At 41.4% G+C, this 288358-nt stretch overlaps 8 protein-coding genes and 1 pseudogene across 12 annotated transcripts; 5 read left to right on the top strand and 4 right to left on the bottom strand.

The window, feature by feature from the left end:
- Window positions 1–45325: 45325 nt before the first annotated feature.
- LOC135703343 (uncharacterized) lies at window positions 45326–45958 on the top strand. The gene is made up of 2 exons (XM_065224538.1): window positions 45326–45726; window positions 45787–45958. Exons 1-2 carry the CDS (start codon window positions 45332–45334, stop codon window positions 45953–45955), a joined length of 564 nt encoding a protein of 187 aa, XP_065080610.1. The 5' UTR covers window positions 45326–45331; the 3' UTR covers window positions 45956–45958.
- On the bottom strand, window positions 45952–50377 carry Npc1b (Niemann-Pick type C-1b). Its single transcript, XM_065224527.1, has 7 exons — window positions 50276–50377; window positions 49150–50082; window positions 48874–49091; window positions 47284–48815; window positions 47116–47228; window positions 46494–47059; window positions 45952–46440 (listed from the first exon to the last, which is right to left on the bottom strand). Exons 1-7 carry the CDS (start codon window positions 50310–50312, stop codon window positions 46042–46044), a joined length of 3798 nt encoding a protein of 1265 aa, XP_065080599.1. The 5' UTR covers window positions 50313–50377; the 3' UTR covers window positions 45952–46041.
- Window positions 50378–56581: 6204 nt separating this feature from the next.
- On the top strand, window positions 56582–63346 carry LOC135703330 (transmembrane channel-like protein 5). Its single transcript, XM_065224518.1, has 7 exons — window positions 56582–56609; window positions 57599–58044; window positions 58116–58218; window positions 60680–61257; window positions 61416–61969; window positions 62027–63015; window positions 63074–63346. The coding sequence occupies exons 1-7, from the start codon at window positions 56597–56599 to the stop codon at window positions 63118–63120; spliced, it is 2730 nt and encodes a 909-aa protein (XP_065080590.1). The 5' UTR covers window positions 56582–56596; the 3' UTR covers window positions 63121–63346.
- A 16470-nt stretch (window positions 63347–79816) lies between these two features.
- Window positions 79817–151502, top strand: AMPdeam (AMP deaminase). 3 transcript variants are annotated; one of them, XM_065224531.1, is made up of 7 exons: window positions 79817–80487; window positions 117407–117620; window positions 140348–140643; window positions 148271–149102; window positions 149167–149618; window positions 149699–149832; window positions 150798–151502. In XM_065224531.1, exons 1-7 carry the CDS (start codon window positions 80406–80408, stop codon window positions 151089–151091), a joined length of 2304 nt encoding a protein of 767 aa, XP_065080603.1. In that variant the 5' UTR covers window positions 79817–80405; the 3' UTR covers window positions 151092–151502. The 3 variants fall into 3 exon arrangements, with proteins under 3 accessions (XP_065080603.1, XP_065080602.1, XP_065080601.1); XM_065224530.1 differs by lacking the exon at window positions 79817–80487 and adding an exon at window positions 107890–108045; XM_065224529.1 differs by lacking the exon at window positions 79817–80487 and adding an exon at window positions 117114–117293.
- LOC135703345 (uncharacterized) lies at window positions 151207–153178 on the bottom strand. The gene is made up of 2 exons (XM_065224539.1): window positions 152152–153178; window positions 151207–152091 (listed from the first exon to the last, which is right to left on the bottom strand). The coding sequence occupies exons 1-2, from the start codon at window positions 153043–153045 to the stop codon at window positions 151555–151557; spliced, it is 1431 nt and encodes a 476-aa protein (XP_065080611.1). The 5' UTR covers window positions 153046–153178; the 3' UTR covers window positions 151207–151554.
- A 12808-nt stretch (window positions 153179–165986) lies between these two features.
- Window positions 165987–195986, bottom strand: l(2)k05819 (transmembrane protein 94-like protein l(2)k05819). Of its 3 annotated transcripts, none has more exons than XM_065224524.1 (9): window positions 195628–195986; window positions 194509–195568; window positions 194308–194445; window positions 183444–183488; window positions 183088–183217; window positions 182864–183023; window positions 168456–168552; window positions 166123–168389; window positions 165987–166062 (listed from the first exon to the last, which is right to left on the bottom strand). In XM_065224524.1, the coding sequence occupies exons 1-9, from the start codon at window positions 195780–195782 to the stop codon at window positions 165990–165992; spliced, it is 4125 nt and encodes a 1374-aa protein (XP_065080596.1). In that variant the 5' UTR covers window positions 195783–195986; the 3' UTR covers window positions 165987–165989. The 3 variants fall into 3 exon arrangements, with proteins under 3 accessions (XP_065080596.1, XP_065080597.1, XP_065080598.1); XM_065224525.1 differs by having other exon boundaries at window positions 182906–183023; XM_065224526.1 differs by lacking the exon at window positions 183444–183488 and having other exon boundaries at window positions 195628–195985.
- Window positions 195987–200979: 4993 nt separating this feature from the next.
- Window positions 200980–206919, top strand: cv (crossveinless). The gene is made up of 3 exons (XM_065224536.1): window positions 200980–201916; window positions 206136–206277; window positions 206336–206919. Exons 1-3 carry the CDS (start codon window positions 201490–201492, stop codon window positions 206529–206531), a joined length of 765 nt encoding a protein of 254 aa, XP_065080608.1. The 5' UTR covers window positions 200980–201489; the 3' UTR covers window positions 206532–206919.
- Window positions 206854–210461, bottom strand: LOC135703336 (transient receptor potential cation channel protein painless-like). The gene is made up of 4 exons (XM_065224528.1): window positions 210410–210461; window positions 210246–210313; window positions 209794–210072; window positions 206854–209731 (listed from the first exon to the last, which is right to left on the bottom strand). The coding sequence occupies exons 1-4, from the start codon at window positions 210444–210446 to the stop codon at window positions 206927–206929; spliced, it is 3189 nt and encodes a 1062-aa protein (XP_065080600.1). The 5' UTR covers window positions 210447–210461; the 3' UTR covers window positions 206854–206926.
- A 14062-nt stretch (window positions 210462–224523) lies between these two features.
- LOC135703329 (uncharacterized) lies at window positions 224524–225401 on the top strand (annotated as a pseudogene).
- The last annotated feature ends 62957 nt before the right edge of the window (window positions 225402–288358 follow it).

The raw sequence follows: 288358 nt of genomic DNA, 5'->3' as shown, positions 1-288358 counted from the left end.
GTGGGTGCGGTGAAATCAAGCTGAACATTGCATTAGGTCCTAAGTAACATTGACAGATTCTCTTCGTCGACTTTCTCTTTGTATTCCTACGGCCATCCACGGAATCCATCATTGTCATAAAGGATGAGACGTAAACAAACATGTAATGTAAAATTAAGTGCTCTGAGACGGAAAAGTTCAAAAGTACGTTTGATTGAGCTGAATTTTGCGTCTATTATGACTCAATTGTATGTCAAAATTGACACTCGTATATGTCACTCTCAGAGCAGTGGAATTAAATGGAAGATAACCTTTTTTTGCTGTTTTATTAAAGCATTCCGCTAACAACCCAATTTCATTACTTCATTATGATGGCTACCAAGCCTTTGGGATTTTCCTTATTAGAGAGTTGAATAGATTTTTCTCCTTTAGCTTACTTAAATCTTTGGTTTTAATTAGTTAGGTAGGTTCCGATTCAACACATTGTAGTTTCATTTATATACCTGTGATCTTGACTTTTATACCTAGGGGATGAGTACTTAAGGGGGTTAGATTTTGATAAGTTCTTTAGTGGGAATGACACTGATGAAGACTGCACATTGTAGTCGAAATACGTATCTGTCATGGATACCAAAATTAATTAAGTGGAATTAAATGGAAGATAACCTTTTTTTGCTGTTTTATTAAAGCATTCCGCTAACAACCCAATTTCATTACTTCAAGATGAAATGTGATTCACCTGAGAGATGCAAAGATACTACAGGAAAAGCCTGTGATGCGATTCAATAGCGACCCCACCAAATGAGAGGAGCTTCGGTCAGCAACTGTATGGACGAAAGCAACAATTAAAGGCATATCAGTTGAAGTTCATTCTCTTTTTACGGTTTTGTCGCTTGTCAATCGGACATGAAAAAATAATCATTTTTCGAAAGCTAGAAAATCATGCCCCACCCATTTTGGGTATTTTATCATACACTTCATCTGCTGTGCCTTTCTACACTAAATTATGCATTGTATAGAAACAGCCAGTAGAATACCAGTGTCCACCCAGCTAAAGCTCCTCCCCTTTTTAGTTTTTCTCGTTAAACTACTTCTCTCAACAAGTTGGTAAATCTTAGCCTTTAGCAGAAAAACGATTAACACTTTTTTCGGCGAATTGATGATCCTGTTTCACGGAAGTTTTTGCTGCGTGATTTTCTCGTGAAAAATTAAATTCAAATTTTAAATAACTAATAATGTGAATTAAATTGTAACAATTGTGAAATGGAGTTTTTAGTGGATTGTATGACGATGACCAAATTGAGTTCCACTCAATTCCGTTGCATTAGTAATTGGCATTGATGAATAGTGAAGTCTTCCGGATAAAAGCAATTTATTCCAGCCGGCGCTGACGCTCAGCTAAGTTATTTTTTAGCTTTCGTTTCTGTAGCTCTTATGCAAAAATTCAATAAAATTAACAGTAGCTCATTTAATACGCGCCAATCAAGTACTGCAATACTGCTTGATGGAATATTTCAGCTCATTCTAGGTCCCTATTATTTGCGCGCTGAGAAGCTGTTCCGAAGCCAAGTAGAACCTCCACGAGGCGTCCCATCATTAGTTCCATCATTCGTTGAGTCGCAGCGTTGAACCTGACTATTGGTCACGAAAAGGCTTGCCAATGTACATCAAAATTCGACTACATACATCCGAAAATTTGTTTACCTCAAATCGAAGGAAGACATTCCGCGCAACTACCATAAACCGGGCTAGGTCATGTTGATCTTTGTCAAGCTTCGTCTACAATTTGGACTTCTACATCAACACATGTCAGGCAGCCTTCAGGTTCAATTGGCTAAACTTGGTCAGTTCGTTCCATTTTGTAATTTTTTATCTTTTCAAACCAGTAACGTTGGGAAATCACCTTTTTGTGGTACGTTACTGGTATAAGATCTACCACCGAACCCTAGTCGTGACAACTTCAAACTAGGGAATCAGGATTTTCCAGTAATCAAAGGATCACATTTTAGTCCTTGTTACTTTTTATGACTTGATAATGGTGACAAGACTCGGGTAGTGACCACCGCGCCGTTATGCATTTCTATATTGTATATTTCAAATCAAAAATATTGTTTATGTTCATAGATTTCACATCATCCTTTTCCCATTGTCCTTCTCCTTTTTCTTTCCCTCTTCTCTTTTCTTCTTAGTGTTCATGCCCCAACCGTCAGAAGAAAATGGAGCATAACTTAACCTTTCTAGCTTTGATGCTTCCAACGACCAACCAATCATATAATTACCAAAATCGGAACGTATGGTACGAGATGTCCACGTTTCATCCATTTATTGGATTTTGAAGCATTGTGTTTAAATTTAAGATCGACTTAAACAGGCCCGATGTTTTCTGAATCATCTTGCCCCTTAAATTCTGCACAGTAGACCTGGCCGTTTTGATATGTGTGACGCATCTTCGTTGTAGAACATATATTAAATAGACAAGAAAAATTATGCAGGTATATATATATCATTTTCCAGGATGCCTTCAAGAACTGGCTGTGTTGGTGTTAGATTAGATTAGATTAGATTAGAATTGATGATCCTGTTTCACGTCATGGTTCTTCTCTATGCTTGTTTAGATAAATTTGTACTTTTACAAGGGATTTAAGAAGGGATGTCGGTTGAATAATTGAAAATTTGATGAATATTTAATCGAATAGCTGGAATTTTTTTTACGATTAATCCAAGGGGTAAGTCACTCAGCACATTGTGCCGAAATTAGATTCGGCACAGCTTGGGCACATCCATCGGCAAACCCTTCGGCATAATCTCGTAGGCATTGGATTGTTGTAAATAAAATAGGAGCACTGCTGGACAACTGTCATTGAAGTTTTTCAAAACATTACGTGCTGTTTGACTGTATATTCAGATCATCCTCTAATTGAATAAACCAGAGGAACTCAGACCAGCAGTTCACTTAAAGATCTAAATATGAAATGTAGGTGTGTGGGGCTCAAGAGAAAGAGGCAGTTAATCAGACCCCATTAGTAACCTTAATTCAAATAACGCTGCAACTCACACCAAACAAATTACAGAAGTCTATTCATCATCCTCTATAGTTGGTTTCCAACAATGTTCCCCACCGGTTCCAGCTCTCTCCGGCCGCTGATTGACCGTTGTTTTCACATCACGAAAGGCTAGGTTTCTAGTCTGCCTTTGAGGGCATTATCAAACCCTAAAACACAGGACTTTTATTATCCTATTAACACAAAAAACCAAAATTTTACACACCCGCCACTTCCCGCATCATCCTCAATCCGATTTATCCTTGCGATTTCAAACCAAAACATTCAAAGTGTCAGAAATTTCGCGTTGCTGGGATGGGTATTTTACAAATAATCGCAGCTTGCTCTATGACCGGCACAATCGGCATACTTGCGGCACACTGACAAAAAAATTAACCCAAGATAAGTGTGCGGAGTGACCTACCCCTTGGATTAATCTTTAATCGAATAACTGGACTTTTAGGCATCCCTAAAAAACAGTGTAATTTCATGTTTTTTGGTAGTCAATCGAAAATGTCGAACGACAGAATTGCAACCAGCAAGTGTAACCCAAGAACCAAAAGCGGTGCGATGCTAGTTTTCATTGCTATGACGACGACTGAACTAAGGCGCTTAGAAGCAGAAGGGTGCAAGTCAATTCTCTTCATCGATTTCTTCTTTTGATGCCCATGGCTTCACTAACCTATTTAACACTTTTTCTGCAATACTCTTCAATTATCCAGAACAACAAACGTATCAATGAATGTGTTTGCCGTCGAGTTATTAACGAAACAGAAAGTCGATGAAGAGAATCGATCACAATAACTTGCACCCCTGCTTCCATGTTTGGCTACAAGATTACAACTCTGGAAAGCATTCTGTGTGGTCGTTGGGGGCGTGTGGTTCTGAATATGGCGATGAGTGTGCTTAATGTTACGCAATTGCATCCTCCCTATTGGCACACGCCCGAAGATCGGAGGCGAATGCCGCTTCCACTTGTTTCGTCTACTAACGACTCTCTGATGACAGCAATGCTACATCGACATGTTTCGTCTAGAAACGATTCGCTTATGACTGTGTTGGGGAAGCAGCATATGCATGTACGTAATTGGAGGATTTGTTAGTTTTTTCGATGCTTTTGGACAATGCTTGACATTTCCTACTTTTCAACAGATTCTTTTTGAAGAAATGCTATTGATGCGTAGACACATTTCAGATCGATTGGTGATAAAATTATTGAAATTGGTCCAGGGGCAGCTGAGTAATTAACATTAAAAATCTTTCATAATTTCGTTACATGTTCCATTTTTGGTTTTCACAAAGTTTACCTCCATATAGAAATCACAGACGTATCAGTACTTCCGATCTTCGAGGACAACCACGGATGGATTTCTATGGCAAAGAACGTAGAATGTAGAAAAGCGAAGCACATCGATGTCAAGCATCACTTCCCGCGGGATCACGTCAACAAGGGAACACTGAAGATTAAGTCAATCCCAAGCAACAAGCAATTAGCGGATATATTCGCTTTGGTGATATGGATACTACAAGATTTCAAGAACTTTGGAAGCTCCTAGGATTAACCGATTAAGAGGTGGTATTGATGTAATCGAAGTCAAAGCTTCCGAAGACTTTACTGCTTTCATGTAACAAGTCAATACAAATTTTCATTCCAATTATAACACTCCACAAGATCAGTTCAATAACAATTGTTCCCGTTTCCAAACTACTGCTGCTTATTTACTCTTAAGAAAATGAGAATACACCCAATCAACCCTCACCTACAGAGCGTGTCAAAGAATGTTATGCACAACCTTCTTCCTTCTTAAAGCGGAACGTATTTGCCTCTGACTGCTTCGAAACTGTAAAGCAATTCAAAAAATATTTAAGTTTAATTTTTCCTTCTATTCCAAATCCAACAAAATTATAACCTTTAAATTCTAATGCATCGTCCTCATGATGCTCTTGACATTCTTATTTCAGGAATGTCACCCTTCCAGAGCACCGTTGCCAAATCGTTGCTTTTTTTGAAATTCGAATGCATAATGTTGCAAATGCAAATTGTTGGAACAAAGTTTCAACAGAATATGATTTGTAGTAATTCATATGCTTCGTTCTCGTGAAGCACTCGACATTCTCATTTTAGAAACGTCACCCTAACAGAGGACCATTGCCGCATCGTTGAAATTTTGAAATTCTAATAATCCGTCCTCATGAAATAATCTTTCTTATCTATGCTATGTCACCCTAATAGAGGATTTTTGTCACCCCGATAATTTCGAAATTGTATTGCTTCAGCTTCTTGAAGCTCTCTGCATATCTTTTGAATTCCGCCCTTCTATATCTGTTGTCACTTAAGAAAAACTGCGACTAACCTGTTTTTATTTTAAGATCATCATATGTCATCAAAGAATATTCGAAGGAAATCTTTTCCGAAATTCTAGTTGAGTTCTTTTCAGAGTTCATGGAAATTTCTATTCGGGATTTTCGGCAAATTCTTATAGAATGATATGTGCAGGTTGTCATGAGTCTAGTTGTTGGTTCACAGTTCTTAACTTGCTTAGAGTTCAACATTTCAAAACAGTAATCCCACCTCAAGTAAATCGTAATCGTTCATTATGGTCATAAAACATACCTTCTTCCAATTGAATCCTCTCTCTCTCTCTCTCCCTCATGCACTTGAAGGCAATTTAATCACCCCGGATCCGTTCGCCGAGCATCGTGAGGCGGGCGAAAAGCAGCAAAACGGTGCATTGTTTTCGTTTTTATTATCCATTACTTCTCCAGCCGGCCACCGCGAAACTGTTCTGGAAACCTTCCCTTTGAACTTCCCCTGGGTCGCCAAGTCGTGGCGGTTAAATGTCGCCGCCTATTTAGTACTGCAGTTGGCATCGACGACGACGACGACGACGACAACGTCGGCGGTGATTTCCATTTGATGCCTCGTTGGTGTGCAGGTAATTAATTCGATTATCTCCTCGCAATTCTCAACCAATAATCATCCCCACTCACGAGCTTAACCCGTCTGCTTTCCATGCAGGGCTTTAATTTGTTTATTAAAATTTAATTACAATCGGGAACAAAACGATTTCTGATTCGTCTGTTGTTCGTGCCCGGGGTCTTCTTACTTACCTCTACGACTGACTGTGTATCACCGTGGCGAATTTGCATGTCCCTCGGCATGGCACGATGGAGTGCTATTTGCTGTTGAAAAACAAAAAAAAAAAGAGAGCATCCAAAGATTCCCATTGTATGGGCAGAGTAGGGCAGAGCGTAGCAGTTTTCCTATTGGTGGTCGTCGAACCGGGGCGGCTTTGCATGAAACGATTTGAAAGAGGTTTTTTTTCTTTCGCAATCGTTTGCTTTTTGTTTTCGCTGTGTGGAGGATTTCCACGACAAATTGAACGATTGCTAGTTTTGCTGGTGAAGTAAAGGATTTCATTCGGAGATATTGGGTTGCCGTCGTTGCCTTTGAGAGGTGTTTCCCATAGGCCGTCGGCAATGTCACTAGGAAAATATCAATCGCAACTAGGAAAATTATGAAATCAGAAAATCTGACAATTTGAAATGATAAAATTGCTGAAAATCTTCAAATCAGAACCAGAATACTTTTAATGGAAATGGAATGGGAATGGAAATGGAATGGAATGGAATGGAAATGGAATGGAAATGGAATGGAAATGGAATGGAAATGGAATGGAAATGGAATGGAAATGGAATGAAAATGGGAATGGAAATGGGAATGGAAATGGGAATGGAAATGGGAATGGAAATGGGAATGGAAATGGGAATGGAAATGGGAATGGAAATGGGAATGGGAATGGAAATGGGAATGGAAATGGGAATGGGAATGGAAATGGGAATGGAAATGGGAATGGAAATGGGAATGGAAATGGGAATGGAAATGGGAATGGAATGGAAATGGAATGGAAATGGAATGGAAATGGAATGGAAATGGAATGGAAATGGAATGGAAATGGAATGGAAATGGAATGGAAATGGAATGGAATGGGAATGGAAATGGAATGGAAATGGAATGGAAATGGAATGGAAATGGAATGGAAATGGAATGGAAATGGAATGGAAATGGAATGGAAATGGAATGGAAATGGAATGGAAATGGAATGGAAATGGAATGGAAATGGAATGGAAATGGAATGGAAATGGAATGGAAATGGAATGGAAATGGAATGGAAATGGAATGGAAATGGAATGGAAATGGAATGGAAATGGAATGGAAATGGAATGGAAATGGAATGGAAATGGAATGGAAATGGGAATGGAAATGGGAATGGAAATGGGAATGGAAATGGGAATGGAAATGGGAATGGAAATGGGAATGGAAATGGGAATGGAAATGGGAATGGAAATGGGAATGGAAATGGGAATGGAAATGGGAATGGAAATGGGAATGGAAATGGGAATGGGAATGGAAATGGGAATGGAAATGGGAATGGGAATGGAAATGGGAATGGAAATGGGAATGGAAATGGGAATGGAAATGGGAATGGAAATGGAAATGGGAATGGAAATGGGAATGGAAATGGGAATGGAAATGGGAATGGAAATGGGAATGGAAATGGGAATGGAAATGGGAATGGAAATGGGAATGGAAATGGGAATGGAAATGGGAATGGAAATGGGAATGGGAATGGAATGGGAATGGAAATGGGAATGGAAATGGGAATGGAAATGGAATGGAAATGGGAATGGAAATGGGAATGGAAATGGGAATGGAAATGGGAATGGAATGGAAATGGAATGGAAATGGAATGGAAATGGAATGGAAATGGAATGGAAATGGAATGGAAATGGAATGGAAATGGAATGGAAATGGAATGGAAATGGAATGGAAATGGAATGGAAATGGAATGGAAATGGAATGGAAATGGAATGGAAATGGAATGGAAATGGAATGGAAATGGAATGGAAATGGAATGGAAATGGAATGGAAATGGAATGGAAATGGAATGGAAATGGAATGGAAATGGAATGGAAATGGAATGGAAATGGAATGGAAATGGAATGGAAATGGAATGGAAATGGAATGGAAATGGAATGGAAATGGAATGGAAATGGAATGGAAATGGAATGGAAATGGAATGGAAATGGAATGGAAATGGAATGGAAATGGAATGGAAATGGAATGGAAATGGAATGGAAATGGAATGGAAATGGAATGGAAATGGAATGGAAATGGAATGGAAATGGGAATGGAAATGGGAATGGAAATGGGAATGGAAATGGGAATGGAAATGGGAATGGAAATGGGAATGGAAATGGGAATGGAAATGGGAATGGAAATGGGAATGGAAATGGGAATGGAAATGGGAATGGAAATGGGAATGGAAATGGGAATGGAAATGGGAATGGAAATGGGAATGGAAATGGGAATGGAAATGGGAATGGAAATGGGAATGGAAATGGGAATGGAAATGGGATGGAAATGGGAATGGAAATGGGAATGGAAATGGGAATGGAAATGGGAATGGAAATGGGAATGGAAATGGGAATGGAAATGGGAATGGAAATGGGAATGGAAATGGGAATGGAAATGGGAATGGAAATGGGAATGGAAATGGGAATGGAAATGGGAATGGAAATGGGAATGGAAATGGGAATGGAAATGGGAATGGAAATGGGAATGGAAATGGGAATGGAAATGGGAATGGAAATGGGAATGGAAATGGGAATGGAAATGGGAATGGAAATGGGAATGGAAATGGGAATGGAAATGGGAATGGAAATGGGAATGGAAATGGGAATGGAAATGGGAATGGAAATGGGAATGGAAATGGGAATGGAAATGGGAATGGAAATGGGAATGGAAATGGGAATGGAAATGGGAATGGAAATGGAATGGAAATGGGAATGGAAATGGGAATGGAAATGGGAATGGAAATGGAAATGGAAATGGAAATGGAAATGGAAATGGAAATGGGAATGGAAATGGGAATGGAATGGAAATGGAATGGAATGGAAATGAAATGGAAATGAAATGGAAATGGAATGGAAATGGAATGGAAATGGAATGGAAATGGAATGGAAATGGAATGGAAATGGAATGGAAATGGAATGGAAATGGAATGGAAATGGAATGGAAATGGAATGGAAATGGAATGGAAATGGAATGGAAATGGAATGGAAATGGAATGGAAATGGAATGGAAATGGAATGGAAATGGAATGGAAATGGAATGGAAATGGAATGGAAATGGAATGGAAATGGAATGGAAATGGAATGGAAATGGAATGGAAATGGAATGGAAATGGAATGGAAATGGAATGGAAATGGAATGGAAATGGAATGGAAATGGAATGGAAATGGAATGGAAATGGAATGGAAATGGAATGGAAATGGAATGGAAATGGAATGGAAATGGAATGGAAATGGAATGGAAATGGAATGGAAATGGAATGGAAATGGAATGGAAATGGAATGGAAATGGAATGGAAATGGAATGGAAATGGAATGGAAATGGAATGGAAATGGAATGGAAATGGAATGGAAATGGAATGGAAATGGAATGGAAATGGAATGGAAATGGAATGGAAATGGAATGGAAATGGAATGGAAATGGAATGGAAATGGAATGGAAATGGAATGGAAATGGAATGGAAATGGAATGGAAATGGAATGGAAATGGAATGGAAATGGAATGGAAATGGAATGGAAATGGAATGGAAATGGAATGGAAATGGAATGGAAATGGAATGGAAATGGAATGGAAATGGAATGGAAATGGAATGGAAATGGAATGGAAATGGAATGGAAATGGAATGGAAATGGAATGGAAATGGAATGGAAATGGAATGGAAATGGAATGGAAATGGAATGGAAATGGAATGGAAATGGAATGCAAATGGAATGGAAATGGAATGGAAATGGAATGGAAATGGAATGGAAATGGAATGGAAATCGTGTGTATCATAATTCCAATTTTAAATTTAATTTGTCCAGGCAAACAATGGTAGCGCGTTTCATCGTATCAACATTGTAATTTTGGCATTTTCGCTTCATAGTTCCGTTTGAGCTAATTCTTAAAAACCCCTTGCACGTGTATCTGCTAATGGTAGATAGCCATATAATCAACTAACATTCCTGTTTAGATTCAGCTGCAAGATACGCAAACAAAATGCGAAAATATTATAATCGACAGCGGAACCTTCGCATCGCCGGTTCAGCGACTTACAGTTCCATAGTGGCAAACCCGACCAACCAAAGCTGCCTGGTTCCTAATTTTATTTTATAGCCACTAACCAGCTGACTACCGACACAGACAGGACAGGATTGGACCCCCTTCCGTTCTGGTAGAAAATAAAATACATGTTTCCATCTAATGATATGCGTACAATATTTCCCAATATTCACCGTCGAAAGTGGAAAATTAATAGGCCCACGTCGATCCTGGCCTACAGGTGCAAACGGTCCCTGTGTTTGACCGGTAACGCAGCTTATTAAGAGTTTGGGGTTTTTCATTTGTTGCATTAAAAAAATACGCAACCCTCTCCGGTAGGTATATGTACTTTAAATGTTTCAATTAACTTAACAACGTAATTATGCTATGCGGATACTCTCCGTCCAGTGTGTATAATGATGATGTTGGGTTATGGTCATCTCCTTATTTTTTTGTTTTCGTGTCCAAGAATGTCTACACGATCGCTCTAGTGTGACATGGAGCCTGAAACAATGTACCATTATGCCGATCACCACCACCACCAATGCTGATGATGATAATGATGATGATGGTGGTGATGAAGGGTTTCTTGGACCCGGCGTGCGATCAGTCAGTGCACGCATCAACACTATCGACGTGATAAGAGAGTAGGGTTACCATCGAGGACTCATAGTTAACCCTACTGACACTGACAGAAAATCACACTTGAAAAAGGATTCCAGTATCAACTAATTCAGGATTCCAGTATCAACTAATTCCATCCTAAGTTCACTGGTAACCCTACAAAGCACCGAAGGGAAAACGATCGTGCTGGAAAGACGGCAATAATGAAAATTCTTCCGCAGTCTGTTTTGGACGCATGTCGCAAATCAGTGAGTAGGTACCAATTTTTTTCAGGTCTTTTATCCGCACTTGCACAGTTTGCACTTGCACCTGATGATGATGAAAAGGGGTTTCATTTATTTTTTTTAACTTTCCTTTCATCGTTAATTGGATCGCAATGATGGGTGCTTATTTATTGCTTATTAATTTATGCTAATTAAAATACGCAGTGTTAATTGGTGAATGTTACTCTTTGGAAGACTTCGGCATTCGTCAGGGTATGATTGCCTATCGGAGAAAAGTGTGTAGTTTATTTCAATAATTACGTACTTCAATTCCCAATGAGTTTGATGAACTGCCGGTAATTGATAATTACTGACCGAAAATAAATTACACTAATTACTTTTTCCTGTACGTTTTGTGAGTACCAGTTTCATGTCTGTAATTGCATTTTCATCAATCAATTTTTAAGTCACCTTCAACTTTGTAAGTTTTCCAAAAGCACTAGCACCGAAGATGGATAGAATGGTTTCTGCGTCTAGCTCCAAAAATAACACTCCCACAAAATAGCAGCATTGCTCAAATATATTGTCCGAAAGAGGAGACTCTTCTACTGGCGGTCTAGAATTGAAATAGGTCAACTGACTTGCCACATTCGCCACCATTGAAATCGGTTCAGCCGTTTTGTTTCTGTCACAATGCCAAAGGCATTAAAGCAGTTTCAAGCCAAATGACGAATCGGAAAAAACTTGACCTCCGATTTTTGCAAAAATTTTGCCATTTTGGATCACGCGTTTTTTTTTTTTAGAGTGGCGTTTTTGTCATTTTTCAATGAGTTGTAGCATGAAAAAGTCATGTCTTTTCTAAATGACGTCAGAGAAAAATAAAGTAATAAAAAAAATGAAATGGGAAAAATATACGCGATAATCTTTTTTTTTGTAATTTTGAGTAAAAATATCATCGAAGTGTTAAAAACTCAAATATCGCAAAAATGGCAATACAGTCGTACCTCGATATAAAGCAACGTTACGTTATATCGAGTTACGTTATATCAAAGCAAAAAAAAAAAAATTTTTTTTATCGAAAATTGTTTATTGTAATCCAAAGATGACCCAATTTTTTTCTAGTCATCTAACAGGTTTACAAAACCTTTCTTATATAATTTTCCCCAATTTTATTAGATAAGTTCCCAAAGCTTACATGAAAGATATGAAAATGAAAAAAAAAAGGACTAGAGTCTGTGCCTAGGGGCACGAACGGAAGGTTGATGTAGGACCGCGATTGGTCGGTACACTTGTTCTTGTGCTTAGTTCTTTTAGTTGTTTAAAATCTATATCCTTAAATCTCTTTAAATATTTCAAATGGAATCGATACCAAAAGTAAATCAACTGCGGCACCGGTGGTTTAGTGGTAAACGTGATTGGCTCTCACCCCAAAAGACCTGGGCTTCAATCCCAGTCGGTGCCTGTGAGGTATTTCTGAGGCATAAAATCTCTGATCACGCCTTCTTTCGGAAGGGAAGTAAAGCCGTTGGTCCCCAGTCCATGAGTTGATGGGTCAATAGGGTAGGGTCCAGGTGTGGGAGCTGGCTCCCTGGCGTCGGTAGCACTGGTATTCAGTACGGAAAACAAGATCGACGAAAAACAAATGAAGGAAAAAAAAGTTAATCAACTTTTTAGTACAATCGCTGCATTGTTTTAATATTACCGATGAGTTTTCTACCGGGGTCTCATAGCCTAGTCAGTAAAGGCACGGTTTTACCAAGCCAGAGGCAGTGGGTTTGATTCCCGGTCCGGTCGAGGGAATCTTTCGGGTTGAACATTTTCTCGACTTCCGGTCATAGAGTATCATTGTGCTTGCCTTGCCACACAATATACAAATTCATGCATTGGTAATGCATTGAGGCGAATCTAGGTGTCTAATGAAACGTGTCACACAAGGAAGAAGTGCTAGTTTGTGATGTCCGTGCGAGAGAATATAGATTCATCCCATCCGTTCGCGATTCTGATTAGTACGCGACATATTCATATTTAATTTGTTAAATTTCTTAATTGTTCAATTGTTCTATTTTCACTATTTGTAGTATACATACATAAAAAAAAACTTCAAGGGACAGTCCTATGGGGTTGTACTTAATGGTGACGTAGGACTACGTGGTCTTATATAAAAAAAAAATATTTGCTAACTGCAGAAGAAGCTTTTTAACAAATTTATGGTGGTCCAGAAAAGGACCGTTTTGTCGTGATGATTGAGTAATGCTGAGCTACTAATAGGGTGTTCAACACTGATGAAGCTGACGAGCTGTATGTTGTTTGGAACGAGGTTGACACGCTTGGCCACAGCGGCTCACGACGCGCAACTGAATCCGATCAGTAGCGGTGCGGCTTCTTCCTCTTTCTTCGGTGAATCCAGGGCTCTTGTGGGCAGCCTTGATAGCTAGCTGCGTGCGGACAGCCTTTCATTATGTACTGCAAAACGCCACGCGCCGAAAACACTGCTGCTGCTGATGACGATCGGACACCACCATTCACCACGCACGGTGATTGAGTGAACACCGTTCGGCGGGACAGGAGGGAATTCGATTTTTAAATCTGTGTTAAGGAATGCGCTTTTTGCAGGCAATCGGTGATAATTTTGATCGCCATCGCAACAGTTGCACATCCGTGCAATTTTCAATAGTGACCTTTTGTAAATTGATAGTCTTTTTCTCATCTCTGGATCAAAATCAAACCACTTTCATGCCGCGACCAACTTTGGTTCTTGTAATTGTGGGTTGTCTTAAAAATACATGGTATGTTAGATTGAAACTTATGGGAACTGATATCCGCTTAATGACCTTGAGAAATGTCCAGAAAATACTCTTTAACAAATTTATGGTGGTCCTGAAAAGGAACGTTTTGTCGTAAAGGTTGAGTATTGCTGAGCTACTATTAGGGTGTTTAATATAGATAAAGCTGGCGAGCTGAATGTTGTTTGGAACGAGGTCGATGCACTTGGCATAGATGGCCCACTGTGGCGCACGACGCGCAACTGAATCCGATCAGTAGCGGTGCGGCTTCATCCTCTTCCTTCTGGTCGTATGAAACAGGTCAAAAACTGTCCAAATCCGCAGATAAAAATTTTTGTTTTGAATTTCTGTATGGCAAAATAGTGAACTTTTCCGTGAACATTAACGGCAAAGAACTCACCAACACTGGGAGACCGTGAGTTCCTGCCCACCTGTCTTAAAAACATCTCGCGCTTAAACCCAGTGTGGATGAATTGCGCTCGTTTTGATTATATTCTCTGTCACGTACGAGCAAAATGAACAAATGAGTTCATTATATAACAACGAACACGTGTTTGTTGATATTCACCACTGCTTGATTATCCAACCCAAAATTGTAAAAATCAGAAGCGATCCTCAAAAGCAAAATAATCAAATTCGTTTTGGGCAAAATGATTATTTTTAATATTGTCGACTCCAGAGCCTAAAACCTCGATATTATCAACAATTCAGCATGATGCGATAATTTTCCATCAATCTGTGTATAAAAACCAACACAACACTATATTTGTGCAATATGAAAATAATAATTTTGCATTTGATCCTCAAAATCATCCCCATCAAGATGAAGATGAATATTAATTTTAAAAACAACATAGGATAACTAAATATCACTTTTCTTCTTCATGTCACACTGTGCACAAAAGCAATGCACACCGCAAAAACCTAATAATAGATCAGCGCGGTTGAGTCACACCGTCAACAAAGGGAGCGAGAGCACACCAGGCACCAAAACAGCAGAGGAAAAACATCAGCACAAATCATTCTAAATCGAATAATCGCGTCCGGGACACAAAACTATTCAAATGCGAGCACCGAAAAACTACACGGCAGCACAAAGATATCCCGAGCTCTAAAAAAAAAGCACGCAGCGGAGCAAAAACACACAACCGTTCTCGGACGCTTCTCAAAACGGACAGTCATTTCAATGAACAATCTAGTACATGAATATTAAAATCAAATTAAATAAGAATTTTAATAATTATAATATGTTTGACCTAATCATAAGTTTCATAAACATTACTCCTCAACATGAATATGCCTGAAAAAAAAATCGACGAAATTTTGTTAAAATTTTTTTTAGGGATTTAAACTGGTTTTGATATCATAGGCCTAGACAAGTCCCTCCCCTTAGCTAGTTTTGCACCTTGCTGTTGGTGGGCGGACTTAATTTCATGCGTTATAGTGGAGTGTTGGAGACGGTAGGTTTATGGCCGGCGTTGCTGGCACATGCCGCGATAGAATGGCGCCATGGGCAGTAGACTGATGCAAATTTTGACATTTTCGCTCCACAGTGCTCAAACGGTTCCAAATCGGGTCCTGATTAGTCTACCAAAATTTGAACTCATTCGATAAGAAACTGACTTGGCACAAACCATTTGAAGTTTATATGGAAATTACTATAGGAAAACCAAATGTTTTGTTCATATCCATCTAACAATTTACCATATCGCTCTGCTTTAAAAAATGATAACTGAGCTCGTAGAAAATTTTCTCAGCTACAACATTGTGTTAAACCACATTTCAATATAATGTAAGCATCAAAAGTTATCAATAATTCAAGCCACTAATGTCTTACGATTATGCTCAATCAACTGTTCAGTAGGCAACATTGGTGTTTCTGGCGCTTGGAATAGAGCACAAAAATCATGGCTACTATGCCACATTGCAAGATACAGTGTTGCTCACAAAACAGCTGCTTGATCATGCCATAAGATTATCAATCTCTTAAACAATTAATAACTATTTTATTTGACGTTTAACTCAACAACTATATTCTGCTAAGTTGAAGCTGAGAACATTTTCCATAAGCATAGCTTTTGAATGTTTGAACAGTGCAATATGGAAAAAGGTAAGAAGACAATGAACAAAAAGTTTGGATTTCCCATAGTAATTTCCATATAAACTTCAAATGGCTTGTGCCAAGTCAGTTTCTTTTCAAATTAGTTCAAATTTCGGGAGACTAATCAGGACCCGATTAGGAACCGTTTGAGCACTGTGGAGCGAAAATGTCAAAATTTGCATCAGTCTAATGGGCAGGCATGAGAGAACCAAAGATCTAGTCTAGCAGTGATAGTATCACCAACAATCAATACGAAACTAACGATTTTAAATTGGCTCACTACTTGACTAGCCTATTGGTCCCAAGCAAACGATTAACGTACCCCATTCTAGTCGAAATTCTAGTACTCCGCAATGTTTGTTTTAATTCGCTATGAAAGTTTGACAGATAAAATGAGGGGTTATTGGCTTTTCATATGTTTCGAGGGGTGAATCGATTAGCTTGGGACCGAAGAGAGTACCAGAGCTGAGCCAAAAAGTTGAGCACGTTATTTCGGGACCTCCTAGTATTAGAGTTACCTCTATGGTATCACACTTGTTACACCTTTGATTGAGAGTCGCGTCGTAGTACGCTTACGTGTAGGCACTGACATTGAGTGTGATACTGGCGGGTTTTACCGCATATCACTCTTATTTTATTTATTTTTTACTTAGATAGATTTATTTGGGTTTGCAAGGGAATTATACCATTGAAATATTTCAGAAAGTGCCCAACGGTGCTCCTTCTATTTGCGTGACAAGCTTTCATTGTTGTTTTCATTGAATTATTACTCAGGAAACAATGTTAAACATCATTTCTGTACATGGTATTGTAGCTAATCTTATATGTGCTTCATTTAGATTTGGGATAAGTGTTTGAACTATGGCTCGGGATTTCCACTGTGGTGTGTTTCTATTGTGACATACCCATACGTATTTTTGTGGTGCGACATAGTGGAAGCGTGTGAGAATAGTTGGAGCATATACCCTAGATAATTTAAAAATCAGCTAGGAAACTAACTTCAAAACTAGTCACATGAAGGTTTTACCAGGGTCGAACTAAAATATAATAAATAGGTATAGGTCAAAATCAAAAGTACTTGAAACACGTTAAATTTTAGAGGTGTGCAGGTACTTAATATAGCATGGGTTATGATTGATTAGGTGAATTAGAGCTTTTAATAATTTATTAAATTAGACTAATGAGATATCATAATCATCAAATGAACTTAAATAAGAAACTTCAGAAAGTCTAATGATATTAAGTAGATTAACAAAAGAATTAGTATGCGAGGGGTCCGCGTAGGGAGGCAACTAACCTTTAAAGTTGTAGAATAAATCTTCCTATTTAGTCTTGAACTTCAATAAGAAAACGCAAGCAGACCAATAGCAGTAAACAGATTAACAAGAAGAGGAATAGTTTAGGAAATAAGTAAAAGTAGAGGTATGTGACAATTAATAACTTTTAAACTTTGGGAGGTATTGTATTCCCCTGAGTTAGTTGTACTCGATTACTATATTATTCTCTCAATACGCGAAATCTCTTATATATGCGGTTAAAGCTGGAAAGCTAATTGTTAACAATACAGTTAAATCACCAAGGCACAAACGGAGATGAACTAGCCAAAGGCTAAAAATCTCTTTAATAAAGATTAAACAAAAAACCAAGGCACGGGGTTTCTTTAGAGAATGCACAAACATGTCCATAAAATCTAGATTCATCACTCAAGATTCCATCAGATTCAATTAGCTGGAAATCTGTTGAATACTTCCTGAACAACCTGCAGTCTTGAAAAAATATTTGAATTTTTAAAATTGGAGATCCTCAGAACTGGATCATCTTAGAAAAATATCCAGAAAATTTTACTAATATCTTTGTCATTTTTATGGAGATCTTTTGAATATTACTTACGGTCAGGGAAGGATGTCCGAAAGAATATCCTGAAGCTTATGCAATGTTTCCTGAACATCTACAAAACTTCCTTAAGTTTTACTAAATTTCCTCAACTTCTAAGAAGTTCCCTGAATATATTCCAAATTCCATAATTCCAATTAATTCTACAAATATCTCTGAACATGTTTGCGCTTCTGGAAAGACACATAAGACAGCTACAAATATTCATGAACATCTAGAAAGTTCCTTGAAAATTGACGAAGTTCCTAAAACCTCCAAGAAGTTCATGGAGCTTTTTTGAAGTAAGATCTCTGACAAACTGCAACGAAGTTCACTAAGCTGAAGTGAGGATCCCTGAAGTTTTTGAAAATTAATTGAACAGTTTTTAGATCTTCTACAAATTTCATTGAACTTTTTTCAAAATTCCATACACTTTTATGAAGTTTTACGCAACTTCTCAAAATGCTAGGAAATTCGTATAACCTCTACAAATTTTGCTGCACTTCTACGTTTCTCGTTGATTTTCCGCGAAGTTCTACGAACGAAATTTCTTGAATTTGTACGTAATTTCCATAACTATTCCAAGTATATGGGGCTTCAAAAAAGTGCTCTGAAATTATAAAGAATTCTCGACCAATAATGAGCTTCCCTGAAATAAAATAATTTTCTCTTAACATCTACGAGCCGGCGCCGGTGGTGTAGTGGTAAGCGTGACTGCTTTCTAACACCCCAATGGGTATGGGTTCAATCCCAGCCGAGGACGGTGGGATTTTTCTGAAGCATAAAAATCTCTGGTCACGTCTTCCTTCGGAAGGGAAGTAAAGCCGTTGGTCCCGACCCATGTGTGTTGAATGGGTGCGATATCCTACGCAGGTGTGGAAGCTGCCTTCCTGCACATTCGATTGCCGTCAATGGATGGCAATCGATGTCCGTCGGTGATTGGCCTAGATTGCGGAACAGAGACCGACGTTAAATAAAGGAAAAGAAGTAACATCTACGAAGCTCCTCAAACTTAAATAATGTTTCCACTTCTACGCAGTTTTTAGAATTTTCCTAAGTTCCTTGTTTCTTCGAACTATTCTGAAGATCTATGAAGTTCCCAGAATTTCTACTAACTGGACGGTACTAATGGATATTTTTGGTCGCTATTGGAAATTTAGTCGATTGCTGAATTTATGTATGGGCCCAAATTAGGAGCATTTAGGCCGACATTACATCCATTTCCCCTATGTAATATAATTTCTCAATATTGTTTCTTCTAGTCCAGAATATAAGAAAAGTAGTCCACATAAAGGACTTTAATAAAAACTTTGTTTGTGGTCCAATTTTATTAATCACTGTTAAATAGTAACATCGAACTTGACTAGCTTGACAAAATACCGGTGAGAAAAAAAACAGCAAAAGTTCTGGGAGGGGGGGGGGGCTATATAATTCTGGAGGGGGCCTGGCCTGCTTACCAAGTCCAGATCGTCATCACTGGAATCCGACATACACAGCGAATAGTTCGAGGAATAGTTGTCCATTGTGTTTTGTTCAAATCGAAAACGAAAATGACGTGTTCACTAGCGATACGGAATGGGACAACTTAGTAACCGGGATAGCAATAAATGGTGTAAAGAAGAGTGACTATACTAAAATTTGAGCTCAGTGTGTAGTTCAAATGGCCGCTTAAATTCCAACGACAGTTACGGTTTCTATAAGTCGTACAAGTTCCACTGTACAAACCGTAAGTTCAGATCTTTCACTGAATTCGGCCTAAGGACCCATTCGATCTAATGGCTTTTGGCCTACTGACCCATTTGGCTTAATGGCATTCGGTCTAATGGCCCTACACCTTGTGGCAGGGAGTTTGAGAGTGAATCTACGAAACGATTGGAAATTTCAGTAACTCACTCGTCATTTCAGCGGCAACTAATGCCAGCCACCATCACCCAAGGCGGACAAACCGGACTGCAACATGATAAAACACATCCGACTAATCAGTATCGCCGACCACATCACGTTAATAATGTTCCAGCGTGTATGTAAATTAATTAGTACCGACAGCCTCGTAGGCAAACGGCTGCAACAACTCAAAACACGAGACATACACAGAGAGAAAGAGAACGAGATAGAGCGACGAAAAAAAAAACCTAAACGAGAAAATGTATGCTTTTAAACAATAATTGAAACATACATATTTGATGAGACCGAAGGGCGAGAAGGAAGACTCGAAATGTGGTGCATCACCGCTTTGTGCGCCGTTGTTGTTGTTATTGTTGTTGCTGCGGTGTGTTTGGAGGTATGCAGTTTAATGCCTTCGATCGCACCGCGCGCTCTTCATCTCAGGTTCGGGATATTGAAGGTTCGGTAATGGCCAGAACCCGCGTGCTGTGCTGTGCAGTAGCCCAGTTTGATGGCTATAATTCAACGAACGATGAAATTATAGGATGGTGTGAAGAATGGGTAAATGTTTTCCTTTTTGCGAGGTGGAAGGTAGGGATGGGCCGCGGAAAGTGTATTTTAATAAATATATGAGTAAATTAACGAGCAACTGCTAAGGATACACTAACTGGCTATTTCTTTTTTGTTTTGCCTGAAGCGTTCCACCGATGATGGTTCCCGAGAGCACGTGTTCCAGAGAGATTTAGGATGATGTGGTACTGTGCGTCCTGAAGACCACAGAACATCAGACAGACAAATGAATCAAATTTTTGTAACGTCCGCCTGCGGCGAAAATTACCAACCAACCTTATGAAATGACGACTCTCTCACGCTTTCTTTGTCCGAACTGTATCCAAAACCATCCATCTGTTAAGCATTCCAAAGTGGGGCACGTCAAATTTGTAAACAGAGCTGTACCCAGCGCCATCAGGAGTGCTTCTTTGTGTGCACGAAACCCTCTGGGAGCTGCTGCTGTCGCTTCGACGGCTTGACCTTAATAAGGACACGACAAAATTTGTTCCGAGGACGAACTGCATCCGTCCTTCGCCCGGATAGCAGCGATATTAGACCAAAAGCGCTAGAAAAAGAAGAAGAGCAAAAGAAGCTAACACCCCCATCGTAATGTAACATACCCGCCCGTGAGTGGTGGTGGTGCTAAGGGGCGGACGAAGGCAACGAAAAGGAAAATCAGATTACGCGACCTACCCTAAATGATGTTTCGTTGAGCATTTTTCGCCCACTTCCCGCTCGGCTTGCTCTGCCTCGCGTTGACCTTCTTATGTCCCAATATCATAAAAATAAAAACGCCCACACTTTTTCGGCTTGGGACGGGAGCTTAGGAGGGTGGCCATCGATCGATATTACGACGACGCTTGGTTGCTTGCTTTTTCGGCAGCAACGGTTCTCAGACAGTTTCCTCCATTTTCCCTCATTTAACCGGATAATTAGCTAGCGATAAACTATCAATTAGCCTGCGTGTAAATTTACTCGACGTCGGTTTTTGTCCACTTAAGGACAAATTACCTTCCTTTTTTTGTCGTCTTGGTGACTTTGCAATTCAATTTTCCTGCGAAAAGTCAGCGATGCTCTCCCCGCCCCTCTCCCCGTCACCTGTTCGGTCGTCGGTGGCTGCGACTTGCTGCGGCACCGAGGGCCATAATTTTCAATTAAGTCTTCGACGTAAATTGGCAACAAGCAAATAAAAAATTATAGACGATAACCGGCGCAACAAAACGCATCATAAAATTCGCTCACTTTGGCGGGATCGAGACGGAGTTCTACTGCTGCGTTTGTTTCGAAGGAGAGAGGGGGGTTTGGGGGGTTGAAGGGCTCTAGCCGTAAAAGTGTACAATTTCAAGACACACTCTTGTGAAGGTGCAGCCAGCGAAAATGCCTTTCCAACTCGGATCGGAAACACACACGAAACATTATCAGCACGCTCTCCTCTGTGCAGTGTGCGACGGCCGACGGACGAGGCGATTGGAGGAAGACATTCTTTTGCTCGATTTGGGGCTAACCAGCAGTGCTCTTCTATACAGGCATGTGATGGGTAAGCAGGTACGTAGCGTTGGTATGCATGGACATGGTGCGATGCGGTGTGTAAGTTTTAATTACCGATTCAATTCGTAAAAAATGTAAATTGAAGATGATTGATATGGTTTCGCAGCTGAATACCTGAAAAGGTTCTCGTTGGCTTCGGGGGCTTTGGCACGAATTTTTTGCCTCTTGGGATTTACACCCAAGCAGGGGTGAATTCCTGGGTTCCAATGTTGAAAAAAAAACCTAATTGGATGCCTGGACGTACGACCGGAAGACAATTTCTTAATTAGAGAGTGGACTTTAAGAGCAAAATAGCCGAAATGAATCGTGGGATGGAATGGAACTTGGATCAAATTTTAGATTTTATTCGACACGTGAGCTATATGACAAGGCTGGTAAACGGTTTGGCAATGGTAGTTAATTTTTCATGATATAGCAACTGTATTGATCCAGATTAAGAAAATAATTAATAGCAAATGAAGTTGACAGAATTATGTCGATACATAGTTAATTCAGGATGACAAAAACCATTGCTGCAATATGCCAAGAAAGCTGGGTTTTTGACGCAGCACCGGCGTTGACCAACTCCCAGACAGATTCAAACTTCGGTGTTTCTCATCGTGTCAAGTTGGTATTTTCAGATGTGTTATTCAAAGATGTTTGCTCAATCTAATAGTCGCATTTAGATATGGGGATGGGTGGGAGGTAGGTTCTGTAGGTCATCAGCCCCCTCACTTGTATCAATGTAAGTAAAGTTACAGACTGGAATAACTTCGGATCTTCTTTAGGTGGTATGTTCAGATGGGTTATTCAAAAACATTTGCTCAATCTCAAAGAAGCAGTTTGAAATTGAGTACCCTCTCCCCCTTTCCTACTCTTTTAAAGTAATGTACAATGTCAGACGTTTTCACACAAATGTCATAAGATTGTAATGATTATATTTCAGTTTAAATATTACTGTTGAATTAAGTCTCGGGTGGATTTCTTGTTGAAATCGGAAATTAGCTTCATCCCTTATCAGTCTTCAAGGTGCAGCTTAGACGAGTGCATGGATGGATTTGAGTTCATTCACTCGAAAAAAAAAGTGACACAAGCTGCGGGCAACGTTTACTAATCATGAACACTAAATGTTCATGAATTAAAATGAAATAAACCATATAACACGGTGACAGGTATGATTATTATTTATTTTTGATTTGTCGAATCGGTAAACAACCCGTTTTAACAACCCACAAGCTGACTGACTACAGTTTGTGAGTTAAAAAGTCAACTGGATATTTTGATATTTGACTTGCCCTTTTTTTTCTTTATTATAGAGATTTTTATGGTTATGGCTAATTCATCTCTTAAGATTGAAAAAAGGAGAAAAAAAGTAGAAGGTGTAGAGTATTACTAGCCTCCGGGCTAAATAAGCTCAGCTTCAGGGAACAGAGAGTTAGAAACACGATGAGCTGTAGGGGGTTCTGTCATGAATAAAGGGATTCTTGTGTATACGGCGTATGAGTAAACACGTTGTTTTATTTCGGTAGCGCTCTACATCACAATTGGCTTCGAGGAGGGATTTTGATTTCATTCGCGGTGGCGGAGGTCAAATCGAATTCGATCCACCGGGTGGCGGAGGCGGAGTAGTTCCGATCAGAGCAGCGGAGAGTTTTGAGGCGGCACGATATTGAAAAACAGGTTAGTAGATGAATTGCAGTGTTGAAAATTCAGCTGGTGTGGAGTTGGTGCCTCCTGTAGGAAAATAAATTACCTGGAGTATGTGGATAAGCAGCAAAAAAAAAAAAATGAAAAACGAAATTGCCAACAAGGTTCGGTTACATGTTTTCAAATAGATGCAACCGTTTATAGATTTTTATTGTATTTTTATGGTCATCTTATCTGTCAATGTTTTTTTTTGGGAAAGGCGGATCGTGAAGTGAGTCGGGAAAAGTGGATGCTGATAACGCTGAAATGCTTGGTGAAATGCATTATGCAGATGAATGATAATTGTTTAGAAAACAACTGAGTAAGAAACTCAACCAGTTTTATTTTTTTCCAACTTCAAAGCTGTTGGCTTTGGGGAAAAAAATTCAATGGCTGCTGGCCTTGATTAGAATATCCAAACTGCTAGTTTGGAAGACATACGATTTAGATTTCGGTGACTGCTGGTCTCGAATTAATGTTGTGGAATACATAATAACTGATAGTTGAAAAAAAGGCGAAAAGATTAATCCTCAAGCGGAAAGATCAGTGGCTGTTGGCCTTGATTGGGTTAAAATTTTCGATGACTGTTGGTCTCGATAATAGTACAGAGGAAAATAACTGATGGTTGGTTTTCCGTAATCTTTTAGTTTGAAACAGGAAGACTTAAGGATGATAAAAAAAAGGTTCAATGGCTGCTGGCCTTGACAATATTCGCAGCTGTAAGTTGTGAAAATGCTTGCTAGATTTTCGATGACTGTGTTATCGATAAATATACAGTGGAATAAATAACTGGTGTTCGATGATAAACGTATGGTTGGAATTATTGGAAGCCATGAACTGTTAAGATGGAACAATATCAGTGGCTGCTGGCCTTGTTTTAAATATTCGAAACTGTAAGTTGAACAAAGAATTGCTTTAGAACGCCAAACAGTTTGATATGATAATTGAAATAATTACAAACGTTACTTTAATTAAAAAGCTGGAAGTTAAAAAAAATTAGAATATTAAGCATGCATGCTGTGTTTTTCCACATACTCCATGGTCTGAAACTAGAAGTAAAAGAGCAATATAGTAATTGGTGATGCTCTATCATAAGATCTGTTTTTTTTAACTTCAATAGATGGATGGAGTCGTTCCGAGCGGTGAAGCCGTTCGACATGAACGTAGAAGAAATACATCTAGCGTCAGAGTGGGCCAGATGGAAAAGGCAACTCGAATGCTATTTTCGAGCGTGTGGTATAAATGATCAATCCGATATGTGTGCAAAGCTATTGTACCTCGGGGGTCCAGATCTTCAGGACCTTTATGAAAATTTGCCGGACGCAAAACGAGTACCCTTGATTTTGAGTAACCCTCCTTACTATGATGTGGCAGTCGCAGCTTTTGACGCTCACTTTGAGCCAAAACGTCTGGTGGCTTATGAACGGTATGTGTTCAGACAGATGACACAGAAGGCTTCTGAAAGGATCTCTGACTTTGCACTAAGATTGCGCGTACAGGCAAAACGATGCAATTTCACCCCGGACAATTTCGAAGAAATGATCACTGATCAAATCACAGAGAAATGCTATTCAGATGCTCTACGGATGGAGATTCTTAAACGGGATACCAGATCTTTGAGTGAAATAATCTCTATGGGAACAACGATGGCTGATTCGAAGGAAAAGTCTATGGAAATGGCTAAGAGTGTACTAGGCAATAGAGGGGAGATGACCGTCAATACAGTCAAGGGACAAAGTTACAGACCAAAGCAGAAGTATTTGGGACGAGCACCGGCTATGAATCGAGGAGTTGTCATGACATGTTTTGCATGTGGACGGGCTGGTCATTTGAAGTCAAGCAAATGGTGCCCAGCGAAAGATGTCAAATGTAATAAATGCCATGCGATGGGACATTTTGCCAAATGCTGTTTTCGAATCAATGTGAACAAAAGTTCAGCATTTTCAGAGAACCGTAAGAGAACAATGCCAGATAGGAGCGAGTGGTCAGAGCGGCCGGCAAAGCGTGTAAGAGCAGTAACAGGAGATTTGGACGAAGACCAAGATAAGGGAAACATATTTTTCGCAATGGGACGTAACGTATTCCATTTCATGATTGGAGGTGTCGAGGTGCCAATGACGATTGATTCTGGGGCGGACGCGAATATTATTTCTTCAGCGGTCTGGAAGCAAATGGAAGAAGCAAAAGTTCAAGTGCAACACTTGTCGGAGAAAGGAGACAGAGTTTTGAGAGCATATGCCAGCAAGGAGGCTTTGAAAGTCATCGGGATGTTTACAGCTGAGATTCAAGCAGGTCAGAAAAAAGCAAACGCTAAATTCTACGTCGTTCATGGAGGTAGCCAGTGTTTGCTCGGCGAGGAAACAGCCTCGGAGTTGCGGGTGCTAAAAATCGGTTTTGACAATGTAACATCTATTGAAGCGGCGGGCAGTTTTACAAAAATAAAAGGGGTTTTGCTTGAAATTCCTATTGACACTACCGTACAACCAGTGCAGCAACCTTATCGTCGGCCACCGATCGCTCTAGAGAATTTGATTGAGGAAAAGTTGAAGTTTCTTCTCGCTCAGGATGTAATAGAGAAAGTGTCTCACCCATCTCCATGGGTATCTCCATTGGTACCGGTCCTGAAAGACTCGGGAGAAATACGGCTTTGCGTAGATATGCGTCGAGCGAATCGGGCTGTATTGAGAGAAAAGCATCCATTGCCTGTAGTTGATGAGCTTCTAGGCAGCATTCGTGGGGCAGTTCTTTTTTCAAAAGTTGATATAAAGGATGCCTATTATCAAATTGAGATTTCGGAGAAATCTCGCGAGATAACGACGTTTATTACAAAATTTGGATTGTTCAGGTAATGCGATTCTACATAATCTTTCTTTTTTGACAAATAAACAATGAATAAAAGCAGTTAACAATTTGTTTATTATTTTGATAGATATAAAAGATTGATGTTTGGCATAAGCTCGGCCCCAGAACTGTTCCAGAAGGTGATGGAGACTGTAGTGGCAGGTCTGGATGGAATTGTAGTATACCTTGATGATGTAGTAGTTTCAGGACGATCAGAGGAAGAGCATGACAGGCGTCTACAAGCATTACTGGATAGGTTCAAGGATTATGAGATATTGCTAAACTCGCAAAAAGGGTCAAGAAGTTAGAGTTCCTGGGGCACGAACTCTCAGTGAACGGTATTAGGCCAACTGATAATAGGATTCAGGCTATCCAACAATTCCGTCCTCCTGCAAATGTTGCTGAATTGCGTAGCTTTTTGGGGCTCATAACGTATGTTGGAAGGTTCTTACCAAACCTTGCGAGTAAAACTGAGCCTTTGAGGAATCTGTTAAGGAGTGGAGTAACGTTTGTTTGGAAAGATGAGCATCAAATCGCTTTCGATGCTATCAAATCAGAAATATCTTCTGTTGGATTCCTTGGATTTTTTGACCCCAAAGATACGAGTTTTCTCATTACGGATGCAAGCCCTACTGGACTTGGAGCAGTCCTACTTCAAGAAAACCAAAGGAATGAGAAAAGAATCATTGCCTTCGCTAGCAAAGCGCTAACGGACCTGGAAAAGAAATACTTCCAAACAGAAAGGGAAGCTCTGGCATTGGTGTGGGCCATTGAGAAATTTCGTCTCTACTTGTTGGGAACGGATTTCAAGTTAATAACTGATTGCAAACCTTTGGATTTCCTCTTCAGCCATCGCTCCAAACCGTGCCCTCGGATTGAAAGATGGGTTCTACGTGTTCAATCGTATCGGTTTGAAGTCATCTACCAGCCGGGAGCCACAAACATAGCGGATGTGCTTTCGCGACTCTCGATATTCATACCTGAACCTTTCAATGATGATAGCGCAGTGTTCATAAGGAGTTTAGTGGCAGCATCAATTCCAAAAGCAATTACAGTACGCGAGGTAGAGGAAGAAACGGCTAAGGATGATGTTCTGCAAAACCTTTTGGAAGTTTTGGAAGATGGGAATTGGTCAAAATGCGTTAAACCTTTCAAGCCTTTTGGATCAGAATTGTATCGATCAGGAAACCTAATTATGCGTGGAGATCGGTTGGTTATTCCTACTGCTCTTCGGGATAAGATACTTGAACTCGCTCATGAGTCTCATCCTGGAATCGTCACAATGAAGAGAAGATTGCGACAAAAAGTTTGGTGGCCAGGAATCGACAAACAGGTGGAGAGAATTGTCAAGCACTGTAAATCGTGTACTATTGTGTCAGCATTGGAGTCTCCTGAACCAATTAGTTGTACAAGGATGCCTGAGAAACCTTGGACTGATTTGGCGGCAGACTTCATTGGACCATTGCCATCGGGACACAATTTGCTGGTGATAGTTGACTATTTCAGCCGATTCATTGAGGTTATTGTTATGAAACAAATCACAGCAGTTTTGACCGTGAAAGCTTTCCACGAGACCTTTTGTCGGTTTGGAATGCCAGAAACTCTGAAGACTGACAATGGGCCGCAGTTCATTAGCGAGGAATTACGGAGTTTCTGTGACCAATTTGGTATCGAGCTGAGGAAGACAACACCGTACTGGCCGCAGGCGAACGGAGAAGTCGAGAGAATGAATGGTATGATCGAAAAGCATCTGAAGATTAGTCACGCTGAAGATACGGATTGGAAGTGGGATCTGCGCATGTGCGTTTTGATGTACAATTCAACTCCTCATAGTACCACCGGTGTAGCTCCCTCTGTTCTTATGTTTGGTCGAGTGTTGAAGGACAAACTTCCAGTTTTTCCGAGTGGCTACAGCAAGATTTCAGAGGAAGTGAGGGATAGGGACAGGGAGCAGAAACATAAAAGTGCTGAATACTGTGATCGCCGTCGCCGAGCGAAGCCGCGACACCTGAGAGCAGGGGATACGGTTGTCGTCAAACGGATGATCAGGGATAACAAACTCGCGTCGAATTTCGGTCCAGAAGAATTTACCCCAAGCAACACACATGTTATATAACAGTTTATATAACCTTTATATAACTGAATTTGGTTGTAAAGAAGTTTACTCAACATAAATGCACGAAACTGTGTTACTTGGGTACAGTTGTAGAACAAAAAGGGTCAGATGTAACGCTGAGCTCGAAACATTCAAATCGAGTTATTCATAGGAACATTGCCCATTTGAAACTGTTAGAATCAAACGATGACGATACAGAAGAGTCTTCGAAGGAAACAGTTTCAGGAGATGGATCAGAACAATGGATCAACAGAAGAAGTAACGTCGACAGTAGATGTTCGACCCCGTCGTGAAATCAAGAAACCAGTCCGCTTGAACGATTATAAAGTGAACAGAGTGAATAACTTTGGAGAAAAGGAGGAGTTGTAGAGTATTACTAGCCTCCGGGCTAAATAAGCTCAGCTTCAGGGAACAGAGAGTTAGAAACACGATGAGCTGTAGGGGGTTCTGTCATGAATAAAGGGATTCTTGTGTATACGGCGTATGAGTAAACACGTTGTTTTATTTCGGTAGCGCTCTACATCACAGAAGGGTCTGTGTCTAGGGGCACGAACGGAAGCTTGACGTAGGACCGCTAGTGGACGGAATAAATGTGAAGAGCATTTAGTTCTTTTAATTGATCTATTATCTAGTATCTCAACTCTTTCCGTTTTGAATTGAAGGGGGACCCAATTTTGAAAAGAGAAATTTGATTAAGAGAATCAATCAAAATCACTTGCACCCCTGTTTACAAGATTACAACTCTGGAGAGCATTTTGTGTGGTCGTTGGAGGCTTGTGGTTCTCAATATGGACAAACAAGCACAGATAAATTCTATTCCAATTCTTTACTGATGTAAGCTTGATGGCCCTGAAAAGGGCCGTTTTATTGAAGAGGACATCCATGGCCACTTACGCTTGGCGTGTTTAGTGTAGGTGACAGCATCAAAGACCTCATTTGCCAGGAACAGCATGTGGAGAAAAACAATGTTCACCTTATGGTATAGATACTCCTTGGTCACCACACCCGTCCGAACCCCTTAGTAGCTGCCGATCCCTCGAGCAGTGCAAGTGGCTGTCATCTTTAAAACAGCCATTCTCCGATCGAACCGCGACCGACGCGAGTGTGTTTCATCACCTTCCAAGTGTTTATTTTGTTTTTAATAAAGTTCACGTATTCTGTAATCGCGAGTGTTCTCTCCTTTCACATCCGATTCCATACGCTGATTTTTCCTCTGATGAACCGTGACTTGCCGTCAGGCTATGGGCCCAGTGAAATAGGAGTGAAAGGTTTAGTGTAAAACATTTGGCCAGGAAGAGTCATTTTGCTTTGTGTTCCACCCAGAGATGCCAGATCTACGGAAATCTCCGTAGATCTACGGATTTTACAAATTTTCGCGGAAATACGGATCCGTAGGCAAAATCTACGGTATTCGGTACAGTTTCTACGGATTTTTTTTTTCTTAAGTGTACGTTTCCCTTCAGAATCGGATTTTACAATCTGATTCTGAAGGGAAAGAAGCATAAAGTAAAATACACCTCTGCAACTTGTCAACCGTTTTCTTGCTCATTTATCCGGTTTTTGAGTAAACAAACGTCAGACTGTGCGTGAAACATGCCGGCCTTCGTACTATCTCTTCACTCCGTCAAAAGTTCCTATAATATACAGTCAATCTTTGCTTGAAGAGAAAAATTTTCGACGGTGCCGTGATAAGGCGATTAAAAGTCATGTTGAGACCAGTCTTGTAAGCGGTCACCGTAGTCGTAGCTTTCAAATTACAGTACCAAACTAAAATGTCATACGACAGGCTCTGTCATACGACACTGTCGCCGAAGCCCGTCACGGATGTAAGTATTTTAGTTGTTCTCATAATAAGAGCTGCTGATGTTGTGCTTGTGCAAGCAACGATGTCATAGTAATAACCTTTTTGATCAGAAATGGTTTAATTTACACCAAATTGAGGAGTTGCAGAATGAAATCACACATGTCATATGATAGTCATTTGATAATTTTCTTTTTGCTCGAATGTTGTTCTACCGTTTGCGTTATGTAAGAGAGACGACGCTCTCTTCCCCGTCAGCTTGATGATGATGATGGTCTTCAACGTGTTCATCAAAAAGCACGTAATCCATAACTCGTTGTACTTGTCCGGCTTTATAAAGGAAACTACGGTTAAAGCGTGGCTTTCTTATTAGATTACGACACCACTGTATCACCGCTACGGGATCACAATTGATCAGATCGCCATAGATGGTCTTGAAAACCTGTAGTAGTGGATCCTCAAATTGAGCTGGAAACCATTGCCGTGGATAATGAGACAGAATTGCTGCTTGGGCAACAGGAAACGCTCCTTTGGAATGAGAACAAATGCCGGGAGAACGCTCCCGCGCAAAACAGGGTTCCTCTGTCTTTAATATATGACGAGCACGGCGAAAAGATAGCTTTTCCTGCCATTTGTTACGGCCATCTACGGAATTCAAGCCAGGGATTCGGGTGACATATTTCATGATGGCATCCAGTGAAACTCGTCGTCAAGACAGGCCTGTGGCCAAACCACATTTGTTGTATAGGACAATGAAAGTTCCTCGGCTTTGAGTTTCCGAAGGTTTGCAATGTACTTTTAAGTGCACGGAGACCGCAAACATTACACGTGGACCGTAAGGACCGCCTTATTCATGGAGCAGTGCATTGAGCGAAATCTATTCTTCCTCAAATCAATACCGAATTCAGTACAGTATTGGACAACAAAGGAAGAGAAATTTGTTCACCATGATGCGACAATTGGGAAAGCATACGATGTTCCTCACACTCAGTGCAAGTGAGATGAAGTGGCCCATTTGTTGAATATCCTACATCGATTGTCAGAAGGACACAATGGCGATGACTTAACAGATCCTATCCAGGAATTGACTGCACTACAAAGAGCAACTCTGATGAATGATGATCTAGTCACGTGCTGCGTGTACTTCAACAAGCTGGTTGACACGATTGAATTTCAGCACCGTGGAAGTCCTCACGCGCACATCTTGCTATGGCTGAATAAGGATCCCCGGGAAGCAATCAGTGAAAGTATGCCAAAAACTACAGGTGCAACAGTATCATGGTATTCATGCCTGTACTACTATCGGCCCTTTTCAGGGCCACCAAGATTTTCCAAAAGAGTTAAATTTCTGAACATGTCCCAACTAAAATTCATATCAAAAGCTTCTTTTCAGGGCAATCATAGTCATACTAAAGAGTATAAAAAGAGAGAACCGCGCTCAAATTCCTATTCCTACACAAAACACAAGTCCTGCTGCAGTTAACAAATAACATTTATTATATAAGACCACGTAGTCCGACGTCACCATTGCATACAACCCCAGAGGGCTGTCCCTAGTATTTTTTCAAAAGTTCTTTCATCGATTTATCATTTAACGTAAAATATCACCTTAGAACTAAAAAAATATCACCTTCGACTAAAAAAAAATCCGTAGAAATCCGTAGATTTGAATAAGTCTACGGAATTGCATAGAAAATAATCTGGCATCTCTGGTTCCACCTCGAGTGCAACCAAGAGGTGACGAAAAAGAAGTGCGCGATTGAAAACGGTCCGTGTATGCGAATGAAAACAAAATTCGTTGGACTTGAAAAAGTGAATTATTTTGTCAGTGAATATGGTTGATCCGCGGTTTACCTTTGCCAAAAAGTCCGCCTGGAGAATCTGCTTTCCCGCAAAGATGTGTGGTACACGATCGCAGAAGAAATTCCCGAAGAGAAAAGTGAGAAGTGGAAGACAGCCGACTGGCGAGCAAAAGCTACGTTGATGCTGATGCTGGAGGACAACCAGCTGTCACTGGTGAAGAAAAGTGTGCATGCCCACGACGCGTTTGATACACTGAAAAACTACCACCAGAAAACTACTCGTTCGGTTCGTGTTTCCTTTCTGAAGAAACTGTGCGCGATGAATATGCCGGATCGCGGTGATCTCGAGCAGCATTTGCTCGAAGTGGAAGAACTTTTCGAACGGCTTGACGCTGCCGGCACGGAACTGGACAAGGACACGGAAATTTGTATGCTTTTGCGAAGCTTTCCTCAGTCATTTGACAATCTCGTTACGGCTCTCGACAGTCGTTCAGATGATGACATTTCGATGGATGTCGTCAAGTCCAGGCTGATGGATGAGTACCATCGGCGGCTGGAACGTGAAGGTGGTAGTGGCAGTGCTCCAAAAAACGAAAAAGCGATGCGTTCCGCTGAAAATGCTCAACGTGAAAAGCGAGTGTGCCACTTCTGTAAGAAGCCTGGCCACATCCGGCGCAACTGCAGGAAACTGTTGGTGTCGAAGAAGGAAAGTGAAGGTGTAATGGTGTATCGAGATACAGAAGAGAAGAAAGTGTCAAAGCGAAGGCAGCCCACGGTGACAACAAAGGTGTTGCGTTCACTGTCGGGAACGAGATGGCATGCTGGATCATTGACAGTGTTGCGAGTGCGCATATGACGAACGACCGCTCGTTCTTCACGTCGCTGAAGTGTGGATGGATCACCTTGGCGGATGGGAAGAAAACACAGATCCAAGGTGAAGGCTGTGGTGTTCTCTACGGTGTAGACGCTCAAGACGATGTAATGAAGATATACATAAGTGAAGTGAAGTTTGTGCCCGGTCTTTCAACCAGTTTGATTTCAGTTGCCAAGCTGGCACAGAAGAAATTGAACGTGAGTTTCGACGACGAAAAGTGCAGGATCGTGGATCCAAAAGGTGTCGTTGTGACGACTGGTAGTCGTTACGGCGGCCTGTACCGACTGAGGATTGCGGAGACTTCGCTCAAGGTAACCACCGCACAGCATCGGGAGAACTGCCAGCACCAGTGGCATCGGCGCTTCGGCCACCGTGATTGGGCTGCGACAGAGCGCATTGTGAAGGAGAACCTTGCCATAGGTATGAAGGTAAGCGATTGTGGTTTGAGAATTACATGTGAATGTTGTATGAAGGGGAAATTAGCTCGGCCTCCCTTTTTCTGCCGTCACCGAGTGGAAATCGACTTGAATCCTGGAATTCGTGCACACCGATGAAGACCGCCACCCCGAGCGGCAACCGATATGTCATGAACATCATTGATGACTACAGTCGATCTACGGTGACGTACCTCCTGAAGAACAAGTGGGAAGCAGCTGAGAGCATCAAGGAGTATGTTCGATGGGTGGAAACCCTGCACGGCCGGAAGCCGAAGGTTATCCGGTCTGATGGAGGAGGCGAATTCGACAACAATCATCTGCGAAACTTCTACCGAGCGGAAGGGATCAAACCACAATTCACCACCCCCTATTCGCCACAATGGCGTGGCTGAGCGTAAAAACAGGTCGCTCACCGAGATGGCCACCTGTATGCTACTCAACTCTGACCTTGAGAAGCACCTCTGGGGTGAGGCGACGCTTACCGCAACCTATTTGCAGAACCGTCTACCGTCCAGATCCGTTCAGAAAACGCCATACGAGCTGTGGTGGAATCGTAAGCCAGAAGTAGGTCACCTGAAAGTGTTTGGCAGCGTGGCTTTCGTACGCATTCCAGAGGCGAAGCGAGGAAAAATGGAAGCCAAGGCGCGAAAGCTTACGTTTGTGGGCTACTCTATGGAGCATAAAGGCTACCGCTTCGTAGACCGTGAGACGGATCGGGTAACTGCACAGTGGTCCAGAATGCAGATTTAGCTGGAATGATATGTTTTTAGCCTGAAATTGAAACTTTAGACTAAAAATCTCTTCTACAAAGTTGTTCCTTATAGTTAGGCCCTTATTTTTATGACAATGAATTCTAGGGTGGTTCCTATTATCATTAAAATCAAAAATCTAACTTTTTTGTTTGAAAAAATTAAGGTATACAATCTTGGGAAAAGTTATAGCTGAGCTAATTTCAGACAACTTTGTAGAGATTAACTTTTTTGTATCTCTTAAATTGGCCGATTTAGAGCTATTTTCTTGAATTAAGTTAGGGTGGCTCTTAAAAAAACAGTTTTTTGCTCTATTTTTCTTATTTCGAATTTCTCAGCAAAGGTGTCTCCAGATAACTTTTAGATCTTAAGAAGGCGCAAATTTTTAATGCACAAAGCTTGTCAATATCTTTCGCCGATCAAGAGTTATTGACGTTTTTATACTAAAAATATACACTTTTCAAATGTTAATATCTCTGGTTGGGGCAAACAAAAAAAAAGTTTTTTTGCAGCATTTGAAAGGGCGTATATTATTCTCAATAATATGAAAAAAATGGAGGTATGCTATTTTTTAAACTCGTATAAAATCACCCCTTTTAAATGCTGCAAAAAAAACATTTTTTTTTGTTTGCCCCAACCAGAGATATTACCATTTGAAAAGTGCATATTTTTAGTATACAAACGTCAATAACTCTTGATCGGCGAAAGGTATTGACAAGCTTTGTGCAGCAAAAATTTGCGCCTTCTTAAGATCTAAAAGTTATCTGGAGACACCTTTGCTGAGAAATTCGAAATAAGAAAAATAGAGCATAAAAACTGTTTTTTTAAGAGCCACCCTAACTTAAATCAAGAAAATAGCTCTAAATCGGCCAATTTAAGAGATACAAAAAAGTTATTTTCAACAAAGTTGCTTAAATTAGCTCAGCTATAACTTTGCCGAAGAATGTATACCTTAATTTATTGAAACAAAAAAATTAGATTTTTGATTTTAATGATAATAGGAACCACCCTAAAATTCATTGTCATAAAAATGAGGGCCTATTTATTAGGAACAACTTTGTACAAGAGACTTTTAGTCTAAAGTTTCAATTTCAGACTCAAAACATATCATTCCAGCTAAATCTGCATTCTGTACCACTGTGAACTGTGAGCCGAGACGCCAGGTTCATCGAACTTGGCAATGGGACGAGTTCAGTGGAGTTTTCTGCATCCAGCGGTCCTGAGAAGAACGACGAGGATGAAATCAAGCTGCTGTCTCTCAAGGAGAAGAAGGTTGAAAGCGATGCGGAGTCAGCTGATAGTGAGGAGTTCTACGAAGCTGATGAAGAAAACGGAGATGTTCCAGCTACGTCACGCCGATCGAGTCGGCAGAACCGTGGAACAGTGCCAAAGCATTTTGATGATTATGTGTTGGATTACACCGTAGGTGTTGCGGCATGTGCAGTAGAAGAACCTTCAAACTTCCGAGAAGCCGTTAAGATACCCGAGTGGCGGAGCGCGATGGAGGATGAACTTGTATCTCTTCGGCACAATGGTACATGGGAGCTTGTTCCACTACCCCAAGGACGAAAGATAGGGGGGTCAAAGTGGGTATTCAAGGTCAAACGCAACGAGCAGAATAAAGTCATGAAATACAAAGCCAGACTTGTCGCACAGGGGTATACGCAACAGCATGTAGTAGACTACGATCAGGTGTTCGCACCAGTAACACGTCAGCAGAACATGGTCGTGCGACATCTCGACGTAAAGACCGCGTATCTCTACGGGTCATTGGACGAGGAGATTCTGATGCGCCAGCCCTCTGGATGTGCAGTACCCGCAAAGGAGGAGTTTGTTTGCAGACTCAAGCGAAGTATTTACGGCTTGCGGCAGTCAGCACGTTGCTGGCATCGAAGCTTTATCGAAGCGAGGATTCAAACCATCAGACGCTGATCCGTGCCTGTATGTGAGGACTGTAGGTACAACTCGAGTGTTCCTACTTGTTTATGTTGACGACATGTTGATTGGATCAACTGACGAACGAGAAATCAAACGACTATTCGATTCTCTGAAGGGAGAGTTCGAACTTACATACCTTGGTGAAGTTCGACACTTTCTCGGAATGGAAGTGCAGCGAAAAGATGGAGTCTACAGAATTCGATTGCAGAACTACATCGAGAAGCTGAGATGGGTATGGGATGGATCAGGTCAGGATCAGGTCTTGTAGGCGGATTATTGTACCGCTTCCAAAACTCAACTTATAATTTTTCCACATAAGCCTAGAGCTTCGTTTTTGAAACCTAGCAGTAGTAACATAGTCACTATGAACGGAGTTCCAATTTCCTGGTCAAACCAAGTGGATTAATACTTGACAAAAATTAACTTTTAAAGATCACATTGAGGGCATTCAAGCCAAATGTAACAAATATATACAATGTTTGTATCCTCTTATAAACAGGAAATCCAAACTTTGCCTGACGAATAAACTTCTAATATTTAAACAAGTTTTTAGACCGGCCATGCTTTACGCTGTGCCAATATGGTCTTGTTGTTGCACTACCAGGAAAAAAGCACTTCAAAGGATTCAGAACAAAGTTCTGAAGATGATTTTGAAGTTGCCTCCCTGGTACAGTACTACCGAAGTACATAGAATTTCGAATGTTGAGACTTTAGAACAAATGTCCAACAAAATAATTAATAATTTCAGGCAAAAATCGTTGCAATCCTCAATTGCAACGATTAATTCTCTTTATACTTAGATAAGATTTAGTTTTAGTTTTTAGTTTTAAGATATCAATTGTAATACTGACATGCAGGTTCAAAAAACCTGTTTAAAATGCTGAATTGCCAAGACAGGAATAATGTAAAAACACTTAGCTATATATCATAACAATTAAGGCTGGTAAGTTACTGTAGTAACTGGAGCACCTAGGTTAAAAATGAAGTGTAATTTATTTTGAATTTGGAACAAGTAAAGAGTTAAAAAAACATTTAATTGCAGCTTAAAGCTCATACACAACAAAAACGTGTTGCTCACCTAGAGTTGGTAATCTTAACCCAACAAATGGTCTATGTTCAATATTTTTAAAACTATGTGTCAAAACAGGGTAGTATTGTAGGGAAAGCTTCAAGTTTAGTTGCAATACGTTAGTAAAACATTTAAAAACTACTACTTTTGATGATGAAAAACAAAGTTAAGTGTAAAGAACTGAATTTTCAGACGTTTTTCCCAAAAAATAAATAACCTACAATCTAGACGTTCGGGTAAGAGTTTCATATTTTTGACTAATAAACAACTTTGTCAGAGGCATCAAACCTCGAGAATGAATAATTAGAAAGATACATTTTGAATAGCAGTTTAGTACAAGTTTAGTACAATTCTTTTTCAACCAGAAGACGGAACTTTTATATCAAAAAACATTGCCGAAAACACAAAGTTACTAAAATGACTCGTTTTGGAGTAATTAATTTTGTTCCGCTAGATTGCATTCCTGGACCACTGTGCAATGTATTCTCCGGTCTTGTCCACCGGGTCCAATATACTGATTCTAAAGAATATTTTTTTTTACCCTCAGAATCTTCTTGAGCTCCACAGTAGTCTTCAGAATAGAGGGTTCTTAAAATGTAGAATCTCAAGCCCGGTATTGATCACCTACGAGTGCTTCAACCCTGCACGCTCCGCACATGTGTGTGACCACACGTTTCAATCAAGAAACCCATCAACAACATAAATCAAGTTGAATTTAAGAGAACAGTGAGTGAGCTTGCATCAGCGTTCGTAAACATGAACACCTACTCCCCCTTGCCGAGTAACCCTTCCTTCCCACCTAACAGGAACAGTCCTTGATTGTAATTAATTTCTTAGTGAGCTCTAATTACTCATCGTAAAGAGCACTCTGCGATAAAGATGGGAGAGCGGTGCATCCGGAAAGAGCTCAATTGGCCGTTATGGGAGATGCACGCACTGCATTGAATCGAATCTCTCCCTTTCCTCGTCCGACTTGACTCTCGCTATAATGTACTGTACGTCTATAATTATGAAAAACAACTCACCTTCTTTGTGCTCCTCCCGTTCTCATCACAGCGAGCCCGGAAAGCAATAAATTGCGTGACAAACCATCGCCCGCCATTATTGCATTGGCCTTCCCGGAGAAGGTTTTAATTTCTTTAATGATAACTTAATTAAAATTAAACACTCATTGGGAAATTAGCTCGCAATAAATCATTTATAAGTGATACATTTTTTGCGGTTGGACGTTCGATGGAGCTTTTTCTCCAACCTACTACTGAGCACGCATTAGCTGTGACTGCGTGATTCCAGCTGCAACCTTTGGATTGGGAGGGGCACTTCATTTATACGTACGATTGCGTCCGGGGCTTTTTGTTTTCGCAGGAGAATCGAACAATGTAGGTAAGCAATCCTACCGGAGGAGCCGGAATCGGGAACGTACAGCGTGCCTTAATTGATCAGTAGGCAGCAAATGATGAATGGACCACCCGAAGAGTGGCATTGGAAGAGGAAGGTGGGCAACGGGCACAGTCGAAACGAAAGGTGTAAGTCGTGAATTACAACCACCCGGAGAATGGGCCATTAATTAATTAGCTGTGGAATGCACATTTCACAAGGTTCTGCTACAAGTGCCACGCTGTCCCTGGCACTGGTCTGGGTAACAAATTGTATGCGTTTTAACCCTCAGCGCATCGTAAACTATTCGGTATCAGTCAGTGGCAGGGTGGCAGTACGGGGAGTTGCGAAGAACTTGGACCGGTGTGGACTAATTACCGGGAAATGAAACACACATAAGCTTTACGAGCTACTCTTATTCACGAATTGCGATACTTACGCTGTACATTAGGCTAACTAATTGGTCCAAATGTCAGACATTTAAGGTGCTAAAGAGCTGGTAAGAAAGAACATACGTTTGTACGAATTTTAAATGGTGAGTAAAAGTAAATTACAACTGGTGATCTTGTGTCATCTAAAAATACAAAGCTTTTCATCCGGGATTTCAGATATTGTTTATGGCAATGCAATTCAAACAATTCCTTGTGAGAAATGTGTGAAAATTTCTGGAACTGGACATCCTTTTTCCTCATCAAATCCTTGTTAAATTCATCACTTCCAACAATGCACACCGAAACTCTTTCTGAGCCCCCAATGCAATACAGAAGCAGACAAATTTGCCTAAAAATGAAAATAAAGCTCTGGCTTCCCAAAACAGAGAGCACAGGACACAAACACGCTCGGCAGAATAACAGAGTTCCAAAATCAACAAATCGTAAAAAGTGGTATTATGTGAGGTTAGGTTCCTCCATTTTCGGCTACGTTGGAAAGCTCTTCGGTGTGGGGAATAAGCTTAAGGGGGAGGGGGGGTTACTTTTCGGTGGAATTAAATATACATAAAGCGTAAAATAGAGGATTTTATGATTGTAAAAGGACGGAAAAAGGGAAGAAGTGAAGCACATTTCGAAAGCTGAAATTTAGCCATGTAGATGAAAAGTTTTCCGCTGGAGGTTGTTACTAGCAAACAGCATATGTTAGGATTATAATGCAAACCATGTCAAGAATCATCATACGTGGTTGTAGCTTTGCGTGATGTTTCAATAATGGTGCGTTTCAAAACATCCAAGCGATCGAATCTACAATTTTCCAACTTCAATTGATACGTCAAAGTCTCCGAGAAGTTGCAACCGCCTTTGTCAGGCACCCCACCAAAGTCGTGTTAGTTTTGCTGTCTAATTGAACACCTATAGAAACCAATTAATGATTTCAGTCGCCTCGGCTGCAGACAAATCCACTCATTTGTTGGCGACCACCGAATTCCGATCATCACCAGTTCCGATCCAGACAAACAACACCCGATAAAAAAAATGTAGGTAGGTACGCGCCCGACGGACAAAACAACACCACCAACCAACGAAATCAATACTGCCGTCTGGTCGTTGTCCTTTGGACCCGTCCGTTCTTTCTTTCCTCCGTAAATACCTAACGTCCATCTATCGTGTTGGGTGCTCGCAGTCAGTCAGTCTGCTTCGGTACCTAACATGTTCCCCAAAAATAAAAACCTCACTCCAGGGCAGTTGCCGAAAAATGGCCACAATTTCTACACTTGCTTCGCAAATATACATTTCGCTTTCTTTTGATACCTCTCATGTCAAAGTGATTTGTTTACGGATGGGGCAAGGGTGGGAGGAAGTGAATTGTGGGCAACGATGTGTTTACAATTTTGGAAAAGGCTTTGAACGGTTCGTCGTTGGTGGGAAATGGTACATTGTAGGATAACTTCTGCTTCAAACAATGTGGAGACATTTCTAGACTATTTAGAAACAGGAAAACTCTACCATGATTTTCAACGTATACAAGACTCTGAAATTCTATGAAGTCCAACAAACAATTCTCTGAATTCCCACAAGGAATTCTCTGAATTATGGCATGGATTTTTCTGAATCCGGAAATCAATTCTCTGAATTCCGGCAAGTAATTCTCTGAATTCCAACAAGGAACACTCTGAATTCCAACAATGAACGCTCTGAATTCCAACAAGCAATTCTCTGAATTCCAACAAGGAATGCTCTGAATTATGACATGGAATTCTCTGAATCCGGAATTGAGTTCTCTGAATTCCGGCAAGTAATTTTCTCAATTCCAACAAGAAATTCTCTGAATTCCCACAAGGAATTCTCTGAATTATGACATGGATTTTTCTGAATTCCGGCAAGTAATTCTCTGAATTCCAACAAAGAACACTCTGAATTCCAACAATGAACAGAGCGAATTCCAGTAAGCAATTCTCTGAATTCCAACAAGGAATTCTCTGAATTATGACATGGAATGCTCTGAATTCCAACAAGGAATTCTTTGAATTATGGCATGGAATTCTCTGAATCCGGAAATGAATTCACTGAATCCGGAAATGAATTCTCTGAATTCTGGCAAGTATTTCTCTCAATTCCAACAAGGAATTCTCTGAATTCCAACAAGGAATTCTTTGAATTCCGGCAAGCAATTCTCTGAATTCCAACAAGGAATTCTCTGAATTATGACAAGGAATTCTCTGAATCCGGAAATGAATTATCTGAATCCCAACAAGGAATTCTCTGAATTCCAACAAGGAATTCTCTGAATTCCAACAAGGAATTCTCTCAATTCCAACAAAGAATTCTCTGAATTCCAACAAGGAATTCTGTGAATTCCAAAAAGTAATTCTCCGAATTATGACATGAAATTCTCTGAATCCGGAAATTAATGCTCTGAATTCCAAGCAACTGAATCTGATCAGTAGCGGTGCGGCTTCTTCCTCCTTCTTGATAGCTAGCTGCTTGCGAGGGCCTTTCGTTGTGTACTGGAGAATAATGTTCAACGCCACGCGCCGAAAGCACTGCTGCTACTGCGGATGGAATTCCATTTTGAAATCTGTGTTACAGAAGGCGCTTTTCGCGGGCAATCGATGGAAATTTTAATTATCATAACAACAGTTGCACAGCCGTGTAATTTTCAATAGTGACCTTTTTAAAATTGATAGTCTTAATTTAAACAAAAAATTTCCTATCGATGGTCGTACTAAGAATTAAAATTCATCATCTCTAGATCAAAACCAGACTACTTTCATGCCGTGACCGACTTTGGTGTTTGAAATTGCACCCCCAAATGAAACTTTAAAAATACATGGTATGATAGATTTAAACTTATGGGAAACTGGCATCCGATTGATGACCTTGAAAAATGTCCAGAAAATTCTCTCTAACAAATTTATTTTTTTTTATAAAGGACCGTTTTGTCGTGATGGTTGAGTAATGCTGAGCTATTAGGGTATTGAATACACATGAGGCTGGTGAGCATTTGGAACGAGGGTGTCGCGCTTGGCATAGATGGCCCACAGAAACTCACGAAGAGCTACTGAATCCGATCAGTAGCGGTGCGGCTTCTTCCTCCATATTCGCTGAATGGACCGCTTAGGCAGCTCTCGTTGTGTTCTGGAGAATAATGTTCAACGCCACGTGCCGAAAGTAATGCTGCTGCTGTTGATGATGACCACTGGACACCACCACTCACCACACGCGATGAATTAATAAACACCGTTCGGTGAGACCGGAGTGAATTCGATTTTTAAATCTGTGTTTGGGAAAGTGCTTTGCGCAGTCAATCGGTGATAATTTTCAATAGTGCATTCGTGCAATTTTCAATAGTAGATTCGTAGATGACATTCCAATCGATTGACTTGTTTAGAAATAATATCCATCCGCTATTGACAGAGCTATAAGTGATCAAAACCTGACCACTTTTCGTAAAGCGGTCGATTTTGGTTTTTTGAAATACCCCCAATATGTTGCCGAAAGACGTAATCCTACGTCAAAAATATAGTTGTGCTCAGAAAACGAAGTTCTTCCAGATGATGTACAAAAATCGAAATGCAAAATTCAAAATTAAATAGCACAATTCACTAAATGGTGTTACAGGATTTAATGTAAAACAGCATAGTCTCTCAATTCGGCCTATCAAGGAAATAATTAATGTTTAAGAAATTAATCACAATTTTTATTGAGCTCATTGAAAGCTGTGATTCGCAAACAAATCCATTATTTGTCAGAGAAACTCAAAAAAATTCCTGCTCTTTCGGTTTAAAAACTGATGCATGTAAAATTTTTATTCAAATAATGCAAATTGTGTTTGCATAAAGTGATTTTGAAGAGAACAACTAGGTGTTTCAAAGACTAATTGTGATCATGTGATAATTGAACGTTAATTAGTTGTTTATCGTTCCCAATTAGGTTCTTAACTTTGAAACAATATATCGGTTATTACACATCAACTGAAACAGATTAGTTTTCTAACCTTTTTTTGATCCCATAGATTACCATCTCGATGTTTAAATCAAGATTTAAAGCAACATAATAACATCGCTTTTTCACGCTAAACTAAGAAATGGATCACATCTCGATTTGTTGTTTTTATTTTATTGCTTCTATCATTTTTTGTAGAAGATTAGCTTTTTGTTTGTTAATGATAATAAATAAGAAAATTAGTGACTGTGTTTCGAATGGACATTTTAATAGTAATCCAGGATCAATTAATGCAGGGAAGATTGTGAACAGTAGCTGCTGTAAAATAAGAATCTATGAGTCAGAGGAGGAAAACGATCGTGACATTAACGCCTTTAGACAGAATCCATGGAAACAGAATTTGGTGAAGTCTGTCCATAATTCATTAAATATATACCTATGTTGAGGATTGAGAGGAACCATCAAGGAACTGAGTTGAAGCGATTTGAATGGGGAGAGTGAAATTGTCCCCTCCCTGTTGTTAACATTTAGTGGGTAAAGGACGGGCTCTTCTCCACACTCATTGAGGTATCCTTCTGTTTGACGGATTATTTTTTGACCAATGTTATGGTCATAGTGCTGGAAAGAGATTCTGTACTTTCCCGTGTAGGCAGCCATATGACCAACAATCAATACGAAACTAACGATTTTAAATTGGCTCACCACTTTAGTAGCCTATTGGTCCCAAGCAAACGATTAACGTACCCTATTCTAGTTTAAAATCTATTACTACACTCTGTTTGTTTTGATTCGCTATGAAAGTTTGACAGATAACATCAGGGGTGTGTGGATTCCTGCAGAACATGCAGGGGTGAGTGAAATAGCTTGGGACTGCTTGGGACCGTTGTGCTGGTACTGAGTGAGCCAAAAATAATAATGATTTTCTTCGGGACCCAGTGGTCTTAGAGTTACCTCTATGATATGACTTTGCCTATCAATCCACCCAACCCGTTTTCGGCCCTTCGTACAGTGACATGTTGAGAACAACCAGAGTTTATCTTAATCAAATCAAATAGGGAGGAGAGCCCACTGCTACCGGACTTAGTTTCCTTACTGCAATGAGTGGTACACAATTATCATCGCTATCATCTAAATTGGTGGTCGCTTATTAGACCCAATTTAGGACACCCTGTTTCGTTTATTACGTTTTAAAACGGAGCTTTTAGCTAGCAATGTGCTTGCACTTTGTTATCAGAAATCAAATTATGTTTGCGATTCAGATTTTTAGTAATATCAAAATGATTTGAAAATATTTCGATCTCATTAAAAATAAAAAAAAAACATTCAAAAAGTTATCAACATGATTTTAAAAACAGAATTTAATATCATTTGGATAACATTTTGATGTCCTACTTTCCATTCACTAGGTTCTTTGGGCAAATTTCGCTGTATTTGGTCAATCGAGGAGTAGCAACTGTTTTGCAAAGCTTCATGTAAATCGGAGAGTGTGAGTCTGATATTCATTTTTTTCCTATTTGATCTGGAATTGCTCGGATGCGAAATTTATTGAAACTGAATGAGACCCCAACGAAATAAGTCTTTCACTGACAGGAGAACAAAACACAAAGCAGATAGTAATTCCACAGACAAAAAGACGTAACTCTTTTAATAAATTTTCTTTAAATATATTGTCACGGAACTCACATCTCACGAGCTAGCCGCGGAAAAAAGCTTGCTTGCCAAGTCTCAAACAATGTTGCAAAAATTTTTTGATAGAATGTATTGAACCGTCAAACTAATAATAATTAAATTGAATGTTAAATGCGTGTACGACGATTCAGGAAGCAGAGTTACGTCTGTTTGTCTGTGATAATTTGTTCCACCAAAATCGATCCTTTCTCGCAGTAGTTTCCTAATAACCTCCAAGGTGAGTTCGACTTGCAAATAAACAAAAAAAAAAAAAAACACACGAAACTACCTTCATCAAAACAGATATAAAAACTTTCCGGTGATTACCTGCCTCAACATGACAAACTTTACTATTATGAATGCAAAATAAAAAAAAAAACACAAAGAATCCAAGCATAAAAGACACAACAAAGAAGCGCCAAATACTTGACAACAGGACCGACCCGGAGTTCCATCCGCATAACTTGTTTACGAACCTTGATTTCCACCGCTTCTCGCTCGCCTGTGAACAGAGGCAAAAACACCGAAGAATTCGTTTATCGTAATATATTTTTTAAAAAAGAATCCACTACCCATCACGGAAGCTTCGCTGTTCCGCTTCGCTTCGTTTTGCCACGTCACTTTCACCTAGTTTCCACCGGGCAGATACGGTTCTCGAAGGTCGCCCCACCCCCACCTGGTTGCACCCTAGTTTCCCTATTAGTAGCGAAAATAAATTATTTCGCAATTTATTGCTTCCATTTAGCTGCTTCGCACAACTCTTTTTGCATTTGGCTCTAAACCGCCCCCTCCCAATTGACAATCATGACAGGCGCGCGCCTGGGAGTTAGGCAATTTTGGCAAATTTGAGCCCCGGTCCGTCTCAGTCCATCCGCATGGTTCAAAGCGATAAGGTGCATTCGCGTGTGTTAGCCCGTGCTCTAGTGGCAGCAGCCCGGTTTTCCGGGGAGAAAGTGGCAATGAAGGTCGATGTCATGGCTTCGGCGGTCATCAAGGAGGAGGAAGTCCCGAAACCTCCAGCAATCGTTTCCTACGCGTTCGAGAAGGAAGCGATCAACAAGCAGAATGCGTACATCCACGTGACCGACCACTTCATGCCGAACGTGAATCGCGTCCCGATAGCCATCAAGTTTTGGTCCAAGTACGACTCGACGACGGCTGCGGCCCAGAGCGGCCTGGCCAACTTTGACAAGTACTTCAAGCTGCTGGAGAAGAACATCGCCGAAGGGCCGAAGGAGAAGTTCCAGGAACCGAGAACCGAGAATCAGAGGTGAGTTTCGAAGAGTCCTGGTTGAACACGGTAACTGATGGGCGCATTTTCAATCGACAGCTACGGATGGCATTCGGATCCTTTCTATCGCTTGGAATCGGAGGACGTTCACCTGCTGTACCATCCGAAGAAGCGACAGGAGATTACCATTATCGGTGAGAAGATCAATGCGGACAAAATCACCCAGAGACCGAGGTTTACCGGACTCCCATTCAAACTGCCCAGTTGAAAGCGAGTATTGATATCGATTTGTATTTGTGTTGGTGTGGGTGAATAAATTACATGACCAGTTAACGAAAATGACTATCTATGGGGTTATTGTTTCAGCGAAGCCGAAGGCTCCGGCAGCGTCCCATTGATTTCTGCATCGATCCAAGGATCTTGTGGTGTAATGGGTTCCATGCTCTCCCTCGTCACCGTGGACTTGGTGGATCGTGGTCCGATGTAGCTGAGGAATACGGGCAGCAGTATCAATCCATGAATCGCGCCGATCAGAACAATTCCAAGGTACATCCGGAAGTAGAATATCTGGAAGATTTGTGAATTGGCGAACGCCAGCACAATGATTCCGGCAAACTTGGTCAGTGTGATTCCGGAGAAGACACTGCTGCCGGTCTTGGTCAACGCCAGAGCTGCACGATCGATTTTGCTGCCCACTTCATTCTTGTAGGATCGAACGATATGTGAAATGAATTCCACTCCGATTCCGACGCTCTGGAACGTTAGAAGTTGTAATTTCTATCTAAACTTGAACGAGCATTACTTACCATGACCAGATTGACCAGCGACACGGCATTCAAGGTGATGTTCCACAGCCACATGAAGCCTCCCATGTTCAGCAGAATCAGGAACACCATTAACAACACGATCAACGAGAACACAATGTCCAATCCGGTGACCAGGAACGTCACAACGAACACCGCAGCCAACGATAGCCCTAACGACAACAGTGCATCTCCCCAGATCGTTAGATATTGCTCGTAGAACACGTAAAACACACTGTACGGGAAGATCTCCACTCCGGCGTCCTTCTCATCCAGCATCTGCTGAATGTCGTCGGTAACCTTCCGAGCCCACTGCAGCGCTTCGTAGAAGTCTCTCGAGGTGACCACCGTCGTATGGTAACTCATAAAGTATGAATCGTGCACATTCAGGTGGCCATCCGAACCCGTCACGTAGTTTAGTGCCGACAGGTACGCGGGCCGACCTGCCTTGGCGCATCGATCGTCCGGAATATCCGACAGGAAGAACTCCATGTACCGCTCAAACTGCGGCACCGTCGGCCGTATTCCCGTTTCGTCAAACTCCTTCGGACAGGACTGGCAGAAGGTATCTGGGGAATGGAGTCCTCAGAAATGGATTGCGTCTTTGGTAAATTGATAAACTTACTTGAACTCATGCAAAACGATTCATCCGTTGAATTGAACCGGCAACAGCTATCAATGGTCAACCAATCGACGTAGTCGTCCAGCCACGAAGAAGACGGTCTAGCAATATGGGTTCTGAAATAACATGGCTATTATTCAACCTCCCAAACGCAAGTCACACAAATCTTACATCTCCGGATAGCGTGAAGCCAGGTACAGTTGAGTCTGCACCGAGTCAGAGTTGCACAGCACTCCTCCGCAGACCAGATTTTGATCGGCTACGGAGCTGTAATTCAATCCAGCCTTCAGCACAAAGTATACCGGTGGACCCATCCACAGCAACTCCGCCATGAACTGGAAGTACTTTACCAAGTGCGAATCCTTCGGCATTGACAATTCCTGATCCAGTCCGGGTTCCACGTTGGGAACGACCATCAACGACAGTGACGACAGTACGATGAAGAACGCCAACACCGTCAATCGAACCGGTTTCTTCATCAAAAATGGAGCGTAGTACTTCCCGAAGAACCTCTCCAGGAACCCTGTCGTTTCGGTTCCGTCCATCTGCTTTCCACTCTTAACGCAGCAAAACAGATCCAACCGACCGCTGGCGGTACGCCGTTCATCCAACGCCATCAGTGCCACAAACGCAGTTATCTGCAGCAGAAAATCTACCAACAGTGCCACCGTAGCGTACCAGGCAAACGTGTTGACCGCGGGCATCGGCGATAAGCCTCCGATCGCAAAACAGAAGCACTCACTCGCCGATGTCAGCAGAATCGAAGGACCAATCTGGCCCAAAGCCTTTCCGATGGCCTTTTCCGTTTCCGGAGTCTCCAAGCGATCGATCCGCTGGAAGGCATGAACCAACATGAAGATGTTATCCACGCCGACGGCCAACACCAGGAAGGGAATGACCTCGATCGTCAACATGGTCGTAGCCAAGCGTAGATATCCAAAGAAGCCTAAGCTGCAAGCGACGGAAACCAGAACGATCACAATGCCTCCAACCGCCAAAATTATCTTGGATTCCTTGAAAAACGTCCGCAAGCCACTGATCTTGCCCAGCGAAATCGTAATGTAAATAAACATCACAACGTAGCTGATGATCACGGTGTACATCTCTGCCTCGGACATGGCGTCAATCCCGTCCTCGATGGATCGCTCAGCCGTGTATGCTATATCCATCAATGGGTTCCGGTATTTCTCGATGAACTCGATGTATTTCTTCTCCCACTCCATCATCGGTCCCAGCTCGCCCTTATTGGCCTTGTTATTGATCAATATGGTTACGATGACCCCGGTGGCAATTCGGAAATCTGGGCTCTCCCCCATCGCCGGCTTTGGAAAGCCTCCAACAGCTATTCCTGGTTCCACAGGGCCTCCGTATGGCCCAAAGCAAGCCGGTAGGTAGGCGTTCCGAGTGCAGTCATTGATCGTGTTCAAGTAGTTCACTTCGAATCCTTCAAAGTCCAAAGAGGTTTTATTAAATTTGTCGTAGTCGTTTTGGAAATAGCCAAACACCGATTGAATCGTACATTCGTTCAGGACTGTTTCCTTGTCAGCTGCCGTCATCGGGGCGTAGCAAATCTTCTCCAGGCCGGCTCCCTCTTCCTGGCCTATTTTCTCGATTTCCTCCTGCAGGGCAAAGACCGCCAGGAGAAATTCCTTGTCGAATGCTGGACCAAAGGTGATGTTGCCCGTGGAGGTTGGGTGAACGATCTGGAAGATTGAAATTGTAGGACTTGGGCTGAGAAAATAACAGAAAGTCAATACATACGTAGTCCCGTTTGATTGGTTTGATGAACATCTGCGTAGTACGGAAGAAGGGTGAAAACCGAGAATCGAAATAGTCTTTTTCGACACGGGATCGACTATCGGGAGATGCCCACAGCTCAACGGGGTCGGTAGTTATCTCCAGGTATACAATTCCGTAGCAAAGACCAGCAGCGATCCAAGAGCAAATTGCCAAAATCAACACTGGATGAGCTGCGCAAACTGAGAAAGAATGCTTTCATTATTTGATTGGCGACGAAACTGTTTCGAGGATACTTACATGTTCCTAAACTGGTGAAAAACTTGGTCAAACTGACGTTGACAACCGGAAAACCTCCGCAGAACTTTGGAAACTCAAATGACCTTCCAGAAGATCGCACAAACCCAGAAATCAACACAACCACCAGCCCAAACCCACCAATGACTACGGCCACCACGAATGTCGCCCCGTTCAAATCGCCAACCAAAAATCCTGGATCATTTGCTATTGGTGGATCCGATACTGGACAACTTTCCAAGCAGTCTACGCACGAGCAGCTGTTTGAATCATTGTACGCTTCGTTGCAATGCAGAACATCTAGATTGTACCGCGTGTCCGGGTTCTCCGGATACTGATACTCAATCAGGAAAGGCACGTAGTCATTATTCTCGGCATCCCCGAGATACTCAAACCACCTCTCCGCCGTACACCTTGTCGACTCCCAGCCTCCACAAGCGATATCCATTGCATACTTTCCACTCGATGGAAGAATAATGCCTTTACACGATTCGTACACTCCTTCCACGTGCTCTCGACTGATCCGGTAGTCAACCTTCTCCACGAACGTTCCGCTGGGATCCTCGTAAGCCGTCAAGAACCGACTCTGCTCTGGACTGCACGCCATATTGCAAATACTGAACAGCATATTTTTCGTACAAGTCTCACATCGTCCGAACAGGCCTTCCCCGTTCTTGAAATTCTTGTCCAACTCCAACAGCTGCGAATAGTCACAGCATAAAGGCACATCGTTATCTTCAAACATGAAACCGCATCGCCGACGCATGATCTCCTCTGCCGCCGGATTGTTCAACGGCTTAGCCTTCTCCGCAGTTGGACAATTCTGATGGTGTATCCCGATCTCGTTGCAGATTCCGTACATCACGCAGTGGTGTTCGCCATCCTGTGACGCCACCCGGCATGCTGCCAAAGCCAGCACCAATACCACCAACCGCACTGTAAGGTATTCGAAATTAGATCAAAACGTAACATCGTTGCCTACACAATTCAGGCAATCCATCAAACTACTGGGAATTTCCTGGTTCAATCAATTCAGTCATGAATGGAACTTTGGATTATCTGCCTCCCATTCCGTAAACTCATTTATTTTCGGTGGACTATTGAACCCAACCGAATACACTTCACATACCACTCATCCACCATGACAACAACTTCCCAACCATCATCCTGCAATCCACATTCCTTCCGGGGCCAAACTTTCACGCACAAGTTCAAGAACACCTCCGCCACGCTCGACGGCCGACAATTGACTGAATATGTCTGGCTAAGCCAGCCGTAAGCCGAATTGGTCAATCGAACCGAATAAAATGCGCTGAACGGCAGTCGGTCGACCGATAAACGAATCTTATCGATTGACGCGTGAGATAAGCTCCCGTGAAAGGACGCTGCCATCTACAACTGGTGACGGTTTGGAAGACAGATTGTAGTTACTTTGAAAGCTGGGCTTGAGTTGTTCGAGTTGAACACCTGTGGCAAGTGGGCGAACGGAACTCGAACGGAATGAGTTGCTGTTTGTATTGGAACTTGATTGAGGTGATTATCTTATCAAAGCGCGAAGGCGGTCGCCGATGATGAGTGGTGAGGTGCGACGGATGGATGAGAAATTCGCTTAATCCAGAGTTCAGTAGAATTTACTGGATGAGTGGTTGAATGAATTTAAAGTCCTGTTGAAGTTACTGTAGCGAAGAAGGATTTTTGAACAATGTAGCTGTACATGTTCCCAAAGTCTCTCCAGGAGATTTGTGAAGCGTTTAAGATTGTTTTCAGATTTTATTGGGATTTCGCAATAAATTTAATTCTGGGAGTTGGATGAAGGTCTGTCCGAAGAATATCGCTCGGAGCTCAGCGAACTACAAGCTCACTCCGTGCCACGCAGAGCCGTACAGAGTCACCAATACAGCTTACACTGCTTCTGCGATGCTTCAAAAACAGCATACGGCTGTTGCAGCTACGTCGTCTCTCGTGACGATTCCGGACAGCTCCACAGCCATCTACTGACTGCCACATCACGCGTTGCTCCACTGCGTGTACAGTCCATTCCTCAACTTGAACTCTGCGGCAGCCAGCTTGTCGAAAATCTACGTCGAAACAATGAATTTGTGGAACCTCCAGGATTCTGGGTGTAATCTGCGGTCGTTCTACATTGGATCAAGTCGTGAATGCCGTCGGAATTGAATTTAAACAGACCGGATTTCTCGAGGAATGATGCCAAGCCAGATCTCGAAGGACGATTTGTGGTGACATGGACCGACTTTTATCATAACCTCCCGTTGACAATTGGCCCGTCTGTGTGGTTTCGACGACAGACACTCCCGGTTTGCAACAAGAAGTGCCCAACCATCTTTATGCATAGCCCTACCGTCGATTCATCACCGTTCGAACGTTTATCTGACATAGCCAAACTATGCGTCGTAGCACGATGCTACCGATTCTTCAACAACGCAAGGCTCCCCCGGAGCGAACGCACTATCGGTTCACTAACCCAAGAGAAAGGTGAATATGGGCTCAAGATCCTACTACGAGAAGTTCAACCAGCGTCCTTCCCGGCTGAAATTGAAGTCCTCTAAGTAAAAGTATGAACGTCTGTCAAAAGTTAAAATGCACTGCTTTGCTCGATTGGAACTAAATACTTTTACTAAAGTGCTTTAGCTGAAATGTGTCACTATCGTCGTAAAGGACAAGGACGTAAAGCTGTTCATGGACCAGTTCGGCTTGCTCAGGTTTAACGGAAGACCAGCCAACATGAGAGCACCGTACCTCATGAAGCGTAAGGATGAAGTGCGAGAACGGCTCATCGAGTATGAGGCGATGGTGACCGCCCATTTCGGGACAAAGATCGTGCGTTTCCGAAGTGACAACGGCGGTGAATACACCGGAAAAGCCGTGAATTAGTCCTGTAGGCAAAAAGACATCAGGCTGTAGACAACGGTGCCGTATACTCCAGAGCAGAACGGGGTCAGCGAGAGGCTGAATCGTACAACTATGCTTGAAGTAAGTGAGCTTTCCAAGGCAATGTGGTGTGAGGCGTTGTAAACAGCTAAATTTTTGGTAAATCAAAGTCTGACTGGTAATATCAACAATCAATACGAAACTAACGATTTTAAAAAGGCTCACTACTTGACTAGCCTATTGATCCCAAGCTAATCGATTACGTACCCCATTCCAGTCAAAATTCTAGTACTACACTATGTTTGTTTTGATTCACTATGAAAGTTTGACAGATAAAATGAGGGGTTAGTGGATTTTCCTATGTTTCGAGGGGTGAATCGATTAGCTTGGGACCGAAGAGCGTACCAGAGCTGAGCCAAAAAATTGAGCACGTTTCTTCGGGACCTTCTGGTCTTAGAGTTACCTCTATGGTAATATCACGTCAAATGAGGCGTGGTACAACAAGCGACCGAATGTATCGAATCTTCATGTGTTCGAATGGTTGAAGCAAGCTTCGAGGAAATGGAATTTGCATTTCCACCAGTTTATGATCCGGCTGCAGTTGAAACAAAGTGAGCACGATTCATGTCTGTACAGTTAGTCGAAGGTTGGTGTGATGCTGTACGTAGTCATCTACGTAGACGATATACTTGTCCTTGGGAACTCAGTGGAAGCAATTCGTGCGCTGAAGGCGAACCTGTGCAGTGAGTTTGAAACTAGGGATCTTCGGGAAGTGAAGTCATTTCTTGGCTTGAACATCCATCGCGATCGCAAAGCAGGAGTTTTGACTATTGACCAGCGCATTTACTTGAGCAAAGTTCTGGAGCGCTTCAGGGTGAGCTCCTGTAAATCATCTGCTATACCGATGGAGCCTCGCCTGAAGCTGGAGAAAAAGAAGGATACGAAGGAGATGACGTCTAAGCTGTACAGGGAGCTTGTCGGCTGCTTTATGTTGCGCGGCAGTTAACTACTATGCTGCGATCCAGTGCTGTGCTAAGGAGGAACACTGGAGGCACCTCAAGCGAATACTACACTATCTTCAAGGGACGATCAACTACAAGCTCGTGTACCGTCGACAGGAATCAACAAATATTATCGAAGCGTACGCAGATGAAGAATGATCGGCGCTCGGTTTTCGGGTTCGTCATCAAGCTGTGTGGATCTGTGGTTGCGTGGATAACCAAGAAGCAGTCTTCGGTAGCGCTTTCGACCACAAAGGCGGAGCTGATGGCCCTTTGTCTGGCCAGTTGCAAGCTGACTTGAATGGCGAAATTTCTCAGCTCTACTGGATGCGTTATGAACGAGACAATCAACATCCTTGAAGATAATCAACCTTGCATTGCTATAACGGTCGAACCAGGGAAGCAGAAAAGGTTGAAACATGTAGGTAGATATCCAGCACTTCGTTCGTGAGTTGGTGGAGGATGGTAAGTTGCGTATTGCGTACTTGCCGACTGAACAACAAATTGCTGATATCAAGACAAAAGGGCTATTTAGCTGCGCCACGGATCCGAATGCTCCGCGATTTGTTGGGGATAATCAATTGAGGGTGAATATTGAGCGTGTAGCGTTGACCAAGCGTTTGTGGGCAGAACCACTCCACGCAAAGCGAACGACACGAGAAAGACCGGAAAAGGGATCACCGACAATAAAACACCAAGAACTCGTAGTTAGAAAAGAAAGGTTTAATTCGCGTGTTAAATGTACAAAGTACTGAACGGTAATGAAAAGAAAAAATGTGCTTCGCGCCCAGAGCTGCCAGGTGGTTTTATAAAAAATCTGTATCCACTCTATTAAAAAATCTGTATTTTCTGTATTCACGATTTTTTTCTTAATTAATCATGTTTCGTTGTTTTACAAAAACAGTGCATACAAAATAACCATAAAAAGTGCTTAACCACCTATTCGGGCTATCGTACTAACCATACGGGATATAATTGCGCCATTTGTGATATCGTCCGTACTTATTTATAAGAGTGATATGAAGCCGTTTGAAAATGTATGGAGATTTTAGTTTCTATTCATTATCTTCCTGATAAGCAGTTTTAAATGCAAAAAAGTGCACGAGTTCATTACTATTTGATATTTTTAATATAGATGAATACGATTAATTACATCATTTGTGTGGTAGTTACACCGAAAAGTCAAGAGATGTCGCCCCGCCAGTGCTGGTAAAATCATTTTTGCAGTATGGAGAATATCAGAACATCCGCAATTTCTTACGAAATACATTTTCAATGCAAGTAAAATGTTTACGAGTACTTGTATTTGTACCATTTTAATGTGCTCGGGCACTTTTCTTGTATTTAACATACATGCTTATATTGGAAATATTCAATTAATACTGTAAATCCCCATACAATCTCAAATCGTTTACTACCAGCTCCATATGCATCCGAAAGCGGTTGGTCCTCTGTCCTCTTAATTTTGGAGAGAAGGGGGTACGCTGATAAAATCGAGCAAGTTATTTTGTTTTTATAAATTTTGAATTTTTTTTTCTCAAGCATTGTATAAAAATCTGTATAAATCTGTATTGTAATTTAAAAATCTGTGATAAATCTGTATTCTGTATCGGGTCTGTATTAAGATTAAAAAATCTGTATAATACAGATAAATCTGTATAAATGGCAGCGCTGTTGGTAAGGTTGGCAGTCACCCACTGCAAAACGTACGGATGATTGTAGCAAGGTGAATAGAACAGTAGACGTGTTGCCATCTCCGACAGCGTTAACCCAAATCCAATTTATACCATTTGAGCGTGTAGAGAGAAATTGTTAATAAATACTTTTTTCATTATGTTGTTGTCCTCACCGAAACCACAGTTCGACTTTACTGGTCCGGTAAAAAACACGTACTTTATCGTACTCGTGGGTGCCGACACCAGTGGCCTGAAGCAAGGATTATTAACAATATAACCATAGAGGTAACTCTAAGATCAGAGGATCCCGAAGAAATGTGCTCAAATTTTTGGCTCAGCTCTGGTACTCTCTTCGGTCCCAAGCTAATCGATGCACCCCTCGAAACTACTCACTACTTGACTAGCCTATTGGTCCCAAGCAAATCGATTAGCGCACCCCATTCTAGTATAAATTCCAGTACTACACTATGTTTGTTTTGATTCGCTATGAAAATTTGACAGATAAAATGAGGGGTTTGTGGATTTTCCAATGTTTCGAGGGTGCATCGATTAGCTAGGGACTGAAGATAGTACCAGAGCTGAGCCAAAAAGTTGAGCTCGTTTTTTTCCAAGACCTTCTGGTCTTAGAGTTACCTCTATGATAATACTATATCTCTTAGCATATTCGACGGGCGATTACAAGGGGCTGTGCATTAACTACGACAGTTTTTTTTGGATTCAAGCCCCCCCCCCCCCTGCGTAGACAATTGTCCATACACAATTTATAAAATTTGTAAGGGCCGTAGATAATTGCCAAATGCCTGATTACTTCTATAGTTGAAGCAAGAGCTGCGTCAGTATCAAAATGCAATTATAATAGACGACGATTTTCAGCTCTTGATCCGTCTGAAAAATTTCCGTACGCGGCAATATCAAAGAATACGCAATCTTGCCATGAAAATTATCTGGCGTGATTTGCAAAAAAAAAAAAATTGAAAAGCGAATCTCTGCCCTGAGGAACAAAACTTTCGAAAATAATGTGTTGAAATTAGACCCGTGTTCCAAACACTTTTGGAAGCTCACAAAAACCTGAAAAACTTATTCCAGCGCTTTAGGAAGGGGGCTGATTTGTACGAAGTAAGATCTATAACTAAAAAGTTTCAAAATATCAAAGCAGTTCCAGGTGATGATGGAATTTTCTATACCCTTGAACAGATGTTTCCATTTGGCATACTTTCCAGATACCGAGGTACATAGAATTTAAAGCAGTAAAAACGAAATTGATAAAGCTTGATTACATATACAGAAAAAAAAAAGTTAATTGAATCAGCTGCAAAAAATATCCTGTTGTGTTTGACGTTCTGGATGCTAGACGAGAACCTCCTAGTACAAAAAAAAATACTATGTGGCAAAGATAGCGCGAAATTTGCTTGTACAACCGTGGTTATCAAAAAAGCAAGTCGATTAAGTGAATCGATCAAAGCAGATAGGACCTTTTGAAGTAGTCATCAAGATATCTTTACATTACTGATAGACAGCAAAACAACCGTCCTCAAGATGGGTGTTCCGTATCAAAAATTGACAACGATTCGGTAGTCAATTTATCAAACACTTGTTGAAGCAACTCAATACGAGTGAAATGCCACTTGAGGTCCTCTGCAGATATACGGCAAATACCTAATAAAGGCCAATAAAAGTGAGTAATCAAATAGGTATACAAACTTTCAATCCCATAAAACCAAACACCGAGTCTTATCAGTGCTTATCTGTCGGCCAGTTCTAGTTTTTATTCTGCGCCGCGCTCGGCAAATGATCTTCATCGCATGCATTCAACATTCAGTCTTGGTTCAGTAAAAGAAAGAAAGTGTGCTTTCTTGTAAGTTAAATAAACGAACGGAAGTTTGTATGGATTTTTACAGTAAGTAACCACTGGTGAACATTGCATTAGGTCCAAAGTAATATTGACAGATTCTCTTCGTTGGCCATGTAAAGACCTTCCCAGGTATTTCAGCACACAGATCGATATCTAATATGACAAACACAACAATAAACGGTTATGTGCTCAAGTTATTAACGTAAGAGAATCGATCAATTTACTTGGGACCTAATGCAATTTTCAACTTGACTTGTTTATCGCTTCAGAATCATAATGATTATCTAAATTTGATTGCGCCTAGATTACGGCAAAGCGAATCTTTTCCCAATCCACAATTCATCAATGGTGTACCCCTCGTTTGATCATTCGTTCATCGCATGACGTTTGGTGGATGAATATTTTCAAACACATCGCAGACTAATGTGGATGTAAACAGGTGAGGCAACGTGAATTTATCATCTCTTCCGTTCTGTCACTCTTTAAATCGATGACGGAGTTTAACGTCACACTTCGTCAACCAGTTGACTGCGGCAGAGTGAAAGAGACAATAAACCCGCATTGCCTTACCGGTTTACATACATTGAGCGCAGACGCTTTATCTTCCTCTTTGCCTGTTTTGTTTTGATCGTCGTTCGTGAGCAGCGTTGCCAATCGCCGTTTAGTTTAAAAATTATAACCGATTTGAAAACTTTTTTTTTAATTTGGAAAACGACCAAAGTACTTGCAAACAATAATAAATGGCTAAAAATGATTTTTTCGACAACAACCCGGAAACCCCTTAAATGTTCGAGCGAAAATCCGACATCACTGTCCCCTCTCTCCAGCAGTGGCATTCATCGCACCGTGCTGCTGGAATGTCAAAACTATCACTAATTATCACAACACACCCACTGGACTGAATCACTTCCCGTTTTGTGCGAACAGCAAGTGGCAAATAATTACCCGTGGACAAAGAATCGGTTTTGCGTAACACTTTTCACCCGAAGAAAGCAAGAAAAATGTCCATTTGAAACCGTGTTCCCGTGTCGTAGATCATCGGACAATGGCTCGACACCAGCACCGCCGAACGGTGAGCGATGTTTTCAACATCGAAGTGGCTGGATCCGAATCGCAGCTCTGCACTCTAGGCGCTGGAGCAGGAGGAGGAGCTGTGGATCAGCCAATTTTCGCGGAACCCAGCAAGTGCTCCCCGTCGTCGTCGTCCAGCGATTTCCAGAGCACGAGTGATAGCAACTTTCTGCTGCGGGAGGACGCCGCCTACAGGCGACGGAAGGAGCTGTACTATCACCGAACGAACGCTGACGGAGGTAAACAAAATCAGAGCGTTGAAAAGGATGACGGAGAGGTGCAGGGCGACAACGAAGACGAAGACGAGATACGGGAGTTTGCGGACGACGGGGACGCGGCGAGTCAGTTCGAGAAAAATGCCGTGACAAGCGATTGTAGCAAGGCGACGGTGAGCCGAGTGGCAGTCGATGTAAGTGGTCGTCGCAAGATCGTAGTGGTGATTTTGTTTCGCATATATATTTTCCGATTTTTTCCCCGCAGAGCTTTCGGCGATGGTCCGCCAACTTTGGCAAGAGTATTAAGAACAACAAACGCAGCATGTACAACAAGACGATCCGGTTTATGCCGTCGCGGTTGCAGAAAAGTGAGTACCTTATCAGCGTTCGCTCCTAGCAGGACTCCTTTGTAGGTAGCGGCGAGGAATGTCAAGGTTGATTGCACCAATTGTGTGAGTAGTTCAATGGGGTACAGGGGACGGGAGCAGCGAGCGGGATGACGAGGTTTGTTGACATTTGTAGGGAAGTGATTCTATTTTCAGATGATTTTAGCGTTGCGTGACGAAGGAGAGTGGCGAAAAAGCTGTGAGATGGCACATGATCCCGGTGATTTGTTGATTTTCATTTAAGGAACTAGACGGTACTTGTATGTGAGAAGAGGAACTGTAAGCAGTGTTTCTTCGATAGTCAATCGTACTAGATAAGGAACTATCAGGTGTGCTCGAAAAAAGACTGATAAGGACGCTATTGATGAATCTGAATTGAGAAGAAAATGTTGAATCAGAGAAGCGAATGTGTTCTAAACAATCTTGTTTACCAAAACAATCAAGTGGTCGACGAAAAGCTGAATATATCACTTGAAAATGGGAAAAATAGTGGTGAAGCGATTGGTCATTGGAGCTAGGCAGCACATCACTGATAGGAGGGATTCACTTGAAAGTTTTACACTGTAAAAAATATTTTGTAATATCGCATCTAAACCGAAGCATATAAACCGAGTCGAAAATTTTGTGTGAGAAGGCGAGAATTCCGATTCGTGATGGAATCGAAACTCGGAAAAGCTGACGAACGAAAACTAGCCCCAAAAGAACTATCGTTTACGGCAGAGATCCTGTTTAAGCGTGGAAATTCACGAATGATTATCGTCAATCCGTTTCCATCTTCAAACCCGGTCAAAATCTTTTCGTTGGATGGTCCTCGGAAGTCGGGTGAAGGAGTGGTATCAGAAATTTACAATGGTTTCAAGAGTATCGCCCATCTTTTTTTTTTTTTTTTTTTTTTCTTTATTTTAGAGATTTTTAGCCTGAGGCTAGTTCATCTCTTGTATCGCCCATCTGATAAACCGCATGCAACAAGAAGTTTGCAGAAGGTGGAGACATTTAATCACATATAGTGGAGTAGTAAGAGCCTGGATCAAGACTGGAAGTGTAGGCTAAAGATCTTAGAGGCAATTATGTTGCAGACTGTCGAAAACCTTCCAGAAAGTGCATCCGGAAGCTGAAGTCGGTAAATCTGTGTTCACCGTAGAAGTAAAGGAGCTGATCTATCATTTCGTTCCGTTGCATTTCTAGAGGAGCAATTCGTTAATTGCATACTGGCAACTGTTATGTATCTACTTCAACGCAGAGTTGATAATAGGAGAGTTACGCAGACTGGAATCATAGTCTACCTAACGATCATAGTAGTCAAACTGACTCTGTTGCGGGGGAGGTATTGTTATCGAAACTAGAGGAAACTTTCACAACCCAGGTGAAGTCATCCGAGGTGTAAACAAAAACAAAGGTTGCCAAAAAATGCCCATTGATCGACATCAGTGTTGCAAGCTTCACTCTGCGTAACTCTTCTATTATCAACTCTGTTTCATCGTTCTTATTCTGATTGCTCCCGCGAGGAAGCTGTCATTCAACATTCAAGGTGTCCAGAGGCATTGATGAATGCAGAATTCACGAAAAACCGTAAGCAACTTCGGCAGCCTTTCCCAATGTCAGCAGAGAACATTTACTCGATGAATGGATTCAAGTATTTCGCCACAATAATTGATGCCCACATTCGATTTATACGAGTACGTGTACCGAAAGCTGTCCGGTCGGATAACGCCGCAAAATATTCCAGAACAGCCATGAGGAGTTTCTACCAGCAGAGCCTTCCGTAGGAGCTGGAGCTTCTTCCTCAAGAGCTGGAGCTTCTTCCGCAGCAGCTAGAGCTCTATCCGCAAAAACTGGAGCTCCTCTCACAGGAGCTTATTCCGCAAGAGCTAGAGCTCCTTACGCAGAAGCTGTAGGTCCATCCGTAGGAGCTGAACATCCTTCCTATTGAGCTGTAGATCCTTCGTATGAGAGCTGAAACTTATTCAGCAGGAGCTGGAGCTCCTTAAACAGGAGCTGCAGATCCTTCCTGTGGAGCTGTAGATCCTTCGTATGGAGTTTAGATCCTTCCTATGGAGCAGCAGATCCTTCCGTGGAGATGGTCCAAACGCAACATCGTCGAGTACCGAAAGCTATCCGGTCGAATAACGACACACAATATTCCAGAACATCAATGAGAAGATTCTACCAGCAGAGCATTCCGTAGAAGCTGGAACTCATTCCGCATGAGCTGGAGCTTCTTCCGCGGGAGCTCCTTCCACAGGATCTGAAGCACTTTCCGCAGGAGCTGTTGATCCTTCCTATAAAGCTGCATGAGCGGGACCACCTTCCGTAGGAGCTGCAGATCCTTCCTACGAAGCTACCCACCCTATAACCTAGGAAACTGCATTCATTCTTAACTCGAAAAGCTACCAACTCAACAAAATCATTGCTAACCTCCCCTTACCATCCTGTTCCCTTCCAGCCCTGTCCATCGATGGCGACCTCATCACGACGACCGCCTCCGACGTGGAGCAAATCACCCAGGAGCTGGAACAGCGCGAACAGCTCATGGAGGACAACCCGCTGTCGGAGCAGCTACGCATCGAGGCGATCAAATCGATGGCCCAGACCCTGTCGATCAAACGGCAAATCCGGGCCAACCTGGCCCGTACGGTGACGCGCCGGTCCGTGAGCCGATCGAAACCGATCAGCTTCCTGCGCAAGTGTCGCTACAGCGGGAAGATGTACGGGAGTCAGTTTGCAAAATTCCTTAAAAATTCGCTGACCACCTTTGAACTGTTCTACGGCAGCATGAAGGAGGTGGAGGGTCACTTCGGCAACCGCATCAGTGCGTACTTCAAGTTTCTCCGGTGGTTGCTGGTGTTGAACGTGGTTCTGGTGATTTTCGTATTTTGGTTCGTCAGTTTTCCTCAGATATTGTACTACGGGATGGAACAGAAGACTGGAAAGCTGGAGTCCAGTGCAGAGCAGAACCTGACAAACAGAGCGATGCGGAACACTCGAGGGGACCTCAGCTTTACGGATCTTTTCACGGGAGAGGTAAGTTAATCGAAGATTTGCTAAATCCATCTGGTCATAATCTGATGAAAATATTTCTCTTGAACTATAAGCTTTCAAGGCCTTAGGAGACGGTCAGTAGATTTCACTTCAAATAGAACTCCTTCGAATATGTCAACTCACGATTGAACCATTTCCAGGGCTACTTCACCGAATCGATCCTGTTCTACGGCTTCTACAGTAACGTCTCGTTCACGTTGCTCCCAGGAAGCTCCGAGTACAGCCTTCCGCATGCGTATTTTCTCACGGTGATCATCATGTACATTGCCACGTTCGTCGTGGTTTCGCTCAGTATGGCGCGATCCTACCGGATCAGCTTCATCGAAACCAGCGGAGCCGTTCACAACGTCCTGACGCATAAGATCTTCTGCTCGTGGGACTTCGGCATTGCGAACGAGAAGGCAGCTCAGCTGAAGCATGCCAGCATCTTTCACGAACTTCGGGAATACTTGACCGTCATTAACCGGCCAGATGGGCCTTCCGGCAAGTGGCAACGCTTGAGCAGCACTGCTCTCCATTTTATTGCCCACTTGGCCGTACTCATGATGATTGGGTCGATCGCATTCGGCACCTGGATGCTTCTGCAGGAGTTTGGGCAGACGGAGCACTTCAGCACCTGGTCAGCGCTCTACGTTTCCATTACAACGAACGTAACGATGTTGGTTTTTCAATATGTCTTCCGGTTTATATCGAGGTTAGTCAAAGCCGTAGCAACACAATTCAAAAACTTCTAATTTGCATACCGTTCTAGAATGGAAGACTACCGCCGACCTTCGACCGCTCTCAACATCAACCTGATGCGCAACTTCCTGCTTCAGCTGTGCATCGTCGGTGTCCTGATGTTCTACTGGCTCAACAAGACCTACGACCAGTGCTGGGAGACTTCGGTTGGTCAGGAAATCTACCGCCTCATCGTGATCGACTTTGTAGTGTCCGTGTTGTTCCTGGCCCTCCTCCAAGCCGCTCGCTACGGTATCAATCGTTTCTACAATCACTCAGTCTCCCTGCCCGAGTTCTGCATCTCCAACAACAGTCTCGGACTGGTCTACAACCAAACCCTCCTCTGGTTCGGACTTCTCTTCTCACCCCTTCTTTGCGTAGTCGTCACCGCGAAGCTATTCCTGACGTTCTATATCAAGAAGCTAAGCCTTATCTACTTCTGCAAGCCCCAGAGTAAACTGTGGCGCTCCAGCCAGACCCAAACGCTCTTCCTGGTGCTGGTTTTCGTGTCTCTGTTTGGTGTAATCATCACCCATGGTTACATCATAACTCAGGTTGCCGTTAGCGAGGAATGCGGTCCCTTCCGAGGAAACACCTACATGTTTCAGCTATTCATGCAGGGAATCCTCAAGCTACAGGAAGAGCACATCTTCTGGAAGATCTTCGCTTACATAACGAAACCGGCAATCATCGGAGGGCTGCTCCTGACGATGGGAGTCGTCACGTACTATCTACGAGCAAAATCCAAAGCACAGATCGCCAAGGTCAAACTACTGAAGGAGATGCTGTGCATGGAAGCCAAGGACAAGGAATTCCTGCTGGCCAATATAAGTAAGATTACCCGTGGCAAGGAGTGGCACTTTGACCGGGAACTGTTGAACGGCCGGAAGAGTAGCACCGCTGACAAGTACTATAGTGATCCGAGTGGCACGTGGCGATATGCGGAGAGTCCGAGGAAAATCAGTGGAACATCTGTTTTGAGGGATGAGGATGACAGTCCAACGGGGTCTGGGTATCATCGTGAGTTGCCTTAATTTGAAGTCTTGGGAAAGCATTTTTAATGTTGATCATGTTACAGGAATCGATGAGTGCAACGAGGAACGAGTCCGGATGAGACGCTTCTGAAGCGAAACTTATAAACTGTTGTTTTTTTTTGCATTGCTCTCAAATGTGAATACCTATCTCAAAGTGAAATTGTTCGATTGTTTTTTTTTATCGATTTAGAAATCTGAGTTTGCCTCAGTATTAAACGAATATTTATTTATGTCGTAATCATTTTATTTTTAGTCGTGATGCATTGACAATAAACGTGATTTTCATCATACCAGCTGGAATCGCAAGATTCCAATAAGATTTGGGTTTTAATTCGGGGTACAGAATCAGCTGTTTGGGCTGGTGAAAAAAAAATCAAAATAAACAAAGTGGCTACGAGTTCATTCAAACAAAAGTCCTGCGAAGATTCTCTACCACTATCGGGAAACAAATTGCTACACGCATACCATGAAGTCGCAGGTGTTCATTCTTGGTAGTAAAATTCACTCGCGAATGAATTCGATCGGCTGCTTGTTTCTCGTACGCAGTGGACTGTCAAGTAACGGCAAGCGTAACGGTATCCAAGGGCGCAACCGTTAGCGGGACAGAGATGGATGGCTTGCTGTATTTGTTTTGGTGTTTTTTTTCCCCAGCTGCATGACTGTAGCTACAGTAAAGGCAACAATTCAGTGCCAACATTTCAAAAGGGGGTAATTGCATTTGTAAACAATGGCTTTAGCCGTCGATTTCTCGCGAATAAAAGCTCACTCATGAAAAATAATGACACCAACAGGAATGTTTCCTCTACCAGCTAGCATTGTTATTTTGTAGGGGTGAGATTTTATTCCCGAGAAGTTGACGGCTAAAGCCATTGTTTACAAAAGAAATTACGCCCCTTTGAAATGCTAACGTTGAATTATCCGACTGTGAGTACATCGGCCGTATAGAATTGCATGTATGTATGAGTCTAGACCTCTTTGTATGCAGCATAGGAGTTCAAATAAAAATGAAGATTGATTTGCGGTGAAACAAATGCGAGATGATTTTCAAAATAACTAAAACTGTTGTAGTCGCGGAACCTAACCTAAATTTTTCACACCCATTTCTCAACCATGAACTTAGGCAGTTCTGTAAAAGAGAACGTTAAGAGATACAAGCAATGTTTATTCATGGGGGGGGGGACGTGCTGTCAAATCAGCCTACTGATCATTCTTGTATGAAACTGGTTCCAAACGTAAACAAACCCTGTAGGTTTCTTATGGCTTGTTTACGTTTGGAACCAGTTATGCGAGGTAGGCGGAGATTGTTCGCATTTGACAGCCACCTCCCCCCCTTGGTTTATTCATCAAAGCAGCTTGAAATTATCGCTGCAACTTTGCTTAAGGGCATGTATCTGTATTCAGAAAAAAAAGTAAATTTTTATTTTTAAAACCGCCGATGGAATGAGCATTTTAAGCAAAAAAAAAAATAGTTAACCGAAGACACCAAACGTCTACAACTTAAGAAAAAAGTATGTACTATGACTTGTTTCTTGCTAAGTTCCCATCGTCAACCACTTTTACTTATTTACACCGAGATTTACACGAGCACCTGACAAATTTTAAAGGCGAGTCAAAACAAACACAAACTTTGACAGACTCTGGTACGAGAATGGGCTACATTTATATATGTACTTGGAACCAATGGGCTAGTCAAGTAATGAGCCGGTTTAAAATCGATAGTTTTGTCAAAGACAAACAGACATAACACTCGTTAACGTTCAATTTAAAAGTATCGTAGTTGGTAGTACCACCATCTGTGGCGTGCATAGTCAATTCCCTTGCGTTTGACGTTTACACACTACCGCCATCTGTTCAGCGTACTACCCACCACAGTGTACTCAGCAGATGGCGGTAATGTTTTAGCGACGACATTTTACCATAGAGGTAACTCTAAGACTAGAAGATCCCGAAGAAACGTGCTCAACTTTTTAGCTCAGCTCTGGTACTGTCTTCGGTCCCAAGCTAAACGATTCACCCCTCGAAACATAGGAAAATCCACTAACCCCTCATTTTATCTGTCAAACTTTCATAGCGAATCAAAACAAACATTGGGTAGTACTAGAATTTCGACTAGAATGGGGTACGTTAATCGATTTGCTTGGGACCAATAGGCTAGTCAAGTAGTGGGCCAATTTAAAATCGTTAGTTTCGTATTAATTGTTGATTTTACGGTGAGAAATATTCAATATGTTATGTCTGTTTGTCTGTGGTTTCGTATTGATTGTTGGTGAAACACAGTTCGAGAACAGAAAACACTGACTATCAGGTGGAAGCCATAAATTCAGTAGACTTTAAAATCAGCTCAAGTGATCCTCAAGAGTCACGTTGCGTCCGTGAAACGGACCTTAAGCAGCGGGATGAATTTTCCTAGATTTGCTAAACGTTGCAACTTTCTATGCTGTACGATGACAAGACCGGTGGCAGTAGCAGCAACCATCGTAGAGGGAATCAATCAGGTAATACATAACAGCCCAGAATCACGACGAGCAACTCCAGTTAAAATGTAATTCTGGCTGCTCCAATTTTTTGGTTTGGTCATTGACCTTCCGGATGTTAGTCCACAACCAGTTGTTCGTAATGTACGGATCGGATAGAGCTCAAATGATGAAATGTGGACGGGTTTGTAGCTGGAGGGTATCAAGTATCCGGAAGGGATAAGATATTTGCCGAGGATTAGCAGAATCTAGTGCCCAGAACACGCGCCCGGAAGTTGTACGAGCACGACGAAGTACAGAGGATGCCTTCTCCTATACGTCAAGATGGATTTCAGGCAGGTTCCCGGACAAAAGTTTTATCTGGTCACAGCAAAGAGTAATGTCCCCAGCAAATTCAAGTTTGTTTTCGCCGATACATTCACCAGGAAACTGATGCTCTAGCAAAAAAAAATGCAGCTGCGGACTCAAAACCAGGCTTTTCATCACCAACAAAACGGTGTGCAGGATCCATTTTCTTTTCTGGTCTTCAATCTAGTACAACTTTTTGATTTCTGCACGTACCGAGACGAAACTTTCACCACTGAAACACGTGTATTTTCAAAACAAATCGCTGTTAAAAACTTTTAAATCTGATCGCAAGAGGTGCCGCTATAGAAATAACGTGTGCTAATTATAAGCGGACCAGACTTTGAAACATATTTTTGGACTATCCTACACCTTTAGATTTTTTTTTGCCGAGATGGACAGCACTGATCAGCTCAACATTTTATTTTGGTGGATCTTGTCGAGATTCAGCAAAATTTATGTTTGTTAGCTGAGATCCCGGCAAAATTCCCGTTTGCTAGCTGAATCTCGGCAAGTTTTTCACTAAAAAAAAATGCAGAGCTGCTCCCATCTTGGCAAAAAAAATCTGAAGGTGTAGGTAATAGAAAAATTGACAATTATCCACGGTCCATACAAATTTAAAAAAATGTGTATGGACAATTGTCTACGCAGGTGGAGGGGGGAGTTCAATAATCCCAAAAAAACTGTATACGTAGCTTATGAACAGCCCCTAACATGCTAAGAGCTCTCTCCAGATATCTCCAGCTGCAATTTTCAACGAATTATTAATGAGTTTGACAAGAATTAATATGCCTCTCTTTCCTCTGGAAAGTTCATCTTAACATTTCTTTGGAATTTATCTCAGAATTGCTTTGAAATTTTGCTCTGAATTTCAGTAATTACCCGATTGTTGCACCAAAGTATCCCTTAAACATTCATCATAACGTTGAATGAGAAAGATTTGGAATTACGGTTACGTGAAACTATTAATAATAAAAGTCATTATTTTGAAAATTTAAAGTTCCAGAATTACTTAGGAAATTCACAAGCAAATTTCCACCGAAATATTCTTTAGCGGCGATCCAATTGGTTGGTTTGGTCTAAAATTTTGGAACAGACCCAGACCGAGCCCTTGCACTGGGGGTCTATATTTTGTTTTAGACTAGTTCTAAAATGTAATTTTTTTAAACCAGTATAATTCTCGATCTATTTTGAACTGAATTTGGATCAAGGCAAGCACTGTTCCAAACTAGTTTGACAGCTGTCGCACTCGAGATTTTGTTTTGCTTCGTTGTTGGGGGTTTTTTTTCAGCAAAACAAACCGATTTATGTCGTTTTCGTTTTTGCGGTGTAGCTACACCGGTGCTACACTGCCGAACACCGAAAAAAATTAGGGTGTAGCTATCGGTTGCACCTTTGTTTACAAACAAATGATGATGAACTGTCAATGACTCGCACTTATTGCTGCTTACACTACACCGGTGTAGTGTAGTAAAAACGAAAACGACATTAGTTCCTCGATTTTCTAAGAAACGTGGGCAGAACAATCGACTGCTGTTGACATTGGTGTAGTTCCAGCACTATCGCACTATCGGTGCTGCTGTTGCTGCGAAAGGATCACAAGGGAGACATCCGGACGCTTCTGTTCAGCAGGATTTTCCGGGCATGTTTTGGAAACTCCCAGGGAAGTGGCCAGTTTCTGACTTTGTCCAAAACTCATCATGTGACACATCAAATCACATTAGATTTCAAAACCAAGATCAATGGAAGTCAAATAATGTGCCCAGGACCACCTTTCTTACTTCCAAGCATCTTTCAGGAACCCCTAGGGAAGTGACTAGTTTCTGATATGGTCTAAACCCTGTGATGTGTCAAATCTCACACAAATTAAAAAATTGTCCAGTTTCTGACTTGGGCCAAAACCCAACACGCAACAACATACCAGACAAATCTCAATAAATACAGGGTTTTATTATTATTCCACCCTTCCCAACGAGGAGCAGGAGGACGAGTAGTTCAAGGCTTTTTGTTAAAGCCGCGCATCAATCCCGGAGACAGCCATGGTTTTGACTCGGGTTTTGACGTTTGAAATAGAACGGCCAAAAATAGACCAACCGGTGTGCGTACGCACACAATTTGATCTATTTTGGCTTGATCCTTTTAATTTTAGCTGGTTCAAATGTGTCATGAATTTGGATCTAGATCAGACCACCCTAAGGGTTGGTCTAAATACAAAACGTCAAATTACAAAACGTCAAATTACAAAACGTTGAATGACAAAAGGTCGAAAGGAAAAAAAAGTCGAAGTGACAAAGGTAAAAGTGGTAAAAGGTCGAAGGGAAAAAAGATCGAATGGAAAAAGAGTCGAATGATTAGAAGGGGGGCAAAAGTTCGAAAGAGCAACATTCGAATGATGAGAAGGGGGACAAAAGGTCGACAGGAACAAATGGTCGAATGGTTCAAAATGGGGCAAAAGGTCGAATGGACTAAACGTTGAATGGTGGCAAAAGGTCGAATAATTTGAAGGTAGACAAAAGGTTGAATGGACAAATTGTCGAATGGTACAAAGATGGATCAAAGTTCGAACGGACAATAGGTCGAATGGTACAAAAAGGGAAAACAATTGGCATCATTTGTAATCCTCGGAACAATCCTAATTCAAGAGGTATGGCGGACGGACACAGATTGGGACGACAGAATTCTAATGAAGATTGCTACTCGCTGGATGGATTGTGCTACTCAAGAAGACTTAAGGACTGCGTAGTCCCCGTTGCTATTTCCCAAACTACGATCCAGACAGCTTCAAATCTCTTGAACTTCACGTGTTTGTGGACGCGAGCGAACGGGTCTTTGCAACGGTTGGATACTTCCGCATAATAGACAACGGTTAGATCAGAGTTGCTTTAGTCTCGTCGAAGGCAAACGTAGCACCACTTCGAGGACTTTCCACGTCTGGAATTGATGGAAGCGTTGCTGGAAGCTCGCTTGCGGAGGACTATTGAGCTAAATCATTTGTTGAATATACGGAAAACCCGAGGGAAAACCTGCTTTTGGAGTGACACATCGACCGTCTGCTCGTGGATCAAATCGGATGTTCGACTATATCGCCAGTTCGTTGCCTTCAGGGTCAACGAAAGGACTATTGACTAAGGAGCGTTGATGAATGGCAGTGGATTTCGACATAGGTAAATGTAGCTGACGAGGCCACCAAGTGCGGAAAAGGTCCCACTTGCAATGTTGACAGTCGCTGACTCCAGGGGCCTGACATCCTATATAACGTTGAAACAGAATGGGCGACTGTGCCAGGAGAAGACACAGATGAAAGCGACAAGGAATTACGGGAGGCGTTCGTGTGCAGTCACCGGTGTTAGATACTGATGGGTTTTCGAAGTTCGAATGACTGTTGCGCTCTATAGCATATCAGTCAGGCCTTAGAAAGTTTGTTTACAAATGCTTTTGTGCCGTTATCAAATGTTATGCCTGATATGTTCACCATTTCGTCGATAGTCTGCATCCAGCCAAAAGAAGATCTACGGATACGGTTGGGATTAGTAGTATGGATTTGCAGCAAGCAGAAAGAACATTGTTGTCCAGGGCGCAGTCTGATGAATCGTTATTTCCGGATGAATCGTTAAGAAGAATCGAGAAGCAAGTAATACACGTGGAATGCAATTAGGATCATCAAGCCATCTTGTTAAGCTGTCTCCATTCGCTGATGAGTAGGCAGTCGGGCTGCAGAAGCGCAGGTTCAATCCTACGATACAAAGTTTCCCATCATCCTACCTAAAACCCATCGTATTTAGAGGTAACTAAGACCAGAAGGTCCCGAAAAAACGAGCTCAACTTTTTGGCTCAGCTCTGGTACTATCTTCGGTCCCAAGCTAATCGGTTCATCCCTCGAAACATAGGAAAATCCACTAGCCCCTCATTTTATCTGTCAAACTTTCATAGCGAATCAAAACATACATAGTGTAGTACTGGAATTTATACTAGAATGGGGTACGTTAGTCGATTTGCTTGGGACCAATAGGTTAGTCAAGTTGTGAGCCAATTTAAAATCGTTAGTTTCGTATTGATTGTATTGAATTCTTTCAATAATAATAATCACATCACATGTGGTTTCGGTGAGAACAACAACAGAATGAATATATTTATTGACAGTTTCTCTCTATACGCTCAAATGGAATCAATTGGATTTGGGTAAAGTCTTGGTCAATACTGCACGCTCAATAGATTGTTGGTATTACGGCGTTGCTATTGGATTACTATCACCGGAAATATGGTCACGCAAATGACGAAACCATAGTCAACGAACTGCGTCAGAAGTTTTATGTGCTTCGTCTGCGCGTGGAGATACGGTTATCCAGGAAACGCTGCATGTGGTGCCGCATACACAAAGCGATACCCGTCACACCGAAAATGGGGCCACCAGCGCCAGTCTGTCTACCGATGCGTGCAAGAATGCAATAAGGAGATTCATAGCACGACGGGGCTCCCTTCTGATAATTTACTCCGACAATGGTTCGAATTTTGTGGGAGCAAGCAGGGAGCTGATGGATGAAATCAACAAGATTAACACCGAACTGGGCAGCACTTATACGAACGCACACACACAGTGGAGGATCAACCCTCCTGCCACTCCTCACGGGGAGCGGTTGGGAAAGAATGGTTCACGCTGATAAATCAGCATTAGGATCGGTTCCGGTAGTGCGGAAGCTGGATGACGAGTCTTTCACAACTGTATTGGCAGAAACCAAAAGTATGGTAATTCCAGACCACCTACATTAATTCCTACAGAAACAACCGGCCATTAATCATTAACTCCCAATCATTTTTTGCTCCTGAGCTCAAATGGTGTGCGAAAACCGGAGAAGTTCCCAACGGATGCAGGAATGGCGTTGAGAAATAGTTGGAACATGGTGAAGCACACTCTGGACAACTTTTGGTGTCGGTGGGTGGTTGAATACCTACCAACCATCATTCGACCGACAAAGTGATTTCGGGACGTACAACCGATCAAGGGAGAAGATCTTGTGCTCGTGGCGGACGAGATCGTTAGGAATCGGTGGTTACGAGGACGAGTAATTCGAACGATTCCGGGAAAGGATGGAGTGACTCGTCAAGCGGAAGTGCAGACATCAGGAGAGACATTGAAGATACCTGCTACGAAGTTGGCTGTGCTGAACGTGGCAAGTTCTGGTGACGCCTAACCGGAAGTTATAGCGACACGGGGGATGGGAATGTTCGCCGCAACAGCCCCTCGTACTGGATTCCACAAACGGTACCTAACTACACCCAGCGGTTGATCTGGGAAGCGCAAACCGTCACACGCCGTGTTCGAAGTGGCGTATTAATCAACTTTCATGTACCTCGGATTTTTTTTCACCAAAAGTTAGTTTGGGTGCTTACATTTAATAATCGATTGGTTTTAAAATATTCTATCGGGGGAAAATTGAAAAATCTTGATTTTAAATTTTGGATTTTTTTACCGTTTTTTTTTAATAGGTTTTGCATGGAGACGCAATGTACTTTGTGGAGAGATGGATTAATCTCCTTTTTTTTACCTTGGATTTGTTTTACGTCGATCTTGTTTTCCGTGCTGAGCACCAATGCTACCGACGCCGCCTGGGAGGCAGCTCCCACACCTGGACCCTTCCTTATCGACCCATCAACTCATGAACCGGGGACCAACGGCTTTACTTCCCTTCCGAAGGAGATGTTATGCCTCAGAACATCCCGGCGGCGCCGACTGTGTTTTTTCCAGGCCTGCTGGGGTGAGAGGTAATCACGCTTACCACTACACCACCGGCGCCGCTATTATTAATCTACTTTCATATACCTCGGATTTTCATCTCCAGATGTTAGTTTCGATGACATTTCAAAATCGGTTGGATTGAAAAGAATCTGTCGAGGAAAAATAAAAAAAAAAAATGACTTCAATATTTAGCTAAATTTAGCTCTATTTCCTTTTTCCTTTGTTTATACTCAACATGGTTAACTTCATTTAAGCGTGTTACCATATGTCATGTTCCGCGTAGAAGTAAATACAAAAACATTATTACTGTGTTCTGGAACTAAACCGCTTGTATTAATTATAACGTTCAGCTGCGTGTGACCATGAAGAAAACTCACGAACAAAACCGGTTGAAAATATGTCTCCTATGTTTCAATAAAGCGAAACTGGCCAAACACATTCATAAACCGTTGGAAAAAACAATTAAAGAGTGTTTTTACCCGATTTTGACGAACAAAATGAAATGTATCCAAAAGTGCTGTGCGGAAGCTGCTACATTGCGGTATATAGATGTAAGAGTGGTGAAAAGTTTCGAAAAATCCCTGTGCATAAATACCATAAGAGAATAATAACGAGAGGTTCAACAAAACACCAGGATTGCGATATTTGTCGTGTGGCACAACAAACGCTGCAGAAAAACGTTTCTATATCGAAAGGAAAAAAAGCATCGAACGTCATCAAAATTTGTAATGTTTGCTTGACACAAGTTCATCCTGGAAAACCACATAAATGCAACAAGTACACTAAGCTTCAAAATCTTTCGGTTATGGCGGAAGGAAGCCAAGATCATTTGGTTTCAACGGCTATACGGAAGAAATTATCAAAAGATCAACCAGTTGCAAGCATTTCAAATCAAAGGGGAAAACCTAGTCGTATTAAGGTTATCAATACAAAAGAGAAGGAAAACACGGTGCCAATTTCTCATGAGGATGTGTTTAATTGGAAAACTGACCTGGATCTTAGCACGCGCAAGGTATGATGTACGGAAATTAATACTAGATACTTGTTAACCTATGTTGTTTCCTTGAACACTTTGTTCTGTAGACGCTGAAGCTGGCACGTAACATTTGTGTCAAAAACCGTAAGGCAATTCAACCTGGGTTGAAATCTGCACTTCAGAACCGAATGAGTGAGCTTGAAGATTTCTTCAAGGTAACGACTATAGATGTATCATCCACCCTAGGGAAATATTACCTTGCCGAAAAACGTCCCGTTGTTATGTGTATCAGCGTTGAAGGTCTTATCCAATACATTAAGGCTAGAAGAAATGTGGATGATTGTTTTCTGAAGATAGGATTGATGGAGGACAAGGGTCAATTAAGATAGTATTGTGTATTGAAGATACGCAGAGGCAGCAATGCAAACAAGGATTCAAGGACTCAGGGGTTCGTCAAGCTCTGATCCTTGCTCTTGCTCCTGGTATACAAGAAAATTATGGAAACCTATCTAAATTTTGGGGACATCTAAATTTGACTTCGCTTGAATGTTTTGTCGCAGGTGAGTGTTTATAAGATTAAATGTAGCATCATTGCCAATTTTGTTATATAATACTGTTAAATAATGATTTATTGCAGGTGATCTAAAAGTAATCAACATACTAGCTGGTGTAATGGGCAATAGTGCGACTCATCCATGTGCATATTGCACGGTGCATAAGAAAGATTTAGGTACTGCCACAGGTGAACCACGAACGCTTGGGTCGATAAAGCAATTTGCAGAACGTTGGATGGCATCAGGTGGAAAGGAGAAGGAAGCTAGAAACTTCTTCAATTGTGTAAACAAACCTTTATTTTCCGGTAATGACTGCACGAAAGTATTGGATGTATGTCCACCGCCATCATTGCACTTGTTTTTGGGTCTAATGAACAGCGCCTACGACAACATAGCTAAAAACTATCCAACCATTGCAGAATCTTGGGCTAAGGCTGCAAATGCAACTCGACATGCGCAATTTGGTTTTGCTGTCGTGCTTTACTGACCAAAAAAGAAGTTTTACTCGATGCTGGTCTAAAAGAATATGCCTTTATGATGCAAAATCTTGGCTCGGTTATTGAAAAATGTTTTGGCATGGAACTTATTGATGGGTATCGTCAATCTATTGACGAATTTTGTGAAAGTTGGGAAGCTTTGAGACTTCCAACAACTCCGAAGTTTCACATCATTAAATTCCACGTAACTGGATTTTGCTGTAATGCAAACAAAGGACTTGGACGATATTCAGAACAGACAATCGAAGCAATTCACCACGATTTTGCCAAAACATGGATGAATTATAAAGTTCCTGAAAGCCACAACAACTATCAACGAAATCTGCTTAAGGCAGTCATCGCATACAACAGTAGCCATATTTGAGACCAATCTAGGAATGAAGCTTTCCTAACAATTATGAACTGAATTAAACTTTGTTCGCAGCACCAGTATAAATAATTTCCATCAATTTACAAAATGAAATCAAATATACAATATAATAAACAATCAAAAATTAAATACATGTATTTTTTTATGATTATCTTCATTAAAAGCGCTGCTATTTAGTTAGAAAACTTCCCTTGTGATAGAGTTTCACTATATTTGTCTAGCTCTACGAATGCAAAAATGGTACAACTGTGCAAGTACTAAAACCACAAAGTTGAGAGTAGACGTCAAGTTTCGGGTGTGACGTAAATGAAAACAAAAATAATAAAAGCAAATGAAAAAAACTGCTCTAAGCATCGTCGCCCGCTGGTCGCCATAGCAGGTTGAACTCCAGACGAAGCTAGAACCACACTACCTTTCATACTGGCGACAACACTCTGATGAGACAATGAAACCCTACCCCAAACTCCTCCCCTGATCCTATCCTTCAACAATGTACCCCTCTAACCTCGAGTAAGCCGCGAGTATTCGGCCCAACTCCTACTAGACACAGATATGAGTGAAATTTGTTTAAAACAATGAATAATGAATTATTGGCTCCGTAAAGTTAACACGATTGAGCCTTCCAAATAAACGAACTGGATAAAAACAAAAAAAACTGTTCTAAGATACATATGAATGTACAAATTTTAACTTTTTAACATATGCCTAAATTACAAACTGTATTGCGTCTCCATAAAATGCATAGAAACGGTAAAAAAAAATCAAAAATTTCAAATCAAGTTTATTCAATTTTCCCCCGATAGAATATTTTAAAACTAACCGATTTTTAAATGTAAGCACCCAAACTAACTTTTGGTGAAGAAAAACCCGAGGTACATGAAAGTTGATTAATCCGCCACTTAGGACACGGCGTGCGTCAAACGGGATGACACTTCAAGTCTGAAGTTTTCGTGCGATAGATACAGATATAAAACGATGCATAGACGGGAAACCGTTGCCATCACCACATTCGACAAACGAAAACGTGGAGCGCTGGTAGTTGGATGCACTGGAAAGTGAAGGATTATCAGAGAGAAAACGGTCTGATAAGCTTGAGTACTTGCTGGTGTTCACGGTTTGGAAGACCCCTTCTCCATCCCCAACAATGGGACTGAGACTCTGATGCTGGTACGTGGAGAAAACAGGACCATGTCGGGTGGATCAGGGCTTCCATGATGCTGTATAAGGTGCGTCTCGGTGTCGAAGTAAATTTGGTGTGTAACGATGTAGTAGTTGATATAATCCTAACAGGGCCGGGACGACTCGGATAACAGGATTCAGCAATGGGCACGACTGTTTTGGTGGCTTGGGGGCTTTCATTATGGGATCGACTGGAGATGGGTTGGCTGACTGTGTAGCTATCGACGGTATGACTGACGACGGGCTTCCGAAATTTGTGGGTACCATACTCCTTGAACTTTCAAAACATGATACCTTCCGGCCATGCTGAGGGGTTGAGTGCTTCCAGGATCAAGACCAATTTTGAAGGAAATAAACGTTAGGCTCTATAAGTCTTTTCATTTGCTAGTGCCCAAATGATTGACTATGTCAACGTCTTCACTGGGATTAATTTTTGCCTTCACCATGTCCAGAACTGACTCATTTGCCACGTCAGGTCGAATTCGTGACATGCAAGTGTGTGGTAAGCGTGACTGCTTTCTCACCCCAATGGGTCTGGGTTCAATCCCAGCCGAGGTTGGTGGAATTTTTCTGAGGCATAGAAATCTCTGGTCACGTCTTCCTTCGGAAGGGAAGTAAAGCCGTTGGTCCCGGCCCATGTGTGTTTGAATGGGTGCGATATCCTATGCAGGTGTGGAAGCTGCACATTCGAATGTCGTGAATGGATGGCAATCGATGTCCGTCGGTGATTGGTACTAGATTGTGGAGCAGAGTCCGACGTTAAATAAAGGAAAGAAGAAGAAGACATTCAATGTGTTTGGCTCTGAGTTGATACGACATCCTGGCGCGATGCTTTGGATCCATACAAACATTTATCAACTTGCAGGCGTGGTCTTTTGAGACGGCGCTTTGACTAAAGCATAGTCCACATCTTCGGTGCAGGTGACAATGCTGGACTGGTAGAGCTAGATTCTAACTGCTTGATTTGATCGAAGGTGGGACTTTTCGAACAAATCCACGAACTTGTCGCACAACCAAAAAATATTGATTCGGTGTGAAGTGAAGTATCCCAATAGCGCTCGAGCCACTCCGGAGGAGCCCATGTGGAACACTCCACCGCAAAATCCACAACATTTTCAATGCCAACGATGGCAGTGTCACATTTCGAGCAGATATTCTCCATCTCGATGATAAGCACGTAAGAATGCGCCTATTGATATAGTGTCACGCAGCCCACAGGATGAAGTAACACGGGTTGCAGAAAAACAGGTGGTAGGAATATTATCGATGAAAGTGGTGAAATCAGCGGTGTGGGCAAACGATAACACCGACAGTGAGCATGCATAAAGACCCACGCACATTAGATCGGGATCGTAGCTCAAGAGCAGTGGTGCCAGTATAGCTCAATTTAGCTCAAGTAATATGAAACTTTGAACGAGTAGAGACGGCTTTGGCACCCATTGACTGTTTTCAGCAACCAAAATTTAAACGGTGCTTTCACTTCGCTTTCTCAACAAAACATTTCGCTTTATATATTCAAACGATTACTTAGTCTTCCAACATCAATCTGATTAGATTGTTACGACTAAACAAACGCATTTTGTCAGGTTTTGCTTGAAACGAAACATGCGCAATATAAAATTTTGCTGATTTTTAGTTGCAGATAATAGAACTGCAGATTAAAGGGTGTCCCATATCAAATTGCATCACGGAAGAAAAAAAAACGTTGTAGAAAACTACCCACTGGGTATTTTCTCTTGAAAATTTGGGTAGAAGTAGTTTAGAGTGCATTGTTTACACTGTATTTTTATCGCTGTCAGTTTTTCGAAAGTTGGAAAAAGTGGCGTCACCCAAAAAGCAACGTCGCGAATTGGTTTTGCGAAAGCACCTGGAAAATCCTCAACTCTCTCATCGGGACATCGGAAAACAACTCGGAATCGTGCAGTCAACGGTGAGTCATGTGATAAAACGTTACTAAGGCTGTGAACCATTTGCCGAGTTGAATTTAAATCGTGGTTAAAAAGGACATTTCGAAAGTTATTTTCTATGTTCGAAAATCCCCGTGCTATCGATCGACCGTTTTCGACCCACGGTTGTCAAAATTTAACTTCTTGTCTGTCAGAAATAACCATGCTCGGAAAGCAGGGTTCATCGATAGCTTTCCATCTGTCAAATTTTAACCAAAAGTTAAAATAATCCACCATATGGTTCAGAGCCTAAGAAACTCTGAGCATCGAACGGAAGGAGAAATGCGGTCAGGATCACAAGCGTGTCGTAAAAACGGAATCCCAATGCTTCGGTCAGGGATGTCGCCAAAAAGTTGTCTTTCGTTCAGAGAGCCAAGGACTGGAAGAGACTGCATACGTACAAAGTGCAGAAAGCTCCAAATCGTGACGAACGGCAAAATACGGTGGAAAAGTCACGGGCCCCGAAACACCCAGATGCTGACAAAGCCTCATTTTCTCATCATGGATGATGCGAATTACGTCAAGGCGGACTTCCGGCAGCTTTCGGGGCTGCTGTTCTTCATCGCCCAGCACAAGTTTGATGTTCCGGAGGAAGTAAGGAAGCAGAAACTTTCAAAGTTTGCCAAGAAATACATGCGATCTGCTCATGTGCGCCGTTCTTGACTACCGGGACGGTAAACGGGGAGATCTACCTCAAGGAGTGTCTACAAAAGCGTCTGCTTCGTCAGTTAAAGCAACACGAGGGTCCGACGAGCTTCTGGCCGGATCTAGCTTCGTGCCACTATTCAAATGTTGTCCTGGAGTGGTACGAATCCAACGGGGTCACTTTCGTACCCAAGGACATACCCCCCCCCCCCCCAACGCACCGGAACTAAGGCCCATCGAAAAATACTGTGCTATTCTGAAGCAGACACTACGGATGCATTCCAAGGAGGAAGACATGAAGAAAAAGTGGGTTTCCGTACAGAAGAAGCTGCAGCCAGATGTTGTACAGAACCTAATGAGTGGAGTTAAGCGTAAAGTCGAATGAAATAAATATGCCAAAAGCTTACTAATGGGTTATTTTTTATTGTCTGAAAGTTTGAAAAGGATCGGTCAACTAGGTTTTCAACAGCGTTTTCTCCGTGATAAAATTTGATGTGGGACACCCTTTCTTGTCGGCAACCTCTTTTTCTTCGGCAAACTTTCCATTTGAAGTGTGAGTTATTTAGTCACACTTATACCCCGTTCACATTACAACCTATATCACGTAATATAGGCTGTCTTGCAATGAGCACTCATACATAGGATTTCCAGTGAAAACTAGATGTATGAGTGCTCATTGCAAGACAGCGTATATCACGTGATATACGCTGTAATGTGAACGGGGTATTACTTGAGAAGTAAGTTGTAAAGACGTTTTCAACTAGTTTTGAACAATTTTATCGATGGCAATGGATAGAGTAGCAAGCAGAAAATAAATGTAAACAAACAAACATGTCAAATGTGTACATGACGCTGAGAAAATGTTAATAAAATCACGGACGCTGCTTAGACTGACTAGAGTACGTAAATTCCCCTTTATAATCAAGAACGTCATTAGAAATAAGAAGACAAAATTGAATTTGTGACGGCTATATAGGAAAAAAAAAAACCTTTAATAAGTGATTGTTTGAGTGCCTTTTCAATCCGACGAAAAACAAGATTTATGTTTTTGCTTATTTGGAAAATATGTAAAACATACTATATAAAAACTCTATACGATATCAAACGTAAAACCCTACACACTTAAAATTTTTCACCGATATTCCAACAGCCGAGTTATTCTACAATTTATTTTGCTGAGATTTAGTCAAACAATTGCCGAGACTCAGCTAACAAATAACATTTTGCTGAGATATCAGCTAACAAACAGATATTTTGTAGATTTATTAGCAAAAGTAAATGCCGAAGTAATCGGCTGTTGGAGATTTTACCAAGCTAGATTAAGTGTGTAAGCTACAAAATGGCACCAATGTTTCCAATTCGTATATAGTGCAGAGAGTAATTTAATCATTCCATTCTACTATAAAAGTAAGCCACATTATCCAAGATACTCCGTTTTACGGTACCTCTCTTGACACCAAATAAAAAAAAATAGAAGACGATTCCAAATTGTCGTTAAAAACCCTCCCATTGCCACGCCGTCACCCACTTCACAGACACGTTTGTACGTTACTTTCCGAAAGCGTCCTCGTCGTTGCCTTGTTGCTTTGGCGTTCATCTCTCTTCCCAGCCCCACCCACCCAACAAACTAAACAAGAGCTGCCGTCGCCGCCGCCGTCGGTCATCGCTTCGTTCACGCTTCGCGGTTTCGGCGAGTCTCTCTTTATTCGAATAATCAATGGTGTGTTGGCTCTTCTATGAAAGTAATAAAAATTCTCAACATTCTGCCACCCGTCATTATGCTACTATACATTCGTCGTTATTGGAGTGACTTTGTAGCGAGCTAGAGAAGTTGTAAAGGTGCTAGTATTGTCGCCAAAGTTTGTTGATATTTTATATAGGGCGCTTTAAGAGCTTTGACGAAAGGTGTTTGTGAACAACAAAAGGGTTGTCTTTTCTTCGGCGAAAACAGGAAACCGTAGATAGATACCGTCGCGTCTTGGGTCGTGGGGTGGAAAAGCGCTAAACCAACATCAACTTTCCATCAGAAGCTACTGGATGGGGTAGATGAAGAGAAACGAACAAGGTGTCAGCGAAAAGTGTGTGCTCGGTTATTAGTGGAAAGTTTTCGCGGAGTTGTCACTTTTACCAAGTGGGTAGCCTTCGTCATCGCAGTCAACAGCGAGCGTATAGTTGTTCGGTTTAGCAAAGTGAACCATCTTCGTATTATTTAGCTTGAGAGCACGTCGCGGGTGATTTGTTCTCGAAGCAGACATCTCTGGAAGGTCGAAGAAGGAAGTCCGAGTAGAAGTTTTGTGGTGTGTATTCCAATCGATAGACCGAGCGTCTGCCAAAGCAATTGTGTGTTTTGATACGATCTCCGGTGTGCCATAAAACAAGAGTGACTTTGTTGTCGTCAAGAGCAAGCACGCAATATTGCATTATATAGTTGGTGCTGGCGTGTGTCGTGGGTCACACACAATTTTCGACGCCAAGTGAAGTGAAGTGAGTCACTCTAGCTCCAATATAGTATTATTTTCTATCGCCGAACCCGACGTTTTATGGTTGAACGACGACGAACGTCGCTGTCTGTGAAAAGTGCGAACTGAAGAGGCGTCAAAATCGATAAATTTTTCGTCTCAATTTTTGTGCAAGGACGTCAAACCAAGGAGCAACAATGAACGACTACAACTCGAGGAAGCGATTTGCGTTCGATATCGATATGGAAATGGAAACGGAGGCATCCAAGCTGATGCTGGGTAAGTAGGACCATCCTTTGTAAATCTCAAAAACAGTTTCCAAACGATTCGATCTACGGCAGGAATGTGTTTGTGTGTTAACATATATTCGCAAAAAGTGCCTTGGAGTGATTTATTTTTAAATCCGGAATGCTGGAGAAATTTTGCACCTTGCAAGAGCACTCTTTAACTACGTCGAGTCTGGTGGAATGAAGGGTAATAAATTATTATTTACGAATTAATAGAAGAGCATAGCCGGAGTTGGAGGTGAGTCAAAACTGGTCTATTGGATTTCAGCTGAATAGCGCTCGGTAATTGGACAGACGAGGCCGACAAATTTCGGGTTGACATAATGAACCTTTTATGATAAGGTTGGAGTATTCATGGAGCGCGATAAGAGACTGCTGTTGCGAGGCACAGCAAGTGAGATGTTTTGTTGTTGTTGTTGTTGTGGGTTGTCGATGCGAGTTTTGTCAACACTGCGAGTGCGACATAATCGGGAAGGTCATCATGCGAGAGGCATATTGAGTCGATGTGGAGGCAGATCTATTACGATGTTAATGATAAGGGATCTTCGACAGGAAGCTCTTCCAGCATTTTCAATAATTTTTCCGAGAAGGTACCATCTTCTTTCTTCTAGGTTTTTCGCATCTAAAGCGAGCGTGTTTCCAGCTCTCAACATAGTGTTCATGGCCAATGAGAATAATTCAGAGGGAGAGTCACTTCTACTGAGAGCTATGGAGAAATTTCTAAAAACTGCAGGAACTCAGGCCAGTTTCTAGATGCACTTTCACAGTTATTAATTGAGAGTTTTCTATGCCAATCACCATGTATTTGTATATTATGTGACAAATACAATGATACCACAGAGGTAACCCTATGACCAGAAGGTCCCGAAGAAACGTGCTCTTCTTTTTTGGCTCAGCTCTGGAACTATCTTCGGTCCCTCATTTTATTTGTCAAACTTTCATAGCGAATCAAAACAAACATAGTGTAGTTCTAGGGGGTACGTTAATCGATTTGCTTAGGACCAATAGGCTAGTCAAGCAGTGAGCCAATTTAAAATCGTTAGTTTTCACCGGTTGATGATACTCTATGCCCAAGGAGTCGCGAAAATTCAGCTTTCGAAACGTTCCTGGTTTTCTTCGACGTTCCCCACCCGACCTCTGGCCCATTAAACTTCTCTGATCTGTCTGAAGTTCTCCAAGCTTATTCTGAAAGTTTGTCAAATAAACACAGTAAGTTTCTTCAAGTTTCCTGTGTGCTCCGCACATTTGTCATGGACGATCAACTTCCATGGAAAAATTTGAGATTATATCACACTCATGCATTTCCGCTAAACTTCATCAAAGTATACAATAAGCTACCCTTCGAAATGTTTATCGTATGTTTATCGCATTTCGATGGAAATTTGTCCAAATGAAATTCTTGACCGATAACGGTTTTAAACCTCAAATTGATTCAATGGCGGGGGTAAGGAAGTTGTGGAAGAACCTGTGAGGATTTCTGGGAAAACTTAAGAGAAATTCTTAAGGAACTAAAGAGAAATTCTTGAGGAACTTCAGAGAAAATCTTAAGGAACTTAAGATAAATTCTTAAGGAACTTAATGAAACACTTGAGGAACTTATGATAAATTTTTAAGAAACTTAAGAGAAATTCTTAAGGAACTTAATAAAAACTCTTGAGGAACTTATGATAAATTTTTATAGAACTTTAGAGAAATTCTTGAGGAACTCGAGAGAAATATTTAAGGAACCTAAGTGAAATTCTTAAGGAACTTAAGATAAATTCTTCTGGTTCTTAAGAGAAATTCTCAAGGAACTTGCGGAAAATTCTTAAGGAACTTAAGATTTTTTAATGAAATTAACAACTTACAATAAATAGGGACTAAGGATCAATTCTTAAGGAACTAAAAATAAATTCTCAAGGTACTTGAGATAAATTCGTAAAAAATGTTAGAGAAATTCTTAAGGATAGTTAGAGAAATTCTTAAGGAACTTAAGAGAAATTCCCACAAAACATACGGAAAATTCTTAACGAACATGAGATAAATTCTTAAGGAACCTAAGATCATTTTTTAAGGAACTTAAGATAAATTCTCAAGGTACTTGAGAAAGGTTCTTAAGGAACGTTAGAGAAATTCTTAAGGAACTCAAGAGAAATTCTTAAGGAACTCAAGAGAAATTCTTAAGGAACTTAAGAGAAATTCTTAAGGAAATTAGGAGAAATTCTAAGAAACTTACGGAAAATTCTTAAGGAACTTAAGATTTTTTAAGGAAATTAACAACTTATAATAAATAGGGACTAAGGATCAATGCTTAAGGAACTAAAGATAAATTCTCAAGGTACTTGAGATAAATTCGTAAAAAATGTTAGATAAATTCTTAAGGAAAGTTAGAGACATTCTTAAGGAAATTAAGAGAAATTCCTACAAAACATACGGAAAATTCTTAACGAACATGAGATAAATTCTTAAGGAACCTAAGATCATTTTTTAAGGAACTTAAGATAAATTCTCAAGGTACTTGAGAAAGGTTCTTAAGGAACGTTAGAGAAATTCTTAAGGAACTCAAGAGAAATTCTCAAGGAACTTACGGAAAATTCTTAAGGAACTTAAGATTTTTTAAGGAAATTAACAACTTATAATAAATAGGAACTAAGGATCAATTCTTAAGGAACTAAAGATAAATTCTCAAGGTACTTGAGATAAATTCGTAAAAAATGTTAGAGAAATTCTTAAGGAAAGTTAGAGAAATTCTTAAGGAACTTAAGAGAAATTCCTACAAAACATACGGAAAATTCTTAAGGAACTTAAAAGAAATTCTTAAAGAACATAAGATCATTTTTTAAGGATTAAGATAAATTCTCAAGGTACTTGAGAAAATTTCTTAAGGAACGTTAGAGAAATTCTTAAGGAACTCAAGAGAAATTCATAAGGAACTTAAGAGAAATTCTTAAGGAACTTAAGGATAATTCTTAAGGAACTTAGGGGAAATTCTAAGAAACTTACGGGAAATTATTAAGGAACTTAATAAAAATTCTAAATGAACATGAGACAAATTCTAAAGGAACTTAAATGAAAATCATAAGGAACTTAAGAGAAACTCTTAAGGAACTTAGATTACATTCTTGAGGAATTTAATATAAATTTTCAAGGTACTTGTGATAAATCTTCAAAGAACGTAAGACAAATTGTTAAAGAAAGTAAGGAAAATTCTTAAGGAACTTGAGAAAAATTCTTAAGGAACTTAAGAGAAATCCTCAAGGAACTTGAGATAAATTCTCAAGCAACGTGAGAAAATACTAAAGAAACTTAAGTGAAATTATTAACGTACATAAGGAAAATTCTTAAGCTACTTAGGAGAAACTCTTAAGGAACTTAAGATAAATTCTTGAGGAACTTGAGAGAAATTCTCAAGGGATGTAAGATAAATTTTTAAGGAACTTAAGAGAAATTCCTAAGAAATTTACGAAAATTCATAAGGATCTTAAGAGAAATTCTTAAGATATTTGAGAGAAATTCTTAAGAAAATTCAGATAAATTCTGAAGGAACTTTAGATAAATTCTTGAGGAACTTAAGGAAGTTAAGATAAACTATTAAGGAACTTAAGAGAAATTCTCAGTGAACTTAAGAAAAACTATTAAGGAACTTAAGAGTGATTCTTAGAGATCTTAAGGGAAATTCTCAAGGAACTTAATATCAATTCTGAAGAAAGTAAAGATACATTATTTAGGAACTTTAGAAAATTCTTAAGGAACTTGAGAGAATTTATTGAGGAACTTAATTAAAACTCTTGAGGAATTGATCATATTTTTTTAAGAAACTTAAGAGAAGTTCTTAAGGATCTCGAGATGAATTCTCAATGAACGTGAGAGAATTACTTAAGGAACTCAATTGAAATTCTTAAGGAACTTAAGGGAAATTCTTATAGCACCTAAGATAAATTCTTAAGAACCTTACGGAAAATTATTAAGGAGCCTACAGAAAATTCTTAAGTAACTTAAGATAAATTTTAAAGGAGCTTAAGATAACTCTTAAGCAACTTATGATACATTCTTAAGGAAATTAAGTTCAATTCTTAAGGAACATTAGAGAAATTTTTAAGGAACTTAAGAGAAATTCCTAAGAAACTTACGTAAAATTCATAAGGAACTTGATAAAAGTTCTTAAGGAACATGAGATAAGGAATTTTCATGAAACTCATAAGGAATTTAAGAGAAGCTTTTAATTTAAGAGAAATTCTTGAGGAATTTAAGATAAATTCTCAAGGTACATGAGATAAATCATCAAGGAACGTGATAGAAATTGTTAAAGAAGGTAAAGAAAATTCTTAAGGAACTTACGGAAAATTATTAAGGAACTTACGAAAAATGATTAGGAAGCTTACAGAAAATACTAAAGGAACTTAAGTGAAATTATTAAGGAGCGTAGGAGAAATTCTTAAGGAACTTAAAAGAAAATCGTAAGGATCTTCAAAGAAATCGTATGGAACTTAAAAGAAACTCTTAATGAACATAAGAGAAACTTTTAAGGAACTTTAGAGAAACTCTTAAGGAACTTTAGAGAAACTCTTATTGGAAAATGTGGATCTTAAGAAAACTCAGAGAAATTTTGAAGGAACTTAAGATAAATTCTTAAGGAACTTAATATAAATTCTCATGGAACATTAAAGAAATTCTTAAGGAACTTAAAAGAAAATCGTAAGGATCTTCAAAGAAATCGTATGGAACTTAAGAGAAACTCTTAATGAACTTAAGAGAAACTCTTAAGGGACTTAAGAGAAACTCTTGAGGAACTTTAGAAAAATTCTTAAAGAACTTTAGAGAAACTCTTGAGGAACTTTAAAGATACTCCTAAGGAACTTAAGAGAAACTCTTAAGGAACTTAAGAGAAACTCTTAAGGAACTTTAGAGAAACTCTTAATGGAAAATGTGGATCTTAAGAAAACTCAGAGAAATTCTGAAGGAACTTAAGATAAATTCTTAAAAACTTTATATAAATTCTCATGGAACATAAAAGAAATTCTTAAGGAACTTAAGAGAAACTCTTAAGGGACTTAGGAGAAACTCTTAAGGGACTTAAGAGAAACTCTTAAGGGACTTAAGAGAAACTCTTAAGGAACTTAAGAGAAACTCTTAAGGAACTTAAGAGAAACTCTTAAGGAACTTTAGACAAACTCTTAAGGAACTTAAGAGAAACTCTTAAGGAACTTAAGAGAAACTCTTAAGTAACTTTAGAGAGACTCTTAAAGAACTTTAGATAAACTCTTAAGGAACTTTAAAGAAACTCTTAAGAAACTTTAGAGAAACTCTTAAGGAACTTTAGAGAAACTCTTAAGGAACTTAAGAGAAACTCTTAAGGAACTTAAGAGAAACTCTTAAGGAACTTAAGATAAATTCTTAAGCAATTTTTTGATAAATTAATAAGGAAGTTAAAGAGAAATTTTTAAGGAACATAAGATGAATTCTTAAGGAACTTGAGAGAAACTCTTAAGGAACTTAAGATAAATTCTTAAGGAACTTACGGAAAATTCGTACGGAACTTATGATAAATCCATAAGGAACTTAAGATAAATTCTTAAGCAACTTAAGACAAATACTTAAGGATCTTAAGAGAAATTCTTAAGGAAATTACAAGACATTCTTGAGAAACTTACGGTAATTTAAGGAACTTCAGAGACATTCTTAAGTGAAATTCATAAAGAACTTAAGGGAAATTCTTAAGCAACTTGAGATAAATTCTTATGGAAGTTAAACGAATTTCTTGAAGATCTTAAGAGTTCTGAAAGAATTTAAGGAACATTTTAAGGAACCTAAGATAAATTATCAAGGAAGTTAAGAGAAATTCTTAAGCAACTTCAGATAATTCTTAAGGAAGTTAAGATATACTCTTAGGGAACTCAAGGGAAATTCTTAAGCAATTTAAGAGTACTTCTTAAGGAAGTTAAGAGAAATTCTTGAAGAACTTAAGAGAAATACTTAAGGAACATAAAATACATTCTTAACCAACTTAAGAGAAATTCTGAACGAAGTTCAGAGAAATTCTGAAAGAACTTCAGAGGAACTCTTAAGGAACTTCAGAGAAATTTTGGAGTAACGTGTTGATTTCCGACTGATGGCAATTGATTCATTGGAGATTCGGCTATGAAGTGTGGCGAGTTCAAAAAGTAGTTTTTCAACTGCCAGTTGAAAAACTACTGTTTGAACTTGCCAAATTGCACAGCCGAACTCCAATTAGTTATGAAGCAACTTTTGAGATGTTCTGGAGGAACTTCTCAGAAGTTTTAGAAGATTGAAGTTCTGAGAAAACTTCAGAGAAGTTCTGAAAAAAAAACAAGTTCTGGGAAATTTTTGAGAAGTTGTGGGGAACTGGTTAGCCTCAGGGTTCTGAAGGAACTACAGCGATGTTTATGAGGAACTTTATGAACCTCCTGAAAATGTGTAATATGAATAATGTAACCAAAATCGGATATTTCAGAATAAAACTTGATTCACATGAATATTCACAGAACTTCACTGAAATCTTCGATAAGCTGGAGATCTTTTAAATACTTCTCGATCAACGTGCCATTTCGGAAGAATATCCTTCACAATAATACTTGATAAAACTGAAGTTTTGAAAAATATCCAGAGGACTTTATTGAAATCTCCGATCAGCTGGAGATCTTTTAAATACTTCCTCACCAACCTGCCATCTTGAGAGAGCCAATTAAATGTTTGACCAATTTTAGATCTTCCGATCTTCCTGATAAACCTAAATTCACTTATATCTGATCAACACCAGCAATCTCGAGATGGAGACATCATTTGAATGTTATGAACAGTTGAATATCTTTAGAATAATAATTGATCAACCTGAAGGCATGAAACATGTCCAGAGAACTTTGAATCTCTGATTAGCGGATTATCCTTTAAATACTCTTTAATCAAGCTTCCGTCTTGGAAGGATATCAGAAAGATGTCATTTGAATTTTTGAACAGTTGCAGATCTTCAAAACATTACTTTATCAACTTGAAAGGTCTTGAATAATATCCAGAGAACTTTATTGATATCTCATCGACAATCCATGAAAATCAACAAAGTCATCTAACATTTTACGATGCTTCCTGAACTTCTGCAAAGATTCCTATACTTTCAATAACTTAAACTTGAACTTAAACTCAGTTCCACGAACTCAAATCTTCTATGTAACTACTTGGATATGTGGAATGTCCTGAGATTTTTCGTCAACTTCTACGAAGTTCCCAGTGCTTCAAAGATTTTTCCATACATTCCACCTTTTAATTTTTCGATAGCTGCAACTACATTTCTTCCAAGCTTGCTACAATTCATACAATGTTCTATGATCATCTACAAAGCTCCCTTCACTTCTAAAACAATGTCTTAACTTCTTAAGATCTATAATTCTTGATTCGATATCATAACATCCATCAACTTCTTCACACTTCCCGAAAGAACCTGATCCTTTTCTAGGAATTTTCCTGAACATATTAGCGAAAAGAAGCTCCCAACGTTATACAGTTTCCTAAATTGATACGAAGATCCTTAACGTTCTATGAAGTTTGATGAACTTCTACGTTATTTCCTGAGCTTCTAGGACATTTCCTAAGCTTCTACACACTTAGTGTATTCTACCGAGCTCGGCTGTGCAAATCTCGGCAAAAAAAGTTTTACTGAGATCTCAGCAAACATTTCATTTGTTTGCTGAGATTCAGCTAAGCATTATCCGAGACTCAGCAAACATTTCCGGAACTTCTACAAAGTTTGCCGAAGTTTTCAAAGTTCCTTGATCTTTAACAAAATTCCCTTCTACAAAGTTCACATCACTTCTAGAAATTTCGATGATTTTCTGCGAAGTTTCCTGAGCTTCTACGGAATTCCTTAAAGTAACAAAAATTGAGAAAAGGTCCTGAAATGAAACAATCTTCCCTTAACTTTAACAAAGTTTCCCAAACAGAAGTTCCCACTTGTATAGTTTTCCAGAATTTTAACAAAGCTGTTTGAGTGACTGAATGACTGCGCTGTCTTCTGAATATCGATAAAGTTGCGGAAATTTTTCGAAGTTCGATGGAATTAAAGAAAAAAATTCGGAACTTCTGAAATTTTTATATAATTTGCTGAAGTTCAACAGACTTTTTTTCCTTAATTGGTTCGGTCGATCTTCTTTTCCGTGCTGAATACTAATGCTACCGACGCCAGGAAGGCAGCTTCCATACCTGGAACCTACCTATCGACCCATCAATTCATGGACCGGAGACCAACGGCTTTACTTTCCATCCGAAGGAAGGCGTGATCAGAAATTTTATACCTCAGAATATCCCGACGGTGCCGACTAGGATTGAACCCATGGCATTTGGAGTGGAAGGCAGTCACTGAATTCCTTAAAAAAATACCATGATTTCAACGTAGTTCCCTAACCTTCTACAAAGGTGTCTAATGTTCTACGAAGTATCCTGAAGATCTATGAAGAAGTTCTATAACAGTCCCTGAACTTTTACGAAGTTCCCCGAAATTCTATGAAGTTCTCTGAAATCAAATGAATGGCTCTTGACTTTTAACAACATCGTTCCCTGATGTGAAGATGTTTGACAGCCAAATTTCACAATAGTCTATGAAGATCATGATGATTATGGTGGATGATTTCTCTCATGAATGTATTTAATGAATGGGTAAGAATAATGCTTACCTGTGAACGTAACGAATGGTTAGGAAATAACCGAGAGGAAATTGCAAATTGCAGGATTTTGCAAAATTCCTCTAGCTTATCCAAGAAAGGACTCTTAAACCAGCTTAATAAAGTACTTCTAACCGTCTGGACAATGCATTTCAATGGTTGGTCGATCAACTATGAATGGTGGACATGATGGATTTTCGAATATATAGGGTAAATTATGGCTTCGGCACCCATTGACTGTTTTCGGCAACCGAAATTGAAACGTTTATTTCACTGTATTTTCCCAACAAAACTCTTCGCTGAATGTATTAAGCCGATTCCTTACCTTTTCAGCTTAAACCTGATTATATTTTTACGACTGTGAATTCCTGTTATACCATATTTTTCTTTAAATGAAATATACATACTACAAAATACGGCTGATTCCGAGTTGCCGATAATAGAACAGCTGGTTAACACGCAGTTCAAATGGAAAGGGTGCCGAAGAAAAAGAGACTGCCGACAATAGTCACTCTCACCTGAGAAGTTTGAAGCGTTGTAAAAACATGTTCAACCCGTTTTGATCAATTCTGTCGATTGGAATTGGTAGAACAGCAAGCAGCAGATAAATGTCAACAAACAAACCTGTCATGTATGTGTGTGACGCTGAGAAATCGCTAATAGAAGTTCGGACGCTGCTTAGATTGACGAGAATACGTAAATTCCCCTATGTACCATCTAGACTCGCGGTTATAGAATTTGATCAAAATTTTCACGGTTTGTTTCATTGCTAGGTCGTATTTTTCACGAGTGCTTCTTGTGCAACTATCATATACAAAAAGTGTTGTCTATGTGCAATACTTTCACTAAATAAGAATAAATGCCAAACTAAGAGATATAAAGGGTGATACGGTCAAAATTTGGTCAATATCAACTTGACGTATTTCTTTCAATTTTGCATTTAAAAAACCTGAACACCCCTCATTTTGAAGGTGTGTGTGTGTAGAATGTTGCTCCTATTTTGATTTTGGAATTCACTCTTCAGTTGTCAAAATGCCGTCCAAGCAAGAAGAGCAGCGTATCAAAATTTTGCTCGCGCATCGCGAAAATCCGAGCTACTCGCACGCAAAGTTGGCAAAATTGCTAAAAGTTGCCAAATCAACCGTTACAAATGTAATTAAAGTGTTTGGGGAACGTTTGTCGACAGCCAGGAAGTCTGGATCGGGGGGAAATCGAAAACCGGAAGCCGCTGAGACGACAAAGAGAGTTGCCGGTAGTTTCAAGCGAAACCCTAACCTCTCTCTCCGAGATGCCGCAAATAAGCTGGGTGTATCGTCTACAACCGTGCATCGAGCCAAAAAACGAGCCGGACTATCGACTTACAAGAAGGTAGTGACTCCAAATCGCGATGATAAACAAAATACGACGGCCAAAGCGCGATCCCGGAGGCTGTACACGACGATGCTGACGAAGTTTGACTGCGTGGTAATGGACGACGAAACCTACGTCAAAGCCGACTACAAGCAGCTTCCGGGACAGGAGTTTTATACGGCAAAAGGAAGGGGAAAGGTAGCAGATGTTTTCAAGCACATGAAACTGTCAAAGTTCGCAAAGAAATATCTGGTTTGGCAAGCCATCTGTACCTGTGGCTTGAAAAGCAGCATTTTCATAGCTTCCGGGACTGTCAAACAAGAAATTTACGTGAAAGAGTGTTTGAATAAACGTCTGCTGCCTTTCCTGAAGAAACACGGTTGTTCCGTACTGTTTTGGCCGAATTTGGCATCTTGCCATTACGGTAAAAAGGCCATGGAGTGGTACGCCGCCAACAACGTGCAGGTGGTTCCCAAGGACAAGAACCCTCCCAACACGCCAGAGCTCCGCCCAATTGAGAAATACTGGGCTATTGTCAAGCGGAACCTAAAGAAGACCAAAAAACTGCTAAGGGCGAGCAGCAGTTCAAGGCAAACTGGCTTTCTGCGGCGAAGAAGGTGGACAAGGTGGCTGTACAAAATCTGATGGCAGGGGTCAAGCGTAAGGCCCGGCAATTCGGATTTGGAAAAGCGGAAGCCTAACTGAATATTTTTCCTGAATTTATACTAATTGAACTTGAAAAAGAAATTTAATTTGATTTTTTAAATAAACGATTTCACCGATTTACACGCGTTTTCCCTTGACCAAATTTTGACCGTATCACCCTTTATTTTATAGGACGTAAAATTTTCGGATTCAAATCCTACTACAGATATTCCAAGAAAAATTTAAGGGAGCAAAAGTGTCTCAAATTAACAATCCCGGGATTTATAAATTTATAGATTCGAAAATTTTGGGAGATGTCAAAATTTCGGGATTTTTTATCCCGGGATGGAAGCTCTAATCATCCTCATACGCTATGAACGATATTGAATATTCATTTGGAGACTGACTCGATAGTGATATCTCCGTCGAGCTTCCATGTATGTGTTTGTGGAAATGTTTGCGGAAAACAACAGTTACTCACACAAACACACAAGTACTAACCTTTCAAAATACCACAGCCCTACAAATTGATTATAGGCCCTGAAGACGATTGTAGGCTACAATCGTCTTCAGGGGTTTATAATCGTTATAACAATCGTAGGCGATGTCCGTGACAAGGAAGTTTCTCCCATTACATCTAGTGCTTATAAGCACTAAATTTTGGTTTACAGGCTTATTAGCATTAGCAGTGCTAATTAAAGGCTGGTAAGCTAAAGTGAAGCTGTTTGTGAGTGCATTTTTCACATATCTCTTTAAGTCAATCTTCAAGCTCTGCTTGAAAGCATTTAATAACTGCGTTGTAGTTGCTATCTAAGCTCTATTCTAAACGATGTAGTCGCATCTCATTAGTTCCATTATTTACCCATTTAATGAGCACCGATGCCAAAAGGCACGATCCTCCACACACACACTCACTAGTTCTCGAATGTCTATCACATTGCTTTAAATGTCATCAGTAGGGTGACGCACCCAAGATGGATTGACAACATGATAATTTATTTCCCGTCGGTCGTGATCATTCCTATCTGCTAATTAATTAATTAACATTATCAATGGTCTGATGGCGGTTTGCGGGGTTGATCCGGACAATTTTCGATCTGTTAATGAAAGCTTTGTTTACTTTTCGGTATATTCTAGCACACTCGAGACAATCAGATCCAGATGGTTACTAAGTGTGCAGCTTAAGATAAGCGTATGCAGGAAGCCATTTGACGACTTACCATCGCTTATCTTATCAACGAGTTTAATTTCAGTCATTGTTTGACGATTGCACAAGCGGTAGCTTCGGGTGGATTTTAAATGATTTGTTTGAGATTCAATTTAACTGTTTGCTAGTGGAGATGCGATGAAGACTGCCGACGTTGACTTGGCTTGCACTAAAAATGAAAAGGTTAAGGGATTTTGTATGCCTGCAAACAGGTTAGTATTTTCTTTATGACTAATAGAAGCGTCACGGTTCACCTGTCTTATTTATTGCCCGTCAGAGGTTTGTTGGCTAAACATACTCAAAAATTGAAAATTGAAAGCGAACAATAGAGGATTGAAAAAAATTTTCAACATCATTTTTCATTTCCTGGCAACACTTCCTGAAACACACAAAATTCCCTTTCTACAACGCATAAATTAACATTCTAAGCTCCGTTTGAAAATACTCACCTCAAAACTGAAGGTGCAATTATTTATGAATTGTCAAGCGCCGCCGCTGTGTCGCATTTGCTAAATTCGTATTATAATTACACTGGAGTCGCTTTTTACGCGGGTGATACGTCCCGCGTAAAAAAAACCGCGTAAAAAAAAACCGCGTAAATTCCGGAATCCGCGTAAAAAAAAACCGCGTAAATTCCGAAATCCGCGTAAAAAAAGACCGTGTAAGGAAAAACCGCGTAAAAAGCGATATACCGCGTAAATTCAGAAATCCGCGTAAAAAAAAACCAAAATCCGCGTAAAAAAAAACCGCGTAAATTCCGGAATCCGCGTAAAAAAAAACCGCGTAAATTCCGAAATCCGCGTAAAAAAAAACCGCGTAAAAAAAACCGTGTAAAAAAAAACCGCGTAAAAAGCGACTCCAGTGTATAACGTCTGCCAGATACCCATCTCTGAGTCTTGATCTCGTCTTGAGAACGTCAGCTGAGCAAGCAGCAACACTGGCAAAACGTAAACAAAATTGTATAGGTTCCGCTTTCCATCCGCGCTCCTTTCTCTGCTGTGCTCAAGAAGCACCCAGATTTGCCATAAAACACAAAGAAAGTAATTCTTCTGGTTGGAAAAATCACATCACAAATCGCACCCAGAGGCATGCGAAGTTCTATATATATACGTGCACAGGTGGACTCAAATGAGGTCACAATTAGCACATCATTGGTATGTAAACAAGCGGTTCACAACATTCGGATGGTTTGAATAGACGTAAATTTCCTAACTCGTATTCCTTACCGAACAGATAAGCTGCCAATAAACTGTCGAACTGACACAGGTAAATCATGCCCGACCGCGTTGGTGTCAAGTTCAAACCTTCCACCGGAGACCTATATATTAAGGTGTTTTTTTCATTCATAATCGCCTGAAATAAAAAAAAATACGATGAAGAGCCTAGTACCTAGTGGCAGTTGGATCAAATGTATGCCACACGATGGCGATAAAGCCCTCTAGTAAAAGTATGGACGAATGTCACCAGCCAACCAAAAAAAAAAGCTGTTCCAGTCGAACAAAGCAGTGTATTTTGACCATTCGATTGAAGCAGCTTTAGGCGGACGTCCATACTTTTACTGGAGGGCTTTAGACGACGATATTTCTCGAAATGAGGGGAAATATTGTTTTATCAATATCCATTGTAATCTGGCGCGCACTGTGGTGGTGTGCGATTTGTTTACCATTCTAACCAACTACAGTCCCATTTTAGCATGCCGCGGTATTCGCTTTGCTGATAAACGGTCGTCATACAATCATAAACGAATATAACAAGTCATTGTGAAATTATCTGTAAATGCAAGCCCGATGTGCCCGAGGCTAGGGGTGCTCAACAAAGTGGTTCTGTGCCTATCAGAGATTCCAGATGAAAGCCTGTGATGTAAATTTGAAATGTCTGGGAATTTTCAAAAATGTCTACCAAATCATTTTTACCAAACATTTACGATTAAAATCAGTAGATGCAATACCCCGCTCACACTGCAACCTACTTTAAGTGATGTAGCCAAGGGGTAATCAACTTTGCACACCTCAATCTGTGCCGAATGTTTTAGCTGTGCCGAATGTCTGCCAATCAAGTATCCCCTGAGTTTGGCAACACTGAAGTTTCAATGACTTTTGTGATTGTTTGTTTGTGATTGTGCGAGAAAAAGATGCGTGATGAATTGATGTATTCAACAATCACTCCTGCAGTATGGACATTCTATCCGAATAAGAAAACTGGGCAAAGTAAACCAAATCTGTTTCAATGACCGTTCATCACCAACAAAACACTGATTGTAGCGGAAGCCGGTTCCGAAGCCCAACTCCGGCGGATCCTCTTAAATCCGGAAACGCTCATCAACCACGAGTACATCATGACATAGTTCGAGATTCTGGTGGATTGCGTGGCGTTGATTATGAAGCAGTATGACAACTGCGAGGCGGCGGTGGAACTCTTCAATCAGCTGCAAGCGGAGGGCGGCTACTTGAAGATTAGTGGGGATTTTGCAAAAAAAAAATTGTTCAATTTACTTCAAGTGAACAACTTTGAGGTGCCGAATGTGGTTCGATCTGCTGTATACCTAGGGAAAAGTTTGTAGGGCTTAAGGATCGGCTTCAGGTTGTCAAAATGTACTTAATTTGTTTTACAGAAAGCCTATGTAATAAATTGTCTAAGAATGTACAATTGGGTATCATAATATTTATTGAAATAATCCTGCTTATTTAAACAAGGTGAGTGACTAGTAGTGCCGTAGATCGCTCATCCTGGAGGAAGGTGCCTGATTTGTATGACGCTATGTATCTGGTCACCCTGTGGCATTGACCCATGTGAACCGTGATAACCGATAGTGGAAACTATACCGGAAACGCCAAGCAAGTGTTCGTTGCTAAAGTGGATGACCCTGAGAGTGACCTAGTTATTGCTATTGCAGGTGATGATCTTGCTGCTGGTATTTATTTATCACTCAAACTTTGACAACTCTTGCAGGGAATTGGACGAAGTACTGGCTGCAGGAGAGATCCGAGCAAAGTATATGTTTGTCTTTTAATCCTGAATCCGATCGTCTAGTCCGATGGATGTATCAATTTCATCCTGAAGTGAAGATTGACGACTGTCAGCAAAGTGGGAAACCTTAGCAACTATTGGAACAACGATAGCAAACAACATTGATGCCGTTGCATATTATATTTTGTGTCATACTTGTCAAAGTGTGTCCTAACCGTGTGTCGTGATGTGATTCGGCACAATGTGCAAAGTTGATTTGTAAGGTACTATTGTGTTTTCACTCGAAACACCACCGTCATTCCCAATCCAAACCTTGAAGAATAAAGCCGTTATTTCTCTCAAACTTGAAACCAAGTATTACAAAAGGTTATGGGCACCACGGCGAATACTGCTGGCAGAATTCCGCAGTTTAACGGTGGACCGGATTTCTAACACTGGAGCTTCAGGGATGCGGTCGGCATCCTGAATAATCTGTCGGAGAACGCACCAGAAGCGACGGGGGAAAATGTCACGTTTGAAGAGGCGGATCGCAAGGCGAAGACGTTGATCGTATGTTTCCTGGCCAACGAATGTTTGGAGGTCATCTGGGAGAAGTCGCCGGCCAAGGAAAGGGGGGCAGCAGACGAAGCGACATTCGCAACCAAGTCTATCCGATGAGGCCACATCTACTGGCGATTGACGATTTGGTCCGACTGATTAATACAGCTGGCGCGAAGGTAGTCGGTGGTGCTGCTGTTCCAGACGCTGCCAGATTCATACGACCCTCTGGTAACCGCTCTGGAAAACGTTCCGGAGCAAGATATGAACATCGATGTCGTTAAGCAGCGGTTGTTTGCTGAAGACATGAAGCGTCAAGAGCGAAATGAAGAAATTGGCGAGGCCAAAGGGGCCGCTTTTTCTGGTGACAAAATGAAGAAACCCTTCGAGTTGCCGAGTAAGTGACATAAGAGTGGCAAGCGTGGTCACCTCAAGTAGGACTGCCAACAGAAGGTCGGTGGTGAAGCTAACTCGGCAGCCAATTAGCGGAAAGCGGTAAGTTTTATGGCTAGCCGGGACAACGTCAAGAAAAAGGGTGACAAGCTCGTGTTCAAGTTCGACTCGGGATCCAGTGAGAACCTCATCAGCGATAACGGAGCGTTTTCGGTGGTCCGAAAACTAAAACAACCGATCGTGATCAACATGGCAAAGGAAGCAAAGGAGCTCTGTGAAATCCAAGGTAACAGCAACAAACAGTTCCCGTTTCACATGAAGTACATCCCGGAGTTGCGCGACAATTCGATGTCAATGAAGAAGCTCCCCAATTAACATTTTCAGCTTTGTAAGCCAACTTTTCCAGCGTTGTGCTGTAAAGTAGCTGAAAAATGTTGCAGATACAGCTACAAGCAGATTATGTTTACTTTAAGGATATTAACCTTAGATTGTAAGTTTGATTAACCTTGTGTTTAGTTTGTATTTTGTACGTGTGGGGTTTTTTTTTCAATGTTTGTTTTCAAGATGAATAGAAATAATTTCATGCTTTAGGATTAATTAAAAAGTTGTATCGTAAACCACATTTCAAACCTTCTTCTTCCCTTTTCCCATACAAAAAATTGTAAATCTCCACTAACCTCGAGACAACCGCGAGTACTCGGTCCAGTTCCTTTAACTTTAAATTTAAGACAGTAATAATGTATAACGCAAAGGATAACTCGGCTCTGTAAAGTTTATTCGATTGAACCTGTACAAATAAAGTAATTATATAAAAAAAGCTACAAGCAGAAGCTAGAAACATAGTTTTGGAGAGCGTTTACTCAACTTTTTCACAACCATTATTCAATTTATCAGTCGCACTGAATAACAGCAGCCAATACACGCTACTGTCACTTCTATACACATACTAATCAACTTTCAACTTGTAGCTGCAAAACAAAGCAAATAAAATGAATGTATTACTCATTTGATGGCTTCTACACAACCAATCATTTTGCTGAATAAAAAAAACATCAAAAGTGCTTTTTCAACAACTAAACAACCTGTACTCAGCTAATAAACTGTGTTAGCACTACTTTGGAAGCATTTTCACAGCCAACTACGTCTACTAGGGGAAAAGTTGGTTTCGGCAATACCTTAACCTATTATCGTCAGGGGGGTAAACAACGTCCTTGAGAGCTCAATTTTGGTATGTGGATACATTGTGTTTCAGAGCAACTATTGGCCAAATTTTAGTGCTCTAGGACTTTGTTTACCCCCCTGACGACAATAGCTTAAGGTATTGCCGAAGCCAACTTTTCCCCTATTAGTTTTATGATGATTACCCAGCAGGCCTGGGTTCAATCCCAGTTGGCGCCGCCGGGATGTTCTGAGGCATAACATCTCTGATCACGGGAAGTAAAGCCGTTGGTCCCCGGTTCATGAGTTGATGGGTCGATAGTTAGGGTACGGTGTGGGAGCTGCCTCTCTGGCGTCGGTAGCATTGGTGCTCAGCACGGAAAACAAGATTGACGGAAAACAAATCAAGGAAAAAAAATTATGATGATTGAACATTTTGTTCCTTCGACCATTTGTCCTATTGGTTTTTTCATGATTCGGCCTTTTGTCTTTTCAACCTTTTGTCCCTTCAACCTTTTCTCCTTTTGACCTTTGGTCTTTTGATGTAGGACTACGTCTGTGATTTCTATATGGGGGTACACTTTGTGAAAACCGAAAATGGAACATGTATAAAAATTATGAAAGATTTTGAATGTTAATAACTCAGCTGCGCCTGGACCAATTTCAATAATTTTATCACCAATCGATCAGAAATATTCCTACGCAACTGCCAAATTTAAGACTTTACCATTTTTCAAAATGTCACTTTTGAAAATTGCACGAATATGATAGTTAAAATTATCACCGATTGCCTGCGAAAAGCGATTTCCCTAACACAGATTTCAAAGTTTAATTCAATCCGGTCTCACCAAACGGTGTTTATTCAATCACCGCGTGGTGAGTGGTGATGTTCTCCAGTACACAACGAAAGGCTGCCTGCAAGCAGCGAGGTGCAGCCCACATGGGCATCCATAGAAGGAGGAAGAAGCCGCACCGCTATTGATCGGAATCAGTTGCTCTTCGTGAGTTGCTGTCGGCCACCTATGTCAAGCGCGTCATACTATAGAGTATAAACAGAGAGCACCTCGCTCAAATTCCTATTCCTACACAAAACAAAAGCTCCTGCTGCAGTTAACAAATAAGATTTATTATATAAGACCACGTAGCTGTCCCTTGTAGTTTTTTTTGTTTTTTTCGTTATTTGACTTTTTGTCCCTTCAACCTTTTGGTCCGTTCGACCTTTTGTCCTATTGTTTTTTTTTCATGATTCAACCTTTTGTACCTTCAATTTTGGCCATTCGACCCTTTGTCGTATTTGTTTTTTTCATGATTCGACCTTTTGTCACTTTAACCTTTTGTTCTTTCAACAAATTGTCCTATAGGTTTTTCATGGTTCGACCTTTGGTCTCTTCGATCTTTTGCCCTTTCGACCTTTTGTCCAACTTTTTGTTCTTTCAACCTTTTGTCCTATAGGTTTTTCGCGATTCGACCTTTTGTCCCTTTGACCTTTCACCCTTTCGACCTTTTGTCCTATTGAGTTTTTTTCATGATTCAACCTTTTCTTTTATATTGTTTGTGATGGTTCGACCTTTTGCCCTTTTGACTTTTTTACCTAATAGTTTTTTCATGATTCAACCTTTTGTCCCTTCGACTTTTTGTCCTATTGTTTTTTTTTCATGATTCGGCCTTTTATCCCTCCAACTTTTTGTTCTTTCGATCTTTGGTCCTATTAGTTTTTTCATGATTCGACCTTTTGTTCCTTCAACCTTTTATCCGATGGACCTTTGTCCTATTATTTTTTCATATTCGACCTTTTGTACCTTCATCCTTTTGTGCTTTCGACATTTTGTCCTATTGGTTGTTTCATGAAACGACCTTTTCTGCTATTAGTTTTTGATGATTCGACCTGTTGTTCCTTTAACCTTTTGTTCTTTTAACCTGTTGTCCTACAGGTGTTTCATAATTCGCTCTTTTACCCTTTTAACCTTTTGTCCTAATGGTTTTTTCATGACTCGACCTTTTTCCTGACTGGTTTTTTTTTCCATTATTCTACCTTTTGTCCCTTTGACCGTTTGTTCTATTTATTATTTGATGATTCGACCTTTTGTAGTGCATGGGCTTCGGTCAGGAGGTGAGAAACTGCAATGGCCCAGACAGATCTGAGATATGCAGAAGATGCGGAGAGAAAGGCCACTTTGCAAAAGACTGCACGAAACAGCCGACTTCAACGCTCTACAAAAAGGAGGACAGAAACGACCATATGACGGAACGGCATAAAGCGGTAAGATGGCCACCACTCTGAAATGTTCACTAGTGAAAGATAAGAAGTATTGAAGCATGAAAAATTTGATTAGAAAAATTTGCATAATCTTGACAATAGTTTTTCCTGATTTTCCTTGTGATTTTCTTCCAAGATTTACTTCGTGGAAAAAGTCGTTCAGATGGATTGCTGAGATAATTCCCTTATAACAAAGTTCTTTTTGCGATGCTTGGTTCAAGAGTTATGAATTTTCAAAGTATGTGAAGTATGGAAAATCCGAAAACTTCAACTAAAATTTTCCGGAAAATTTAATCACCCTGAAGAAGTCTGCACATTGCAGACGAAATAGGGTAAGCAAATATGGTAGTGGAGTTCTTTATAAAAAAAATCCCCTGTGGCCAAGCGAAGGGGTGAGGAATCCTTGGAAAACCGTGCTGCGAATTCCACTGTTTTTCCCTTTGCGTGACTCTTATAGGGTAGAGAACTACTTCGGCCTAATCGCCCATTTTGGGCCTATCGAGCAGAAAACATCAAATAAATCCATGATTTCAGAGTTAACAAGTCAATTATGCATTTGGTACGATACTTTAGTTAATAAGCTACGGAACGAAGTCGATAAGAACGCGTGATGTGAAGGTTTGCACCCATTATTCCCAAAAACAAAAGAAGCGCTCCGACCAAATCAATTTTTATCTTCATCCGATAGGCCGAAGTGAATTCATTGACGTTTCGATGGCGTTTCAATGCGTTAGGCCGAGTTTAGAATCCGTAGGCCGAGTTTGGCGTCAAGAAGCAGTGTAAGACTTTTGACAATATCTCAACGATTGGTTTCTCTTTATCAAATCTTACGGTACATACGGAAATTTGGAAGCCATCAGTTATAATAACATTCCGTTTGGTGCTAAACTGCGCTAGATTAAGAAATACTAAGTGCGGGTTGTGCTTAATAGGCCGGAAATGGGGTCGTTAACCATACACCCTAAAATTTATCTTTTTCCATCCACCGTTCCGATCAAGCTATGTTGCAGAAAGAGTTTGTCATGGCAATCGTCGTAGACGTTTTGTCTATTTGTTGCTTGCTCTCTGTGTTTTGATACCCTGGTGGTGATGGTATACATTCTTGTTTCACTCCAGCTCGCCGGATAGGGGCTCTATAATGCATTATACGTTCATTCAATGTCGAGTTTGTGTCAGACGAATGTCGGGTAAATCTGGGGCTCTGGTAGAAGTCTAAGTGGTGTCAGTTTGGCTCAGGTTTATTTTCGGAATGAACACTCGGATACACTCAATTTGATGACATCAAGCGTTTCTCAATTGAAGATGATCCATTCTTTCGTCAAAATGATCCCTTCGAATGAGGTTGTCGAAATTCAGACAAGTTTACCTATAGCATCACATCCAACCCAACGATAAAGCTGAACATCCCTAGATCAGCACGCACACTTGCACTGCAGAGCAACTAACCGTCCATCCGTCAACGTCGCCGTCGCCGTCGTCGTCGTTTGCTTTGGTTGCGAAGACGGCAACTTGCTTGCAGAGTAGTGCTCGCTCCTACTAAAATACACATCTAGAGCAGCAAATCGTAACACACGGCGGCCAACAGACGATTCTGACAATCAGAGTTGGTGTGTGCGGCGCGGTGTGCTAACAAAGATAAATAACAAAAACAGTCACCATAACCAGAGTGAAAATCTGCTTCGTGAAGTGAAGTGAAAACAGTTTGTTGTGCCTCGGCCTGTGGTGCTCACCCACTTTGTGATTGGCTGTGAAGACTTTATTTTTCTACACCAAATTTCCTTCCTATCGTAGAGCCCCGTGAAAAATTCTAAACTCGTGATAAGTGAACTTAATTTTTCAAGTGAAAACCGTGTATTTTCCTGTGAAGTGACAAACATCGTGCAATCAAAGCAAACTACGTGCAACGTGCATTTTCCGAATCCAAGCAAGCCGTGCTGAAAACTCCCTCAATCCAACGGGTAGCGTGATTACGTAAACAATCGAACAGACGAAAATCGGTTTCCCTCATTTTTTCCCCCACCTATCTTATGATCTTATGCACGGGAAAAATTCAAATGCGCATCTCGGGTCACACGTCGTGATCACTTTTCGAGAGTCTGTTGGTTGGTCGGCGTGTTTCCTGTCAAGTGGAAAGTCTTTAGTACGGGGAAAACCGAACGAAAATATCAAGAAAAAGACTCGACTGACACACAGCAAGCGAAGCGACTCGTCGTTTGTCGCGATGAAAACAGAGCAAGCGAGAAATGACGCAGCCACCCACTTTTCGATGCAGGAGCATGGGGGGAGGGGTGGTTTGTAGAATTCGAGAGCAAGCAGTTGATCGAGCGGCTGTTTTCCCTTTGTGACGACAAACTCCCATTCTGTTGCAAATTGTTGCGGCTTGTTGTTGTGACAATGTTGGTGGTGGCGCGGGTTGGGGTTGGGGTTTGTAAATGGGGGAAGGTCAATGTCAAATGGCAATAAATCACTGACCGGCGGTGATGTCTTCGTTTGGGTTTGGGTTGACGAGTGACAGAATGGTGTCCATCGTGTCCCGTTATCTACCGGCGACCAAAAGGACTTAAGAACTAATTATACTAAACAAAGTGTTTACGAACATTGTTTTCAAATCCATTTTTAGATTCGGAAAGTGGGCCGACGATGAGAGACCTAAAGCCGTGCGCTAAGCGGAATGTTGTTGTTATCGGACTGCAAATGTGGCAGGCGGTAACTCGAGGCGATGTTTGCTCATCAAAGGGGCATTTACCATTGATTATCAAACGATACTTATTGACAAAAATGATTGCCGTACGTTGGCCACGGAGGTTGTTCATGTTCAATTTCAAAGTCTTGTGAAATCGTTTCGAAGACGGTGTCAACGACCTGATGTTTATGAGATTTGAGTGTGAACCAGAAATGTGTCAACTTGTTTTCAGTTGAAAATAGAAGGACTGACAGAGTCTATATTTTTGAAAACGTTTCGTACATTTTTAGAGAAATCGTGTCTACAGATCTGAAACGAAGTACCAATGTTGGTGGATGGAGTTTTGGCCGGTATTCCCTTTTCCTAATTGCCTGATCTTTGGTTGTTTGAATACTGACCACAAATAGTATCTTTATTACGAAAAATCAGCAATAAATGAATCCAGAAAACAAACAAAGACGACTAAAACTGCATCCGCAAACATCGGACCTCTCTGTAACTCGTCGATTTTCGATTATCTAGTTTGTGTAAATGACGACTTCGGCAATACCTAATTCTCAAATTGAGGCCTCAATTTTGACATGTGGATACATTGTGTTTCAGAGCATCTATTGGCCAAATTTGAGGGCTATAGGACTTTGTTTACCCCCTGACGATAATAGGTTAAGGTATTGCCGAATCCGAATGTAAAAGTTTGTTTTTTTATTAGGCGCCATAACATTAACTTCCTTTAAGAAACTTCCCCGCAGAGTTGTGGGATTTAAATTGACATTGAATAGAATGCGTTATGTTGAAACTGTTGCAATTGATTCCAACACTGAGTCAAAAACGGTTCATTCTCTGATTCTTAATCTCTGCTGTGCAGTTTTTAATTTTTCGAGCGAGTTTGAACTCGGTACGGACATTTTTTCCACATTCTCTCAGTTTCTCGCCTATTGCTTACTACAGCTGTCCGTTCCGAGTCTATGAACGTGCAGAGTTACATGCATGGAAGAATTTCCACTCGTGAAATCCATTTTATTTCGGTATTGACTGCGTGATGACTTTCAATCTCTGATATTAAGCTAGCTTTTAAAGGCTGACTAAAAGTAAATTGATACGCACAAAAAAACCTGTAATTCGTGATTCAATAAGATTAAAAAGTCCGTTAATGGTTGCTTTACAGTATTTTTATTAAAACTTCAAAGTTACAGCATTAGATGGTTACAGTTCTCCAGTTCGAATGAAATCAGCGCACTTTTTTTTTCCATTTTGCCCGCATTTGCTGGATGCCCTTGACTGCCCCGCCACTTCGTCGAAGTCGCTGCTTTGAAATTGCCCAGTATTTTTCGATTGGTAGAAATTCCGGACAATTCGGAGGATTCATTAGCTTGTGAACAAAATCTTGTTGGCAGCATACGACTCCAGAACCACCTTGGAGTAGTGGCAGCTGGCCAAATCGAGTCAAAAGATGACTTTGCCCCTATGCATGCGGATGAACGGCAATACACGCTTTTTCAGGCATTCTTCGATGTTAACTTGGGATGTCATCGTCGAGGATGTCACTAATGGTTCCGTTTTCGGGTCACAATTGCAAATCGCTTGCCAAATCATGGCCTTCTTCGCGAACTTGTCGGCAAACACGAACTTGAATCTTTCCGGCACATTCGCACGTCCAGTCGCGATGTACAAATTTTGACCGGGAAGCTGCTTAAAAACGAGTTTGACGTATGTTTCGTCAAAACACGGTCGTACAAGAGCCTTTCACGATGTTTGGCCACGGAATTCTGCTTCATGTGCCGGTTCGGATGTTTACTGGCTTTGTACGACTTGTATCCTTCCCTAGCAAGGATGTTCCGCGCCGTTTGAAAGTTGGCGTTGCACCTTCTGGTCACATCTCAGCTGACGATTGGTTCCACTTTTTTCGTAGGTCCGCTAATGCCTTTCCACACTCAGGGGTTCCTTGTAGGTTTTAAGCACTCGACAAACTGTTGTTTTCGGCATCTTCAGCACTTGATCCAGCTTGGAACCGAACCACTCCGGATTTTCCAGGTGTTAGTGCACAATATTTTTTCTTCTTTCGAGTTCCATTTGACGTTATTTCTGAACGCGATCGACTACTTTGATCAAACTTGCAACAGTTGTTCTCTATAGAAGTGTCAACAAACCACTGTCAAAAAATTTTCGATTCTCAACATTAGAGGTGTGCTAGCGAGGGACGTACCAATTTACTTTTAGTCTGCCTTTACCCATCAATATTGGTATTTTTGGAATCGGGATTTTTAAATCCAAGATGGCGGCTTCCGGTTTAAGAAAAATGGGAAATACTGTCAAATACCCATCAATATTTGTATTTTTGAAATCGGGATGACGTCTAGAGACCGGAAAACGATATTCTTTTGAAGAGCTTTTTTCATGGCACTGCAACTACTAGACAAAGCATAAAGCATGGCGGGAATCGGGATGACATCTAGAGACCGGAAGCCGATATCCGATGCCATTTTTAAATCCAAGATGGCGGCTCCTGATTTCAGAAAACGTGGGAAATACTGTCAAATACCCACCGGTATTTTTGGAATCGGGGTGATATCTAGAGTCCAGAAATTGATATCTGACGCCATTTTGAAATCCAAGATGGCGGCATTTTATTTCAAAAATAGTGGGAAATACTGCCATATACCGATGAACATTCGTATTTTTGGAATCGGGATGACGTATAGAGACCGATATTCTTTTATAGTGATTTTTTCCTGGTAGTGCAACAACCAAGGATTGCTGAAACTCCTCAAACTCACTCTTGTCCTGCGAGTTTAGCCAGTCCTCGAGTGAGGGGTGGCAGGAATACGGAAGAAGTAAACAAAAACTCCTCGAGAAAGAGGGAGAGTGAAATTCAGCGAGAGGATGATTTGACGTGAGGTGCGCTTTTCGAGACTCTGGATGACTTTTTTGTTCGACACAAGAAGCTAAGAGTTCACCCAGAGTGAGAGTAAGAGCGTGTGACATGAATGGCAGCAAACCTCACTCTCATTTTATCCCCCTTCACTCACAAGCTGTGAAGCTCAGTGGAATGATTTGACAGTAGGCATTCTACTCCTCAGAAAAATGCTACGCTCGGTTCATTCCAAACTCGCGAGCGAGGCTCCATTAAGCCTGGCAACAATTAGACCATATTGGCACCGCATAAAGCATGGCCGGTCTAAAAACTGAGGTGCATGTTTGAGTTCAAGAAATCTCCGTGAAATTTACGAAGATCTTAACTAGAAATTTAGACATTTGAATCACAAATTTAAGAGTCTTGATAGAATCATAATAATCTGAGCCGCAAGTAGATTGAATCTTGAAATTTCAGCGGAATTCACGGAGATCTAAAGTATAAATAGCGGAGATCGCGGAGATCAAAAGTTTAAATTTGACGATCCCAGTCACAAGTTTTAGAGTCGATTGATTCAATCTGGTCTAAACTCATTAAGTTCCTAAGGAGTTAAGTTAAGTTTTCTTTATTAAGGAGACTTTCAGCCTGGGGCTGGTTCGCCTCCATCCTAGTTTCTAAGGAGTTCGTGAAAATCTAAAGTGGGAATTTGAAAATTTTAGTCACTCGTTCGAGACAATTGTTTAAATATTGAGCGGAGTTCCCAGACACCTACAGTAGAAATCTTACAATTTGAGAAACTGAAAAACTTCTCCAAAAACATTTAATGGGTAGTCATGATAAAACTCACATCACTCGAAAATTCACACGTCATTCAGAAAATATTTCAACCCCGACCGCTTCCGTTTGGCTTGCATCCAAATAAAATTCCCTTTCCCTGCTGTCCGAGGATGACAGAGGCCCTTCTTCTTTCGTACACGGCGAATGAGAACGAACCAAATTTGAGTTTAGTTTACTCATAAATCACATAAAGTGCAGGAACGCAGCGCTGAGCCTTATGTTCCAGTTTTTTTCTAGGAAAAAAAAACGCGAATATAAGAGAAGTAAAGATTGGATTCACTCAGTATGTTGGTATTACTCCGGTAGTTTTTTTAGGTTTTCCCACAGGAAAGCATGAGGCAAATTTACTTATCGCTGAGTTCCTGCACTTTCTGCGATTATGAGTAAAATAAACTCAAATTTGGGTCGTTCTCATTCGCGGTGTCCTACAAAATGTTAACGATCCCGAGTTTGAGCGACACCGTTTCACTTCAAACGCCGTAGTCTATTTTTGACAGCGAGAAAGCCATTCTCAACGGTAATTAAGAACCAAAAATATCCCCCACGTCTAGTACCAAAGACCAAAGCCGACATAAACATGCATTTTTCTCTGCTTAAAAGTGATCGCACCTTCTTCGCACGCTGCATCTACCCGAGCAAAGTCCAGCATCAAAATGACAGCATATCGAAGTCATATTTCAATATCAACATCAAACTGAAATCATAATTTTATTTCAATTTACGCGTTCTAATGTTGATGTACATTTGCTCTTCAAAAATATGTTGTATCAGCTTTGTTTTCATTTCCTTAGCAAAACATCAACTTGAATACTCGTTTTGTTATCAACAGGAAAAATGCACATCAAATTGAGTTTTCAGCTTCGTCTCACTGATAGCAGCATTAGTTTTTAATGTGACTGCCTGTCATTCCAAAGGGCCTGGGTCCAATCCCTGTCGGCGCCGTCGGAATTTTCTGAGGCATAAAATCTCCGATCACGCCTTCCTTCGCAAGGGAAGTAAAGATCCTTATTACGAGTGCCACTTCACGGTCAAAACGAGGTGAAGTAACCAGTTGTCACTCAAGGCGAAGTGATTGCCGTTTAAATCAAATGGGAATCACTTCACCGTGAGTGATAACTTGTCACTTCACCGTGAAGCGACATCGGTAATAAGGGCCTAAGCCATTGGTCCCCGGTCCATGAGCTGATGGGTCGATAGGTAGGGTCCAGGTGTGGGAGCGGCCTCCCTGGTGTCGGTAGGATTGGTACAGATCGACGGAAAACAAATCAATTTACTCCCAATAATTTTGATATTTTAGCCGTTAAATCGTCCAAAACGGTACCAACCTGTAGTAATCATTATCAGCGACATCACAACATCAAATTTAGTTCTCAATTTGATCTCAGACTTTGCTCGGGTAGCTAGACCAACGGTGACTAATGTGCTAAAATTTAATGTGCAGGAAATTTGACACTTTTCTTGATAATGAAGGGAAAACTGTTTTCGATCCAGATCAGTTCGATCAAAGAGTGCTGGGTGGGGGAAGGTGTCAATAGAAGATGTGCGCGCGTGTTTCGGATTTCTCGTACCTCAACTACATCAGCAGGAGGAAGTTGTTGTGCAAGAAGCACCTTCAACAGCAGTAATTTAACGGCAGCTGTCGCCATCGATCAGACGGAATTTCAATACTCTCCTAGGAAAATTATTAACGATTAGCAGCGATTGGCATTTTGTGATAATTCCGGAAAAGTGAAACTGAGTCACACGACCAGGGGGAAGGAGGAAGATTTTTTGAGTGCAACATTCGGTTCGTGAGAGTGATATTATTAATTACCTATACAGGAGAAGAAGGTAACTGACATCAGGGCAGTGAAAGAGTCAGTCGGGAAAGAGAAGAAAAGCAAAAAACGAAAGATGAGTGCTCGTGGAATGCTGCTGAAAATTGACGCTCGGCGGGACTCGTCGGTGGATCAGTTGGAGATGATGCTTTCACCGCGATCGCCGCAAATTTTGATCACCGATTACTTGTCACCAGAAGGTAAACTTAGCCGTAGCAAGAAGTTTGATATGTGTGCAGTGCGATTCTTGTGTAACTTGTGTAACAGAAAAATTCTTTGGAAGGGGGGTTTTCAACTGAAATTGTTAATCGTTGAAGAAAATGTGTGTTGGCTGTGGTGTAATGTAACAATAACAACATCTTATAGAGAGTGTGGCGTTATTTTTAGGATCACCGTTTGGAAAATTTGTTGGCTTCATTGGAGTATATTTACTTTGTTTAAAAAAGTTCTGTAACCATCACATCATGTATAATTAAATAATACGACGTTTAGTAGCCAGCGTTACTCTCAGCATAATTTGGTGTGAACAAAAATGGGAAAATGTTACACAATTCCGGATTATTACAATTTTGATATTAATAGAGGTAGTGCCCAACACTGTACAAGTAAAAGTGTGACAATGCTTGCATTTCCATAACAATTTTACTAGATGTTTTGGCAGATAAGAGTTAAGCGAAATGACAGTAAAGCGATGGGGACAACACATCTAAATCTCAATTCTATATGCTCAACAAATCTCACACTAGCGAATCAATCTTCAAAAATCTTCTTTCATTTATCGCTTCTACTTGCACCGCGCATCAGCTTTTTGCAGGAATTCTTCAGAATCCTCGTCAATCTTCTCTCAATCTACTCAGCGTGCGTACAGCTAACCACAGCAAGACACAATTTTTCCTGCATCGTAGACAGAGTCATCCCCCTCGGAGTGAAGCCTCCCTAAAACTTTATTGAAATTTCCCAGGAGTTGCTAATCTTAATATGAAATGCCATTATATTCCTTGACATTCTCTATGTGGATCTCTGAATTTCTACTAGACACCCTGAACTTATTTTCTGTGTAAAAAGCTTTTCCGAGATTGCCCACATTTTTCTGGAATTCACTAAACATCTTTAAAGTCCTCTGAATTTATCTGAGTCTGTGTTTTCTAAATAGGGGTAAACGCAACTAGCACGAAAAATTAACATTTAACGAAAAGTGGTCACGGCTACCAAAAAAGACTTAGGTGAAACAGCCCTTTTTATGTTAGGGTCCTCTTACACCGTCCTTTTCATCAAATGCGTAGTCTTACGGCAACAGTTCGTACAACCTCATAGGACTTTCCTTTGTAGTTTTTTTAGAATCTACCCATGATTCGTGGAGTCTGCTGAAGTTCACTGATTTTATTAAATATATCTAAAACTACTCCAAGATTCCCTTTGGGACATATTTGAAGAGATTTTGGGATTATCTGACCTTCTATAAAATTCCTTTGAGCTTCCTTGAGGATCTGCTGAACTGCTACTCTTATCTAAATTTAGTTATGGTCACCAGCAAAGCTTGATTAACAATTTCCTGGTATTTTCCATTTTTTTTTTTCATAATGTTGGAAATCCTGGTTTACCGATATACATTTAAATTAAGCATAAAACTGAATGCTATTGAACCGATAAGTGGGTGATTACTGAGACAGCAGCATGTTTCCTGGAGCTATTTTTAGAAATCTTCGAAAACATTTTAAATTCTCTCTTGAACCTAAAAATTTATTTAAAAATGAGATTGCTCGAAAATTTCCTTTCGAATTGTACCCTCAACATTCGATTTCCTTGGCATTTTTCACGAATCCGCTTCACAATCGTCATGGAATTTTCCACAGAGCTACTTAAAAAGTTCTCGAAATCAAGGTCATTTATTGCACTTTAAAGAAAAAATAGCGAAACAAATTATTCCGATTTGGATTTGATACAATCTCGAACTTTTCTTCGAATACCACTCATCATATTTTGGACATTCTGTTGGCTAATCTGAGCGGCCGTTTTGTTCCACCATCTCTTCATCTCTGTCGCATCCCGAGTCACTTTTCCATTTTCTCCAACTTCTGTTTAACAATTGCCCAATATTTCTCAATTGGGCGGAATTGAGGGCAGTTGGGTGGATTGATGTCCTTTTCGAAGAAATCTACCACGTTGTCTCGATACCACTGTAGAACTTCTACGCTGTAGTCGCAGATTACCAAATTCGGTCCATTGTGTGCCTTACTGTGCGGAAGAATACGTTTTTTTCAGGCACTCCTGCTTGTACATATTGGAATCCATAGTCTAGTTTGTCACGAAAACCTGGGTTTTTTGTTCGCAGCCGCAAACACGTTGCCAGATCACAAGCTTTTTTGGAAATTTATACTTGCTAGGGACATCACCTCGACCAGTGGCTTTATAGAACTTTTGTCCGGGAAGCTGCCCATAATCCATCTTCACTGCTTACTGGCCCGCAAAGATCGAAATCCTTCTCACTGACGAATCCTTCTGACGGTGCATTAAATTTCTTGGCGATACCATAATCCGACAGCCTTGGGTTTGCCCTAACCGTTCTCAACAACTTCAAATGCAGCTTCCGATCCTTAGTTCCACTGCGACGCTTGCTATGGTCCTGCCGATCGATAGCAAAGGCTGACTAAAAGTAAATTGGTACGGACCTCGCGCGCCGCTAGCACCACTTTTATAGAGAACAGCTGGTGCAAGTTTAATCAAAGTAGTCGATCGCGTTCAGAAATAACGTCAAATGGAACTCGAAAGAAGAAGAAAATATTGTGCATAAACACCTGGAAAATCCGGAGTGGTCCGGTTACAAGCTGGCTAAAGTGCTGAAGATGCCGAAAACAACATTTTGTCGAGTGCTCAAAACCTACAAGGAAACCCTGAGTGTGGAAAGGAATCAACGGACCTACGAAAAAACTGGAACCAGGGATCGTTAGCTGCGCAGCAAGGTGTTGAGGTGCGTTAAAGCCAACCCCGGTCTTTCGATCCGAGATGTGGCCAGAAGGTACAACGCCAGCCTTCAAACGGTGCAGAACATTATTGCTATGGAAGGATACAAGTCGTACAAAGCTAGTAAACATCCGAACCGGAACATGAAGCAGAATTCCGTGGCCAAAAAGCGTGCAAGGCTCTTGTACGAACGTGTTTTGACGAAACACAAGGGCTGCACTTTGATCGATGACGAAACATACGTCAAACTCGATTTTAAGCAGCTTCCTGGTCAAAAGTATTACATCGCGACTGGACGTTGGGATGTGCCGGGAAGATTCAAGTTCGTGTTTGCCGCCATCAGGGCCATGCGATTTGCAGTTGTGACCTGAAAACGGAACCATTCGTCACATCCTCGACGATGCTATTTCAAGTTTACATCGAAGAATGCCTGAAAAAGCGTGTATTGCGTGTATCCATTGATGCCGGTAGTTTGCGTTTGATTGTCGAGGAAAGAATAACAACGTTTTGTTTATAAAAGTTGAGAACCTTTTTAATTGTTGGTCTACAATATATTGAATTGGTTCCGCTTTTGGATAGATCGAAATTCTATCCGCCAGACTATTAATATAGCGACTATAATGCATAGGGGCAAAGTTATCTTTTGGCCCGATTTGGCCAGCTGTCACTACTCCAAGGTGGTTCTGGAGTGGTATGCTGCCAACAAGATCGTTTTTGTCCCCAAGCTAATTTACTTACTTACTTAAGGGTCCTGTGCACCACCAGTGGTGCAAAGGGCCAACGTGAAAGACTTCCATCCTGGGCGGCTGCTCGCTTTTGCCCAGGTCAGATTCCTATCGACTTGCTTAATTTCCTTGTTGAGGCTCCGCCGCCATGAGCCTCTGCTGCGATGTCCTGCCCCTTGCTTGCAGATTTTGTTTCCGCCCCGTCGAAGCGTGTGGCCGATCCACCTCCACTTTTTCGCTCTCGAATTTCTGTTGCTATCGGCTTCTGATGACATCGACGATGGAGCTCGGCATTCGCGATCCAGTTGTGAGGCCACCAGGCACGAATTATATACCACAGACATCGGTTGATGAAGACCTGCAGCTTTTCAGTGCTGATACACACCACGTCTCGGTGGCGTATAACAACACAGATTTCACGTTCGAGTTGAAAATTCCGATTTTGGTACGTTGACTTATCTGGTTGGATCTCCATACGTTTCGTAAACCCGCAAAGGCAGCCCTAGCCTTTTTGATTCGTGCACCTATGTCGCTCTTGGTCCCGCCGTCCGACGCTATTTGGCTGCTAAGATATTGGAAACTTTCGACCTTCTCTACTGCTCGCCCCGCTACCGTAAAGTTGGAAGGGTTGCCCGTGTTGATATCCAACGATTTGGTCTTGTTGACGTTGATGGTGAGACCCGCCTCAGAGGAGCGTTCGGCTAGGTCATTGAGCTTACTCTGCATATCAGAGCGCCGTTGTGCTACTAGAGCAACATCATCAGCCAAATCGAAGTCGTTGAGATGCTCCATGGTGATAGGCTGCCAAAGCAGCCCACGGTTCGGTACACGGTCAATTGCACCTACCATGATCTCGTCGATTTACCATGAGAAACAGTAGCGGTGATAGTATACATCCTTGTCTCACACCAGCGACAACCCGGATAGGGTCGGATAAGGCTCCGTTATGCAGAACTCTGCACGTGAAAGCCTCATACTGCGCTTCGATGAGGTTGACGATTTTATCCAGGACTCCCTTGCGTCTCAGGGTGCCCCACAGATTCTCGTGATTGAGACGGTCGAAAGCTTTTTCGTAGTCAATGAATACCAAATAAAGGGACTCTTGGAATTCATTGACCTGCTCCAGGATGATGCGGAGTGTGACAATATGGTCCACACAAGATCTTCCGGCACGGAATCCTGCCTGCTGCCGTCGGAGAGTCGCGTCGATCTTCTCCTGTATCAGATTCAGGATAACTTTGCACAGAACTTTGAGGACAATACACAGTAACATGATGCCTTAACGTCGCCGGTGGTGTAGTGGTAAGCGTGATTACCTCTCACCCCAGCAGGCCTGGGTTCAATCCCAGTCGGCGCCGCCGGGATGTTCTGAGGCATAACATCTCTGATCACGCCTTCCTTCGGATGGGAAGTAAAGCCGTTGGTCCCCGGTTCATGAGTTGATGGGTCGATAGGTAGGGTCCAGGTGTGGGATCTGCCTTCCTGGCACGTCGGTAGCATTGGTGCTCAGCACGGAAAACAAGATCGACGGAAAAAAACAAACCAAAGGAAAAAAAAAAAACATGATGCCTCGCCAATTGTCGCACACAGTCAGATCCCCCTTCTTTGGGACCTTCACTTCAGACGCCCTGCATCCAGTCGGCCGGAAAAGTCGCGGTATCCCAGATATTACAGAATAGTTGATGCAACATTTGTGCGGATAGCATGGGGTCAGCTAGGAGCATCTCTGCTGATATGCGATCGACCCCTGGAGCCTTGTTGGATTTCATGCTTCGGATAGCTGCTTCAATCTCCTGCAGTGATGGGGCCTCGGAATTGACGCGAGTGATGCGCCGCACCCTAGGCGGATCATGCCGAGATGTTGATGGCTGGTTGGCCGTCGAAACTTGAAGAAGTTGTTCGAAGTGCTCAAACCAGCGTTTCAGCTGGTCAGTGGGGTCGGTAAGCAATTGTCCAGTCGTGTCCTTCACTGGCATCCTCGGGTTCATTCTTGCTCCACTCAGGCATCGTGAGATATCGTAGAGGAGGCGTATATCGCCAGTGTTTGCGGCTTTCTCCCCTTCGTTGGCCAGGGAGTTCACCCACGCTCGCTTGTCCCGTCTGCAAGAGCGCTTGACTTCCTTCTCTAGAGCCGAGTACCGTTGACGAGCTTCGTTCTTGGCTCCTCTGGTTCTCGCCCGCTCTATCGCGGTTTTTGCTTCTCTACGCTCCTCAATCTTCCGCCAGGTTTCATCTGTGATCCACTCTTTCCTCTGGGTGCGCAGCTCACCCAAGTTGTTCTCGCTTGTTTCTATAAAGGCATTATTGATGGCCGTCCATTGTTCTTCTACGCTGCCACCTTCTGGAACGTCCGCAGCTCGAGTCTCAAGTTCTTCAACAAAAGACCTTTTTACCGCTGGATCTTCAAGTCGGCGTGTGTTGAACCACCGCCCGAGTCTCTCCTCCCGTCGCTGGATCCGCGCCATGCGTAGGCGGATTTCACCGATTAGAAGGTGATGGTCAGACGCGATGTCGGCGCTGCGTTTATTCCGGACATCAAGAAGGCTCCGTCTCCATTTTCGGCTGATGCAGATGTGGTCGATCTGATTTTCAGTATGTCTATCACGGGAAACCCACGTGACTTTGTGCACTGGCCGATGGGGGAAGAGCGAGCCCCCGATCACCATGTCGTTATTGCCACAAAATTCTGCAAACAGCTCACCGTTCTCGCTCATTTCGCCGATACCATGGCGTCCCATGACACGCTCATAGTCCGTGTTCTCGGAGCCGATCTTCGCATTGAAGTCGCCAGTGTAGATCTTGATGTCACCCTTTGGGACCTTATCCACGACGGCATTCAGTTGACTGTAAAAAATTTCCTTGTCCTGTAGCTCGGCAGCATTGGTTGGCGCATAACATTGGATTATGGTAAATAAGCCTACGAAACCGTGTTCTAAATCCGGCAGCGATTATCCTCTCATTAACAGGCTCCCGCTTGATGAGCGCAGCACTTGCCTGGACGCTAAGTAGGAGACCAACTCCATGATGGCGCGGAGCGTTTTCACCTCGAATACCGGAGTATAGTAGTACCTGTCCCGACGGCAGTTTGTGTTCTCCAAAGTTTGGCCAACGAACTTCACTCATTCCATAATCCAATTCGTGTCCGTTGTTTTGCGCTTAAAGTCGTTGCCGTTAAATCAGTTCGATGTCTTTCTCTATTGGTTTCTGTAACAATTGTAAAGGTTTCAGAGACAGTAGGAGGTTGGCCTAAGGTCTCCTATCCGCCGTGATGGGCCTGCCATCTTAGATGTAGCTTCCGTGGAAGGGCATTTCTTATTCAGCCGCTGGATGCCCGTCAGACGCTGTTTGAGCCGCACCTCCATGGTAAACAGACGCTCGGGTTGGCGAAGCATTTCCTCAATCACCGTGCTATGGTTACCGCGCCAGTGTTCGCGACCACTGCTAATGAATCCTCCAATCCACCAATCGAAAAATATTGGGCAATTTCAAAGCAGCGACTTCGACGAAGCGGCGGGGCAGTCAAGGGCATCCAGCAAATGCGGAGAAAATGGAAGAAATGCGCTGATTTCGTGTCGGTGTGCGGACGGTTCGAGATTTCGTTCGAACTGGAGAAACGTAACCATCTAATGCTGTAAGTTTGAAGTTTTAATAAAAGTACTGTAAAGCAACTATAAATGGACTTTTTATACTTATTGAATCACGAATTACAGGTCTTTTTGTTTTTAGTCACCCTTTATGCCGCTCACGGAAAGGTTTGAAAACACTGCACACGGTCGATTTAGCCAATTTTATCGACTTCGCGAATTTTTAACCTGACCACGTCGGATTTTCCAAGTGGGTGTCCAAATTTAATTTTCGGGTCGCGGCTTCCATCAAGTATAACTTCTTTTAAACCAAATGAATCGTGACGAACTTGTCAGCACTGAACGAGGAAACATTTCAAAACATTCCAGATCCGACTGATAGGAGCATTGCAGTAAAATAAACAGTGCGTCCAGATATTAAATAACTCAAGCTTAAGTCAAAGATCTATTAGAATTTTTCCTAGAACTCCTTAGAAAATATTCTCTTAAATACGTAGGTTCTTGTTTTACGATTTTTTTTTCAGTTTTGAAATGTCCATTATTTTGCGCATCGCAAATGTTTACATTTTGCATAAGCTTTTTTTTATTAAAAAAAAAACAAAAATCGTGCAAGATATTTTGGTTTTTAACATTAATGATACAACGTCGCTAGAACTATAACACAGCCGCAGACAGTCCCCCCTATTCTGCGAGTCACGTAACTTGCAGAATAAGGGAGAGTATATGAGCAAGTCAAACGCGTAGTCTTTTGCTTGTAGATTTGAAGAAATACTTCAAGTCTCCTCATACATTTATGTATGGTTAGGTAAAGGAGTGTGCGTTTGACTAGTACTGTCGCATTAATGGCCCTTCGCTAACTTTCAACTTCTATTCAAATTTTCAATTTCAACCTACCCTCTTCAGAACTTTCTCTAGTTAATAAATGATCGCACTAAAGCTTCATGTTGATATTAGGTTTCTCATGATATTTTTTTGTGATACAATGAATTTCTCATTATCACCCAATCTAGCAATACCCCTCATACTTGCAGGAAACAAAAACACTGCAGCAATCCCATGACCCTTCTTCTTTTCGTTTATACGGAATTGACCGGCATGATTTTCGCGTAACAAATATTTATTTATGCATCCAACGTAAGCAGTTCGGCATCGTCCAATCACAAGGAAACGATGCCGAACAATAACAATCTCAGTTCGCAAACAAACATCGTGTTTTGTTTATTCTTCTTTTGGTACAAGTAGGTTACAATATGAGAGGATAATACATACGAATATAATGGAAAACTTGTTCTGATACGGTGAGAGATTAAGGGGAAAGGAGACGTCATTAATTTTTCGAAATTTAAAAGTAGTTTTTTCCTCTAAGACCGAAATTCTGTCAATGCAAATGTGTTCACTGTGTTCCGGTAGGCAAGTAGAATGCAATGAATACATTTTCATGAACGTAATATTGGTTTTGAACGAAACAACTGCTTATGATTTTTGTTTAAAGTAATTGCGTCCCCTTTTACCTTAAAAGAAAGAGAGAAATACTTGCTTCGTCATTATTCTTAAGCCGGATGGGCAGTGAACTCTTTCCGAAAACAAAGATCCCAATAAAAAGTCGAACAAAAATTCCAACGAATGCAGCGAACAGGAGAAAGTGGATCGAATACAATTTCAGAGCAGTTGCTTGATAAGCGATTATATGTGCGGTGGGTTCTAATGGAGATGTTTTCGAAACAAAAAACCTCTACATCATATGTTTTTAATTAACACTCAATCAAACTTCTAATCGAAATTTTGCACTTCATTCCACAAAATTTTCCAATTAAATCTTCTTATGAACCCATCGTCCCAAGCTGACCGGAGCCCCTCAACAACCGAGAATGCATCGGCTCTGTCAATCCGTCCGTTTCGTATACAAACAATACAATTGTGAAGGTCAAGTCACCTCTTGGTTGTAATCTGATGCGGCGAGCAACACGGCTTCAAGCCGTTCAAGGAAGCTGCTAGTACTATTCCAGCGCTGGTCAAGTGAACATCATTCAACTATCATGGCTTACCGGGGGTACCCCAAATCGAAAGAGATCAACTTCAACAAACAAGATTCCCGCACTGCGCTGCAGGTTCTCAGCGATCAAGACCTGATCGAGACCTTAAAACGCGTGGATAGTGCCGATTCGGGCGATGATCTTGGTGACGTGTCGTTTATCAAATTCACGAACACAATCATTTCTGCCGTAATCGTCGAGGAAAGGTCAGTTACTAACGGTTATCTTTCTGTTCTTTTGTTTTGTTTTGCTTTGCAGTTCAGGGTAATGAATCACCCGGTATTCACACGGCCAACAGTGTCGGAGCAGGAGGTGGCGGCGGTGTGGGAACGCTCGGAGCTGGGCTCAGTTTGTCGCAGGAGAATCTCGCCGGTGGACTGCCGAATGAAATCTCGGCACCGTACGAAGTGCCACAGTTTCCGATCGAGCAGATTGAGAATAAGCTGCAGCTGCAGCGGCAGCTGAACGCCAAGTGAGTATTTGCAAATTAGGTGATTATGTTGTGTGGTCTTGGTGTAACGTGGAGGTGATCGGTTGATGATAAGACTCATCCCCGATGGTTTCGGAATCAATCAAGGTCGAAGGGAATGTTTCCGAAAATAGCCACCAGGTGGTACTAGTTAACAAGGAAGTGTTGTCTGTTGAATCCACAAATGGCTGATTGTAAAATCAGGTTTGATAGCGGCCATTTGTGGCTTCTATCAGTCGTGTCGTTAACATTTTGATTTGTTTTTATTTTATTTTGTGAGACAGAAGGGGGTCTTATGAAGGCCACATTCCAGAACGTGAGTGGTTCATGATGATCACGTCAAACTATAATGTCTAATAGCGAATTCGTTTATTATCGGGGTTGGAACCAGTTCCAACCCAGTGCGAAACCGAACTTTTTGTCAGTGCGAACCTCAACCTGAGCTAGGTTTTAAAAACAAACGAGCAAACTGACGTTTGTCAGAAAACAAGCAGACCCAATCTTGATACCCGATCCAGGTTGGAACTGAATAATAAACGAATTCGCTATAAAATAAACCACATGGGGTTGCCCTAGAACGGCTTCCATATACTCTCCTTGCTGAATCGTGAGTCCTTCCTTTTCCCCTTTTCCAGCATGCAAAATAATAACCCAATGCAGGTCAATTGAATATGCCTAAATGAATTAGTTGCAATGATAGTACAAACAGTGAAGTAGTTGCAATGAATGAATTAATAAGTGTACAACAGTGGACAAAATGAATTAGTTGCAATGATAGTATAAACAGTGATGACAGTATAATATACTAATTGAATAAAATGAATATTTACCTGTTAATAATGATCGAGATTGGTGCAAAGTAAGGGAAGTTGTTAGTTGATTTTACCATCACAGAGTTTGACAGTAGCGCGATGGTATATTATTATGATGCTGATTAGACGAAAGTGGGAAAACATCATCCTCGTCGGTAGAGAAACGTCTGAATTCTGGGAACCCATCTACCAGTTGAACATCGCTACTTGAATCACTGAGAGTATCTTCCGAGTCTTCGTATTCTGATTCCACCATTTTAGTGAACAATCTTGTCACGGCTGTTGCACAGGTCTACTGAAGATTCCCTGATTTTCAGTTTTTTTCAGGTAGTAGACACCCTGTTCTTTTTATATTTTGACTTATCCTAAAAATTCTCTGTATTTTGTTGGGAAGTCCTTTAAGCTTTCACGGAAACCGGATAATCGCTTGGTTTGAGATGATCATAAGAAATAACTTCTAGCTCAATCAGAGTGTAACGGACTGAATTTATTTCTTAGATAACTGGATCATCTACATACAATGCCAGTCGAGCTAAGACCTGGGTGTCCTTTACTGTACAAGAAAGTCGTCTGCATTCCACTCGATCCATGCCCACTGCGCTCGTCTTCGTGTCGTTCCAGTTCGTTCGTTATCGAGAACCAAATTTAACGGACTGTTGTCCGAAATTCTACCGATGTGCCCAGCCCACCGTAGCCACCCGATATTTGCTGTATGAACGATGGGTGGTTCTCCCAGCAGCTGGTGTAATTCGCGGTTCATTCGCCTTCTCCACGTTTCGTCTGCACTCCGTAGATTGTAAGAAAGTATTATAAGAAGCTTCACATAGTTACCAACAAATAGCAAGGCTTCAATATTAGGTGCAACTCCATATCATATGATGGAATATTGTAGGACATCCGAACTATTCTGGAATCTACGTCATCAGAGTCATCAGACACAACAGTGGGGAATATGTGGAAACTGCCCAACGGTATGGATAGAGTCATTAAATATCGTAGGAAGGCTTAATACAATGTCATGTTAATTGAATGTCGTACACTCTGAAAAATCTTAGGTGGTTTTCGTCCACCCTATTATTCACGTAACTTTTACCGGAATTGCATGTAGCCGATCAAAATTCAACTTCAATTATCTACATGATTAGTCAGGTAAATGAGACCTGATTTCCACGTACTGCTGACATTCCGTTTTGTTTAAAATGCTTTACGTGAATTTTTAATGAGAATGTATAGATGCATTCAATATTATGCAATTTTATCGGGAAGATATAAATTTCACGTGTTTAAATTAATACTTATACCTACTCATAAAATTGTAAAATATTGACTATTTGATTATTATTATTATTAGGTAGAAACCAAAAATAATATTAACACCTGTTTGCAGACTCAAAGAGCTGATGTCACTGTCTGAAATTATAAAACTAGAAAAAGGCTACATATAATCATAAATAAATTAATGTAAAGAAATCTAATTACCTTCCAACATTTGCAGCAAGCGCTGAGGAATTTTGAATCTTTAATGAGTTCTTTCACCACGCTCGGTGACGCCATATTGATTTTTTACGTACCTAAAAATCACGTAAATCTCGTTTCACGGAAATATCGAAGTCCCAAACACACTAAATCTGTTTACGTGAATATACGGTCAATTTCACCAACATTTTTAGTGGACATGACGTGTAATGCAGGTCAAAGTTACTAACGCCACGTAACATTTGAGATTTTCTTAATACAGATCAGGTACGTGCCCTCAATTTAGTGTGCTAGATGCACTTCCACAGTTATTAATCGAGATCTTACGATGCATGTACCAGTTTTGCATTAGTATAATTGTGTGGCAAGTACAATCATAATGGCGCCGGTAGTGAGCGTAAGCGAGATTACCTTTCACTCAAAAAGGCCTGGGTTCAAATTTTCTGAGGCATAACATCTCTGATCAGGGAAGTAAAGCCGTTGGTCCCCGGTCCATCAGTTGATGGGTCGATAGGTAGGGTCCAGGTGTGGGAGCTGCCTGCCTGGCGTCGGTAGTATTGGTACTCAGTACGGAAAACAAATCAACCAAAAAAAAAGTACAATCATACTCTCTTCACCCAGGACCAGAAATCAAACCCAGCCACCTGCAGCATGGTCTTGCTTTGTAGCTGCACCTTTACCAACTGAGCTATGGGAGGCCCAAACCAGGTCAACCAGTTGTACAAGCTGAATAAAATGGCATTAGGTGACTGTGTGAGTGCACAGAGCCTCTAAATATCGTAAATTGGGGGAAAATGAAGATCATTGGATATTCTTGGACATCGAAAATATTCTGAAGTATAAGCGTTTTAGACTAATTCAACTAATGTTAGAAATCACCAGGTTTTGCCATTTCAGATTGAAATATTGATCAGTCAAATTGAACCTCAATTTTCATGAGAAGCTTCAAAAGCATTTGAAGCTATTTTGTAAAGATTTCAGCATTTTGAAGTCTGGGCTTTTATGTACATTACATACTTTTATGGACTTTTATGGGCATTGTTGCAATTAATTAGACTAATATAATTAATTTTATAAAACACCCGGCTTTGCCATTTCAATTTGCAATATTTGTAAAGCGAATAGAACCTCACTTCTCATGAGTTGTTTCAAAAGTATTTGAAGATATTCTGTGAATATTTCAGAATATTTGGAGCATAGGCTTGTAGGTAAAGGGTGATATGGTCAAAATTTGGTCAATATCAACTTGACGTATTTCTTTCAATTTTGCATTTAAAAAACCTGAACACCCCTCATTTTGAAGGTGTGTGTGTGTAGAATGTTGCTCCTATTTTGATTTTGGAATTCACTCTTCAGTTGTCAAAATGCCGTCCAAGCAAGAAGAGCAGCATATCAAAATTTTGCTCGCGCATCGCGAAAATCCGAGCTACACGCACGCAAAGTTGGCAAAATCGCTAAAAGTTGCCAAATCAACCGTTACAAATGTAATTAAAGTGTTTGGGGAACGTTTGTCGACAGCCAGGAAGTCTGGATCGGGGGGAAATCGAAAACCGGAAGCCGCTGAGACGACAAAGAGAGTTGCCGGTAGTTTCAAGCGAAACCCTAACCTCTCTCTCCGAGATGCCGCAAATAAGCTGGGTGTATCGTCTACAACCGTGCATCGAGCCAAAAAACGAGCCGGAATATCGACTTACAAGAAGATAGTGACTCCAAATCGCGATGATAAACAAAATACGACGGCCAAAGCGCGATCCCGGAGGCTGTACACGACGATGCTGACGAAATTTGACTGCGTGGTAATGGACGACGAAACCTACGTCAAAGCCGACTACAAGCAGCTTCCGGGACAGGAGTTTTATACGGCAAAAGGAAGGGGAAAGGTAGCAGATGTTTTCAAGCACATGAAACTGTCAAAGTTCGCAAAGAAATATCTGGTTTGGCAAGCCATCTGTACCTGTGGCTTGAAAAGCAGCATTTTCATAGCTTCCGGGACTGTCAACCAAGAAATTTACGTGAAAGAGTGTTTGAATAAACGTCTGCTGCCTTTCCTGAAGAAACACGGTTGTTCCGTACTGTTTTGGCCGGATTTGGCATCTTGCCATTACGGTAAAAAGGCCATGGAGTGGTACGCCGCCAACAACGTGCAGGTGGTTCCCAAGGACAAGAACCCTCCCAACACGCCAGAGCTCCGCCCAATTGAGAAATACTGGGCTATTGTCAAGCGGAACCTAAAGAAGACCAAAAAAACTGCTAAGGGCGAGCAGCAGTTCAAGTGGCTGTACAAAATCTGATGGCAGGGGTCAAGCGTAAGGCCCGGCAATTCGGATTTGGAAAAGCGGAAGCCTAACTGAATATTTTTCCTGAATTTTATACTAATTGAACTTGAAAAAGAAATTTAATTTGATTTTTTAAATAAACGATTTCACCGATTTACACGCGTTTTCCCTTGACCAAATTTTGACCGTATCACCCTTTATCTGGGTATTTTAGAAAATAGTTATGCTAATTTAATTTGCTTAGAAACCACCCGGATTTGCCACCTCAGAATGTAATATTTTTATGTCAAATTGAACCTCAATTCTCTCGAGAAGATCCAAATGTATTCAAGGTTATTCTGTAAATATTTCAGCATATGGGTGTATTTTTTTTAAATTATTGGATCAAGTGAATTGTATACGGAACGCATGCTCAGATAATCATTAATTTTGTAGATTTGCCTAAGTCTCAAATGCATCTACAAAGTAGTAACTAAAAGAGAATCAAGAATAAGTTCTATAAAAGTTCAAGTTCATCTCTTTCTCTCTTATTTGGCACATCATGAGCCTATCTTAGTAGGAGTCGAATTTTTAAGACTTTTCGTTAGTTTCAAACCACAATGTCGTTCTGTAAAGATCCAAATCCCTTCCAAGTACTTTGCATTCAAGATCCAAAATTCGCCAGAGTAGTGTATTCTTTCACTTTAGTAAGGAAACTAGCCTCAGGCTTTATTAGAATCCCCTTTGATGCAAAGAACACATTTCAAGTTAAATATCATAGTGGACCTACAATAGAAGTATAGATTTTCCTTTTAGTAAGGCAGCTAGTTCAGAGTTTTGTTCGGCTCTGAGAATTCTAGAAAATCAGGTAGTCACTCAATCAGCTTCGACGGTATCAGCAAGTCCGCTTGATGTGTGTGTGTGTGTTCGTTAACCTTCGCGTTTGAAGTTCAGGAGGATTTTTCAAAACCTCAATCAGCCCAAGAAGTCCCTTGTCGAACAGGTCGTATGATTAGTTTTTACTAAATTAAGATTCTAACCACGTCCACTCGGAATCAATCGGATTTGGTCATTGGGATCTTGACTTTCCCAGTCTCTCTTTGAATTTAATTATTATAATGGTTGACTTTCGACGTAGGACTACGTCTGTGATTTCTATATGGGGGTACCCCTTGTGAAAACCGAAAATGGAATATGTAACAAAATTATGAAAGATTTTGAACGTTAATAACTCAGCTGCTCCTGGACCAATTTCAATAATTTTATCACGAATCGATCAGAAATATTTGTACGCATCGATAACAATGCTTCCGACTGTTGATTTTTAACAAGAAACTATTGAAAAGTGGTACATGTCAAGCATTTTCCAATGTACAATTAAAAGGTGATAAATTTATCACTGTTTTCATGAAATACACGTTCTTCCCAAACGCAGTCGTCATAATCGAGTACCCCTTGGTTGCACATCATTCTACTTCAACCTCAAAAGATATAAAAGAGCGCTGTTGTCTAGCCTCATGTTCGCTTCAGACAGCGTGGTGAGCAGCAGTGACGGGCAAAACCGCACAGCACCGGTACGGATTTCTAAATCATAACCAATGTGCTGATCTGTTGAACCGAATGTTTGGTTCTGCTTTCGGTTCGGTTTGGTAGTTGCAAGCAACACCGCACCGTGTTCACCAGTTCACTGCACACGGTGCGGTTCTGATTTTCCAGTACCGGTGTTCGAATTCAAGAACCGATCCGGTACTGTTGTATGTTTATATGCGTGGTGCACATTATTCAGAATTGCCAGTGATGGCAGATAACTAAACAGAATTTGTATTTGATGAATACAATTTTGCAGTGTCAAGTCGAAATAGCGGCTTTTGAATACAGAAAAACTGTGAATTCAAATGATGTTATACGCAATGTGGGTATTTCCAGAATTAGGGTGACGTGGATACCGGAAATCGTCGACCAACGCCATCTTGAAATCCAAGATGGCGGCTTCCGGTTATAGAAAAAAAATTGAACACTGTCAAATACCTTTCAATATGGGTATTTTTGGAATCGGGATAACGTATATAGACCGAATATAAATGTCAGACGTCATCTTGAAATCCAATATGGCGGCTTCCGGTTGCAGAAAAACTGGGAAATAATGTCAAATATCCTTCAATATGGGTATTTTTGGAATCAGGATGACGTATACATACCGGAAATCAATGTCTGACGCCATTTTGAAATCCAAGATGGCGGCTTCCGGTTATAGAAAAACTCAGAAATAATCCCAAATATCCTTCAATATGACTATTTCCGGAATCAGGGTGACGTTTTGAGACGCTGTCAGACGCCATCTTGAAATCCAATATGGTGGCTTACGGATGCAGAAAAACTGGGAAATAATGTCAAATATCCTTCAATATGGGTATTTTTGGATTCGCGATGACCAATATAGACCGGATATCAATGTCAGATGCCATTTTGAAATCCAAGACGGCGGCTTCCTGTTAAAAAATTGGACAATACTGTCAAATTCCCTTCAATATGGGTATTTCCAAAATCTGGCTGATGTCTAGATTCCAGAAATCAATTTCTAACATCATTTTGGAATTCAAGATTTCGACTTCCTGTTAAAGAAAAAACTGGGAAATACTGTCAAATACCCTTTAATATGGGTATTTCCGGAATAGGGGTTACGTCTAGAAACCAAAAATCAATGTCAGATGCCATTATGAAATCCAAGATGACGGCTTTGGGTTATAGAAAAACTGGGAAATAATGCCAAATATCCTTCAATATGGTTATTTTTGGAATCAGGATGACGTATATATACCGGAAATCAATGCCTGACGCAATTTATAGAAGGGTAATTGACATTATTTCCCAGTTTTTCAATAACCGGAAGCCGCCATATTGGATTTAAATATGGTGTCTGACATTGATATCCGGTCCATATACGACATCCCGATTCCAAAAATACCCATATTGAAGCATATTTGCTAGTATTTCCCAGTTTTCCTACAACCGGAAGCCGCCATCTTGGATTTTAAGATGGCATCTGAAATTGATTTCCGGTCTCTACACACTTAGAAATACCTAATTTTACACGTGACGGAATCCATCTTTGACATACAGGATGAGACGTAAACAAACATGTCATGTAAAATTAAGTGCTCCGAGACTGAAAAGTTCGGTACTCGACGAAAAGTACGTTTGATTGAGCTGAGTTTTGCGTCTATTACGACTCAATTTTATGTCAAAAATGACGCTCGTATATGTCAGTCTCAGAGCACCTAAATTTACATGAATTTTTTTTGGTGTGTATATGTCACCCCGATTCCGGAAATACTCATATTGAACAGTATTTGCTAGTATTTTCCAGTTTCCTACAACCGGAAGCCACCATCTTGGATTTCAAGATAGCGTCTGAAATTGATTTCCGGTCTATATACGTCACCCCGATTCCGGAAGTACCCATATAGAAGGGTAATTGACATTATTTCCCAGTTTTTCAATAACCGGAAGCCGCCATATTGGATTTCAATATGGCGTCTGACATTGATATCCGGAGTGATTTGAGATTTGGGCGTAATTGCTTTTGTAAACAAACACGTCAATCGCCGATTTCTTCTGAATAAAACCTCAATCGCATAAACAAGCTATGCCAAATGAAAGAAGAATAATTCCTTCACCTCGTAGTGTTATTAGTTTTTCGAAATTGAGCTTTCATCCGCGAGAAATCGGCGATTGACGTGTTTGTTTACAAATGCAATTACGCCCAAATCTCAAATCACTCCGGATATCCGGTCTATATACGTCATCCCGATTGTAAAAGCATATTTGCTAGTATTTCACAACCGGAGGCCGCCATCTTGGATTTCAGAATGGCGTCAGACATTGATTTCCGGTCTTTATACGCCATCCCGATTCCAAAAATACTTATTTTGAAGGATATTTGACAGCATATCCCAGTTTTTCTATGACCGGAAGCCGCCGTATTGGATTTCAAAATGGCGTCGGACATTTATATACGGTCTATATACGTCATTCCGATTCCGAAAATACCCATATTGAAGGGTATTTGCCAGTATTCCCCAGTTTTCCTACAATCAGAAGATTCAAGATGGCGTCAGACATTGATTTCCGGTCTTTATACGTCATCCCGACACCAAAAATACCCATATTGAACGGTATTTGACAGTATTTCTCAGGCCAGTGGTGGCGGGGGGGGGGGGGGGGACACCCCTCACCATCCCTCTCCAAAGGGGGAGTTTGGTAAAGAGAGATGAAAAAACCGATTTGTACCTTCCTTAAAAGTTGTCCTAGCTCGCTTTTCTAATATCTATAATATCTAATATCTATCTTCACACTGCCGTACTCTAACGGAACTATCAACTCTATGCTTTCATCTACTCCATCTATCGTATAAAAATTACCACTACAGTCTGTTATTTGAAATTAGCATCTTCAACTAAGTATTTCTCAGTTTATCTGCAACCGGAAGCCGCCACATTGGATTTCAAAACAGGTATCGGTTATCGATTTCCAGACTATAGGCGTCACCCGGAATCCAAAAAATACCCATATCCAAGAGTATTTGTCAGACTTCAAAATGATTTCCAGTTCCTTCGCTATCAATAGTGTCTATCAAAATATTTTACAATTGAATTAAGAACTGTCGCTTGGTACAAATATTTTACTCTCCTTTTTGTGAGCACTTCTATTTAATTCTTGCCTATGTTCTGAACCAAGAACGGTATACCGACACACGGTTCAGGTCTCGTAAACCAAAACCAAAATTCTAGCACACCGGTTTTCTGTTTTCAAGCTGCGGTTCTGAACATCAACTCGAAAACCGGCAGTAGGTTTTGATTTAGACCACACACTGGTACACGAAAACTCAACCGAACCAGGGTACACGCTCACATAAACACAGGAGTATTTTTTTTGAACACGAACCAGCACACGGTGCGCACCGGTTGGTTCAGTTGCCCATCACTGGGAGCAGGCAGCAGAAGCAGCAATATCAGCAGTAGGAAGGTGGTGGCAGGTTAGGTAGTCCACTCTTCTACCTGTCAAGCAAGAATGACTGGTCGCGGCAAAGGAGGAAAAGGTCCGGGTAAAGGAGGCGCCAAGCGTCATCGTAAGGTACTTCGTGATAACATCCAGGGTATTATCACAGACAAACAGACATAACACTCGCAAGTTGTTCATCGATCAAGCATTTAATGGTCAATTTAAAAGTACCGTAGTTGGTAATACCGCCACCTGTGGTGCGCATAGTCAGTTCTCTTGCTTATGACGTTTACACACTACCGCCATCTGTTCAGCGTACTATCCACCACAGTGTACTCAACAGATGGCGGTAATGTTTTAGCGACGATGTTTTATAGTGAGAAATATTCAATGTGTTATGTCTGTTTGTCTGTGGTATTATCAAACCCGCCATCCGTCGTGTGGCTCGCCGTGGCGATGTCAAACGTGTCTCCGGTATGATCTACGAGGTGTGCTGAAGGTGTTCTTGGAAAATGTAATCCGTGATGCTGTCACCTACACTGAACACGCGAAGCGTAAGCGGCCATGGATGTAGTATTCGCTTTGAAGCGGCAGAGACGCACTCTGTACGGTTTCGAGGTTGAATCATCACCAACATTGGCGAAACGGTCCTTTTCAGGGCCACCAAGTTTATTACAGTGCCTGTTTGTCCATATTCAGAACCCCAACGACCACACAAAATGCTCTCCAGAGTTGTAATCTTGTAACCAAACTTGGAAGCAGGGGTGCAAGTGATTTTGATGGATTCTCTTTCAAGGTGTTGACATTGGCAAACTACGCAAAAGGAGAGGAGACAGTGTCGCTACTTGATAGCAAACTACTCATGATGGGAGGAGTCTGTAGCTTACCGGCGTGTGCAAAAAGAAAGGCAATCAAAATTTCATGTTGTGATTGTTTCCCAAACACAGACATCATATTGAAACACGATCGTGATTATATATAAGACCACGTAGTCGTACGTCACCATTGCGTACAACCTCATATAGCTATCCCTTGTAGTTTTTACCATTATATTGGCAACATTGATAGCGCTCTCTCGCAACATGTTTTGTGACCCAGAGAGAGCCAACACGTGGCAATTTTTAATTAAACCATTGGAAGCTTGATGTCAGACCTTGATTTCCTTGCCGAGGCTCCTTCGCCGTAGACAATACACACTAGTCGGCCGTCATGATTTGTTGTGATGTCATGATTTAGTCAGAACTTGTTCGTAGAAGACGTGTTATTCGGAATACAATGGGATGTCATTTATCCGGATGGCTTCTTTGCCGAGGAACAACAATCATTGCCATCGTCGTTTATGCCACCACTCAGATTGAACGAAAACAAGTCGGACACTTGACTATAGTTGTTTTATATCTATATATAATAAAGGGCTCAGTGGCCTAGGGGCGACCGTTTTCGCTTGTTAAGTTGAAGATCATTGGTTTTATTTTCAGCTCCTTCGTTCTTAGGGTCGCAATGTAAACAAACGATTACACCACATACCATGGAATCTTGATCCTGCCAAGCTTTCAAATTTCCTTTCCAATTACATTTCCCACAAAGTGCCAATAATGGATGACAAAATCGAATTATTGTTAACCTAATCCTTCACCCACTCAAGCGAAGAAATTAGAGCAAACTGCACCGTAAGGTTTTACATTTCGCTTTCCATGTACGAGACGTAGGTTCCATAATTATGTACCTATATATGAGTTTTTCAAAGCGCGTTTTCGCTATATTGAAATACGATCGAGGTTTATTTTAGCACAAACCAACCCACCCACCAGCGAACGGCCCCGAGCAATTCAAACGACGCACGTGAGCAACAGCGTGAGCCTTAATTTCTGCAACATTACAACATATATGCTCCGGCTGCCGACCGACGACGACGACGACGGTGAGTGCGGTGCTGTGTTGTCAGGTGAAAATCTAAACTGCAGGTAATTTAATTTAACACCTGGACTACGCTCCTGGGAAACCAGTTAGGATCGTGAGTTTAGTAGTCGAGCGGGACGACACGCAGGATGGCCGATTGATTGCTGACCATTACCACGGAGGAACGGCGCGTGCGATAGCTATCGTGTACGGAAGTGGTGGGCATTTGAATTTGTCTTCTTTGTTCGATCGATTTACGGGTTTTGTAATCGTAAGACATCCTCGCGTAGTGTGTAAGTGTCATTAGGTCACGAGTCGTCCCCGAGGTCGAGTGGTTCTAGCGCGTTCAGTACGGAACAGGTGAATTTCGGTCTTTTTGTTGAAGTTGAAGATGCTGGGAAGTGCAATCGATACCAAGAAGTGGCTTTCCGAGCGGGATTTGCTCAGGTTGGTGGTAGGGTGATGGCTTAATGCAATTAGTTTCGAGGTAGAGTGAGCTGCATACCGGCCTTAATACTAGGTCTAAGTTTAGCGTTTATAAACAGCGATACTTGCATGGGAACAGCAGGAAGAAGCAAGATTTTACTGATACGAAACCGGAACGGTGGTGCAGCGTGACAAACTACTGGGTGCCATACTTACATTGTCACGGTATCACTCGAAACGATCTGTGAACGTTACGAGCAATGTTTACTGTCTGATGAAGTTTCAGTTTGACGCCATCTTCGCTGGAGAACGAAAGCAAAAGCTTATGTGACGAGTTTTTTCAACTTTGATTGGTAAAACTAGGCATGTGAATGTGATTGTATCAGTGCTTGTGTATCAGTGATCAATTATGAAAAAAAGAACGTATAAATTCGAAGATACTATTGACGAGAGAAATTTAACAGCAGGTACAACGTGTTGTCTTAGGTCATGGAAAGGTTTTCCGGAATTCACTATGAAACCCCTTTGACTTCACTCAGAGGCTTTCCGAGCTTCGGCAGGCCTGTCATGAGTAACCATAAGTAACTACACAATAAGAAATAATGAAAATTACATTTTACGTAATCTGTTGCAAACGATACAAAATGGAGCATGTAATGAAATTGTACGTGTAATTTCACAGCTTTTAGTATGTAACTACATCAAACATGTAAATCTACAAGCTTGCCACGTAAATTTACATGCAAGTCATGATAATCACGTGCTCCATGCAAACTTCCATGTTAAACTATGTAGAATTACACGTTTTCTCCTGTAAATTTACATGTTTTTTACATCGATAGAAAAAGATAGAAATTCACAACTCTTTTGGCATTTTATGTTAAATTTGTAGAAGAATTTGTTTTCAAACGATTTTTAATGCATGGTAAACTTGTAAATTTACATGTTTTAAGCAGTAACATAATTACCAGAAGCTGTAAAATTACGCTTATAATGTCATTACATGCTCCATTTTTATCGTTTGTAACAAATTAGGTCGCATGTAATTTTCATTATTTTTTGTGTGTAAATCCCCAAATTCATTATGAAAACTTTCAATTTGCGCTCTAGGGTGAGGAAATATTGGTCTGCCAAAATTAAAATAAATAAATTAAATTACATGATAAAACATAATCCAAACATTTTCCAACAATTTAAACTTGCCAGGGTGGCGACTACCTGGAAAAACCTGGAAAACCTGGAATTATCAGGGAACTCTAAATTCCCTGGAAGAATCAGGGAATTATCAGAGAATTCTCGAAACAATCAGGGAATTTTTTTGCTTATGCATCGTTCCTTCCAAATTGAGTAAAAGTAACTTTATTCTGAATATTTTTACCGATTGTTATTATAACGCAAGGCAAATCGCTTTTTTCACCAACACCTTATATTGGCGACTTCACACCAATGAATTCATATAAGGTATGTGCCAACAGGTGCTGGTGTTAGAAGCAAAACTATTGTAAACATTGCTGATCACTCAAATGGTGACGTCACTCTATCAACATTCCCTACTGTCAACAGTGAGATTGACGTCAGTGCCAACAGCTGTTTCGTGTAAAAAGATAAGCATTGCAATGAAATACGAATCCCACTAAACATTTGCACATTTCACTAACACAATTAAGCCGTTTCTGCGAGACTATCAATGGTTCCATTTCTTTACGCAGAAATGTATCGCACTTTACTGAACCTGACGGAAAGATTCATGAAGCCAGAAATTCTCTAAAAGCTTTCAGTTTTGACAGCAGAAGCAGTTAACGACAGCTAAAATCATCTGCTAGCGAAAAAAATCATTCTTGGTTTTGATGTAAAGAAAGCACTAAGTTAAATTCGAAACACCAATGAAAAGGACATCCTACAATTCCGAGATGAATGCAGAACTTTTTTGAAGGCCATAGTCATCAAACTGCTTGTCAGATCCCCGTTGACGTATTCTCTTACTAGAGCATGTTCATCGGTCGATCCTACAACTATTGCTTTGGACAAAACTGTTGCAGAGCGGTGAATGGAAAAGTTGCTAAGCATCCTTACAATCCACTGTAAAGTAAGTGGTGTTTTGCAAATGTGGAAAACTGACAGTTTCGAACAGTGATCTGTCAAAGTAGTATCTTTAAAAACTACAACAGAAAACAAACTCGAGTGGATGCATTTTGGCGTGATTTCTGAAAGATGCCATTATGGACCTGCTCAGGATTGTTCAAATGGTTTGCTGCTTATCACACGGAAATTCTAATGTTGAACGAGACTTTTCCATCAATTCAGAATGCCTTTTCAAGAATATGAAGGAAGAGTCTGTTGTCGTACGCAGACAGGTGTACGATGCGATTTGTGAGAAAGGAGGCATTGAGAAAGTGGAGATATCAAAAGCTCTGATTTTAAGAGCAAGAAATGCACATTCGTTGTTTGTGGAGGATAAAGAGCGTCGAAAGAAGGAGGCATTGGCTGGATAACAAGCATCTATGCTCTTGATGCAGCCATCACTCCTGCAGATCAACCGAACCTTGTGCTAACGGACTCCCACAGCGTCATCCAGGCGCTGGAAGCTGAAGCCCCGAGCCACCCCTGGATACAAGCCATTACACGATATGCCCCACCCTCAACCGTTTTTACGTGGATTCTCGGGCACTGCGGTGTTCCTGGAAATGAGGCTGCGGACAAGCTGGCGGGATCCGGTCCATCTGGTCCCCGCTTCACCAGGAATGTAGCACTCCTAGACGTCAAGCGTTGGATCGCGAATATTATCATGGAAGCCTGACAGGAGGAATGGTTTCAGTCGCGGACCACTTTCCTGAGAAAGATCAAAGAAACCGTACGACCCTGGCTAGACAGCCACAAGTACAAGAACCAACGGATCATTTCAAGACTCCGGAACGGCCATGCGAGGATTTCCCACAATTTTGGTGGGACACCCTTCCACAAGGTTTGTCCAATCTGCAGCATCCCTGCCTCGGTGGAACACGTGCTGTGTGTCTGCCCAGAGTTTCAGAGGCTACGCGAACAACACCGACTCCCAGAGAACATCAGGGAGCTACTTGGCAACGACCCCTCGTCTCTGCCTGCACTGATTGCTTTCTTGAAGGACGCTCACCTGTACAACCAAATCTAGCACTCTCGTCGTTGGCTGCGCTGTCCGAGTTCTTTCACCTTCCTATTTTCCTGACGTCGGGGTATCTCTGCCGGACTGGGGCACTGTCTCTTACGGTGGAGCTCTACCTTGTTCGCGCATCCATTCCTCACCACAGTCCCGATGTAACTCCCATTTTACATTAAGTTTTTTTAAATGTTGTCTCAGAGCCAGTTTTACGTTACGTTAATGTTAGACTGAAACGTTTCCTTAGAGGCAGGCCCTAAGCCTGACCTTCTACTATCAAATGTGTAAATGGCTAAAAATCACAAAAAGAAAAAATGAAAAAAAAAAAAAGAAAAAAAGCATCTATGCAGAAGAGAAAGGGGGAAGCCGAAGCCAAGGCATTACTAGCTAAACGTGCAAAGATCTTGGAGGACGCTCAGCGAGAAGCACAACAACTTGAAGAAGAAATTCATCTTCTGAAGAAATAATGAATGTAATGTGGTTTTCGTGTAATAAAATTGGTTTGTTACTGACGTTTCCTCAATTATTTGCATAATTAAGGAACAAGACTTAATCTCGCCATTTGGGGGAAACTATTTTTCACCATAACCATCTCAAATTGTCTACCATATTTAACTGTGTCTTCTAAAAATCTCGTTAATAAAAATTGAAAAAGTTTTCTATATGGCTTAATTATTCTTCCAGGAACTGATTCTTAGTATCAATTAATTGCGATATAATGGAGATGATAGTCTTAAGTGTATGTTTTTAACCTGGATTTTTTTTTAAACCTGGAAAATACCTGGAAAAATCAGGGAATTTCAAAATTGTGAATGAGTTGACACCCTGCTTGCGAATGATTGGTAGGTTTCCATACGAAAATCCATAAACATCAGAAAAGTTCAGGAGTCTTTAACAAGTTCTGCGAATTTAATTGAAGTTCAATCCATTTCAAATATAGCCAAGATAGCTTAACGACAGTCCCAAATGAACTGCAGGAAAACTGAAAGATTGTTTCAGTGAACTTCATGGCAGTTCTGAAAACTTCAAGGCAGTTACTTGATTTCATGAAAATAGCGGAAACTTTCAAGAAGTTCCGATAAATTAAGAATCGTACAAAGTACTTCAGAGAAGAGATCCAGATAGCTTCAGGGAATTTAATAACGCAGTTTCAAAAATTTCAAAGATGATCCGATAACCTCAGGAAAGTCCCAAATATTTCAGAAAAATTCACTTCAGTGAAGACTAACAAGCTTGAATGCAGTTCCATTAACGTCAAAATTGCTCGATTGTTTCAGTAAACTTCAAAATCAACAGGAACTTTCAAGCAGTTCCGTTAAATTAAGCGTCATCTAAAGAACTTCGAGAAAGTTTAGTGAACTAAAGAAGATTTTTGGGAACTTCACAGAAGATCTAGAATATTCACGGAAGTCCAGAGAACTTGAGGGAATTTAATTGAAGTTCCAAAAATTTCAAAGATGATTCGATAGCTTCAGGAAAGTCCGAAAGATTCCAGCTAAATTTACTTCAGTGAAGACCAACAAGCTTGAGTGCTGTTTCATTAAGTTCAGGAAAACTGAAAGATTGATTCAGTAAAATTCATGGCAGTTCTGAAAACTTTAGGGCAGTTAAATGATTTCAAGAAAATAGCGGGAAACTTCAAGAAGTTTCGTTAAGTTAAGCGTCGTCCGAAGAACTTCAGGGAAGTTTAGTGGACTTAAAAAAAAATCTGGAACTTCACAGAGAATCCAAGATATTCACGGAAGTTCAGAGAACTTCTGGGAATTTAATTGAAGTTCCAAAAATGACAAAGATGATTCAATAGCTTCGGGAAAGTCCCAAAAATTTCAGAAAAATTCACGTCAGTGAAGACCATCTAGCTTGAGTGCAGTTCCATTAAGTTCAGGAAAACTGAAAGATTGTTTCAGTGAACTTCATGGTAGTTCTGAAAACATCAGGGCAGTTGAATGATAAAAAAAAAATAGCGGGAACCTTCAAGAAGTTCCGTTAAGTTAAGCGTCGTCCAAAGATCTTCAGGGAAGTTTAGTGAAATTAGAAAAAAAAATCTGGAGCTTCACAGAAGATCCAAGATATTCATGGAAGTCCAGAGAACTTCAGGGAATTTAATTGAAGTTCCGCAAATGTCAAAGATGATACGGTAGCTTCGGGAAGTTCAGGAAAACTGCAAGATTATTTCAATAAAAATCATGGCAGTTCTGAAAACTTCAGGGCAGTTACATGATTTAAAGAAAATAGCGGGAACCTTCAAGAAGTTCCGATAAATTAAGCGCCGGCCAAAAAACTTCAAGGAAGTTTAATGAACTTAAGAAAAAAAAAAACGGAAACTTCAGGGAAGTTTAAGGATATTTTGAGCAGTTCCATTAATTTCTGGGCAGTTCCAGAAACATGATCATGAGGATTGCGAGTACTTCAAAGAAGTTCCGTGAACTTCAGGAAAGATTAAAGATTATCAGGACAGTCCCATTATCATCAAAAAAATTGTAGGAGCTTTAAAAACGATCTGAGGAATGAAAAGAAATGGAATAGGCAAACATTTTAGAAAATTTTCGGAACTTCAGGGAAGCACAAAAAATCTTAATCATTAGCGTCAGGAAAACTGTAGAATCTTTTAAGAAGTTCTGAGAACTTCAGTGCAATCAAGAGAACTTCGGAGAAGAGAGAATTTAAGGAAAATTGTTGAAACCCTTTATTTTTTTTGAAACTTTAAATAAGTTCAGAAAAGCTAGGTCTTGAGTTCTTTAGGCATTTTGAGAGATCTTAAGGTCCCATCATTTAAGCGATGTTCCCGGAATTTCAGGAACGTCCCTATTTACTGATAAGTTTAAAGATCTGTGAGGCCAAGTTTCTGATCAATTCAAGATAGTTCCATTAACTTCTGTTAACATTTCGAGAACCCTAAAGATGTTCCGGGAATTTTAGGAAAGTCCAGTGAACTCAATAAAACTTGAGCAATATCACAAATATTATGGTAACTTGATCTTACGGAAGGTCCAGAAAACTACAGGGAAGTTTAAAGGTTTTAGAGCAGTTCCGTTTATTTCAGAACAGTAACAGGAACTTCAGGAAATCCTACAAGCAGTTCAAGTAATTTCAAGAAAATTGCTGGAACTTTTAAGTAAAACCGTAAGGAAAGTTCCGGAACCTTTTGGAAAATTTTGGGAAACTTAGGGAAGCATCAAGAATCTCAAGATGGTTCCATAAGCTTCAGGAAAATTGTAGCATTTTTGAGAACTTCAGCGAAATCAAGGGAGCTTCAGAGAAGAGAGCACTTGAGGAAAATTGTTGACACTTTCATGTAGTTCCAAGTTTTGAGATTTTTAGGGATTTTCAGAAAACTTTCTGGAATGTTCCAGGAACTTCAGGAACGTCCCGACTTTTTGGTATGTTTAAAGATTTGTAAGGGTAAGATCCGATAAATTCAAGACAGTTCCATTAGCTTCTGTAAAATATCGAAAAGTTCCAATGCTCAGAGAAGCCAGGACTTGAGATCTTTAGGGATTTTCAAAACCCTTTCTGGGATGTTTCAGGACCTTCAGGAACGTCCCAACTTACTGGTAGGATTAAAGATATGTAAGGGTAAGTTCCGATAAATTCAAGACGGTTTCCATTAACTTCCGTTAAATTTCGATGTTCCGGGAATTTCAGCAAATATTCAGAAAGTCCAGAAACCTTCAGGGATGTATAAAAGATTTCAGGGCAGTTCCATTTATTTTAGAACAGTACCAGGAACTTCAGGAGAGTTGAGAGAACTTCAAGGAAGCTTCGAGAAAATCAATCGGGCAGATCAAATAATTTCAAAGAAATTGCTGAAACGAAAACCATAAGGAAAGTTTCGGAACCTTTTGGAACATTTTGGAAATTCATTGAAGATTCAAGAATCTTAAGAAAACCATTAGCCTCAGGAAAACTGTAGGATCTTTTAAAAAGCTACGAGAACTGCAGAGATATCCAGAGAACTTCAGTACAATCAAGAGAACTTCAGAGAAGAGAGAACTTAAGGAAAATGGTTGAAACCAGAATTTTTTGAAACTTTAAAGAAGTTCAGAAAAGCTAGGTCTTGAGATCTTTAGGCATTTTGAGAGATCTTAAGGTCCCATCATTTCAGCGATGTTCCCGGAATTTCAGGATCGTCCCGATTTACTGATAAGTTTAAAGATCTGTAAGGCTAAGTTTCTGATCAATTCAAGACAGTTCCATTAACTTCTGTGAAAATTTCGAGAACCCTAAAGATGTTCCGGGAATTTCAGGAAAGTCCAGTGAACTCAATAAAACTTGAGCAATATCACAAATATTATGGTAACTTGATCTTACGGAAGGTCCAGAAAACTACAGGGAAGTTTAAAGGTTTTAGAGCAGTTCCGTTTATTTCAGAACAGTAACAGGAACTTCAGGAAATCCTACAAGCAGTTCAAATAATTTCAAGAAAATTGCTGGAACTTTTAAGTAAAACCGTAAGGAAAGTTCCGGAACCTTTTGGAAAATTTTGGGAAAGCATCAAGAATCTCAAGATGGTTCCATAAGCTTCAGAAAAAATTGTAGTATTTTTGAGAACTTCAGCAGAGCTTCAGATAAGAGAGCACTTGAGGAAAATTTTTGACACTTTCAAGTAGTTCCAAGTTTTGAGATTTTTAGGGATTTTCAGAAAACTTTCTGGGATGTTCCAGGAACTTCAGGTACGTCCCGACAGATTAGTAAGGGTAAGATCTGATAAATTCAAGACAGTTCCATTAGCTTCTGTAAAGTATCGAGAACCCTAAAGATGTTCCTTAAATTTCAGGAAAATCCAGAGAAAATATCAGAAGTATTACTGAAACTTGATATTACGTAAAGTCCAGACATCTTCAGGGATGTTTAATGGAACTTCATGGACAGATCGGAGATCCTCCGGGTAGTTCAAACAATTTGTGAGATATGCCGAGAACTTCAGTGAAATCAAGGGAACTTGAGAGAAGAGAGAAGTTGATGAAAATTGTTAAAACATTAAAACAGTTCCAAGTTTCTCAGAGAAGGCAGGACTTGAGATCTTAAGGGATTTTCAAAAACCTTTCTGGGATGTTTCAGGAACTTCAGGAACGTCCCAACTTACTGGTAAGTTTAAAGATCTGTAAGGGTAAGTTCCGATAAATTCAGGACAGTTCCATTGACTTCTGTTGAAATTTCAAGAACCCTAAAGATGTTCCGGGAAACTTTAAAAAAAATATCAGAAATATTACGGAAGCTTGATATTACGGATAGTCCAGAAAACCAGGGATGGTTAAAGGTTTTCAGAGCAGTACCAGAAACTTCAGGAGATTTGAGAGAACATCAGGGAAGCTCCGAGAAAATCACGACAGATTAGAGAACTTACCAGCATTTCAAATAATTCAAAGAAAATTGCAGGAACTTTTAAGGAAAACCATAACGAAAGTTCCGGAACTGTTTGGACAATTGTGGGAAATTCAAGGAATCTTCAAGAATCCTAAGACGGTTCTATTAACCTCAGGAAAACTGTAGGATATTTTAAAAAGCTACGAGAACTGCAGATACATCCAGGGAACTTCAGCGAAATCTAGAGAACTTTGGCAAAGAGAGAACTTAAGAAAATTTTTGATACTTTAAAGAAGTTTCAAGTATCTCAGAGAAACTAGGTCCTATTATCTTTAAGGATTTTCATAAACCTTTCTGGATGTTCCAGGAAGTTTAGAACTCCATAAAACTTATGAAAATATAAGAAGTATTACTGAAACTTGATATTACGGAAAGTTCAGACATGTTCAGGGATGTTTTAAGGTTTTCGGGACAGTTTCATTTATTTCAGGACAGTACCAGGAACTTCATGGAAGCTCCGAGAAAATCATTTCAGGTTATTCAGGTTGTTGTTCAGGGAACTTTAGGATCTTTTAAGAAGTTCTGAGTAATTCAGAGATATCCCGAGAACTTCAGCAGTTTCTCAGAGAGGCCTGGTCTTATGATCTTTAAGGATTCTTAGAAACATTTCTTGGATTTTCCAGGAACTTCAGAAACGTCCAGACTTTCTGGTAAGTTTAAAGATCTGTTAGGGTAGGTTCCGATAAATTCAATACGGTTCCATTAACTTCTGTAAAATTTCGGGAACCCTAAAGATGTTTTTGTGAAATTCAGGAAAGTTGAAAGAACTTAAAAAATATCAGAAATGTTACGGAAAGTCCAGAAAACTTCAGGGATGTTTAAAGGTTTTCAGGACAGTACCAGGGGGAGGCGATTCGAGAGAACTTCAGAGAAGCTCCGAGAAAATCAATCGGGCAGTTCAAATAATTTCATGGAAATTTGCTGGAACTTTTAAGGAAAACCATAAGAAATGTTTCGGAAAATTTTGGGAAATTCAGGGAAGCATCAATAATCTCAAGACGGTTCCATTAGCGACAGGAAAACTTAAGGATCTTTTAAGAAGTTCTGAAAACTTCAGAGAAGAGAGAACTTGAGGGAAATTGTTGACACTTTAAAGAAGTTTCAGGTTTCTCAGAGAAGCCAGGTCTTGAGCTTCTAAGGGATTTTCAGAAAACTTTCTGCGATGTTCCAGGAACTTCAGGAAAGATCTGCAAGGGTATGTTCCGATAAATTCAAGACAGTTTCATTACTTTCCGTAAAATTTCGAAAACCTTAAAAATTTCCGGGAAATTTAGGAAAGTCCAGAGAACTCCAGCGAACTTAAGAAAATATCAGAAACAGTACGGAAAGTCGATAACTAAGTCGGGTAGTTTCGATAAAAATTGGAAGATTGTGTAAACTTTTGGAAATTTGGCGGACTTCAGAAAAGTACAATGAATTTGAGAGCGGGGAGAGAATCTCTAGGAAGTCTAAAGAAATTCACGAACAAATTTTAGAACTTCCAGGATTTTCAGGGATGTTCTAGGGATATCTGGAAAATTTACAGGAACTCTATGGATTTTGTTAACATCTCATATCTTATTGTAGCAAATAACAGTCACGTTTCAAGCTACCAACTGTATTGCGTGTACATGTAGTGATACATTCCTATATTACAATTATGGGCGATGGATTTGATGTGGGCGGAATGTGCACATCTAAAATCAGTGAGACTAGGCTTCGCCAAGAATTGTTCTGGTCATCATCCATGATCAAGTTCTCAAGACTTCGTTGTGGAAGTAGCCCTTTGGTCTTCAGGCAGAAGTTCTTTGGACTCATAATTCTGATGTACTTTTCTCGGAATTCCTCTGAACTTCGTTCAGAACCTTTCTAGACTTCAAAGTTCTTCTGTACTGCACTCAGAATGCCTCTGGGCTTTTGAACTTGTCTCATAAGTTCACTAGGCTTTGCTGATAAATTCCATAAGTCTTCTTTGAGAAGAATGGCGTCAACATCTCATTAGCTTGATGAACTTACCGAACGATGTCATTCCATTTAATTAACCCTCTGTTTTATTTCCCACCGTAATTTATCTCTAGTGGTGAACAAACAGTCGCCTGGGTAGAACGAGCATTCTTTTACCCTTTTCCATGGACGAATACACCAATAAGACGACGTTAGAAAAAAATAGCAATTAATAATCGATTCTTCCGATCACTTCCAAGCTGTCGGGGGTGTAAATTACCGCTTGATTGATATCCCCTACATATTCTCGCTTTGTTCATACCAAGCAGAGTGTCACAAAAGGTCACCCCTATCTCTGTGAACAGAAAGCGCACGCAATCACCCATCTCGGTCCGTTCGATTCTAATCACCCTTCCATTCCGTTCTGTCTCTCGTCAGGGTCATGGAGCAGGACCGCCACTCGGTCGCAGCCGAGATCCATCCGGACGAGCATATTCCGTTCGACGAGCACGACTTCGTTGCGCACTTCCAGCGGGTTTCCATCTCCGGCGAGGACACCAGCGGCGTCCCGTTGGACGATCTGGAGCGCGCTTCGACGCTGCTGGTCAAAGCCCTGGAGCTGCGGGAAAAGTACATGCGCAACTCGTACCAGAGCTTCCCGCCGACGACGGGCCGGTTTCTCAAGTCAACCCGGCCGGAGAAGTATGCCCACCAGGAGAAGAAATCCATCGCAGGTAGGTGGTTCGCGTCATAAACCCAGAACACTGTAAAAAAAAAGACACACGGGAAACGCTTTCCTAAATCCTGATTCGTTTGTGCTTTTTCTGCTTCTAACTGGTTTTCATCTTTTATTTTATTCTTCGCATAAACCAAAAAAAAAAAAATAACGTGTGGTCGTGGTGATTTTGGTTTTTGAAAATCGAAAAATTCACGGTGACTTTCGTGGGTTTGGCTCGGTCCAAACGGCGGGTGTTTTGTAATGCTTTTTTACGGTTAGTCTTGAAGGTTTTTGTGTGTAACTTCTTCCATTTTTTTCGGTTTGATTTTCTTTCTTGACTAATTTGTTGACGCGTAGTAACAGTTGTGTTTAATTTTGTAAGGGAAAAAAATCAACGGTGCTAATTGTTCAGGTTCCATCAACTGATAAAAATCCATTACAATTCATTGTTTTCAAGCACATTTTCGGTATTTATTTGAAAGGATTGTATCAAACTTAAACTTTGTAGCCTAACCCATTTCTCAGCGAGGAAACTTTAATAGACTTTTATGTAACTAATAAGGCCCAAAGAAATTTCCATCAAAATTTAAACTTTTTGCTAAGCTCACAATATCATAAATCGTGACTGATGGATTCATAATTTTCCAAATTGCTACCAAGTAAGTTTCCGATTTCTAACTGTTCATTACGATGTTCAAACTATCTCGTACAATTAGCTTCCATGAGCGTAGGAAGGCGTTGAGCCAACTGATCTTTCTAATCCGATAGTAGTAAAAAAAGTCCAACACTTTTGAAAATCTGCCGATTACACGATTTTTTTTAAGGCGAGGTCACTACACAACAACTCAACAGCACACAACATCCCTCCGAGATGTTGAAAAAAGTCTCAGAATTCTTAGGTGTAGAATGTTGAAATTTTGCCAAATAATATTAGGCCACAAGGTTCTAGACCGAATGGGCCAGCATATCCCAGAATGGGAATTTGAGATATTGAACTTAGAAATAGTTTAAGAACTCTTGGAATAAGATGCCAATGATTGGATCCTGGAATCAGGCTTGGCTTCTCCTCGCACGTGTACCTAGGAAGTGTATGTGTTGACCCCCACGTCGAGAAGAAAACACGATGCATGCGGAGAAAGCTTTCGTTGCTCGCCGTGCACGAACAATCGAACGAAGAGCATGAGCATTCCCTATAGCCAGCGTTGCCAGGTTATTTTCATAAAGATCTGGACCAGTTAAAATAAAAAATCTGGAATAAAAATTCTGTTTTTAACATAATGCTATTGAAATCAAAGTGATGTGCCGATCTCCCGTAAAAATCGGTCAGTATGATCATCTGGAATTTATTAATAGTACCATAATGTTTAAGAATTACATGTTTAAATAACTTATATAAAACAAATAACTTGTTAGCATTGCTTAAATCGTCCAAAAGTTAAGAAAAGTATTGACACAGTGTGTCCAAAAAGTTTGAATATCCATTACACAGCATTTCAAAAATTGAGTTAAATCATTGGTAAAATACTGTAGAAAATATTTTTAGAATTGCTTTTTAAAATGTAATTAAAAAAAAAAAGAATGAAAAGCAAAGAATCAAGCAACTTTGCTGGGATGGATTTTTTAAACTAATAGTCGATGTAGTCCTTACTTTTTGATGCAGTACCATAATATGTCTTAAAGATTTTAATAGTTCTAAATAATTCTAATAATACCCTGAGGTTGACCAGACTTACAATGTAATTATTGACATCATAGTAGGCAGTAGGCAATTTTATTTTAAAGTTTACCTAAACTTCAGGTAACTCAACTGTTTGCATTACCATTACGAATAATTTTATGATATAACTAGGGACCATGCATAAATGACGTAGCATTTTAGGGGGGAGGGGGGGGGGTATCCGCAATTTGTGACAACTTGTGACAAGGGGGGGGGGGAGTTTGCTAACTGTTGGACGTTGCATATTTTGTACGACAAATGGAACATAAGCGAACATGATTAATTTCTTAATAAATGAATTTAAAAGTTAATTTTCATCCCTGGAAAAACTTTAAATAACTTTTATTGAATTTTAAAAACACATTTATAATTCTCCACAAACATGTAAACAGCAGCCAAAGGCCCTTCGGCAAATTAAAACACATATTGACTCAATTATTTCACATCAAGATTCACACATACACGGAGAACCAAAACTACCCAACGGTTGAGTTCTTTAAACTTACTTTTGAGTTGATGCCACTCACTTGCTCTCTTGTTGTTGTCAAAAAAATTACAAAAATTGAGTTCTATTCACCCAACTCGACAGTTCCGTGCGCCAAGTTAAAATTGAGTTAGTTGTCTAAAACTCAATTTTGAGCAGAAGCTGGACATCGACCAACTTTCCGGTCGTTCATTTCACAGTTCAATTTTGAGTAGTTTGAACTTGACGTTGAGTGAAAACAACTTAAAAGTAAGTAGTCCTGTTAACATGCGAGCTAATGACAACAACTCAAAATTAAGTAGGCGCTAGAACTCTAAATTGAGTTGGCGCACGGAACTGCCAACCTGGATGAAAAGAACTCAAAATTAGGTATTTTTTTCTTTCCGTGTAGCTTGATATATTCTGACAGTTCTTTTGTTATGACGACGAGGCAAGTGAGTTGAATTCAACTCACCCCTGATCTGATTGAAGACGTCGAAGTGGCTAGAAAGCGAACACAAGAAGCTGGACATCGACCAACTTTCCGGTCGTTCATTTCACAGTTCAATTGAGTAGAACGCAGTCTTGAATCGTCTAAACCGGGCTTTACTAGCAGAAATAGTGAAAAATACTTTTTTGTTAGCAAAGGCTAGTAAGTGTATTAGATTATTTGTTTGCGCATTGATAAATCAAATCGATGTTTTTTTTAAACAGAGTCATGGATCGGACGGAGCTATACAAGCAACTTTTTGCAGTGCATCTGAAAGCTAACCCTTCAAAGCAGAAGGTATTAATTCAAGGTGAAGTAAATGGCATATGGAATTCGGCCAAGAAACAAGCGGATTCTTTTGAATCGACTATCAATGAAGCTATCGAAGCTGATAAGCAAGAAGCAATGAAGCAGAAAGCTACTTTAATGAAGTTTTGGGTCAATGTCTCGACCAACACATCACAAAAAAAGACAGTTCAGCTGCAGGAGCGAGTTCATCGAAGCCCGAAGAAACCTCAAACAAGCATCTCTCGTTGACTACCGAAAAATCCTCCACTGACTCTCCAGGTATCTATAATCTAATCTATTTAATAATATACATATATGTATACAACATTTAATTATAAATCAATGGTCCAGCGCCGTCACCATCAACAACGACTTCAAAGCGGCCAGCTCCAGCTCAAGAAAAAATTCGCACCATGCTTGCTAACGTCAACGAGTAGCTGTTGATGCTTGTGGCTAGAAGAGCTCGTGACCTCATGACAAATGACGACCAAAACCGGATGAGGAAGTTGAAAGCCGAAAAGAAAAATTTGGAATTCGAGCTGAAAAAGAAAGTTGGTGATCAGGGTGAAAGCGCCGTGATGAAATTAAATACTCCCTGAACGAGCTGAAAGAAAAGGTACCGGAAGCAAATGCAATTTTGAGCATTCGACCAGCAGCGGGAAGGCCTCGTATTGAAGATACGCAGCCAGAGCTTCTGATGGCAATAATCGATATTGCAATTCACGGATCAGCGGCTCAAGATCGAAGACGTGATGAAAGCTTTCGTAGTGTCAAAACTCTTGACGAACTCGTGGAAGCGCTTAAACGTAAAGGATTCCAAATCAGCAGATCTGCAACATATCTGCGACTGCTTCCACGACGGGCAAACTCTGAAGAAGGTCTGCGGCAGGTTAAGACGGTACCTATCAAGCTGGCCAAGCCCGAAAATGACAGACATTCGCAGCATATGGATGGCCACTTTTGTACAGCTACAATATCGGAATTGGAACAATTGGCATCGTTACTTGGACCGCGAGAGGTTTTTTTCCTTAGCCAAGACGACAAAGCACGGGTTGCCATTGGATTGACTGCAGCAAACAAACAAGCTCCTATGATTATGCACCTTGAATATAGAGTATCTTTGCCTGATCATGATTTTGCCATTGCAAAAGGTCACAAATTAATACCTTCTGTGTATGCAGGTATTTCCATAAAGCCAGATAGCTTGGGTGTAAAGGATGCAGTTGGATATACGGGTCCGACGTATATTTCCATTCGTTCGGCGAAGCATAGCTCATCGACAGCATATTCTCATGGTCTCGACTATGCAAGATTACTCCATCTTCCGGAATTCGAAGAGCAAACAAAATCTGATGGGATCATCAAACCAGTGCACATTGTAGTTTCTGATGGGGGACCAGATGAAAACCCACGCTACCAGAAGGTTATCAGAGTAGTAGTGCATAACTTCATTACGTATGGTTTGGATGCGCTTTTTGTAGTCACGAATGCCCCTGGAAGAAGTGTTGCATTTTTATATTTTGCTACACTACGGTTACATAAGAACTCGTAAAGATACTATTCAATCAAATTGCGTCAAAGCAACTACATTAGGTATATGAAGAAATCTCCATCTCTTCGTTGCAATTTATGTCCGGAATTCAGCTAATTTTGGATATAATAGCTAAATCACCAAGACATGGGTTTTCTCTATAGAGAATGAACAAACATGTCCATAAAATATAAAGGGTGATACGGTCAAAATTTGGTCAAGGGAAAACGCGTGTAAATCGGTGAAATCGTTTATTTAAAAAATCAAATTAAATTTCTTTTTCAAGTTCAATTAGTATAAAATTCAGGAAAAATATTCAGTTAGGCTTCCGCTTTTCCAAATCCGAATTGCCGGGCCTTACGCTTGACCCCTGCCATCAGATTTTGTACAGCCACCTTGTCCACCTTCTTCGCCGCAGAAAGCCAGTTTGCCTTGAACTGCTGCTCGCCCTTAGCAGTTTTTTTGGTCTTCTTTAGGTTCCGCTTGACAATAGCCCAGTATTTCTCAATTGGGCGGAGCTCTGGCGTGTTGGGAGGGTTCTTGTCCTTGGGAACCACCTGCACGTTGTTGGCGGCGTACCACTCCATGGCCTTTTTACCGTAATGGCAAGATGCCACATCCGGCCAAAACAGTACGGAACAACCGTGTTTCTTCAGGAAAGGCAGACGTTTATTCAAACACTCTTTCACGTAAATTTCTTGGTTGACAGTCCCGGAAGCTATGAAAATGCTGCTTTTCAAGCCACAGGTACAGATGGCTTGCCAAACCAGATATTTCTTTGCGAACTTTGACCGTTTCATGTGCTTGAAAACATCTGCTACCTTTCCCCTTCCTTTTGCCGTATAAAACTCCTGTCCCGGAAGCTGCTTGTAGTCGGCTTTGACGTAGGTTTCGTCGTCCATTACCACGCAGTCAAACTTCGTCAGCATCGTCGTGTACAGCCTCCGGGATCGCGCTTTGGCCGTCGTATTTTGTTTATCATCGCGATTTGGAGTCACTACCTTCTTGTAAGTCGATAGTCCGGCTCGTTTTTTTGGCTCGATGCACGGTTGTAGACGATACACCCAGCTTATTTGCGGCATCTCGGAGAGAGAGGTTAGGGTTTCGCTTGAAACTATCGGCAACTCTCTTTGTCGTCTCAGCGGCTTCCGGTTTTCGATTTCCCCCCGATCCAGACTTCCTGGCTGTCGACAAACGTTCCCCAAACACTTTAATTACATTTGTAACGGTTGATTTGGCAACTTTTAGCGATTTTGCCAACTTTGCGTGCGAGTAGCTCGGATTTTCGCGATGCGCGAGCAAAATTTTGATACGCTGCTCTTCTTGCTTGGACGGCATTTTGACAACTGAAGAGTGAATTCCAAAATCAAAATAGGAGCAACATTCTACACACACACCTTCAAAATGAGGGGTGTTCAGGTTTTTTAAATGCAAAATTGAAAGAAATACGTCAAGTTGATATTGACCAAATTTTGACCGTATCACCCTTTAACCTGAGGTCAGAATATACAGAGGGCTTTATTGACATCTTCGATCAACTGGTGATCTTTTGAATACTTCCTGGATCAATATGCGCCTTGGAAGAATATCCGAGAAACGTCAACCTAAAAACTTCGTCTATCTGGAGATCTTTTGAATATTTCATGATCAACCTGCCGTCTTGGAAGAATTGAATCTTCTAACAATTGGAGGTCTTCAGATCAACCTGCCATCTAGGGAGAAATATTTGAGAGAACATCCAATACCTTTGTTTTTTTTTTGATTCGGCATTGGTTCTGGATTTGGCGGCCACGGCATCGGTTGCGTTCCGGTCGAGGGATCGGTTGCGGAATCGGCTTTGAAAGCGGTCGTAGGCCAAGTTTGGGGTCGGTTGTGGAACCGGTTTCGGTATCGGTCGTGGGTCTGGCTGTGAATAAGGTGGTGCAGGTGGAGGGTTTGATGGCAACGGCTTAGGAACCGGTGGTAATGGCATCGGTTGTGGATACAACGGTACTGGTAGAGGAGTATAATTCTTCTTTCAGGTTTTTCGTGGTTCTTTTGCGAGCGTTTTGCCGGTTTCAAATTAAGCTGTGAACCAATTGCCGAGTTAATTTTAACTCGTGGTTAAAAGCGAAGACAATATATAACTCATACGAACGCTATGAGACAGGTACAATCGCGTCATATGGCGCTCAAAGGTAAATGCTTCGAACGAATTTGATAGCAAAGATTACATCCTCAGAAGAAAGGTTTGTGTATTTACTCATTTTTCTATGCGTTGCTTCCACCTTCACTCAAGCGCAGCGCTACTGTCTCTGTCGCTTGGATTCTGGCAAAGTTGCCAGTCTTCTTGATATGATGTCTTCGTTAAAAGTGACATTTCGAAAGGTATTTTCTATGTTCGGAAATCCCTGTACTGTCCATCGACTGATTTTCAAACAGAAGTCATCCACGGTTGTCAAAATCTAAATTCTTATCTGTCAGAATCAACCACGCTCGGAAGAGCAGGGTTCATCCAATAAGCTACAGAGATCCACCTCATTGGGGTTAATCGATAGCTTTCCAGATTCTGTCAAATTTTAACCAACACCTTAGGCCCGGCGCCTACTGATGTGGGGTTTGTTTGGTATCAGCTAGCATGTCAAAACATCATGTTGACGTGCGCCACATGCCACACGACTTCGACATGATGTTCTGACATATTGCATGTTACCACATCACCGCCACACAGTGGGTGCCCGGCCTTAGCGTTCTAGATGCACTTCTGCAGTTATTCATTGAGAGCTTATTATATGCCAACCAATGCATGAAATTGTACAATGCACAACGATACTCTCTATACCCAGGGAAGTCGAGAAAATTTCCTCGATCGGACCGGGAATCTAAATGTAATCTAACTCTTCCCCTAAAACTCCATGCAACATTATTTGTAAGCTTGTTAAAAATATGATTTATTTCCGTCAAAAAACTAACACCCTTAATAGAATCGCATTATTTAAATGACCATAAATGATTTGTTGCATTGTAAACCATATTGATAGAGTATCATTTGAGTAGGACCTATTGTGCATAAGGCTTCCAAGACGCCCCGGTTTTATTTTCGTAAAAAGAAACCCTAACCCTTCATGTTTCTTCAAATAACGCGTCATATTTCGCCCGCTCCAATCTCCCGCAGACCATCCAGTCAATCCGCCGAAGAGCACCGAATCGCCGTGGCTGATTAACTTCCCGGACGATCGCAACTACACCATCCGCTCGAACCGTGGCGTCTTCGAGGTTTTCCGCGATGCGGAAGCCAAAGACCAGCTCCCCTTCGAGTACACCAAACTGCCGGAGTTTGTCCAGGACATGCAGATGATGTGCTCGATGATTGCGGACGGGCCGCTGAAGTCGTTCTGCTACCGTCGCCTCAGTTACCTTTACTCCAAGTTCCAGCTGCACGTGCTGTTGAACGAGCTGCGGGAGTTGGCCTCGCAGAAGGCCGTCCCGCACAGGGATTTCTACAACATCCGCAAGGTGGACACGCACATTCACGCCGCCAGCTGCATGAACCAGAAGCATTTGCTACGCTTCATCAAGAAAACGCTGAAGAAAAATGCCGACGAGGTCGTTACGGTGACCAAGGGGCAACAGATGACCCTTTCGCAGGTGTTTCAGTCCATGAACCTGACCACGTACGATCTGACGGTCGACATGTTGGATGTGCATGCCGACCGAAATACGTTCCACCGGTTCGACAAGTTCAACGCCAAGTACAATCCGATCGGTGAATCTCGACTGAGGGAGGTGTTTCTCAAGACGGACAACTATCTGAATGGGAAGTACTTTGCCAACATCATCAAGGAGGTGGCCAGCGACTTTGAGGAAAGCAAGTACCAGAACGCCGAACTGCGCCTTTCGATCTACGGCAAGTCGCCGGACGAGTGGTACAAACTGGCCAAGTGGGCCATCGACGGAAACGTGTACTCAAACAACATCCGCTGGTTGATTCAAATTCCTAGACTTTAGTAAGTTACTAGGTGTTCTATGTTTCAAGCAAGACTATTCTAACAAACCAAATTTATCTTCCAGTGACATCTTCAAGACCAACCAGCTAATGAGCTCGTTCCAGCAGATTTTGGACAACATTTTCAAACCGCTGTTCGACGCCACAAACAACCCAAGCCAACATCCGGAGTTGCACAAGTTCCTCCAGTACGTGATTGGGTTCGATTCCGTGGATGACGAGTCCAAACCGGAGAATCCACTGTTCGATGGGGATGTGACCACGCCGGATCAGTGGACGGAGGACGAGAACCCACCGTACGCGTACTACATCTACTACACGTACGCCAACATGATGGTGCTGAATCACTTCCGCTCGGAGCAGGGCATGAATACGTTCGTCCTGCGGCCGCATTGCGGCGAGGCCGGCCCAGTGCAGCATTTAGTGTGCGGTTATCTGATGGCGGAGAACATCTCCCACGGGTTGCTCCTGAGGAAGGTACCGGTGCTGCAGTATCTGTACTATCTCGCACAAATCGGTACGGTGTTTCGTTGGGCAGTGTGTGTGTGTGTGTGTGTTGAACATTCAATTGATGATCGATATTTCTCCCCTCGTCAGGAATCGCCATGTCTCCGCTGTCGAACAATTCACTGTTCTTGAACTACGACCGCAACCCATTCCCGGAGTATCTGGCCCGAGGCTTGATAGTTTCGCTGTCCACGGATGATCCCCTGCAGTTTCACTATACCAAGGTGAGTTAAGCACCCGTAGAGAACCTTGAAAATGAGTTTCGAAATTTGCGAGCTACAATTTTTTGAAACATTTCAATTACTTCATTTTGAAAATTAAAAAAATATCCGAAAAGGCAGAATTTAGCAAAAATGAGACGCAATGCCCATAACAAACAATTACGCAAAGTTTCATACAAATCAGAGAAGGTCGATTCAAAAATTCATTTTTGTTTTTACTATTTTGCATGGCTTCAAAATGCAAAACATCATTTGAAACGCCACAATGGACAAGATTCACCAAAATTGTCGTGAACTAATTTTCTCATTACTATTTTTCATGAAATTCAATTAGAGCTGATTCAAGAATTGCTCCTGAAACCCAAAGGGAGCTTGTCAGAATTTAACGTAGAACTCGATGGACGATTTTGGTTGATATTTTCCCTGCAAAAGGTTTCAAATCCATTCAGTCGAATTTTTAACCAATTTTATCAAAATACTCTTCGAAATTTCATTTAAAATTTTTCTGACCCACGCCCCTAAAATGACTCAAAAACTTACACAAAAGCAAGCAATCCGACTTCTTTCAATTGAAATTCTGTAAAGTTGCCTCAAAAACAGGACGTTCCCATCGGTGAACCACTTGCAAGCCCGGCAAAATTCTCACCGTGTCAGCCTTGGATAGAATACGTGCCCTCCCCTAAGGTTTGGAGGATTTGACAAGCATACAAACACAGACATAAAAACCGTTCGTGGATCTGTGGAGGTGAAACCGGCTCATTTGATTTAACCTCCGCAGAGTGCCTATCGGGAGCGCTCAGCTTCAATCTTAAATCGCGCCCGATAGAGGTGCAATTTCACGACAAGTTCTTTTGAAGAAGCTTGCAGAAAATCTTCATTCGCTTCCAATTTCGTTGAAGAGGCACCCTGAATTTATCCAATTTTATTAACCGTGCGTACCAAATTTCACCCCCTCCCCCCGCTGACAGGAACCCCTCATGGAGGAGTACAGCATCGCGGCCCAGGTGTGGAAGCTGAGCTCGTGCGATATGTGTGAACTAGCCCGGAACAGCGTGCTGATGAGTGGCTTCCCGCACAAGATGAAACAGCACTGGCTGGGACCGAACTACACTCGCGAGGGTGTCGCCGGGAACGACATCACCCGGACCAACGTTCCCGACATTCGGGTTTCGTTCCGGTACGAGTCACTGCTGGACGAGTTGTCCAACATCTTCAAGGTCAACAACGAACGGACCCTGGCGGCCATGGCGGCGTTGAACTAAAGGAGCGCTGATTTCTGTGTAAGACGTGTTTTATGGATAAGCAGCAAACGTGATGTGAACTTGTTTGGCACTGATTGGAGGTAACCAGATGTTGTTTCTTTTCTAGTATATGAAATTTATTTATTAGTTTCGAGAATTTATCAATTGTTGACGTAATTTTGCGCGTACTTGCTGAGAAGAGGCAGTACGGTAAGCCATTAAAAAAAAACATCATATTTATCATGTATTTCTAATGTAATGCGTACAAGTCATTATAACAATTCGTATCGTATTGTGTACTGTGTCAAGCCAAATCACATAACCCTGTAATCGTTTCAGTAGTGAATTTCAGCATTATGAATTGGATTAATTAATGGAACTAATACATATATCTATTTGGATTCACCCGTTTGTCACACGATGCAAGAGAAATCGATTTTAGTTTGATTTTCAAGCAATCCGAAATCCCGAAATTCAGAAGCAATTATTCTACATAGTGAATAATACAGTTGGGCAGCGCATGCCTGGCCACCGCAACGTCTTCCCACGTGATGAGCTCACACCAGAATAGCTCCAGGTACTGCAAACAGGGAAAGAGCATCCCAACCTGTAGCAGACTCTCCCGATCCAACCACCGGAAATTCTCCAGCTTCAGTCGTTTTAAGTTGCTCGTCGGCAACGAATCGATCGGCAGTCGCATGCCGCTCAACGTAAGCTCCTCTAGATTGACGATGTCCGCCAACCGATCGAAACCCGCAGCCGACAGTTTCATAATATCAGCCACCTTTAGTCGCCTAAGCTTCGTGAAAGTTGTACAAATTTGCCGTACCAGTGCGTTGTCCAACTGCCAGCTGGCTACTTTCAGATGTATCAGGTTAGGTAACACTCGATTCAGCTGGGTCATGCATTGCTCGTAATCAAAAGGCCGTTCGTACATGTCCAAGCTGAACGTGCGTACGCTATGCAGGGGCTTGCAATCTTTCAGCATGTACTGCACCAGATGACCATAGATATGAAGCACCTATTGGAAAAAGTCGGTTAGTGAAATCGTTGAGCTTAACTGCAGGCAGCCGCTGCTTACCTTGAGATGTTGAAGTCCTTCCAAGCAGCGGAACAGCTTCTCGTTCAACGTGTACACTCTGAAGCTCAACGTGGTCAACTGCGGGCAGTTCTGGCCGATTACGGCAAGTACCGATCGCGTCATGTAGATACTGAGAAAACCCGTTTTCAGCAGCGGGACTCCGGCGAAGAATTGTTGCAGCAGCATTTCGTCTAAGTTGCAAATTTTCCCAGTCAACTTGAGGGATTCCAACATCCTCAAATCCAGCTTCTCAATTGGTACCACATTATCCAATGCGAACATTTCCAGCGACTTTAGCTGTGGCGCATACACCCGAAGGACGTGGAACGATCGTTCCGGATCGATACATCGACCCAGATTGGCGCTCAAGTGACGCACATTGGGCATCATTCGTAGCACATCGACCGTCGACACATCCATGATGTTGTTTTCCATTTTGAACTCGATCAACTCGTTCAAGATTGGAAGCGGTTCAGCCACCTTTCCGTCATGATCGATTACCGCCATCTTGATTTTCTTCAAGTTCGGCATCAGCAAAACCGCGTCCCGCAGCTGTTTCGGCGAAAGAGCTGACGAACACGTGAAGCTCTCCAGTCGAGTTTCAAATCTACGCAGCACCTTGACCAACAGTTCCAAATCCACATCGGTGCAGCTTTGCGGACCGAAGTTTACCTCCAAATTCCTATACGGACGCCAACTGCGCTGGAGGATGTCATCGCTCTTCCAGTTGATCATTCGAAGTTTCGCCCGTCCCATGTAGCGATGGGAGAATGCTTGCAGGCACCACCTGCGGCACACCAATGAAGCGACCTTGCGAACACTCAACGGTACGAAGTCCAGGATGTGCTCGAAAGCTTCCGCAGGTAGATCGTCGATGTGTAAGGAAGAAGACATTGCTTTAGGTTGGATGGAAAAGTACTGACAAACGGAGTGGGACGGTAGTGAAACGTTGCTTCCTAGGTATAGATTCGGAAGCCGAGAGGTAGCTATCTGTCCATGGAAGTCATGGCGATTTCTACCTTTGTTTTTATATATATGTGTTTTCCAACAGGCAGTAATAATAACGGTTTTTTTGCTAAGTTGAATCCAAAATAGAATTGTGGAATAGAACCGTTGAGATTTGTAACTCCTCTCTAGGCGGTGTTTCCACTGTATAGGTAGCTATGCGTATACTTCCGAAACTCTGTTGGCTACGTACGTGATTACGGAGTCCAACTAGAATTAGGATGCCTAAGGCTCTGAACCATTTGGTGGATTATTTTAACTTTTGGTTAAAATTTGACAGATGGAAAGTTATCGATTAACCCTGCTATCCGAGCGTGGTTACTTCTGACAGACAAGAAGTTAAATTTTGACAACCGTGGGTTGAAAACCGGTCGATCGACAGCACGGGGATTTTCGAACATAGAAAATAACTTTCGAAGTGTCACTTTTAACCACGAGTTAAATTTAACTCACCAAATGGTTCACAGCCTAAATGATGGCGACGAATACGCACTATAAATGCAGATGATACTGCGAAGCTGGAGTACAGTAATGGGTAGGATGCTAAGGCTCTGAGCCATTTGGCGATTTTTTTTAACCTTTGCTTAAAATTTGACAGATGGAAAGTTATCGATTAACCCTGCTATCCGAGCGAGTATCCAAGCGTGGTTATTTTTGACAGACAAGAAGTTAAATTTTGACAACCTTGGCTAAGTTCTTCTCGAAAACCGGTTGATCGACAGCACAGGGATTTTCGAAAATAGAAAATAACTTTCGAAATGTCACTTTTAACCACGCGTTAAATTTAACTCGGCAAATAGTTCACAGACTAAGAGATCTTTGAAAGCTCTTGCTACTAAGGCTTTGAACCATTTGCCGAGTTAAATTTAACTTGTGGTTAAAAGTGACATTTCGAAAGCTATTTTCTATGTTCGAAAATCCCTGTGCTGTCGATCGACCGGTTTTCGAGAAGAACTCAGCCACGGTTGTCAAAATTTAACTTATTGTCTGTCAGAAGTAACCACGCTCGGATAGCAGGGTTAATCGATAACTTTCCACCTGTCAAATTTTAACCAAAAGTTAAAATAATCCACTAAATGGTTCAGAGCCTAAGTTTCCTATTTTAACTTGACGGGTGCTGCTGCATTACTGTCTGGCGTTTTTTTATTTTCCTTGATTTGTTTTCCGTGCTGAGCACCAATACTACCGACGCCAGGGAGGCAGCTCCCACACCTGGACCCTACCCTATCGACCCATCAACTCATGAACCGGGGACCAACGGCTTTACTTCCCTCCCGTGATCAGAGATGTTATGCCTCAGAACATCCTGGCGGCGCCGATTGGGATTGAACCCAGGCCTGCTGGGATGAGAGGTAATCACGCTTACCACTACATCACCGGCGCCGCTGCCTGTCTGGCGTTGAATCGTTTGAACTCCGGATGGACTTCTTCAGTCCTTTTTTATGTACTGGTAGACCTTGCGTTGAAGATAGATCGGCCGAGGTACTTTTTGCGACGGCTTTGAAATTTAGTTGCTGACCAAATATCTTTTTTCCAGTGTGACGCAAGTGATTATAAAGTCCTCTTCCGGCTTAGCATACTAGCTCAACAGCCGGCACAGCGGTCCTCTCACACTCTCATTGCTTATTGATCATGCCAACAATATTTTGAATTAAAATGACCACGCAGCGCTCACCGGCTAATTTTGGTTTTATTTGGAGGCGAACCAGCCTAAGGCTGAAAGCCTCCTAAATAAAGCTAAATAATAATAATAATTTGGTTTGACCGTAACAGTGGCCATCAAATCGTGTAAACTGCATTGGAAAATTGCAATTGGATTTTACAGGGAACTCCAGTTCATCCCGGCTCAGTATCTCGGTAGGGACAAGATTGTTCCCTTAAAGAAAAGATATAACATATTGGCTGAAACCGTTACTCAGCCAAGATATTCTATCATAGGCTAAGAATAAGACCAGGGGGTCCCGAAGATACATGATCACTCTTTTGGCTCAGTAAGTACCAAACCTTCGGTCCCAAGCTATTTGAAGCACCCATCGAAACGTAGGAAAATCCATCCATCCAAATCTTTCAAATTTATAAGACGAATCAAAACAAACACAGATTCCAGTACGATAATGGGGTAAGCTTATAGATGTACTTGGGACCAAAGAGCTAGTCAATTTCAAATCGTTAGTTTCGTATTGATTGTTGCTAGTACCACATCCAAACCCAAAGTCAGTGCCTTTACATAAACGTGCTGCGACATGGCTATCGAATAAAATATATACAGGTTTGATACTGTCACTAGCGTCTAGAACTTTGGTTCTCTCAAGCCATGGTTCATCAGAGACAGAAGACTCACTAATCCACAACGCCGGCCCATGACGGCACACTGCCACGACATGAGCTGGAGATGCCGCCTATAAACCCATCGTCTCCTGCAGTTCAAATTACTACCCGATACATTCCAGGCAGTTGAATCATAGAGGTAACTCTAAGACTAGTAGGTCCCGAAGAAACGTGCTCAACTTTTTGGCTCAGCTCTGGTACTATCTTCGGTCTCAAGCTAGTCGATTCACCCCTCGAAACATAGGAAAATCCTATAACCCCTCATTTTATCTGTCAAAATTTCATAGCGAATCAAAACAAACATTGTGTAGTACTAGAATTTCGTCTAGAATGGGGTACGTAAATCTATTTGCTTGGGACCAATAGGCTAGTCAAGTAGTGAGCCAATTTAAAATCGTTAGTTTCGTAGTTACTGAGATGGAATTAAACGGTTGCTTCTGGCTTCAAGGTTCCTTCGATATCATCCCCTCTCAATCGTGTAGCCCTAGACTCATCCGTAGTTCTTGAAAGCGTCCAAAGTCCAATGGCTTGGTCTGATGAAATGGTGTTTAACACCAATGTGTTTGCTTCGTTTCGTCTCCAAGTTATTCGCCATTCCAATACAGCCTCTGTTGTCGTCGAATATGGTGACAGGTGTTTTCGGATCCTTGGCCTTCATATTTTCAAGTACTCCAGATAGCCACAGAGATTCTGCAGTAGCGGCGCTCAGAGCTACATACTTGGATTCACTTGACGAAATAGCAACTGTAGTTTGCTTCTTGCTGCACCATGATACCGTTGATCCAAACACTTTAAAGACGTATCCTGTGACTGATTTTCGATCTTCATTGTCGGCCGCTCAGTCAGCATCAGCAAATCCAACGAGCGGACGGTCGTCATTGCGTTCGAACTTCAATACAGCATTGGCACTTCCCTTCAGGTAACGAACGATTCGCTTCAAGCACTGCCAGTGTGTTCCTGTTGGTTTTTGCTGGTAGCGCCCCAGATACCCTACTGGAAAACAGATGTCCGGCCGAACGCACAGCATAATATACATTAAACTGCCTAGTAGCTCCCTGTAGGGTTCTTCAGTTGGCGTCCCCTCTTGTTGCAATTACAGTCCCTTCTCCATTGGTGACTTAGCTGGATTGCATTCAGCCAGTCCAAAACGCTCCAAGACTCTTGCCACGTGCGCCTCTTGCGATCGTACGCTATCTTCATTCCCAGAAAGTGGCGTGCTTCTCTACAGTCAGTCATGCTGAACACAGTCGAAAGCTTCTCCTTCATACGTGCGGTGGATTCCAATTTCCTCCCTGCGATTAGCAAATCGTCCACATAGAGTACAACGTACAGATCGTCTCCTTCTTCGCATCGTGTGTATAGGCAGTAGTCATGGCAGGACCGCTTGAAACCCATCTTGACTAGTTCACTGTTGAATTTTTCATTCCAGCATCGTGGAGATTGCTTCAATCCATATAATGATTTCAGCAACTTGCAGGTCATATTTGCTGGAGCCTGGACGCCTTCAGGAATATCCAAATAGATATCCTCCTTCAAATCTCCATGCAAGAAGGCAGTTTTAACATAGAGGTAACTCTAAGACTAGTAGGTCCCGAAGGAAAGTGCTCCACTTTTTGGCTCAGCTCTGGTACTATCTTCGGTCCCAAGCTAATCGATTCACCCCTTGAAACATAGGAAAATCAACTAACTCCTCATTTTATCTGTCAAACTTTCATAGCGAATCAAAACAAACATTGTGTAGTACTAGAATTTTGACTAGAATGGGGTACGTTAATCGATTTGCTTGGGACCAATAGGCTAGTCAAGTAGTGAGCCAATTTAAAATCGATAGTTTCATATTGATTGTTGGTTTTAACGTCCATCTGATGGAAATTGAACTGGTTGTGGACGCCTACACCTAGCACAGTACGGATGGTTGGTAACTTCGCCACCGGTGCATATGTATCCTCGAAGTCAACTCCATAACGCTACAGGTAGCCCTTCGCTACTAGTCGGGCTTTATATCGAGCGGCCTGGCCATCTTCGTCTTCCTTCACACGGAATATCCGCTTGGATTTGAGAGGTTTCACACCACGTGGACAGGGCGTCATCTTCCACACACCGTTCGCCTCCATTTTTTTTTCCTCTGTTCGGGACCTAACACTACTGCGACCAGTAAATTGACTATTGTAGTCTATCCCGTGTCCTTAGTTTAGTGCATGTCGTATTACTCCATCACTATTGAGAAATGATGAAGTATTCGATTTTTTTAGAGTTGCCACTCTTGCATTTATCGCAAGGATCCGACTCTAATTGAAAGGTCCCGCTATTTATACCCTTCGGAGTGTTGAAACACCCTCCAAAGGCGCGCCCCTTTTTCAGTCAAAATTGAATTCCTCAGCAACAAAATTAAGGTATGACACCGATAATGACCATGCATCAGAACCCTAGTCTTAACCACTTCAAACTAGGGAACAACGAAGAGAAGATTAGGAATCACATAGATGAAGACAACTAACTCATTTTTTTTGCCTTGTTTCAAGATCATCCTCGGTAGACAAAGCCGAGTCTTGTCACTATCAACAAGGCATAAAAAGTAACAAGGACTAAGATGTGTTCCTTGGATTACTGAAAAATCCTGTTCCCCTAGTTTGAAGTATTCAGGACTAGGAATCGGTGGTAGATATTACATCCCGTAACGTACCACGAAAAGGTGATCTACCCACGTTACGGGGCATGGATCGCAATTTGTTGATGACCTCCAACCATTTCATACGATCGCAGCGGGCTTCGATGTCACTGTAGCATTGAGGAGCATCTGTGGAATACGAGCCAGCAGAAGTTGCTCTGTAACCGGTGAAGAAATTTAACAACTCAACGCCTCAACATCGCTTGTCCTTCGGACTCGAGTTGTTCTAGTTGCGAAGGGAGCGCTCCGGTATCATCCGCCTCCAAAACGTCTGCATCATCAGCAATCGGAGTATTCTCACGTGACATCGGCCTCTCTCCAGGTGACGGTTCCATTGAATCACGAACAACTTCCCCCTCTTGCTCGAACGGTACTACAACGAGTGGTGTATCTGCTTGATTTTCAGGATTAGCTTTGTAGGGAAAGCAGGTTTCATGAAACTTCACGTCACGAGCAATCATAATTCTTCTTGACTTCTTGTCCCACAGTCGGTAGCCGTTTGGTGCATATCCGACCATGACGGTTTCATGACTCTTGGCATCCAATTTCTTTCGATGTTGGCTGGGAGTCCAGGCAAACGCCTTGCATCCGAAAATTCGAAGTTTTTCTAGACTTGGCTTCTGACCGTACCAGCATTCAGCTGGTGTCATACTTCTCGGCAGGGCTACAGTAGGACTTCTGTTCACCAGGTACACGGCAGTAATGACAGCTTCTGACCACATCTTTTTCGGGACTTGAGAATCGATTAACATCGTGCGGACCTTTTGAACAATGGTTCGGTTGAACCTCTCCACAACGCCGTTTTGTTGAGGCGTGTAAGCAACGGTTGGTTCGATTTGGATACCTTTCTGTGAGTAAAAACGTTTTTGGTTGTTAGAAAGATACTCACGGCCTTGATCTATTGTTAGTTTCGAGATCTTCATGTTGAATTGCGCCGTTACCATTGCTTCGTAGTCGCGGAATCGATCAACCACCTCCGATTTCCTCTTCATCAGGAACAGCATTGCAAAATGGGTATGGTCGTCAATGAAGGAAACAAAATATTTCGAACCATCCCACGCAGTAGGTTCGATTGGTCCGCATACGTCCGAATGAATTCTTTCCAACGGCCTTGTTGCTCTCGGGCGTGTGCCGTTGAATGATTCACGACATGGTTTCCCTTGCACGCACGCATCACAGAACGCCAGCTTGTCTGCTCTGAAATTAGCACCATCCATCAGTCCGCATCGTGCTCTCTTGCCGTGCGGATCTATTTGCTTTTTGCTGAAGGAAGTGTTACTACTACCTAAAGCTACAACAAATTTAAACAGCACTTTTCAGTGCTCAACCTGTAAAATTTCTACCTTGTTCAACTTTATTCCTCTTCGATCCTTGTTTGGACCCTACCCGAGGTAATCCTTCTTGGATATCGATTTGGAAAATTCCTCTTCGATCCTTCAGATTCTTATAGTAATCTGCTTGGAAGTCGATTTGGATAATCGCATAATCGCACTTTTCAGTGCTCAACCTGTAAAAATTTTCTACCTTGTTCAACTCCTCTTATTCCTCTTCGATCCTTGTTTGGACCCTACCCGAGGTAATCCTTCTTGGATATCGATTTGGAAAATTCCTCTTCGATCCTTCAGATTCTTATAGTAATCTGCTTGGAAGTCGATTTGGATAAAAATTTACTGCCGCCATGGCGCCTAAACGCAAAAGAAAGGGGCAAACTCTTGACCCCCCTTCTGAAGAAATTAATTTGAGTAATCAATTTGATTTGCTCACGGATGATGAGAATGATCCATCATCCAAGAAAAATTCTAGTAAACTTTCCCGGCTTAATGCCAAGAAAGAAAAGATTCCCCCTATTGTGATAACCACTTCCGATTTCCATGCTCTTCGCATGGAACTTTTGAATTTCGTGAAAGTTGAGTTTTCACTACAAATTGGACGTCGGGGTGAATGCCGTGTATTGGCTGAAACCTTGGACGGATTTAAATGTCTTCTCAAGTATCTTACTGAGAAGAAGCACAAATTTTTTACTTACGACACCAAAACTGAACGTGTGTTCAAGGTTGTCATGAAAGGACTGCCCAGTGGTGAATCCCTGGATCAGATCAAAGATGAACTGGCAAAATTACTTGGAGTTGTGCCACTCCAAGTAATCAAAATGAAAATGAAATCCCGTCCTGGCGATTCGCGCAACGGGATTTCTAATGATTTTTATTTAGTTCACTTCAAGTCTAGTGAACTAAACAACCTTAAGGCCTTAGAAAAAGCTAGCCTTATGCTCCATGTCCGAGTGAAGTGGGAACACTTCAGGAAGACTGGAGGAAATTTCCAAAACCTCACCCAGTGCCGTAAATGCCAGGGATGGGGTCACGGAACTAAAAATTGCTACATGCCAGCTAAATGCATGAATTGTGGTGATTCCTCTCACGCAAAGGACGACTGTCCTGTGAAGGAAGATCCTAAGAAATTTAAATGTACAAATTGTGGTGAAAACCACAAATCCAATTTTTGGGAATGTAAGACTCGCAAAGCGATCCTACAATCTCGTTCTAACCGACAGGTAAGAAACGCTCCACGTTTCCGACCAGGTACAAATTCCTCTGCTGTTAACAACGGTCAGCGAGGAACAAATTCTACATTCGTACCCGTAGGTACAAATATCACCCCTGCTTCAAATTTTTCATCTGTACCTACTCCCATCGCTGCTAACAATGTTCAGCGAGTTAATGGAGCTACCTATGCTGCTATTGCAGCGGGTAGAAATCAAAATACTAGCCAAAGTAATTCTAACGGAAATTTTGACAATTTTGATTTAGGAAGCATTACTGCCCCTAAAATGGAATTTTTACAGAAATCATTAATTGACATGATTTCTGATATGCTTAAATCTAACTCCATGTTTGATGCTATTCAAACTGGAGTAAAATTTGCAAATAATATTGTCATGACTTTAAAATTCAGTAATGGATTTTAAAGCATTAAATATTGTAAATTGGAATGCTCGATCTCTTAAAGATAATGAAGACGAGCTATTTAACTTTTTGCGAGTTCATAACGTGCATATTGCCGTTATAACTGAAACGTTCCTTAAACCTGACCATAAGGTTAAGAAGGACTCAAATTATTTAATTTATAGAAATGATCGTCTTGATGGACCCTGTGGTGGCGTTGCCATCATTATTCATAGACGAATCAAACATAAAATTCTTTCTTCATTTGAAACCAAAGTTTTTGAAACTTTGGGAGTTTCTGTTGAAACAAAATTTGGACAACTTACGTTTATAGCTGCCTATTTGCCATTCCAATGCGTAGGCCAGAAAAAGAATTTTCTCAAGGGTGACCTCCAGAAACTTACCCGTCATAGGTCTAAATTCTTCATTATTGGTGATTTTAATGCAAAACACCGCTCATGGAATAATGCTCAAAGCAATTCTAATGGTAATATTCTGTTTGATGATTGTTCTGCAGGTTATTACACTATTCAATACCCAAACAGCCCAAAATGCTTTTCTTCTGCAAGAAATCCCTCCACTATTGATTTGGTCTTAACTGATTCATGTCAACTTTGTAGCCAATTGGTTACCCATGCTGACTTCGGTTCTGATCACCTTCCAGTAACTTTTGAAATATCCCAAGAAATAATTTGTAATCCCAACAGCTCTACTTTCAATTACCATAGAGCTAATTGGGAGCAATATCGCACATTTATGGAATATAACTTCGATCCAAACATTCCTTTGCAAACCAAAGATGAAATTAATTATGCTCTTGAATCTCTGACTACTTCTATAGTTGCAGCAAGAGCTGCCTCAGTACCAAAATGCGAGGTTAAATTCGATTCAATTATAATAGACGACGATCTTCAGCTCTTGATCCGTCTTAAAAATGTTCGTAGGAGACAATATCAAAGAACACGCGATCCTGCCATGAAGGTTATCTGGCGGGATTTGCAAAAACAAATTAAAAAGCGATTCTCTGCCCTGAGGAACAAAACTTTTGAAAATAATATTTCTAAATTAGACCCGAGTTCCAAACCTTTTTGGAAACTCACAAAAATTTTGAAAAAACCTCAAAAGCCTATTCCAGCGCTTAAAGAAGGTGGTAAAATTTTGATCACAAATTTGGAAAAAGCTCAGAAACTTGCTAAGCAATTCGAGAGTTCCCATAATTTCAGTTTGGGTCTTACTAGTCCTATTGAGAATCAGGTTGCTCGGGATTTTCTGAATATTTTCTCTCGGGAAAATATTTTTGATGATTCCTGGGGGACTGATTTGAAGGAAGTAAGATCTATAACTAAAAAGTTTCATAAATGAAAGATCCAGGTGATGATGGAATTTTCTATATCCTCATCAAATACTCCCATGTATTTCTTGGTAAAATTATTTAACAGATGTTTCCATTTTGCATACTTTCCTGATAAATGGAAAAATGCAAAAGTTGTTCCAATTTTGAAGCCGGATAAAAATCCAGCTGAAGCTTCTAGCTACCGCCCAATAAGTTTGCTTTCTTCAATAAGTAAACTTTTTGAAAAGATAATTTTGAATAGAATGATGCTTCACATCAATACGAACTCAATTTTTGCAGATGAGCAGTTTGGATTTCGCCATGGGCATTCAACTACTCATCAACTCTTAAGAGTTAACAATTTAATTCGTTCAAACAAATCTGAAGGCCACTCAACTGGAGTTGCTCTTCTAGACATAGAAAAAGCATTCGACAGTGTTTGGCATGAAGGTTTGATTGCTAAATTGAAAAAGTTTAATTTTCCACTTTATATTATGAAATTAGTTCAAAATTATTTAACTGACAGAACTCTGCAGGTAAATTATCAAAATTCCAAATCTAATCGACTACCTGTTAGAGCAGGAGTTCCTCAGGGTAGCATTCTTGGGCCTATATTGTATAACATTTTCACTTCGGACCTCCCTGATTTGCCTCAGGGTTGCCACAAATCTTTGTTCGCTGATGACACAGGCATTTCCGCTAAAGGAAAAAGTCTTCGTGTTATTTGCAGCAGACTGCAGAAAAGTTTAGATATTTTCTCTTCTTATTTACAAAAATGGAAGATTTCTCCCAACGCTTCCAAAACTCAACTTATAATATTTCCACATAAGCCTAGAGCTTCCTTTTTGAAACCTAGTAGTAGTCACATAGTCACTATGAACGGAGTTCCAATTTCCTGGTCAAACCAAGTGAAATATCTTGGATTAATACTTGACCAAAAATTAACTTTTAAAGATCACATTGAGGGCATTCAAGCCAAATGTAACAAATATATTAAATGTTTGTATCCTCTTATAAACAGGAAATCCAAACTTTGCCTGACGAATAAACTTCTAATATTTAAACAAGTTTTTAGACCGGCCATGCTTTACGCTGTGCCAATATGGTCTAGTTGTTGCACTACCAGGAAAAAAGCACTTCAAAGGATTCAGAACAAAGTTCTGAAAATGATTTTGAAGTTGCCTCCCTGGTACAGTACTACCGAGGTACATAGAATTTCGAATGTTGAGACTTTAGAACAAATGTCCAACAAAATAATGAATAATTTCAGGCAAAAATCGTTGCAATCCTCAATTGCAACGATTAATTCCCTTTATACTTAGATAAGATTTAGTTTTAGTTTTTAGTTTTAAGATATCAATTGTTATACTGACATGCAGGTTTAAGAAACCTGTTTAAAATACTTAATTGCCAAGACATGAACAATGTAAAAACACTTAGATATATATCATAACAATTAAGGCTGGTACGTTACTGCAGTAACTGGAGCACCTAGGTTAAAAATGAAATGTAATTTATTTTGAATTTGGAACAAATAAAGAGTTAAAAAAAAAAAAAAAAAAAAAAGCACCATCCACAAGATTGTTACTTATGATCGCTTTCATTCATATTTGCCGAAGACACTGGAATGTCTACCTCGATCTCGTACAGGTTACCTCTCAAGTTCGCAGTAGCAAGTGACTTCGTTGTTTTTCTTGAGAACCGCAATGGAACCGCAGAAAATTACCACAACGCCTGCCTTCACCAACTTTTTAACGGACATCAGGTTGTCGCGAAGCTCGGGGTCATAGAGAACATCCTTCATGTTCAACGACGTGTTCTTGTTACTGCTTCCGACGATGGTTCCAACCGTTTTTGATACCAGTGTTTCTACGTCCTTCGCTACTTGAATCACAATGGGTTGTTTCATCTTGCGAATTTCAAGAAAATGCCGCAGCCTTCATCTCACCTGAGTATTCGTGACGTTCGGTTCCCTTCAGCTCTTCTGCCAATAAGCGTTGCTTCACGATCTCCAAACTCAACTCTTCCTCAGGAATGTTTTCCAAGGCCGTCACCAAGGGGTCATACGCATCCGGTAGAGTCTGGAACAGCGAAATGAGCAAATCAGCTTCCTCGACCTTCGCCCCAGCGGATCAAGTCTTCGAACACCAGCAAGTGCGCTCTCATCGAATCACCATCTCTCAACTTCAGACGATTGAACTGCTTTCTCACCAGGTTTTGAGTGCTAATTGACCGCTTCGCAAAGGTGTTCTCGAGCGCCTTCCACATGTCCTTGGCCGTCTTCTTCTCGCAGACGATCGCCAGGAAGCTGACAATATATGACTTGGCCTTCCGGTCTGCCTCTTCAAATTTCACCTTTTCAGCTGCTACTGCCGGTGCTTCTTCAGTTAAAGTGTTCAATACTCCAACGGAATCCAGGAACATCTTGACTATGAAGCTCCAGTGCTGAAATCCGGAACCACCTTTGAACTGCGAAATACCGCACACAGCTTCTGTCGTAGAGGTGCCCATAACCTTTTATGAGTGAAAGCAGAGCTCTTCGAATTAACGTGTGGTTTATTTGAATGACAGTTTGATAATGGAATAGAAAAATGAAAAGTCAAATAAGCAGGACTACTGAGATGGAATTAAACGATTGCTTCTGGCTTCCAGGTTCCTTCGATATCAAATACACACTTTTAACAAGTGTAGCCACAGTGGAAGCTGATTGGCTAAACCAAAATTACAAAGTAACTCCCAGCACCTCCCACTAGAAAATTATCGCGTAGAGCTAAGATTTTTGTGTAGAGTTAAGTTTCCTGTAATTATAAGAGAAAATAAATAAAGAGTCGATATTGAACCATCAAAGGACAAATACCGAGTTTGTTAAACCTGAGCTTCTCTAAATTTCGCTGAATTTATCTGTAGTCTATTGATCTTTATTTGAAATTCAGGAAACAGAAAAAAACCATGATTCAAGATTCGGGAAATTAATGGCTTAAAAGAATTTTAAATACCTTTGAACTTCAAACTTGTTTGACCTTTCAATTAATTATACATTTTGAGCTAACTTCACGAGTTTTTCTACAGGGGCTTTCTCTATCCACAGACTCCAAAACTTCGTTTCATAAACATTAATTTATTTAAGTCTCTTTTCATTGCAAAATTTTCTGCGGATTGACCATCATGTTGCTTCAAATCATATGCAATGTAGCAGTACGTCGTTCAATCTGTCTTCTTTAAAAGGGGAAGTATGCAACTACGGGTACTCGTCTGAAGGACACACGCAAAAAACACGCATTAGATATTCTATAACAGCTGGAAACATTCGACGGGGTGGAAATTAAGGATAAATGTATCGTAAATATATTATATATCTACTACGTAGCCCTAAATTAAAAAAAAAATAAAATCTAGAATACACAAGTACATTATAAATGTATGTATATAGTACACAGAACCGCTTAAGTACGCACATCGTACAAAGGTTGATTGCAATCGACTTTGTTGTAAGTCCCTCAATAAATGTGATATTTACTGTAGAAGTCTTTTCGATTGTTGTTGTTACACGTTTCGCTCCTTTTTAGAATGGTGAATTCATACCCAGCTTGGTACCAAAGTCCAACCGTGCTCGCCGGATGTACCGGTTGTTGTTCCTGCAAGAGGTTACGAAATTAGTAAACTTCTGAAAAATATTCCATCTCGACGGATCCTACTTAATTTCCTCCCACTTGAAGAACTCGGTCATGGCGAAGGTGAGGCACGCAGTCAGCACCAGAAACAGAACAATCGGCCAAACGCGGTCCATCTCCTGCCAGTAGTAGTCGTCGATGCAGACCTGGATCACTATCGTCAGGGTGTGGAACAGAAGCAGCGCGGCACTGGCGGAAACCCAGCACAGGTTGCCGAGGGGGCTCCGGTTGAACGAGGTGTAGTCACGGTGCACGAACGAGGTGGAAATCGTAACGAAGTGGATGACGATGCCGAGCAGGATGAAGCTCCGGGCGACCGCCAGGTCCTGGGAAAGATTGCCCTCTTCGACTTCATCGTCGGAGAAAATTTCGATCGGATGCGACAGGAAGGAGCAATAGGAGACGACTAGGAGGAGGACTACCAGGGAGAACTTGATGCCGTAGCACCAGAGGACGAAGATGATAAGGCGGGAGTCGAGAGAGGTCTGCTTCTTGCCGGTGGCACGCTTCATGATGGCTGGGTCGGATTCTACTCGGAGTAGGGAAAGGGAGATAAGCGGGACGGCGAAGCACATCAGATAGAGGACGTGATGCGGGACGACCATCGGAGGAAGCGATAGGATAGCAGTGATGGTGTTCATAGCTGCGAGGGATACGGCGCAGCAAGCCCAAAACTGGATGCTACTCCAGAGGCCCTGGATGAAGCGACGGGAGAGCTCAATTACGGTTACTATGGAGATCGGGTCGTCCCGGCAGGTAGCGATCGAGCAGGAGATGGAGTTCAGCATTCGACTGAGGTAGACGGGCGAAATGGTAACGATTTTCTGCGGACTCGTCAGCAGTAGTTTGCTTTGCGAGGCAGGGCGAACATTGGCCTTGTTATTGTAGATGTTGGACTCAGTGTAGGCCGGGTAGTCTTGGCATACCTGCGGATAGAGTGGTTCGATGGCTATCGAACAATCTCCCTGGAGGAAAATCTCCGAATTTGAGTTCGAAGCAGAAGATCCAAGGCAGACAACGATTTCGCCGTACTGTTGCATTATTTTGAGCATCTCGCGGGTTGCTTCCGCTGAGCAATCGGTGAACAGGGACACCAACAGAGGAACGTTGTCAACGTACTCCAAGTGAGGTCGAATGTTCTCGATTCCTCTCGGCAGCTTGGCCCGGTTCGACATGTCGAAGTTTATCGGGGCGCTCTGCTCGGTGCTATCGGTCAGGCAGCTCAACGAATGGCAGTTGTCGTCGTTCCCAGCGCAGTCCATGGCTGAATCCTGCGAAGATCCCCTATGTAGATGGTGATGCTGCCTAAGGTCTCTCATTTCGAAACTATCGTGCGATTGATGAACGGAAGGATTCTTATTTTGAAGAACAATCGGCGGATCCAGTAGACTGGAATCCGGATTCGATATTGCCCCGGGAGCCGAAGAGCTCAACGCCTTCGAACTCTCCAGGTTCGGTAGAAGTTTGTTCAGTTCATTCTCTTCCTCGACCTGCGTCTGTCCATTCGACCCCGATGGATGTACCTTGAATTCGAACTGCTTCGTTGGCGAAGCCACCGTACTATCACTATCGCTCAACAATGAAATGTGGCAATTCCATCCCGACTCCAGACCCATCTTCTCCGAAAATACCCTCGATCGTAGTTCGTTCTCCTTGCTGAAGTGCACAAACCGAATGCAAGCCCTCTCCAACCGTTCAATCAGCTGAACGATATCCGTCTGTGCCTGGTACTGCATCGTTATCATCCCGATGAACACCTGATGGCACTGCATCTCGAAGCACCCGTCCGCGTCGGAAATGTCGTCGTCCTTATTCTCGGTGAACAGCAACGAATCCGTACTGATCGAATGGTGCGTCAACGGTGCACCTCCATTGGCGTAGTCCATCAGATGGTGATTCCTGTTGAACATATCCTTGCGATGCTTGCTCTCCGGAGGCAGTTCCAGGTAGGCAATCTCCCCTTCAATCTCTCCGGACAGTGCCCCCGTTATACCGTGCCTCAGAGGTCGGTAGGCGAATGCCGTACAGTACGCTGTGAGGGCACTTCGTTGGTAGAAATCCTGCGCCCGCTTGCGTTCCTTCTCCGTAAGTGGGTGCAGATCCTGCCCGTTCCAGTAATCGTCGCAACTGTCCAGTACAATATCGGCCGTGCCTTGCGTCAGCAGTTGCAATGAACCGCCGGGATTCTCTCGCATCACCACCGATAGCGAGTGCGGGAACGGGACCTTCACCTTGGCTGCCAGCTGCAGGGATCGGGCGAATTTGATGTCCCGCCGTACGACGTCCGGTTGCTGGAATGATAGAAGGGAAGGGGTTGAGTGCGGGGGAAGATGGTTGAGGTTGCGAATGGAACTCACCAGATGCCGGTAGCTGGAGATTTGTCCTTCCAGGCTAAAAATGTCCCGGGCGTTTTTGGTGAATCCGATTTGGCGGGCGAGTTCGCACAGACAGCGGCTACAAGTGGGATGGCATCGTGAGTTCGTTAGAATCGTTTGAGAGGGAATTATGAAGTGGGCAAAAGGGGGTGGAACGATGATGGCAGAAGTGCTGGATGATGTGCGAGGTTGCTGTGGAGCAGTGCAATCGGTTGGATGGCTTCCCTGTTCTAGAGGGTTCTCTTAGGTACTATATTTTCAATCGAATTTGATGCTCATAGTAACAGTAAATAGTGTCAAGAATTTCGATGCAAGATATTTAACACGATACTTGGCGAAATAATGAAAACATAAAATAGTAGACAGGAATTAGCAACGAACATCATTCTAAATTAAATCATATTTAACGCCGATAAGACCAGTACGACTCCGATGACCCCCGAAAGAAACATGGGGTGTCCTTTCCTAGCGATATCGGAATAAATCGGTCTAATATCATCCGACATTTGACGGAGCTGTCAGCTGAAATCCAGCTGGAGCATATCATCATTAGAGAAACTAAAAAGTAGAAGAGTCTGTGCCTAGGGGCACGAGCGGAAACTTGACGTAGGACCGCGATTGGTCGGTGCATTTGTTTTTGGGTTGGATTCTTTTAATTGTTCAAAAATCTATAATTTTATAAATGGTGGTCCTTCTTCTTCTTCTTTCTTTTGAGCTGTCGTCTGACAGCTCAGTATTGGGCCAGTATCTAGACTATATGCACAGTTGTTTTTGATGATCATCTCTTTACAGATCCAGCCTTATGTCCGTCACAAATTTCGCAACTTCTTCGAATAGCTCTTTGTTACCAGTTTTGAAAATTTCATTAAGATTAGCATAACGACAATCGAAGGTGTAGTTTTGTCGTTTTATACCAAAACGGGGGCAGTGTAATATTACGTGCTCGGCAGTTTCTATCTCGTCACACAGGTCACATTCTGGACTATCTAGGATATTCATTTTAGCTAACCAATACCTTGAGTAGTCATGCCCTGACATAATCCGATTCAGGAGACGGATGTCTTTTCCTTTTAGATCCACGTTTGCAAACCATGGCTGTGCGTTCCATACTGGTTGTAATTCGTAGTACTTTTTTCCTTTCTCTAGGGACGTATGTTCATACCAGCATTTAGTTTTTTCTTCTAACTCCTTGGTAAACTTCAAGAATAGATCCTTTATGAACAGTCTATTTTCTAGTGTTGATGCATCATGCTTAGTACCTTCTTTTGCCAACATGTCTGCAACCTCATTCCCGGCAATCTGTATGTGGCTAGGTACCCATTGAATAGTAGTTTTCCATTTCTTCTCCATCTGCAGTATTTCTGCAATCATCGTTTCTCCTTCTCCCTTTTCGATAGCACCTTCCAGTATTTGACAGGATGACCGTGAGTCGGTTAACACAACGTAGTGCAATAGCTGGTTTTCATCAACTATTCGTAAAGCTACCCAAATAGCCGTAAGCTCTGCAGATGTAATGCTTGTATCGTGTTGTAGCCTGTAGTAGTGCCGCCTCTTATTGCCGTCTACAAATATTCCGATTCCACAAGTATTTTCGTACTTCGATGCATCCGTCCATATTCTCTCTCTGCCTTTATATTGCCCATGCATCATACCGAGTGTTAGTTGCTTCAACTTGATCTGGCTAACTTGGTCCTTTTTGAGAGTTTGTTCACATACACATGTATATATCTCCACTTGCTCAAAATTTTCTATCCGTTCATTCCGCATCAGTATGTCGTAGCTTGCCTTATGTTTCCAATAAAGTTGTTCCATGTATGAATATTTTTTCCTGATTCTGTTATTCAAGCGATATTTGCATCAATTGTTTCCCTAAAACATTTTTCCTCGAAATGCATCTTGCGATTTCACGGCATGTTATCATTTCTTGTCGGTATTGTATTGGTGCTTGTTCACTAATCGCAGCCAGTGTATTTAGTGGGGTAGATTTTGTGTTACCAGTAACATTCCTTAAACTCTGGTTGTTTATCACTTCTAGTACTCTTCTTGATGATTTGCTGGCATTGTTATGTACTGAGCAGCCATACTCGACAATACTTCTAATGAGACCTTGATACACTTTAAGCATCGTGTCTGGATGTGCTCCTTTTTTTGCGCCGTTTAAAACTTTCAGCATGCATAGTCTTTCCTGGAATTTCTCCCGAACTAATCGTATATGTGCTGCAAATGTTAATGATCGGTCTATGGTTACTCCAAGGTATCGTTGTTTTATTGCCGATTCAAGTGTCCCTCCCTTGACCATGATATTCAAAGTTGTATGTGTACTGAATCTCATCTTCATCACACTGGATTTCTCGGCGTTTATTGATAAATTCAGTTTTTCACAGGCTCCCACGAATTTGTCCATATATTCCTGTGATTTAACGTTTAGGGTTTCCCAGTTGATAGCTGTTACGATTATCTCAAAGTCGTCAGCATATTGAACCAATGTGACTCCATCAACATGTATGTTATGTAGTTCACCAGTGTACACATTAAATAACGTTGGTGACAGTACATGTCCTTGCGGTAGCCCATTCGAGATTCTTCTCGAAATAATTCCGTTGCGTAGATGCAGGATTATTTTTAGGTTTTTGAGGAATGAGGATATCCATGTGACAATTTCTGTAGGTGTTCCCAGCATAGCCAACGTATCTACCAGAGTATCCGTGCGAACAGTATTAAAGGCGTTCGACAAGTCAATACATATTAATGCTGTTACTTGGTTATCTCTTTTGTTCCTTTTTATTTCATTTATGACATATGCAATTGCTGTAGATGTGGAAGTGCCTTTTCTGAAACCAAACGAGGTTTCTGGAAGGATTTTATTATGGTATAGATGGTTCTGTAGCATATCCAATACATGATTTTGGTCAAGGTAGGAACTAGAGATTGGCCTTTTTCCGTTTGGCGTTGATTGGTCGCTACCTGGCTTAGGTATGGCTACTACTTTGATAGTCTTAAGATTATCTGTGGGGGTGCCCCGGAACCACATTCGATTGAGATCCTCTACCAAATTTGTTGATACTTCTGGAGAAAGTATACGAAGAACTTCAAATGATACGCCATCTTCCCCTGGTGCAGACCTTTTCTTTTTCTTACCGATGATAGCTGTCCACTTTACCAAATCTAGCAATTTGTATGATGCAATTGGCGTGGCAACTGGCCCCGGATCGATCCATGGTTCCAAATTATTTGGTCCGAAGTGTTTATCTAGAAAACTCCCCGCTGTATTTGCGTCATCTAGCATGGTGTTGTTTTCGACACTTTTTACTTTCTTTCCAGTAAGCCTGCCGACTTTGTTCCACCGTTCTTTAGAGCTAGTGTGTGGTCCTATTTCGTCCGAGAACTCCTCGAACTTCGAACTCGAAGCTCGTCTTGCTTCTGTCTTCTCTTTCCAAGCCTGGTCCACGGTGTCAGACCACCAAAATTTTGGTGTTTTTGTGTCTTTCCTTCTGTTACTCTTCCGGATTTTCTTTACTGCTGTGGCGACGAAAACCTCCCCGCGATGAAGATGCCCTAACGTCGACGGCGCCGTACTCGGTACACTGGGACAGCGAGTGCCAACTGACACCGACAGACAGATGAGCGTGTTGTTTATGATTGATAAGAGTGATAGTGCCGTGATAACACCACGCGTGCATTCATTGAAAGCGCTATTAAAGTCTAGATAAACCTAGTTAATTAGTATATACAAATTAAAATTAGTATTTACAGTTACTACAAGTAAGTAAATCTTCAAATATAAAATGTGAAATTATATGCTAAAGCTTACATCTAACACGCAAAATTTACTATCCTAGTTTCGTAACCTAAAATTGAAAAACCACCTAAAGGGAAGAATCTCGTTGTTAAAGTGAAGATACTGAAAATTTGTAGGTAATATTATATATATTCTAAACATGTATACTTATAATAAAACACTTACAGCTAAAGCATATTCCAACAACAACAACCGTGTATTGGATCGCTTGAAAGAGTTTCAGTGGCTACAAACTTTAGAAATTTTCACGGTGAGATCCCCTACAGTGTGAGATGAGTCATCCGGGAGATAATAACACTGCTTCCGCCACACCGTCGGATTGCGTGGCTTGCGATCGTCCGGACAGCAGCGAGAACATGGTAGCCTGTGATACATGTGGGTCCTGGTACCACTTCAGCTGTGCAAAAGTCGACGGAAGTGTTTCCAACGTACCGTGGAAGTGTACATCATGTGGAATATCGAACCGGACGCCGATTGCGACGAAGAAAATCCGCAAGACTGACGGAAAGAAAGGTGGAAAGCGGCTCACGGTCCCAACCGGTGCAGAGCAGTCGTCGAAGACGTCCGTCAGCACCAAGGGCACCTCTCGGAAAAGTAAGCAGCCTGTTTCTGGAGATAACGTAAGTTCTACATCTAGTGCCAGGGCTAGGCTCGCATTCGAGCTGAAGATGATTGAGGAACAGGGCCGAATCAAGGAACAGGAGTTGCAGGCTGAGCTAGAAATGAAAAATAAAAAGTTGATACTGGAGAGGAAGAACAGGGATCTCGAGTTAGCTTTAGAAGCCAAAAAGTTAGCTGAAGAGAAGGCTTTTCAGGAAAAGCAGTTAGAAGAAGAAGAAAAAAGTCGTAAAGCGCTCCTAGAGATGCAACGGTTGTCACTCGAGGCGAAAAAGAGCATCGTTCGGCAATTTTCGCAACGCGGTAGCGAAGTTTCCAGCTTGAGTGAAAGTGATGTGCCAAATTCGGAGGAAAAAGTACGAGGTTGGTTGCAGAAATCCGGCGAGCAGACAGAGGGAAACTTAAAATCCACGTCAGCAGCAAGAGATACCCGCAAAGTTCCGGAGAATCCCGGAAAGGAAATGTTCAGCAATCTTCGTAATCCAGTTCCCGGCACATCAAGGACAGGCAACTACCGGTTCATTGAGGGACCGAACGAAGCAGATGAGGACGAGGATGAGGAGGATGGAGCCTGCAGTTTTCATTCACGAGAAATAAGGGGAAACACGGTTCGTGGTAGAGGCAATGGTGCTGCCCATCATCAAGATCTAGATGGCCCAACAAGTCGTCAGCTAGCAGCACGGCAAGTCATGGGGAAGGATTTACCAACGTTTTCCGGGAATCCAGAGGAGTGGCCGATCTGGATAAGCAACTTCCAGCGATCAACAGATACGTGCGGATTCTCTATGGATGAGAATATGATCCGACTTCAGCGCTGCCTCAAGGGACCGGCAATGGAGATGGTACGATGCAGACTACTATCCCCTTTAAGTGTTCCACACGTCATTAAGGCATTGCAGATGCGGTACGGTCGACCCGAAACTCTGATAAGAGCACTTACCGAAAAGATTCGACAACTTCCTCCTCCAAAGATGGATAATTTGGAGAGCATCGTCGACTTCGGTATGGCGGTGGATAGTTTGGTAGAACATTTGAAGAATGCGAAACAACAGGCGCACTTGGCAAACCCGTCATTGTTGCACGACCTGGTTGCGAAGCTTCCCGTGGATTACCGTTTGAAGTGGTCAGCATTTAAGAGTTCCAGTCCGTTAGTTAACCTCGGAACGTTCGGATCATTCATGTCGTCACTGGTGGAGTTGGCGTATGATGTGATGGATGACCAACCGACTGTGAAGATAACGAAAGGAGTTTATCAAAAGCCCAAAGACCGGAGTTTCATACACGCACACGCTGAAAATGTTTCGGCTGGGTCTACTTCCTCTTACAATGGTTCTACTACTCCAACCAGCCCAGTGAAGAAGGTCTGTGCTGCCTGCAAGAAGGAAGGGCACAAGGTGACGGATTGCTACAAGTTTAAGGCCATGAATATCGACGAGCGTCTCAAATTCGTCAGTCAGAACGTGCTCTGTAGGACCTGCCTAAATCAACACGGCAAATGGCCTTGCAAAACATGGAAAGGATGCGGAATAGAAGGTTGCCGTCTTCGTCATCACACGCTCCTGCATTCTGCCACACCAGCGGTCCCAGCGGTAGTGTCCACGAGTCATTTGAAACTCCAAAGTGGAGGGGGTCCAGCCTTCCGAATTTTACCGGTGACGCTGTATGGAAAACAAAGTCAGGTGAATGTGTTCGCGTTTGTGGATGAAGGCTCGCAGATTTCTCTGTTGGATGTTGCAGTGGCTAAACAGCTAGGAGTAACGGGTCCTACTGAGACACTTAATCTACAGTGGACGGGAAATATTACTCGTGAAGAGCCGAACTCGCGTATCATCCAGATGGAGATCTCCGGGAAGTATTCGGCTAAACACTTCAAGCTTGTGGACGCGCGTACGGTAGAAGGTCTCCGGCTGCCATCACAATCCTTGCGCTACCGGGATCTAGTGGAAATGTATCCGTATCTTCGAGGTTTGCCAATTACCGACTACGAAAATGTGACACCAAAACTTCTAATTGGTCTTGACAACTTGAAACTCACGATTCCACTCAAAGTTCGAGAAGGAGGTTGGGGTCAACCGATGGCAGCAAAATGCCGTCTAGGCTGGAGCATCTACGGCTGTTCACGTTTCGCGACGGAATCATTCAGCTGTGGGTTTCATGTTGGAGGATGGACCAATTCGGAAGGTGATTTGAACCAACTCGTCCGGGACTACATAACACTGGACAATTCTGGTGTGCGACCTCCGCTCACACCTATAGAATCCGAGGAACATAAACGGGCTCGACAGCTGCTCCAGGCCACGACTCGTAGAGTTGGAAAACGATTTGAGACCGGCCTGCTATGGAAGTGGGACAATGTTCAATTTCCGGATAGCTACGGGATGGCGCTTCGTCGGTTACGCTCTTTGGAGAAACGACTCACCAAGGAACCACAACTGTATGAATGTGTCCGTCAACAGATGCGGGAGTATCAGGAGAAGGGATACGCGCATCGGGCTACCGAGGAGGAACTCGCCAACACCAGCACAGGTAAGAGTTGGTACCTGCCCCTGGGAGTAGTCCTAAATCCTAAAAAGCCAAACAAGGTTCGGATTATTTGGGACGCCGCAGCAAAAGTTAACGGAGTATCGCTCAACTCAGCACTTCTGAAGGGTCCCGATTACCTCGCCTCGCTAGTTGAAGTTTTCTACCACTTCCGTCTCTACACTATCGCGCTGACGGGAGACATCAAAGAGATGTTTCATCGCTTGTTTATCAGGCAGGAGGACCGCCAATATTTGCGTTTTCTATGGCGGGATTCCGCAAAGTCAGAAGTAGAAATCTACGTTATGAACGTTGCAATATTCGGAGCAACGTGTTCCCCAAGCTCTGCGCAATTCGTCAAAAATTCGAACGCACAGGAGTTTCAGAGTGTATCTTCCCGGGCAGTGAAAGCGATTGTTCGATATCATTACGTTGATGATTATCTCGATAGTTTTCCGACGGCAGAAGAAGCAGTGCAGGTGGGAGGTGAAGTGCGGTGGATACATGCGGAAGGGGGATTCGAAATTCGGAACTTTCTTTCGAACGATCCAGTTGTTGCAGCGAAGGTTGGAGCAACATCCAGTGAAACCGTGAAAACGATCAAGCCGGAGAAAGTGGACAACGTGGAATCTGTTCTTGGTATGAAGTGGATCCCGACCGGAGACGAACTCACCTACAGCTTCGTAGTACGCGCCGACATGGAACATGTGCTAGAGATAAACCACACGCCAACAAAACGAGAAGTGCTACGCGTGGTGATGAGCTTGTTTGATCCACTAGGATTAATCAGTCATTTCGTGATTCACGGAAAAACTCTAATGCAAGACATCTGGGCATCGGGAGTAGACTGGGACGAACCCATCAGTAACGAACTATGCGAACTATGGCGGCGCTGGATAGCACTTCTGCCGAAGCTGAACTCCATTCGGATTCCTCGCTGCTATTTTACAGCAGCGGATTATCAGACGTATTCGTCACTTGAAGTCCACGTCTTCGTGGATGCCAGCAAGTCAGCTTACGCCAGTGTTGTCTATTTCCGAGTAGAGACCGAGGAAGGCATGAAGGTGACATTAGTAGCCGGAAAAGCGAAGGTTGCTCCGTTAAAAATGATGTCCATCCCGCGATTGGAGCTTCAAGCTGCTGTATTGGGCACCCGATTGCTCAACAGTGTCGTTGCAATGCACAATCTTGCTGTCAGCCGTCGCGTATTGTGGACAGATTCCCAGACAGTGCTTGCTTGGTTGCGGTGCGATCACCGAAGATATCAACAGTTCGTGGGTTTCCGGGTAGCTGAGATTCTATCCACAACAGATGTACAGGAGTGGAGGAAGATAGATACCGAGCGTAATGTGGCGGATCTCGCAACGAAATGGGGCAAAGGACCGATCTTCGACGAAAGTAATCCTTGGTTTCATGGACCGAAGTTCCTACTGGAACCAGAATGTCTGTGGCCGACGCAGGAGATGGTGCCGTGTACCACAAACGAAGAAATTCGCCATGTAGGCATGCACGTGATGCAGTCAACACTGCTCATCGAAACCGGAAGATTCAGCAGCTGGGAAAAACTACACCGCACCGCAGCGTGGGTTCATCGATTCGTAAACAACCTTAAAAGCAAGAAGCAAGGCGTTCAGCTGGAGTTAGGTGAACTGAAGCAGGAAGAACTAGCTGACGCAGAGATCACTCTGTACAAACAAGCGCAGCAAGAATATTACACCGATGAAATCATGCAACTCAGTGGAAAGGAAGAAGCGATACAGTTTCGTCATTCGGCGGTATCCAGATCCAGCAGAATTTTCAAGCTGTGGCCGTTCCTGGATCAGTTCGGAGTGCTGCGGATGCGAGGAAGGATAGGTGCAGCGCCACACGTGCCATATGCAGCGAAGTACCCCACAATTCTACCACAGCAGTCTTCCATCGCCTTTCTTTTGGTTGACATGTTCCACCGTCGTTTCCGTCACGCTAATAGAGAAACGGTCATTAATGAAATGAGGCAGGAGTTCCACATTCCGAAGATGCGTGCGCTGGTTGCGAAAGTAGCACGGGACTGCATGTTCTGCAGGGTACGCAAGGCTGTGCCACGACAACCTCCAATGGCTCCACTGCCGAAAGTTCGGTTGACACCGTTCGTGCGACCCTTTACTTACGTTGGTCTGGACTACTTCGGGCCAGTTCTGGTGAAGGTTGGGCGCAGCAATGCCAAACGCTGGATTGCGCTTTTTACGTGTCTGAGTATACGGGCAGTTCACATGGAAGTTGTCCACAGCCTGTCAACAGAGTCGTGCGTTCAAGCAGTTCGCCGTTTCGTCTCCCGCCGAGGATCGCCAGCAGAGTTCTTTTCTGATAATGGGACTAACTTCCATGGAGCCGATAATCAGCTGAAAAAGGAGATAGAGGAACGAAGTAGGAAACTTTCATCGGTGTTCACTAATTCCAAAACGCGTTGGTCCTTCAATCCACCAGGAACGCCCCATATGGGAGGGGTCTGGGAACGATTGGTACGATCGGTGAAAGTAGCCATAAAGTCCACGCTGGAAACAACTCGAAAGCCCAACGACGAAACTCTGGAGACGGTAATCATCGAAGCGGAAGGCATGATCAATAGTCGACCATTAACCTACATTCCGTTGGAGTCAGCAGACCAGGAGGCGTTAACGCCAAATCACTTTCTGCTAGGAAGTTCCTCAGGTGTCAAGCAGTTGTCAGTTCTGCCTACGGACTATCGAACGACGTTGAGAAGCAGCTGGAACTTGGCGAAGCATCTGGCCGATGAGTTCTGGAGAAGATGGATCAGGGAATACCTTCCGGTGATTTCACGGCAATGCAAATGGTTCGAGAATGTGAGGGACATGAAGGAGGGAGATTTGGTGCTGGTGGTGGACGGAAAAGTGCGAAGCCAGTGGACCAGAGGACGAGTGGAGAGAATCGTGCTGGGAGCGGATGGACGAGTACGGCAAGCGTTGGTTCGTACGAAAGGCGGAGTCGATCGCAGGTCGGTGGCTAATCTAGCGTTGCTCGACGTCGTGAAGGAAGGTGATCCTGACCAAGAAGATGGTAGCGGTTCACGGGTGGGGGAGTGTGGCGACGAAAACCTCCCCGCGATGAAGATGCCCTAACGTCGACGGCGCCGTACTCGGTACACTGGGACAGCGAGTGCCAACTGACACCGACAGACAGATGAGCGTGTTGTTTATGATTGATAAGAGTGATAGTGCCGTGATAACACCACGCGTGCATTCATTGAAAGCGCTATTAAAGTCTAGATAAACCTAGTTAATTAGTATATACAAATTAAAATTAGTATTTACAGTTACTACAAGTAAGTAAATCTTCAAATATAAAATGTGAAATTATATGCTAAAGCTTACATCTAACACGCAAAATTTACTATCCTAGTTTCGTAACCTAAAATTGAAAAACCACCTAAAGGGAAGAATCTCGTTGTTAAAGTGAAGATACTGAAAATTTGTAGGTAATATTATATATATTCTAAACATGTATACTTATAATAAAACACTTACAGCTAAAGCATATTCCAACAACAACAACCGTGTATTGGATCGCTTGAAAGAGTTTCAGTGGCTACAACTGCTGTTGTTAGGTCTTCTACATTACCGATTTCGAACGGTTTTAACCTTGATATTGTGGTCTCAATTTGCTTGTTGTCGTAGTAGTACTTGGGACGTTCATTTTTATAGCTGTCTATGGTAATTTCAATTGCTAAGTGATGACTACCAATGCCGTATGATAATGTTCGCCATTGGACCCTTGACAGTAGCATTGTTGAGCACATGGTTAAATCAATAGCAGATGACCTACATCCAAATCTCAACGGTACAAAGGTTATGGATCCATCACGTCAGCCAAAATTTCGCCTTTTCTGTCCACTGTTTGATGTCCCCAATCGCCATGGTGTGCGTTGAAATCACCTCCAACGATAACGTTGTCGAATTGTCGGACTTTGTCAAACAGGGTTTGAATGTCATTCTTGAAATCTGCTATGCTAATTGAAGGACTCACATACACGGAAAAAATTACTAGATTTATAGACAATATTAATATTGCTACTACTTGTGTTTTAGTAGATAACACAGGTATATCTATTCTGGAATAGCTGTTCTCATTTCGCAACAGGATCGCCGTTCCTCCGTACGCGTCGTCTCTTGAGCATGGAATTAGGTGATATCCAGTGATATTATATTTCCTTGTGGTTTCTAGTACTGATTTAGTCCATGTCTCCGATAGGAGAGCTATATTGAAGCCTTCACCGGACAGGACTCTGTGTATTTCTGCCTTATTTTTTTCTAGACTCTGCACGTTACATTGTAGTATTTTTATTGTTCTATTTAACTCCCCGAATTTTGCAATGATAAGTGGTAAAAGCTAATCTTTTATTTTGATCAAATCTGTTTATTTATATTCTGGTGTAGAGCTTTTAAAACGAAGAAGTGCTTACCTTACTATTGTCTGTGTGTATTATGGATTTTGCGAAATTGAAGTGCCTTCTTGTGCATGCCATGAATTTTTCCTTTGTGACTTCGTCGTTATCCAACTGAGTGACAAAGTCCGTGTAGAACGTCATCAGTAGATTTTGTTGCTCGTTTTGTACTTTTTTAGTGACCTGTTTCGATATGGTTTCCCATCGTTCTTTTTCCGTAACTCGATTGTCGTTGTTTAGTGCCACTCCGTTTATGGCCGTTGGTCCTTCGCAAACTCTTTCACCGTTGATGATGTAGCTCCGTTTCTCATTTGTCTTGTCCGTATTTGTGTTGACTCTCCTTTTCTTGTTCTGTTGCTTGTCTGGCGATTTTCCCATGTACACCGCTGCTTGAATCTTCTCCCTTTCATTGTTGGATAGCGACCATTGGTCCCGCAACGGATCCTTCCAACGAAAGCTATTTTTCGTCATGTCGGCGTATGTCTCTCCTCGGCATCGAAGAGTGGTTCGTACAAGGTTTGATTTGCCATTGGAATCTGTTCCTTTGCTTTTGCGTATGTGAGGTTCTTTTTCGCCATTAACTTTTTGATTTTGTCCTGCCGTATGATTTCCCGACAGCTGGGATCTGCCGTAATGTGATCCTTGTTTCTGCAGTTAGCGTACTTTTTGCCTTTTCCACAATTATTGTCGTACTCACTTTTGTCTTCGTGTCTTTCAGAGCATCGTAGGCACCTTTTGGCGCTTCTGCAATTTGTGGTGCGTAAGCAGTTCAGGCAAATCTACCTACTACCTTTTGTACGAACGGTTGAACTCGACTTGAACAACAGAACAGTCTTACTATGTCTGGTAGGGTCTTCGCTCGAAACGTCACACTGACGCGGTTGGTAGGTATCTTGTTTCCATCGATAAATCGTGTTAGCCGGCGAACTCCAACAATTGGCACCTCACATTCCAAATCTTCAGCAATTTGCTCAATTGGGATTTCCGTTGGAATTCCCGCTAGCACACCTGTGATGCACACTAGGTGTTGTGGGACATAAGCTCTGTATATGCTGTTCGATTGGTTGATACTTATGACCAGTTGATTTGCTTTCACGTAACTGCTCAGAAACACCACCAACAATGTGACGCTTGTATTGTTCGTTGCTGCGTAGTGTTGATCCGAGTGCGAATTTGTTGATTTTCTTCGATCCTTCCTCATCGTTCCTCAGTACAAAGTAAACCCTGTACGGCACGCTATCCTGGTGTGTGTAGATCACTTCTTCTCGCTTGGGATGATTATCGTTCTGCGTCTCCACGTCTTTTCGGTTAGATTTGTTGTTGTTCTGAGTCTTCTCTCGTACTTCGCCTGCTGCCTCGTCATTTTTTTTCCGATTCTTGCATCCATTCTATTCGGTTTGAAGAACTTTTGCCACCGCCATCTGGTGGGTCTTCTTCCGCTCCCATCCAGACGCTAACCTCACTTTTCTTTTCCTCACTATTTCACTAGTTTTTACTCTTCTATTGATTTCCTTGAACACAACCGTAGATGTTATTTCTATTTATTTTTGCTGCTGAGTTGTACTACTCAAGATTTCGTTAAACTTTGCCTTTAACTTTCTCGTTTTCAAAGCTGTCCAACAGCGCGTCTGTACACTAGCCTTGATAACAATCGACGACGAACGGTGGTCCTAAAAAGGTCCGTTTGTTATTTTATCTGGTATCTCTCAAATAGTCATCTCACTAGTGCTTTCGACCAAACAATCCCGCTGTTGCTAGGATCTGTAATCAAAGCAAGTTTGTTACTTTTATTACTTTTCAGATAGATTGTCAAAACTGAGTTTTACAATGCAAATGGTAGCTGATCACCCATATTTTCTTAATACTGGATGAACTCAATAACTTTGTTCTGAAAAAGTTTGGAAAAACAGCCAAATTGGTTGTCTCATCACATAAGAAGCAATGGTACGAATCAAGCTTAAAATGCGATTTTCTCGGCTTGCTGATTTTTACCATGGGACCGACATGCGAAGAGCGGCAGTATACTCAATGTATATCCGAGGTCTAAATTGAGCTATTTTCCAATTTACGGCAGGTATCAGAACAGTTTTGTTCTATTTCCCATTCAAACCGTAGAGCTAAATTTTGCACTGCTGTGGGGAGCAGGGGGTTGTTAAGTAGACCCACCATAGTTCTCGTGGATCCTCTCAACAATGTGGCTATCTTCAAAGCATCAGATGAGCGCATGGAATGTTCATGAATCCACTCAAAATTGTGGGGTATTGAAGCTAGAAAATAAAATAATACATCAGTACGAATGCAAAAGCTGCCCAGAACCGGACAATCTGCTTCTAATTACCACTAATAGGTCTTCAAAGCCAAGTCATCTAACGAGAGCATTTCCCTATTGCAAGGTTATGGGCCTAAGCATATTGCTGACGCAATTTGAAATGCTTTTTGTGAAATCTTTACTGATCCCAACCAGTCAACGTGCTGGACCAGTTAAACCCCCCCCCCCTCCTCCTAAATCATCACACACAATTTTACAGCCCTAGAAAGTAAGAAATGAAAATCAATGAAAAGTAGTTAGGCACAATAAACATCTACGAGGGTACCAATCAACAAGCAAGATTACAAACCCCAAATTTGGCCCATAACCGTCCGAAATCGCGATGAGATGCAAACAGATGAAACGATCATATTTACCTGAATCCGGGTCCCAAAACTAAAATCATTGATTTCATGAAAATATGCAATCGAAAAACAAGCGGAGAGATGGTGAATGGCAAATAATATGAACGAATTTTCCCAACAACACCAGAAGGTGCGGAAAATCCACCGCTTCCGGTGGCAGTTCTGTGTTGCAGCAAGCGATAGTTCGAGAAAAAAAAACGCAGTGTAGGAATTTTGCAGTCAAGAAAAAGAAAAAAAAGTCAAATCCAATAAAACAAAACGGGAGGTCAGGAATATTAAAAATAAATAAGAAAAAAACAGTAGCAAACACCAAATTAGAAACTTGGTATGCCTAGTACATACCCATGCATAAAGCTATTCAAACTCGACTCTACAATCGCATACCGGTTGGTCACGGGGACCAAGTCCTTGTCTAGCATTGCGACGGCCGTCACATGGCCGCAGAACTTGGCATAGTGGGCCTGCGTGTGCGGACAGCACGTGTTCACCAGGATCGCCAGGCCTGCATGTAAAACGTGTTTATATACATAAGTCGATTCTCAGTAGCAACCGGTAGATGTACTTACCCAACGGTTTCAATGAGTTCAGGTGGTGCTTAAAGTCGTGGTCGTCGAATTCCAGCTTGAACGGACTGTGCTGGTCGTGCGTCAGATCCAGCACCTCGGCGATCGCTCCGCTGCCTTCCTTCTGGGAGCTCTGAACAAGTCGCGCGCGCGCACACACACACATACACACACAAAAAAAAGTAGAAGGGATGTTAATTTCCATTGACTTTGGGGCTTTGGGAGTGGGCAACGAAACGGACAAACAAGTGTGTCGGTACAACAAGTTGAGTCAAGCAAAACCAGCAAACAGAACCGGAAGATACCAAATGATAAAGAGAGAGAGAGAGAAAGAGAGATAGAGAGAACAACGTCAATACCAGCTCGATAATATGCGAGAGTGGATGGTAGTGTTCCTGGCAGCACTGCAAAATTGATAGGAAATTAACAAATGGGTGGTTTTTGAACGAAAAGGAATAATTCGTCGGTGATATGGAATCGTGGATGCAGGGGATGCCAGGCCTTTTCTAATCTGAAATATCTGTAAAATTTTGGCAAATGATTGGGGAGCAAAGGTTGTAATAGATGGAGGTAGAAAAGGTATAGAGATCGCCCCATGACAATTAGCAACAGCAACAAATTGGGGTAATTTGGCCACCCACTTAAAACTTAAATATTCATATTCATTCTCTGAGGCGAAATGCTTGAAGCCTGCTAAAACTAATCACTTCATTTTGCTATAAATATGTGTTTGATAAACTACAAAAAACTTCAAACATCATTTTAGTCTGACACTGACAACGAATCTTACTCAAAGAGTGAGTCATTTTTACTCAGTTGTATGGAGACATTTCTAAAAGTGTAGGTTACTCAGGCACTGAGTGAAATAGGGTATACGTCCCTAACCTCGGTCTAATATGCAGCCATAGATTACGTTTTTAATCATAACTCATCAATTAATTTACCTGCAAACGATATTCTACTGCTAAATGGTATGCTTAGATATGCTTATCATGTCGTTTGCTATCAGGAACCGCAAAAAGTTGAAAAACTTACTTTTTTTAAGACAAAAACTCACCAGGGAAATGTATGTAATATCGGTCTATTGTCCCCAAATTGGGTCTATTTATGGATGCAACTTCGTCCTATCCTGTTTGATTCTCAAAAAAAAACGCTCTTGGTAACGTTTTCTTATGTATTTTTTTTTATCACTATCACTGTTAACTTAATACTCTTCATTCCTCAAAACATTTCTTAGAGAAAATTTTACGAAAACTACATTAAATCACTCAAGTTAAAAATTAAAAATTAAAAATTTCGCTTATCGTCTTTCGACCGCAGAATATCTAAATCAAAACATTGTGATGTTCATTATACAGATTTGGCAGAAAAAATCTCCCTTCCTGTTCGTTCCTTATCATCCAAATGCAAACCACATTGTTGACGTTACTCTTATTGCTATATGCTGTCAAATGAATTTCATGGGCCAAAGTTAGGAACATAGAAAAGAAATGTGTCCCTAAAGTTGGGTCCATGATTTACTTGTGAAAACGTTGTTAAACAATTAAAATAAACATAAAATATTCAAACAGTAACTGTGAGTTTTACGTCTAGTGTGTATTATCAGGTAATTCCATTCAATAAATGCCATAATCAGGCCATTTGATGATCGTCAGTGCAACCTTCCCATCTTAACCTTAGAAGTCATGGCGGCTAAAAACTCCGAACAGAGTGATATTCTCAACCAGTTTTATTACTTACGAGAGCTGAAAATGTATTGAAATGTTGTGATATAAATTGATTTGTGTGTGGTACACATTTATCAATCATCAGTGATCAATATTTTCCTTATTTTTTGTGTAATATTCCTTAATTAATTATTTATTTGCGTGATAGGCCGAATGAAAGGACTAGACCCACATTACATACCGTAACCCTATGCTTTTTTGAAATTTCTCCATACTAATGAGTAAAAGTGTGACTCACTCTCACACTCACTAAAAAGATTTCAATACAGTATAAAAGCAAATAAAAACCAAAAATTTTCAATATTTCAGATTTGTTTTCTAAAACCTGGCACCCCTGCTTGGATGATTGTGCTCCATTACCCCGAATGTCGTTTCTCCGAACGGTATAATCCCAAATAATCCATTTCCCCGAAGGCCGTATCTCCGAAAAAAATACTAATGATAAGAAAATTGTTTCTAATAATTTTTCAAAAAGTACCATTTCCCGAAAACAAACGGAAGCGGAAAACCCCGATCGGAGTAAGCCTACTTGTCGGATTGAAAACTAGTTAAGGTACGTTTATGCCTTGTTCAGACTGGAGAGTTATAACATGTTATAACGGTTGTCAAATAATTGCAACACAGAAACCACCATCAAGATAGCGCTATAACATGTTATAACTCTGTAATCTGAACGCAATGAGCTGGATTACCGAGGTGAAGCAATCACTCACACGACCACTGTACGATACACGCAAGTACACGCAAGTAGTGACGTCACTACTTGCGTTTACGTTGATTTTTTGGTTTACTAATACAACCCTATTTCACGATCTGCGCCACCTCTCTCTGTACCTCATTGATCTGAACGTACTATTAGACAGGTTTACACCAAGGTGCTTAATACAAAGTTGACACACAAGGAAGAAGTGTTAGTTTGTTTACTAAAATGAACTATGCCTATTTTGTTATGGCAAGTTTTGCTATAAGAAATGTTCCTCGTGTTTAGTAGCGAAATTCACAACAAAAATTGATTAGCATACATCTTCCGGTCGTATGAAACAGGTCAAAAACTGTCCAAATCCACCCATAAATTTTTTGTTTTGAATTTCTGTATTGCATAATAGTAACCTTTTCGTGAACATTAACGGCAAAGAACTCACCAACACTGGGAGACCGTGAGCTCCTGCCACCTGTCATAAAACCATCTTGGGTTTAGACTGAGATGGGAAATGACAGGTGGACAGGAACTCACGGTCTCCCAGTGTTGGTGAGTTCTTTGCCGTTAATGTTCACGAAAAGTTCACTATTTTGCCATACAGAAATTCAAAACACGGCGCCTAGGGTTTAGACTATCTTCCTTCAGATAACAACTTGAGTGCGGTACAATCGATAGAACTGTTTCAAACACATCATCGGTACATGAGCGAGTCGGTGATCATCTCTTTTACCAGTGTTGGATACCCCTCACCATCCCTCTCCAACGGGGGAATTTGGTAAAGAGAGATGATGAAAATTTGTACCTTCCTAAAAAGTTGCCCATGCTCGCTTTCTACTCTCTAAATACAATTTTCACACTGCCTTACGTCGGGGTTAACCTCAATCTGATGACAGTTCAGTGGTACTGTTTACGTGGACTTAGTCGTTTTTTTCTTGGGTAGATTTTCTCGATAATTTTTCAGAATGCAGTGAGATGTAAACTACACTTCTGCATTGTCCACGAGCAACATCTTTTCACCGTGCTGTTCCTCGACAATTTACAAGTTAAAATTCGGAAATTTTAGAATTTTTTTTTTTCGAAAAAACGACTAAGTGCTTGTAAACAGTACCACTGAACTGTCAAAAAGGTTCAGCCTATTAACACTGAGTTCATTTGTGACGTCACGCTGCAGAACCTAATACAAACAAATGGCTAAAGTATCTGATGTGTTGGTCTGATTCGAGCGGACTGCTCGATAATGTTGTCGGACAGCGTTGCCAGAATGTTTTAAAGGTTATCGGTATCAGGTTTTAAAAAATCGGTATGTATCGGTATTTACTATTTTAATTAATTTTATATTTTTGGCGGTTTTGAAAGCGAAAATTTTAACTTTTGGACTATGATCGGAAAATTCCGGGAGGAAACTCCGGGGTATGTTTGAATTAGTTTCTGGAGGAAGCTGAAAACAATAGCCAGAGAAAAAGCTCTCCTGGAGGAAATTTTAGGAAGGTTCTGAGAGAAGTCGGAAAACATCCATGGAACTTCCAAGACATAAATTGAGAAACTTCTGGCGAAAATTCAAACAAACCTTCAGAAAAAAAAATCGGATTTCACATTCAAAGGAAAGCAAAAAAGTTTCGAAAATCGGAAATAAATTCCAGAAGTAGCCATTTCCAGGGGAAGCCAGAAGAAGCTCGGAAAAACCTTCCAATAGAAGTAAAAAAACAACTGGACAAAATTCCAGAACTAGACGAAAGAAATTTCTGGGAGAAGTTTAATTGAACTTTCTGGAGAAGACGGAAGAAACTTCCTGGAGACGTTGGCATAGAAATAAGGACATAATTCCGGAAGAAAGAGCTCTTGGGGGATGTTCTAATGATCCGAAAAAAATTCCAAATGGTCATAAAAGATCCCTGAAGACCCCGCAATGCCCCTGAAGTTTGTACTTGTACTTAGGAATATTCCATATTTCCTTGGACTGTTTTGGAGTACTCTGATAATCTTTGAAATACTTGGAACTTCTCCTGATTATAATGAGACTACCGGAATATCGCTAATCAACTTTGAAGGTTTCTAGACTTTCTTGAAGATTACGAAATTTCATAAGCAAGTTCTCTCAATTCTCCTGAAACTAATGGAACTGTCCTGAAAACTATTAAATTTTCCAGAAGTTCTTTGGACTTGTTCACTGGAGTTCGCTGGACCGGGTTTTATAATTTTAACAGAAGTTACATTCTTTGATTTTTCGAAACTTACTCAAAAGTCTGGACTTTTCTGAAGTTTCAGAACTTTTTAAAAGTTCCTGCAGCTAGTGTGGATCCGCAATCAAAATCATCCTTGAAGTTCCGTGAAGAATCATTCAAGCGAAGACTGAAGAAGCTTCCAAGGGATGTCGAAATAAGTTTCCGAGAGGAATCTTAAATAGAAAATTCCAGGGGAAAGTTGGAAGAAAATCGAGGAAGTTAAATAATGTTTAAAAAGTATTTCCTGATTCCCCCGGAATTACCAGAAAGAGCCGTCGACTATTTATCGATTCATGGTGGGGAACTTGCAACATTAATCGAGGGAGTATACGTAAGACATTTTTGAAGATGATCTTTTTTAGAATTTTAAAGACTCAAAAAATTTGAGATATTCAAAAAGATACAACCCTCACACAAAAACATTGATTTTGATTAATTAAAAAAATCGGTATAAATCGGTATAACACCTCAAAAATCGGTATTCTGAGGAACTTTATCTGTATATCGGAATCTAGTTCGGAAATCGGTATAAATACCGTTAAATCGGTATGTCTGGCAATGCTGTTGTCGGATGCAATGTTCGGATGCGTTCACACCAAGGGGGGGAGGTGGCTGTCAAATACGAACAATCGTCGCCTACCTCGCATAACTGGTTCCAAACGTAAACAAGCTATAAGAAACCTACAGCGTTTGTTTACGTTTGGAACCAGTTTCATACAAGATGATCAGTAGGCTGATTTGACAGCACGTCCCCCCCCCCAGGTTCACACTTTTTCGACATGATTTGACGTTTGATTTGTCGAACGAAATACACGGTTAGAAAAAAATATCCAAAATTAAGTTCTTTTCACTCATCTCGGCACTATAGACCTTTTTGACGTTCAATCGTCTTTCTCTATCTAGCACACAGGGACAAATGGATGATTTGTTTTCCCACTAATTTGTTTCCTTCTTGCTCGCACTCCTTCAATTTAAATGGTGCATTAGTGTGCGCCGATTAATCATCAAAAAGCTCTGTAGTGCAGGAACCCAACCAAAAGTAAGTTAGTTGTACCCAACAGTAGGTAAATATGATTATACCCAACGTTGGGTTCCCACACTTTACTACCCCTGTTGGGTGGTTTCACTCCTTCTTTTTTGACAACATTAGAAGGAGAAAATGAGACAAACTAGTCAAAAGTAGGTAAAAGTGAACTGGCCGTTGGGTACTTTTTTCTTACCGTGTAGGTTTGTGTTTAACTCATTCATTTCAGCAGGGTGGCCAGACCTACCGATTTTCGGGGTGCCTACCGATTCACAGACGAAAGGTTCAACACTACCGATTTTTCACTTTTCCTAGCGAGAATCGTTTAAAGCAGAAGAACTGAAGGACAGTGTATTGTTCTGGAGCACAAATTCATCCCCCGCTCACTAAAGTTTCAAGTATCGGGAAAGCCTTCTTAAGTCGACTTACCGATAACTACCGATAAACGTTTTGAGAAGCTACCGATAATGAAAAAAAAAATAATCTGGCCACTTTGATCTTCAGTGAGGTGAAAATATTGATTTTTGGTTTTCCTTAAATTTCATGGATTTAAACCGCTAAAGAACGCTTGGTCTTTGCAAGGTAAACCGATTTCTCTTAGAGGAGGGAGTTAATACGACCGGTTGGGTTGAAACATGAGGCTAAACTATACTTTGTTGATGCAGTACTGACATTTATAGCATACTAGGATTATTACAATTTAACCGAGTTGCTTCGATCTCCTTCACTCCTCCTCGCTCGGTGAGTTGCTTCGATTACTCCTCCTCAAGCTCGGCGGGCTGTAGACCAATTTTCAGGCGCATCTTCTCCATCTTGACGCGAGCCAATGGTTTTGTTAGACCATCGGCAACCATTTGTTCACTGGGGCAATAGCGAACGTCCGTCACACTATTGTTGACCAACTCCTTCACAAAATTATAGCGAGTGTCGATGTGCTTTGTTCGGTTGCTACCGCCGGCAGATTTCAGTATCGCAATACAGCTTTGGTTGTCTTCGTGTACAACTACAGGAGCCAGAATTGGTTCTCCGGCGTCCTTCAGTAGCTTCATCAGCCACATCAGCTCGCGGCTGGCTTCGGAAAGCACCGCGTACTTCGCTTCGGTAGACGAAAGAGTTACGCATGGTTGTTTTCGGGCTGCCCAACTGATTGGTCCTCCAAGACAGAAGACGAAACCGGTGTTTGATTTCCGGTCTGTATTGTCACCAGCCCAGTCTGCAGTATGCTTCCAGCGGTCCGGATGAACCTAGACGTAGGCTCCAATCCACTGTTGACTGGAGATACCGGAGCGTCCGTTTTGCTTCGGTCCAGTCTGCTTCCGTTGGTCGACTCACCTTGCGGCCCAGAATTGAGGCGCTTATGGCGATGTCCGGTCTCGTGTTGACCGCGATGTATAGAAGAGCACCCACCAGGCTCTGGACCTCGTCGTTTCTGGGCATGGGCTCCTCCTCCTTCTGCTGTACATTCGGGTACCCGGGATCCATCGGTATCGGCGAGCGCTTCGCTTTTGATTGTCCGAACCGTTCGGCTACCTTCTGGATGTAGGTTTGTTGGTTCAGGAAAAACTGTCCGCCGGATCTTGTCACTCGAATTCCAAAATAGTGTCGCACGTCTCTAAGGCACGTAATGATAAAGTGCTCCGCTAAATGCTTCCGGACGGCTTCGTATTCCGCTTCTGTGTTAGTGACAATCAGCATGTCGTCCACATATAGTAATATGAACGTTTTTTTCTTCTTCCAGCTTCTTACGAACAGGCATGGGTCTGCTTCAGATGGCACGTAGCCCAACTGCTCCAAGACTTCGGTGATTTTTTTCATTCCACATCCTTCTAGCCTGCTTCAGACCGTAGAGACTTTTTCGTAGATGCAGTACGTTGTCCTTGACCCCGTTATGGAATCCTACCGGCTGCTTCATGAAAATGGTCTCCTCCAGCTCTCCGTGTAGGTACGCCGTCTTTACGCCGACGTGCTTCATCAGCATTCCTCGTCTGGCGGCGCACTCAGCAGGGTCCGAAAAGTAGTTTGCTTGGCGACTGGCGCAAAGACCTCATGGTAGTCGGTTCCGTATTTTTGATTGAATCCTTGCGCTACCAGCCTGGCCTTATAGCGGATCAGGTTTCCGCCCTCGTCCATCTTCTGTGTGGCTGCCTCCCACATGTTGCGCTCGGGGCTAGCCATTGCTTCTTCGAATGTGCGTGGCTCGTCGACATATTGCGCTGCTATGCGCACGGTGTCTTGGTACCGTTCTGGCGGGATGCCCTTTGTGGTACGCTCCGATCGTCGGACTACTGGTACATCAACTTCGCCGACGACGTCTTGCTCCTCCTGATAGTCGGATGTCTCAAGCTCCTCCTGCGCTTCTGTTTCCACAAACGTCTCCTCATTGGCATCGTCGTAGCTGGTCTCAAACCCTAATAGATCAGACTCATCCGATACGTCCACGCTCTCGTCCTCGTCGAACCCGAGTAGATCGAACTCATCCGATTCGTCCTCTTCAATTTAACTATTCAATATTGTCCTGTGTATGATTTTACTAATTTTACTGAAAATTTACTGAACTTCAGAAAAGTTCGTAGATCTTCAGAACAAAGCTACAGAACTTTGAAAAAATTTACAGAATTTGAAGACCTTCAAGAAAGTGTGCAAATTTTCTGATAGATTTTTAGAATCTCAGTAATTTTAATGGATCTTCCGAGAAGTTTGCAGATTTACTGTGTAACGTGCCAGTGCGGTGTTACTCCCAGCACTGATGAGACCCCCGTCTTCAATCACATGCTCGTGACTATTCCACGAACCAAGAAAACACCTACGTTCACCACGGATAAAACTCCCACTTTATTCGGTTTTGATTAACACTCACTTCCTTCCCACTTCACGGACGGTCTAGAACTTGAAGTCTCCCACTTCCTTACTGATATACTGTCGTCGTTCCTCTCTTTCCTTTGGTACCGCATTACCTTCTTGGGCCAGGGGCGGATACCTCTACCTGTCTCGTACGCCCCTCGAGTATGGCGACGGACTCGAGGCTTCAACGAACCACAAGGGTAAGTTGACGCACACTGTAGCTGTGGGATCAGGTTCACGAACTGCTTTTCGGACACACTATCGGCGTTTGGCGTGATCGACTCCGAAAAATACGTTAATACCTTAAACGTTACGGTAAAACCTAACGGTAATTCTAAATGGCGGTTAGTTAGGCACACGATCGGTTCTCAGTAGACGACGGTCTGGTTCGGTTTTTTTTTTGGTGACGGTAATTACCTGGATGTTCAACGGTACATGGCAACTTCTTCTATTTTTCCTCTCTGCTTAACTCCACTCCGTACTTCGCTTTACTATCACTTGAATAGAAGCTTTCTTGCGACTATCGTCTGCAAAGATCACCAGGCTAATGACTGTGCCTCTTGTGAACGATGACCTCAAACCGTGGCCGTTGAACCGTCGTACGTACCACGAATTCTCCACGCAATGTCCCCCATTACGCCACCCCTACGGCCGTCAATTCATGACTGAACACCGCGTCCTCTGGCGGTGGCTAGTGGCATGTCCTACATTTTATAGGGAAGTGTCTCCTACTGGCTGCTTTCGTGGAGATTCTGAGACGTTTTACCTTTTGCAAACATTTAAACCTTTTCTTGGAATACCAAAATATACGAAAACTACACGCGATTAATCTTACCAATCTTGGACGCAACACTTACACTTGTTACAACTGAGAAATTTATTAAGCCTCAAGGTAGTTCGTAGATCTTGAGAATAGAACTACGGAGCTTCAGACAACTTTACAGAACTTTAAAGATATTTGCAGTACTTCGGAAGAGTAGATATTATATTTGGAGATCTTCAGAGACATTCAGAGAAATGTGCGATCTTTAGAAAAATTCGTAAAATATCAGAAAAGTACTTCAATTCTAAAAAAAAATCTCAGCGAAGCACAAAAGTCCAAGATTTTACAGAACTCCATGGAAGTTGGAAATAGATAGATCTGAAGAACTTCAGCGAAGTCCGTAGACTTTATGAGAAGTCTATAGAACTTCAGGAAGTTCGTTTATTTTTAGAAAAAAAAAACATGCAAAACTCACAGAACTTTGTGAAAGTTTGTCGATCTTTAGAACTGTAAATCTTCAGAGAAATTTTTAAAACTTCAGGAACGTTCAAATATTTTCAGATATTTTGTAGAGCTTTGGGGAATTTTAAAGCATTTCAGATAAATCTGCAGAACTTTATGGAAGTCCGAGAATCCACAAATCGCAAATCTACTGAAAAATCTGTTTAAATAAATTTTCACAATTTGCTTGAGGTTCTGTTTTTTTTTTATTATTGGGTATCAAGCTGGAGCTACGTGACAGCTTTGTTTTCAAGACTTGACCCATTTGAATAAATTTTGCTTCTATCTTTGACAATACAGCAGAAGGACTAGCCTATGTTGGCAGCTTGAACACTGGATTCCGCGGGTATTGTTTCAAGATAGTTATAGAAAAAAAATGCTGTGACGTGTGCGCGTAGATACATACGGGTAGTAATCCGATTGAATAAGTAAATACGCTTCAAACGAAATATCTAAATTATACCGCGACCGTACCGAACAAATTCCATACGGAGATACAAAGAGAAAGTCGACAAAGAGAATCTGTCAATGTTACCTAGGACTTGATGCAATGTTCAGCTTGATTTGATCTTTATAAATCCATAATGGCGGCCATGAATATTTGTAACCTTCACTGTAATGTTTGACACTAACTGGAGGGCGTACGTTGTTCCATTTTCTCTTGTTCCTTGGAGAGGGAAAGGGAGGGATCAAAATCCGAACCTCCAGATAGTACAGTGAAGGATACATTTATATGACTAGCCTATTGGTTCCAAGCAAATCGATTAACGTACCCCATTCTAGTATAAATTCCAGTACTACACTATGTTTGTTTTGATTCGCTATGAAAGTTTGATAGATAAAATGAGGGGTTCGTGGATTTTCCTATGTTTCGAGGAGTGCATCGATTAGCTTGGGACCGAAGATAGTACCAGAGCTGAGCTCGTTTCTTCGGGACCTACTAGTCTTAGAGTTACCTCTATGGTACAACTAATCAAGGAAATGGAGCCAAATTTGGCATGTTGAGGTCATAGGGGTAGCCCTTTAGATAAGAGCGGGGTAGTATTTTAATAAAAGAAGAAAAATTTTCCTTCTTTATTTAACCGTTTTCATTTAACCGTCCATTACGTCGAATGGCTAATCAGACGAATGACCGTTTTGCTAAACTGTGTAACCCCACTTTTTTCTGCTCTATAGCTCGATATCTGTATGTGTCGAAGATCGAAGGGCTTTGGGACATTCGGGGAATTAGCGTTCGGAGAAACGACATTCGGAGGAAATTACATTCGGGGTAATATAGCACAATTGCGTGGATGGTTTGCAAGAAATTTTGAAAGTAATTTTGATAGTCTGCTATGGCCTAATTGGATCCGAACTTTGAGTGGCAGTAGGTATCAATGCAATGGTCCATATCTTCTTTTTTTGTTGGTATAAATCCAATTGAATTTTACCATATTACCACCAACCTGAGAGTTCAAACTGCTTTGGTCGGACTGATCCGTCCCGCTGTTATCGTTGTTGGATGAATTCCTCAGGAAGAACACCTTCTCGGCCGTCGGATTTGGCCACGATAGGATTCCCTTCTTATCCACGCAACAGAGGGCCTACAATCGGGATTCAAGTTTAAACTCAGCATCTTCCGGCTAAACTTAGTCTGTAGTACTCACCGTGATGCTTCCCAGCACCTGAACGACATTGGCGCTTCGGCTGAGCAGTTCGCTGCGACCGAGAAACAACTCCCACCAGAAGTAGGCAATCACCCGGCGGGGAAGTTCCACGTGATCCAGATCTCCGGTCGGTGTATCCAGATCCTCTTGGAAGGACTTTTGTGCCTCTGCTCGCATCACCGATTGCGGGATGGATAGAAGCGTTTCCAACCGGGCCGTTCCCCACAGGTTGATCGTTATCCAGAGCAGCGGAAACATCAGCGGGAGAACCGGAAGCAATGCGGCCGTCGGGTTCAACAGAAATACGTTCATCCAGTTGGTCGGAAGTTTCCCATTCAAGTAGTATCCCAGGTAGCGCAGAGCTCCAACGGTAAGCGTCAGGAGTAGGACAATTAGGAATCCCCACTGTTGGATGCATTTGCTAATCAGAAGATGCCGCTGTTGATCGATTATGGTGGTCGGACGATTCTGGAAATTATCCAATGTAGTGCGTAGATTCTCCAAATATGGAGTTACGTCCACCACGCATATTAAGTCCGGCATCGGTGCTCGCGCCGTCGGTTTTTTCGGAGGCTCCATCTCCTGGCTCAGTCCGTAGGTTTCACCGCATTTGAAAGACTTCTTTCCGGATTCTTCCGTGCATGTCCCCGGTGACACCTGCCCTGGTCGCATGACGATGTAATCTCCCCGGACCAAAAGAGCCCACGGAAGATTGACAATCTTGCCATCCCGATAAGTCCACTGCAAGGCTACGCACGGCGAAAGCGGACTGCATAGGTGGGGATAGTTAACCGCTGTCCACTCGCGACATAGTTCCGTGCCGCATTTGATTTCCTCCAGTACCCCTCGAACTTTTCGGAACATTTCCGTCTGCTTCAGATGGTCTTCCCGAACGATGATGACGAATGTCAACAGCAGAAGGCATAGAATAAAACCCGCTGAAAGGCTATAGCCAACCAGAAAAAACGATACTACAACCATCACCGTGGCCAGCAGCGAAAACCAGCTGATCACACTCGAAGGACTCCTGACAATAGGAGATTTCAGCTTGACCAACCATCTGGAAAACGAATCCTTATAAGTCAACCCAATTGCCACCGGAAAATAATGTAAACAAACCTCTGCTTGGCGAAACGCTCCTCGTACGCGCACAGCACCGTCTCGATATCGTCGTGCAACCTCTGCAGGGCTATGGTCGTGGACAGCCCAAGGAAATTCCGATCACCACTTTCTCCATCTTCGTCTTTCTTCTTCCTACGGTGGGAATCCATCATAATTGAATCCCCTCAACAACAAAAATCTCTACTATTCTAAATACACTGGCCTTAGCACTGCTTCTTTTCCCTGGGAAAAGAGGCCCACCAAATTCTACATCTTACGTTACCCCGTCGTAATCCTGTACGCACTTTTTTTCCCGTGACTATTCAACTTTTTCCACTGCCACTGCAAGCCCCAGGGAAGCACAAACAACACCAAAGACGATCGATAAGCGAAAACTGATAAGAACTGACAACTCGCAGTCACTCCGTCAGATGATGCGTTCGAGCGTTTTGTCGACTGTTTTGTTTACACGTTCGTGAACTCCTCTATGTCGGCTGGTTCATCCGTTTTGTCGACTGCTTCGGAAGAGGAGCATCCATAAATTACTGCCGGTTTCAAATGGGTTCTTAAATTTTGAAAAATAAAAATAAATATCGTTTGTTTATTTACTACACAGAAAAAAAAGTTGTTGAATATTACATCCAAACTGCTGCAACCAGGTCAATCCATCGGTTGTGTAATATAACGTTGTACGATGTACATCGATTTTGCGAACAAAATAACATCCATTGATGTAATATTCTATCTGTTTTTTGCTATTACATCATTATTTCATACATCAGCTTGAATTACATTGATCGATATTACATTTTTTTTTGCTGTGTATATGCACACACCTAACCGCATACTCGATGTTTGGTACCTTTTTTGCGAACCACAGTCGGCAAAACTACTAAATTGCAAAACATTCTGTTTTTTCCATGTTGGTATGTACCGAAATCAGTAATTTGAGATTTTAGTCGAAATTATATAGACGAGTGCACGGATGGATTTGAGTTCACTCACTCGAAAAAAAAAGTGACACTACGGCGGGGCCCTGTTTACTAAAAATGAACACATGAACAATACTCACGTAACATTTGAAACCGGCCTATCAACTTTCGTACACAAAACTTGTTAAGCCTTTTTCGCGCGAACCGAATACGACCACGCAAACTAACATCACCATCGGGTAGGGGAAATTTCCCCCTTTCCGATCGTGCTCTTGGTTTGCGTGGACGTACTTCGATTCTCGTGGAAAGGACCTAGCAAATTATTTACAAAAGTTGATATGCCTTTTTCAAATGTTACGTGAGCATTATTCATGTGTTCATTTTTAGTAAACAGGGCCCCGCTGTTGTGTCAAATTTTTTTCAGTAGATGAACAAAAGTTCACCCGTGCACTCGTCTATAGTACTGCACAATGTTTGTTTTAATTCGCTATGAAGGTTTGACAGATAAAATGAGGGGTTCGTGGATTTTCCTATGTTTCGAGGGGTGCATCAATTAGCTTGGGACCGAATAGAGAACCAGTATAGAGGTAACTCTAAGCCTAGAAGCAACAATCAATACGAAACTAACGATTTTAAATTGGCTCACCACTTTAGTAGCCTATTGGTCCCAAGCAAACGATTAACGTACCCTATTCTAGTTGAAATTCTATTACTACACTATGTTTGTTTTGATTCGCTATGAAAGTTTGACAGATAACATCAGGGGTGTGTGGATTCATGCAGAGCATGCAGGGGTGAGTGAAATAGCTTGGGACTGCTTGGGACCGTTGTTCTGGTACTGAGTGAGCCAGAAATAATAATGATTTTCTTCGGGACCCAGTGGTCTTAGAGTTACCTCTATGCTAGAAGGTCCCGAAGAAACGTGCTCAACGTTTTGGCTCAGCTTTGGTATTATCTTCGGTCCCAAGCTAATCGATTCACCCCTCGAAACATAGGAAAATCCACTAACCCCTCATTTTATCTGTCAAGCTTTCATAGCGAATCAAAACAAACATTGTGTAGTACTAGAATTTTGACTAGAGTGGGGTACGTTAATCGATTTGCTTGGGACCAATAGCCTAGTTAAGTAGTGAGCCAATTTAAAATCGATAGTTTCGTTTTGATTGTTGAAAAACGAAATGGAACATTGTGAAACGGAACGCAGAATCAAAACAAAATAGAAAATAAGGCTACCAGAAACACGATTTTCTTATTTTGAACCCCGTTAATATGCATGAAGTGTCGTTCAGATTAGCTGGCGTCCACGGTATGTTCGAATTCTTTGTGTTTAATAGTTTTAATTTCTTCGGGAGTAAATTGTGCATTTATGGCTATTAGGACTCCTCAGAAGTACACAGCAAAAAAAAATGTAATATCGATCAACGTTATTCAAGCTGATGTATGAAATAATGATGTAATAGAAAAAAGCAGATACAATATTACATCAATGGATGTAATTTTGTTCGCAAAATCGATGTACATCGTACAATGTGATATTACACAACCGATGAATTGACCTGGTTGCAGCAGTTTCGATGTAATATTCAACAACTTTTTTTGCTGTGTACCTCTTCTTTTATATATTCTGCACAAAATATATTTTCTAAGCCCCGCCCGATTCACAAAAACGGCGGGAAATCCTGTAAGGGGCAAGGCATAGAAAGTATTTTGTGTGCAGAAATAGAAGGGACTTCGGATGTTAATGTAAATGTATTTATAGAGGTACTAGACATGTTTTGCAGTATCAGCATAAAGGTAACTCTAAGACCAGAAGGTCCCGAAGAAACGAGCTCAACTTTTTGGCTCAGCTCTGGTACTATCTTCGGTCCCAAGCTAATCGATGCACCCTTCGAAACATAGGAAAATCCACTAACCCCTCATTTTGTCTGTCAAACTTTCATAGAGAATCAAAACAAACATAGTGTAGTACTAGAATTCTGACTAGAATGGGATACGTTAATCGTTTGCTTTGGACCAATAGGCTAGTCAAGTAGTGAGCCAATTTCAAATCGATAGTTTCGTATTGATTGTTGGTATCAGGTACTCTATTTTGTAGTCTGTGAAAGGAAATTCTAGGATTGTTGACGGCACTGTCCTCTGTTAACAACTAACGGAAAGCAGTGTATGCGTAATTTCCAACAGATGTCGCCACAAACAACAGTAGTGACATCTGATGACCACCGGTTCATTGTAAAATCCCAGAAGGAAATAAAAGTTTCGGTCTTAACAAAAGCTTTACGATGCTTGGGCGTAGTTTGATAAAGAAGACTCCAAAAATAAACTAATAGTAAAGTTTAAAAAATCCCGATCTTTAAAAGACACAGGATTAATTTCCTTAGACATAGATTTTATTATCTAATTATTATTAACTTTTCGGGTCAGCTCGGCTTCTCGCATTCAATCTTCTGCCTAAATAATGAAGTGAAATCATAAATATGGAATAAAGCGTTTGATAATTTTCTAAAAAGAAAAGACGGCGAAATTCAAAAACGGGAAGGCAAGGCACTACATTGGTCATATAAAATAAAATTGAAAGCAAAACTCATGAAATCCTGACGAATGTGCGCGTCTATAGTGGAACACCTGTACTGCCCTGTGCGGCATAACAGTCCCATTAGCATTTTTGGCGATTATGAGTTATACATTGGAATCGATTGTCAAGTACCATCACTTTACAATGTACACGAAAAAAATCCTACTTTGTTCAGAAAATGTCGCGAAAAATAACAAAACTATGTTGTCCCATCCATAAGAGTCCATGGAGAAAAAAATCTTCAACAGCGTTTTTCTCAGCTTGCTGTTTTAACGAATGGGACAACTATGCTGAAAAGGGCAGTGTAGTTGATAATTAGTACAAATAACTGAAGAAGTTCGCACATTGTAGCCAAAATACGGCGCCTTGGATAAGCAATTAAGGTAGTGGAATTAAATAGAAATTACTGATGCTTCTCTCTGGAAACAACCACGATTTCTGAATGCTTACCATTCCATGACAGGCAAGTACCATAGAGGTAACTCTAAGACCACTCGGTCCCGAAGAAAATCATTATTATTTTTGGCTCACTCAGTACCAGAACAACGGTCCCAAGCAGTCCCAAGCTATTTCACTCACCCCTGCATGTTCTGCATGAATCCACACACCCCTGATGTTATCTGTCAAACTTTCATAGCGAATCAAAACAAACATAGTGTAGTAATAGAATTTCAACTAGAATAGGGTACGTTAATCGTTTGCTTGGGACCAATAGGCTACTAAAGTGGTGAGCCAATTTAAAATCGTTAGTTTCGTATTGATTGTTGCAAGTACCGCGACGATGGAAACCTCGAGTGAGAGCAAGACCACAGCGTAATCAAATAACCGACGATTGATTGAAACCGTCCTAGCAACGCATCGTAGTCTGCGCGGTTGGTCGATCGATTCATTCATGAAAAATTCCTGGAAGCGTTCTGATACTGAATTGCATTCTTCTCTCTCCGCTAAAAATAGCCACACCAGATCCTTCGGCCAAACAGAAGTGTAGAGAGCGTACTCGAGGCGCCTTGCCCGCACAGCATGTCGTCTCCAGTTTCAATGGAGGCACGTGTGTTCGTGTTGTTGGTAGAATTTGGTGAGAACGCGAGAGAACTTACCTGCGAAATTTGGAGAGCGAGAAATGTCCCATTCACTCATTCAGGCGACTAGTACCTACGATCAGCCAAAAGAAAACGGCAGAGCAAACGATCGCGAACCGCCGTCGAGAAAGCAGGCAGAGAGCGTTGAAGTGAAGATCCAATATCGTCGCGAGATCAAGTTTTTTTTTATTTGCTGCAACTAACCAGTCTGGAGTGTTGAGATTGTGCTTTGTGTTGAGGAGTTTATTTTTTTTTCAGAAAGGTGCAGGTGAATTTGTGTCGGGTGGCGTTGTCCTCGGGTGCGATTCTGGGCGAGATCAGTGCGTTGTGTGGGTCGTTGAGGATCGGTTGAAGTGTTAAAAGTTGAGATCGCGATCGGATGGTATCGATTTCGGTCTTCCTGTAGGCTTGAAGGAAAGGAATTTTGACTTTTCCTTTGCATGCGCGTGAGAGTACCTACCTAGCTCAGCAGTAGCGCTGGAGAAGGGTGCCTGTATTGGTGGTCGCTTGATCTCGCTTGTCTGCAAGATTACCAATACCGGGGAAGAAGGCGATCACAACAATCGACACCAATACCAGCGTGCGTGGCAAGTGATCGATAAAGTGTGATCATGTTTACAGTGAGGCTATAGTGTAGGAAAATACGGGACGTTTCGATTTGGAACGTGGAGAATTGTTAGACGAGGGTTGATTTTTCGAATCAATCGGTTTGAAACGAGTTTGAATCATATCTGAGAATAATACCAAAATTTCTAAAACGTACCACTGCTTACGGAATTCATTAGTTTGGAATTCCGAAGATCAATCACATTCCACCGGTCTGAACGAACGACGACGCTCAAGTATTTGTAAACTCTTCGAATGCGTTATTCGACTTCGATCCCATTCACCGTAAATGCGCAAGTTGATTTGTTTACATATTAATTAGGTACTCCCGGAGAAGAGGAAAATACTCCTCCTCTGTCGAGAGATCACCGATCACACAGTTTAGTGACTTGTGTTTACGTTTCTAAAAAGAAAAGACCCCACTCTTCATCAAAGATATGAATTTCTGAGTATTTCAACTCGAGAAACGATCAGCAGTGTTGACCTTGACGTCGTAGTTGCCGTAGAATACAAGTACCCACATTCAAAACACTGATCTCGTCAGACTTGCTGGGGACAACAAGTGGATTCATTCATATCAACGAGCGCTCGCTCAAGTGTCGAACAGCTTATCGACTTCCGCTAGATCGGGTGAACCTCTACTTATAGTTGAAACTTTGCAGATTATCATCAAGACTCGTGTGCCGGAGACATGTTGGAAGGTAGAAAGATTCTAGCGATATGGCTAGGCGCTGCCGTCGGGTTGATCTGCTTGGCCCAGTTCGCATACTCGTGTAACGAAATGGTCTGCGCCAGTATCGTGTCCAAGTGTATGCTGACGCAGAGCTGCAAGTGCGACATGAAGAACTGCTCCTGCTGTAAGGAGTGCTCGGAGTGTCTGAGCTATCTGTACACGGAGTGCTGCAGTTGTCTGGAGATGTGTCCGAAGCCGAACGAAACGACCAACGAGCTCAGTAAGCAATCGCATGTGGAAGAGCTGGAGGGTTTCCAGAATCTGTTCAATGTGCTAACCTCGGAGGAAGACCCCGAGGAGCGTTGGAGGATCTACACGTTCCCGATCGATCTGGACGCGGCGCTGTACGGGACGAATGGGGAATCCGGCATGAAGTATTTGATGCGTAAGTAGAATTATCAACCGGTGGAAGCTAAAGATTTTAAATTGGCTCACTACTTGACTAGCTTATTTGTCCCAAGCACATACATCTATAAGCGTACCTCATTCTAGTCGAAATTCCAGTACTACACTATGTTTGTTTTGATTCGCTATGCAAGTTTGACAGATAAAATGAGGGGTTCGTGGATTTTCCTATGTTTCGAGGGGGGCATCGATTAGCTTGGGACCGAAGAGCTGAGCCAAAAGGTTGAGCACATTTCTTCGGGACCTTCTGGTTACATTAGAGTTACCTCTATGGAATTATCGTCTATGTTTGACTTTGAGTATAATCAACAATCAATACGAAACTATCGATTTCAAATTGGTCTATTGGTCCCAAGCAAACGATTAACGTACCCCATTCTAGTTGAAATTCCAGTACTACACTATGTATGTTTTGATTCGCTATGCAAGTTTGACAGATAAAATGAGGGGTTCGTGGCAGATTGTATCTAGAATACCACTGTCAGACAGTGGGAGTTAGATTGAAAACACTCACAAACACACACACACATATGAATATTTGTTATCTTCGCAGTATGAACATAGAGGTAACTCTAAGACCACTGGGTCCCGAAGAAAATCATTATTATTTTTGGCTCACTCAGTACCAGAACAACGGTCCCAAGCAGTCCCAAGCTATTTCACTCACCCCTGCATGTTCTGCATGAATCCACACACCCCTGATGTTATCTGTCAAACTTTCATAGCGAATCAAAACAAACATAGTGTAGTAATAGAATTTCAACTAGAATAGGGTACGTTAATCGTTTGCTTGGGACCAATAGGCTACTAAAGTGGTGAGCCAATTTAAAATCGTTAGTTTCGTATTGATTGTTGGTATGAAGGTATGAATAACTTGCAGTTGCTTGCAGTTTCATGCGGAAAAGGAGGTGTTCGCTGCACTACACTCTCTTTACTTCTCACCCGGAGGATACATTCCCAAATCCTACAATAAACAGACCCAATCTTGATACCCTATCCAGGTTGGAACTGAATCGAAAAGAAAATTAGCTATCCAGCATTTTACGAGCGCTTATGGCCGCCACAATCTGGCTGAGTTTTTGGTAGGGAACATATGATTTGACGTTTGGGTTGTGTCCTTTGACTTGTCAACGTTCAAGTTTGATCGTTTACACGTCAAACGACACAAGCCAAACTTCAAATCTTATGTTCCCTACCAGAAACTCAGCCAGATTTTGGCGGCCATAAGCGATCGCAAAATGCTGGATAAGTTGGCCAGCTTTTTACGCTTGCCATTATTTCAATCCATCACCCCTCGGCTTCGACTCACTTACTATAAAAAAATTGATTTTCTGAATTATAAAATCATTAGATTTTATAATGAAAATAAGTAGTTTGAAGTTACAAGAAGGGGTAGTAAAGTATGTGTTTGACATATACAATCCTATACAATTTGTCAATTTCGCTTTCAGTGCGTCACAATCAGCGATTCTACGATTCGTGAGCGCTCACTCTGAGTGAACGCTCACGAATCATAAAATCGAGGATTGTGACGCACTGAATGGGAAATTGAAAGGATATATGATTAAAACACATGCTTTACAACCTCTATTTGTAACTTACATCACAGAGAACAGACATCCAAGCTTAATTTTTTCTACCCCATTCTAATCAAAATTCTAGTACAACACAATGTTTGTTTTGATTCGCTATGAAGGTATGACAGATAAAATGAGGGGTTCGTGGATTTTCATATGTTTCGAGGGGTGAATCGATTAGCTTGGGACCGAAGAGAGTACCAGAGCTGAGCCAAAAAGTAGAGCTCGTTTCTTCGGGACCTACTAGCATAGAGGTAACTCTAAGACCAGAAGGTCCCGAAATAACGTGCTCAACTTTTTGGCTCAGCTCTGGTACTCTCTTCGGTCCCAAGCTAATCGATTCACCCCTCGAAACATAGGAAAAACCAATAACCCCTCATTTTATCTGTCAAACTTTCATAGCGAATCAAAACAAACATTGCGTAGTACTAGAATTTAGACTAGAATGGGGTACGTCAATCGTTTGCTTGGGACCAATAGGCTAGTCAAGTAGTGAGCCAATTTAAAATCGTTAGTTTCGTATTGATTGTTGATTATACCCCGTACAGACTATGGCTTATATCAACAATCAATACGAAACTAACAATTTTAAATTGGCTCACCACTTTAGTAGCCTATTGGTCCCAAGCAAACGATTAAAGTACCCTATTCTAGTCGAAATTCTAGTACTACGCAATGTTTGTTTTGATTCGCTATGAAAGTTTGACAGATAAAATGAGGGGTTATTGGTTTTTCCTATGTTTCGAGGGGTGAATCATTTAGCTTGGGACCGAAGAGAGTACCAGAGCTGTGCCAAAAAGTTGAGCACGTTTCTGCGGGACCTTCTAGTCTTAGAGTTACCTCTATGCTTATATCATGTAATATAGGCTGTCTTGCAATGAGCGCTCATGCATCTAGTTTTCACTGGAAATCTTATGTATGAGTGCTCATTGCTAGACAGCCTATATTACATGATATAGGCCATAGTCTGTACGGAGTATTAGAGTTACCTCTATGATATCTAATGATTTCATGATTCCGAAAAACAATTTTTTAAAGCAAGTGAGTGGAAGCAACCCTGTCCCTCGGTTTAACCACAAACGAAGTGACAGACGACTAATGAGCGAAGAGATCAATTAAAATAATGTGGTTCGCTGTAATAGAATTTTCTTAGAAGCTTGTGCCATCAGCCACCAGATGGACCAGTATTTTTGTTTTGATTTAAACAAAGTTGATTTTATGTGCAATGATCTTTGACAGTGTGCAAAGAGTGTATCATTTTGTCATTTTTATATGGCTTTCAGTGTTGAGTAAAATTAAAGAGATAGAAACAAAACATTCTAGTACATCTGGTGAGAATGCTAGTACAATCCAGTAGTAGCATAGAGGTAGCTCTAAGACTAGTAAGTCCCGAAGAAACGTGTTCAACTTTTTGGTTCAGCTCTGGTACTATCTTCGGTCCCAAGCTAATCGATTCACCCCTCGAAACATAGGAAAATCCACTAACCCCTCATTTTATCTGTCAAACTTTCATAGCGAATCAAAACAAACATTGTGTAGTACTAGAATTTCGACTAGAATGGGGTACGTTAGTCGATTTGCTTGGGACCAATAGGCTAGTCAAGTAGTGAGCCAATTTAAAATCGATAGTTTCTTATTGATTGTTGGTAGTAGTGTTGCCATGCGGTTTTCGAGCTCCGTCTGTCACTTCGTTTGTGGTTTGACGTTAAGCAAGCACCACACGGGCAAAAATATTGGCAATGCTCAAAAGTATTGACAATCATATTGATGCAAATATTGACGACGAATATATTGATGAACATATTGACGCAAAATCAAAAGTGGACCCTACACGATTGCTTTTATTGACAATGATCGTATTGTCAATACATTCTATATTGACGTCAATACATCGGTATTGACAATATTTCTGTATTCACGTCAATATATTGAAACGTGTGGGGCTCACTAAAAAAGTTCGATTTCATGTTTCAATATTTCCCCTTCTGTTTAACTACAGCAGTAGATGGGGCCTGTCCTTTGGCCAGGGATGCCAAAAATACAGAATAATCTGTATTTAAACAAATTTTTTAGCAGTTTTTAAACCAAGAATCTGTATATACGGATACACAGATTTTTTGATTGGGTAAAAGTATATGCATATATTTTGAGGTATGTCTTTAATTCAGCTGCGTTAGTCTTACTTCCATTTTACCGTAACCTTGCTTCGAGAGTGTAGAACTCAATGAACTGGATTGCCGGGGTGAATACTGTGGATTTGTTTTATTTTTAAAGTCGTCTTATTTTTTGTCACGATAAAACTTTGAACCTTGATTTGTAGTCTCTCTCTGAATAACCAAAACCGTTGTTCTTCAAAGTCCTGACATCGTGACATCGAAGTTGTGGGCATTACGCTCACCCCAAACCCCGTTTCCAGTGTCGGTTCCCGCGGAACCGGGACCATCTGTGACGTGAGCAACCTGTAGGTCCCCTGACACCGCTTGGTCAGGCGAGAACGGTTCTTCTGGTTTAGCCTCCCCATTCAGAACAAATGTTGCCAGCCGGATCTTTTTTCGTCCAGTCATTACTGTAAATTGCGAATGCTTCAAAACTGATCAATCCATACCATTCCACTCATTACAGACTCCAGTGACAACGACCTGAAGCCACGCTTCGAAGACTCGTCCAAGGTGACGGTCAACTGTACCGTCGCCTACATGGCCCAGTGCATGTCTTGGAACAAGTGCAAGGAAAGTTGCCTCACCATGGGAGCGTCCAGCTATCGGTAGGTATCCACTGTATACGTAATCAAATAAAAATGGTAAACACCAATTTAACCGTAGGTGGTTTCACGATGGATGCTGCGAGTGCGTTGGTCAAACGTGCATCAACTACGGCATCAACGATTCACGCTGCCGGGAGTGCCCGGAGAACAAGGACCTGCTGGATCTGGAAGAGGGACCCAACGAGGACGAGCTGGACTACGGCGATGGGGTCGGACCATTAGACAATGGAGGCGTCGAGTCGACCAATATCTGAATGATGGGGGCTGCGTGGCTGGTGGTAGCGATGGCAGCAGTGACGGCGGTACCTGGTTGGATCTAGACGGAAGAGGGGCTTGTGGATGAATAGCAGTTTTTTTTCAATCGAATTTTGAACAGTCTGGTATAATGTGCCTTATTAGATGTGTGGCCGTTTTGAGACAGGACTCCAAACGGCTTAGGATTAGTTAATCTCTGTGTATTAACCGGAAACGAAGTATTTGCTGAGTGTACTTGAGGGACGAGTTCTACGTATTTAACTTAACGGGTGATGAAGGAGCGGTGAGGACGACAATGACGGAGAAATGAAGTATTGCAACTAATACTTAAACATTTATTATTTTTGTAAAATAAATCTATACCCGAACAATGATTTTAAAATCGTCTAGATGACTACTTTTTCTTCTTACCCTTTTTAAACTTCCCCACGGCTTTCGCCACTTTGGCAACGCGTTTAAACGTTTCGCCTTGCTCGTCGACTTCTCGCACCACTTGTTTCTTTTCCACCGATATCTTCCTCTTCACAGGTTTCCCCTGCTTTATCACCTTCGTCAGCAGCCGATTCATCCTCTCAATCTCTGTCCTCATCTCCTCAAGCTTATCATTCATTTCCGTGGGAGTGCTATCCAAGGAAGTAATCTCCACGCGTCTACTGTCCATAATCTCCTTCAGCATGATACTCGCATCAGCGATTTGCAACGCTTCATCCATAATGTGCTCGTCAAGAGTCATAAACAGCGGAAATTTTAGAAATCTCAAATTCACAAAGAACCCCTCCGATCCTCGGACGAGCCACCCACCGGGCAAGTTCGGCACTACCCGCCACTCACCCTTGGGCAACTTCTGACCGCGCTGCTGAAACTGCTGGCTTTCCGCCTGTGGACTAATGTGCTGCACCAGAATCTTCCGGAGTTCCTTCGGCTTAACCACGATCACGTACGAATGGTTCTCGAAGAACGAGCTCGGAAACAGTCGCCGGATCAGCTCGAACGGCATCTCCCGTAGACCACGTTCGTATAGCTCCAGGATCAGGACCTTCTTTCGCAGACTGATCAGTTCTGATTCTTCCTTGATGGCGGTGATGTCGCTGACGGCAAGACCGTTAATCAAGTTCAAGATCACGATCGGGGCGAAGAAGATGAATAGCACAAATAGGATGATCCTTCCACCGCTGAAATCTACCCCGGCGGCTTCGTATTCCCCGGTGGTCATGACTAGGGTCTTTAGGGCAGCACTCGAGAAGGTGCTAAACGTGTTGAACGGGATCTCGTCTTCCGTGGAGTTCCGAGGTATGGTGCGATCGTTGTAAGACAGGAAGAAGCTGAAGGTGAATGCACCGAGTAGCGGGATGAAGAGCAGGAAACTCTTCATGAAGTTCACGGAGACAGTTTTGAACATATACATGTACGTAGAGAGGGTGTTGAAGGGAAGTGATCCAATCAGGACGGTGAGCTGTAGGGCAAAGGCGATGACGATCAGCGAGGAGATGATTGATCGACAGCCGTTTTGAAGCACAATTATCATGGCAATGATCGTTGCAAGGTCCAGGTAGTTTTCAAACGAAAAGAAGTACTTTTGTCGGAGGAACAGGATCTGGACGGCTTCCCGTACGATCATGTAAATAGCACCGAGCCAGGTGAAGACCTCTAGAACAATCGAATGACTGTTGTCTTCGTTGCAGGAATCCAGGGAGTGCATTCCGAAGCAGATTACAGTTGCGAGTGTGCAGAGCAGATTGAGATAGATCCATTTGGTGAGGCGTAGCCACTTGACCAGAATGAAGGTGTAGATCACTGGATGGAGTAGGAGGCGTTTTAGTTCTTTGGACTTGGCGATTATTTTGATGGGATCCATTTCGGTGACGAAGGTCTGCTGCGGCTGTTGGTGGCAAACATTTGAGGACGAAGCCTTTTCCACGATTCGCCACAAGTTCAACTCACTGCGGTCCTTGGGCACGGCTTTCTTGGTGGGGCGTTTCTTGAAGATGTACGGATCGAACCCATTCAGGTTGAGACGGATTTCGTTCCGATCGAAGTACGATCGTCTAATATCGATCGTCACGCACTGGTCGAAGTACATCTTCCAGAATTCGTACCGCGCAAAGTCCAGCGGAGTTTGATTATCCTTGTTGCGAACTCCGAGAAAGGCATACTTTTGCTGCAGTAGATCCAGGGCAATGTCGGTGAAGCCAAATTTCAGCGCCGTGTGCAGAGCTGTGTTGCCATTATTGTCCGTCCTAGTGAGATAGATCTTCTGATCTTTGGCTAGCAGTTCTGCGCACTGCAGAACCCTTGCTCGTTCTTCCTCGCGCCTCCAGAGCTCTTGGGCGCGGTTTAGGGCAAACACCAGAATCGGATCGTCATTCACCAGAACCCGATCGGTGATGTTGGCCAGTAGTAGGGTCAGCGTGGCCACATTGCCGCGCTCGCAGGCTTTTTTGAGAAGACCCTTCAACTCCACTCGGTAAATCAGTTCAGATGTCTTGGCGTCACGTTCCAGGTCTGGTTCGCTAACTCGAAGCGCTTTTCTTTTGCTTACGGGTTTTACCGTTTGAAAGATGGTCTGACCCGCATGTTCTACGATTTTCTTTACGGCCCGCTCCATATCCAGCTCAACCGCAATGTGAAGCAGTAGTTTTATCACCGGTCTTACGTTTCCCTCGTTGATCTTGAACTGTTGAAACTCTCGTTCGAACCGTTGCTGCTCCTTGAACCGAAGTAGAATTTCCAGCAGTTCAACTGTCACGTTAATCGGTACCCATTCTTGGTAGAATCCTAGAACTAGCTGCTTAGCCTCAGCCCGTTTCCCGATCGCAATGGCTACGTTGAAGCGTTTGACGCATTCCTTCAGGAATGCTTTGTTTTCGGCGGATGAATTCCTCATCAGCAGCTCGAATGGCAGTTTGAGACGATCGCTACAGACATTGAAATCCGCTCCGTGCTCCAGCAGCTGCAGCATACAGTGGCGTATGTCTTCCACCTTGACGGGACTCTTGGTAAGTTGCAGTGCTCGCTTCTTGAACTTGGGACTATTCATCAGGGCGTCGTATTGCTCACAAAGGAGAAACAGTGCCGTTTTACTCTGCTTGTTGCGACTATTGACTTCGATGGATGATCTGGACAGGAGCCACGTAATGAAGCTGATGTTGAGCGATTCGACGGCGTAGTGGAGCGGAGTGTTCAGTTCTGGGACTATTTTCTGCAAAGTGAGAGGAGAAAGGAAGTAAGTAGTTAAGAATCATTATCTATGGTGCAACGTACCTCGTTGATGGCTGTGAACCGCATTATGAAACACTCAAGATAGGGCTGATAGAGGGTGTTCGATTCAAGCATCTCTCCAAATATTGGTTGAATTTTGGCGTTGAACAGGAAGGACTTCGGCTCCGGGATCGTGGTCTGCACGTCCCAGTTCTTCATTTCCTCGATTAGGTTGTGCAATGTATCCCACCGGGCGTCTTCCAGCAGTTCATGCAGCTTGGGTAATCCAACTTTGATTTCCGGTTCATCGAGAATAGCCTGTAACGCATTGTTCATAGTTGTCTGTAAAAGAGCACACCGGACAGTTGCTGAATCTCTTATCGCTATAGTTTATACAGATAGCAGACAGGTAATTAATTGAACGCCGTATATCATCGACTGTAGAGCAAATAATGCTATCGCACTTTCCAAGATACCATCCGAGTTTCAACAAGCTTTGTTCTCTGAAACGTTACCTGCAATTCCTTTCGCTGATTGCGTTTCGCCTGTCGGGTTTGTTCCAGAACCAGATACGTCGTGTCCACTGCCACACAGATGAAATCAAAACGAGTGTTTGTAGTAAACAAACCATCCTTTCAGAGGGAATGCTTGATAGACAATGATGATTCATCATACTTACCGACTTCGGGTTGAGCAGGTCGCCCCTGGGCTGCCATACTGCAATTCAGTCGAATTCCTCTAGCATCTACAATGGATAAAATCCCACAAACTTAATTAACTTTCATTCTAATTAAAATATATCACAATTAATTTGACAGAACCGGTTTCTGGAGCAGGCGAGAGCGATTACTAGAGGCAACCGAAGTGCGCTGCGAGAGAATGGAGACTGAACTTAAGTACCCAACTCACTATTAACGAGTGGATACATACGTACGAGCGCCTTAAGATTGTGGGTGCGAGCAAACCAGAGACTCGGAACGCGCTCGAACAAGAGAGGAAGAGTGAAGAGAGTAGGCGGTGAGAATGATGCGAATACTCGTACGAGAACCGAGAGTGGAAATGAAAGATTCTCTCACGTTGGGAGGAGACCACGTGCCGCCATCAGAGGAATTGAGAGACGGACTGCCAAAAGAAGAATCATGATTGGTTGAGCTAGGTTGAGCTAAGTCATTTTAGTTGAAGGTAGTTGGTTATGCACCGATGTTGAACTTTTTTGGACTTGGAGAATCTTAAGTAAATTTTCTTAATCAGCCTGAACTGGGGACATATGGGTGGGCGGAGGTCTTTTGGAGCAAACTGTACCTTTTTGATTTTTTGAAGTTTTTTTTTGTCGTGATATTGAGAAGAAACATCATACATGTTGTTACCCCCGGATCTTCCACCCTTTGAACAACCAATACTGGTGATACATCGTGGAAGTACACCCTCGGAATTTTTTGTTATGTTGTTCCGCATTGGTTCTTCGTTCGCAAATTTTGTGAGAGTGGAATTACGACCGGAGATTTTTTTGGTCTTCTTTTTGTTCGTTGTTTACACGTGAAATATCAATCGAATGCATTTCAAATGAATCGGGCGTGACTAGATACTACAGAATCAGTACGTTTGTCATATTAACCCTCCGTTACTCGCGTCAACTTTTGTAACACGAGTACACAGCAAAAAAATAATTTTGATATCACGTCAAAGTGGATGCACTACAATCATGTCGAAAATATGGTGTAATATTACTTGCTAAAAAGGACAAAATTATCATTAATACAATGCATGAACTGACATTACGCTGCTTTTACTACATTTGTTTATTTATGTGGTGATAAAAATCACATGAAATTTTCGACATGATTGTAGTGCATCCACTTTGATGTGATATCAAAATTATTTTTTTGCTGTGTACTCGCGCGTTGTACTTTGTACAACAGTGTGAGTTTCCCATTGCCATTTTGCAGCCGAGCTACCAATCGATATGAAACCAACGGGTATTCATTAAAAAACTTGTTTTTAACTAAACAAGTTAAACTTTTATCACAGCTAACCCCCCAAAAAAATGCGGATAATAGAGAAAATTTGAATGGAAACCGCGTAAACGGTTTCCGTTCTACGTGGGATTTGACTTAATGGTTACAACATGAAAAATCTCGAGATCCTGATCAGCTAGAATATTACTGTCTTGGGCAAAGTTGTTCTAGAGATCGTAACCTTTTCGCTGGTGGAGAGTAGTTCAGAATTTTCTCACTACGTAGCGCTAGAATACATGTGAAATTATCGCACGTGATATATCTCGCGATCATGACCAGATAGAAAATTACTGTCGTCGACAAAGTTTTTCATGAGATCAAAGCCTATTTCTCGCATCTCACTGCGTCCTAGCAAGAAGAACGGTCGACTTGTTTCGCGCTCCGTTAATTTGGAAGTTTTCTCGCTATTATCTGACGTAAATAATCAGTTTTTTCTCGCTTAGTGATTCCTGCTGAGTGCCGAGCTTCATACAAGCACACACCAACGAAGACCGCCCGCACACGCGGATCGAAGATCATCAAAGCTGCGCGTCGCTCCGCTGCTGCTGTGTAAACGCTCGGTGGTAGTAGTATAGGATTATCAGATAAGTTTTTGTTCTTGTTTCTTTCTTTCTCCCATCAGTTAAATTTTAAGTTTGTGTTTCTGTGTTTGTATTTTTTTTCTCGTGTATTGTGTCCGAGTAATTCTGATTATCGTTGCAGTGGTAGAGCGTTTTTCGCTCCCACTAGTACGGCAAAATGGACATTTTGTCGGAAGACGAAATGGACGTTTTGTCGGAAGATGAAACCACTTTGCCACGCGATAGCAAGAAGGGTCGAAAACGTCTGTCATCCCAGAAATCAGATGATGCCATCCCTGCTTCGTCATCTCAGTCTGGTAATGGACAGGGACAGATAAGCCCCCGATCGCGAGCCTACCCAGAAAACTCGACTGGCCCATGGGTTGTTTACTTTCAGCCCAAAAAGAAACCTTTGAATGTAATGCAAATTACTAATGATCTGACGAAGCGGTTCTCGGCCGTGACCGAAATCTCGAAGGTGAGGTACAATAAACTTCGCGTTGTCGTCTCTAACCTGAAACAAGCTAACGAGATTGCTGCCTCCCAGCTCTTTACACTCGAGTATAGAGTGTACATCCCAGCTCGTAATGTGGAGATCGAAGGTGTGGTCACCGAAGCGAGTCTGACCCCCGAGATCTTGGCGAAGCAAGCGGTTGGCCGTTTCAAGAACCCCTTGCTTCCGACGGTTGAGATACTGGAAGTCCAGAAGCTGAACTCAGTATCTTTCAGCGAGGGTAAAAAGAGCTTTACCCCCACAGACTCGTTTCGAGTGACCTTTTCTGGTTCAGCCCTTCCTCACTACATCGAGTTGGGAAAACTTCGGCTACCTGTGCGTTTGTTTGTTCCTCGGGTCATGAACTGCCAAAACTGCAAACAGTTGGGACATACGGCCTCTCACTGTGGCAGCAAGGCACGCTGTTCCAAATGCGGGGAGAAGCACGAGGATGGCGCCTGCACAGTCACTGCACCAAAATGCGTGTACTGTAAGGGAACTCCTCATGGTCTCTCGTCGTGCCCGGCGTACAAACAACGCGGGGAGAAACTAGAACGCTCTCTTAAGGAGCGTTCCAGGCAGTCTTTTGCAGCAATGCTAAAGACAGCCACACCATCAACCAACGACAAAAATCCCTTTGCTGTTTTGTCTGATGACGAGTCTGACTCTTACTTAGCTGAGGAGGGAGTTTCTTTCAGTTTTCCGGAAGGTTCTGCACGGAAACGAAAACGCATCCGTTCGCGGAAAGTTGCAGATAAGGAACCCCAAATCAGCTTGCCCAAATCAAGGAGTGATGGAAAAAAGGAAGTTTTAACTCCTCCTGGTTTCCGCAGAACTGACTATAACCAGAACTTTCCATCTCTCCCGGGGACATCAAAAACCCCTGATGGCCCATTTTTAAGAACAGAAGCCCCTTCTTCATCCGGGTTGTTCTCATTTGATAAAATTGTGGACGATATTCTCAAGTACCTCAATATTTCTGATCCTCTCAAAAGCATTGTTCTGGCAATGCTTCCTTCTGTGAAGACCCTCTTGAAGCAATTGACATTGAAGTGGCCCCTCATTGCAGCAATCATTTCCTTCGATGGATAATTTTCCAAACGAGGTCGGGGATTTGATCACTGTTCTACAGTGGAATTGTCGAAGTCTCATTCCTAAATTAGATTTTTTTAAGTTTTTAATTCACAATAATGATTTTGATGCATTTGCTGTTTGTGAAACTTGGCTCTCTTCAGATATCGATCTTCCTTTTTATGATTTTAACATTATTCGACTGGATCGTGAGGATTCGCGTGGAGGAGGGGTACTTTTGGGGATCAAAAAGTGCCATTCCTTCTATAGAGTGAATCTTCCACAATTTCCAGGTATTGAAGTTGTTGCATGTCAGGCTATTATTAAAGGTAAGAGCCTTTGTATTGCTTCTGTTTATATTCCTCCTAGAGCCGTTGTTAATCGCAAACAACTTTCAGATTTCTGTTCGGTACTTCCTGCTCCACGGTTGATTATGGGAGATTTGAATTCCCACGGTACAGGCTGGGGGGAACTGTATGATGACAACCGTTCTACTTTGATATATGACCTCTGCGACAGCTTTAATATGACAATTCTTAACAATGGAGAAGTAACACGTTTGGCTGGCCCATCCTCGAATGGAAGTAGATTAGACCTCACACTTTGCTCTAACTCATTATCGTTGGATTGCACGTGGAATGTGATCCAAGATCCCCACGGTAGTGATCACTTGCCGATCAAAGTTTCAGTTGCCAGTGGGTTCAATCCGTCGGAACCCGTTAACGTCGCGTACGATCTTACCCGTAATATCGATTGGACAAAGTTCAAGAATGTGATAGAAGATACCCTAACGTCGGTAGATGGGCTTCCACCGTTGGAGGAATATAACTTCCTCTCCAATCTGATCTTGGACAGCGCGCTTCAAGCTCAAACTCGGCCGGTTCCAGGAACGTCTTTCCGTAGGAAACCTCCTTCCCCTTGGTGGGACCAGCAATGCACTGAGGTTTATCGTAAAAAGTCCGACGCGTTTAAGCTTTTCCGGAAACGTGGAACACCCGTACATTTCGAAGCGTACTCGGCTCTTGAACGCGAACTCAAGAGCCTCATCAAAGCCAAGAAACGCGGATACTGGCGGCAATTCGTGGACGGATTATCGCGCGAAACGTCGATGAATACGCTTTGGAATGCGGCGCGAAGGATGCGTAACCGGTCTTCAAACAACGAGAGCGAGGAGTACTCCGATAGTTGGATTCTCAAGTTCGCGCGAAAAGTATGTCCTGATTCTGTGCCGGCACAGATGATTCCTCGCGAAACGACGAATTCGGTAGACGAGATCAGCCAGCCTTTTTCAATGCTGGAGCTCTCACTCGCGCTCCTTTCGTGTGGCAATTCGGCTCCGGGGGCTGATAGAATCAAGTTCAACTTGTTGAAGAACCTCCCAGACGTCGCTAAAAGGCGCATGTTGAACTTGTTTGGTCAGTTCCTGGAGCTTAATATTGTTCCGGATGATTGGAGGCGGGTGAGAGTTATAGCCATTAAAAAGCCTGGAAAACCCGCGTCAGATCACAACTCGTATCGTCCCATTGCGATGCTATCGTGTATTCGAAAATTGTTGGAGAAAATGATCCTTTTTCGCCTGGACAAATGGGTTGAGTTGAACCACCTACTCTCAGATACTCAATTTGGTTTCCGTAGGGGCAAGGGAACGAACGACTGTCTCGCGTTGCTTTCCACTGAAATTCAGTTGGCTTTTGCTAATAAAGAGCAAATGGCTTCTGTCTTCTTGGATATTAAGGGGGCTTTTGATTCAGTATCGGTTGAAGTCCTTTCAGACAAACTCCACGCTTGTGGCCTTTCTCCATTAATTAATAACTTTTTGTACAATTTGCTGTCAGAGAAACATATGAGCTTTTCTCATGGAAACTCTACAGCTTCTCGATTTAGCTACATGGGTCTCCCCCAGGGCTCATGTTTAAGCCCCCTTCTGTATAATTTCTACGTCAGAGAAATTGACAATTGTCTAAGGGACAACTGCACGTTGAGACAACTTGCAGATGACGGAGTAGTGTCTATGACAGGACCCAGAGAGGCCGACCTGCAAGGACCCTTACAGGATACCTTAGACAATTTGTCTACTTGGGCTATCCAGCTAGGTATCGAATTCTCCACGGAGAAAACTGAGTTGGTCGTTTTTTCTAGGAAGCATAGCCCAGCACAACCAAAGCTTCAACTTTTGGGTAAACCGATCACTCATTCTATGTCCTTCAAATATCTTGGGGTCTGGTTCGATTCAAAATGCACCTGGAGATCCCACATTGAGTATCTGAAGCGGAAATGCCAACAAAGGATCAATTTTCTCCGAACAATTACCGGAACGTGGTGGGGAGCCCATCCGCAAGATCTTCTAACGTTGTACCGGACAACGATTTTATCGGTTTTAGAATACGGTAGTTTTTGTTTCCAGTCGGCGGCTAAAACTCACATCATCAAACTGGAACGGATCCAGTATCGCTGTCTTCGTATCGCGTTAGGATGCATGCATTCGACTCATACGATGAGTCTCGAAGTGTTAGCGGGCATGTTGCCACTCTCTGATCGGTTTTCGGAATTATCCCTCAGGCTCCTCACCCGTTGTGAAATTATGAACCCACTGGTGATTGCAAACTTTGAGAAGCTTCTTGAGCTAAACCCTCAAACTCGTTTTATGTCATTGTACTACGTGTACATAACACAGGATGTCAGCCCTTCGCAGCATAATCCCTATCGTGTTTGCTACTCCGACTTCGACAGTTCTGTTCATTTTGATTTATCAATGACGCAAGAGATTCGCGGAATCCCAGAGCATCATCGTTCCATGATTGCTCCGTCAATTTTCGCTGCAAAGTTTGGCCAAGTTGATTCCGCAAGATCGTTCTTCACAGATGGATCACTAATAGAGGCGTCCGCTGGTTTTGGTATTTATAACGAATTTCATAGCGCCTCTCGAATGCTTCATGCTCCTTGTTCCGTATATGTTGCTGAACTGGCGGCAATACATTATACGCTAGAAACGATCGCCTCACTTGCACCAGATCATTATTTTATTTTTACGGATAGTCTCAGTTCTGTCGAGGCTATTCGCTCCATGAGGCCGGTAAAGCACTCCTCGTATTTTCTCATGAAAATACGAGAGCTTCTAAGTGCTTTATCTTTAAGATCTTTTGTCATCACCTTTGCATGGGTCCCATCTCATTGCTCGATTGCGGGCAATGAGAAGGCGGACTCGCTTGCAAAGGTGGGCGCTATGGAAGGCGATATTTACGATCGACAAATCGCCTACGACGAATTTTTCTTCATTTATCGTCAACAGTCACTCGCCAGCTGGCAAAATAAATGGAGTGAAGGGAGTTTGGGACGATGGTTATATTCAATCATCCCTAAGGTGTCGAAGTGTCCTTGGTTCAAGGGGTTGGATGTGGGTCGAGACTTCATTCGTATGATGTCTCGCCTCATGTCCAATCACTACTCGTTAAACGCTCACTTGTTCCGTGTTGAGCTGGGGGACAGTAATCTCTGTGAATGTGGACAAGGTTACCAGGACGCAGATCACATTATTTGGTCATGTGCTGAGCACCGTGGAGTCAGATCCGAGTTGTACGATTCCCTTCGGGCTCGAGGTAGACAACCTAATGTTCCAGTTCGGGATATTTTGGCTAGACGCGATCTGGAGTTTATGCAACTCATATATGTTTTCTTGAAGAATATTAACCATAGATTGTAAGTTTGATTAACCTTGTGTTTAGTTTGTGTTTTGTATGTGTGTGTGTATTTTTTTTTTTTGTAGATTTGTTTCTGTAATAATTGTATAATTACAGAGTTGATATAACGTCGATAGAAATAAGTATTTGTTTTAGAAATAGTGAAATTTTTGAATCATAAATCATATTCCAAATCTCCTTTTCCCTCTCCCGATCCAAACAATTGTCATCCACTAACCTCGAGAAGACCGCGAGTAATCGGTTCCAATCCTTTAATTTTAGATTTAAGACATTTATAATGTATAAAGAAAATGATAACTTGGCTCTGTAAAGTTTATTCGAATGAGCCTGTACAAATAAAGTAATTAACAAAAAAAAAAAAAAAAAAAACAAAGCCTATTTCTTGGTGCACAATACTCCAACATTTTCTCAATACGCGGCGCTAGTATACACATGAAATTCTCATATAACATATCTCGAGATCCTGACCAGATAGAAAGTTACTGTCTTAGGCAAAGCTGTTCAGGAGATCATAGCTGTTGTGACCTTTACTAAGTGTTCCACCAGAGATTCCTGTGATCGTATCGCTGTTTCCGGTAGGTTGAGAATTTCCAGTAGTCTGCAGGCTCCCCAGTAAGTGTATACGTGTTCCGGAATATAAATGTCTATTTTCCAGGCACTCCAAATGAATTCACAGATTTTTTACTGTAAAACACTTTATTTCACGGATACAACATTTATTACACTCTACATTAAAACTTTTATTAACTCTACAGACTATACATTTATTCAACAACACTACATATTAATAGGATGAGAAGTAATCGATCTTCCTAGTTTGGTGGCTGGATATGAACTGACGAAACACAAAAAAGTGCTTCAAAATCAACCTGTTCAGCGACTCCACGTACGACAACATCTATACTTGTATCTCAATCTCATGGATTATGCAATCTCCTCACTATCTCATACAGATTAAAGTAGTTTGGTAGCAATACTTCGACAGAGTAACAAAGTGTTATACAAATTTAAATGTGAAGTAAAGAGAAAAACGTAAACAATAGTCTTTTTGCTGGTTAACAGTAGTTAAGAATCTTCTCGCTAGGTAGTGCTCGTATACATGTTAAGTTTTCGTATGTGCTACATCACTAGATCCTGACCAGATAGAGAGTAAATGTCTTTAGCAAAGTTGTTCAGGAAGTCAAGATCTTTTCGTTGGTGGACAGTTGTTCAGAATTTTCTCACTACTTGGTGCTAGTATACACATGCATATACAATAACTCGAGATCCTGAGCAGATAGAAAGTTACTGTTTTCGGCAAACTTGTCCAGGGGGTCAAGACTTTTTGGCTGGTGGACAGTAGCCCAGAATTTTCTCACCACGTGGCACTAGTAAACGTGCACAATTCTCGCGTATGCTAAGCTCGAGATTCTGAACAGGTAGAAAATTACTGTCTTGGAAAAAGTTGTTCATATTGTTTGGTGCACAATAGTTCACAATTTTCACACTACGTGGCGTTAGTATACACGCGAAATTCTCGCGTGTAAAATATCTCGAGATTCTGATCAGATAGATTTCGCTAGTGGACAGTTGTCACTAACAACATAGTTTACAAGTAGGGCTACTCAAAATTGAGTAGCCTTATGTTGACTCACTTTTGAGCAAACGACGTTCTCACGTAGACTAAGTCAAATCCACTCGCTGGTATTTTCAGTTGCGGGGAGGGTTTTTGTTTTGATTTTTATTCAAGGAAATGCAAATTATCTGCTCAGGATTCATTATACCGGAGCAGAAAATGGTTCAACACTGTTTCCTTAAGCAATTCGCACTTACCTGAAGGCATTTCAGCCGGTTTTGAGTAACATTTTCTATGAGGTTTCCTCCGACAAGACTGGATTTTTTTTTTTCAATTCAAGGATTTTGCTGATTGAGAGGCTTTTACTCAGTTTGACATTTCTCGTTTACTCAATTTTTGACAATTCGATACATCGGACGAAAGTGAGTACGATCGACTCGATCTTATATTTGACTCTAGAATCGATCCACTGGTTAAATCGGTACCAAAGAATCGATCTTTGGTAGATCGATCTTTTGATTTTTATTTTAATACGCTTGTTTATGTTGGTACCCCAAGAAATTATTTCCTATGTAATATTCAATAAAATGTGGTAAGGGGCTGTTCATTAACTACGTAGACATTTTTTTTTATTCTTGACCCCCCCAGCCCCTGCATAGACACTTGTCCACACAATTTTAAAATGTCTATGCCCCCCCTCCCCCCTTAACCTGTCTACGTAGTTTATGGACAGCCCCTAAGGAGCAATGAGCACAGGAGGGAGGTAGCACAAACCTTCATATATTGATGTATTCGTAAATTTCGGAAACGCAAATAGTGACGTCATTGCAGGGAGCGATGCTGATGTTGACGTTATGTTCGTTAAGTTTACTTCGCAGTCCGTGGTGAGAGTAAATCGTTTTTGACGTAAGACTACGTCTTTAATTTCTATACTGGGGGGGTCACATTAAAAAAAATCAAAATGCAGACATGTAACGAAAAATCCCAAACACGGACGCAACGATAGAGCACTAATCGAACACACGACACATTGCATATGCTCACATGAGCGAGCTGAATGCTCGGTTGACCGCTCACCATTTCACCAATGAAAGGAAGGGAAGAAAAAAGCAGCGATAATAAAATCGCTTGCTTTGCCATATCGTTTTCTTCATCATTTGCTTTCGAACAACGGACGGATATGCGTCGGACACGACGTATGAGTGGAACAGCACGCATCGCACCAATACATATTTGTCCCGGCCACTAGCGGTCCTACGTCAAGCTTCCGTTCGTGCTCCTAGGTACAGATCCTTCTACTTTTTCGATGTAAATACACTTGAAAAAATTAACAATCCTAGTAACGACCAGCTAGCGAGGAGGACACGATACTACAACCTGGTGGGATTAATTTTCAAAGAAAATGGTAAACATAATGCTGAGTTGTGAAAAATATACAATGCTGAAATATTTGACTGTCGGTGAAACTTGTGCTGAATGTTGAATAATAAAGAAAGCACGGAGAAGATTGTGCGATCCTGGAATTTCGGACAAAGGAAAATGTTGCTACGGCAGTGGCGTGGCTTAGCAAATTCCACACAGAGAACCAATAGACGATGCTTGGGACTAGCAATCATCCTCAATGTGTAAAAACTGGTGATCTCAAACTAGGCAATACCAGCGCCATCCGCGCCGGAACACAGGTCAATAAAGGAAGAGGTTGGAATGTGTTGACGTGACACTCGCTTTGATGGAAGCCGAGAACACCTCTGCACTTCCACGAGGAATCACTGGGATATTGGCTAATAGGGTTGGGTTTGCAGCAGGGTTCGGTTTGGTAAACGATAAGCTGAATATATGTCCTAACAATCATATAACGCGAAGGAGCTTGGGATTGAACCCACGGTCTTCTGCTCAGTAAACAAAAACGTTTGCCAGTAGGCAGACGAGCTCCTTTTTAATCATCGAGTTACTGTTATTACCATGTAGTTCTGTTAACAAATAAAACGATTGACGAATCTTGAATGTAGATGGGCTTGAGATTAGACTCATGAGCAAAACCGGTTGCTCTAAGGCCACCGAGCCCCTCATATCACATTATAGCGTTACTCAAGTTTTTATAACTATTCAAACCCGGCACCGACGGCAATGAAAAGTTTTACAAAATACACGATAATCAAGCGATCTTACCATACATTTTTAATCTGAAAGTACCTGGGACCGCGTATTTCTGCGCAGTAAGCAAGCCACTGCAACCGACGATCTTTGAAATCCTAAAACTAAAAGCTACGAAAGAGTACTTAGGCCTTCATTAAGATCCACTTTCACGCGACGTTAAATGTTTCGATTTTCTCTTTACGCATGGTTCAGGCAATCATAACCAGCTATGACCGACGTGATGATTGTTTAAGACTTGGTTAAACAAGCTATTCAAATGAAATTACGTTCTCGAATTTCACTTGGCATGTAATGAACAACAGAAATAAGCGATAATTCATATTTTCAGCGGTTGATGGTTAATTTTAAATATACTAACGGTACTGCCTACGGTGGCTACGATGGCGATTATGACAGCGACTACGACGGTGCCTACGACAACGACAACAGCGAATTTGCAACTTACCATTTGTCTAGGATATAATCAACCATTTCATAGTTTTGTATGTACACTGGAGTCGCTTTTTACGCGGTTTTTTTTTACACGGTTTTTTTTTACGCGGTTTTTTTTTACGCGGATTTCGGAATTTACGCGGTTTTTTTACGCGGATTCCGGAATTTACGCGGTTTTTTTTTACGCGGATTTTGGTTTTTTTTACGCGGATTTCAGAATTTACGCGGTATATCGCTTTTTACGCGGTTTTTTCTTACACGGTCTTTTTTTACTCGGTTTTTTTTACGCGGATTTCGGAATTTACGCGGTTTTTTTTTACGCGGATTCCGGAATTTACGCGGTTTTTTTTACGCGGTTTTTTTTTACGCGGGACGTATCACCCGCGTAAAAAGCGACTCCAGTGTACACATAACTTGCGATCATCAATTTTACTCTTTGCCTGCCGGCTAACCATAATATGCCACAAGTGGCGCTAACTCCCGCGATCTCCAGAGGAGATTCTCCGCTGATTGTGACGTTAGTGTTCTATTTCTATCTCACGTACTACGGTGAGAATCAAAGAGCGGATTCTCACTTACTCTCTTGCTGCCTCTCTTGCTCTTTAAACGATGGCTGAAATGAGAGAATCAACACGGCGAATGAGAACGACTCAAATTTGAGTTTAGTTCACTCATAATCGCCAAAAGTGCAGGAACTCAGCGATGAGTTAATTTGCCTCATGTTTTTCCAGGATTTTCCAGGGAAAAATTCCCGAATTTGAGAAAAGTAAAGATTGGATTCACTCAGTCTATTGGTACTACTCCGAGACTGAATAAAATTTTCGTCAATTTCCCCATTTTCCGGCAGATTTTTTAGGTTTTCCACAGAAAACCATGGGACAAATTTTACTCATCGCTGAGTTCCTGCACTTTTGGCGATTATGAGTAAACTAAACTCAAATTTGAGTCGTTCTCATTTGCCGTGAATATTTTTCTGTTATCGTGTAAAGCCCCAAATACACGGATCAATTGAGTTCATTCATAGTCTGATAGTCGGGGATCAATTGGCTTGACGTTAAGTGGAGCAATTTCGACATATACCAGCTTTCTGAGCTTCGATGAAAGTGACAAACTCAATTCTAGGTGAAGAGAATCTATCAAAGCAGATAGACCTTTTTAAATGTTTATCTAGAATTTATCATTTGAAATTACATAACTGATTTTAATGTAAAGGCCAACCAGAACAACTGGATTCAATTGACTCAGAGCATTTTCTTTCCATACGTAATTTACTCATATTTGGTAAAACCTGCAGTTACTCATTATCTACTTGAACTACTTTTCAAAAAGTACTTTAAGGAAGGTCAGATAAATATAATGAGATTATGTAATGCAGTAATTGAATTACACTTTTGCATCAAAATCTTAAAAGAATTTACTTCAATTACCCAGTTATGAATGATTTGTCCATTTAACTTACAGAAGTGAGGCATCAAACGATTTACCGCTCCGGGAAAATATTAAAAATTACATTTAAAAGCACTTAAAATAAAACACGTCAAGAAGATCCAGAAAAATCCAGACTTTTTTTTCAACAAAATCACTTTGGCGGGACCGATTGCGATTTGAGCCGATTTATCAAGGCAGAGCACGTTTTCAGAGAGCTTTTCGTGGTGAGCGATAATTGTTTTTTGTGGCACTTCAGTTTGTTTACATGTGAATATTTCGGGTGAGAACCTCAATGTGGGTAGACAAAATGTTTGTTCGCACAAAACCCATGCCACACAGCAAGTTCTATTGAAATTGCCCGGCAAACCAAGGTCAAAGGTGAAAGACTCGGAGTGATGATATAAGAAAAATGGCATGAAGTAGGTGTTTTCTGATACATGAAAACGAAAGACGAAATTGAGTTGATCATTCACCATATTGGGAGATTAGGGCGCATGGCTTTTGTAAACAAACACGATTGACGTGTTTGTTTGCAAAAGCAATTACGCCCAAATCTGGAAGTTTTCCGGATATGGCACTTCAGAGGCATTCAACATACATACAACGATACAACTACTGTACAGGAATAACATGGAATGATCAATGCTCCATTAAATTCTAGTCATTGATGGAGACGCATGGCACGTTTTGTCATTCCCTTCAAACCAGTTGTAGATCGGCTGCAGTCAGCACAGCATATACAGTCGAATTTCGCTGCTTGGGCTGCTTTTTAAATGGGCCTCCGCTGGTTGGTCCATGACCCAATTAAAAAGCAAATGGATGTCAAAATTTCATGTCAAATTGGATTTGACAATCAATCATAAATTCTTCCAATTTAGGACTACCCAACAAACAATTCTGGCTGCAGACCAGCCTATAAGGCACAAACTAGCTGTTTAAGAATTTTTTTGGCTGTATTAGCTAGTCTGCAGCCAAAATTGTTAGTTGGGTACGAATCATATGTGATGAATGTTAACATTTGGTATTTGTTCGAACCAAGCTTTTTTCAACCAGCTTCAAGCAACTTGCTTCAATCCGCTGTGATTGAATCCGCTTTTTGTGAAATCTTCTCTAACATAACAAAGGATGCGCACAGCACACCCCGCAACACATTTTAGGCTGCCATTCATAGTGGTACAAACAATTGAACAAGGCGAAACATGCCTAACCGTAATTCCTTCTGGTTGGAAAGAAGCTGGAATCCCACACTGGTCGAAAAAAAAAACGCGGTAGCGAAACTCTCTCAAGACGAGTTCTCCACGCCAAACCCAAAGTGGGAACGTATCAATTATGTGAAAAAAGAGAGTTCAAGACTTGCTTGGAGGCTGAAGTGGAATTGGAACAGATGGAGCCAGTTTTGGAGGCCGACGAAGGGAATAATACACCACCGTCAAAGAAAGTTTGCCCCGAAGTCTCCAAGTCCCCCAGTCGGAAGGGAAACACAATAAGAGACTTTAACGAAGTTTTCCTTATTCCTGGGCAGGAGGTTGGCACCTGTGAAGCTGACTTTAAAATCCAGAATCAGGTGAGATTATAATATATGCGACACAAATTTTCTTCTTTATAGAGGAACATTTCTATAAATTCAGACCAATAGGAAGATGCACCAGAGCCATCAGCATTGATCCTATCTCCTGACTCTATCCAGCACAACTCACAAAACTCTAATATGATTGCAAACCAGCAGATGATTCTGGAAAACCAACAGATCATTGTGAATAACCAGCTGAAACTGATGCAAGCGCTTGCTAAAATCCGAACAGGCGTGGATGATCTGATGGAGAGCAATATGTTTGGGAATATCCAGCCAAATGATAAAACCAATATCTTACTGAAACCGGTGTGGACTCTCTTTCGGATCTAAATGCATTGGAAGAGAGCCTGAAAGAACCTACTGCTATGGAAAAATACATAACTAACATGAGTTTTATCTGCGGAACAGACGGCAAATCAACAGGTATGGACAGTTGCTATAAACTCGTAGATTTGTTCATTACTAGAGAGTTTATGCACTTATGTTCATGGACTGGAAACTCCAAAGTAACCGATGAGAATGATTCTGTGAACGCGCAGTTTCTAGAATCTCCGCGTAAAATTCCGTTGAAATTTTACACTAATTATCGATCGCTGTTTTTAAGACTGATTCGCTTGGCTGACAAAGATTTCACGGAAGTTAAGTGCGATGATGTGTTTTGTTGTGCTGAAAAAGATAGAAGTCAGTAACTTACTGAAACAAGGTGTCAACCGCACATATACCCTCGAAAAACGTCTCGGAGGAGCTGCTTCACTAAGCTTTTTCGACAAGAGCCGACTGGAACCTCTTATTTATTATTATTATAGTCCATCTGACTTGATAGTCTCAATGAAACACTTAAATCTAAATGTAGTCACTCATTAAAAATTAAAAATTGGCCAACAGCAAACGATGACGAAACATCGAGGCATTGATGTCAAAGTCAAATAGGTCAGAGGCTTCGTTGAATTGATGAATCATGGCGACAAAGGAACTGTTTGCAGCATAGTTGGTTGCATGTACTACTTCATGTAGCAAGGTTCTCGGACGGAGTGTTCGGGCAGGAGCATACAGATTAATTTTGGCCAGTAACTCAGGAACATCATATTCTGCGAGTAAAACTTTAGCAACGAAGACGACCTGCGATATGTTTCGTCGCTTAGCAAGAGTATCCAAACCCAGTAAACGACAGCGGTCAGCATACGGTGGTAAATTCAGCGGGTCACTCCATGGAAGATAGCGCAGTGCGTATCTGACGAATTTGCGTTGAACAGCTTCGAATCGTCCACTCCATACAGCTTGGTAGGGATTCCAGACAACACACGTGAATTCCAGTAGTGAGCGTACCAATGAACAGTAAAGGGCTTTAAAACACAGAGGATCACGAAATTCCTTAGATATCTTGAACATGAATCCAAGCTGTCGATTAGCTTTGCCGATCGTGGTTGAGAAGTGGCGAGTGTATGTGAGCTTTTCATCCAACATGACACCGAAGTCTTTAACGTGATCGACACGTTGAACTGCAGTTCCAGCAACGTTATAATCAAACAAAATGGCAGTCCTAGTTCGACGGAAACTAATTACGCAGCACTTTGAGACGCACAGGACCATAAAATTACGTTCACACCAATCATTAAAGATTTCAAGAAGGTTTTCTAGTTCTAAACAGTCGGCATAGCCTCGAACGACTAGATAAATCTTCAAGTCATCTGCAAAAAACAATTTACCTCCACGTAGTAGAATAAACGTTACATCGTTCACAAATAAAGAGAAGAGCAGTGGTCCCAAAGTGCTACCCTGTGGAACTCCTGATCTGTTCGAGAAACAGTACGATGAGTAGTTTCCAATGCATACAGTAACTTCACGTTGCACGAGGTACGATCTAAGCCAGCTGCAGAAGGAAACAGAACATCCAATTTTTTCAAGCTTTGCTAGCAGAACGTCGTGCACAACTCTATCAAACGCAGCTTTAAGATCAGTGTAGATGGCATCCACTTGAAGTTTCTTGCATATATTTTCCATACAGAACGACGTAAAGCTGACGAGATTTGTTTCCACGGAGCGACCAGGAAAGAAACCATGTTGACATGTACTTATGTAATGCTTGCAGGAAGCAAACAATCTCTCATTTATCAGCGACTCAAACACCTTAGATTCAACCCCAAGCGAGGTAATCCCACGGTAGTTTTCCACATTGCGTTTGTCTCCTTTCTTGAAAACAGGGAACATAGTAGACCGTTTCCATAGTGCGGGAAATTTCTGTTGACGAAGTGACAGGTTGAAGAGCAAGGACAACGGAGCAGCTAAGATATCGGAGAATTTTTTTAGGACAGCAGATGGAATAACACTCGGACCTGGTGAAAATGATGATTTGGTTTTACTCATCACAGAGAGAACCATTTGTACATCTACGGCAAAAACATCCATGTTTACGACGTCGGTTGGCACATCACGGACGGCTCGCTCAATTTCTGCTTGCGATGGGGAGTCATTCGAGAAGACGCTTAAGAAGTGCCTAGCAAATAGGCTGCATTTGTCCTCAGTTGTCAATGCTACGTCATTGCCGAGAAACATTTTTGACGGCAGTCCAGTTTCCTTCCTCTTAGTGTTCACAAACGACCAGAATCCCTTGGGGTGGCATTGCAGATTATGTTGAGTACGAATTACATACCTCTTGTAAAGAAGCTTGTTGTAGTGGCGATAATCATTGCTGGCAATTGAAAAATTTCGCTTGGTAAGGGTACATCGTCGATGAGTGAGAGCACGGAGAGCTCTAGATCGCACTCGTTTCAGGTTGCGGAGAGTAGCGTTAGACCAAGGCGGTTTTCTTGGAGGTTGGCACTTCGGTACTGAAGCACAAACACAGTCGCGCAAAAGGCTATTATAGCGAGCGGCTGCTGTATCGATATCAAGGTCATTCAACACGTTCCAGTTGATCCGGGACAAGGAACGTCTCAGAAAACGGAAATCGGTCTTCCGGAAATTGAGCCGAGTGGCAGTCATGGTTTCATCAAAACGAATTTGAGATCCGTTCGCGATAGATATATCCAAAGCAGGGTGGAAATTGTCAAGAGGAACGATGACATCAGGCGCTTCAACGACGAGACAGTCCAGAAGTGCACTTTCGCTAACAAAAACCAAGTCAAGAAAACGAGAGTGGAAATTGGGAACAAGGTTTATCTGGCTCAGTCCATGAAAAGCCGTGCCGTCAACAAGCAAGCGGCTGGCAGGAGTAGTTGAAGATGCAGTCGGATCTGGAAACGCATAACCCTGGCCTGAGGGTGACCAGCTAAGCCCAGACTGATTAGAATCACCAAGCAGAAGAAGCACATCCGTTATATCAGCCATGGACGATGCAAATTCTGTAGCATCCAGATGAAGCTGCATTGTGGTGCAGTCATGTCGACGTTCAGGGGGAATATACACCGCTCCAATGAGGATGTCCCGCGAAGTGAGGCTGACCTTAACCCAAACCGCTTCGATTGTAGTAAATAGTTCGTTGAAGATTACGCAGGATGCGAATTCGTTGGAAACAGCGATGAGCACACCACCACCGCGAGTACGAATGCTGTTTGATGAATTACGGTCTAATCTGTAGACAGTAAAAGAGTCACCAAACAGTTGCACTGAATTGATCCTCCCATCGAGCCAAGTTTCCGTGAATACATAAACGTCATATTCCCCGTCAAGCGCAGCCAGATAAACATCGTCCAATTTAGTCATGAGCCCCCTGGTGTTCTGATAGTAGACTCGTAAACCGCTAGAGGGTTCGGTGCGAGCCGTGTCAATGATAACTTGTCCAGGATCCGCACGAGATAACGGTGAACTATCAGGCAGCGAAAGATCACCTGACGTAGAAAGGCTCGAAGTGGTGGCCATAAGCGAAGATGAACTGAAACGAAGTGGCGGATCAACAGTTGAATTTACATGGACGAGTTCATACTTGCCGTAAACGTGTGGTTGGAAGACCCCTTCACCAGGCCCACACACAGGGCCGGGACGGCTGCAGGTCGCTGGCGGAAATGGCTTAACTGTGGTGGGGGGCTCGGGGGCTTCCATGATGCCAACGACAGTGCATCCCAGTAAACAAACAGAAGTTGATTCATCATAATGGTGTAAGTCGTCAATCTTCGGCAGGACTAGATCAGAGGATCTGAATGCTTCTTCCGGTGAATTTTCTGTGGAGCGTCTCGGCTTCTGGTATGGTGGGGCTACAGTTGGAGTTTGGAAGAGCCCCTCTCCTAACTCAAACGCAGGGCTGGGACGACTGTTGAACGCTGGCAGCATAGGCTCAACTGCGATGATAGGATCAGGGGCTTCCACAAGGCTAGTTGCAAGTGTGCGTCCGAGTGTCGAGTTGAATAAAGCAGGTTGTGCTTTTATCGGAAATGATCGGCTGTAGGCATAATACATTTCAGGATGTGGATTGTTCGAAATAATGTCGTACTTGCCTGAGATAGGGTTTTGGAAGACCCCTTCATCAAATCCAAACACAGGACAGGGACGGCTGGAGGTCGCTGGCAGGAATAACTCGATTGTGATGCATGAATTAGGGGCTTCGGATGTACTGGAGCTGGGAAGGAGCAAATCCATTGCCAATCAAATGTAATGGTGGATGAACAATAGACTGCCAATGAATGTATGGGAAAAATTTGACCATCAAATTTCGCTAACAAACCATATACAAAATGTTTATTGCCTCGAAAAATGACCCTATGCAAAATTTGAGCTCAATCGGACATGATTTAGGGGTGGCGCAAACGCGTGAAAGTTTGACTTTTTTCACTCTCGAAAATCTCCCAAGGGGGGATACATGAAATTTCGGAAATCAAAATATTTTTTTTGATGCCAAATGTCTTAAAAATGCAAAACGTCGAGATTTGCTATTATCTAGAAATTTTTTTTTTTTTCAAAGATCGACTTTCTGGGACTTAGATTTTTTTTCATGAGTTCTATATGAAATATATAGGAGATTGATGAGTTGGCTTCTAAAACTGTTCACAATTGTCTCCAACCTGCTTATATATTGAATTAAACCACCATTTAGGATCAAATACAAAATAATTCACTAGGGTGGTCCAATTATTCTTCTTAGGGTGGTCCAAAAATTCAAAAATATATAAAAAACCACAACTTTTCATCAGTAATTCCTAAAATCAATTGTAAAAATATCTTGAATTGCGTTAATCTGTTTTTTTTGGAATCATGAGTTTTACACAAGAGGAACATTTGCCTGAAAATATGAAAAAATACTTGTTTTATACTTTGCCATATATTTCCTTATTAGCTACACCAAATCAGATTTCCTGGTACTCTTATAATTTTTTCTATGATCTTCAACTAATCGTAAAAAAAAACGAGGCTCGGTAGCTTCTGCTTACTGAGCAGAAGGTCGGGATTTCAATCCCAGGCCCGTCCCCTTCCTTGCAATTTTTCACTTTGCCTTATTCTATACCCACTAGATTTTAATGCAAACAAATTCTTCTTTAACACCGATCGCATCACTTACCACAGTGTGGGTCCTGATCTAAAAAAATAGAAATTGGATGAGTGCGCGCGCGCGTGTGTGTGTGTGTTTGTGTATTATAATCGCTCTACCAAAGAACGATCCCTGCGTGTGCGTGCAACCTTTCCCCACATCCAACATCCCAGTGATTTCTCGTGGAAGCGCAGAGGATTTCTCGGTTTCCTTCACAGCGAGTACCACGTCAACACATTCCTCCCCATTCCCTAGTTGACCTGCATTCGGACACGGCCGGCGCTGGTATTGCTAAATATTAGATCTCCAGTTCTTACACATTGACGATGAATGTTAGTCCCAAACATCATCTGTTGGTTCTCTGTGTAATTGCAGCTGATCTGGTAATAACAGAGCAGCAACCGTGGGCGGTCAAACTGATTTTTTGATCTTCAACTAATTGTAAAATTAACTGCTTTTGATTTTCATCCGTTGATAGTTTTGAATTGTATGTTTTAATCAATGCTATACCACGCTCTGCATTATCATTAACTACTTCCAAACATTGAACCCGTCTTTTGGCATTTTTAAACTCGATGGAACTACTCCACTGCTCCATATCGACATTCAGCAATGACTTCGGAATTTGGAGAGCTTTGAATAAGTTTTCAATACCACTGCTGCCTTGTACAAACGAGTGTAGTTCAATCGTTGAAATATCGTAGGATTCAACAATGGATCTGGCTGTAATGTTTTTATGAGTATCCGAAATCATTAGAAAATTAAATGCAAATGTATCAATTAAAGTATTTACCTGATAGAAGTAAGGCTTCGATGACCTTTTTCTTAACCGGGAGGTCTACATTTTCGTCGAACAGACATAGTCCGATAAGGCTGTTGTCCAAATATTGCAAGTGAGTTAAAATTCCTTTATGTACTGCTTTCGCAACGTCTTCATCAACAGTTTCATATTCCTTCAATATTTTTAACAGGTTCAGATCGTTGTTGGGTGCCATCGCAGCACACGGAGAAAGAAACCAACTTTTCAAATAATTTTTTTCAATGAACACACAAAATCGAGCTAGTTGATTTTTAGCTTTATCTGGTAAAGCAAATTCATGCCGATGGGTGGAACAGCCAATAATTTGCTAATGCTTTCGCCTGATACAACTATGGCCAAGCGCTCGGTTTTTGGTAGAGCTTTGGATGGTAATATGTTAGGTAGCAGCTTAGAATCCCAATGTACTGTTAAATTTATATCTGGCTTAAACGACGCTTTTGAATCATGTTGCATTTGTAAGCGAATTCCTGCTCTGGCGATTCTGACAGATTCCTTGTTCAACAATAATGATGAAACATCGTGCCTTCGATCGATGATATTAGAAACACAGCATTTCGATCACTCACTTTACAGCGGTCCAATGCAGCAGCTACCTCAACTGTAACAACTCGTATCAGTTGCGATTTACGTTTCAAAGCTGGTTTTGGAGAAACTAGAACGTTCAAAATATATTAATATGGATAGTAATAGGTGTATAATCTAAAAAAAAAAAAAAAAAACATTAGTAAAACATCACAACGTACCTGTTTTTGGAGAAGCTCTTTCGGATGTACTAGGCGAGTACACTGACCCAGCCTGGCTGTCGTTTTGTGATGATGTTTCAATTGAGGTTGCACTACAAATTTGATCCGGTCTTTGGCTTGACCCTTCTTCCTCAAAATCGCTACACGAAATGGTTTCATTGGTAGGGATAACCTCAGTTTCTTCTTCAAGATGAGCTTGTTCCCACTGGTTTTGCAAATATTGCATCGCCTGCCTTTCTTCACGGGTTTTTACCTTAAAACGATAACGATATTAACGTGCTGGACAGGTCCTCACTATTCACAAAGCTATATAACGGTGAAGCTCCTACAATTGAATACGAAGTCAATGGCCGTAAATACTCAACTGGATACTACCTTGCGGACGGCATATATCCGCCACTTGCCACGCTGGTGCAGACAATATCATCCCCCGTTGGACAAAAACGAAAGGTAAGTATTTATAAAGGGAAAGTGTTCTTGTTTTGATATTAATTAAAATTTGTTCCTAATTTGGCCAGTTTACAATGGGACAAAAAATGAAAAAAATAAATAATAACATTAAGCCAATCAACTTCACTCAATCAATGCTTATAGGTTTTGGAAATGGCTTAAAGGGTTCTCAAAATTAGAATTTTTTTAGAGGGGGCATACATAGATCTAAAATGACCCAAGCAGTCGTTTTCAAAATCTATCTATATTAATGCAGTGGTGGAAGAATGTTGATTAACTTGGATTTTTTACAGTAAAATTTTAATTTCTGGCAAACTGTGCAGTCATGGCCTACAGGTTCGGGTGAACCAATAGCTTGAATGCGTAAATGGTTAAGCACATTACTGGAACTCATGCCAAAGCAGAATCATGTACCCTAATTGATTTAACGAAAAATAACTTCAACATTTCCCAAAAATGCAATTTCATATAGGGTGTTGAACGGCATCGGTCGGCCAACAAGACAATTAAAGTTTATTCTTAATTTACTTTGCAGTATTTTGCCGAAAGGCAGAAGGCAGCACGAAAGGATGTGGAGCGTGCCTTTGGTGTTCTTATGGCTCGTTTCGCCATCATAAAAAATGCGGCCAGGCTATGGAGCATAGACTATTTATCATCGATTATCCGTACATGTATCATCCTTGATAAAATGATCATCGAAGATGAGCGGGATGATCATACTTCCTACAAGTATATTGAAAAAGAGGATAACGGCTCTCATGAAAGAATGAGACCTAGTAACGACTTTGCAGCATTTGTTGATAAGTACAATGAAGTACACAATTCCAAACTTCATCAACAGTTGCCGAACGATCTTATTTAGCACCTCTGGAATCGAAAAGATGACGAAGAGTAGGATAGTTTTTTACTACTATTAAATACTATTTAAATATAAAATGAACTCGATTGGAACCATCAAAAGAGGATCAGAAGATCATCAAGAATCTTTCGGCATTTCTCAATCTCCGAGCATGCAACGGTGGATGGTTGAATTTTCACAAAATATTCAATTAATGGTATATGGATTTTCAATTTAAATTCAAAGAAAACGGAGGCATGGAGTTTCTGAATGATATCGGAAACCACACTAAAGGTATGTTGAAATCATTTGTTGATCCTATGGAATAGGAAGTAAAATTTCTGCGTCGTAATTTACTGATGACTTAGGGGCACCGAAGATTCGATGGCTGCTGTCTTGAAACATTAGACATCCCGTTAGTAGCACACTTTTATACAGCCGGATTATTTGCGGTATGACGCTTCGTTAGATGTATCAACAGGATGTAAACAATGGGCAATGGAAGAAGCTTGAATGAAAAAATATTGCAGAAATTACAATGGATGGAACCGAAAAATATAAGGCAGTAAAATTGCTAACCCAAATTATTCGATGGCTTAAGATAAATCAGCTTCAGATATCCTAAACCACATGTCATGGTTTATAAGCGTTTGAACCGTCTGGATTAAAATACCGAAAAATACCGTTGAATTCCGATCCAATTGCGTCATGCAGACCAAGGCATAAAATTACAAACGCAGTCCTGTATTCTAATGAAAAAATATAGATAAAAGAGACCTTTTGTATGAAAAATAAAAGAACTTAAAATGAAAACAATAATCCATCCAGTTGGATTTTTCATAAACACGATCAAATGCTTTGATCTTTCCGTCCTTGGCGTTTCCGTTCCGCTTCCATCCATTGTATTTGGGGTTTGGTGTGGTTTGGCAGAATCCCGACCAAATATAAGTATTTTTTTTTTGTTTAATGAGACTTTTCCCTTCAAGGACATTTGTCTCTGAAAATTTAATAATTAGTGTTCACAAAAGATGTACATTTCAAATTTTCTTATACATTCTAATTTTTTTTCAAAAAACTTGTTTTTTAATACAAATTCTACGTCGTCGGGAAAACCCACTTCGTGACGCTGTGAGTTGAACTGCTGACAGCCGATGAGGATATGATGAACAGTTTGGTTCCTGTTACAGGTATTGCAAACTTCTTGCGGTTTCCTTTCGAACAAATGGTGTTTTGTTAACCAGGTGTGTCCGAGTCGAAGCCTCGTAAGAACATGTCCTTCTGGTCCATCCATCCAAAAACTGTTGGTTTAACAATCCTACACACTTAGAAATAACCAATTTTACACGTGACGGAATCCATCTTTGACATAAAAGATGAGACGTAAACAAACATTTCATGTAATATTAAGTGCTCCGAGACTGAAAAGTTCATTGCTCGACGAAAAGAACGTTTGATTGAACTTTATTTCGCGTCTGTTATGACTCAAATTTATGTAAAATTTGACGCTCGTATATGTCACTCTCAGAGCACCTAAATTTACATGATTTTTTCTAAGTGTGTAGTTATATTCCTTGCTGATCCATCCCAAGTTGACTGATGTATTTTCCATATTTCACTTTTACTCCATTCGATAATATCGTGTGCTGGAACATTGTTTGTAGCTTTCTCTCGCTGTCGACTTTTATTTGCTGCTCTGTCAGCTTCATCATTTCCGGTTATTTTCGAGTGACTAGTTCAGGAAGACTAGCTTCAATTCTAGTTGTAGGACCAATTACACCGAAACCAACTTTACCATCAGCCAAAGATCCATCTGTAAACCATCGGTTGTGCTCTTGGTATTTGTGATCTACTAACTCACGGAAAGCTTCCCTTGCTAGCTGAGGCGTCTGTCCTGCTTTGACTTTCGCTTTGATTGTCCAATCGATTGGTGGTTTCCGTTTGTGCCAAGGTCTATGCTGAAAAGTTATGAGTTTTTTCAATGGCGGAAGCGATTTACCCGTAAGGTGTTGGAAGGCAGTGTTGGCTTTTTTTTCCATAAACCGTTGCATTCGTTAGGTAGTTTTTCTAGCACGGAACATGATTTCCTAATTAGTGAGAGGGTGACCTTGTACTGGAAAGGTAAACATCCCGATTCCACGGCCAGAGGCAAGATAGGGCTGGTACGAAGGGCACCTGAAGCGATTCTTAGAATTTGGTTCTAGATCGGAGCAAGTTTTTTGAGGTTCTCTTTCCTGAGAATTTCCATACCATAGAAAAGTTTTGATGTTATTGTTGCATTTCCTATGTAAAGAAGGGTCTGCTTTTTTCGAAATAGCTCTTAACAAATTCAGACGGCTTCTGCAATTCTCTTTAAGTTGCTTCGTATGTATATTAAATTTACATTTCCTGTCAAAAAGAACGCCCAAGATTCTTGAAGACTCGGTCTTAGGGATAACGGAGTCCCCCAACAATATCTTAGCCCCTTCTAAATGCCAGTTTTTATGACGAATAACCTTGCAACAGTCCATGGTTGAAAACTTTGTAGGAGACATCTCAAAGCCAATGCTAGTAGCCCAATTTTCGATTGCTGTAACTGCTTTTTGAAGTCTACGACAAAGGAATCCTAATCGATTACCGGTGGCGATGATAATGATGTCATCAGCGTATAGGAAGACCTGGACATTTTTTGGTATGATTTTGAATATAGAGTTCATAGCAAGGAGAAAAAGAGATACTGAAAGAACCGAGCCTTGAGGGACTCCATTTTCTTGATGAGTACTTTTGGACAAGTGCCCAGCAAAACTGACTTTAGCTGAACGCTGCTGCAAGAAGTTGGAAATGAAGTTGTTCATTTTAATTCCCAGATGATTTTTCACTACCGCTTCCATAATGTTTCGATGCCAGACTCTGTAGTATGCTTTTTTTAATATCCAGGGTTACGATCTCACAGTCTTCTCCTTTTCTTGCAGCCTCTGAAATCACGTCATCAAATTCTGCCAGGCAACAGGTTGATCCCTTTCCCTTCCGGAATGCATATTGCCTGTGGTGCAAATTACCAGTTTCTTCTAAGTGCGCGATGAGCCGATGATTCACCATTCGTTCCATGGTTTTGGCCACACAACTCGTTAGCGAGATTGGGCGGAAGTTACCAGCTTCGTTTCTGTTTCCTACACCTTTAGGGATCGGGATGATTATACACTAGACTGTTTCAAAATAGGTCAAATCTGGGATTTCAAACGCTACCCTCTGGAATGGTAGTTTTGAGGGTCAGAATCACCCTGCCAAAATTTGAAGTCATTTGGTTCACGGGAACCCCTCGCTCAAACGGCTTGAAGTTTGTATGGGGAAAATCGACAAAATGTATGGGGCGAGCCACTTTCACATTCGCGGCTCAAGGTGGCGCTGTAGTGGGTCGATTTTCTACGTGTACAAAATGTAGCACCTTTGAAGTATTGGGAACATCTTGGCTGAAGACCGGATGTGAATCCGAGTTACCTCCGAAAAGTTATTAGCGTTTCAAACGAACACCACCTGCTTCACTTCTGGGGAGGGCCTAATGCGCTTGTGCAGTTTTTTATTTTTACGAACAGGTATACGAATAGCAATGTTTGCATAGGTATAACTTTTTTGTTTAACCATGAAATTGGTTGAAATTTTCACAGTGAGTAGAAAAATGTTCGAAATTTTAGTCTACTAAAAATTGGAACAGATTGGCCAAGTGGTTCCGGTTTTATTCCGGGTTTCCGAGAGGCCATCGGGGGGAGAAAAGGTACCAGTCGTCTACAAGAAGGTGGTGCTGAAAATCCACAGCCACAGGCATCTATGGGTAGTGCTGATTAATATTTTAACAAAATCAACCCATAACCTGGTTCTAAATACTGAGCGTCCACCGGAAGGTCTTCCGATGACCTGGATCAACCTTAATCTGGATTATTATTTATTTTTGATCAAAGTAGGCCTTGATTATTCTCTGCAACTATATGAAATGTAGTAAATGAATGATTTTAGATATATAAGCGTTTCAATGGCTCCAAGTGGTCACCAGTTGATTCCGTTTCGCACGCTGAGCCGGTCAAGTCGCATCGGTCTCGTTGTACGACACTAGTATTTGAGTTTTTAAGTTTTTCCCCACGCGAGGGTTTTTTCTCGCCAAAGTTAGTTGGCATAGTGTTAAGACAACTAGTGCGCGAGTGAGGAAGCCGTTAGTCATACGCCGAGCGCTTTGATTACGGTCCAGCTTTATCTCATCATCATCGCATCATCACATCATCCCATTGATAGCAACAACGAAAGCACGTTAAATTGCCTACCGAGGCGTCCGAGGCATACCAGCTACAAGGTTATCGACCCAACAGCCGTAGGGGCGAACAATAGCATCGCACCAGTCATCTGCCGCCTTAGTGCAATAGGTATAACGTGTCGCTTTGTTTTCACCAGTATCGCTTCTCCCCGCATGGTCCAATATTAGATTAGGTTGGGTCATAATTAGGGTGATCCAAAATTTTGTAAATAGTATATATCTATATTTTTTTTTCTTGGTTTTTTTCTCGTACTTTTTTTAAGTAGTGCATAGTTAGGTTAGGGTGATCCAATTTTTTTTTTTCAGTATATATATTTTTTTTTCTAATTTTTTTTCTTGTTTTTTTTTTCTTTCTTTCGTATTACTCTTTAGTAGAGTAAAACTATATCAATTTTTTTTTTGTTTTTTAGCATTTTTTTTTCTATTTTTGATATTATTTGAAATTATTGTAATTATTTGAAAAATATTTATCAAAAACAGCATTGCGGCGATATTTAACCGCAATGGACGAAAATGATAAAGGCTTTCCATCTCAGACGACGAAACGATTAATTCCACCTCACACGAAAGTCTCGAGGAAGTTGTGGAAATGGAAACCCTTGACGTTCCAGTTGACTCGCTCTCCAGCAAAAATACTGGAGCATATCCCAAGAAAAGGTATCGCCCACAACCCTCTCCCCCACCTCCTCCTCGTCCACCTGCACCCCCCACACCATTTCCCCCGAAAACCTCTGCGCTCCCCCGCCTAAAGGCTTACCCAGAAGCCTCGAAAGGCCCATGGGTTGTTTTTTTCCGGCCCAAACAAAAACCTTTGAACATTCCGAGGATCTCTAAGGATCTAACAACACATTTTTCGGCCGTTACCGATATTTTCAAGGTAATACCAATAAAACTGCGCGTTACCGTTGATGACCGGAAGCAGGCTAACCAAATTTTTGCGTGCGAGCTTTTTTCATTGGAATACCGAGTCTACATACTCAGTAGTGAGGTAGAAATTGAAGGAGTGGTCACCGAAGCGAGTTTGACTAGTGACGATTTCATGGGTTCCGATTCCTTCGGAATCTTTAAAAACCGTGCTTTGCCGAAGGTGAAGATATTGGACTGCCTTCAAATGCAGTCAGTATCCATCGTAGGCTCAAAAAAAATCGTATTCTTTGTCGAACTCGTTTCGTGTGACCTTTTCGGGTTCAGCGTTACCTCACTACGTCGCTATAGGCAAGGTTCGACTGCCTGTACGTCTGTTTGTACCTCGGGTAATGAACTGCTCTAAATGTAAACAACTTGGTCACACATCGGACTACTGCTCGAACAAACCACGCTGCGATCAGTGTGGCGAGCAACATCAAGAGGGTCCTTGCGGTGCTCCTCCAAAATGCGTGTACTGCAAGGAGAGCCTGCATACCCTGACTGACTGCCCGAGGTATAAACAGCAGGGAGAAAAAATTAAGCGGTCTCTGCAAGCTCGCTCCATGAGAACAATAGCAGAACTCTTGAAGAATACCGCTTCATCTTCTCAGACCACACAAAAAAACAGTAACACGTTCTCCATTTTGCCAGTTGATGATCTAGACTCTGACTCAGAGGGCGGTGAGGGTAGTCCGTTTGTCTTTAAAGGCAATACGAGAAAACGAGCAAAAAAACACACCACCGAAAAGCCTCGTAAGGCCACTCGTACGGACCACCCTTCCACCTTGGAAAAATCAAGAGGTAACGGAAATGCACCGAAGCCCATTCCACCGGGTTTTAAACCTTGTAATTATGACAAGAACTTTCCGTCACTTCCAGGATCATCTAAAACCCCAGATGTCCCAGTTTTTCGGCCAGAAAAGCAGCTGAATAATCAGCAAGAACATGCCCCCATGTTCACGTTTTCTGGTATTGTGGATAGCTTCTTCAGTATATTCAATGTCTCTGACTCAACGAGGAGCATTATTAATTTAGTGCTGTCAATGGTGAAAACTCTTTTGAAGCAACTAGCTTCTAGGTGGTCCTTCCTTGCATCGATCATATCCTTCGATGGATAATTCTCCGAATGAGGTCGGGGATATGATCTCTGTTCTTCAGTGGAACTGTAGAAGTCGTATGCCAAAACTTGACACATTTAAATTTTTAGTTAACAACTCACTTTCTGATGCATTTGCCCTTTGTGAAACATGGCTCTCTTCAGACAACGATCTTGCTTTCCACGATTTCAACATTATTCGCCTTGACCGCGCAGATTCGTATGGAGGGGTGCTTCTGGGGATCAACAAGCTGCATTCCTTCTATAGAATCGATCTGCTTTCGGTGACAGGCATTGAAGTAGTTGCATGTCAGGTTAATATTCGAGGTAAATGCCTCAGTATTGCCTCAGTATATCTTCCACCGAAAACCGCGATCTCTCGTCAAAGTTTCGCGGATATCTGCACGGCTATGCCGGAGCCACGGTTGATCTTGGGAGATTTTAACTCTCACGGTACAGGCTGGGGGGAACTGTACGACGACAACCGCTCAACCTTGATATACGACATGTGCGACTTCTTCAAAATGACAATTCTGAACACCGGGGAAGCAACACGAGTAGCCAAACCTCCAGCAAAAATAAGCAGATTAGACCTCTCACTTTGTTCGAGTTCACTATCGTTGGATTGCTCGTGGAAAGTAATTCAAGATCCCTACGGTAGTGACCATTTGCCAATCAAAATTTATATTACCAATGGTTCATCTTCTACTCGCTCGGTCGACATCGCGTACGATCTTACGAAAAACATTGACTGGCGAAAATTCGCGACCTCGGTTCTTGATGCCAGTCAATCGGTTGACATACTTCCTCCGCTGGACGAGTACTCCTTTCTCGCGCGTGTCATCATCGATTGTGCGCTGCGAGCACAGACGAAACGTGTTCCGGGTGTTTCCGTCCGCAAGCGACCTCCCACCTTGTGGTGGGATAAGGATTGCACCGACGCGAACAGCGAGAAGTCCGCCGCGTTTAAACGCTTCCGCAAACACGGTAAGGTTGAGCATTTTGAGCGGTACACCGACCTCGAAAAAACCTTTAAGGGCTTGACTAAAGCCAAAAAACGCGGTTACTGGCGTCGGTTCGTCGATGGTTTGTCGCGAGAGACTTCCATGAGAACACTCTGGAATGTCGGCAGGAGAATGCGAAACGCGTCATCACCGATTAAGGGGGTATTCCCAATCTTTTGCCTTTTTTCGGCCTGTTTTCAATTAATTTTTTTCAAGGAAAATGAATAGTAATGCGCCTAACTCTTTGGGATTCTTGTTTATTGAACATTAAAGTTTACAAATAAATTTTTTTCGACATAAAAAAAGACATTATTGACGTCACAAAATGGCGGCAAACAGACCCCTGTTCGCCGCAAACGCCTGGACGGGCGAAGACTTTTCTCTGGAACGGCTTCATCTGAAACAGATTTCGTGATGAAATTAATAATCTGCATAAGATTCTCTGGAGCTTCTCCCGTTGGCAGCAAAAAATCTTGCAAATTAACAAAATGGCGGCCATATGAAAAAACAGGCGATTTTTAGCCCGCTTTTTTGCAGCTTTAAGGTGCTTCAAACAATGTTAAATGTTAATATTTTTGGCTAAAAGTGGGAGAAGCTCTAAAGAATTTAATAAGGAACAAAATGCGCAAAGATTCAAGTCAATATCTCTTATAGTTTCTGAGAAAAATCTTCGCCCGATAAAAAAATGTGGTTTCGAGAAAAACGCGTTTAAAGTTTTGACTTTCCTTTGGTTTGTTTTTTCCGTCGATCTTGTTTTCCGTGCTGAGCACCAATGCTACCGACGTGCCAGGAAGGCAGCTCCCACACCTGGACCCTACCTATCGACCCATCAACTCATGAACCGGGGACCAACGGCTTTACTTCCCATCCGAAGGAAGGCGTGATCAGAGATGTTATGCCTCAGAGCATCCCGGCGGCGCCGACTGGGATTGAACCCAGGCCTGCTGGGGTGAGAGGTAATCACGCTTACCACTACACCACCGGCGCCGTTAAGTTTTGACTTTAGTTAAAACCATTTGGAGGTTCTTACCATTAGTCAGCTATGCCTGGACACCGAATTCGCTGATCGGAAAACGGCTTGGGGGGATGAAAGTATATAGTCTAAAGTACAAAAAAACGTGAAAAAAAATTTGATTTTTTGAAAAAAAAGATCGGGAATACCCCCTTAATGAAGACAAGTTGGATATTCAGCTTCGCGCGGAAAGTTTGCCCGGATTCGTTGTCGGTTCAAACCAACGTTCGTGATCGTCCGTCGGGTAATAACGAAATAGATTCCCCGTTTTCGATGGTGGAATTCTCACTTGCTCTCCTTTCATGTCACAATTCAGCTCCAGGAATGGATAGAATCAAGTTCAACTTGCTTAAAAATCACCCAGATGTCGCGAAGAGACGCTTGTTGAACTTATTCAATCAATTTCTGGAGCACAACATTGTTCCGGATGACTGGAGGCAAGTAAGAGTTATCGCCATTAAAAAACCCGGTAAACCCGCGTCGGATTATAACTCGTACCGTCCCATCGCGATGCTGTCCTGTATACGGAAATTGTTGGAGAAAATGATTCTTTTTCGTCTAGACAAATGGGTCGAGTCGAATGGTTTACTTTCAGATACGCAATTTGGATTTCGGAGAGGCAAAGGAACGAGCGACTGTCTTGCATTGCTTTCAACTGAAATTCAACTGGCCTATGCGCAGAAACAGCAAATGGGTTTAGTATGTGAAACAAAAATGCCAACAAAGAATAAATTTTCTTCGTACAATTACTGGAACTTGGTGGGGAGCACACCCGGAAGATCTGATCAGGTTGTATTGAACAACCATCTTGTCGGTTCTAGAGTACGGTAGCTTCTGCTTTCAATCCGCGGCGAAAACACATATCTTGAAGCTGCAACGGGTTCAATACCGTTGCCTCCGAATCGCGCTTGGCTGTATGCACTCGACGCATACGATGATCCTCGAAGTACTCGTGGGTGTTCTCCCAGTGACAGATCGTTTCGCGGAACTGTCCTTCCGGTTTCTTATCCGTTGTGAAGAAATGAACCCATTGGTAATAGAAAACTTTGAGAAGCTGCTCGACAGAAATCCTCAAACAAGATTCATGAGTCTCTATTACGAGTACATGACGCTGGAGATTGGCCCTTCTTCATTCAATTCCTCTCGTGTTTGCCTCCTAGACCTTTATAGTTCCTCTGTAAATTTTGATCTGACCACGTTGCAAGAAATCCGTGGAATACCAGATCACCATCGGTCGATGGTTGTTCCCTTAATTTTTGCAAACAAGTACCACCATGTTAGTAACAATAAGAGTTTTTTCACAGATGGGTCAACTATAAACGCTTCGGGGGAGAGGTAGCTCATCGATTCTTCCGGTTTGCCTCCTAGCATCGTGCTATAAGGTACCAGGCGATAACCAGGGTAGTTGATCGATAGCTCGATGTCGTCATTTCGTTGGCGTCTGCAATGGGAAATTCTCATAGCAGGCATTGACGATGGAACGTTGTCGAGTTGTTGAATAGCAACTATCGTGGTAACTAACCGATTACCTGTCGATCTGCCAAATTTGGAAAGATGTCTGCATTGAATTGTCTCATATAATAATATTCCGCCCACTATATCACAAGAAATTGCGAGTAGCTGAGTGGAATGGAGATAAGTTAAGCATTGGGTACAAGACCAAGTCTCCCCTGGGTGGTGCCAAAAGATGAGCGCAATAGAATCATCAAGTTGCCATAAGGCACGGAATGAGACTATTGCATGGCTGGGTAGTCAAAGTCTTCCATTCGTTAGTCATTTCAGGTGGATTAGAACAGGTTTAGGTTTAGGGTGGGCGTTGGCCAGATTTGGATTTTTCAGATGTAATCCTGGATAGGACCCTGTCATTGAACGTCGCGTGAAAGTGGAACTTAATGAAGACCTAAGTACTTTTTCGTAGTTTTTAGTTTTCGGATTTGAAAGATCGTCGGTTACAGTGGCCTGCTTACTGAGCAGAAAAACGCGGTCCCAGGTCCTTACATATCAAAGAGATTTATAGTAAAATCGCTTGTGTATCGTGTATTTTGCGAAACTCGTTGTTGTCGTTGGTTCCGGGTTTGAATGGATACACAAATTTGAGCAACGGTATTATGTGATATGAGGGGCTCGGTGGCCTTAGAGCAACCGTTTTTGCTTACTGAGCCGAACATCAAGAGTCTAATCTCAGGCCCATCCACATTCAAGCTTCGTCAATCGTTTTATTTGTTAATATGACTACATGGTAATAACAGCAACTCGGTGATTAAAAAGGTGCTCGTCTGCCTAGTGGCAAACGTTTTTGCTTACTGAGCAGAAGACCCTGGGTTTAGTCCCAAGCTCCTTCGCGTTATATGATCGTTAGGACATCAATTCAGCTTATGGTTTACCAAAACGAACCCTGCTGCAAACCCAACTCTCTTATCCAACATCCCAGTGATTCCTCGTGGAAGTGCAGAGGTGTTCTCGGTTTCCATCAAAGCGAGTGTCATGTCAACACAATCCTTCCCATTCCTTTCTTGACCTGTGTTCGGGTGCGGCCGGCGCTGGTATTGCCTAATTTAAGATCAACAGTTTTTACACATTGAGGATGATTGCTAGTCCCAAGCATCGTCTATTGGTTCTCTGTGTAATTACAGCTGATCTGGCAGTAACATAGTAGCAACCGTGGGCGGTCAATCAAGCAAGATGGGTTAACTATAAACTCTTCCACTGGATTTCGAGTATTCAACGAATTTCATAGCGCCTTATATCAACTGCAAAAACCCTGTTCCGTATACGTTGCGGAACTAGCAGCCATATTCTATGCAGTAGAGCAAATTGCATCACTACCATCTGATCACTATTTTATTTTTACAGATAGCCTTAGCTCGTTGGAGGCTATTCGATCAATGAGGCCGATGAAGCACTCCTCGTATTTCCTTACCGAAATCCGAGCAAAATTGAGTACTTTATCTAACTGCTCCTATACTATCACCTTAGTTTGGGTCCCATCTTATTGCTCAATTCCGGATAATGAGAAAGCGGACTCGCTAGCTAAGGTGGGCGCTCTGGAAGGCGATATTTTTGATCGACAAATCGCCTTTGCGGTATTTTTTTCAATTACCCGTCAGCACGTCCTCACCAACTGGCAACAAAAATGGAATGAGAGTGATTTGGGAAGATGGTTACATTCTATTCTCCCACAGGTATCGAACAAGCCATAGTTCAAAGGATTGGACATGAGCCGTGATTTTATACGTGTCATATCAAGGGTCATGTCCAATCACTACTCGTTAGACTCGCATTTCTTCCGAATCGGGCTCACAGGAAGAAATTTGTGCGCTTGTGTTAGTGGCTATCACGATATCGACCACGTGCTTTGGTCATGCACCCTTCATTGTGTTGCTAGATCCAAGTTATCTGCATCCCTCAGGGCCCGAGGAAAACAACCTATGCGGCCCGTTAGAGACATCTTGGCGAGCCGAGATCTCGACTATTGCAATTTAATTTATGTGTTTTTAAAACGGATAGATCTGAGGATTTAGTAGTTAGTGTCATCTTGTGTTCTCCCAAGTTGTTAGCTGCCCATCGGTGTACCCCCATGTTTGTCTTTTTCATCAGTTGGTCGCTTAGTTCGAGATCAAGAGCACATTGCTCTCCAAACCTTGTGTTCTCAATCCATACTCTGCCATCCATTTGTTACAATTTGTTACCCCTAACCACGAGATAGCCGCGAGTAATCGGCCCCCGCTTTACTATAGTTTTAAGAAATTTTGTAACCTTAACAATGAATATCGGATCCGCAAGGCTACGGCAAATGAGCCTGGAAAAATAAACGCATTTATATAAAAAAAAAGTTACTGTGTGATGGTATTCAGGCGTCTTAGAAGTGAAGAATTTTAAAAATTCAATGTTTTTTCTGTTTAATAGTAGCGTTTCGGCTTCAAAATTAAGTTTTGACTTAAATCTTGCAAGTGTTTCTGCGCCTAATATATCGTCAAAAAATTCATGAAATTTAAATTCATAAAATGATAATGGAGGGAGGTGCTTTAAATTTTTCAGTTTTCCCTTATTTTCAATTGTATGATTTCCAGAAACATTTCTGATAGAAATACTGATGGGTTTTGGACGAGTGAGTAAACCTGGGGAAATAATATTTTTATTTGCGGCTGAGTCGATCAAAAGTTTGATAATTTTGTTTTTTTTTCTGGGCGTTTTACTCCAAGATAAGGGAGAAAATTCATGTTTCGTTTTGTGTATTGATTTTCATTTGAAAATTTACTGCAACCTCTTGTTCTGATTCGTTTTCTGGTTCGGAATCATGTTCAGAGTCCAATTCTTAGTTATTTACGAGTTTTTTATTGAGTGTCAATCGACTACTGATTGAGGGATCGATTTCCATTGGTGTTGTTGAAGATTTAAATTCTGGTTTTTCGAAATTTTCAGAATTCCTTTTAAAAGTCTTTTCTGAAAATGTTGAATTCTGTTGATTTTGGTTTTTAAATTTTTGTTAATTTTGGTAGCTGAGTTTTCTTGAAGGCAATTTATCAGACATACATGCTGTGCTCGATGTCGTTTGGCCGCGTGGCCTGAGCGTACCCAAAATAGGGTTCTCTTAAGCCGGCGATAAATGCAGCTAAGCAATCTATTCTTGTAAATTTCCTTTTGCTTTGCCACCGTTTTTTATGTTTTGGACTAGGTCTTTCGTCCATTGGTAATATTTTTGGACGGACATTCCGTCACTCATATGGTTCTGCCAAAGTTGGCATTTGTACGTAGACAGCCCTTGGCTGTCCCCGAGTGCATTCGTCAGAATTTCTTTTATGGCATTAAAGTCTTGCGGGTTACCAGCAAGGCAAATAATGTCTATGCCCTGAATTTTGTTAGTCACCGCGGTGACGTACCTACATATTTAAAAAGGGTATCATTAACGCGATCCTTAAACAAATTTAAGGTATTTTCGACTGTTGTCAGCCATGCCGACAACTGTTTCCTATTATCCTCAAACACAGGTAGGGATTTAATAGGGTCTGGAATTTTATATAGGTGCTCCAGATTCACTCCAGTATGATTTTGCAAGTTGTCAATCACTCGCTGCTGACGGTTTTGATTTTCATTCAACTCTTTTAGCAGCAGGGGGTGTTCTCTTAGAACTCGTCTGAATCTTCCAAAAAAACAATTCTCTAAGAACTTTGCTAATTCTGGTTAGAAAAAAAGCTTCTCTAAGAACGGCCTTATTCCTTACGACAAGTTGAACTGATTTTTACGGTACACCTCTCTCTCAGAACGTTTATAACGTACAAATCGATTTTAATTTGTCGTGCCATGAGAACACAAAAGAGGTACTCACCTTGGTTGCTGTCTTGTGTAGCGGGTTCCTCTGTTGTCTGGTGATGTGCGGCGAAGCCTCTACTCCAACCACCACTCGGATAAGACGGTTCTCATAATAATTATAAAAAAAACTTTTATTGAACTAAATCATTTGATTACACTTGTGTCACTTAATGCTAAAACTGAACTGTTTGAATTTTGCCTCAGCGGTCATACTTATGCCCTACTTCTGCTAGCACTGCATAATTCTAATTTCTGCTGAACACTTAAATTTGACAGATGAAATATTTTCAAATAAACCTGCTATTGTACCAGACTTATTTCTGACAGACCAGGAATAAATTTTGACATACACCTTCTGGAAAATCAGACGATCAACAACAGAGGGATTTTCAAACATTATATGTAATTTATTTTCGAAATTTCAAATTTAAGTGAGAATTTACCAAATGGAACAATGCCTTGGTTGCTTGGCACATTGGGTTTTTCCTTTGTTGTTCCTCATCAACAATATGCTGCAGGTTACGTAGTACTGTTTTTTCGAGCGTGGCTTCTAGTGGCAGTATTTTGAATTTCTCTCGATACGACTCAGGCATAGGAATCCTTAGAACGTATAACCAGTCCTGGTGCAATGACTTGTTATTCTCCATAGTGCTTGATTGAGGAGGTATATTTATAGTTGCATGTTGGGTTTCATCACGATCGGGAAGTAATTTTGATTCTTCACCGTTCGTATTTCGAGCTTCAGAAGCAGATGGTCTGGTTTGCGTTGCACCAGCAGTTTCCGCTGCTCGATCTCTGCGTTCAGATTCTTCAGTATTTCCATTTTGAGAATAGTCAGTCTGGTTAGGGTCCAACATATTCCTACGTTGTACCATAATTTTAGCACAATCATTTTTATCCACTATTATCTTAACAAAATGGAAATTGTTTCGAAAGAACGGTTCAAAATAGTAGAGAAAAATGTTCTGTTTCCGCAAAATGTGCTTATACAACATTCGATTCAGACCCGATTCGATCTGAGCTAGGAGATGCACTTTGCTGCTGAGGTTGATCAATTCAGACTCACCCCGAATTTCACTGATGTCACTTACTGCTAGACCGTTCATCAGATTCTGAATGATCATTGGACCACACAAGATAAATGGTATGAAAATGAAAACCTTAATAAGGTCGATTCCCATCGAATCCGCTTCCAGCTCTCCGCTGGTCATTACTAGAATTTTGACCCCAGCAATCAGGCCGGTTCCAAACTTGTTGAAAGTATCGTTATCGGTGTTGATTTCAGAAGTATTTGAACCCTTTGATGTCGATATACTGTTATAAACCAAATAGAAGCTGTAAAAGAAGGATAACAGGATCGGACAGTAAGCGACCATGCTTAGGAAAAAGTTTTTAGCCACCACCAGCAGCATCCATCTATAAGTGGAGAAGATATCGTCCGAAAATGCACCTGCGAGGCAAATAATGTCATATGCAAAAAAGAAGACGCTCAGTGCAGCAAACAATATAAGGAATCCGACATCATTCGAATCTATTGTCAAAATGTAGCCCATACAAACAGTTTTAACTATGTCGCAAATATTTTCATGCTGTCGAAAGTAACGATTGCCAAACACAAACCACTGGAATAACTCTCGTATAATAATAAATAAACATCCAACCCAACTCCAGACATATAACGCACTCGAGTAGTTTCCATGGCAAAAGTATTCTAATGTATACCAAATAAAGACAACTGCCGTTAACAATGTAAACAACAGATTAAAAACGTGCAAAATACTCCAACGTAACCATTCGATTTGAACATAGGTTTTAATCACTGGATGGTTGAGGAGTGGCTTCAGTGTACTGGAGTTTGAAATCCGCTTGATGCAACCAATTGTCGATAATGTTTGCCTATTGTCATTATTTGGATTCTTATGTTCAAGTTTGGTTTTATGTTGCATTTTTTTCGAATAGTATGGACATAAACCGTTGAAGTCTAGTTTGAATTCCTTTTCTTTACCGCAGAATGTTTTAACAGTCTTGTCCAGATATTCTTCCAGGAATGCATGCTTCGCGTAGTCCAGGGGAGTTTCGCCCTTTTTGTTGCGTACACCCAGAAATCCGGTTGTACGTTCCGTACAAATTGTCATGGCAATATCCTCCAGACCATATTTTAGCGCAATGTGAAGGGCAGTGTTCCCATCAGCATCCGTCTTCGCAATGGAGATCCTTTCATCGCCTACCATCATTCTAGCACATTTCACGAGATCAGCCTTACGTTCGTTTTTGTCATCCAATTTCGCGCAATGGTACAGAGTGAGTAGCAGTATGGGTTCGTCATTGATGAGCAGCTTATCTTTATCCATTTTTTTCAAAAGCAGTTTCAGAACAGCTGTGTTTGTACTGTCACAAGCTTTTCGCAGTAGACCCTTCAGCTCGACACGATGCTGTAGTTCGATGGTTTTTGTTCTTTTTTCTACACCGTTGCTTTCGGGTTCTTGGCTTCTAACTCGGAAGATTTTGCTACCAAACTTTTTAACAATAAGCTCCACGCTTTTGCTTAAATTTAACTTCACAGCGGTGTGTAGCCAAAACTTGATCACGTTTTTCACGAAGGATTCCGTTTCATCTACATTTAACGAGAGAAGCTTTTCCTCAAACTTTACCTGGTCCTTAAGCTGAAGAAAAGACTCCAACAAATCAATATCGTTTGAAGCATTGGCCCGTTTAGAACACTCTTCCAGAAATTCCTCATAAAACTTTTGCATCAGATTCAACTGATCTAAGCGTAGGTCGTCTTTTTGTTCAGTTTTTTTCGGAATATACTTGAAACTTGGGCTAATCTTGCGCGAATGCTCAAAAATTGCTCCTTTGTCCACCAGCATTCGTATGAACGTCCTGTACTCCTCCAGTTTTAGTTCAATTTCCTCAAGTTGCTGCGTGGTTATGTCCTTGTCCAGCATTTTTCCTTTGACAGAATCGTACTGCTTGTAGATTAGGTCCAACGGCGTCTTTCGGTACATGTTGAGACGGTTTGTATTGATGTCTTCTTGCTCCAGCAGCCACTGGGTGAAGCTTTTGTTAAGGCTCCGCACGGCGTAGTGGAGAGGAGTGCACAGATCTCTCTCTATGGGCTGATAAAAATAGAGTTTTGGGGAAATACATTCTTCAGTGAGTGAAGGCTGTTATAGGATAGTTCGACAGTGAGCATGCATAAGGGCCTATACGCAATGATCGATTCTCTTCGTCGATTTTCTCTTTTGTTAATAACTCGCTAGATTTAATGTTTCTCGGTGCGTTTGCTGTTGCTTTTGATAGCCAATACAACCTGTTACTACTCTGCATTGAACAAATTCTAGAAAATTGTTTCGCTTAGCTGTAGCAATGCAAAGAGAAAATCGATGAAGAGAATCGATCATCGCGTTTTCGCCCTTATGAATGCTCACTGTCGAGTTGTAACTCTAAGACCAGAAGGTCCCGAAGAAATATGCTTAACTTTTTGGCTCAGCTCTGGTACTCTCTTCGGTCCCAAGCTAATCGATGCACCCCTCGAAACATAGGAAAATAGCGAATCAAAACAAACACAGCGTAGTACTAGAATTTCGACTAGAATGGGATACGTTAATCGATGTACTTGGGACCAATAGGCTAGTCCAGTGTGAACCAATTTAAAACTATTAGTTTCCACCGATTGGTTATAGTACGTTCAGACTAAAGATACTGAATTGAGCAAAGAGGCGACATCTAATCAATTTGACACGTCTTCTGCTCATTGGAATCACTTTTCCAATGACTTTGACAGATAATCGATTGTTCCAGTTATGACATGTCGTTTCTTTATAAATTCAGCCTCTTTAGTTCACTACTTGACTAGCCTATTGGTCCCGAGTAAATCTATAAGCGTACTCCATTCTAGTTGAAAGTCTAGTACTACACTATGTTTGTTTTGATTCGCTATGAAAGTTTGACAGATAAAATGAAGGGTTCGTGGATTTTCCTATGTTTCGAGGGGTGCATCTTGGGGGATTAGCTTGGACCCGAAGATAGTACCAGAGCTGAGCAAAAAAGTTGAGCACCTTTCTTCGGGACCTTCTGGTCTTAGAGTTAGTTACCTCTATGTTGTAACCATCTCTGAGCGATTCCAGACGAATTCGCAAATCCATTATTTTTCGTTCTTCTTCTTATTCGCATTTTAAGCTTATTGCTTATTGCATAATAGCTTATTGTGTGCTCTCAATTTAGTGTTCTAGATGCACTTCCACAGTTTTTAATTGAAAGCTTTCGATGCCTGTACCATTTTGCATTAGTATAATTGTGTGGCAAGTACAATGATACTTAATGCCCAAGGAAGTCGAGAAATTTTCCAACCCGACAAATTCATAGACCGGACCGGGAATCAAAGCTAGCCATCTCCAGCATGGTCTTGCTTTGTAGCTGCGCCTCTACCAACTGAGCTAAGGAAGCTCCCGTATATTTTTTTTTTATTTGGCTGAAAATTTTCAGAAATGTTCCTTATTACCAAAAGTGCAATTTGCATCTTCAGATCACCATTTTAAATCATGCCTTAATTTTTAAAAGGGTTTATAGAAAAATGTTAAGCTTATCTTCAGAAAACTGTTACTAGAACAATTTGAAAAAAAAAATGCACTAAAAAAACGTTTTTTATGTTCTAGGGGACAATGAATGCCAATGTGTATAAGGTGCATGAAAAAAGGTCGCATTGTTTTATTTTTATATTTAAGAAGACACTAATCATATTGAAGAGCTGCCAAGAGATTTTTTATTATGAATTTCCCAAACTTTCGGAAAAAAATATATTGTTCGAACTGGAGAACGGCGAAATACATTCGAAAATAGCCAAAACTACCAACTAATTTCAAACCGTTAAATCTCTAAAACGGTGTGACTGGCAACATTTAATTGGAAGCCCTTTTTAACTTTAAATTTGGTTTTCTTCCAATATATCAAGTTGAAAACATCATTCAACCACGTTTTTGGATATTTCAAAAGCTTTAGTTTGTTTTTCAAGAACCATAATTTTTTTTTGTCCATTTTTTTCATCTTGACCTGCAATAGGTGGTATTCATTCTCCCCTTGAATATAAAAAAGTAATAAAAAAAACAAAAAAAAAATGTTTAAGTTTTTATTTTAAATTTAAAAAAAATAGTGAAATTATTTTTTTTTATAGTTTCAGATCTTCTCCACAAGATTGCCGAAGGTACCAACCGATTGGACAAACATTTGTCGAGTGACAGTTTTCTGAAGATAAGTTTAGTATTTATCTTGAGGCCCTTTTCAAAATTAAGGCTTGATTTAAAATTTTGATCTGAAAATGCAACATGGCACTTTTGGTCATGAGCAACGTTTCTGAAAATTTTCAGCCTAATAAAAGTAAATACGAAAATTAATGGATTTGCGAATTTGTCTGAAATCACTCTTCTTTAAGGGCATCAGCCGAAGACATCATATCAAGAAACCAGGAAACTTTGCCAAAAGTCATGGAACGGATACAGTAGCACTGCGCTTGAGCACAGGCTGAACTAAACGCATTTGAAAATGAGCACAACGTGAACTTCTCTTCAGAGGTAGGAATCTGCCTTCAAATTCGTTCTGAGCATCTTTTAGCGGTTAGACGACACGGTTATGCCTGTCCAATAGCGGTCGTATGAAAGAACGCGGATGTTGCCAGTCTTTTTGATATGCTGTCTTCGATTCAATGCAATTTAATACCTCAAGTCCCGTTGAGTCGGGTTTTTTTTTCACGTGTGTTATGTTTTTAAGTACTTACCTCATTGACACTCGTTTCATTTTCGTCGTCCACTTCATACTTTTGCAGGATTATCTTCAGAAATGGTTCGAACAAATCAAAGTTTCTCAGCATTATAATTAGCGAAGGGTGTGTTCGAAGATTTCGCAGGCGCGTCCTTGGCGTGGGAATTTTTGACCGAAATGAAAACTTAGTTTTATCCTTCACAAGCTGGTTCACTATATTTATTTCTGGATTGACACGCCATTTCTTGAGAAGCTCTATGCCATCGGAAACCAATTTTTTGGCATTCGTCTGTGCTTGCTGCTTCGAAGTTTGACCATCAAAATCCATTGCCCATGGCAGTGGTATATTTTTTAGACATTCAATAAAGCTGTTTTCGATGTCCTGCAGCTTTTTTTCTTTATCGTCAGCTTTCGACTTAAGATATGTAGCTGCTTTCTTGCGCAGTTGTAGCAAGGCGTAGCGTTTGCGGTTTTTTTCTTCGTATTCCGAAACCGAATCTGTGGTTGTTATTTTAAGAAAATGTGTTTCCAACGCTTTCAATAGTGGATCAAAAGACTTGTTCAGTATGCATATCTTAAAATTGGCTAATGTATTCCATATTATTGGGCGCAGTACAATCCTGTTGTATTCTTCCACAAGTGGGGCCTGAAACAGATGGTTCTTCTGTGATTTTTGTTTGCTAAATATGGTGTATTAAAAAGAAAAAGCATATACAGTGCCCTTATATTTACGAGTTCAAATCTCACCCCCGGACAAGTCACAAATGACCCAAGAGTGTTAAAGTGACTATGATAAAAAAATAAAAGAATAAGAAAGAATCAATAAATCATACAAACCTAGATACAGCTAGTTTTAGCATTTATTTATTTCGTCAACCAACGTAGACTAGTACAACTAAAGGGTGTCCACGATGAAATTGCCACACTATGAAATTGCTCTAACTTTTTAACCGTTGGGTAGAATTTAATGAAAATTTGGGTGGATTTAGTTCATAGTGCATTATTTACATCCTGCAAGTTTTAAAGTCCTGTGATCAAAACTCGCGGAAATGGAGTCGAAAGAACAGCTCGTGCGTGATAAAATCTTGCGCATTCATCACGAGAACAAGGATCTCTCGCATCGTTCCATCGCTAAATCGTTGGGAATCGCGAATTCCACGGTGTCGCGAGTGATTAAGCGGTTCGAGGAACGGTTGACCACCGATCGGAAGTCCAGAAGTGAAGGAAAAAGTATTCCGTACAACACCAAAAATCACAACCGCGTAGTTGGGGCCTTCAACCGAAATCCGAACGCCTCCGTTAGGGATGTGGCTAAGAAGCTGCACCTAAGCCGAAGTTTTGTCCAGAAGGCCAAAACTAAGGCTGGGCTTCGAACGTTCAAGGTACAAAAGGCCCCTAATCGCGACGAGAAGCAGAACAAGTCCGCCAAAACCCGTGCCAGTCAATTTCGTGCCGAAAATGTTCAACCCTCCCAACACTCCGGAGCTCCGCCCCATCGAGAAGTACTGGGCGATTATGAAGCAGCACCTTCTTAAACGACCTAAGGTAGTGAAGACAGTCGAGGAACTGAAGAAAATATGGGTTTACATGCAAAAAACGGTTGATTCACAGGTTGTGCAGAATCTTATGGCCGGGGTTAAGGCCAAGGTGCGGGCATTTGCGTATGGACTGTAAATAAAATACCAGTAAAATGGTAAAATGAAGTTTAATAGTTATTTCTCAATCCCTGAAAATTTGATGGCAATCGGATGAAAACTCGAATTTTGCGAATCAATTTTGTGTGTGGCAATTTCATCGTGGACACCCTTTAATACAGTTTTGTTTTCTTAAATATATATTTATATAAAAAAAAAGTAGTGTCAGCTTTCTTGTCTTTTCTTTTATGAGTTGTTATTTCTTATGGAATAAAAATATTGCTTTAGTTTATGCCGAGACATTGTAAAGTCAGTGGTTTCGCAGTGTTTATTGTAAGAGGCCATCATGCGGTTTAATGGCCCATATTTTGCATAATTTGTGCGATGATGTTTTATGGCAAATAAATTTCGATTTCGGAGTTGCCGAGTGGGTGTATGGAAATTTAATTTTGATAAAAGTTCTGTTGAGTCAATTCGCTGCGAAACGATATCATTTACAAATGAAACCATTGCATATTCACGACGCTCTTTTAATGTTTGTATGTTTATAAGCATGCAGCGTGCTTCATATGATGGAAGAGGAAATGAAGTCCAACCTAATTTACGAAGAGCGTATAATAGAAATTGTTTTTGTACTGATTCTAATCTTTCTTCGTGCGTGATTGAAAATGGAGACCATACAGTGCTGCAATATTCCAGTATTGACCTCACATAGGCAATATATAGTGTTTTAATTGTGTAAGGGTCCTGAAAGTTATAGCAAAAGCGCTTGATAAAGCCTAGCATGTTATTTGCCCTGTGAATAATTGTATTGTAATGGTCTATAAAAGTTAGCTTAGAGTCTAAGATAATTCCTAAATCCCTAACTCTTTCACATTTGTCTACAGTTTGATTTCCTAATGCAATTGAAATGTTTGAAGTTGTTCTTTTTCTACTAAATGATATTAAGTTACATTTTTTTACATTCAATTCTAGTAGACTTTTTTTGCACCATATGTAGAATATGTGTATTTCATTCCGGAATATATTGATGTCTTCTTCATTTCTTATTTCCAAAAAGAGCTTCATGTCGTCGGCATAAATAAACAATTTAAGTTATTTGAGAATGTAAGATATGTCGTTTACGTATAGAATTAAAAGGAGAGGTCCCAAATGAGAGCCTTGGGGGACGCCTGAAGTGACTTGAATTGGGCTCGATTTCTTTCCGTTAAATTTAATTATTTGTTGGCGGTTAGTTAAATATGATTCAAGCCATTTCAGGAGCCCTGACTTAATTCCAATGTTTTGCAGTTTAAAGAGTAACATTGTTATGTCAATGCGGTCAAATGCCTTGCTAAAGTCTGTATAGAGAGCTTCTATGTGGTTTCCATTATCCATTGCATTCAATGAATAGTCTATAAATTCAAGTAAGTTGGTCGAGGTCGAACGACCCTTGAAAAAGCCGTGTTGCATGTCAGTAATTCTATTTTTGATTTGGAGAAATAATTTGTCGTTGATAATTGACTCGAAAAGCTTAGGAATGCAAGAGATAATGACTATACCACGATAATTACGTACGTCAGATTTTCGACCAGATTTAAAGATAGGTACTAGAAATGAGCTTTTCCAAATTTTAGGGAAGGTTCCGGATTCCAGGGACATATTAAAAAGCCAAAACAAAGGAGCAGTGAGTTCCATTGCTAGACATTTAATAAATACTGGAGGAATTCCGTCAGGTCCAGGACCTTTTGAGGCATCTAAATTTTTTAAAGCCTGCAAAATGTCCTGCACTTGAAGTTGATTGAGGCCAATGTCCCTTTAAAATTCTGGATAAAATGCAAAATAATCGCGGTCACGATCTTCTTCAGAAAATGTCGTATAAATTTCTTGAAAAAATTTTGCGAATAGATTACAGTTTTTTTCCGAACTATCACCGACATTTTCGTCTAGATGCATTATTGAAGGAAAATTGTCAGATTTTTCAAGTTTTTTATTTGTCTGTTAAACCAGACTGGATTTTGTGTGTTTCTGTTACGTCTTTTTTTCTTCAAAGGTATTTCTTCCGAAATTATTTCTGTTATAATTTTGTAGAACACGTCTATACCAATTTCGACATTTCCTACATTCCTTAAAATTAATTGCCAATTGACACTGTTTAATTTAAATTTAATTTTTTCGTAGTCTGCTAATTTGTATTCAAAGACTTCTTCGTATTCGCAGTCGTTGGGTCTTTGGTTTTCATGCATAAATAAAGAATATTCGATTGCTGTGTGAAACGCTTCATTTTTCCACAGTGGATTTAATGATTCGGTCACACAGAAATCTTCATAAATGTTCGTTAGTAAAAAGTCCAAATAGAAATTTTGTTGGTTTTTGATGTGGTTAATTTGGTTCAGTCCTAAATTAGCAGTTTTGTCAAAAATGAACTGCAATGTTTCATTATTCCCAACGACTGGGAGTAAGATACATTCATTTTCAGAGTCCAGAATGAAGTCAGCATGGCGTTGATTGAAGTCTCCATAGATGTGAACTTTAACCTCAGGAGGAAGGTCAGATAGAATTTGTTCAGCACTTTGGAAGAAGGCTTCATAAGTGCTTTTATGAGTATGGTCTGGTGGAAAATACACTGAGGCGAACACGTGCGTTTCACCGGCTATGTGTGATTTCACCCAAATATGCTCAAATTCTGTAAATTTTGGTGTAAAGATAATTTCTGAGTTAAAATTGGCCGAAAGAGCTATAAGAACTCCACCACCTGACTTCTTCTGTGTTGCATGAAAATTTCTGTCGTCCCTGAATACATTAAAGGCATTTCCAAAGATTTCTTCACTTTTTACGCTTTCGTCCCAGCTTGTTTCAGTTGCCAGAATGACCGAAAAGGATGAGCATAATAAATGTTGATAAATTTCCTTCATTTTAGCTGGGCTTTTCATGCGATTGAAATTTTGACAATAAATCAAAATTTCAGTCGCATTCTGTCTGTGTGAAGAAATTGTTGGAAATACGTCGGTTGATAAAGTATGGCCATTGTTATTATTAGTTACCTCAGTCTCATGCCGAGCATCGTTATATAGAAATAATGAGTCTTCCTCAAGGTGCGTCAGCGGCGTTGAAAATTTACAGGATTGTAAAATTTGAGGGCGGCCTCCCTAGTAGATTGTAGCCGTTGCGTGCGTTCACTGGACAGGAATGTACGGTAGGATTGCAAGTCTGCCAAGGCGTCGTTTCGAGTAATTCCAAGTTCTTCATGGACGTCCAGGAAAATTTCGTGCAGGAGATTTCTGTCTTTTGGTAGTCCTTCAGCTGCTAGCATTAGAATAGCACTGGTTTTGGTGATTCCGCGAATACATGTTGATGATGGCTGGTCATGCAGGAAGGAGAGGTAGGTCCGAACAATGTCCATAATTTTCGGGTCCCTTATACGCGCCTTCAGGAAGCGTTGGTCGCCAGTTACGGACTGTTCAGTAAGTCTCACTATTGGTGGACGCATGGGGTCCAGAAGAGGAGGGTGTTCTCGCTCAGTTGGTTTTTCAGTTCGATAAGGGTTAATAGTTTCCCCGGAGGCGCACAACGATCTCAGCTCCGACCACCAACCGGTGGTGACTGAAGTCGGTGTAAACGTGGTTGCTGCTAGAAGCTGCCTGCGTAAAGACTACCACGATGTCAACTGGGTGCAGTACGGACGAATGGTGGACAGCAACATCAATGAAAATCCACTGCTCGACACTGTAGATGACATCGACCGGGCGTTGGAAGGACTCCAACAGGCCATATCGGTGGCTGACGAGGCGTTCGACAAGTTCCTGTGAGGGGTAAGTTTGTTGCTATTGATTCCCACACCCAATTACTGATTCGGTTGAGAAATGTTCGTAGACGCCAGTTTCAGAGGACTGGAGATCTGGGCAAAAAACGAGAAATGGCCGATCTGAACAGGCAGATTGCTTCCAGAATGGACTCACTCCGAAATGAAAGTTTCGGGCGTGTTGTCCAGAATCTGGATGACCGCTCCAGACCATTCTGGAAGGTAGCCAAGGTCTTGAAAACTCATCCCAAGCCCGTTCCACCTCTCAGAGTCGATAATGATGACGATCGGCTTTTAATCATCCCACAGGAGAAAGCAAATGCGATCGGTAAGCATGTCGCTTCATCGCATTTGCTTGGCACGACTATCCAAAGTCCGCTCGATGATCAGGTTGCGCAATGCGTTCAAAACCTAGATGCCTCCCCTTGTGTCGTGCCTCCGGCGGATATGATTACAGTACAACAAATTTGCTCAGCGCTGAAATGCACCAAGAACATGAAGGGCCCCGGGTTTGACGGTATATTCAACTTGATCTTGAAGAGACTCAGCATGAAAGTGCAGTCTCTCCTAACCGCTATCTTCAACAGATGTTTGGAACTGCACTACTTTCCAAGCATCTGGAAAGTAGCAAAAATCATACCAATCCGCAAACCCGGTAAGGATCTAACATTGTCTTCAAGCTACAGACCAATCAGCCTCCTTTCAGCTCTGAGCAAATTGTTCGAGAAACTCATTCTCAATCGTTTGCTCAAGTTTGTCGAAGAAAATAACATTCTCCTTCCGGAACAGTTTGGGTTCAGAAAGGGGCACTCCACCAATCACCACCAGCTAGTGCGGGTGATGAATAACATCCGAAGTAACAAAGCTGTATCCAAGTCCACAGCCATGGCATTGTTAGACGTTGAAAAGGCGTTTGACAATGTTTGGCATGACGGACTTGTGTACAAGCTTTGTAACTTCAACTTCCCATTACATCTGGTTAAAATCACCCGTAACTACCTTCAGCAAAGGTCGTTTAAGGTATCGTTGAATGGTTGTCTTTCAGACACGTTTTCCATCCCAGCAGGAGTCCCGCAAGGCAGTTTGCTGGGCCCCTTGCTTTACAGCATTTATACTTCCGATATTCCTCCCCTCGGTGACGGTTGCGTGTTCTTCCTGTTCGCAGATGATACCGCAATAGCTGTCAAAGGAAGGATGCCTCGAGAAATAACGAACAAACTTCAACGATGCCTCAGCACCTTTGCTGATTATGCCACCACGTAGAAAATCAAAATCAATGCCTCCAAAACACAAACAATCATGTTCCTCCATCGGCAATCACCCAAACTAAACCCGGCTCCATCTTGTACTGTAATCATGGATGGCACAAGGGTTGAGTGGTCCGCCGAAGTAGCCTATCTCGGGATGTTGTTCGATAAAAGCTCCTCTTCCGTTCGCATGTAGAGAAAAATGTAGTCAAGTGTTCTACCTTGGTTAGGTGTCTGTATCCGCTGATTTGCCGTAGATCCCGCCTCTCAAGGGTGAACAAACTGGCTGTCTACTAACAAATAATAGCACCTGCGATCCTCTACGCAGCTCCGGTGTGGGAATCATGTGCACAGACTCACAGGAACAAAATCCAGGTCGCTCAGAATAGAGTGCTGAGGATGGTACTTGATCGTCCTTTCGACACTAGAATAACAAATTTACATAATTGGCAGGCATTGCCAAAAAAAAAAAAGTACAGAATTTACGAAATTAAGACTAAATTTACATAAAAATGTAATTTATCAGAACATGCTTCGATAAGCAATTTGTATATAGTAGATTAGGTGTATATAGTAGTTGTAGGTTAGTTGTAGTTGTAAATAGTAGTTATAAGTAGTCTCCTTTTTCAAATTTAAAACAAACCAATCCCACCAAGGTGGTCATACTTTAAAATAGGCCTGATAGGACTAGAAACTGTAAGTAATAATTAAAATCTCAAATGTACTAAAGTTGAAAAAACGCATCTGTGTCACTTGAAAAATTCATACATGTAAACCACACAAACACAAGAAATAAAGATCATTTAAAGTCAAAATTCTTGTTTCATTCTGTATTCTGCATTTGACCATTGAAAAGGATGCAGCGAATAAATAAAGGCAGAATTGAGAACAGTGTCTCATTCTTTTCGTCCGAGAACGGAGATTTCCCGAACATTCGTGCTTCGTCCAGTTCCTTTTCGTTCATCCACTGGTTGCATGTGGTGATCGATTCATCTTCCATAAGTTCCACCTAGTGGACACTTTTAAAAGAGTTGAACTTTCCTGTTTCCCTGCTCATCGGAGCCTTGTGTTCGGCAGTTTTGCCATAGAGGTAACTCTAAGACTAGTAGATCCCGAAGAAACGTGCTCAACTTGTTGGCTTAGCTCTGGTACTATCTTCGGTCCCAAGCTAATCGATGCACCCCTTGAAACATAGGAAAATCCACGAACCCCTCATTTTATCTGTCAAACTTTCATAGAGAATCAAAACAAACATAGTGTAGTACAGGAATTTATACTATAATGGGATACGTTAGTCGATTTGCTAGGGACCAATAGGCTAGTCAAGTAGTGAGCCAATTTAAAATCTTTTGTTTCGTATTGATTGTTGGTTTTGCCGTGGTCCTTCGAGAGAGAGAGAGAAAGAGAGAGAGGTGTACTTCGCTGGTGGCTGTAGTGGTTACAGCTGTTGGCAGCTCAACGACTGGTGGCTGAAGAGTTATCGGCGACCCATCGTCCCTTCGCTGGTAGCTGTGGTGTGCACATCTGTCAGTAGCTCATCGTCCCACTACTGGTGACTGAGAGGTGTGTGGTATCCATTAGATTGTAGATATGTTTTACTTCAGTGTGTATAAGAGGATGAATGAAGATATACGTTGTAATTGCTGACAAGGATTAATAATCTTCATTATATATAAGAAATACCAAGCAAATTCCAGGATATCACATTGGCGATCCTGCCTTAATATATGAACCATCTAATGGAGAATAAGGTTTTGAAATCAAAAGTAGTGATCTATAAGTGATTCGATATTCCGAAAATTAATCTGGTAGTGAAAAAAAAAACGAAGAAATAACACAGACATGGATGCCAGTTCATCAAATATCAATATGCTCACGCTCCAAGCCAAAGAGAGGTATGTTGAAAAATGAATAAATAAAAAGATACTTGCGCTGAGTTTAGCTCTAAGCCAAATGGAAAAAAAATTGCGCTGTGTTTAGCTCCAAGCCAAATGAGTAAATAAAAAGGAAGCTTGTGCCGAGTTTAGCTTCAAGCCAAGTGGAAAAATAAATAATGCTTGCGGTGAGTTTAGCTCCAAGCCAAACGAAAAAAAAAATAGATTTGCAGTGAGTTTAGCTCTAAGCCAAATGAGTAAATAAAAAGGATACTTGCGCTGAGTTTAGCTTCAAGCCAAGTGAAAAAAAATGATTTACGCTGAGTTTAGCTCCATGCGAGAAAGTGAGACTTGCGCTGAATTTAGTTCCAAGCCAAGTATATATATACAGGGTGCGTGACGAATTTTTGCAGTAAATGGCATATTTGAAAAAAAAATACACCAGTTAGTTATTCTAGCAATGAATTTTGTGCGATTTATTTTCTTTCGCAACATATGGAAGTTGTAATTAAATTTATTCAAAAAAATTGCCTTCCCTTTCGACGACTGTAGTTAGACGCTTCCGGAAACTGCAGTATGCACGTTTTAAAATGTTTCGATCCATAGATGTCATCACTACCTTGATTTTAGCTTTTAGCGACTTAAGTGTGGTGTGAGGGGTTCTATTGGTATCCCGTTCGAAGACGCCCTATACAAAATAATCCAACGGATTGATATCGGGACTGCTTGGGGGCCAAATTTCTTCCTCCCAAATTTACGAAATATTTTCCGAAAGCCATTTCTGTGCTTTATTAGCAGTATGAGCAGGTGCTCCGTCTTATCACTTTCCCAAGCCTTTTTTAATATTATACACTGTTCTTTCAGAAACATTTACCGACCGAATTATTTCTTTCATGCATACTCCGGCGCGCAACAAAGCGACAACGGCTGACAGATTGCTCTCTTGATTCGACATCTTTACGTTTACTCAACATTGTTTGTTTAAATCTTACTCCTAATAGTATAAGCTATCCAGTGCTCCCAAATATATCTAAATCATGATGCACAAGCATACATATATGTAAACTTTAAAAAAAAAACTTTATACAATTTTTGCGGAATATCAATTGGCAACACTTGCTAAGCTAACAACACTGGGGTAAACAAATGCGATGCGTATCTGACAGAATGGAATGTGTTGAAACGAATCACATAGCATCCATATTGAGTAGAAAGAGAAAGCAACAGTCACTTGCTATAAAAAAATGATTTTCGGTATTTTGAAATCATTAGATGTTATAATGATAGTTTGTACTTGTTAGATACAAGAAGAGGTTGAAAGGCAAGTGTTTGACACATAAAACCTGTCAAGTTCGGTTTCAGATAGTCACAATAAGCGATTTTACGACTCGCGAGCGCTCACTCTGAGTGAACGCTCACGAATCATAAAATCGCTGATTGTGACACTCTGAAAGCGAAATTGACAGGTTTCTTGTGTCAAATACATACTTTGCAACCTCTTCTTTTAACTTACAAGTACAAAATATAATTATAACATCTAACGATTTTGTAATTCCGAAAAACATTTTTTTATAGCAAGTGAGAGGAAGCAACCCTGGTCATAAGTATTGAAGGCTAGAGCAGGCGCAAGCATGCGGTGTGGTTGCTGTATTGTTGGTCGAGTGTGAAGCCATTCAGACGCAATGACGTTTATATAAGGTCTGGGTCAACAGGCAGCTTGCTGGTGTTAGAAGCAAAAATGTTGTAAACATTGCTGAACATCGGCGAACAGATAGAAATACGTCACTGCCAACAGCTGTTTCGTGTAAAAAGATAAACATTGCAATATAATACGAACACCACTAACCATTTGCACATTTCACTAACACCAATAAGCCCTTTGGCCCAGACCTTATATAAACGTCATTGATTCAGACGGAGTCCGATGTGCAGTTAAGTTTCTGTTATTTTTTTTTCGATTCGTTTGTTCACGGTGTGCCGTGAAATATTGTTAATCGGGTTTGATTGAAAGCATTGAAAAGTAATGCTCAAGTCATGTGCTTCCTAAACGTTTACAAACTAAGTTGATTGTTTTTGGTTTTCCAGAGATGAGTGGAGTTTGGCAAGAGACCGATGTTTCGTCAGCCGATGACACCGATGGTGAACTTAATATGAGAGCAGCAAAAATTCCTAAGCTTGCTTCCCTATAGAACAACGTGAAAGAAAAATCGGAATTTCCACCGATTGGCCACTAAAGCAGTTTGATGGATCACTGCCGACAAACAAACGAAAGGCAGAATGGATCAGATATCGGGATCAATTTGAGCGTAAGGCCCAGGTTGATGCAAATATGAAACTTACGGGGTTGAAGATTTTTGCTGGAGATTATCTGCTAAGCGTTATTGAAATGCAGCAGAAAACGGTGTTTGATTTTGCTGGAGATATTTACCAGGCTACGGTGATAGCGCTCAACAAATATTTCAACCAGACTTGTGACACAACGATGGAACGTATCAAGTTCCGGGACATGCGTATGGATGGTGTGTAATCGTTTATCGATTGGGTACTACGTTTGGAGAATCAAGCTAAGTTCTGTGATTTCGAACAAGAACAGCGAGCGAAAGAATTTATTCAAGCGCTATTGCGTCGCTCAAAACCAGGAATTGCAGAGAAGTTGTATGAAATGTCGGATTTTTTGGGAAATGATTTGGAGCGTATCATTAACTATGGTAAACATTTGGATTACATAAGAGCGGAAGCGAACGAGGTTAAAATGCCGATGCCGGAAGGCCAGGGTTCCAATACATCGCAGCAGGAAGGAACTTATGCTATTGAATTAAAACCAGTCTATGCGCTGCATTATCGGAAGCAAGGAACGCATGGTAATCAGGATATCGGTGAACGGTCACGCAATATGTCCAGAGGATTCAGGTCGAACAATTTCAATGCCCGTTCCAGAGAAAATTCAGATCGTAGCTGCTTGAAGTGTGAACGAGTTCATGGTCCGAAAGAATGCAGAGCGTTCAGGGTCAGGTGCTACAATTGCAAAAAAGTAGGCCACTTCGCAGAACTATGCTTTTCGTCGAGAAATAGTTCGACCAATGCAGGTAACCAAATGAGAACGGGACGGGACGAGGAGCTGAAGCATGAAGCTGGAATAATAAATCAGGTAGATAACGAGGAATCTTTTAATTAAATCAGTAATAAACTCAATAAAATGCCTTTAGCATAGCATGATTACTTAACAACCGAAATAAGAATATTGTCAAAGGTGATGGAATTACAAAATCATGTTTGTTTATTTTTTTTTAGATATTCACTTTGTTACAGTTAATCACTGGAAAAGCAAAGGCCATAAACGCAACGGATGATCAGAGATTTGTTCGGTGTACGATAGGATCGGAAAATTTTAAGTTTTTGGTCGACTCAGGTGCCACTGTTAATACAATCACGACCTATGAATGGGAAACGATAAAACGGAATTGCCGGACTGTAATTCAGGACGTTGTGATACAGCCGGAAGAGGTCCTCAAAAGCTATGCTAATAGCAGACCTTTGGAAGTGGAATGTTCCTTCAGAGCGTTCATTGGAGTAACAAACGGATATCAAACTGCACTGTTGGCTAAGTTTTTCGTGGTCAGGGGAACGCAGCTATCTCTTCTAGGCTACGAAACCGCATACCAGTTGAATTTGATTCGTATTGGATATGCGCAGGTGAATGACAGGCATATCAATGGTATTGAACATGATAAATTCAGCACAACATGATCTGTAAGCTTCGGTGAACGATTTCACAATGATTTATCAAAGAAAAGTATCGCTAATGACGTGGAGTTTCCAAAAATTCCGATCACTGGAGTTCGTTTTAGAATTGACCATTCCGTAGCACCAAAGAAGATTATAAGATACAATATACCAAAAGCTTTTGAGAACGCCATGAACGAGAGGCTACACGACATGGAGGTTAAGGGGATTATCGAGAGAGCGGATAAAGAGCAGGATGTTATATCTTACGTGTCGCCTCTAGTGTTAGTTCCGAAGGGTGCTAATGATTTTCGTATCGTCGTGGATTATAGAGCGGTTAATAAGGCCATCATTCGAGAACCGTATCCAATGCCTTCTCTGGAAAAGATTTGGGCAGAAATTCCGAATGGAGGTGGTACGTTGTTCTTTACAAAGTTGGATTTAAAGGATGCATATTTTCATGTCAAGATTCTCGAGGAAGTACGGCATTTTACTACGTTCATGACGGCAAACGGCCTTATGCGGTTCAAAAGATTACCTTTCGGACTGTCATGTGCTCCGGAGTTATTGAATTTTAACACATTGTTTCGATTTTGTCCCCAGTGTGCGTTGGGTTTGATAAAGAGTCACCAATTGTTGAGATATTGATTAAAATCTAACACTGCTTCTTGATTCTAAATTCGTTCTACGAGTTTCAATTCCGTCCTAACGCATTGAAACGCCATTAGATTTTCTTGGTCCTACGGATAAACGTAGAAAAAGGGGATTCGCTAGGAACGCTTCTTTTTTTTGAGAACAATGAGCGTAAATATTTATACAATGCGCTCCAACATCCAAGCGGCGCCGGTGGTGTAGTGGTAAGCGTGATTACCTCTCACCCCAGCAGGCCTGGGTGCAATCCCAGTCGGCGTCGCCGGGATGTTCTGAGGCATAACATCTCTGATCACGCCTTCCTTCGGGAAGTAAAGCCGTTGGTCCCCGGTTCATAAGTTGATGGGTCGATAGGTAGGGTCCAGGTGTGGGAGCTGCCTCCCTGGCGTCGGTAGCATTGGTGCTCAGCACGGAAAAAAAGATCGACGGAAAACAAACCAAATAAAAAAAAATGCGTTCGAACAGGATTTATGTTGTAGCTAATGAACTAACGCATCGGAACAAACCTATTATTGATTTGTGCACGGTGAAATAATTGATATTATTGATCTTTTCTGATCGATAGAACGGAAATGGGCGATTACAACGAAGTAGCGCTTTACCCTATCAGATAAGTTTTTGTTTTCGTTTCTTTCCCTCCTACATTAGTTAGTTTTTCATTTTGTGTTTCTGTGTTTTGTGTATTGTGTCTGTGTGATTTTGATAATTGCTTAGTGGTGAGCGTTATGCGCTCCCACTAGTACGACAAAATGGAGGTTTTGTCAGAAGGCGACATGGATGACCGGTCATCTAATAAATCTGATGACGTCATCCCTGGTTCGTCGTCTCAGTCTGTCAATGGGCAGGCTGAGAAAAGCTCCCGATCGCGGGTCTATCCGAATAACTCGACTGGTCCATGGGTTGTCTACTTTCAGCCCATAAACAAACCTTTGAAAGTGGTACAAATTTCAAATGATTAGACGAAGCGATTCTCGGCCGTGACCGAAATCACGAAGGTTAGGCACAATAAGCTTGGTGTTTCCGCCTCTAACTTTAAGCAAGCTAATGAGATTCCCTAAAAAAAAATTACCATAAACGAACGATAACCCAAGTGATTGAATTATTCCACAAATGGTTTGGATGATACCTCGAACACGTCGTTAAGCAAATTAACCATAACATTTTTATTAGGGTTGCTGTCTCCCAGCTCTTTACGCTCGAGTATAGAGTGTATATCCCAGCTCCTGATGTAGAGATTGAAGGTGTGGTTACCGAAGCGAGTCTGACCCCCGAGATCTTGGAGAAGCAGGTGGTTGGCCGTTTCAAGAACCCCTTGCTTCCCCCGGTGAAGATACTGGATGTTCAAAAACTGGCTCAGTATCTGTCAGCGAGGGTAAAAAGAGTTTTACCCCCACATACTCGTTTCGTGTAACCTTTTCTGGTTCAGCCCTTCCTCACTACATCGAGCTGGGAAAACTTCGACTGCCTGTGCGCTTGGTCGTTCCCCGAGTCATGAACTGCCAAAACTGTAAGCAGTTGGGACATACGGCCTCCCACTGTGGCAGCAAGGCATGCTGTTCCAAATGCGGGGAGAAGCGTGCGGATGGTGCCTGTGCAGCTACTGTACTAAAATGCGTGTACTGCAAAGGATCTCCTCCTCATGTTCTCTCGTCGTGCCCGGTGTACAAACAACGCGGGAAGAAACTAGAACGCTCTCTTAAGGAACGATCCAGGCGGTCTTTTGCAGAAATGCTTAAGACAGCCAAGCCATCGACCAACGACGCAAATTGCTTCGCTCTTTTGTTAGACGACGAGTCTGACTCTGACTTGAAGTCTCAACTCCTACTGGTTTCCGAAGAACTGACTATACCCAAAACCCCTGATGTTCCATTTTTAAGAACAGAAACCCCTTCTTCATCTGGGTTGTTCTCATTTGATGACATTATGGACGGTATCCTAAAGTACCTCGATATTTCTGATCCTCTCAAAAGCATTGTTCTGGCAATGCTTCCTTCTGTGAAGACCCTCTTGAAGCAATTCACATTGAAGTGGCCCCTCCTTGCAGCAATCATTTCCTTCGATGGATAATTTTCCAAACGAGGTCGGGGATTTGATCACTGTTCTACAGTGGAATTGTCGAAGTCTTATTCCGAAATTAGAATGGTTCAAGTATTTAGTCCAATACAATAATTGATCTCCCTTTTTATTATTTTAACATTTTTCGATTGGATCGTGAGGATTCACGTGGAGGAGGGGTACTTTTGGGGATCAAAAAGTGCCATTCCTTCTATAGAGTGAATCTTCCCGAATTCCCCGGTGTTGAAGTTGTCGCATGTCAGGCTACCATTAAAGGTAAGAGCCTTTGTATTGCTTCTGTATATATTGCTCCTAGAGTCTCTGTTAATCGCAAACAACTTTTCGACATATGTGCGGTACTTCCCGCTCCATGGTTGATCATGGGAGATTTTAACTCCCACGGTACAGGCTGGGGGGAGCTGTACGATGATAACCGTTCTACTTTGATTTATGATCTCTGCGACAACTTCTACATGACAATACTTAACAATGCAACATCGAATGGTAGCAGATTAGACCTCACCTTTTGCTCCAATTCACTATCGCTGGATTGCACTTGGCATGTAATCCAGGATCCGAACGGTAGTGATCATCTGCCGATCAAAATTTCGATTGCCCGTGGGTTCAACTCGTCAGAATCCGTAGCCCGTAACATCCATTGGACTAAGTTCCAATCCGTGATAAACGATACAGTATCGTCAGTCGAAGAGCTTCCGCCGTTGGAGGAATATAATTTTCTCTCTAATCTCATCGTCGACAGCGCACTTCAAGCTCAAACACGACCGGTGCCGCGATCGTCTATTCGTAAGAAAACACCATCGCTCTGGTGGGATCAACAATGCACGGAGGTTTACCGTAAAAAGTCCGACGCGTTTAAACTTTTTCGGAAACGCGGAACACGCGAGCATTTCGACGCATACACATCTCTTGAACGCGAACTCAAGAGCCTCATCAAGGCCAAAAACGGGTTTACTGGCGGCAGTTTTTAGACGGATTGTCGCGCGAAACGTCTATGAATACGCTTTGGAGTACGGCGCGAAGAATGCGTAACCGGTCTTCTAACAACGAAAGCGAGAAATACTTGGATCGATGGATTCTTAAATTCGCGCAAAAAGTGTCTCTGGATTCCGTGCCGTCGCAGATAATTCCTCGCGAAACCGCAAATTCGGTAGACGAAATCAGTCAGCCTTTTTCAATGGTCGAACTTTCACTCGCTCTTGTAACGATGGGTAACATAGCATTATTGGTAACACCACGAGTTGGGATAACGAGTTAAGCTAGTCACACTGTAATAGCGAATGACAGCTGTTCGGGAAACGCGATATGATCGTGGTGTTGTGTTCGGCAGCAATGCTGAGTATAGAGGAGGGTATTCAAGTATAGACTAGAGTCGGTGTATAATGAGTCACGCCAAGAGAAAAACAGTTGAACACGGTTTTCAAAAGATTCCTTTTCTTTTCACTTGGCAACAGAGGACTTCTACATCATCTTCAAATGACTTCTAGCGAGAACAAAAAATAGCGGCTGTAGTGAATATAAGTGATTTTGTCAAATTACAGTATGCAAAAAAAAAAGTTTATCCACCCCCCTACCAATTTACATTTTTTTTTGTTTTTTTGGTGAAAATCAGTTTAAAACTCTGTAAAACACACTAAAGACATAGTATCGGTTTGGGGGTGGATAAACTTTTTTTGCGTAATTTTTTACAATTTTTCATAATTTATCACATGAAATCTCAAGAAAAGATATAAACGCCGTGTTTCCAATGGCAATGTGATAAATAAACATAAATTGATAAATCATGGAGGAACACTCATAAAATTAAACTGATTTTCACCAGAAAAAACTGTAAATTGGTAGGGAGGTGGATAAATTTTTTTTGCATACTGTATCTTATCAAAAAATAATAGAAATTTCCATTAGTGATCATTATCAAACGTATCCCATGACAATTTAATGCTCACTGCGTGTTTATTATCATTTCTTCGATTATATTTTATATTTTATTGCAATACCTTTCGTGGACCTTTCATAGCATCGTAATGTTTGTTTACTTTGCACGATAGCTAGCCGGTTTGACAGTTCAATAGGTAGACTTGGCTTCACTCTTGGCGTGACTCATTATACACCGACTCTAGTATAGACGATTATTCGGTACTGACGCTTTCACGGAGCTCTTGGGATTATTAGAGCCAGCGAGAGAAGGCACAAGTTGAATTTTACAATGGCGACGAGGAACAAAATAGGTGAGTGAAACAAAGGATTTTTAATGAAAAAAAAAAAAAACATGGAAGCAGAACTGCTAGAACTTTTATTATTTGTCGTGGTCTGATAATGAGTGAACATGGAGATTATTATTTTAAACTTATTAATAAATATCAGCTATCTGTTGGAAAGGGTAATCCGTTTTTATTATCAAGGGGAAAAATGCAAATGGCGGTTGATTTAAGAAAAGAGCGTCTGAATTTTCATCGGCAAAAGTGAAACGCGATAGAAATTGAAGGCGTTATGTGCTGTTTGCAGAATTATTTTATTTGGATTTCTTATGGGTATGTAAAAGAGCGGCGGAGAAAAATTAAAACGAAAACAAAAAGTGAGACTCAGTGAAGAAAAGCTACGTACTAAAAAAGAAGAACAAAACCGAAGATTGTGTTGTGTTTTGTGTGTGTAGGCAACGATTTTGCTTATACTATGAAAGTGGCTATAGTCCTCTCCAGCCGGGTTCGTATTGGTGCGATTTGCGTGTGTTAGTGAGATGAATTTTTTTGTTAGCTGTGAGAAATTTTTTGTTTGCTGTAAGAACTGTCATTCTAAAGTAAAAATAAACAACAAAACGAAAACAAACCCTACGCTTGCACGGTAACAGTCAAGTACCTTTTTGTGAGTAAAGGTTGACCCATTTTTGATAAAGGTGGTTTTACTCATTAATGAGTAAATTATTTTAACAACAATGAATTTCTGCTAACAGTAGCTAACAGTTACTACTTAATTGGCATAATGAATGACTCATTAATCAGTGGTGCCGCTTTTATTGACAATGGGTTCACTTTTACTCATAAATGGAAGTTTGATTATTACCGTGCACATGACAGTATACGCTAGCGTGTGTAAAATTATGTTATTAGTTTAGTGTTCGTGAGACCCTGCTTGGAGAACTCAATGTACAGGTAACAGTTTCAGAATCGTGTTCGGAGTATGCTATGTGCATAGTTTTCTTTGTGTAGGTAATAAGTTGACCGGCTACGTGCAGGAAAAAGTTTCAGATCGGTTGCTACGTGAAAAAAAAAGCTTCGTGCAAGTTCAAGGTTGGCTACGCGCAAATTGAGAGTTAACTACGAGCAAGTAGATGCTTCGTGCAGACTGAGGCTGTGTGCCCAAGCTACGTGAGAAAAGATTCGTGTAAGTTGAAGAACTGTGCCAGATATGCTACGTGCAAGCAGGGTTGCTTCCACTCACTTGCTATAAAAAAATATTTTCGGGAATTATGCAATCATTAGATGTTATAATGCTATGTTGCACTTGTAAGTATCAAGAAGAGGGTGTAAACTATGTGTTTGACTCATAAAATCGGTCAATTTCGCTTTGAGAGCATCACAATCAGCGATCTTATGATTCGTGAGCGTTCACTCAGAGTGAGCGCTCACGAGTCGTAAAATCGCTGATTGTGGCGCACTGAATGCAATATTGACAGATTTTATGTGTCAAACATATACTTCCTGACCTCTTCTTGTAACTTACAAGTACTAATTAGCATTAAACTATTTCATGACTACATAATTTAAAAAAAAATATTTTAAATAGAAATTGAGTGGAAGTAACCCTGCGTGCAAGCAGATGCTTCGTGCAGAGTAACCCAATGTGCCACAGATGCTACGTGCAGTTGTAATTAGGAGGAAAACATGTCATACATGGTGGGATCCATGTGAAATAGTTGAAATTTGTGGCGTGTTCTGGCGGCTGCTGTCAGTTACGACTATCGTTGCAAATATTGTTGCTCGGAAGTTGTAGGAAACCGGGTGAAATATTCTCACTGAATCGAAGTAGAGATGTTTAATTGGGTGACAGTACTCTCAATGTGTGATAAATTTAGAAATTCCAAGAAGAAGTTTTGCCTAGCCAACAAGTTGTTTTATTCGTTTTTTTAGATGCATCCGCGATGCCTCCGTTCAAGGTGGGGGTAGGAAGTAGGAGGGGTGAAAATGAACATGTTGGTGGTCTCGGGATCAAGAGCTAAAATTATGAACAGCGAGAGTTACAAGTGGTTAATGCACCAGGGAGCAAACATCCTTAACGAACGTCGTCCTCAAGAAGGAGAAATGAACCTGACATCCTTCGCTTCGGATAGGAAAATATTCTTCAGCAACGTTTTTGAAACAGAAATCAGAGTACCCAGTGAAGAATCAGGGATATGGGCGCACATATTGGTTGCTCCAGGCGGACAAACCAACATACTAACTAATACTGAAAATCGGGTACAACATCCACCATATTGAGTCAAAATCTGATTCGAACAAGGACCCAGAGGTGTTTCCGAAAGTTCCAAACGTGGCATTGAAGATCCAGATCGATGAAAAGGTTTCCCCTGTTGTCCAAGTTGCCCGACGATTACCAGTGTCGATGGAAGCAGACGTCGAAGAAGTGATTCAAGACTTATTAGACAAGAATATAATAGAACGAGCTGAGGGACTGTCGACTTGGGTTTCACCTCTGGTACCTGTCCGGAAAGCGGATGGGAAGATACGTTTGTGCGTCGACATGCGAGCGGCAAACCGGGCGGTGAACCGTGAGAATTATCCGATGCCCAACATTGACGCAGCTATTACTTCAATTACAAAGGTAAGTACGAATCTGCACGTATGAGTGTTCAATATACAAGTATTATTTTACATAGGTGGCGAAACTATCAAAGATCGACTTAGAAGCAGCATACTACCATTTCGAGCTCGAACAAGGTAGCCGCGATATAACCACTTTTGTCTCACACAGCGGGGTATATTGGTTCCGGAGGTTGATGTTTGGCATAAAATCAGCCCCCGAATTGTTCCAAAGAGAGATGGAGAACTTGTTCAGGGGGATAAAAGAGGTGATTGTGTATAAGGATGATTTGCTTATTCATGGTTCTACAGAGGAAGAACACGACTCCACGTTGAAGCTCGTCTTACAAATAATGAAAGATATGAACATGCGGATAAATGAACAAAAATCTGTTTATTCTGCCACTGAAGTCGTTTTTCTGGGACACTGCGTGAGTAACGAGGGTATCCATCCCACCGATGAAAGGGTGAAGGCGATACTTGAATTGCAGGCTCCATCCTCAGTTACAGAGTTAAGATCTTTACTGGGACTGATATTTCGTGGGAAGATTCGTTCAAAATCTCTCGTCATTGACGTTCCACATGAGAGAGTTACTTCACAAAGATACTTGTTTCAAGTGGACAAGTGTTCATGACAAAGAACTAGAGAGTGTCAAGTCAATTTTAGGTAGGTGTTATAACTTTGACATTAAAAATACCTAATCTAATTTGGGTATTTATTAATTTATTTATTTATGTTAATTAGGTAAAGTTGAATCATTGGCGTACTATGATCCGTCAGATGACACACAACTGGTAACGGATGCAAGCCCATATGGGCTGGGTGCAGTTTTAATACAAATGAAAAGCGGGGTGCCCAGACCTGTATCCTGCATCTCCAAAAGTTTGGCAGTACACGAAAAAAAATATTGCCAAACCGAAAAAGAGTGCTTGGCAATAATCTGAGCAATGGAAAAACTCTTTGTGTATCTGTACGGTACCCATTTTACGCTAATAACCGATTGTAAGCCCCTCGAATACCTATTCAACAGACTCCAATCTAAGCCATCGGCACGCATAGAACGTTGGATACTAAGACTGCAGAGTTTTGACTTTGTAGTCCGATACGAAACAGGTAGGATCAACATTGCGGATCCTTTGTCAAGGATGTCTCAAAGTTTGGAAGAAGCGTATGGTGAAGCCGACAGTGTTGCTTGGCTTGCGGAAGAAATTAAACCAGCTGCACTTACAATCGAAGAGATAGAAACAGCAACAACACGGGATGACGAACTCCAAGCCGTAAAGGACGCGATATTTTCATGCAACTGGGACTCGGTGTCAGCTGAATTCAAAACGGCCACAGTTAAAGATGACTTGACAGTATACGGAGAACTAATTTTACGTGGAGATCGGATCTTGATACCGAGGCAATTGCGAGAAAAAGTCGTAGAACTCGCTCAATCTGGACATCAAGGTTGTACCGCGATGAAATCTCAGCTAAGAGCGAAAGTTTGGTTTCCGCTGATGGATAATCTCGTAGAGACCACAGTGCGTAGCTGTAAACCCTGCAAGATGACCGCAATTCCGGACAGCCCAAATCCTATACTACGGCGTATACCAACAGAACCTTGGAAAGACGTTGCGATTGATTTTAAGGAAGGATTGGTGAACGGCCTGTCATTGCTAGTGGTGGTATGCTACACGACACGTTTTATTCAAGTGGAACCCATGAAACCAGCAACGACCCAGCGTGTCATAGCAGCATTACTGCGGATGTTCAGTGTTCTTGGTATTCCGCGATCTATAACGTCAGAAAATGGACCTCAATTTAGAGCAGATGATTTTTCCCGTTTTTGTATCTGTTATGGCATACACCTAAACTTGTCCACACCCTACTGGCTGAAACAGAGCTTTGCTGTTGAACGACAAATGCGCACCATTGGTAAGAGGTTTAAAATAAGTAAAATCCAGGGAACAGACTGGCAAGTAGATCTTTACGAGTATTTAACAATGTACCATGCAACGCCTCAGGAGACAACTGGAGTATCACCAGGGCGATGATGCTAGGACGTGAGATCAGGACACGCATTCCATCGATTCAAACACCATGTAGCTTGCAATGGGAAGAGGCTAAAGATAGATACATGGCAAAGAAGGAGTACCACAAACTACGCCATGCAAAAGAACATAAATTGGGGAGAGGAGATACTGTTCTTATGCGTAACCTGAATCCAGGAGCGCTGGATTCAGCTTTCAGATGAGAAGAATTCGAAGTGGTTGACGTAAATCGGAGCGCGTTTAAAGTAAAATCTACGGAAACAGGTAAAGTCTATCTGCGGAATAGCGCCCATTTGAAAAAGCTAGACAAAATCGTAACTCAAGATTCAAAAAGTGATGATCTGGGATTAACGAACACAGCGTTGGAGGAGGTAGGAACTACAGTAGAACCACAGGAAATAACAACTGGTCAAGTAGCAGATACCTCCATCTCCAATCAGTCGTCTTATCTGCAAATGCGTAAACTACCGAATAAGTATTCTGATTATATATTAGATGACTAAGCTGTTCAAGACGATTACTATTATCTTGTTAAATACACTAAGTGCTTCTGCATTATTCTATGCACATGTCTAAAAAAGGAAGGGATGTAACGATGGGTAACATAGCGTTATTGGTAACGCCACGAGTTGGGATAACAAGTTAAGCTAGTCACACTGTAATAGCGAATGAAAGCTGTTCGGGAAACGCGATATGATCGTGGTGTTATGTTCGGCAGCAATGCTGAGTATAGAGGAGGGTATTAAAGTATAGACGATTGTTCGGTACGGACGCTTGCACGGAGCTCTTGAGATTATTAGAGCCAGCGAGAGAAGGCACAAGTTGGATTTTACAGCTCTCCTTTCGTGTGGCAATTCTACCCCGGGATCTGAAAGAATCAAGTTCAACTTGCTGAAAAACCTCCCAGACGTCGCTAAGAGGCACATGTTGAACTTGTTCAATCAGTTCATGGAGCTCAATATTGTTCCCGACGATTGGAGACAAGTGAGGGTGATAGCCATTAACAAGCCTGATAGACCCGCGTCGGATCACAATTCGTTTCGGCCCATCGCGATGCTGTCATGCATTCGGAAATTGATCGAGAAAAGGATCCTTTTTCGCCTCGACAAATGGGTTGAGACGAACCACCTTCTTTCAGATACTTAATTTGGTTTCCGTAGGGGTAAGGGAACGAACGACTGTCTCGTGTTGCTTTCCTCGGAAATTCAGTTAGCTTTTGCTAAAAAGGAGCAAATGGCTTCTGTGTTCTTGGATATCAAGGGGGCTTTTGATTCAGTATTCGTTGAAGTTCTTTCAGAGAAACTCCACGCTTGTGGATTGTCTCCATTAGTAAATATTTTTTTGTACAATTTGCTGTCAGAAAAACATATGAGCTTTTCTCATAGAAACTCTACAGCTTTTCGATTTAGCTGCATGGGTCTCCCCCAAGGCTCATGTTTAAGCTCCCTTTTGTACAATTTCTACGTTAGAGATGATGACTGTCTTAGTGACAATTGCACGTTGAGACAACTTGCAGACAGGCATGGAAAATCATTTGCATTCATTTCCCCAGGAACCGTTCACGGCCACCAGCTACTGCCGTCCAGTCTTGGGCGTATCCAGCGAGGCATCCTTCAGATTACTTACAATCTCCGACACTCAATGCAAATCGCAGGCACACTTACGCTAGTTACAAAAAAACACACACCCGTGCAAAGAAACGGATCAAATAAACGTCACTCTCGCGAAAGCACACCCGTCATCATCGAACGGCAAAAAAAAGGAATCGGTGGGCAATTTTGTGATACGGATTTCTAAAATCAACCGGGAATGCACGAATTTCACCACACCCAACTACGAAACACGTTCAGAAGCACTTTTAGTACACTTTCGTTCGAAAACACTTAATTTTTTTTTTCAATAATAGTTGCGGGTGAACCAACATCATCACCGCGTAAATAAACTAAAATTAAAATTATCACTCGCGATGCCTCGCGATCACTCGCGGTCCAGAAAAAATCAAACAACGCAGATCCGAGCCCAAGTAGCGCAAGCCACTGAGGAAAATAGGCTTAAAAATCTCATAAGGCTAGACTTATGAAAAACACATATGAATTTCATAAGCGTGACTTATGAATGATTGTTGGGTAACATGAGTTCTTATACGCTTTCAACCATTTCATTATCCCAAGCATTGAAAGACGAGTGGTCAACACACGGGCCTCGTAATCTCAACGTCCAGGATTCGGTTCCAGTCGGTTCCCATTCATTATTGTTTTCAACATTATTTTTCATAAGGTAAATCAATGAAATCCATACTGATGTCTTGTGGCTAAAATTCATAAATGTTTCTAATAGAATTCTTACGTTCTTTTGCCTGCGTGTATCACAGAATTCGGAATGATCTGCTTCGCCAAGGGAGGCCACCTCCAGAAAGAAAGAAGAATGCTGAAAGCGATGCATAATTGCCCATTCAAGTTTCGGGAACAGAAGGACACCACCTCGCTCAGCTCAAAGTGTTTTTAGATCGCGTCGAGACATTTGCCAGATCGGAGGGAATTAGCGATGAGGGACTGCTGATTTCTATTAAGCATTTGTTGCAGGACGACGCACTCGATGGGTATGCCCGCGCAACGTCACAACAGTTGTTACCGTCATGGGACGCTTTCAAGCAGGAGGTCCGCAGAGAGCGTTTGCCACTGATTCTTCACCTGGAAGCCAGTTTTCGTTTCCAAGGATCCAGCGAGTCTTTTGCTAAGTACTACCGAGACATTGCATCGCTTTTCCGGTTTGTGGAGCCGCCGATTCCAGAAGAAGATAAGTGTTTCATAGCGAAAAAACTACAGGGGACAGCCCTATGGGGTTGTACGCAATGGTGACGTAGGACTACGTGGTCTGATATAATAAATGGTAAAGTGTATCTTTATTCATCCAGGTATTAATCTGAACCATATTTTAATTATTTTCCTTACCTCAATTTTGTATTTTCATTTTCTGTTATATTAACTATCGTACAGATTTGTCTGGAATCTGATGAAATATTGCTTGGAGCCAATGCCCATGGTTGTGCTGGGTAATTACAATTTTTATTCAACAGATTGCGTTCAACGTATCCACATCGTATAATGGCCGCATCAAGCAGATCGCTCGTAAGTTCACCGGAGGAAAGGCTCCTCTCAAGATGGCCATCGGAGGAGTGAAGAAGTCTCATTGCTACCGGCCAGGAACTGTCGCTCTGCGTGAGATCCGTCGTTACCAGAAATCGACCGAGCTGCTGACTGCAAGTTGCCTTTCAAGCGTCTGGTCCGTGAAATCGCCCAGGACTTCAAGACCGATCTGCGCTTCCAGAGCGTTAATGGCCCTAAAGGAATCCAGCGAGGCCTATCTGGTCGGTCTGTTCGCCATCCACGCCAAGCGTGTCACAATTATTTCATGTTCCATTTTCGGTTTTCACAAAGTGTACCCCCATATAGAAATCACAGACGTCAAAACTGTACGGTCGTGTCATGGATACAACCTCTTATTCTTTTTGTCAACATTATTTATATAAGGCAAATCAACTGATTTCTTATCGCGAACTTTGCTAACGCTGCTTTCGAACATTTAAAAGTTCAATCAATCATCAAAACCTCTTTCACGTTGGAAATCGATTTGTGGCCCTGAAAAGGGCCGATTGATTGTTTGGATGGTACGAATCTACTTTGAGCTAGTGTACTTGGTGACGGCCTTGGTTCCTTCAGAGACAGCGTGCTTGGCCAACTCACTCGGCAGCAGTAGACGGACCGCAGTTTGGATTTCGCGGGACGTGGTCGTCGAGCGTTTGTTGTATTGAGCCAGACGGAACGACTCAGCAGCAATACGTTCGAATATGTCGTTAACGAAGCTGTTCATGATGCTCATGGCCTTCGACGAGACTCCGGTGTCCGAGTGGACCTGCTTCAACACCTTGTAGATGTAGATGGCATAGCTTTCCTTCCTGCGCTGTCTCCTCTTCTTCTTCTCTCCCTTGACGATGACTTTCTGCGTCTTTCCAGACTTCTTAGCAGCCTTTCCACTGGTGTTCGGTGCCATGATGAAATCGTTCACTTCGGAAGAGAATAACTGATAGTCGTTTCGACGGTGGTATCTCGTTTTGTACCCGTAGCATAAGAAGCGAAACTCCCCCCCCTTTTTTTCAGTATTTTGCTGTATGTATTGTTCCTTCCCTGTATTAATAACACCGACAAACCGACATGACACTTAATTCTGACATATGCCCGAAAATCGTAAACGGCCGATTTAAATGTGCAGTGATCCGAACTGTCAAAACCACAGGAATTTTTTATCTAGATAAAACTAATTTGTCCAGAATAGATCAGTCACGAACCAATTCATAACTTTTGCATGCGGGTTCATGGCTTAGCTAAATATTTCCCGCGAACACGGAGCCAGATGTCAGTAGTGTGCTTTGGTCAGAAATTTTATTGTTTTTGCTATGGTCAGTCATGTCAGTTTGTCGGTGTTAATAATATGCTACTCGACGCAGGTATAAGTATACCCTCGACGAGTGAAATAAACCGGTCTATCTGGTCGGTCTGTTTGCCATTCACGCTAAGCGTGTCACAATTATGCCAAAGGACATTCAGCTGGCTCTTCGTATTTGTGGTGAACGCTCTTAATTTCTCCGTTGAAATCCATCAAAACCGGCCCTTTTCAGAGCCACTAAAAGATTCCACAAGAGAGTTGGGAAGGAAATTTCTGCTGCTTACAACTGATCGCATCACAGTGAATCCTGATCTAAAAATTGCAACCAGCAAGTGCCCTAGAACCAAAAGCGGTGCGATGCTATGACGATGACTGTAAGGGGCTTAGAAGCAGAAGGGTGAAAGCCAATTCTCTTTATCGATTTCCTCTTTTGTGATGACCATGGCTTCCTATTTCGCACTATTTCTGCTATGCTCTTCTATCATTCACAACAACAAAAGTATCAATGAATGTGTTTGCCGTCGAGTTAACGTTATCTGACCGTAAACTTCGTAGTTGCTCCTCCGTGAATGATCACAACTAATCCACTTTCACAGAGAACTACATAGATGGTGCATGGGATAAGCTTTCCATCTTCAATGTACAAGCACATTAATTCAATCTATAGTTCAATTCACAGCGGCGGCCACGTCCTCACGGTCTTTTGGGAGAGAAGGGTGATTAGTTCGACGTCAGGTTGCTACTAGAGACCGAGAATACCTCTACATCTCCACGGCTGGATAGTTGTGTAAGTGAGGTAGGTTATGCGATGGGTTAAAGCAGAATTTGTTTTTTTTTTATTTAAATCTAGTGGGGATAAAATAAGGCAAAGGGAAAATTGCAAAGAAGGGGACAGGCCTGGGATTGAACTCCCTACCTTCTGCTCAGTAAGCAGAAACGGTAACTACTGAACTACCAAACCTCGTCTTAATGCTACATCGACATGTTTCGTCTAGGAATGATTCTCTGATGACTGTGTTGGGGAAGCAGCATATACATGTACGTAATTGGTGGATTTGTTAGTTATTTCGACGCTTTTGGACAATGCTGGTAGTGGCGATGCTAGTCATATTTCTGATCGATTGGTGATAAAATTATTGAAATTGGTCCAGGGGCAGCTGAGTTATTAACGTTCAAAATCTTTCATGATTTGTTACATGTTCCATTTTCGGTTTTCACAAAGTTTACCCCCATATAGAAATCAAAGACTTAGTTCTACGTCAAAAAAACATGAATGCGGACTATGCAGCAATCCTCACCGTAGTAAGGCCTCAATCGTTGCGGGAGATGGTGGAGATTTGTACCAGCTACGATGAGACAAGGATGCTTCCTTTTGATCTTCATTTCGATCTCTTAGTGCACCGAAAGATGGCGGAGGACCACGAGCTATTGCTGGTGCAATCCAGTCGGAGCATTCGCGCACCGTCGCAACGATCCACCGTTGGACGAGATTTAGCCGAGCGACTACGAGCGTTCCCTTAGTCGGTGTGCCCCGATCGGACGGAAGTCGGGACGAGCAGTTACACAGTAGCTTGATAGTTAACTGGTCCGGCAGAGTATGCAGGTGCACTCACACCCAGTAGCAGTACAGGTAACAAAAATGGGCCCATCGTGAGTAGAAACCCAAATATAAAATAGAATAGCCGAGAAAAGTAGGGATATCTAGTTCTAGTAAGTAGAGGAGAAGATGGCCGAAGCCAAATTAATAATGATCTCGTTGGGAATAAAGTATTTGTTATGAATCTCTAAGTTTGTGGCAAGTTTGATTTTTGTGTTGACTAGCCGGCCGAACATAGGGTTTTCCACCTACCGATAAGTTCAAATTGCTATAGCTTTTCATGATTTTTTTTTCAGTTTGTTTATGTGTCAAGATTTCACTGTGAATAAAAACTTTACGGAACAAGAATATTTAAATCGATACTGAATGGAAAAAAGCTAACTTACTAAGGAATTTTAAAGAAAGTATACATTTTTTGAAAACATTTCCCTCGTTATTGTATTTCACTATCCGGACCAGATTTATATTCTGTATCAAATCAAATTTAAAAATTCAAAGATTTTATACTTGAAAATTTTTTGTTTGTAAATTCTGGTCTTAAACATAATTTTACTTGGAGACTTTTTCAAGAACCAGGAACGAAGATAAATATTCTTGATATTGGGCATTGGACATTTTCCAAGATCACAGATTTGAGAAACTCAAATCAACCAACCAAGCACAATTTCAAGGCTCATGAAATTTGATTCGAATTTCCAAGGCACTTATTCGAAGGGAGTTCTGGGAAGGAGAGAATTTCCCACACTGTACTCCGCGACGGACGACAATGACTCACTGATTCAAGAGGCGTTGACATGCCAACAGACAACTGCTCGAGAGAGACATCCCTCTTCTCCTGAACGAGCGCCAACTGTCGGGTTCGGTTCTCTGCATCCACCTGTAACATTGAATTGCTCCTCCGAGAGATTGCCAGCTCAAGTTCGACACATTATTTACTCATTCAGCAGAAAATCCTCGGTCGGTCCTTTGACAAATTGGAAACTTCAGTGATTGTGGACAGAGTGACGAATAGTGCACGTGCACCACGACACCGTGTTCTCGTATCGACAACATCACCTTTGCTTGGTCATCCTCAGACATCATAACGCGAAAACTACGAGGAAAAAGCACTTCGGCTGGAGAAGCTGTTGTGCCGCGAGCTGTTCCCTCTGAAGCTACTGAAGGATCTCGAAAAGGAGCACATCGGTCGGAGTTACTCCTGCCTTCACTTCTCTAAACAAACACCGGTACCGGCATCTGGTTGGTTATGCTGGTGATGTCGTTGAGCACAGCAGAAATTCAATGAAGCGTTTCCAAAGCTTCTGTTCCACTTGTCGCAACACTAATGTACTAAATATTGAATTTGTAGCAAATTTCTCAAAAACTAAATTTTCTCCGATTGGTCTGAAACTTTATCACGTGTGTAAAAGCCCCACGCTTAGAATAAGATCTCTCTGCGGAAGTCGGTAGTAGTTACGAATTCGTGATGATGATGGTCCCACCTCTTACCCCTAAAAAGATTTGAGCTGGACGATTTATCTTTAAGATAATTAAATATGACATTTTAACCAGCTTAGCAAACAAAATCGAACTGGTTACAGCTACAGATATAAATTACCTCTAGAGATTGCAGTTGCTTCACAGTGATTTAAATGTTGAAAAGCTCTGGCGTCTACTTCTTAGTTCACCTTTTTGGCCACCCAAAATATTCATAAGTATTACAAGTAATCAAGAGTTAGTGAACAATCAACAAAGCATCCTATTACACTAGCAACCCCGCAATCTGATGCTATCATAATTTTCAGCAATGTCAGGAATGCTCACGAATCCCCAACATTTGCCAGAAAACTTACTACTAACTCAAGGTATCTTCCAAATAAGCTTCAAAATAGCATTTTTTTTATTATCAAATGTTAAATTCAGTCCTCTGTAAGTGTTGCTGAACCTTTGATATGTCTAGGCATCGAATTGAAAACATTTATTCCTTTATAATGTAATGAATTTTGAGAAGCACAAGTCAAGAAATGTGGTGTTCTTATTTCAACCGCGGTTTTAGTTTATATCTATGAAAGTCACTTCCTCTTTCAATTCGATCACACAAATATCGAGGCAGCAAACCGCTAACTACTTTAAAAAGTTAGCGTAAAAAAGTAATAAACCGGCTAGATGGTTTTTTTTGTAAAACCTACTCTTTTTCACTAGATTTGCAAAGCACTATTTGCCAACTTGCTGTAACAAATACGTAGTCGCGATTTATGAAACGATCATTTAATCGGCGTACACATTTTTCAAAACAATTCACTTATCAGATTCTATTTAACGTACCCGCCTTTTATTCAGATCCTCCTTTAGTTGTTTGAAATATTTCTTCGGTTTAGTGTATACTGGATCTGAGGATTAAAGGCAATGGTCGAAAGGTTAAAACACAGTTGAATCCGAAAAAGAAACAAAACTTTTGGTCAATCACCTTCATCCCTTGTACCTGATTGAAGCTGAGCCATGATCGACTCCCTTCAATGAACTAAGATTCCACTCGATCGAAGCAGCCAGCTCGAGCCACAGAAGCATCCGATTCCAAGTGGGGACCGAATCAAACTGAGCAAGGCGAAAATATATCACAAACATGGAAATCAATTCTCTGCGAATTCGCGAGTTAATCAGCTCCTCCTTGCGTGCCGATTGAGAGACGTTTTATTTTGGAAACGCTTGACGCTGTTTACTCAGAACCGCCTTAGCGCCACTCCACAGCAACTAAACTTGAATTACTTTATTTGTTTTGTGACATCAGTACGGTTTTCGACCAGTGCCATAATATTCGAGCATGGGAAACGCGCACTTTGAACACGACAATTGAAGTCCCAGTAATAATGGAAAATTTCGATTAATCATGACGCGTCATATTTACTAAACATAATGAGTATTATTGGTTCAAAGACCATCAAACGATAATAAAAAATGTGTATAACCAGGGTTACATCCATTTATTATACATTCAAACATATTTTATGGTATTATGGAATCATAAGATGTTTTTTTTTTCCTTGATTTGTTTTCCGTCGATCTTGTTTTCCGTGCTGAGCACCAATGCTACCGACGCCAGGAAGGCAGCTCCCACACCTGGACCCTACCTATCGACCCATCAACTCATGAACCAACGGCTTGCCATGGCAAGCCATTTGTGAGTGTGGTATGCTTTCCAAACCGTTTGTAACAACGGAGACAATGACAAGTGATGTTTACGTGCGTGAGTGTTTAAACAAGCGTCTGTTACCCATGATCCGCAAACACGACGCTTCAGTACTGTTTTTGGCCGAATTTGGCGTCGGTTCATTACTCCAAGGACACGGTAGCCTGGTATAAAGCCAACAAGACCCAATCCGTACCCAAGGAGATGAATCCGCCAAACTGTCCCCAGGCCAGGCCAATCGAAACTTTTTGGGCCCTGACCAAAGCATATTTACGGAAACATGTAAAGGCAGCGGATTCCGTTACAAAGTTTGATATCTGTGATACATCTGTGCTGACGCTAACAAGTAGCGTGGGATCAAAAATCCGCTCCTTGGATTACGCCTGATCGGATTTCGGATTTTCTACGTTTAACTATAAGAGAATACTCTAGAAAACATGAATACGAAATAAAAATCAAATTTACTGTAACAAGAGTTTCGTTATCGTTTTTTTTTTAAATCGTGCTCAAACATTCTTCACACATAATTTCGACTAAAATGGGGTACGGTCATAGACAAATTTGGGACCAATAGGCTAGCCTAGTAGTGAGCCAATTTAAAATTGTTAGTTTCCACCGGTTGGTAGAACCACGTTAATTTCAATATCCTAAATTGCACATAAATGGCGATCATTTAGAATTTGCTTAACCCCTACACATGGTATCCCTACACATGTGCGTAACGTAAAATCTATCTTGTAACTATCTAGTGACTTTACTGCCAGTACTCGCAAATCAGACCCATTTCGAAAAACGTCATATCTAGAAAATGATAATTAAATATTGTTGTATATTTTGAGGGCGACGCTGGTGTAGTGGTAAGCATTCATAACTCTCACCACTGCTGAAGTTTGTCAGTTGAAAATTGGAAAATGACAAACTAAAATATTTCAGTGTGGTGTTTTCTCTCCCACTATCATTATTTTCGCCTTCGTTAGAAGGATTGACAGGCAGCCGTGAGCACAATTTATCAGAGATTCCTACACCCGCCTGCACGGAGATGAAAAACAACTCAAAATTAAGTACTTTTCCCTCAATTCCGGGGTTCAGCCCAATAACCCAAATTTGAGTAAATCGCATATAGTAGTTTCCATTTAACATCAGCAAAAAAAATTACCTACTCTTAAGTATATTCTACCCAAAATTAAGTTTAATTTACGTAAATTTGAGAATGTGCATTTTACTCAAGAGTAACTTATTGGGCTGAACTATATCGTTGGGTCGAATCTCTTGTTCCTTTTTTGACAACAATAACGAGTGCAAGTGAGAGGCTGAAGTCAATATTAAGTAAAAAGAACTCAAATTTTGGGTAGTATTTTTTCTCTGTGTGCTTTTGTTCTTTTCACTCTTTCTCTCGCTTTCTTCGTTCTGTCTGAGTGTCATTTTTCGAAAATGACTAGGCAATGGTGCTTTGTCATTTTCGGTATTTTCTATATCACTTCCTCAGTCATTCACTATGTGGCATGACAGGCTAAAGTGAAAGACCTCTGCCTTTCAAAAGGTTCGATCTCGCATCGCTCAAGCAAAATTTGACACCCGCTCTTTTAAGTAAATTTCTCTTCACTTCTCTGAAGGGGTTGTATTTCCCTAGGCTTGGTGAAATCCAGGGTTTTTCGTGATTTTTAAGTGTAAAGTGAAAATATCATACCAACGAGCTAAAAGGTATCCAAAAAAACATGTTTTTATGTGTTTGTAAAAAGAAATGTTGAGGAAATAGTGATAACTTACCTAGCTACAGATTTTTTCTCGAAACGCCTCTGTTTGTATAACAGTTGTGGTGAGCACGATATCTCCATAATCAATTCACCAATCGATCTGGTTTTTCAGGGGCTTTTTCTTACTATAATAGCTAGTTCGTGACCGAAAGAAAATGGCGAATTAAGTGTTGGGAAATCCAGGGCTGTTACAACAGGCGCACATTTCGCGATTTGTCGCGGATTTGAACTTTCAGTCGCGAAAATCGCGGAAACATTAAATAATATCACGAAGAGACTAACGTGCTATTACGTAGTTATGTATAATTTATGATAATTTTTTGTGTATTACATATAATGTACAGAGCAGTGAAGTGTGATGATGCCTACACTCCAGCTTAAACTGGATTCTTCCAGTTCGCATCGAGATAAACAGTTAAAGTTTGAAATCTTCCAGTTTTTTTAGAACTCCAGTTTTCCACTGTTAATAGCATACTATTTTGAGGTTTGATTACAAGTTCATGAAATAATAAATATACTTATACTTTAAACTTTTATGTTTGAATTAAAATCTGGAAATTGCAGTATTTAAATGAAATGCAATATTGCAATTGAGATCTGCAAAATGCGTGGCGATTATAAAATCAAGCTCACTTCACGGCAATGGGACAGGCGTGATGCGTCACAGCATTGAAACGCATTTTGCAGCTTCTTATGAGTTATCCAGATTTTTCCAGAACTTTTCGGATAATTTCCATGGTTATAAAAAACCTGTTTTCTAATTCCGATAAAACAAAAGTTAGTTTACAGCAACTTTCTTTCCACAAACGATTTCAAGACATGACGATCAGTTTTACAATCAAAAGAAGTTTAACAAATCTAAGCCTCATAAAATATCAAAGCCTTGAAATTTTGAACTCCAATTCCAATATCAATAAACTTTTTAAAGAGCCAAAATCAAAGAATTAGAAGATCGAAGTCTCAGGCATTTGATTACTTGTTTTGGAATTTGAAAACTTCTCAACTTCCTTTATCTTCTCCCTTATCCCTCCCCCCCCCCTCCCTTCATGTCCGCAATATTTATTTATGAACCTTGCATTTTTGCCTAAATCCTCGACCATATAATTTTCTAAGCATGAAATATAAGTCTCAAAATGTTCATTTATTTCATTCCTTTTCCATGTCCACCATTTAAAAATTGTGTATGGAAAAATTTAATACTTTTATAATTTTCTTCAAAATATTCTTGAAAATCTTCTGAAGAACACTCTGAATTCACTCTGCAATACTCTTCATATTATTAATAATTTAATAATTCCCCAAAACGTAGTCCTAAAAAATCACTTGAAGTTCAACTTTGACATGATGCAACTTTGTTAACTTATGATCAATTCAGCTGAAACGTTCGCCAAAGAACTACAAATATGTTCAATTTGACGGTTACAAAATATTAAATTTTTGGAAGCACCTGCCGGAAAGTGAGACACCAGGTAAAATTGTTCAAAATAATAGCAGTGCACGGAAACAAATCAGATTCCATTTTCATGAATAAAAAATCATGAAATGAAAAAACTTGCCATCCCATGAAATCGTAACAATGATTCATGATTTTGTCTTGGAAATTCATGATTTCATAATGCAGTTAAATCAAGACCGCTACAAGCGTTACACGTACTTTGCTAACCGTGTTCATAAACCGCACTACATAGGTATCTCTTATACGCATTTTGTCTTCCATCTTATTCAAGTACTGATAGTCTAGTGGTCAAAGTATGGGTTTAATGATCTCAAGGTTCTTGGTTCTAATCCAGTCTGGAGCTTTATTTTATACTTTTTACATTTTTTGGTTAAAAGTTAAACCCATGAATTTAACTCATGATTTCAACTATGATGATTCATGATTTTGGGAATGGTTGCTGCGTTACGCAAAAGTTGCTCATGATATCATGAATATTATTCATGGTGTATTTTCATAACATGAAAATACGCTGTGTTCATGAAATCATGAGTAATTTTTCTTATTTCGGAGATCGCATTTTTTCCCGTGTGATTGATAATTATGCCGTCACTGATTTCGATGATTTATCAAAAAAAAATCGACCTTTTTAGCTTTCAAAATTAAGTTTTCTGAGCATTAAAAATACAATTTCTATCCAAATAGTTAGATCAACCCCTGACAATTTCAGATCGACCGATTCATTTGTTGCGGAGATATCGTGCACACCGGAGAGTTTTCAAAAAATGTAATTCGAGTTTAAAATTGCACGCTGCACTCAAAAGTGGAACAGAGGAAGCGCGGAAAATTGTCTACTGCCCATGTGTTAGTGCTCGGGTCTTCATGAAAATTTCAGGAAGTATTTCTAAATGTATATTCATTAAGAATATGCAAGAAAAAATATTGTTTTGTTTACCCTTGTAAGGGTATATATTATACTATAAAACCTTAAGCCAAATTTGAGTGCGCTCCTCCTAGTAAAATTTGACTTCGCTTCTCCTAATCCAAATTTAAGCACGCCTTTGCAAGTGAAACTTGACTTCGCTTCTCAAAATCCAAATTTCTTTTAGGTAAAATTATACTCCGCTTCTCTTAATCTGAATTTGAGTAAGCCCTTTGTGAAATTTGACTTCGGTTCACTTAATCCGAATATGAACGCGTTCTTTCAAATAAAATGTCACTTCCCTTCTTGTAATCTGAATTCGAGCGCACTCTTTCAAGAAAACTTACACTTCGTTTCTCTTAAGGTTCAATTTACTTTGATGCATTTTCGGAAAATTCAAAAACAGTTTTCTTCTCCTTCAGCTTCAACGCATAATATCGGATTGCAAAATGCTCGCATAATTTTATGAGGAATAGCAAAAAGAATAGACTAAACCTTGAAATTGAATCTTAATCCCAATTCAAGCGCAACCTTTCTAGTGAAATTTCACTTCGCTTCCCATAATCTGATTCGATTCGACTTTCAAGTAAAATTTGACTTCGCTTCTCGTTATCTGAATTTGAGTGAAATTTGACTTCGCTTCTGTAATCCAATTTCAAATGCGCTCTCACATTCTCCTCTAAATGTTTCCAATAGTTAAGGGGGTAGTCCACCCTGGCGGCATGAAAAATTGGTCATTTTTACGATTTTTTTTGAGGGTATATAACGATCAATTCAAAAAAAAAGAATGCATGGTTTTGTCAATTGAAATGTCCTCTTTAATTGAGATTTTTTTTGGCG

The sequence above is a fragment of the Ochlerotatus camptorhynchus genome, unplaced genomic scaffold (genome assembly GCF_037179485.1).
Source record: "Ochlerotatus camptorhynchus isolate MF236.1 unplaced genomic scaffold, CSIRO-AGI_Acam_v1.1 ptg000212l, whole genome shotgun sequence".
NCBI classification, from domain to species: domain Eukaryota; kingdom Metazoa; phylum Arthropoda; class Insecta; order Diptera; family Culicidae; genus Ochlerotatus; species Ochlerotatus camptorhynchus.
This window is presented reverse-complemented; position numbering and strand designations above follow the sequence as displayed.

Coding starts and splice junctions, on each gene's coding strand:
- LOC135703343 (XM_065224538.1), top strand. CDS start 45,332: ATGGTTCAAAGCGATAAGGTGCATTCGCGTGTGTTAGCCCGTGCTCTA. Junction 45,727..45,786: donor CCGAGAACCGAGAATCAGAG/GTGAGTTTCGAA, acceptor TTCAATCGACAG/CTACGGATGGCATTCGGATC.
- AMPdeam (XM_065224529.1), top strand. CDS start 117,152: ATGGCTTACCGGGGGTACCCCAAATCGAAAGAGATCAACTTCAACAAA. Junction 117,294..117,406: donor CGATTCGGGCGATGATCTTG/GTGACGTGTCGT, acceptor TTTGCTTTGCAG/TTCAGGGTAATGAATCACCC. Junction 149,833..150,797: donor TGCAGTTTCACTATACCAAG/GTGAGTTAAGCA, acceptor CCCCGCTGACAG/GAACCCCTCATGGAGGAGTA.
- LOC135703345 (XM_065224539.1), bottom strand. CDS start 153,045: ATGTCTTCTTCCTTACACATCGACGATCTACCTGCGGAAGCTTTCGAG. Junction 152,092..152,151: donor AAGGACTTCAACATCTCAAG/GTAAGCAGCGGC, acceptor TTTTTCCAATAG/GTGCTTCATATCTATGGTCA.
- cv (XM_065224536.1), top strand. CDS start 201,490: ATGTTGGAAGGTAGAAAGATTCTAGCGATATGGCTAGGCGCTGCCGTC. Junction 201,917..206,135: donor CGGCATGAAGTATTTGATGC/GTAAGTAGAATT, acceptor CACTCATTACAG/ACTCCAGTGACAACGACCTG. Junction 206,278..206,335: donor ATGGGAGCGTCCAGCTATCG/GTAGGTATCCAC, acceptor ATTTAACCGTAG/GTGGTTTCACGATGGATGCT.
- Npc1b (XM_065224527.1), bottom strand. CDS start 50,312: ATGATGGTTGGGAAGTTGTTGTCATGGTGGATGAGTG. Junction 49,092..49,149: donor TTTCACCAGTTTAGGAACAT/GTAAGTATCCTC, acceptor ATTCTTTCTCAG/TTTGCGCAGCTCATCCAGTG. Junction 46,441..46,493: donor CGCTGGTCAATCTGGTCATG/GTAAGTAATGCT, acceptor CTAACGTTCCAG/AGCGTCGGAATCGGAGTGGA.
- LOC135703336 (XM_065224528.1), bottom strand. CDS start 210,446: ATGGCAGCCCAGGGGCGACCTGCTCAACCCGAAGTCG. Junction 210,314..210,409: donor ACCTGCTCAACCCGAAGTCG/GTAAGTATGATG, acceptor TCTGTGTGGCAG/TGGACACGACGTATCTGGTT. Junction 210,073..210,245: donor ATCAGCGAAAGGAATTGCAG/GTAACGTTTCAG, acceptor GCTCTTTTACAG/ACAACTATGAACAATGCGTT.
- LOC135703330 (XM_065224518.1), top strand. Junction 61,258..61,415: donor CGGATCTTTTCACGGGAGAG/GTAAGTTAATCG, acceptor AACCATTTCCAG/GGCTACTTCACCGAATCGAT. Junction 61,970..62,026: donor GTCTTCCGGTTTATATCGAG/GTTAGTCAAAGC, acceptor ATACCGTTCTAG/AATGGAAGACTACCGCCGAC.